Source organism: Lolium perenne, chromosome 1 (assembly GCF_019359855.2).
Source record: "Lolium perenne isolate Kyuss_39 chromosome 1, Kyuss_2.0, whole genome shotgun sequence".
NCBI classification, from domain to species: Eukaryota; Viridiplantae; Streptophyta; class Magnoliopsida; order Poales; family Poaceae; genus Lolium; species Lolium perenne.
In genome coordinates this window covers 128,156,301-128,428,717 of record NC_067244.2, presented here as the reverse complement: position 1 = coordinate 128,428,717, position 272,417 = coordinate 128,156,301, and the positions used below count along the sequence as shown (strand labels likewise).

General features: G+C 43.0%; 4 protein-coding genes and 6 long non-coding RNA genes across 34 annotated transcripts; 3 read left to right on the top strand and 7 right to left on the bottom strand.

Moving 5' to 3' along the window:
- The first annotated feature begins 15,273 nt into the window (after positions 1 to 15,273).
- LOC127301720 (uncharacterized) lies at positions 15,274 to 25,733 on the top strand. Of its 18 annotated transcripts, none has more exons than XR_007852442.2 (8): positions 15,274 to 16,405; positions 16,521 to 16,784; positions 17,195 to 17,288; positions 17,360 to 17,462; positions 19,529 to 19,679; positions 19,778 to 19,856; positions 20,523 to 24,131; positions 24,212 to 25,733. It is a non-coding gene; the product is annotated as an uncharacterized lncRNA (long non-coding RNA). The 18 variants fall into 18 exon arrangements; XR_007852450.2 differs by having other exon boundaries at positions 17,360 to 17,622; XR_007852439.2 differs by having other exon boundaries at positions 17,360 to 18,121; positions 24,212 to 25,730.
- A 3,264-nt stretch (positions 25,734 to 28,997) lies between these two features.
- On the bottom strand, positions 28,998 to 31,170 carry LOC127301716 (uncharacterized). Its single transcript, XR_007852417.2, has 2 exons — positions 31,110 to 31,170; positions 28,998 to 29,911 (listed from the first exon to the last, which is right to left on the bottom strand). It is a non-coding gene; the product is annotated as an uncharacterized lncRNA (long non-coding RNA).
- Positions 31,171 to 36,313: 5,143 nt separating this feature from the next.
- LOC139833016 (uncharacterized) lies at positions 36,314 to 39,265 on the bottom strand. Its single transcript, XM_071823075.1, has 2 exons — positions 39,166 to 39,265; positions 36,314 to 37,254 (listed from the first exon to the last, which is right to left on the bottom strand). The coding sequence occupies exons 1-2, from the start codon at positions 39,263 to 39,265 to the stop codon at positions 36,314 to 36,316; spliced, it is 1,041 nt and encodes a 346-aa protein (XP_071679176.1).
- A 7,787-nt stretch (positions 39,266 to 47,052) lies between these two features.
- On the bottom strand, positions 47,053 to 196,382 carry LOC127301711 (large ribosomal subunit protein eL39). Of its 3 annotated transcripts, none has more exons than XM_051331973.2 (4): positions 196,378 to 196,382; positions 47,601 to 47,648; positions 47,405 to 47,508; positions 47,053 to 47,314 (listed from the first exon to the last, which is right to left on the bottom strand). In XM_051331973.2, the coding sequence occupies exons 2-4, from the start codon at positions 47,601 to 47,603 to the stop codon at positions 47,266 to 47,268; spliced, it is 156 nt and encodes a 51-aa protein (XP_051187933.2). In that variant the 5' UTR covers positions 47,604 to 47,648; positions 196,378 to 196,382; the 3' UTR covers positions 47,053 to 47,265. The 3 variants fall into 3 exon arrangements, with proteins under 3 accessions (XP_051187933.2, XP_071674561.1, XP_071674558.1); XM_071818460.1 differs by lacking the exon at positions 196,378 to 196,382 and adding an exon at positions 181,089 to 181,093; XM_071818457.1 differs by lacking the exons at positions 47,601 to 47,648; positions 196,378 to 196,382 and having other exon boundaries at positions 47,405 to 47,574.
- On the top strand, positions 110,838 to 114,140 carry LOC127301710 (uncharacterized). Its single transcript, XR_007852384.1, has 3 exons — positions 110,838 to 111,462; positions 113,374 to 113,412; positions 113,851 to 114,140. It is a non-coding gene; the product is annotated as an uncharacterized lncRNA (long non-coding RNA).
- Positions 148,192 to 149,024, bottom strand: LOC127301702 (uncharacterized). Its single transcript, XM_051331969.2, has one exon. The coding sequence runs from the start codon at positions 148,998 to 149,000 to the stop codon at positions 148,326 to 148,328; it is 675 nt and encodes a 224-aa protein (XP_051187929.1). The 5' UTR covers positions 149,001 to 149,024; the 3' UTR covers positions 148,192 to 148,325.
- On the bottom strand, positions 154,224 to 158,145 carry LOC127301691 (uncharacterized). 4 transcript variants are annotated; one of them, XR_007852335.2, is made up of 4 exons: positions 157,587 to 158,145; positions 157,367 to 157,468; positions 156,047 to 157,286; positions 154,224 to 155,966 (listed from the first exon to the last, which is right to left on the bottom strand). It is a non-coding gene; the product is annotated as an uncharacterized lncRNA (long non-coding RNA). The 4 variants fall into 4 exon arrangements; XR_007852349.2 differs by having other exon boundaries at positions 154,224 to 156,148; positions 156,236 to 157,286; XR_007852334.2 differs by having other exon boundaries at positions 154,224 to 157,286.
- On the bottom strand, positions 175,437 to 177,692 carry LOC127301668 (uncharacterized). Of its 2 annotated transcripts, XR_011742337.1 has the most exons (4): positions 177,200 to 177,692; positions 177,078 to 177,111; positions 176,140 to 176,215; positions 175,437 to 175,986 (listed from the first exon to the last, which is right to left on the bottom strand). It is a non-coding gene; the product is annotated as an uncharacterized lncRNA (long non-coding RNA). The 2 variants fall into 2 exon arrangements; XR_011742336.1 differs by having other exon boundaries at positions 177,078 to 177,692.
- LOC127301678 (uncharacterized) lies at positions 183,167 to 185,232 on the bottom strand. 2 transcript variants are annotated; one of them, XR_011742335.1, is made up of 4 exons: positions 184,931 to 185,232; positions 184,809 to 184,842; positions 183,870 to 183,945; positions 183,167 to 183,716 (listed from the first exon to the last, which is right to left on the bottom strand). It is a non-coding gene; the product is annotated as an uncharacterized lncRNA (long non-coding RNA). The 2 variants fall into 2 exon arrangements; XR_011742334.1 differs by having other exon boundaries at positions 184,809 to 185,232.
- A 54,380-nt stretch (positions 196,383 to 250,762) lies between the features above and the next one.
- Positions 250,763 to 252,643, top strand: LOC139831140 (uncharacterized). Its single transcript, XM_071820500.1, has 2 exons — positions 250,763 to 252,198; positions 252,300 to 252,643. Exons 1-2 carry the CDS (start codon positions 251,269 to 251,271, stop codon positions 252,621 to 252,623), a joined length of 1,254 nt encoding a protein of 417 aa, XP_071676601.1. The 5' UTR covers positions 250,763 to 251,268; the 3' UTR covers positions 252,624 to 252,643.
- The last annotated feature ends 19,774 nt before the right edge of the window (positions 252,644 to 272,417 follow it).

Sequence of the window (272,417 nt, the reverse complement as noted above, 5' to 3'; positions counted from 1 at the left end):
AGGTGCCTAAACCAAAAAACTATTATAGGCCTAAAATTGATAAAGCTCTTAATACCACTATAGAAAAGGGAGCATCTAAGATACCTAATGGTATAAGTTGTGAAAATGATGCCAATGCTTCATCTCTTAACGTTACTTGATACACACTTTCTGCGCCTAGCTGAAAGGCGTTAAAGAAAAGCGCTTATGGGAGACAACCCATGATTATTTTACTACAGCACTTTTGTTTTATATTTGAGTCTTAAAAGTTGTTACTACTGTAGCAACCTCTCCTTATCTTTATTTTGTTGCATTGTTGTGCCAAGTAAAGTCTTTGATAGTAAGGTTCATATTAGATTTGGATTACTGCACAGAAACAGATTTCTTGCTGTCACGAATTTGGGTTGAATTCTCTGTAGGTAACTCAGAAAATTCTGCAATTTACGTGAGTGATCCTCAGATATGTACTCAACTTTCATTCAATTTGAGCATTTTCATCTGAGCAAGTCTGGTGCACTTTAAAAATTCGTCTTTACGGACTGTTCTGTTTTGACAGATTCTGCATTTTATTTCGCATTGCCTGTTTTGCTATGTTTGATGGATTTCTTTATTCCATTAACTTTCAGTAGCTTTGTGCAATGTCCAGAAGTGTTAAGAATGATTATGTCACCTCTGAACATGTGAATTTTGATTATGCACTAACCCTCTAATGAGTTGTTTTGTGTTTGGTGTGGAGGAAGTTTTCAAGGATCAAGAGAGGAGGATGATACAATATGATCAAGGAGAGTGAAAGCTCTAAGGTTGGGGATGCCCCGGTGGTTCATCCCTGCATATTTCAAGAAGACTCAAGCATCTAAGCTTGGGGCATCCCCTTCTTCATCGACAACATTATCAGGTTCCTCTAGTGAAACTATATTTTTATTCCATCACATCTTATGTGCTTTACTTGGAGCGTCTGTATGTTTTTGTTTTTGTTTTGTTTGAATAAAGTTGGATCCTAGCATTCATTGTGTGGGAGAGAGACACGCTCCGCTGTTGCATATGGACAAATATGTCCTTAGCTTTACTCATAATGTTCATGGTGAAGGTTGATCTGCTTCGTTAATTGTTATATGGTTGGAAACGGGAAATGCTACATGTGGTAATTGGTAGAATTTCTTGAATAATTTGATACTTGGCAATTGTTGTGCTCATAAGGATCATGTTTAAGCTCTTGCATTATATACTTTGCACCTATTAGTGAAGAAATACATAGAGCTTGCTAAAATTTGGTTTGCATGATTGGTCTCTCTAAAGTCTAGATATTTTCTAGTAAGGGTTTGAGCAACAAGGATGACAGTGTAGAGTCTTATAATGCTTGCAATATGTTTTTATGTGAGTTTTGTTGTACCGGTTCATACTTGTGTTTGTTTCAAATAACCTTGCTAGCCTAAGCCTTGTATTGAGAGGGATTACTTCTCGTGCATCCAAATCCTTGAGCCAATAACTATGCCATTTGTGTCCATCATACCTACCTACTACATGGTATTTCTCCGCCATTCCAAATTAAATTGCTTGAGTGCTACCTTTAAATTTCTATCCTTTGTCTTTGCAATATATAGCTCATGGGACAAATAGCCTAAAAACTATTGTGGTATTGAATATGTACTTATGTATCTTATATCTTATTAAGTTGCTTGTTGTGCGATAACCATATTCCTGGGGACGCCATCAACTATCTTTGTTGAATATCATGTGAGTTGCTATGCATGTTCGTCTTGTCTGAAGTAAGGGCGATTTACCATGAGTTGAATGGTTTGAGCATGCATATTGTTAGAGAAGAACATTGGGCCGCTAACTAAAGCCATGATCCATGGTGGAAGTTTCAGTTTTGGACAACAATCCTCAATCTCTTATGAGAATGTTATCTGTTGTTGAATGCTTATGCATTAAAGAGGAGTCCATTATCTGTTGTCTATGTTGTCCCGGTATGGATGTCTAAGTTGAGAATAATCAAAAGCGAGAAATCCAATGCGAGCTTTCTCCTTAGACCTTTGTACAGTGTATAGAGGTACCCCTTTGTGATACTTGGTTAAAACATATGTATTGCAGTGATAATCCAGGTAATCCGAGCTAATTAGGACAAGGTGCGGGCACTATTGGTATACTATGCATGAGGCTTGCAACTTGTAGGATATAATTTACATAATCCATATGCTTTATTACTACCGTTGACAAAATTGTTTCTTGTTTTCAAAATAAAAGCTCTAGCACAAATATAGCAATCAATGCTTCCCTCTTTGAAGGGCCATTCTTCTACTTTCATGTTGAGTCAGTTTACCTACTTCCTTCCATCTCAAGAAGCAAACACTTGTGTTAACTGTGCATTGATTCTCACATACTTGCATATTTGCATTCATCATATTACTTTATGTTGACAACTATCCATGAGATATACATGTTACAAGTTGAAAGCAACCGCTAAAACATAATCTTCCATTGTGTTGCTTCAATGCCTTTACTTTAAATTTATTGCTTTATGAGTTAACTCTTATGCAAGACTTATTGATGCTTGTCTTGAAAGTACTATTCATGAAAAGTCTTTGCTATATGATTCAGTTGTTTAACCATTGTCTTTACCATTGCTTTGGATCACTGGATTCATTACATGTGCTTACAATAGTATTGATCAAGATTATGATGGCATGTCACTTCAGAAATTATCTTTGTTATCGTTTACCTACTCGGGACGAGTAGGAACTAAGCTTGGGGATGCTGATACATCTCCAACGTATCGATAATTTCTTATGTTCCATGCTTGTTTTATGACAATACCTACATGTTTTATACATACTTTATGTCATATTTATGCATTTTCCGGCACTAACCTATTAACAAGATGCCGAAGAGCCAGTTACTGTTTTCTGCTGTTTTTGGTTTCAGAAATCCTAGTAAGGAAATATTCTCGGAATTGGACGAAATCAACGCCCAGGATCTTATTTTTCCACGAAGCTTCCAGGAGTCCGAAAGGGAAACGAAGTGGGGCGACGAGGCGGCCACACAACAGGGCGGCGCGGCCCAGGTGCTGGCCGCGCGGCCCTAGCGTGTGGGCCCCTCGTGGCGCCCCCTGACCTACCCTTCCGCCTACATAAGCCTTCGTCGATAATAGTTCCAGAACCGAGAGCCACGATACGGAAAACCTTCCAGAGACGCCGCCGCCGCCAATCCCATCTCGGGGGATTCAGGAGATCGCCTCCGGCACCCTGCCGGAGAGGGGAATCATCTCCCGGAGGACTCTTCACCGCCATGGTCGCCTCCGGAGTGATGTGTGAGTAGTTCACCCCTGGACTATGGGTCCATAGCAGTAGTTAGATGGTTATCTTCTCCTAATTATGCTATCATTGTTGGATCTTGTGAGCTGCCTACCATGATCAAGATCATCTATCTGTAATGCTACATGTTGCGTTTGTTGGGATCCGATGAATAATGAATGCTATGTTATGTTGATTATCAATCTATTATCTATGTGTTGTTTATGATCTTGCATGCTCTCTGTTATTAGTAGAGGCTCTGGCCAAGTCGTTACTTGTAACTCCAAGAGGGAGTATTTATGCTCGATAGTGGATTCATGTCTCCATTAAATCTGGGACAGTGACAGAAAGTTCTAAGGTTGTGGATGTGTTGTTGCCACTAGGGATAAAACATCAATGCTATGTCTAAGGATGTATTTGTTGATTACATTACACACCATACTTAATGCAATTGTCTGTTGTTTGCAACTTAATACTGGAGGGGGTTCGGATGATTACCTGAAGGTGGACTTTTTAGGCATAGATGCATGCTAGATAGCGGTCTATGTACTTTGTCGTAATGCCCAATTGAATTTCAGACTACTCATCATAACATGTAAGTGCATGGTCATGCCCTCTTTATTTGTCAATTGCCCAACTGTAATTTGTTCACCCAACATGCTATTTATCTTATGGGAGAGACACCACTAGTGAACTGTGGACCCCGGTCCATTCGTTTACATCAAATACAATCTACTGCAATACTCGTTCTACTATTTTCTGCAAACATCATCATCCACACTATACATCTAATCGTTTGTTACAGCAAGCCGGTGAGATTGACAACCTCACTGTTACGTTGGGGCAAAGTACTTTGATTGTGTTGTGCAGGTTCCACGTTGGCACCGGAATCCCTGGTGTTGCGCCGCACTACACTTCGCCGCCATCAACCTTCAACGTGCTTCTTGGCTCCTACTGGTTCGATAAACCTTGGTTTCTTACTGAGGGAAAACTTGCCGCTGTACGCATCACACCTTCCTCTTGGGGTTCCCAACGGACGCGTGCTGTACGCGTATCAGATACCATTTCAGTCCAGAGTGGAGAATCGAGGGAATTTTTCCAACACCTAGGAAATTTTTGCGGTGTCAGAAACACCTTCTGCAATCTATCAACTGCAGAAAACAGTAAAAAAACATTCATCAATATTATAACATTTATATAAATACTCCATAACTCATAGTAAATGCGCAAAGGAAGAAAAAACAATACATTCTGCAATATTTGCCAGTACCTGCCTATATGTCATCCTTTCGTGCAGCCTCCTTCCGTACGGTGTCATCCTTCCCTCCCCGCATCCTCTAGTGTAAATCCGACCCCAACTCAAGACAACCCATGGCACTTGTATGTTCACCACGATCACAACAGACAACCTGAGTTCCGAACAACAGAAGAATAAGGAGGTATCGTCTAAACATTTATGGTGAAAGAAACTCAATTTGATAAGTTAAACAAAGGACGGAAGCATGACATGAGCACCAAAAACTTAAAATATTTGCATTTTAAGCTGATTTAGAAATGAGAAGAGCGAGAGAGGAACTTGCCTGCAACAGGAAGATAAACTCTATTTTCCAAATTTCACAGTCCAATTTAGCTCTAGTGCTTCACTATTTCGGGCTGACCTGGGCGAGCCATCACCCCGGTCAGCTCCACTGCTGCTGCCTTGTAGACCAATTTAGCTCTACATGCTTATTTTTCCGCTTCCAAGGATTAATCCTAGGCAAAGGGATCCCTCGAGCTTAGGATTTTGTAGCGTTGAGCCTTTCGTGCGATGTCACCGAAGTATAGTCTATATATACATGTAACACAAAATAAGCTAAAGTAAACAAATTCAGTCTATATGTACATGTAACACAAAATAAGCTAAAGTTAACAAATTCGTAAATCTGTTCTGTCACCCAATCCCCACAAAACCCCATCCCCAATCCACTAGGTAGGGGTAGAGTATTGGGGATTGAAAAAATTACACTGAAATTTGGGGAAAAGTGAGGATTAAACTCGCTCATACTCTAGCACAAAACATGTATTGGGATAAGTGGGGATTTGAAGTTTGGAGCGGATTATCCCCGCTAATCACCACTAAAACTCTAGTACCAAACAAGCCCTTATAAATATTGGGTCAGGCAAAGGGATAAAATTTCGGCACATGGTAGAGAATGGATGGAACTTTTCCACCACAATCTCCTAGGACGTTTCTGCGTTGACAACATTTATATAAATAGAACAGAACTCATAGTAAATGTGCAAAGGAAGGACAAAACAATAGATTCCAGTACCTGCCTCCTCCGTTAGTGCAGCCTCCTTGCGTCTTGTGTCAACAACACTTGAGAATGAAGGCATCATGTTAGGGTCAGGAAATTCCACCTCCCATTAGGTGTACTAGCAAAGAAAGGCGCGGCGGCACGCCGCGCCCATTGTGGTTGCAAGTTGAAGAACAAAAGGTAGGCTTTTTTTAGAATATGTTGCATAGTTTCAATAGGAGAAGACATTGTGAACAAAATTGTTTACTTGAGGACTTTATTTATAAAGTTACAACACATGTAGTTAAGTTTTGAACAATTTGAGTCTGCAGCCATGAAAATGAGGAATATGAAGGCAGGAAGCCATCCCATGCTTTTATTTCTTATCGGCTCATGTTGGACATGTCAAATATTAGACATCGTAATTAAGGGGAGAAGAATGGGCTATCACTTCCAATATGCCATTGAATAAATCCACAGCACATAGTGTACTGATGAATATTTATAATTCTTGCCGCAAATTGGAAGTATGGATATTATCTTACTTATTAGTGTGTGCAATCATGCAAATTTACCAGTCGTCTTAGTATTCTTGCATGTAAAATGAAGACAGAACCATGTGCCTGGTGTGATAAAGAATCAAACAGAGTATTCTCTATTGATGTAGCTGGAATAGAGTAAGAAACCTACTCGGGCTAAATCAATGCGAAGAGCACATGTCCTAACTGGTAGAAATAAAATACACCTCAGCTATTATTACCTGTAGATATCTAAATATGTACTCACATCAGGTGGAAGACAAATACAACAGACACGCTGGAGGGCTACTATGTATTGTCGATTGTTTTATACTGGAAGTGACGATCCAGTAGCGTCCAGTTCAGAAAATAAGAGCGACAATAGATTGCAACATGAGAAATAGTTGAGGTGCTCATGGAGAATTAACTATTGAGTTTTTCTCATGCTTTCTTACATTTTGTATGCTCGTGGAGAACTAACTAACAGTAAGGGTTTCATTAGTGATTGCACTGACCTGTCCAGCCTCAGTATCATCATCATATTCTTCATCCTACATGAAAGCAATAATGATTCAGAAACAGTTTCGAGTCTCACAAAGTCTAACGGGAATAGTAAAATAAAAAAATAGCTAAATAGCTAAAAAAAATGGAAGATGAACAAAACACAGCTGACTCCCACTGCAAGAGAACAATCTACATAAAAAATCAGAAAACATATGCAAGAAGAAACATGGATGTAAAGAACCTTATGGTGTTTTGGCAGGCCAAAGCCTAAGGGGCAATATATCGTGTAGGTACCATTACATCTCTATATATACTGCATAAGGTTTACGCCACGTAGTGCCTATGCGTCTTTAGTAGGTATACGGTCAGTATTAACAAATGTATGCATGTGTTTGATGGCTAACGGATTACTACTGGACTGCCAAATTTCAAAATCAGTATCTCTGAACATGTGTTAGAACTAAGATGAGACATATAATGCACGCAAGAATTAGATGAATTTCTGAACAGCTGTTAGAACAGGGACACGTACCTACACCCTTCTTGCCGGAAGTACATCCGGTCAGGGCGATGAAAAGAAGACAAGGAAGGAGAAAATGGTCGTCGACGCTGCCGGGCACCGGTGGGACAGAATGCACATGGACTTAAGACAGACCCGCGCTTGAGGCCACCGTTTCCCGTTGAGTTTTCGACGTCCAACGCCACACAGATGCCCGAGATGGCTCCGGGCGTTGCTCGAATCGCCCTGGAGCGCCAAGGCTGCCGCAGGAGGTGATGTGGCCCATGTAGCTGATGGGGATATGTGAGGGCACAGTGCAATGAGCTCTGCTTTGTCGCAACCCCATTTCCATACACAACACAGTTGCATTTCTATAGCTAATAACATGAACACAAGTTCTAAAACCAAGGCGGAAAGGAAGCCCTGCAAAAAAGAAAATTAAGGATATGGATGGGTTGATAGAGTGCAAAATAAGCATAGAGAGACCTGTAACACATAGATAAAACCACCCAAAAATAGTTATAGAAAAATTGGCTTGTAAAAAACTCAAAACCCAGAACAGGGGAACTGTTCATTTCTTATTTTTTTGCACAGGGGCAGGGAAACTATTGACGACCATAATGAATTGAATCTAAAAGGTGGATGCTAGCATAGGCAGTCATACACCATCCAAATCTCTGAGTAGATGTTTTCTATCGAAAGAAGAGTATATTAAATTGCATAGTAAGGGTAAGAAGCACACTCAAAACTGAATTACATGGTAAGAGTGTTTTCTACCTTTTGAAGCCCCCCTTTGTTTCTTGGCCGTCAGGCGATGTCTACAGCGAGGTGTGCTTCCTAACCATAGAGGAATGGAATGCTCCAGCTTGCCTCTTCCAGATATCAGAGAATCACATGGCTGTAGTCCCACTTCTAATACTCTTCATATCTCGTCGCTGTTCATCGTGATGGCACCCTAGCCCTTCCATTCTGCAATCAACCACTCAACAAGGTAGCACACAGCATCATCCTATTATAAAACAGTGTGCATCAACAGCCTGTAATAGGAACATAAAAAATTCTAGAAACAACTATTTCATGTAAAAATATATGTCTCCATATTCAGGCCTTGTGAATTCAACATTGATAGGCCCACTATTCCAGTTTGCTGGTCTATATACAACATAAACCTTATGTAGTAGGCAAAATAGAAGAAGTTCATGGACATCTTATGACCTAACTGATACATAAAATTAGCTCACCATGTCTATCAGATCCATGGGAAGCAACATTTGAAAACCTAATATCTTGAGAAAAATAATGTGGCAAACCAGATTCTACTGTGTTACTGAACTCCATGAACACATCACCCCCTCCAGCCTCTCCGGAGATAAACCTTGAGAAGCTGGGAAAATGTTACCTCCCGAAACAAAAGTATGTGGCACTGTAACATCCAGGACATACAGTTCATTAAACCTCGATATCTCTGGTAGTACAGATCAAGCCAAATATTAAGATTCTACTACCATTATATCAGCCTGCCTTCATAGGGAATCTTCAGCAAGATGACCCAAAACATCTCCACAATCGGCCACCATAATAAGCAATTTATATCTGTCTAAAAAAGGAGTGTCAACATTACGGAAGAAAGAAATCTGAAAGGTCAAAGATTACAATGACTATGCATAAACTAAAGATGACACTGTGCAGGTAATTTTGCTAGCACAATCATTGTTAGTAATGTTGTAAGCATCCTCATACACAATTGATTTTTAGGTGCTTTACCACATGAGAAAAACCATAGTTTTTGATTGGATAGTATTCCATCCATAGTGATCTCACATTTTAATTGCTTGTACTGTTAGCCCTACATATGAACCGCTTCAAAATGGCGATAAGCCAGTAAGTTTACCGAAATTGTGTATGTATTCCCCAAATCAGATCATATTAGACAACCTTCAGGTATACAAAAAGATAGAACAGGAAAAACATTTAGAGAATTACATTGTCTTCCTCTTATTCTCTTGACCAAGCAATTCAAAATCAGAGTGGAGGAAGGGGTCTTCTTCGGTTGCACACATACTCTGAAATTTGCACACAAACATGGATAGAAATATACCTGACAACACTCCATGGCTGCAGGACATTGGATATCAAAATCCTGCATTTCAAGGAAAGAAAACACTTGATTGCAGGGGAAAAAAATATCCTTTGACTGAAGCCACAATTCCTCCATGGTATAAATAAATTGACCAAGAAAAATGCGTTGGCATGGCATACAAAGAGATGAGAAGTAAAACTGAATCTTTACCAAATAAATAGGCGTCAAGTTGAGAGAACCAACACCAATGGAGTGGAGAGGTGGTGTAATATTTGAGTCTTTAGAAACTTTTATTAATCTGCATACTACTCGCAGACTTCTCTACCAAAAAAGCACACAAGTTAATCAAGATGAATCAGCCAACTGGAGAAAATATCATCAAATGCGGCCACCTTTATCTGGAAGACAATCTGTGTCTCATGCTCTTCTTTTGTCAATAACATGTCACAGTCCATGATCTTGTGAAGACCATTGATTTCATAAGGTGTGGGTACTGTCGTCTCCAACAGCAGGTTCATTGGTTTGCACCACTGTTTTGATGTTTCCCTTTCAATTGAAATAGCATATAGGTCTCTGCAATGCCGCAACCACTGAAAGAGGCAAACAAACCATTAATATGCAGTTCTGAGTCAGTTCAACATAAGCTTGAAATAGGAAAAATGTAAAACAGTGAATTAGTCATTGAGTGGGTTGAATCAGGCCTTTATATCACGTAAAAGTGTTTAAAGTCAGAACAATCAAATTGAAATCTTGAGGAGCTTTCCTACTGGAGCACATAGCTTAAATGGTTGAATCTAGAACCAAAATATCCACATATCTTTGTCAAGAAAGAATGAACTATCGAAACTGTCAATATTATGTACTTTCGATAATAACAGCATATTACATTGTAATACCTAAGCACAATATATGTTTTCACTGATTATACTAACACACGCACAAAAGACCCTGAGCTTCAGCTGTACCTCCATGCCATCAGTGTCGTGTCTTTGTCTGAATCAACATTAAACGACCCATCCTTTTCATTAGGAGATTCCTAGAAATATAGACGTGTTCCACTGCTATGAATCATTTTTGTAAGACAATCCTTTCCATGGATATAAGAGATGCAATGTAGCATACCTGAGATAATTTATCAGAAATAGTCCGTTAAGAAATTTTGCCATCATCCACTGAAACTCAATCCTTTGACTCATCGTGGGAGCTTTACAAAACATCAGCTTCAATCAGACATTTAGGAAAAATCAATAGAGAAACAGAAGAGAGAAGATGAGATGGGGAAATCACCTGGCCGCACAGCTGAGGCTTTTGCTTTGTGCATCAATCGATGCATGTCCTCAAGAATAGTGGATGCTATATACTCAGATCTGCCAAAAATATATTATGTTTTATTATAACAGGAAGACTGAACACTCAGGCTAAATATGCAAATCACAGCATTTTCCATCATTGTAGATTCCTACACCGGCCGTCAATTGGCAGCTATTAAAATTACATAAAGAAGGATGATTTTTTACTTTTCTAGAAGTTCTAATGATTGCCTTTCTTTGATAAAGGCTCATGTCAGTAAGTCATGTATTAGATTAGATCTTCCAAATATAAATGTTTAGTCTGATGCCTATATAATCATATATCAGTAGTGTTGACGGCAAAGCTTTCGAAGGCAGTGTCTATTCAAAATGTAGTAGTAGTTATTGGAAGAATTATCTTATGTAGCATCAAAACGATAATGTTAATCTAGGGAACATGAATCACCAAGGCATGAACATAGTGAGGCACAAAGTTGTTGCAACAATGCATAGATCATCCCTGTTTTTGAGGTGTCCTAATGCATAACTGGAAAACCAAGAAACTAAAGAAAGCAAGAATCGATTTTCAAGCGCCACCAGCATATGAACATGCATGGCCCTCACCTTTGATCATCCAAAGAAGGTGAATCATGATCCTCATCCTTGGCTTTGCCATCATCTGGAGATCGTCGTACACCGAGACAACCGAGAGACCCCGCAGCAACAACCGTTTGTCCTGGCACAAATATTTTTGAAATCAATAGAATAGTATAGAATCTGTTATTCTATACCTGAAAAAATGTTTGGTAAATTTAACCATACAAAGACCCCACTTGAAAATCATCAAGACGTGTAATAGCTGAAGTGTAGACATTTGTTGCTACTATACTCAGCTTTCTTGAACTATGCACGCATTCGACTGTTGTGATACCAATGAAAAATCCAGAGTACAAAATTAAACAGTTATGCAGATTTAATAATTGGTCTACAATAAACTATGCATGCACCGCTAGTCTGATGAAAGCATACAGTTAAACCTGCATATCCCTTTCCTAAGGAAATCAATTATGTATCAATTCAATTCCACTGACCCCTTATCTAACTCTCCGCATTTTCTTGCCCGATTCATGTCTAGTGTTTCGTTGAAACTATTTGCTTACCTGAAGCTAAAGGCCCTCATACATAGAGACGATCAAGAGACCCAAAGAACAACAAATTGTTTGACCTGGCACGTGCATATTCAGATAACGCTCTGGAGCTAATAGCATGCTGGAGCAGATCACCATGACCCCGGATCCACCTCCCCTGTCTCGCCACTAACATCGCCACATGGGCAATGCCCCTCGATCACGCTCAGGTAAACATACGACTTGCCGCCTCCGCACGATCTTGTCTCATCCTCCAACCAGCTCACCACGACCCTCCGGCCGCAGTGGGAGGCTGGGCAAAACACCACCAGGCAGTGTCCTAAAATATATGCAGTATATGCCTAAGATTCAAACCAGTATAGGCGCCTCAAATACAACCAAGAAACCGAATTCACTCACCTTGCAAGAGACCCCCGCTGCAGTAGGACCTAAACTCCTGCAAAATGTGATCGAAATCCCACACAGAGGACAAAACGCTGAACAAAATTTGTAGAACCCTACCAAACAATGCCAAGACCTTGCATGTCTCGCCATATATCTACATTAAAATCAAATCAAATGGAGGGTGTCAACATCATAAGGCTCGAGTGTTTGACCACATGACAAACAAAAAAGAAGCACCGCGTCGTGAGCGCCAACTTACCGGGTCAGCTCTCCACTCTGCATCCACGTCAGGTCCTCTCATGTGCCCCTCACCACCATCCCCCGGGCTCTGCCGCCTTCTAGCGCACCGGAGCGTCCTTGTTGCATCCTTCTGCGATGGCCGGCGTCAGGGAAGAGGAGGAAGCCGGCCACGATTGGCAAGGCGAGGCAGGCGTAGGCTCTAGGCTGAGAGGAGGCGGAACCACTGCAGCGAGTCATGGTCACCACCCCAATCCGGCCGCTCTGCCAGCACCCACGCGCACGTCCTCTCCTCAGCTTGAGAAAGGACGGACCACGGGATGGCTGCGTCGGCTCCTCCCATAGCCACAACGCCTCTAAAAGGAGAGGAGGGCGCTGAGGTCCACCATCGTGCCGCCGGCCGCGCTGGGAAGGAGAGGAGAGCCCCGAGCTCCTCATCCCCGCCATCCTTATCTCAGGAGGCGATGGGGGCGGGCGCCGCTGAGTCTTCCGCTGGCTGCAGGGGCGCTCTAGGCCATGGCGCGGCTGGTGCGGCCAACCGCCGAGCCCGCCAGACCTGTGGCCGGCGCGGGCGCCCCGGCCGCCTACACCTCGTCCTGGGAGAGAAAGAGAGAGGAAGCACGGCTGGGACAAATACAACAGGAATAAATCCAAAAGAAATAGCTGGGGGAGATGAGATGGGGGCATTACTTGGCTGACGGAAATCCCGCTGGTCACCGCCAGACCTGTGGCCGGCGCGGGCGCCTCCATCCTCGCTGTTCCCTGATAGTCGTCCCGCATGCATGCCGACCGTGGCGCCGCCGCCCAAACTACCACAGGGCGCGCGGTGATCAGATCGGCCAACGTCGCCGCCGCCACCATGACCCCTCTATCCATGTTGTCCCGCCTCCACGCCGATGCGTCGCCGCCACCCCAAACTCCCCCTGAGGTCGCGCGAAGGCCATTTCGACGCGCGCCGCCGCGATGCCATGTCCGGGTTGGGAAAGTCGGTGTGATGTCGCCTGCGCCTCGCGTCGTGGCACAACCTCCCGAGACGCGGCGCGCCTCGTCGTGCTCGTCGCCGGCGGCGTGGCGGAGCCTCGCGCGGCGTCCGGCGGAGGAGCTGCCGGCGACTCTCGTCGTCGTGCTCGTCGCCGGCGGCGTGGCGCAACCTCCCGAGACGCGGCGCGCCTCCTTGTGCTCGTCGCCGGCGGCGTGGCGGAGCCTCCCGAGACGCGACACATCTCCCCGCTCGGCGGCGGCGTGGCGTAACCTCCCGAGGCGCGACCGTCGTGCGGCGGCGGCGTGGCGCAACCTCCCGAGACGCGGCGCGCCTCGTCGTGCTCGCCGCCGGCGGCGTGGTGGAGCCTCCCGCGGTGTCCGCGGAGGAGCTGCCGGCGACTCGCGTCGTCGCGGTCGTCTCGGCGGCATGGCGGAGCCTCCCGAGAGGCGCGTCTCCCGAGACGCGAGGCGCCTCCTCGTGCTCGTCACCGGCGGCGCGGCGCCTCGTCGTGCTCGCGGGCGGCGGCGTGGCGGATCCTCCAGCGGCACGACGTGCCTCCTCGCGCTCGTCGGAGGCAACCTCGCGGAGCCTCCCGCGCCGCGCCTCCTCCTCGTTGCTCTGTCGTCTCCCACGGCGATTTGGAGAGAGAGAGAAGAATATGAGTGAGAAGAGGGAGCATGTGACACGTTTGACCACCGCACCGCCCATCACATGGCTGTGGACCCTACCACGAAGAACAAAAGGCTACACACACCCAGGCCTAAAACAAAAACTAACACCACTGGAAGAATCAGACCAAACAGAACCGACAGAAAATGCAAGACGCACCAAAAACTGGACACAAAACAATAACAGAGGAGGTTGAGCCACGTGTTAGCACCACATTAATCCCAAAAAAAAATCAAAAATCTGAGAAAAATCGAAGCTGTTCAGGTTTAGTATAGTAGTTATATAAAGCCTCCTCCTTTCGTGCAGCCTTCTTTCGTGTGATGTCACCAAAGTATAGTTTACTTTTACATGTAAACACAAAATAAGCTAAAGTTAACAAATCCAGTTTCAGATAACCATTACTTTATTGTCCACAATGTCACGGGTGTCTTTGCTAGCACACCTTCCCTCCCCGGATCCTCTGGTGTAAATCCGGCCCCAACTCAAGCCTACCCATGGCACTTGTATGTTCACCACGATCACAACAGACAACCTGAGAAGAATAAGGAGGTGTCGTCTAAATATTTATGGTGAAAGAAAACTCAGAAGAACGAGAGAGGAAGGAAGATAAACTCCATTTACCTACTTTTATAGTCCAATTTAGCTCTACTGCTTCACTGTTTTGGGCTGACATGGCGAGCCATCCCCTCGCACAGCTCCATTGTTGCTGCCTTGCGGACCAATTTAGCTCTACATGCTTCTCTGCCCGCTTCAAAGGATTTATCCTAGGCAAAGGGATCCCTCAAGCTTGGGCTTTTGTAGCGTTGAGCCTTTCGTGCAGTGTCACCGAAGTATAGTCTATATGTACACGTAAGCACAAAATAAGCTAAAGTTAACAAATCCAGTTTTAGATCTACTGCAGCAGGAAGATGAACTCTATTTTCTTACTATCACAGTCCAATTTAGCTCTATTGCTTCAATGTATAGAATCATGAACTAGAACCTCAACTTAGATATACAAAATTATGTCTCATATATGTAACAATTTGGCATATGACATAATCAACCCTTCAGAATGTATGTTTGTTCTCAGATCGGCACTTAATTGCCTTGGGTGAGAGTTAGAGTATAATATATATCTACTATATTAAAGAGGAACAACTTCCTTTTTTCTCACATTTTTGAGATCTCACCGGAAGTAAACCTCGTGATGTTGTTTCCCATGGTTTGTTTTCCCCTAAATTATTATGTGTAAAGTTTGGTGCTTCGTAGCGTTTTGGAATAGTTTTCTTTGTACCTTATGAAGCCTTTGTGTTTCCTCGTTGTGTGGCCGTAGCCATAACTGGTTGGGACAGCGGTGGACAGTGTCAGTGGACACGATTTGCACGATTTGTAAGAGGTTACCGTCCTTTGATTTGCTTCTACGGAGTTTTGACTGATTTGGTATCCCTCTACGTGTCTATCTCTGGAAGCCCACAAAAAATTTAGTCTCCTCTCTTTCTTCTGGTTCTGTCACGCTGAACCTCCCATCGAATTTCTCCGGCGAGCCGTCGTGATCCACCCTCGGCGCGCCTACTCTGCTTCCTCCACTCCATTTTGTTGCCCCTGCTCTTCCCCCACAATGCGAACACTCAAGCTCCACAACCCATCATGTGAGATCCCCGCCACCGAGGGCTGTCGCCGCCGCGCGCCTGGGGGCTGCTGCTGCCGCCGTCGCGGCCCTGTGGCGGGGCACAGTCTACGTCGGGGCGAATCACCGGAGATTGGAATTTTGAAGATCAGGACGCGTTGTAGTAGGAGGTCGAGATACCAGATAGTCGGAGGCGGAGATGGGATGCAGTATCCACCGCTCCATTTCCATTTGCGCCGCTTTCCACCATCAACCCTAAGCTTTGATGGCCCGAGAGGCCGCCGGGCCTAGCCCCTCCGCTCCTCCCTCTCCATGCCGCCGACGGGCCGCGCTGATTGGCGAAGCTTGGTTGGCATCACGGGCCCTTCTCTCTGCCCCGCTTGGTGGTGGACGGCACGAGACGAGAGTGCTGTTGCGCTGGCGTACTGCGCGATGGCGCGGCGGCTCGGTGGCGAGTGCTGGAGCATGGTTGTCAGCTCTTGTGGTGGAGTGGTAGCCGTTGGTCATCGACGCGGATGTTTCGCGGAGGTGGCGACCGTGGCTGCTGCGGCGGCCGATCTGGTTCCGCACAAATCTTGATTTCTCCCTTTGCGAGCCCTTGGTGGTTTACGCTGGAGGCTGGCGGTTGTGCGGGGAATCCGAGTCAGAGATGGCTGTGGTCGGCGCTTACCGGCGGCCGGCGGCCGGCATAGCCGGTTGACTGGGTGGCCCCCGTCGAGATATGAAGAGGCCATATATGGAGAATTGGAGAGTCCTGGGCTCAGCTGCAGGGGCGGGACGTCTCCTCCTCCTTACTCGGGATCGGCTTTCCCCGCACGTGGCTTGGTGCGTGTCCACTGGGCAGCCATGGCGGCGATGCTTCTTGGCTTTGACCTCCGTATAACCATGCCTTGTGGTGGGATCTGGAGGCTCAGCTGTTGTTTTGCCTTCGCCATCCATAGGTTTGTCTTCTGCTCCTCCGTGTTCTTCATGAGCAGAAGAATTTTTGGGCGATTTCGGGTCTTTGTGTTCAAGATTTGATTTCTTGATTTATTGATTCATTTTTCATTTTTGTAGGCGTTTGTAGGCTGCTCTGCTTGATGCGATGGTCGATGGGAGTTCCTCTGGTTGTGGCTAGGTTGTATCTCTCTCTGGTTTGCGTCCTTGCCTGAGGAATTCGTTAGGTGATGCTATTGATGGTCCGGCTTCTGCAGCCTGCGTTCCAGTTTTGCTTCTGTGGTAGCTCAACTCTTTGAAAGCATGTCCAGCAATTCTGCAGTCCGTATGAGCGCTCGCGGGCTGGGATTCCTCTAGGCGAGTGACCGGACGATTGTATTGCCGGTAAGTTTCTTTTTTCATCCCATATTCAAAGCAAAATAAATCTGGAATGCAATCAAAATAGCCGCAAAGTGTATATTCTGTCAAGCAATCTAGCTAGAGCATGTAATTCATCAGCCAAAAAATGCATGCTTTATTGCTTTCCCTCTGTAGTCACATGTACTCCTTGCCTGACTTTGCACAGGCTATCGTCAATCATTCTATATGAAATTTCAGCCAAAGGTATCGTCATTTAATTAAAATGGGCATGTTTATTTTTCTCTGTACACATCATATATACCAGCATTGCATGAATCCTTGGCGTTGCTGAAAGCCACGACCCGGACGACGACCAGGGCGGTATACAGTCTTTACGAACAATTTGTAAAAATTTATTCAATTTTTTTTTAACTTTCACTTTGTTTTGGTTGCAGCACGTTTCTGTACGAGTTCTATAACTGGTTGACTACTTTGAGCGATGGAGGCGATGCACATGGTGGCGCTTGAGATCAGGTTGTAACTGAGGAGGTGAGCTGGGTACTTGGTTTATGTCTATAAAGTTGAGGTCTCAGGGCTCATGGCTGCTTCGTGGCTTGCAGTAGGCAGACAGAGAGCTAGCAACGAGCGGGAAGAACCATGACAAGCTGCAAGCGGCCACGTCCTTCCCGATATGAATGTTTCTGATGCATTAGACCACTAGCGGTATGGATTCCTGAAATTTTGTTTGCCTTTTTTCTTTTCTTTTCTTAACCGTATATGCTTTTGAATATTCTGGCTGCTACCAATTGGTGAACACCAACCTTTTGGGTTAAGGGACCTAATAAGCGCATTGGGGTACTGTCTGTTCAAAACTTATTTCAGGGTATGTTTTTTCACTGTGATGTTTCCATTTAATGTACACTTCAGTAGTACATCTTACTGATCTAGGAAATGTTATTCATACATTGTATAGAGTGCATGCTAAATATAGCTAAAAGAACTGTAAAGTGTAGTATGCACTGGAATCCCAATGTACACCAATTAACACATGACATGCTAATACTTGGTGCTCAAATTGGTGGTATCCTTATTCATCCATTCATTGACAAGTACACTATTAGGTAGTCTTGCTATCCAAAATTTCAGATGTCCTCTGATTAGCTGATAGTTCGGGCTAACCTTTTTGGGTGCATAATAATAATTTATATACCGTTCCTTATTGATCCAAAAATACCTGATTTTGTCGGTTCCAATATGTCAGGCCATATATGGTTAAAAAATTATGTCTTGCCTTTCCCTGGCTGTTGTAAAGTTGATTATGTTATTTTTCCTACAATGTGGTCGCCGCTGTCGCCATCTCTGTTGTTCTTTCATCCGGTCAGGTATTCCTCCTTTTTAAGTTAGTCCATGCTATTCCGTGCTGATGTTTTAATTTCCCTGTTCTTTGGTTGTCCGTGTTGTTTTCTCCTCTGGTTCGCCTAAACCCACGTCTGATGGGCATTTCGAACATCATTTGTGTTCCCTCCTTTTTCTCGTGGTTTCCTGGCAGCTCTGCCCACGGGTACTCAATGCTTAACCTGCAGTACAAAACTAGGCGTATTATTACGTTTTAGGTGTGTAGTGTAAGTGCCCCCTCAGTTCTTGTTTGTCCTGGCTACATTTGTCTTGATATTGGTAAAGCACAGTTTGTAGAGGTGTGCATCTGTGTGAGCAGTTAGGTCAGGTAACTATTCTTATAAAATTTAGTCCAGGCTTTGAAAAGATTAGCCGGGCCATGTCCAGACCATTGCTTTAAAAGAATTAGTTGTTCCCATTCCACTTTCCAAAATATATGCTTCTTTATTTATGGTTGGACACTAGACAGTCACTTGGACAATTAGTCATTCTTGATTGTATCCTGATTTTTTTGTTATACTGTGTTCAGTTGTTACAACTATTACTTCTGCTATGTTAGGAATGGATATTGGAGCTAGCAAATATTCTAAATTAATTGGGATAATTTTTTTCCTTTATTGTTGAGTTCTCTTTATGCAATCCTTAGTTACCTCTGACAAGCATAGTTTCCATTTGCATAGTTTCTACAAGCTTGAGATAATCACTCTTCAGTTTGATCTGCTCATGAAGTTCTACTCCCAAATAGGTTGATGTGTTTTTCTATTTTGATTGCCTAATATATGTTTTGCTAGCTACCCCAACCTGCTTGGGACAAAAGGGTTTGTTGTTGTAATATATGTTTTAAATTAATTGGGATAAAAAAATTTCCTTTATTGTTGAGTTCTCTTTATGCAATCCTTAGTTACCTCTGACAAGCATAGTTTCCATTTGCATAGTTTCTACAAGCTTGAGATAATCACTCTTCAGTTTGATCTGCTCATGAAGTTCTACTCCCAAATAGGTTGATGTGTTTTTCTATTTTGATTGCCTAATATATGTTTTGCTAGCTACCCCAACCTGCTTGGGGCAAAAGGGTTTGTTGTTGTAATATATGTTTTGTTATTATTATTATTTACTTAATAGCTGTCACAGTATTGCCATGTTGAGTTTATTGTGTGTGGTGCGAGATATTATTTTGCAAGTAACTCTTGACATGGCACCCTCTGGTAATGGAAATCTTATAGAGTAGAATACAGTTGGTTCATAATTAATGATGAGCTTTCCTAGATCAATCGTGCTCTCCAAGTTACTGTTTTTCTTATATGTACTGAAGACCATTTTATTCTATTGTTTTTTCCTTATCATTTTGGCTTGCGTGACTGTGTTTTTGAATTATTGCAACTACTTTTCTAAAGGTTGGAAGGATCTAGCAGAAGCGTGGATACAAAGACCAGTGGCCTTGGAACATTAAGATCTATGCTGACGATTCTGGAAGAAACAAAGGAGACGCTTGCCTAGCTTATGAAGATCCTTCTGCTGCTCATGCGGCTGGTGGATTCTACAACAGTATGTTTACTGCTGAGTTTGCACTGATACACGATATGTTTCCACTTAACGTATAGCGTTTTGCAGTTTATAATGCATATACTCTTCCCATGCGTCAGATTATGACATGAGAGGTCATAAAATTAGCGTTGTGATGGCTGAAAAATCGGCTCCCAGGGCTCCAACATCTGGTCATGGGTAAGTACTTAGTTATCTGATAAATGCTAATTCTGGAATTTGATGCCCACTCCGGGCAAACTAGAACCTTGTATTATAAGTTAATGGATCGATTTGCACTCGCCTGCATTATTTACTTTTTACTCCTGCATCTATGCGTGGTTGCGATCCTCTTAAACCATTCCTAAGTTAACTTGAAGCAAATTGTGATACCATATGCTACTGGACATTGTTCTGATGTTACGTATGCATTTGACCAGGTGCAAGGAGAAATCATCACTGAAATAGTTCCAATGATTTGCGTAATTTCTTTAGATAGGCATCCTATCCATTTGGAAATCTTGGCTCAACTCCTTTAGTACCGTATACAAGGTGTTGCATCTTTGCATTTATTGTGATTTTTTCTCAACCATTATTCAAATTGGCATAGTTTTATTACTTCAATGAAATCTAAATTTCTTTTTAAAAAAATAAATGACTATTTTGATTTCTATATAACACTTACATATCAGAATATGATTTTTTTTCTTGTTGTTTGTTTGTAAACAATCTTCTTGCTTACCATTAGCAGCTTGTGAAACTTTTTTTTGAATATATGTATTTCAAATTGAGTATATGTAAGTAGCATCGTGATTCATGTGTATGTTGTTTATATATAATGTATTCGCTGTATTACTTCGTGTGCAGAGGTGGACGTGGTGGTGGTGACTATGGAGGGGACCAACACAGAGACGGAGGAGGCCATGGGCGTAACAACCAGGGTTGTGGTTCGTGTTCCTGGCCATACTGGGAACACATATAATTAATTAAGATTGTCTTTTGTGAGAAACCTTTTCTATTTATGTTCTTCAGACTTGTACCCACACAGGAACTTAAGGTAGGAGGTTTTTCTGCTTTCCCTGCACTTCTGTTCCATTGTCATACTCCAGTGTTGGTTGCCAAAAGTGATCGGTCTATGTTATGTGATTTTTTTCTTGGAGGCAGCTGGATAAGCTCCAAATGTTGGTAGGTTTTGAGATATTATTACAGGTGAGTGCGGTCTATTATGATATATTACTTTTCTCTCGATTGGTGGTTAGCTACACCGTTTTATCTGTTTCCCTTTTTGATCTAATGTGTACATTCCACATGGTACTTAACCGGTGGATCACTGCTGTAAGCTTTGGATTTCTAGGCTCACTTTCACTCTCCTCTGCTTAAATAAGAACATAGATGTAGTCATATTTTTGGAAGTTCAAGTATAATTTCCTTATCTCAGATGAGAGAAGAGGAGGCTGACAGAAAAAACTAAGTGGACTCACATTTTGTATAAAATAGTAAACCTTCTTTCTTTAACTAGGCCATTGTACACTTTGCTAAAAGCATATATACCGCTCAGTTTTATGTTGTAAAATAGATGTACAGGATTTGATATGACACAGACGGCGCGGCGTGCCGCCGCGCCCATTCCTGCTAGTACTATACTAAACCTGAACTAACTTCTTTTTTGTGATAATTTTGAGTTTATTTCATGGGTACCTGTTTTGCTGACACGTGTATTCCTGCTCTATTTGCATGCTCATATTTCTTCTTCCTGTATGTCTCGGGGACCCGCAGTGATTTGGAAAATTTTGATTCATGTGTTGCCGACACTGGGATTCACTGATGGGCCGACTTGGTGTGTTTTTCTGGTGTGTGGCCGTAGCTATGATCTGTTGAGACACTGGTGGGCTATCATGACGATTTGTCGGATACATTTAATTTATTTTGGTTGGCACGTGATGGGCTGGATCATTATACACCGCTTTCACTGATGTCTCGAACCTAGCCACCAGAAATTTCTCGAGGGCTCCGAGGCGTATCGTGTTGGACGCACATGCTTTGCTCTGAGGTCTGAGCCATTTGGTGGCGGCGGCACCGGCGAACGGTCGCCGGATCGATGGCGGCGATGTCGTCTGGCGGCGGCGGACAGGGCACACGGCGGGGCGGCGCTACAAAGTGAGAGGGAGGGAATGGAGGGGTCGACGAGGACCATAAGCTCATCACGAGCGCGTCGGGGAGGTAGGGGAGGCGGGAGGTGGTCGGCGCGGCGAAGCTTGGCCGGCTGCAGGGAAGACCGGCTCAGTTTTGGCAGTAGGGGCTTCCGGGCTTGCTCTGCTTGGCGGGGATGATGCGTACGAGGTGATGGTGCTTCCGAGTTCCGAGCGGCCCGGCGGAGCTCGGGGAGGCCGGCAGCCACGGCGATTTGCGGATGGGGGAAGCCAACAGCCGGTCGAAGATTCGATGCGAGGGTATGCCCTTCTCTACCTTTGCTCTTTCTTTTAGAAAAAATACTCCCTCATGGCCGACGAGGTCGTCTTGGTGCTGCCCTTGTCGTCGCTGCACCAACCGGTTGCTAGGTGACGGAACTCGAGTCGCCGGGATGCACCGCCGCCGCCGTCCGTGGTCATCCAAGCAGAGGGACGCGGAGATATGGGTGGAGAGGGACGCGGAGGGAGGGCGAAGAGGGCCGCTGCAGGAGAAAGAGAATGCTGGGGCTTGGTCGTCGGGGCCGGTCGTCGCCGTGGTCGTCGTGTTCGTATGGTACGGGAGAGGAAAAGATCCACTTCCATGTGTCGCCCCCTTCCTCCCGTTCCTAGCTCTTTCCTAGCCACACCGACATTTCCGGGACTGAGACCACCCAGCAGCCGCCTCTGGCAAGATCGCAAATTGGCATATATTCAATGGGTACTGACCGGCCAGCAATAGAAGAGGTGTTTATCAGTGACATTCAGTAGTCTACAAGAGTCAGTGCACTGCTACATTATTGCTTCACGATCACATGCTTTCTTGATTGGTCGACATCTACTCAGGTAGTTCTTGATGCTAGCAGCAGTAGATAGTTCTTGATGCAGGCAACGGTAGATTTAATGCATGTTCATATATGTCCATGCACATGTCAACTGAAGAGGAAATTGTAGTGTACGTTGTCTATCAGAAACAAGCAATGCTCACTCTCGGGTAACAGAACAAAAGGGGTTATGAGTTTTTGCTCTTTGTTTTGTCTCCTATGTGGGATTTCGACCAGATTTATATGGGATTTGGGTGTTCTGCATAAATGCTTCAGTCTTGCTGTAGTCAGGGTCTTCTGCGAGGCGGGTGAATTTGGCTTCTTTGTCAATTTGAGGCGCTGGTACTGGCTAAGTTCTTCTCCATCTGCATCTGTTTTTGGTTTTTGTTAGTTTTAGATGAGGTAGCAGGATTTTGCCATTTAGACATTTTCCTGCTGTAGTCGGGGTCTTCTGCGAGGCGAGTGAATTTGGCTTCTTTGTCAATTTGAGGCGCTGGTACTGGCTAAGTTCTTTGCCATCTCTGCATCTGATTTTGGTTTTCGTTAGCTTTAGGTGAGGTAGCAGGATTTAGGCATTTTCGGGGTGAATTTTATAGACAAGTTTTGATTGACAATGTAGTGTTCTGCAGTAGATATATCTTCAATTTCTGGGATCCTAATGATTGCTTGGTTCTGTTTCTAATAACTTGTGTTTTCTGTTAAAACATAGAATGTTTTATGTGGAGTGGAATCCCAGCTTTTGTTTTGGTAATATGTTTTCTGTAAATATTTTGCAACTGCTATGGATTCACCTACTAATAATGTAGTCAATGTCATGTGGTTTTCTCTAGAAATCCTCGAGATGCAGGGAAGTTTGAAAGTTATGATACTATGTGCAAAAAAAATGTAGCATGTGGCTGATGCAGATTTATTGTATCCTCCATGACAAATTAGATACTTTGGGAGACTTATGTAACCTAAGTCTTGAATTTTATTATGGTCAGCATGCGCATATTTGGTTGTTGTTCTATTGCATGGTCATAGGCGTTTGGCGACAGTCATATGGTCGGTGTAAATATTAGTCCCTCCTTAGTCCTGATGATGATCGTGTTCAGTTCAGGGCCTATGATGCTTCCTTTAGCTTCCTACAATTTGACAGAATTGCTCATCATATAGTTATAATTAGAAGATCATATTCTCAATTTATCGCATATGCTTGCTTTTCTACACAATTCTGTTCCATTTGTTGCAGATTCAAGGATTTAAATTAACAAGATATATTCTTGATGGGGATTAAGTATTGTATCATTGTATTTGAGATTTTAAATGATCTGCCTGCCACTGTTCAGATCACATCTTCCTTTGCTAGAAGGTGAGCTGATTCTAACTTTCACCTCAAGTTGCTCCCGTCCTTGACCTTGTGAATTGTTATTTCTATAGGGTTCTCAAGTAATTTGTTCAAAATAATACAGTAGTCAGTGCACGAGAATAAGGCGTCACTGCATCAGGTAGCTGTATTCACCATAAGTTAAGTACTTATTTCTTCAGTTAACTTTTCTTTAATTTCCTCACAAACCTCTTGCTTCAGTTGCAGTTTTTTGTGCCATGCACACGAATTAAAGAGATCCTGTTTCAACGTATTACTCCACGGTATTCAACTACTGCCTGATTTCAAGATGATTTTTTTTGCTAGAAACAGGACAAGTATTGCTCTTACTTCAGTAGCAGAGGCCTCAAAACATCCCAAATAATTTTCCGAATAGCTTTTGTCATGTTCTCGAGCTAACTCGCTGGATCTGGTTAGTGCAGGTTCAATGTTTTTGTAAGCGTGCCTCCTATTTTATTTTGTGTTCAAGGGCCATAATCGAGTAAACATAGGCAAATGAGAGCTAAAATTTCACGTTTAATATCAATTCGACCCACATGCAAGTTATATAAGTATTTATTATATGCAATGCTATCGGGAGACCAAGCACTATTCCAGCTCTGTTATAAAATAGAGCACCATGTCAGCAAACTGACTTTGTGTTCTACCTGAACCATGCAGTTCCCAGAAACTTTTGGCTTCAGTTTCACATGGTTTGCAAGCAAGGTTCCTAGAAAGTTTCAGATATGTGTGTTTTGGAGGACCACATCAGAGGGCCTTCACTTTTTCATTGTAATAATCGGAATTGCATTCAACAATTTTTAAATATCTGAACCATGAACTGCCATCTTCTCATTGCTTATCTCTCAGTATTAAATTAGTCAAACTGTAATGTCAACATATGATACAAACCTTGCTTGCAGAGTTATTACAGAATAAACTTAGCTCTAATATTTGTCTTTCTTGGATTTACTTCTTTTTTATTGCATTACTACCTGTAAACTCTTTTTGATCTACTTGCATTAGTTTCTGTCTCCAATATATAATGGTCACTTCTACTTTGGTTTTCAAGCTAAGCCTGATTCCTTGTCCTGGATGTGCATGAGAAGGTGAGAACATGAGTTTTAACCTTCAGAGCCACCTGAGTAGCCTTGGCATTTCTGTACCTGCAAGGTTAAATCGTCATGCAAAGTTTTATTGTGATGTGCATGTATTGTGAAAGCTGAACAGCCGAGCCAGTTCACTACTTCCGGTCCTATTAGTGTTCTGTCATGTTAGAAAAAATACAGTATTAAATTAAATTTCACTTCAGAACATGATCACTAATTTCTTTTTTTATTACTAAATAGACGGACATAACATCAAAAAAGTAGTCGAACTTGTGTATTTCCCGTTGTTGTGGTTATTTGTCTTCTTCAACTGATCTTTAGGAGTGCCTTATATATCGGAAATTCAATTCGGCTCCCGGGTGCGTATGCTCCCTTATATATCCACTACCTTCTGTAGGGGTTTGAGGCAAGGATTATACCCTGAAGTGTTTTTATTCCAAATCTATGCATGGTCAACAATTTTAACCAAAGTTATTGTCCTATTCGCATGTAATTTGTTGTTACTATTGTATTCCATTCGTGTGATTGATCTGTATGTATCTCATTAATGACTTAAAGAACAGTAAACAAGCAAAATGGAAAGGTGTGATGTATCAGTTCACCTCTTTTATTCATTACCAGGTTCATTCACCACCTCTAGCTGAATACTAAGACTTAATTGTGCATGATGAAAGGTTGATATGATTATCTGAATAATATTGGACTAATTTGCATCTCTGTCGGGTTTGGCTGTTGCTCACACTCTCTTGGCCATGAAGGTTTCAGTATAATCAGCGTCCCTTCTAATATCTAGAAATTTGAGGTGGTGCATAACTAAGATTTGCCATATTTCCAAAGATGCCCAGAGGCTCCTCTTAATGCAACCTTTGTTGACTCTGCCATGCTGGTATGATGTTTGTTATACTTGGCAAAATAAATTAGCAAGGTCCTTTGTTTGATATCCCATGTTTGCCCATTGTGCCCTTACATTTTTAAATTTACCATTTTTGCATCATGAGAGTACACCATTCTCTCCATGTGAGGATCTATTTGTATGCCTCAAAATTGGGGCTAATTCAACTCTATTGCTATAGGGTACTATTTGTACCAACAATTTTCATACACTAGCCACAGCACAGGCGCGGCGTGCCGCTGCGCTGTCCATTGCTAGTAAACTCAATTAAGTATCTACTAGTGCTATCAATATACCTTCTAATGACCAAGAAAATGTAGATTTGTATTTTCAGCAGGTTTCCGATCTGGCAAAATCAAGCACAAAAAAGCACAACATGCGATCCTAAAAAAAACTAACAGCAACTTATAGGAAACAAAAACAGAGTAAACTTAGATATATGGAAACCCTACATCATCTGCATGATGGCCAAACCAAAAGAACTACCTTGGAGTCAGCGAGAGGTTGGGGACGTCATCCTCGGGTACGGACGGTTCCGAGATGGAAACCGGCCCGCTGTTAGACGCGCCCTGGAACGGAAGATCCCACGACGAGTGCTTCGGCATCGTCTTCCTCCTCGTCTCCCGATACACCGCCTGCTCGGTGTCAGCAGATCTGGCAGATGATGAGACGACGGAGAAGGAAGAGCCGCGGTGCACACTTAACGCTGGATGCGTTCTCTCCAGGCGAAAATATCTAGGCTGGGGAGAGGTAACATCGCCGCCGTCTCCGCAGCCGCCGTGTCTCCTCCAGATGGGGAGACGAGAGTTGTGCTGAAATGGGGTCTCGGGATGCTCAGGCCCAGGGGCTTGGGTACTGGGTAGTATTGGGGAGAAATTTACAGATAGCCCTGGTATAGCTGCACAAAACACATACATATTTTTTCACCTATAACCTCATATTTTGGGGTATTACGTGCATTTCTCTTTAGCAGGGTTTAGGTTTGCGATTTCCGAAGCTTTGGGATGTTTTTTTTGCGGGTAAAATAGGAACTTTTTTCTCATTAGTAGGGTTTAGGGTTAGAAGTCGAGGGACTATGCGTTGAAGTCGATGGGAATGTGCATTGAACACTTGGTTACAGTATGTGTAATAAAAAGTAGCGGTTAGGTGATCAGTTAGATGTTTATCTAAATTTAAAGAAAATTAATTGAGTGTCTTCTAGTAGTGTTTCCTCTCCAAACTAGCGGGTAGGTGATCAGTTTCATCTTCGGTACCCCCTCCCCAAACCCAAAACATGAAGGGATGATATGGCCTTTGTTTATTTGGATAAACTACTATGGTATTGTTTTAAAGTGTCTTCGCTTGATCCTCTTTAACGCAGTAAGTCTGAACGGTGCGAGAGAAAATCATGTTTAAAACTAGGGTTCGAACAATGCTGCAATAATAATTAAAATTAAGGTATGAACAAGTACTCCCTCTGTTCATGTTTAATTGACGCGAGAAAAGCAGAAATGCTCTACTAACTAGCTTGTACATCGTGTTGATTAAACAAGAACAGAGTTAGTAGTACATAATAAATGGCCCTGGCGGCTGGCTAGATGTCAATCTACATTTCAAGAAGTAAAATGCGTCCTCTGCTAGTTACTCTTCGTATATGAAACTAATGTGGCAGCCTGCATCTACTCTTTCTACTCTTTCTTAGTGATCAAAAGATAGAGAGGGCTGTCATGGCACATATCCTTCCCGAAGAGACGGAAGTGGGTGTCTTTGAAGGCCCAGATCTGGACGACGTCGTCCGCCTTGAAGCCGCATTTCTTGATGAAGTCCATGTAGCCTTCTCCCTTGATGACGGTGCCGGCGCTGCTATCCCAGCGCGACAGCTGCAGCTCCCTAATGCCGGCGTAGGGCTCGACCACGAGCACGGGGAGCCCGCCGTGCTTCTTCCCCTGTCTCTTGGCCCGCTTCTCCCCTGGGACCTTGGGACGCTTCGGCAGCTTGGGTGGTCTCGTGCATTCCTCGTGCAGGAGGTTGGCAGCCTTGCGCTCCAGGGGGGAGAGCATGGGCCGGAGGTTGCGGATCACGCCTTCGCTCGGCAGACGGAACCGGTTCTGCTGCCGAACAAAGTCGGTGATGGTCACGGCCTTCTCGGCGATGAAGTAAACTGGTAGGTCAAAGCGGAGCCTCAGGTGCGGGAGCAGCCCCCTGCGTAGCCACGGCGGCTCGGCACGGACGACGGCCGGAGCGATCTTCTTGGGAGCGTGCTCGCCCGATGGCACGAACGACACCAGAGCTCCGGCGTCCTCCGGTTGCTGGTCTGCGGCGGAAGCGACCTTCTTCTTCTTGGGAGCTGCGGCGGAGAGCGGGATGGCATCTACGGGCTCTCGCGATAGCACGAAAGGCATGAGAGCGCGGGTGATGGCTGCCTTGGATAGTTGCTGCTGATCCGCGGCGGAAGGGTCGTCGAGGGCCAGCGTCATGGTCAGCTGCTGCGTGCGTGGCCGCTTGCGGCCGGCGTGGTACGGCGCCGTGGTGTTGATGGGGAGATGGCTGGTTCCGGCGACGAAGCCCATGGTCGGTGAATGCGCGTTCGTCAATGGACTTGGTTCGCGGCAGCGGGCGAGTTGGATGCGTGTCGATGGATCGATGGTATGCGGGCGGTTGTCGCTTGCGGTCGATCGATCGAGCAATGGATGGATGAAGACCTGGGGAGCGCCGGCATATATATCGATCGAGGGATCCATCATCACGAGACGATCTGCCTACGGAGTTCGCCTCCGACTAGAACACGAGATGACAGTTGGAGGGAAGCCGCGGGAAAAGCCTGCTGAGTGCGATCGAGTCCGTATGAGGTTCCAATTCCGTATCCTAACATATGGAAGTTGGGCTAGCATGAACTGGTGGTAAGGCGGATGTGTTGGACGAATCCGACGCGGTTTCTACTTTCCTTCTAAATGGACTGGTTAACCAAATTAACTGCAAGGACAAGTACTGTAGATGATTCCTCCCATGTTGTTGCGGGAAAAAAATAGAAAGGTCCACCAATTGCTGAATTGCATATATTAGCAGGTAGAATATCATTTACAACATGGCATGAGGAAAAAAGATGAAAAGGAAAAGAAATGTAAAAGAACGATCCCTGGCGAACCAGCCACCCTCGGGGCACTGGTTCTTCGACACCCATGCGAAGCTAAGCTACAACTCTGCCTCGTAAAGCCATGACTGTGCCGCTACCCGAGGCCGCTGCCTCAGCGTCCTTCCACAATCCGTGGCCGCCGTTCCTGCATCCGTCGCCCCAACAACAAGGGCACCCCACATGGCCGCCACGAACCTTTCGCACCACGAGAGCTAAGAGACTCCAAGACGACGCCTTCGAGAAGGTAACGACGTAAGCATCGCCGCCGCGCGCTCGAAAGGAGTTAGGTTTTCACCTGGAGAGATCTAAGCACTCGCATCGGTAGAACATCGCAGCTCCCCGAACGACACATTCAAGAAGGAGAATGACACCCTAGGGTGCCGCTGTTGTTGGCATCGAAATGCGAGGCTTTCACCTGGAGTGCAACCTCAACCGCCAAGCCAGAGGGCATGGGCTAAGGAGTAGCGAGCCAAGCGACGTGGCACCATCGCCGACCACCGATCCAAACCACATGCCAAGGGGGCCGCGTCACCTCACGCCATGCCGACGGGAAGCCAGAGTTTCCCATCCAGCACCAAGGCCATCTGCCCCAGGCCGCTACCCCGGCTTCCTTGCTGACAGGAGGCCAGAGCCATAGCATCCCGCAGCGGTATCCCGCACAGAAGAAAACCTCATGCTGTGAAGATCGTGGCAATGCCATACCACACAGCCATCAGAGCAGCCTCGCATGGCCACCAACCCACAGACACTAGCAGAATCCTACGCCATCCCCGCCAAGATGCGCCTCTTCAACCGCTCCAGTAGACATTCTAGATGTAGAAAAGGTACAAAAATTACATCTAGATGCATAAAGTTCATCCAGAATAATGAAAAATACCGGGCGCCACAAAAAAAATTATAAAGCACATCCAGTTTCAAAATTTCTAGCCAGAAATGGAGAGAAAAAATTACTGCCGTTTCAACCTATCAGACTTCCTGATGCAGAAAATAACAGAATGTTTATCGATTCTAATCTCTCAGCAGGCAAGGTCACACCACCATCATGGGAAGCGCAATCTCTCCCCTCACTTGGTCGGAGCTGCAGGAGAAGAGCTATCGCTGTCCTCGAGCTCGTTGGTAGTAATTGGGATAATGATAATGGCAAGTGCGTGATGTGCGAGCCTAGGCATTAATTAGATTTTGGGTATCCGTATGTCTACAGCACATCAGGAGTTTCTAGTTTCATACTGTACTTATAAACATCCAGTCGTATAGTCTTGCCACCCTAGTCGACTAATTAGACTAGCTCAGTCAGATTACAGTCTATTGATAGTTGAGTACTCCACCAATATCAATCGAAAAGCTCAAGTTCATAGAAAATGTTGTCCATTCATTTGTTCAACTTTCAGCCTACAAAAAAATACCGTTTAGACTTTGCTACAACATTTAATGGAGCTGAGAATACTTTTACGAGTATTAAAACTGATGCTCAGTCAGATCTCAAAAGTTCCAAAGGCTTTGCCGCTTGGACAGGCCAGGCAAAGTTCATTTTCCTCTCTCTATATGTCTAAATCACATCTTGAGTTTCAGTTTCATACTTAAACATCCAGTCATATTAAGTCTTGCCTCCATAGTGAAGTAATTAGACTAGCCTAGACAGATTATCAGTCAAATTCAATCAAAATGCTCAAGTTCATAGAAAAAATCTTGTCCATTCAAAAAAATTAGACTTCGCCCCTATACAGAATATTGTTAGAGTTCGCTACACTATTTAATGGATAACAGTGGGCTGCAAAAACTTTTATTAAGCCTGATGCTCAGACAAATCTCAAATGTTCCAAAGGATTTAGTTTTATAAAACTGGAAGATGTAGTTTTGCAAAGACTAAAAAAGAAGATATTATCCATCATTCAAACACACTACTCCAATCGTCAAGCAAGATTTCTGAGAAAATAAAGATAACAAATATGACATTTTCAAAAAGATAATCAGCTAGGCATATATTGCAGAAAAAGAAAGTAAATCTACCGCATTTTGTGGGGGTACAGACGATGAGTTGATAGACTGGGAATGAAGCACTCACACCTAGTATGTTCTGGAGAGTCCGGCCACGCCACCACATCCGACGGCCGGCCTCGTTGAAGTTCGAAGGAGGCGGGCCGTCCTCCTCGTACCTGGCAACCGCCCTCTCACGCCGATTGATGAAGAAGCTGTCCCAAGTCGGGCTGTAGTCGGGATGCCACTGGGGATTCCTCCGCTGCTCAGGCGTGAGCTCGAAATAGTAGTGGTTCGTGATGGCCATCTCGCGTGGCACACCAAGAGGGATAGGAGGGACCGGTACGCCTCCGACGCTCAGCAACCAGCCGGTCGGGACGCGGTAGCCGGGCGGGCAGGGGTAGTTCGAGGCGCAAAGCGCCTCCGCCTCCCGGGGTGTTAGACATACGATGGAAGCCATGGGAGAGAGTGATGAGGTTTGCAGATATGAGTCCAAGCCTACATATATATAGTGGAAAAATGGCGGGAATGCGGGAAGAAAATAGGCGGGAACGAAGTGGCGCGCGAAACTTTCATCCCGGGTGGAGGCTCAAACCGCGACAAAAGACTGGGGGAGGCTTATCTAGGAGGGCCTTTTGTCACGGTTGGTGGCTGCAACCGCGACTAAAGCTGTCGGCAGGATAAGGATGTGTCGGTAACCTTTTGTCACGGTTGGTGGCTGCAACCGCGACTAAAGCTGTCGGCAGGATAACGATGTGTCGGTAACCTTTTGTCACGGTTGGTGGCTGCAACCGCGACTAAAGGTGTCGGCAGGATAAGGACGCGTGGGTGGACGCACTGCTCGATGAGATAAAGCATGTAGCGCACGACGGCCTGTCGAAGGAATAAGACAAAGTAGAAGCGGTGCCGTGCCTATAAAAGGAGCATCGATACGCCTTGCCAAGCAGATCAACAAGCCAAGCTACGCTTTCATTCCCATGGATGAAGGAAAGGGTTGGGAAATCTCCGTGGCGCAGCTTCTCGAAGATGTCGTTGGTGCACACGCCCTACGGCATCTTCGGAAGCTGCTCCTCGAAAAATTTCCATGCAAGCCCGTGAAAGACTCCGTCTCCTCTAACAGTGTTGGGGAAAGGGTTCTCATTATTACATAAATGTAGAGATTGTCTTGGGAACTATATATGAAGAATACATTATTACATCGCCATCTAGTGTTGTGATCTTCTACGCCGTAGCCATGGAGAATCTTCATCATTTAGCAAGATGCTTGGGTCAATTTTCACCGTGAAGGGCGGAATTTCTTTAAACTTATTATAATCTTCTGACATGTCTGTCTTGTCATCCACTCCCACGATGTTTCTTTTCCCCGAAAGAACTATGTGGTGCTTTGGCTCCTCGGTTGATGTATTCTTTTGTTGATTTCTTTTTCTTGATTTGCTAGACATGTCCTTCACGTAGAAAACTTGAGCCACCTCGCCGGCTAGGACAAAAGGCTCGTCTGTACGCAAGATTGTTGGGATCCACTGTTATCATACCGTACTTATCGTCAATATGTATAGCACTGAGCTTCACCCATTTGCACCGAAACAAAGGGACCTTAAAAGTGGGACCATAGTCAAGTTCCCATATCTCCTCTATGTATCCATAATATGTGGTGGTCTGCCCATTCTCGTCTTTTGCATCGAAGCGGACACCGCTGTTTTGGTTGGTGCTCTTTTTATCTTGGTCGATCGTGTAAAATGTATTCCCATTTATCTCGTACCCTTGGAATGTACATATGTTTGAAGATGGTAACCTGGCCAACAAGTACAGCTGCTCCACCGCAGATGGGTCATTAATGAGATGTCTTTGCAACCAACTGCCGAAGGTATTCATGTGTTGACGTGTAATCAAGGACTCGGGCTGGCCCGGGTTTATTTCTCGTAAAACATTCTTATGTTTCTCGATGTACGGAGCCACCAAGCTGGAATTGTATAGAACTGTGTAGTGTGCTTGATTGAAAGAAATCTTGTCCCTCCACACCGTTGCTTTCCTTCCTAGTGTGCCTTTTCCAGTCAGCCTCCCCTCATACCGAGATTCAGGAACACCAATCGGCTTAAGGTCAGGAAGAAAGTCAACACAAAACTCAATGACCTCCTCAGTTCCGTAGCCCTTTGAGATACTTCCTTCCGGCCTAGCTCGGTTATGAACATATTTCTTTAAGACTCCCATGAACCTCTCGAAGGGGAACATATTGTGTAGAAATACAGACCGAGAATTCTAATCTCTTCAACTAGGTGAACGAGGAGGTGCGTCATAATATTGAAGAAGGATGGTGGGAACAACAACTCGAAGCCGACAAGACATTGGACCACATCTTCCCGTAATCCCGACAAAGTTTCGGATCCATTACCTTCTGAGAAATTGCGTTCAGGAATGCACATATCTTCACAATGGCTAGTCGAACATTTTCTGGTAGAAGTCCCTCAATGCAATCGGAAGCAATTGTGTCATAAGCACGTGACAGTCATGGGACTTCAGGTTCTGGAATTTTTTCTCCTTCATATTTACTATCCCCTTTATATTTGACGAGAAACCAGACGGAACCTTGATACTGAATAGGGCTTCAAAAAAGATCTCCTTCTCTTGTTTGGTAAGAGCGTAGCTGGCAGGCCCTACAAACTGCCCTGGATGATTGCCGTTTCATCCTTTATGAAGTTCCTGGTCCTCCCGTGCTTCTGGTGTATCTTTTGTCTTTCCATACACGCCCAGAAAACCTAGAATATTCACACAAAGATTCTTGGTCAGGTGCATCACGTCGATTGCAGAGCGGACTTCCAGGACTTTCCAATATTCTAGCTCCCAGAAAATAGATTTCTTCTTCCACATGGGCGCGTGTCCGTCATCGTCTTTCGGAACAGGTCGACTGCCTGGACCCTTTCCAAAGATAACATTTAAATCCTTGACCATGTCAAATATATCAGCACCACTACGGGGGACAGGCTTCGGACGGCGGTCTGCCTCGCCATCGAAATGCTTGCCTTTTTTCCTTAAGGGATGCTTGCGCGGAAGGAAACGACGATTGAACGGGTACACAACTTTTCTGCTTTTTCCCAAATATTTACTTTCAGTCTCATCTAAACAGTGTGTGCATGCATTGTATCCTTTGTTCGTCTGTCCTGAAATGTTACTGAGAGCAGGCCAATCATTGATGGTTACGAATAGCAACGCTCGTAGGTCAAATTCTTGCTCTGTGTGCTCATCCCACACACGTACACCTGGTTTGGCCCACAACTCCAAAAGTTCATCGACTAATGGCCTTAGGTACACATCAATGTCGTTTCCCGGTTGCTTTGGGCCTTGGATAAGCACTGGCATCATAATGAACTTCCGCTTCATGCACAACCAAGGAGGAAGGTTGTAGATACATAGAGTCACGGGCCAGGTGTGGATCGCAGCTCTGCTCCCCAAAAGGATTCATGCCATCTGTACTTAGACCAAAGTATAAGTTCCTTGCCTCACCTGCAAAATCCGGAAACTCTCTCCCGATGTTTCTCCACTACCGACCATCAGCGGGGTGCCTCAACATCGCGTCTTTCTTACGTTCTTCCATGTGCCATCGCAACAACTTGGCATGCTCTTTGTTTCTGAACAAACGTTTCAACCGTGGTATTATTGGAGCATACCACATCACCTTCGCAGGAACCCTCTTCCTGGGTGGCTCGCCCTCAACATCACCAGGGTCATCTTTTCTGATCTTATACCGCAATGCACCACATATCGGACATTTATTCAAATTCTCGTACTTCTCACCGCGGTAGAGGATACAGTCATTAATGCATGCATGTATCTTCTGCACATCTAATCCTAGAGGGCAGACAAGCTTCTTTGCTTCATATGTACTGACGGGCAATTCATTATTTCTTGAAAACAGCTTCTTTAATATTATCATCAATTTCTCAAATCCCGAGTCAGTCACACCGACCTCCGCCTTCCATTTCAGCAATTCCAATATGCTACCCAGCTTTCTATGCCCATCTTCACAACCTGGATACAACAATTTGTGGTGGTCCTCTAACATCTTGTTGAACTGCAACCTCTCCTTATCCATGCCACAGTCTCTTCTTGCATCAGAAATGGCCCGACGAAGATCATCATCAACAGGATCATCTGATGCCTGTTCTTCACCTTCTTCTTCTTCATTGTCGTCCATTGCGGTATCAAAGCATTCAGAGAACATAGATCGGTACTGCTCATCATTATCTTCTTCCTCATCGCCGTCTTCCATCATAACCCCTTCTTCTCCGTGCTTGGTCCAAACATTATAGCTGGACATGAACCCAAACCGAAGCAGGTGGCTCTTAATATCTCTTGAGCAAGAGTAATCCTTCTCGTTCTTATATTTTAGACATGGACAGCACATAAAACCTTGCTTCGACTTGTTGGCCTCGGCCACAAGCAGGAAAGAATTCACGCCCTCTCTGAAAGCGGGAGCACATCGGTTACCGTACATCCATGGATGACTCATCTGCATCATAAGTACAATTATATATGTATCAGATGCAATCACCTTGCTAAAATTAGTATTGTACGGACTATGCATATATATATAGTCGAGAAAATAGTTGCTAACCTTTTAGGATCAAAAAGAGGAGAAATCTTATCAAATAAAACCAAGTGGCATCCCTCTCACAAGCATTCCATCAAACACCTCTTGTGCACATGTAGAAAAAATGAGCTAGCATACACCTCCACCTTCACCACCAAGGAAAAAATGAGGTGGGGGGTGGCTGGCAGCTTCTATATATATAGGCATGGACATTTTGTCGCGGGCCGTATTACGACCCGCGACAAAAGGGGTGGCCACGTCGCTCCTACCCCTTTTGTCGCGGGTCGTAATACGGCCCGCGACAAAAGGCCGCGACAAAAGCCTTTGCGCGCTCCACATGGTTTCGGGGCGACGTGGTCAGGCCATTTGTCGCGGGTGCAGGCGCGCCCGCGACAAAAGGCTCCCACGGAAGCCCTATTTTCCACTAGTGTGCACAACCGCATCTCACCAGTACGCCGTCTCGCACGGCCGCACCAGCATCTCGCCTTGCGTCTCTACCTGGCTTACTTGACGCATGCACCTTGCCGGTCTAACTACAGAATTTCTACTAACTACATGCAAAACGAAAGGAACTAATGCAGATACAAAGCTAAATCAAGATTAAAGCTAACAATTTCCTCCCTAATCTTGATTCTCCAATTCTCACCCAGCTTCAAAGGAGAGCCGGCTCGTCCTCGACGTAGCCGAGCAGTGCCTTGTTATCTTCATCACGGCCGTGCTCCTTCTTCTCTGGACATTCCCAAGCGAAGTGGCCGAGTTCCTGGCAGTTGAAGCACCGCAGCTTCTTCTTATCCGTGCCATTGTTCTTCTTCTTCATCTTCATGCACTCCAGCCATTGCTCTTCGGTGAGGAGCAGATGAGTGCCACCATGCTGCCCACCTTCCTCTTCCTCCAAGTCGAGCTCCTCTTCCACAGCCAAGAATCGACCCGTAAGCTCCTCAACCGTCATGTTCTTGAGGTCGAGAAGCTGCTGAATGGAATATGCGAGCTGCTTGAACCGCTTTGGCACGCAACGGAGGAACTTCAACACAGCCTTGTGCTCCCCGACGCCATCTCCGAGGACCTCCAGCTCGTGCATGATTCCCGTGAGCCGCATCGCGAACTGCTCCACCTTCTCGCCATCCTTGAACCGGAGGTTCTCGAACTCGGAGCGGCGAGTCTGCGCCCTTGCTTCGCGGACGCGCTCGGACCCCAAGCACAAAGTTTTGAGGGCGTCCCAAGCCTCCTTGGCGGTGTCCTTCACGGCCAGTGAGCGCAACATCTCCGGCGGCACAGCGCCGAGGATGGTGCCCAAAGCCTCACGGTCGTCGTGGTAGTCGCCGACGCCGTGCTCGACCACCTCCCACCGGCCTTGTCCCTGCAGCCTCACTCGCATGACGAGCGCCCAGTCGGAGTAGTTCGTCCGGGTGAGCATGAGAGGCCGCGCCGCCACCACAGAGCTTTGTCGGACGACGCGCTCGATGATGCGGACCTCGCCACCGCTGCCGCCGCCGTCGGTGAGCTGCGCCCTTGGTGGAGTGTGCAGCTCCTCCGCCTCCGCCTCCGCCATCTTCTTCTCCAGCTCCGTCGCCTTGGCCTTCTCACCGGCAGCGTCTGCCATGACCACAGGAACCAAGAGCAAAGGGCTCTGATACCAAATGAAGGAGCTGATGGCTCAGCTCCTTGGCCTCTCTCTCTACTACTTCACGTAGTTATCACAGGAACAAAAGATACAGAGATTTTGGCCTCACGCTGCCTCACACAGCCGAGTTTTTCCTTATCTCTATTTCTCTTCTCTTGTCAAAGTAAACATGCTGATTACAAGTGCTATAAATAGGCTAACACACGCACGCACTAACCCATGCAGCTAGACCACGCCGGCCACTAACTCAACTAACTATGCGCATGCACTCACGCACTAACAGCAACCTGATCGATCTTCTCCTAGAATCCCTCTAGGTGCCACACGACCCGGCCACACTTGCAGATAACTTACAGCCCGCATGCAGCCAACAACCCAGAGCCTGTACAACCGCATCTCACCAGTACGCCAGTCTCGCACGGCCGCACCAGCATCTCGCCTTGCGTCTCTGCCTGGCTTACTTGACGCATGCACCTTGCCGGTCTAACTACAGAATTTGTACTAACTACATGCAAAACGAAAGGAACCCATCTCAAAAAAAAAAAAAAAACGAAAGGAACCAATGCAGATACAAAGCTAAATCAAGATTAAAGCTAAACAGCTCCATCCCGCATCCAGCAGACATCGAGCGACCTTCAAGGGGAAATAGCGCGCGTTCTCGGGCGGAGCTGTGCCGCTGCTGCCGGCGCCACCGCGGGAAGGGAAGGGGAGCAAGCTCCGGCCTCGGGCACTAAAGAAACGGCGGCAGAATGCTATTTGCCTCCAATCCAAGCACCTTCTCCGGCAGCTCTGACCATCTCGTCCCCGCCCTGCTCCGACCAACTGTCTTGTAAATACTAATACACGGGTCCAGCTATCTTGTATAATTTATGGCTCAGATTTTTGTAATTCTTTTTCAGTTTACTTCGCAATTTATTGTATAGTATATGCCTCAGATTTCTTCTAATACATGGATTGAACTCTTCCCCTTTTCAATTCATTTTCCAGTACTAAAGTCTGTATATTATTCTCTTTTCTGCTGCTTGTATGCTGAACTGAATTCGGTGTTGGTCTGTAACTGAATTTAGTGTTTGTGTTAATTGAATTTCGTGTGTTGTCCTTTTTTGTGTTAATTGAATTTCGTGTGTTGTCCGTCCACAAGTTCCTGAAAACTGCAGAGAGAATGAATGCTGTGCTCGTGCGTTCTGGCTGCCAGCTCTAGGAAGATGTAGTGGTCGCAAAAGGCCATCGGAGGGGCCGGAAGGACCGCCGGATGGGGTGTGGACGGAGCAACCGGAAGTGGGCGGAGGGGGCGTCGAGCCGTCGGCTGGGAGGCGGACGGAGAAGCAGGAAGAGAGGCCAGCGCGGACCCCCTGAGTTTCCTGCAGCGCGCCGGCAGAGCGGCAGAGCTCCCACGGACAAGGCCATGGTGATTACTGATTCCTTCCTTTTTTTTTTTTTGGCTAAGGCGCGTGCATCAATTGATGCAGAGGCTGGGGCTGTTGCTCCTTTATCGAAAAAACATATTTTTTTGGCTAGCAGCGTCAAGGTCGGTAATGGCGGTTAACGTCCTATCGAGACCTACCGCCTACGATTACCGGTTCGCGTGCAAAGGTGGTGCTTCCCACGCGGCGCCAATACATTGCCGTGTTTCGCCGCCGCATCGCGCGCGCAGGAAACGGCTTGCGCGCGGTCAACGTTTCCCACCTTGCCTTGGCTATATATAGTGCAGGCCGGAATTCGAGGAGGGCACACCCCGACACAACCGTAGAAATCATCTATGGCCGAGCACGACCGCACCTGGGCTCGCATTGTTCACATGGCCCGTGGCTTCTTCCCCGATGATCCTGCTCACCTCTGTCCACGCGACGGAGGCGTTCGACGCGGATCAGACCACCACGTACCTGCCGTGTACGTGGCCAAGTAGCTGGAGGCGGAGACGGCGGAGGTGGCGGAGTCCAGGGCGGAGGCGGCAGAGGCCACGGTGGTGTAGGTGGCGACCATGGCCGACCTCCAGGCGTAGCTCGCGAAGGACAGGGCGGAGCTCGCGGCGGCGACTGCGTATGCTAGGGCACACCTGGTGGCAGAGCTCTAGGGGCCGCCGGCGCGGCATGCGGCGACCATGGAGGACACTATCATCGATGACATGGACAACGAGGACGAGCACGACGTTGACTTCCTCCCCTACGGCGAAGAAGAGGGCGCGTTTGTGCGCGCCGATTAGGGGCGCTGCTCGCGTCGTCTGAGAGCCTCCCTGAGGATGCTAATCGGCATCGGGTTCTTGCGGCGGATGCGCAAGCTCGCGGCGATGCGATGGCCATGAGGCAGGCTTTCGTGCGCTCCGACCTAGTGTTGGTGGCCGTGGCGTGGGCTGGGTCGGACCACGCGCGGATCGACCGGGAGAACCGCGAGCTGCAAGATGCCATCACGGTGATGGAGCAAGTGGTGGCACCAGCGTCAAGGGACAGGGCCCGCTACCGCGAGGACCTGGCGCGCATCGCGACGGACAAGGTGGATGCGCAGCGAGCCCGCTGGGACTCCTCTCTGGCGGAGACCATCGAACTACGGCGCCGGGAAGACGTTGCCTCCTTCCGGGAGTAGAACCGCCTTCGAAGGGAGCGGCGCGTGGCTGGCCAAGCCTGCATGCGCTCCGACGACGGCACTGACCCCTCAGGTCACGCCGACGGCAAGTAAACCTGGCTATAGTAGACCGCCCGACGATGAGTAGGTACGGCCGTCGTGGTTGTAGGCTAACTCTAGTCATCTCTAGAGATGATTCTTTTGGCCAATCTATAGGAATGACAAAAATTTTGCTTACTTAAGTTCACACGTGAAAATGCTTCGAAAGTTGTTAACAGGTGCACGGAGCCGGAGCCGGCATGTTCGCCCGCTGGGTCGAGTGTTCGCCCACTTTAGAGTCTTCAGCTTTAGAGAGAAATCTGTGTCCGTGCCAGCAAGAAAACGTATGCAGTGTATGGAAGCGCAACGACTTTCGCGCTCATCCCTGCTTCAAAACAACTACAGGTATGGATTCAGTAAATTGCTAGGTTTGCTACGCATTTTTCAACCGTGTGATCGTAAATGGTCGTTCCACATCTGTTTGCATCGTCCCGTTGGAGGGCATGTGGAGGCGGCATGCTTTATATATAGGGTATATACAAGGGTAGATATGATAGGAATACATATTAGAATTAGACTACAATACACAAGGAAAAGTCTTCTTATCAACCGGCTGCAACTGCATGGGTTACATCAGCCGGTTCAACTGCATGGGTCGTCTTCCTCCTGTCACACGCGTTTCCGCTGGAATTCATCCGCCTGCACCGGCTGCCGACCCGTCACCGGCCGCCGTCGTTGCAGCCGTACATCTGCGCGAGCCAGCTGTTGCCGCTAGCACGAGCCGGTTGCCACGCCCTGCCCTTCCGCTCATTCGCGTGAGCGGTGAGCCTGTCGCCGCTGCAGCTCCTCGCTGCACATGGCGTCCAGCTAGTGCTTCTCCTCGATCGATTCACCATCTTCTTCAGGTAGCCTACTCCTCTCCAGCTGCTTCGGCTAAAACTAAGGCCGGCCTCCCTCCATAGCCATATACGCGCCTCCAAATTGCCTCTCCGCCGCCACCCGGATTCGTTGTGGGCAATCTCAAATCGGGCATGAAAAGTCTCCACGGATTTTGGTACAAAGATATTTGCATCAATGTTACACATACGTTATCGTGTAATGTTATATACATTAGATCAAAATATTAGATGCATTGCAAAATAAATGTTGTATAACAGTGTCGTATTTTTCAAAATGTTACATACGTAGGAAAAAATGATACATTCAGGATTTTTTTGTACCATTGACAAAAGAAATATACCATTATTTCGTGACTAAATGAAAAATATTGAGGACAAATGTTACATACTCGGAATTTAATTGTTACACACGAACCGTTTTTATACCACGATCGAATGTGCAGAATTCGCTCACTTAAGTTGATCCGACGGTTCAGAAGGTGGCTGATGGGAAGGCTTTTTACAGCTGGTTGATCCCTAGCGTTGTTAGAGATCGAGATGGAGGCGCGCCGGTCATGCAGAAGGACGAGTGGCCAGATCGTGGGGCTACGAAGCCCTTGGAAAGGGGTGGCGCGAGAGCCCCGGGATGCAGGGTAGGCCGATGGCGCAAGCGCTTGAGTAGGGATACCTAACCTACGTGAAGGAGGACAGGTCGCGGAGGGGCGGGCACATGGAATAGGGGCGGGAACGGTAGGGCGTGTAGGAGGGAGGCTAGGGATGGTAGACGAGGAGGGAGGCCCAGCCTGTACACCATCGTCGGGGTGGTTGTTGGTGTCGCTCGCTTCATGGAGGGTGGCCTTTCTTATAGTTTATCGAGCGAACACATATGTGCGGCGTGGGTGCGTTTCCACGTGATTCCGAGGGGGAGACCTCCCATGCACGGAGAAGAGCATTTATTGGCGAGCTCCGAATCGTAGCCAGGCTATTTGCACTTAAGTTGGTGGGGGCTCGGAATTTCCTTCTGTTTCCAGAAACAATTCAAAGGCCAATTCAAACGTAGGAAATTGATCCCCCTGTATTCCATGATTCTAGACCTAATTCTATGCATCCAAATGCAGTATTAGGGCTTTGCGTCGGTCAAAAAGAGACTGTGCGATGAAAAACCTTCCACGGCCACCCTCTAGTCCCGGTTCGTTTAGAACCTTTAGTTCCGGTTGGAGACACCAACTTGAACAAAAGGGATTGCAGCAGGCTGCATCTAGTGCAAAAATCTTTAGTCCCGGTTGGTGTTACAAATCGGGACAAAAGGTGGTCCCGGTTTGTAATACCAACTGGGACTAAAGGTTTTCTGAGTTTTTTTTGCTCTCCACGCACCCCAAACTAGTGGGTAGGTGATCAGTTAGATGTTTATCTAAATTTAAAGAAAATTAATTAAGTGTCTTCTAGTGTTTCCTCTTCAAACTATCGGGTAGGTGATCAGTTTCATCTTCGGTACCCCCTCCCCAAACCCAAAACATGAAGGGATGAGATGGCCTTTGTTTATTTGGATAAACTACTATGGCATTTTTTTAAAGTGTCTTCACTTTATCCTCTTTTCTAATAGAGGTACCATAATGGCTCCGTAACGCAGTAAGTTTGAACGGTGCGAGAGAAAATCATGTTTAAAACTAGGGTTGGAACAATGTTGCAATAATAATTAAAATTAAGGTATGAACAAGTACTCCCACTGTTCATGTTTAATTGACGCGAGAAAAGCTGAAATGCTCTACTAACTAGCTTGTACTTCGTGTTGATTAAACAAGAACAGAGTTAGTAGTACATAATAAATAGCCCTGGCGGCTGGCTAGATGTCAATCTACATTTCAAGAAGAAGTAAAATGCGTCCTCTACTAGTTCCTCTTCGTATATGAACTAATGTGGCAGCCTGCATCTACTCTTTCTTAGTGATCAAAAGATAGAGGGCTGTCATGGCACATATCCTTTCCGAAGAGACGGAAGTAGGTGTCTTTGAAGGCCCAAATCTGGACAACGTCGTCCGCCTTGAAGCCACATTTCTTGATGAAGTCCATGTAGCCTTCTCCCTTGATAACGGTGCCGGCGCTGCTATCCCAGCGCGACAGCTGCAGCTCCCTAATGCCGGCGTAGGGCTCGACCACGAGCACGGGGAGCCCGCCGTGCTTCTTCCCCTGTCTCTTGGCCCGCTTCTCCCCTGGGACCTTGGGACGCTTCGGCAGCTTGGGTGGTCTCGGGCATTCCTCGTGCAGGAGGTTGGCAGCCTTGCGCTCCAGGGGGGAGAGCATGGGCCGGAGGTTGCGGATCACGCCTTCGCTCGGCAGACGGAACCGGTTCTGCTGCCGAACAAAGTCGGTGATGGTCACGGCCTTCTCGGCGATGAAGTAAACTGGTAGGTCAAAGCGGAGCCTCAGGTGCGGGAGCAGCCCCCTGCGTAGCCACGGCGGCTCGGCACGGACGACGGCCGGAGCGATCTTCTTGGGAGCGTGCTCGCCCGATGGCACGAACGACACCAGAGCTCCGGCGTCCTCCGGTTGCTGGTCTGCGGCGGAAGCGACCTTCTTCTTCTTGGGAGCTGCGGCGGAGAGCGGGATGGCATCTACGGGCTCTCGCGATAGCACGAAAGGCATGAGAGCGCGGGTGATGGCTGCCTTGGATAGTTGCTGCTGATCCGCGGCGGAAGGGTCGTCGAGGGCCAGCGTCATGGTCAGCTGCTGCGTGCGTGGCCGCTTGCGGCCGGCGTGGTACGGCGCCGTGGTGTTGATGGGGAGATGGCTGGTTCCGGCGACGAAGCCCATGGTCGGTGAATGCGCGTTCGTCAATGGACTTGGTTCGCGGCAGCGGGCGAGTTGGATGCGTGTCGATGGATCGATGGTATGCGGGCGGTTGTCGCTTGCGGTCGATCGATCGAGCAATGGATGGATGAAGACCTGGGGAGCGCCGGCATATATATCGATCGAGGGATCCATCATCACGAGACGATCTGCCTACGGAGTTCGCCTCCGACTAGAACACGAGATGACAGTTGGAGGGAAGCCGCGGGAAAAGCCTGCTGAGTGCGATCGAGTCCGTATGAGGTTCCAATTCCGTATCCTAACATATGGAAGTTGGGCTAGCATGAACTGGTGGTAAGGCGGATGTGTTGGACGAATCCGACGCGGTTTCTACTTTCCTTCTAAATGGACTGGTTAACCAAATTAACTGCAAGGACAAGTACTGTAGATGATTCCTCCCATGTTGTTGCGGGAAAAAAATAGAAAGGTCCACCAATTGCTGAATTGCATATATTAGCAGGTAGAATATCATTTACAACATGGCATGAGGAAAAAAGATGAAAAGGAAAAGAAATGTAAAAGAACGATCCCTGGCGAACCAGCCACCCTCGGGGCACTGGTTCTTCGACACCCATGCGAAGCTAAGCTACAACTCTGCCTCGTAGCCATGATCTGTGCCGCTACCCGAGGCCGCTGCCTCGCCGTCCTTCCACAATCCGTGGCCGCCGTTCCTGCATCCGTCGCCCCAACAACAAGGGCACCCCACATGGCCGCCACGAACCTTTCACACCACGAGAGCTAAGAGACTCCAAGACGACGCCTTCGAGAAGGTAACGACGTAAGCATCGCCGCCGCGCGCTCGAAAGGAGTTAGGTTTTCACCTGGAGAGATCTAAGCACTCGCATCGGTAGAACATCGCAGCTCCCCGAACGACACATTCAAGAAGGAGAATGACACCCTAGGGTGCCGCTGTCGTTGGCATCGAAATGCGAGGCTTTCACCTGGAGTGCAACCTCAACCGCCAAGCCAGAGGGCATGGGCTAAGGAGTAGCGAGCCAAGCGACGTGGCACCATCGCCGACCACCGATCCAAACCACATGCCAAGGGGGCCGCGTCACCTCACGCCATGCCGACGGGAAGCCAGAGTTTCCCATCCAGCACCAAGGCCATCTGCCCCAGGCCGCTACCCCGGCTTCCTTGCTGACAGGAGGCCAGAGCCATAGCATCCCGCAGCGGTATCCCGCACAGAAGAAAACCTCATGCTGTGAAGATCGTGGCAATGCCATACCACACAGCCATCAGAGCAGCCTCGCATGGCCACCAACCCACAGACACTAGCAGAATCCTACGCCATCCCCGCCAAGATGCGCCTCTTCAACCGCTCCAGTAGACATTCTAGATGTAGAAAAGGTACAAAAATTACATCTAGATGCATAAAGTTCATCCAGAATAATGAAAAATACCGGGCGCCACAAAAAAAATTATAAAGCACATCCAGTTTCAAAATTTCTAGCCAGAAATGGAGAGAAAAAATTACTGCCGTTTCAACCTATCAGACTTCCTGATGCAGAAAATAACAGAATGTTTATCGATTCTAATCTCTCAGCAGGCAAGGTCACACCACCATCATGGGAAGCGCAATCTCTCCCCTCACTTGGTCGGAGCTGCAGGAGAAGAGCTATCGCTGTCCTCGAGCTCGTTGGTAGTAATTGGGATAATGATAATGGCAAGTGCGTGATGTGCGAGCCTAGGCATTAATTAGATTTTGGGTATCCGTATGTCTACAGCACATCAGGAGTTTCTAGTTTCATACTGTACTTATAAACATCCAGTCGTATAGTCTTGCCACCCTAGTCGACTAATTAGACTAGCTCAGTCAGATTACAGTCTATTGATAGTTGAGTACTCCACCAATATCAATCGAAAAGCTCAAGTTCATAGAAAATGTTGTCCATTCATTTGTTCAACTTTCAGCCTACAAAAAAATACCGTTTAGACTTTGCTACAACATTTAATGGAGCTGAGAATACTTTTACGAGTATTAAAACTGATGCTCAGTCAGATCTCAAAAGTTCCAAAGGCTTTGCCGCTTGGACAGGCCAGGCAAAGTTCATTTTCCTCTCTCTATATGTCTAAATCACATCTTGAGTTTCAGTTTCATACTTAAACATCCAGTCATATTAAGTCTTGCCTCCATAGTGAAGTAATTAGACTAGCCTAGACAGATTATCAGTCAAATTCAATCAAAATGCTCAAGTTCATAGAAAAAATCTTGTCCATTCAAAAAAATTAGACTTCGCCCCTATACAGAATATTGTTAGAGTTCGCTACACTATTTAATGGATAACAGTGGGCTGCAAAAACTTTTATTAAGCCTGATGCTCAGACAAATCTCAAATGTTCCAAAGGATTTAGTTTTATAAAACTGGAAGATGTAGTTTTGCAAAGACTAAAAAAGAAGATATTATCCATCATTCAAACACACTACTCCAATCGTCAAGCAAGATTTCTGAGAAAATAAAGATAACAAATATGACATTTTCAAAAAGATAATCAGCTAGGCATATATTGCAGAAAAAGAAAGTAAATCTACCGCATTTTGTGGGGGTACAGACGATGAGTTGATAGACTGGGAATGAAGCACTCACACCTAGTATGTTCACTCCATCCAAGAATCTACAACATGGTTAGCTAAAATTAAACCGCTACTAAACTGTTATTTTTGGAAGCCAAGTAAACAAAGTAAATAACTAAGCAACATGGCAATGCTAAAATAACTAATTACCATCCAACACACAAATGCAACAAAATTCATCATGTAAAACGCTATTATACAGAACAGGAAATGGAAACATCTGAGCTAACTTGGGAACAGTGAAACACATCAATCGTAAAATAGCAAAGCTGTTTTTAAAGGTTGCTTCAAGAAAGAACTTAAATCTGAGCTAACATGGCCTGCAGAGCATAACTTCCAAAATAAGCTGTGAACTAAAGGTACACCATATGGTCAAACAAGATGGTTCTAATAAATGCAAACAGCCCACCAATCATACTATGCAAGGATGCAACAGAAACTTGCAGATATAATGTTCCTAGTTTAATTTAGAAAGCAAATCAAAATTAAGCTTCAGGGCTAACTTAACAGACACACGGAAAGGGGTATCTACTTAGCACACCATGGTAACCACAGGACACCAGATTACTACCAATTAACATCATCCAAGTCTTAATTCATGTGTTAATTCAAAAACTTGGCCTTAAACAGAAATCCAAGCTAGCTTGAGCAAGTGAATTACAACACAGCGATCATAAAATCGCAACAGGGTCTGCCAGAAAAAAGATAAAACCTACATCCACACAGATGTGACTTGTACATCATGACCTATAGAATAGGCTGTGACAAATAATCACACCATACGGTGCTAAAAGATGACTGCAGCATTCTAACAAAATGGTAGAGGGGCAACCATACTTTATGCCACAAACACAGAGACTAGTAGAATCAAAGTAGAGTAATTGGCAGTTGAACATAAATTGAACCTCAGAGATTTTTTGCACGATAGACACATATGAAGGGTTGTTTACTTAGCACAGCATGGTTTCCTCAGTACACCACCAAAATCTTAATTCAAACATCCTGGAATCACTTTCTAACTTAAGTAAACGCTGAAACATCCTGAAATGGCTTCCCCGTGGTGTAGCCGGCCGGGACATCCCCTGCTTAGAACCCGAGCTTGGTGCGGCGCCAGTGCCTGCGCTTCGCGTTGTACCTGAAAGAGGGAGGAGGACTGGGTCAGCATACCGGCACGCCTACGCTGACTCTGAATCGAAGAGAGGAGGAAGACGAACGGGGACTTCACCTGATGGTGTTATCGGTCCTCATGCGGATCCAGTAGGGGATGGGACGGTTCTGGCGCTGCTTCTTCGCCAGCTTCTGCTTGATGCGGAAGGTCTTGTGGGACGGCTGCGGAGGGGCGAGAAGCGACGTTAGCAAAACGTTGAAACCATACACGAATGGGTAGAATTCCATGGAAATCGAGGAAGAAGATAGCGTACCATCGTTGCGGCGGCGGAGACGAAGACGCGCGGCGGCGGCGGCGGCGGAGAAACCCTAGGTGCGTGAAGTGCTGGGAGTTGTAAATGGTGGGGAATATATAGTTGAGGACGAATGATGGGCTTGTTGGGCCTGGCCTTCTGTTTCATAATTGTGATGATCCAAATGAAGTTCGTTGGGCTTTGGTCGGGAAAGGAGCAAATTTTACTGAACGGGGCTTTGGGGAAGAATATTACAGCCCTTCAAGTTGAAGAATCGCAAAGGGAGATATTGGAAGTTATATAATCTCCACTTTTTTCCCAACTAACAAGAAATCTGCTCATTCCTTATTTTTCACTCCAACCCATGGAATTATCTCTATCGCGCAGTGGCCACTGGGTGCTGAGTTTGTGCTCGCCCATAGGCCATAATTTGTGAGGTAGTGTATTATAGTGTGCCTCACGTTCAACTCATCATCATGATAATATTTTTTAATAGAATCTTGATATTAAGATAAACATCGAACAATATAGAATACTTCAAAAATAACAAAAAATTACAATGAGATCTTAGAGATGCACCAGCTAGCGCACGCGACTGCTATTTTTAGCAGCGGGCGGTATAGCGCCACGCGACTAGTGAGTCCTTAGTGGTAGGGTACCGTTCGGCACGCGGCTAGTAAGTGGGGACCAAATATATAAAGGACAAGAAATTTTCTGCCGCGGGCGCAACTAAGACACGCGACAGGTATCAAGGTACTAGCAGCATGCCAGAGTTTGGCACGCGACATGTATTCGGTGTCGTACCTAAACACTGCACCATACTCATCGTCTCCTTTTCCTTCCCACTGTACAAGACAATATAAAGCATTGTACGTGTGCATGATGCGTCAATAGATGCACTGTACGAGACGATAAGCATAGTGCATGTGCATAAATTTAGGTACCATATATATATGTCTGCCCCTCACACTCTCTAAACACGGAATTAGCAAAGATTGTCATCGATCGATCATGGGAAGCTCCTGTGATAGAGCTTCTCGAAGATGTTTTATGCTTATAGCTATAGCTACCTACAACTTATAAGACATCTTTGAGGAGCTTGTCTTAGGGTTAGAACCATTGTAGGGAAAGGCTGTAGGGGCAAACTTATTGGCAGCGTGCCTCCCGTGTGGCACGCGGCTATTAATTTACCCGCAGCGTGCCCACAAGCCGCGCGCGACTACTACATTACCAGCAGAGTGCCTCATCTGTCGCACACATCTATTATGTCCCGTAAAGTGGTCTTAATAATAACCCCCCCCCCCACATACACACACACACAAACACATACACACACACAAACACACACACACACAGACACACACTCTCTCTCTTTCCTCATTCTGCCGATATGATAAGATCAAGCAACATGCGCAAGGCAAAGGTATGGCTTTGCTACGTTTTCCTTTTACCGGTCTTAAGGTGGTTGTTGAGAGACCGGGTTATAGGATAGATGCCGGCACTATCAAGAGTGGCTTTCGGTTGGGTAACTTGATCACATCACTTTAGGGAGCTCAATCCTTTGCATACTTTGCATATCCCGATTGCTTCTTGGTATTTCTCTGTGTGAGGTTCTTGAGCTTGTTGCTATCTTTTCAACAAGCCCAAGTTCATCGAAAACAGAATCTGCATGCATCTTCTATTGCGTTTTCGAGTTTGGACGTCTTTACCGTTTCTTGACGGTGGGAGACTCCCTCTATAAAATCATCTAAAAATATTCTGTGAGCAGTCTCAATATTTCCACCCTCCTTGCACTTACTCATGGTATAAAATATGTTATCTGCAAATGTAACACCATAAGATATGAGTTGTTTAAATTATACTTTATTATTCCCCTTTTTTACTATTACAGTGTGTACAAGCAAGGTATGGAATGTAGCAGAAATCCCTAAACAAGCAACAAGTGATACCAGGATCTCAATTCCCACTACAGGTTGGTCACCTTCTCCAAATTCTTCAAATATTATGCGCTTGAGTGAAAATGAGGTGGGAATATCTCAAAGAGCCATTCTGATATGTATTCCATTGGTATTTTGTTTTATGCATCTCCACCAAATAACTCTATTTTGTTGTGGCCAACTATTGGGGTTCTATTCGTTGTTATCTTTCCAACAAAATTGGTTCATCTTAATCGGAGTTCGGGAGCATTTTCTGTTTAAAATAAAAAGGAAAGGTTTTTGGGGGGTACTGCAGTCCGGCACCCAGCCCGGCATGCCGAGTGCTTCTACCGGCCAGCCCGACACCTGGCCCGGCATGCCGAGTGCTGCTGCCAGGTGGGCTGGCATCTGGCTCGGCCCACCGAGTGTGGTGCCAACCGGCCTGGCCTCCTGGTCAGCCCGGTCTCTGGCCCGGCCTGCCGGGTGCTGCTGCCGAGTGGCTCGGCCCCTGGCCCAAACTGCCGAGTGGGTTGTCGGGTGTCCTGGCACCTGGTCCGGCCCTGCTGAGTGATACGTCCATTTTGCATCACTATTTTATATCATAATTTGCTGTTATTCATTGATATATTTCATATTTGGAGATGATACTTATGTTATTTCATCTATTTTGCATGTTTCATGATTGTTGGAGGATCGCGCACCGGAGTCAGGATTCTGCTGGAAAAAGCGTCGTCAGAATGCAATATTTCGGAAGATCAACAATCGACGGAAATTATATGAAAAATCCTATTTTTCCAGAAGACGAAGGGAGCCGGAAGGGGGAGCCGAGGAGGGCCGCCATGGGCCCACCTCATAGGCCGGCGCGGGCCAAGGCCTGGCCGCGCCGCCTTGTGAGGAGGGGGGCCACAACCCCCTCTGGCCTCCTCTCCTTCGCGTACATCTTCGTCCCGAAAACCTAAGCTCCAGAGGATAGTCGGGAGGAGTCACAGCCGCCTCTGCGGGGCGGAAAACACCAGAGAGAAAAGAGCTCTCCGGCAGGCTGAAATCTGCCGGGGAAATTCCCTCCCGGAGGGGGAAATCGACGCCATCATCATCGTCATCGAGCTGGACATCATCTCCATCATCATCACCCTCATCTCCATCATCATCACCGCCGTCTCCACCGCTGCACCTCGTCACCGCTGTAACAATTTGGGTTGGATCTTGATTGTTTGATAGGGGAAACTCTCCCGGTATTGATTTCTACTTGTTATTGATGCTATTGAGTGAAACCATTGAACCAAGGTTTATGTTCAGATTGTTATTCATCATCATATCACCTCTGATCATGTTCCATATGATGTCTCGTGAGTAGTTCGTTTAGTTCTTGAGGACATGGGTGAAGTCTAAATGTTAGTAGTGAATTATGGTTGAGTAATATTCAATGTTATGATATTTAAGTTGTGGTGTTATTCTTCTAGTGGTGTCATGTGAACATCGACTATATGATACTTCACCTTTATGGGCATAGGGGAATACATCTTGTACTCGTTTGCTAATTGCGGGGTTGCCGGAGTGACAGAAACCTAAACCCTCGTTGGTATATCGATGCAGGAGGGATAGCAGGATCTCAGAGTTTAAGGCTGTGGTTAGATTTATCTTAATTACTTTCTTGTAGTTGCGGATGCTTGCAAGGGGTATAATCACAAGTATGTATTAGTCCTAGGAAGGGCGGTGCATTAGCATAGGTTCACCCACACAACACTTATCAAAACAATGAAGATTAATCAGCTATATGAAGCGAAAGCACTAGACTAAATTCCCGTGTGTCCTCAAGAACGTTTGGTCATTATAAGTAAACCAACCGGCTTGTCCTTTGTGCTAAAAAGGATTGGGCCACTCGCTGCAATTATTTCTCTCGCACTTTACTTACTCGTACTTAATTCATCTGCTACATCAAAACCCCCTGAATACTTGTTTGTGAGCATTTACAGTGAATTCTTCATCGAAACTGCTTGTCAACACCTTCTGCTCCTCGTTGGGATCGACATTCTTACTTATCAAAAATACTACGATACACCCCCTATACTTGTGGGTCATCAAGACTATTTTCTGGCGCCGTTGCCGGGGAGTGAAGCGCTATTGGTAAGTGGAATTGGTAAGGGAAACTTTTACTGTTAGTGCTGATTTTATTCCTGCCTGCTGCTATAATTCATTATGGGGAGATCTTCTCTTGAATTTTTATTTGGAAAATCTAGTACTACTGCAAAGGTAGTGGATGAGGCGCCAGGTGAGGAAGAAGTTCCATACAAAATACCTATGAAAATTATTGAATGTGTTGTGGATAACCGTTATACAGGGGATGGAACCGTTCATCCTGGAGATCATTTACTGTTCTTACATGAATTATGCAGTTTATTCAAGTGTGCAGGTATTGCTATGGATGAAGTGAGGAAGAAGCTATTCTCTATATCGCTGTCTGGTAAAGCGGCGCATTGGTATAAATTACTGGATAATGGGGATTCTCTTGAATGGAATGATATTGTGCCCCGATTTTATTCTAAATTCTATCCTCCAAGTGAAATTCACAAAGACCGGCATCGCATATATAACTTTTGGCCTCATGATGGAGAGAGTATTGCCCAAGCATGGGGGAGATTGAAGTCTTTAATGCTCAAATGCCCCATTCATGAGCTTCCTGGTAATATTATTATTGATAATTTCTATGCAAGACTTTCTTTTCAAGACAAGACCTTGCTGGATACTTCTTGTTCTGGATCATTTACACGCAACAAAGAAGAGTTTAAAAGGGACCTTCTTAATCGGATCCAGGAGAATACTGAAGGATGGGAGAACGACAAAGATAGAGAATCAGGTATAAATTATGATTATAAATGCATTGAAGCTTTTATGGATACTGATAAATTTCGTAATATGAGTGCTACTTATGGTCTTGATTCTCAAGTTGCTGCAAATCTTTATAAAGCTTTTGCCTCTCATTATGAATTGCCTAAGAAGAACTTTGATAAGTATCATGAACCGTATACAGATAAAATTGATTCATCTACAAAATAAATGTGTTGTAATTGAAACTGCTGATCATGTTATTCCTGAAGCTTATATTAAAAAACTCCTTTCCCTGCTAAAATGAAGGAGTACTCTGTTATAAATAGTGCGGTTAATAAAAGTGAAAAGAAACCTATAGAACCTGAAGAGCAAATAAAAGTTGAACCTGCTGTTGCAATAGTTAAAGATCTTGTGACTGAAAATGTGGAAGATGGTCATATTATTTTCTGTGAAGATGCTTCTAATATTGTTTCACATCCTAATAAATCTAGAAAACTAGCGAGGTGGCCCGTGCATTCTGCACGGCTAGATTTGATTCAGTTTTATTGATAAAATGGAAGTTTCAATCTGTTTATGTTATTTTTTTAATTGTACTTCAGTGTTATCATATTTTTGATGAAGATATATTATAAGCAACATTATTTCAGTTGTGATTGTCAATCCTATTTTTCTTGTATTTCCAATGCCAGCGCTTCCATGGTCAGGTTATGGGACTATGACATATAGAATTGTTGTAAGTGCATAGATATACCTTACCTCAAGCGAACAAAGATCCAATTGGAAGGTTAAAAGCTTTGCACAACTATGAAAATTTCCAGTTTTTGTACTTTTTGGCCTATACGGCAGCATAGAAAATGGGTACACTCTATTGGGACTTTGATTCAAAATATATTTTGTTCTACCACTACCATCCATATATATTTTATGTATCCCAAATCTTTACTCTCCTTCAAAACTATAATTTTACCACCACAACTAACATATACATGCCGGCTAAATTAGTCTGTCATCCATTATATCGTCTTTGGTGCTTGACTCAGACTAAATTTTTAATTGATATCTATGATTATATTTTGATTGTATTTCAGATAGTGGTTCAGTAGTGATAGAGAGTCGTAATAATGTAGAATCAACATACACAGTATTTTTGATTTCCGGGATTCAAAACAGATGATAGAAAATCCAGAGTAATTTGCATAGCTTTTAGTATATACCAGTGTGCTCCAGCGAGAATCACTGAAGATCGATTGAGATGATAAAAAAAATGCATCCAACAACGCCATAGCCCAGAAAAGAAATTTATATGAAGATACCTGCAAAAAATATGTTAACTACTTGTATAGATTAAAAACAATTACTCCCTGGTGACGATGCAGTACATGGAAAATAGTGCTGAAGAGAAGAGACAAATACATATCACAGTAAAGAAACCATATAATATTGTTTCTTAGAGAATGGGTGATGATCTTTGGCGGAAGTGAATTTCCTGAATAACTCATATATAACCTCCGAATTTTCTCTGAGTGACCTAGAGTTTTGCATAATGGAAATTCCTATGCACGTTATAAAATTTGTTGTGCTTGTGAGATGATTACGTACCTCAATATATGGATGCACACATATCCTGATTTGTTGGGCTGAGAAAATGCTCTCGGACAGGTCGTGCCAATGGCCACTATGCCGAAGACGGCAGTTCGTCCGGCCGCCGGCGCCTTGTAGGTTGTAGATTGGTACTATTTACAGCTTGGCGTGTCCGTGTGAGTTTTGCGGCCGTATCATCGACAATACTTCAATTCCGAGTGAGGCCCAGCCTCAAGCATATATGACAGACTCCGGTGTGATTACATACGGTGGACGGCGCTGAACGGTGGGTGTTAATCATGCCAACCCCGAAAGGAAGTAAAACATGGTACTACATCACTGAAATAGGCTACAAAGATAAATACTCCTAACCTTATTGGTTATAACATGAAGTATTCGCATGTTTTATTGTATAAGATTTTGCAAAATTCTAATGGTTCATCCATTTTTTTCATTATCATCAAAAGTAGTTATGCACAACATTGCAAAAAGCACTCTGGGTAAATCTGAAAGTACGTGCAGCATACAAACCTGAGCATGATCTACTTAATAGTTAAATGGTGGCATGGGAATGTCCTAATTGGGTTCTCCATATCATCTAAATTCATGGACTATCTTCTTTTCCAAAAAAAATAAATCATGGACTACCTGAACTTACTTCATTGCTGCGGAAAGCATGGTCCTCCTTCTAGATTAACTAATCATAATGACGGCATACCTGAAACAAAAGGGAAAAACAGCCAAAGGAATGGTGGAGGGCCAAGAAAAGAGTACTTTCTACAAGGTACCAGATAGCATCACAAATCACTACGTGGAATTGAAAACAAAATCTGTAATAATAGCCGATAAGATATCATTTTATATTCTGAAGGGAAAAGAAGTATAACTAATAAGCACTCTATATTTTCTATATCTATCACGCAATGTAATATGCGAAGGATTTTTCGTTCGGAGGGAGCCCATCTAATACATTACTGAATTCTCCTTGCGATCCATAAAAAGCGATGAAAATTTAGTTCAAATTTGTTCTTATTATGGATTGGACGAAGTAATTAAGATGCCAACATGTTTCTCTCTGAACGAATTAAACCATGCCAACACCGAAAGCAAGTGTAAAAAGCGCTGTCGGTAAATGTAGAAGTGCAGTGTACAAACCTGAGCGTGATCTACTTAATAGTTAAATAATGGCATGCGGACCGAAAAGTGGTAATGGCACATGAGCTCCAGTGATCCCGCCAGCTGGAGCTCTTCTCAGCCATTCACTCAGCAAAACTGGCTCATCCATCTGTCCGTAGCCTTGAAGTAGAGAGGAAGCTTCGTTAGTGTATACATGCAAGTATATGAGCAGAGCTGATGTATATCTCCTGCCGCTACGCATTTAATGGGCACCACTGACCGCGTGCACAGCACATGTGCCAACACCACATACATAACGTGTCTCCATCTTTTCAACGCGCACGTCACTGTGTTTATGTGCCCTGTAGCCGTAAGAGAAGAGGAATAGCCGGATACTCTCCCTCCGTTCATAAATAAGTGTACACGTAGATTTCCAATATAAATTATAAAGTAGAGTAAAAAATGCATTGGAAAGATGCATCTCTCGTCTTTAATTATTTTACCTCCAATGAGCTAAGTGCATGTAGAACACAAGGATAACATATACTCAATATTATTGGGAAAATGCATTAGAAAGATAGAAGTACGCTCTTTTGTGGACAAAGTTTAGAGCTAGATATCCACTTATTTAAGGACGGAGGAATTAGGTGTGCTTGCACATGAACCGAGCAAGGATATATCATCCCACGGAACGACGCGTCTTGGTCGTCCACCCATGGCATCGAAGGTCGAAGCACGCCGTGGTTATTTAAAGACATCTCTAGAGGAATTTGCACAGAATCAAAATAGTGGTTTATTTTTGCAAGGAACACCACATTTTGCTCTAATTATTTGTATACAATCCATAATCATTAATTAACACAATTGATGGGCAGTTAGCCAGTCCAGTTGTCAACGGTCCAACATGGTAATTCCTCTCCATTGTCTCATCCCTACCAAGCGGAGGCGATCACCCTAGAGACAGTTGGTGCGCACCATCCAGAAATCCGCACAACCTACAACACGAGAAAGTCCATCGGTCCCAGCAAGAATACCCTTGGCCTCCTCGTGGCGCACCGCCGCCAGCATCAATGTTCAAAATTGGAAAAGGTTTAAATTTTGCTAAACTCTTCAAATTTTGAAAATGTTTAGATTTTTAAAAATGTTAAGATTTCAAAAAATATTCAAATTTTGAAAATTTATAAATAAAAACTCTATTCCTAAAAAAATCAATATTGCAAAGTTCCATATTTTACATTTATTCAGATTAGAAACATGTTCATAGTTTAAATTTTGTTCAGATTTCGAGAAGTTCAAATTTAAAAAATCAGAATTGAAATATTTCTAGGTTTTAAATTCGTTTAGATTTTAAAAATGTGCAAACATGAAATATTTAGATTTTCAAAAGTGTCCAAATTTTAGGAATATTCATATTTATTTTTGAAAATAGTCAAGTATTACAAAATTCATGTTTAAAAAAAAGTTCAGATTTTTGAAAATAGTCAACTAACGAATGTGGCAGACAACAGAGAGGAATTACCACGCTAGGCCGCCTGATAGTAAGCCCGACTAACTAATTGGCCATCAAGATGTTAATTACTTTTATGTGTTCTGCGCAAAGATTCATACCGCAGAGTTGAACTTTAGATGGACAAAGTTTAGAGCTAGATATCCACTTATTTAAGGACGGAGGAATTAGGTGTGCTTGCACATGAACCGAGCAAGGATATATCATCCCACGGAACGACGCGTCTTGGTCGTCCACCCATGGCATCGAAGGTCGAAGCACACCGTGGTTATTTAAAGACATCTCTAGCAGAGGAATTTGCACAGAATCAAAATAGTGGTTTATTTTTGCAAGGAACACCACATTTTGCTCTAATTATTTGTATACAATCCATAATCATTAATTAACATAATTGATGGGCAGTTAGCCAGTCCAGTTGTCAACGGTCCAACATGGTAATTCCTCTCCATTGTCTCATCCCTACCAAGCGGAGGCGATCACCCTAGAGACAGTTGGTGCGCGCCATCCAGAAATCCGCACAACCTACAACACGAGAAAGTCCATCGGTCCCAGCAAGAATACCCTTGGCCTCCTCATGGCGCACCGCCGCCAGCATCAATGTTCAAAATTGGAAAAGGTTTAAATTTTGCTAAACTCTTCAAATTTTGAAAATGTTTAGATTTTTAAAAATGTTAAGATTTCAAAAAATATTCAAATTTTAAAAATTTATAAATAAAAACTCTATTCTTAAAAAATCAATATTGCAAAGTTCCGTATTTTACATTTATTCAGATTAGAAACATGTTCATAGTTTAAATTTTGTTCAGATTTCGAGAAGTTCAAATTTTAAAAATCAGAATTGAAATATTTCTAGGTTTTAAATTCGTTTAGATTTTAAAAATGTTCATAACATGAAATATTTAGATTTTAAAAAGTGTCCAAATTTTAGGAATATTCATATTTATTTTTGAAAATAGTCAAGTATTACAAAATTCATGTTTAAAAAAAGTTCAGATTTTTGAAAATAGTCAACTAACGAATGCGGCAGATAACAGAGAGGAATTACCACGCTAGGCCGCCTGATAGTAAGCCCGACTAACTAATTGGCCATCAAGATGTTAATTACTTTTATGTGTTCTGCGCAAAGATTCATACCGCAGAGTTGAACTTTAGGGCATCTCCAACGCGGTGGCCAAATCAGACGCGTTGGACCGTCCGGTTTGGGCCGTTTGGGTGGCCGCGAGGACACGCGAACAGTGCCCCGCGTTCGTGTGTATGTTTGGGTCACACGCTGCGCCCAACGCGGCGACCCATAAAGCCACCACGTAGCTTGTCTTCCCTGGGCGGCTGATACGTCTCCGACGTATCGATAATTTCTTATGTTCCATGCCACATTATTGATGATATCTACATGTTTTATGCACACTTTATGTCATATTCGTGCATTTTCTGGAACTAACCTATTGACGAGATGCCGAAGGGCCAGTTGCTGTTTTCTGCTGTTTTTGGTTTCAGAAATCCTAGTAAGGAAATATTCTCGGAATCGGACGAAATCAACGCCCAACATCTTAGAATCCCCGGAAGCATCCAGGACACCCGAGAGCCGCCAGAGGGGGGCCACAGGGGCCCCAGATGATAGGCCGGCGCGGCCCAGGCCCTGGCCGCGCCGCCTTATGGTGTCGTTGCCTCGTTGACCTTCTGACGCCGCCTCTTCGCCTATTTAAGCCCCCTCGACCTAAAACTTCGATACAGAAAAGCCACGGTACGAGAAACCTTCCAGAGCCGCCGCCATCGCGAAGCCAAGATCTGGGGGACAAGAGTCTCTGTCCCGGCACGCCGCCGGGACGGGGAAGTGCCCCCGGAAGGCTTCTCCATCGACATCACCGCCATCTCCATCACCGCTGCTGTCTCCCATGAGGAGGGAGTAGTTCTCCATCGAGGCTAAGGGCTGTACCGGTAACTATGTGGTTAATCTCTCTCCTATGTACTTCAATACAATGATCTCATGAGCTGCCTTACATGATTGAGATTCATATGAGTTTTGTATCACAGTTCATCTATGTGCTACTCTAGTGATGTTATTAAAGTAGTCTATTCCTCCTCCATGATGTAATGTTGGCAGTGTGTGCATCATGAAGTACTTGGTTTATGCTATGATTGTGATCTCTTGTAGATTATGAAGTTAACTATTACTATGATGGTATTGATGCGATCTATTCCTCCTTTCATAGTGTGAAGGTTACGGTGTGCATGCTATGTTAGTACTTGGTTTGGTTGTGTTGATCTATCTTGCACTCTAAGGTTATTTAAATATGAACATCGAATTGTGGAGCTTGTTAACTCCGGCATTGAGGGTTCGTGTAATCCTACGCAATGGTGTTCATCATCCAACAAGAGTGTAGAGTATGCATTTATCTATTCTGTTATGTGATCAATGTTGAGAGTGTCTACTAGTGAAAGTATGATCCCTAGGTCTTGTTCCTAAATACTGCTATCGCTGCTTGTTTACTGTTTTACTGCGTTACTACTGCTGCGTTACTACTGCTTGTTTACTGTCCTGGGCAAAGCACTTTTCTGGTGCCATTGCTACTGCTACTATATATTCATACCACCTGTATTTCACTATCTCTTCGCCGAACTAGCGCACCTATTAGGTGTGTTGGGGACACAAGAGACTTCTTGCTTTGTGGTTGCAGGGTTGCATGAGAGGGATATCTTTGACCTCTTCCTCCCTGAGTTCGATAAACCTTGGGTGATCCACTTAAGGGAAAACTTGCTGCTATTCTACAAACCTCTGCTCTTGGAGGCCCAACACTGTCTACAGGAAAAGGAGGGGGGCGTAGACATCAAGCTATTTTCTGGCGCCGTTGCCGGGGAGGAAAGGTAAAAGGCACTCATACTCCGGTTCCAGGTAACAGTACTTTTCTATCGCCATTGTGTGTGTGCTCGAAGCTATTTCCTTTAGATCCTGCAATTGCAACTTTTTGTTTCTTGTTTACACTAGTTAGGCATAATGGAAAACAACAAAAATATGAGAGATCTTTATGAACTTTATCTTGAATTAGGACATGATGTGTTTGAAGAGAGAATTAAAAAACCCATGGAACTTTATATGCATGCTAATGGGAATGTTATTAATATGAATGCTTTGAACACTATTGTTGCTAATGCTATGGAAAATTCTAAGCTTGGGGAAGCTGGCTTTGATGAGCATGATATTTTTAGTCCCCCAAGCATTGAGGAGAAAATTTACTTTGATGATACTTTGCCTCCTATTTATGATGATTATAATGATAGTAGTCTTTTGTTGCCACCTACTATGAAGAGTAAATTTGATTATGATTACAATATGCCTCCTATATTTGATGATGATAATAATAATGATAGCTACTTTGTTGAATTTGCTCCCACTACAACTAATAAAATTGACTATGCCTATGTGGAGAGTAATAATTTTATGCATGAGACTCATGATAAGAATGCTTTATGTGATAGTTATATTGTTGAGTTTGCTCATGATGTTACTGGATATTATTATGAGAGAGGAAAATATGGTTGTAGAAATTTTCATGTTACTAAAACACCTCTCTATATGCTAAAAATCTTGAAGCTGCACTTGTTTTATCTTTCTATGCTTGTTGCATTATGCTTCTTGAACTTGTTTATTTACAAGATTCCCATGCATAGGAAGCATGTTAGACTTAAATGTGTTTTGGATTTGCCTCTTGATGCTCTCTTTTGCTTCAAATACTATTTCTTGCGAGTGCATCATTAAAACTGCTGAGCCCATCTTAATGGCTATAAAGAAAGAACTTCTTGGGAGATAACCCATGTGTTATTTTGCTACAGTACTTGGTTTTATTTTGTGTCTTGGAAGTTGTTTACTACTGTAGAAATCTCTCCTTATCTTAGTTTAGTGTTTTGTTGTGCCAAGTAAAGTCGTTGATAGTAAAGTTCATACTAGATTTGGATTACTGCGCAGAAACAGATTTCTTTGCTGTCACGAATCTGGGCAAAATTCTCTGTAGGTAACTCAGAAAATTATGCCAATTTACGTGAGTGATCCTCAGATATGTACGCAACTTTCATTCAATTTGAGCATTTTCGTTTGAGCAAGTCTGGTGCCTCAATAAAATTCGTCTTTACGGACTGTTCTGTTTTGACAGATTCTGCCTTTTATTTCGCATTGCCTCTTTTGCTAAGTGGGATGGATTTCTTTGTTCCATTGACTTCCAGTAGCTTTGAGCAATGTCCAGAAGTGTTAAGAATGATTGTGTCACCTCTGAACATGTGAGTTTTTGATTATGCACTAACCCTCTAATGAGTTTGTTTCGAGTTTGGTGTGCAGGAAGTTTTCAAGGGTCAAGAGAGGAGGATGATATACTATGATCAAGGAGAGTGAAAGCTCTAAGCTTGGGGATGCCCCGGTGGTTCATCCCTGCATATTTCAAGAAGACTCAAGCATCTAAGCTTGGGGATGCCCAAGGCATCCCCTTCTTCATCGATAAATTATCAGGTTCCTTCTCTTGAAACTATATTTTTATTCGGTCACATCTTATGTACTTTACTTGGAGCGTCTGTATGTTTTTGTTTTTGTTTTTGTTTGAATAAATGTTTGTGTGGGAGAGAGACACGCTTCGCTGGTTCATATGAACACATGTGTTCTTAGCTTTTAATTTTCATGGCGAAGGTTGAAACTGCTTCGTTAATTGTTGTATGGTTGGAAACGGAAAATGATACATGTAGTAATTGCTATAATGTCTTGGATAATGTGATACTTGGCAATTGTTGTGCTCATGTTTAAGCTCTTGCATCATATACTTTGCACCTATTAATGAAGAAATACATAGAGCTTGCTAAAATTTGGTTTGCATAATTGGTCTCTCTAAGGTCTAGATAATTTCTAGTATTGAGTTTGAACAACAAGGAAGACGGTGTAGAGTCTTATAATGTCTACAATATGTCTTTTATGTGAGTTTTGCTGCACCGGTTCATCCTTGTGTTTGTTTCAAATAAACCTTGCTAGCCTAAACCTTGTATCGAGAGGGAATACTTCTCATGCATCCAAAATACTTGAGCCAACCACTATGCCATTTGTGTCCACCATACCTACCTACTACATGGTATTTCTCCGCCATTCCAAAGTAAATTGCTTGAGTGCTACCTTTAAATTTCTATCCTTCACCTTTACAATATATAGCTCATGGGACAAATAGCCTAAAAACTATTGTGGTATTGAATATGTACTTATGCACTTTATCTCTTATTAAGTTGCTTGTTGTGCGATAACCATGTTCCTGGGGACGCCATCAACTACTCTTTGTTGAATATCATGTGAGTTGCTATGCATGTTCGTCTTGTCTGAAGTAAGGGAGATTTACCGCTAGAATGGTTAGAGCATTGCATAATGTTAGAGAAGAACATTGGGCCGCTAACTAAAGCCATGATCCATGGTGGAAGTTTCAGTTTTGGACAAATATCCTCAATCTCATATGAGAAAATTAATTGTTGCTACATGCTTATGCATAAAAGAGGAGTCCATTATCTGTTGTCTATGTTGTCCCGGTATGGATGTCTAAGTTGAGAATAATCAATAGCGAGAAATCCGATGCGAGCTTTCTCCTTAGATCTTTGTACATGCGGCATAGAGGTACCCCTTTGTGACACTTGGTTAAAACATGTGCATTGCAATGATAATCCAGGTAATCCAAGCTAATTAGGACAAGGTGCGGGCACTATTAGTATACTATGCACGAGGCTTGCAACTTGTAGGATATAATTTACATGATGCATATGCTTTATTACTACCATTGACAAAATTGTTTCTTGTTTTCAAAACCAAAGCTCTAGCACAAATATAGCAATCGATGCTTTCCTCTTTGAAGGGCCATTCTTTTACTTTTATTGTTGAGTCAGTTCACCTATTTCTCTCCATCTCAAGAAGCAAACACTTGTGTGAACTGTGCATTGATTCCTACATACTTGCATATTGCACTTATTATATTACTTTGCATTGACAGTATCCATGAGATATACATGTTACAAGTTGAAAGCAACCGCTGAAACTTCATCTTCCTTTGTGTTGCTTCAATGCCTTTACTTTGAATTATTGCTTTATGAGTTAACTCTTATGCAAGACTTATTGATGCTTGTCTTGAAGTACTATTCATGAAAAGTCTTTGCTATATGATTCACTTATTTACTCATGTCATTACCATTGTTTGGATCGCTGCATTCATTACATGTGTTTACAATAGTATGATCAAGGTTATGATGGCATGTCACTCCAGAAATTATCTTTGTTGTCGTTTACCTGCTCGGGACGAGCAGAAACTAAGCTTGGGGATGCTGATACGTCTCCGACGTATCGATAATTTCTTATGTTCCATGCCACATTATTGATGATATCTACATGTTTTATGCACACTTTATGTCATATTCGTGCATTTTCTGGAACTAACCTATTGACGAGATGCCGAAGGGCCAGTTGCTGTTTTTGGTTTCAGAAATCCTAGTAAGGAAATATTCTCGGAATCGGACGAAATCAACGCCCAACATCTTAGAATCCCTGGAAGCATCCAGAACACCCGAGAGCCACCAGAGGGGGGCCACAGGGGCCCCAGATGATAGGCCGGCGCGGCCCAGGCCCTGGCCGCGCCGCCTTATGGTGTCGTCGCCTCGTTGACCTTCTGACGCCGCCTCTTCGCCTATTTAAGCCCCCTCGACCTAAAACTTCGATACGGAAAAGCCACGGTACGAGAAACCTTCCAGAGCCGCCGTCATCGCGAAGCTAAGATCTGGGGGACAGGAGTCTCTGTTCCGGCACGCCGCCGGGACGGGGAAGTGCCCCCGGAAGGCTTCTCCATCGACACCACCGCCATCTCCATCACCGCTGCTGTCTCCCATGAGGAGGGAGTAGTTCTCCATCGAGGCTAAGGGCTGTACCGGTAGCTATGTGGTTAATCTCTCTCCTATGTACTTCAATACAATGATCTCATGAGCTGCCTTACATGATTGAGATTCATATGAGTTTTGTATCACAATTCATCAATGTGCTACTCTAGTGATGTTATTAAAGTAGTCTATTCCTCCTCCATGATGTAATGTTGGCAGTGTGTGCATCATGAAGTACTTGGTTTATGCTATGATTGTGATCTCTTGTAGATTATGAAGTTAACTATTACTATGATGGTATTGATGCGATCTATTCCTCCTTTCATAGTGTGAAGGTTACGGTGTGCATGCTATGTTAGTACTTGGTTTGGTTGTGTTGATCTATCTTGCACTCTAAGGTTATTTAAATATGAACATTGAATTGTGGAGCTTGTTAACTCCGGCATTGAGGGTTCGTGTAATCCTACGCAATGGTGTTCATCATCCAACAAGAGTGTAGAGTATGCATTTATCTATTCTGTTATGTGATCAATGTTGAGAGTGTCTACTAGTGAAAGTATGATCCCTAGGTCTTGTTCCTAAATACTGCTATCGCTGCTTGTTTACTGTTTTACTGCGTTACTACTGCTGCGTTACTACTGCTTGTTTACTGTCCTGGGCAAAGCACTTTTCTGGTGCCATTGCTACTGCTACTATATATTCATACCACCTGTATTTCACTATCTCTTCGCCGAACTAGTGCACCTATTAGGTGTGTTGGGGACACAAGAGACTTCTTGCTTTGTGGTTGCAGGGTTGCATGAGAGGGATATCTTTGACCTCTTCCTCCCTGAGTTCGATAAACCTTGGGTGATCCACTTAAGGGAAAACTTGCTGCTGTTTTACAAACCTCTGCTCTTGGAGGCCTAACACTGTCTACAGGAAAAGGAGGGGGGGCGTAGACATCAGCGGCCCTGCGCCATGGCATCCTCGACGGGACAGCAATGCCGCCCTCTCCCCCTCTGCATTCTCCGCTCTGCCGCCCTCTCGCCGTCTACCTTCTCCGGCGCCCTCTCCTCCTCCATCGCGATGCCACGCAGCCTGCAGACCACGTGGACGAAGCTCTCCCTCGTCGCCCGTGCTAGGTTCCCGCGGACGGCGGAGGAGGAGCGGCAGGACACGCGGTGGGTCGCCAACAACGAGGCGATCCGCGTCACGGCCGAGGGGGCGGCGAAGAAGGCACAAGACGCGGAGCAGATGAAGGGGGCTGCGGCTGGCTGGTATGAGGCCTACGACGGCTGGTACGAGGCCGCAGAGGAGGGGCCCGACCTCGCCACCGAGGAGGAGGCAGATGCCTTCGCGGACGCCGACGAAGAGGAGGTCGTCCACCATCGCGAGATGGCGAAGCTCAACGCCGCCATCGAGGCGAGTCTCGCCGAGCTCGCGCGCGAGACCAAGGAGCATGAGGCCTCCGCCGGGCCGGTCGCCGCCGTTTAGGCGAACTCATCGGGCGGAAGAATGAGCTCATCCCTCAGGAGGCTGCCCGCCGCCTCCTCCAGATGCCCTCGCCCGACCGGCATGCCCACGAGGAGGCTGCGGAGGCGGAGATAGGCCGGCAACAGCGGCAGCATCACCAGCAGGCGAACAAGGAGGCCCGGGACGCCAGTCGCTTCCGCCTCGAGGCACAGGATGCTGTGGAACGCGCCATCGCGCGCGAACTCGAGTTGTGCGGGAAGCGGACCATGACGCCGCAGGAGGCCGAGCGCACCCGCGCCCAAGCTGCGAGGATGGACAGGAGGAGGGCACCCGCGGAGGAAGGCCGCCGCCGGGCCACCCAGTTGGAGTGGAATCCTCACGCGTAGAGGCCGCCGGCGTCGAGTGAAATCCACGGCCGTGGCGGCGAGTCAGCGGCGAGGCTTGGGTAGCTAGGCTAGTAGTATGTAGTACTAATAAAATGTAAGATATTTAATTTTAATTAAAAAATGGTGTTATGTCCCTATGACACACAGGCCATGGGAGGACGCGAGCGACCAGCGCTCGGCGTCCGCGGCCACGCAAACGACAGATTTGGGTTGTTTCGGACATCGCGGCCATCTGTTTTTTAGATAGGTCCAAGTGCTAGGCCACAATTTCGTCCGAAATGATCCATCCAAACGTGCGAACGTGAAATGGGTCGTGGAATGGGTCACCGCGTTGGAGATTGCCTCACAACATATATAGATGAAGGAGGTAGTCCGAGTAATTCACGAGGCGGAACTCAAATTTTGAATAGGGTAGGTGACAGCACGACATCAAATTAAATATGCTACCGAGCACCGTTGTCCACACTATGTACAGGCATACCAGGTTTGCTTGTGTTTCCTGACACAGCTGACTTCAGGGGGACCGCACCGTCACCAAAGTTCTGATCGTGGCAGTGTAGTCCAATACGAAACATATGGTATACAGAATTTTCAAGCGTGCGTATATCCTGCTAAACATTTCTGGCACAGCTACTAACACGAAAACCAGCGAATCATGGAGCACCAGCTGGCGGGAGCACTGGTGCTCATGTTCACGAAATCCTCTTCCCATGCGGACGGCCCAATTGGGTACTCCATATCATCTGAATTCATGGACTATGTGAACTTGCTGCATTGCTGTGGAAAACATGGCCCTGCTCCTTCTGGATTAACTAATTATAGTCACCGCATACCTGAAACAAAAGCGAAAAATATTGTATATTAGCTTTGGTGACTAACACCTAGGTTCTTCTATTGCTAGAAATCATGTGAGTGCTCTACCAATAAAAAGCCGACCTTGCCATTCATCTAACGTGCAAGTACTGAGCTACCAGAACCCCAGAACAGCCAGCCAAAACATCATTGTAAGCATAAATATAATTTCTCACCTGCAACCAAGAAATCTAGACTCGTGCCAATCATTGGTGGTCAAAACGTACTCACAGCACACCAGCCTCCCTGCTTTCAAATCAATCTAACGAAAAAAGAAAGCATTGCTATGTCTAGGTGATCGACTAACCTTGGTGAATGTGGGCAGAAACTTCCCATTGAGAATTGGAGGCGTCGCAGCGCACAGACAGAGAGAAGGAAAGGCTACGAAAGATCCAGAAGAGCCGGGTAGCGGCAGCGGCGACAGCCGTATGAGAGGCGGCGCAAGATCGGATTTGTAGTCTCGCGACTTAGTAATAGGTTTTTTTCGGAGCTGTTTGTGTCGTACAAAAGGTTTAGATTAGACGTGTGGGAGAAGGACACTTTGGGCATCTCAAAATCTGCCACCGGTCGGACGTATGCTACGAAGATCTTGGCTGTTGTTATTGAATTTGATTATGTGTAGCTGATCTACACCGTTGATTGTTTGTTGTTTTAATAATATAATAGACTAGTGTTCGTATGCTATCTGTTAGAATTGGTGATCATTGCTATTATGGTTTATGCGATATTGGTGCAAGTATTAGTGTTATTCCTTATGAGCTTTATATGGAGATTATGCACGAAATTGGTTCTTGTGAACTTGAAGATATTGATGTGGTTATTCGGCTGGCTAATAGAGAAACTATCTCTCCAATTGGTATTATTCGAGATGTGAAAGTTCTATGTGGTAAGATTAAATATCCTGCTGACTTTTTGGTACTTGGTTCCGCTGCTAGTTGATGTCTACTCACGCTTCTTTTCCTGTAGACAGTGTTGGGCCTCCAAGAGCAGAGGTTTGTAGAACAGCAGCAAGTTTTCCCTTAAGTGGATCACCCAAGGTTTATCGAACTTAGGGAGGAAGAGGTCAAAGATATCCCTCTCATGCAACCCTGCGATCACAATGCAAGAAGTCTCTTGTGTCCCCAACACACCCAATACACTTGTCAGATGTATAGGTGCACTAGTTCGGCCAAGAGATAGTGAAATACAGGTGGTATGAATATATATGAGCAGTAGTAACGGCACTAGAAAATAGCTTGATGCTACAACTGGCGTGTGGTTGATGGTGCTAATATTGCAGACAGTAAACAAGCAGTACAGTAAACAAGCGATGATTGCAGTATTTGGGAACAAGGTCTAGGAATTATACTTTCACTAGTGGACACTCTCAACATTGATCACATAACAGAGTAAATAGATAAATGCTATACTCTACACTCTCTTGTTGGATGATGAACACCACTAATTGTGTAGGGCTACTAGAACCCTCAATGTCGGAGTTAACAAGCTCCACAATATTCGATATTGGGAGTGATGTTTTGGCACATTGGAGCGTATGCTCCCTTTATTTTGAAATACATGTTAGACACAGTTTAAAATATCAAAAAAATCGAAACAAAAATTTCGCACGTACATCTTCATGTGCTACGCGCTCACAAAGTCGTTTCATGAAAAATCAACATGTCATGTAGCGTGTGTAAAAAAGACAAAATTCGGTGCTGAAACAAAGACTTGTCACAAGATAAATTTTCTCTTTTTCGCTTAGATTAAAAAAATATCATTTTTTCGTGAAACTTGACGAATACACATATATTATGAAGATGTACACGTAAATTTTTTTGTCAAAATTTTTTAACACTTGAAAATATGTTTTTATGGTAGAGGGATCATACGTACCCGGGAGCCGAATTGAGTTTCTGCAACTATACCAAGTACTAACATAACATGCACACTGTCACCTTCATACTATGAAAGGAGGAATAGATCACATCAATACCATCATAGTAATAGTTAACTTCATAATCTACAAGAGATCATAATCATAAACTACGCCAAGTACTACATGATGCACACACTGTCACCATTACATCATGAAGGAGGAATAGAGTACTTTAATAACATCACTAGAGTAGCACATATTAATAGTGATATAAAGCACATTGCGATCATAAAGGGATATAAATAAGCACTTCACTATGCTATTCTGAATTACTCTCTGGCAAGATAAAATCTAACTCAAATCATAACTCAGTGAATAAGTATTCTGTGAAATATAGCCTAAGAGACCCACACGGTGCACACACTGTCACCTTTACACACGTGGGACAAGGAGTCTCCGGAGATCACATAAGTAAAATCCACTTGGATAGCATAACGACATCTAGATTACAAAACTCATCATATGGATCTCAATCATGTAAGGCAGCTCATGAGATCATTGTATTGAAGTACATAGAGAGAGAGATTAACCACATAGCTACCGGTACAGCCCCTTAGCCTCGATGGAGAACTACTCCCTCCTCATGGGAGACAGCAACGTTGATGAAGATGGCGGTGGTGTCGATGGAGATGCCTTCCGGGGGCACTTCCCCGTCCCGGCGGCGTGCCGGAACAGAGAGTCCTGTCCCCCAGATTTTGGCTTCGCGATGGCGGCGGCTCTGGAAGGTTTCTCGTACCGTGGCTTTTTCGTATCGAAGATTTAGGTCAGGGACCTTTAAATAGGCGAAGAGGCGGAGTCGGAGGGCTGACGAGGTGATGACACCATAGGGGCGCGGCCCCCCTCTGGCCGCGCCAGGGTGGTGTGTGGGGCCCCCAGGGCTCCCCTCTGGTGGCTCTCGGGTGTTCTGGAAGCTTCGTGGGATTTTAAGACTCTGGGCGTTGATTTCGTCCAATTCCGAGAATATTTCCTTACTAGGATTTCTGAAACCAAAAACAGCAGAAAACAGGAACTGGCACTTCGGCATCTCGTCAATAGGTTAGTTCCGGAAAACGCATAAAAACGATATAAAGTATGAACAAAACATGTAGGTATTGTCATAAAACAAGCATGGAACATAGGAAATTATCGATACGTTGGAGACGTATCAGCATCCCCAAGCTTAGTTCCTACTCGTCCTCGAGTAGGTAAACGATAACAAAGATAATTTCTGAAGTGACATGCTACCAACATGATCTTAATCATACTATTGTAAAGCATATGAGATGAATGCAGCGATTCAAAGCAATGATAAAGACAATGATTAAACAACTGAATCATGTAGCAAAGACTTTTCATGAATAGTAGTTTCAAGACAAGCATGAATAAGTCTTGCATAAGATTTAACTCATAAAGCAATAAATTCATAGTAAAGGCATTGAAGCAACACAAAGGAAGATTAAGTTTCAGCGGTTGCTTTCAACTTATAACATGTATATCTCATGGATATTGTCAACATAAAGTAATATGATGAATGCAAATATGCAAGTATGTAAGAATCAATGCACAGTTAACACAAGTGTTTGCTTCTAAGACAGAAAGAAGTAGGTGAACTGACTCAACATAAAAGTAGAAGAAAGGCCCTTCGACGAGGGAAGCATGGATTGCTATATTTGTGCTAGAGCTTTTATTTTGAAAACATAAAGAGAGCATAAAAAGTAAAGTTTTGAGAGGTGTTTGTTGTTGTCAACGAATGGTAATGGGCACTCTAACCCCCTTGCCAGACAAACCTTCAAAGAGCGGCTCCCATGAAACATTTTTATTTTTGGGTGGCACTCCTTCCAACCTTTACTTTCACAAACCATGGCTAACCGAATCCTCGGGTGCCTGCCAACAATCTCATACCATGAAGGAGTGCCTTTTTATTTTAGTTTTATTTTGATGACACTCCTCCCCACCTTTGCTTTCTCAAGCCATGGCTAACCGAATCCTCGGGTGCCGTCCAACAATCACATACCATGGAGGAGTGTCTATTTTTTTGTAAAATCATGAAAGTTAATTAATTGGGGCTGGGAACCCCATTGCCAGCTCTTTTTGCAAAATTATTGGATAAGCGGATGAAGCCACTAGTCCATTGGTGAAAGTTGCTCAACAAGATTGAAAGATAAACACCACATACTTCCTCATGAGCTATAAAACATTGACACAAATAAGAGGTAATAACTTTTGAAGTGTTTAAAGATAGCACTCAAGCAATTTACTTTGGAGTGGCAGAGAAATACCATGTAGTAGGTAGGTATGGTGGACACAAGTGGCATAGTGTTTGGCTCAAGGATTTTGGATGCATGAGAAGTAATCTCTCTCAATACAAGGCTTAGGCTAGCAAGGTTGTTTGAAGCAAACACAAGTATGAACTAGTACAGAAAAACTTACATAAGAACATATTGCAAGCATTATAAGACTCTACATTGTCTTCCTTGTTGTTCAAACACCTTTACCAGAAAATATCTAGAGCTCAGAGAGACCAATCATGCAAACCAAATTTTAACCAGATCTATGTAGTTCTTCATTAATAGGTGCAAAGCATATGATGCAAGAGTTTAAACATGAGCACAACAATTGCCAAGTATCAAGTTATTCAAGACATCATACCAATTACCACATGTAGCATTTTCTGTTTCCAACCATATAACAATTAACGAAGCAGTTTCAACCTTCGCCATGAACACTAAAAGTAAAGCTAAGAACACATGTGTTCATATGAACCAGCGGAGCGTGTCTCTCTCCCACACAAGCTTGAATTTATTCAAACAAACAAAAATAAAAACAAACAGACGCTCCAAGTAAAGCGCAAAAGATGTGATGGAATAAAAATGTAGTTTCACTAGAGGAACCTGATAATGTTGTCGATGAAGAAGGGGATGCCTTGGGCATCCCCAAGCTTAGATGCTTGAGTCTTCTTGAAATATGCAGGGATGAACCACCGGGGCATCCCCAAGCTTAGAGCTTTCACTCTTCTTGATCATATTGTATCATCCTCCTCTATTGACCCTTGAAAACTTCCTCCACACCAAACTCGAAACAAACTCATTAGAGGGTTAGTGCATAATCAAAAATTCACATGTTCAGAGGTGACACAATCATTCTTAACACTTCTGGACATTGCCCAAAGCTTCTGAAAGTGAATGGAACAAAGAAATCCATCCAACACAGCAAAACCAGCAATGCGAAATAAAAGGCAGAATCTGTCAAAACAGAACAGTACGTAAAGACGAATTTTTAAGAGGCACCAGACTTGCTCAGATGAAAATGCTCAAATTGAATGAAAGTTGCGTACATATCTGAGGATCATGCACGTAAATTGGCAGAATTTTATGAGTTACCAACAGAGAATTCAACCCAGATTCGTGACAGACAGAAATCTGTTTCTGCACAGTAATCCAAATCTAGTATCAACCTTACTATCAAAGACTTTACTTGGCACAACAATGCAACAAAATTAAGATAAGGAGAGGTTGCTACAGTAGTAACAACTTCCAAGACTCAAATATAAAATAAAAGTACTGTAGTAAAATAAACACATGGGTTATCTCCCAAGAAGTTCTTTCTTTATAGCCATTAAGATGGGCTCAGCAGTTTTAATGATGCACTCGCAAGAAATAGTAGTTGAAGCAAAAGAGAGCATCAAGAAGCAAATTCAAAACACATTTAAGTCTAACATGCTTCCTATGCATAGGAATCTTGTAAATAAACAAATTCATGAAGCATAATGCAACAAGCATAGAAAGATAAAACAAGTGCAGCTTCAAGATTTTCAGCAAAAAGAGGGGAAACTTAATATTATAAAGATGCATATAACCATGTTTCCCTCTCTCATAATAACTTTCAGTAGTATCATGAGCAAACTCAACAACATAACTATCACATACAACATTCTTATCATGAGTCTCATGCATAAAATAATTACTCCCCACATAAGCATAATCAATTTTGTTAGTAATAGTGGGAGCAAATTCAACAAAGTAGCTATCATTATTATTCTCATCATCAAATATAGGAGGCATATTGTAATCATAATCAAATTTATCCTCCATAACAGGCGGCACCAAAAGGCTACTATCATTATAATCATCATAAATAGGAGGCAAAGTATCATCAAAGAAAATTTTCTCCTCAATGCTTGGGGGACTAAAAATATCATGCTCATCAAAACTAGCTTCCCCAAGCTTAGAATTTTCCATATCATTAGCAACAATGGTGTTCAAAGTATTCATACTAATAACATTGCCATTAGCATGCAAATAAGGTTCCATAGGTTTTTCAATTTTTGCAACACACCATTTATGTCTTAACTCAGGAAAAAGATTAAAAAGCTCCATGTTGCTTTCCATTATGCCAAACTAGTGTAAAACAAGAAACAAAAAAGATGCAATTGCAGGACGTAAAGGAAATAGCTTCGAGCACTTACAACGGCGCCGGAAAATAACTTAGTAGCCGAGATCCGGAGTGTGAGTACCTTTTACCTTTCCTCCCCGGCAACGGCGCCAGAAAATACTTGATGCTGTCCAGGACTGGCGCGTTGTTGACGAGGAAGTCTCTTGTGTCCCCAACACACCCAATACACTTGTCAGATGTATAGGTGCACTAGTTCGGCGAAGAGATAGTGAAATACAGGTGGTATGAATATATATGAGCAGTAGTAACGGTACCAGAAAATAGCTTGATGCTACAACTAGCGTGTGGTTGATGGTGGTAATATTGCAGACAGTAAACAAGCAGTAGAACAGTAAACAAGCGATGATTGCAGTATTTGGGAACAAGGCCTAGGAACTATACTTTCACTAGTGGACACTCTCAACATTGATCACATAACAGAATAAATAGATAAATGCTATACTCTACACTCTCTTGTTGGATGATGAACACCACTAGTTGTGTAGGGCTACTAGAACCCTCAATGTCGGAGTTAACAAGCTCCACAATATTCGATATTCATGTTTAAATAACCTTAGAGTGCATGATATATCAACACAACTATACCAAGTACTAACATAGCATGCACACTGTCACCTTCATACTATGAAAGGAGGAATAGATCACATCAATACCATCATAGTAATAGTTAACTTCATAATCTACAAGAGATCACAATCATAAACTACGCCAAGTACTACATGATGCACACACTGTCACCATTACATCATGAAGGAGGAATAGAGTACTTTAATAACATCACTAGAGTAGCACATATTAATAGTGATATAAAGCACATTGCAATCATAAAGGGATATAAATAAGCACTTCACTATGCTATTCTGAATTACTCTCTGGCAAGATAACATCTAACTCAAATCATAACTCAGTGAATAAGTATTCTGTGAAATATAGCCTAAGAGACCCACACGGTGCACACACTGTCACCTTTACACACGTGGGACAAGGAGTCTCCGGAGATCACATAAGTAAAATCCACTTGAATAGCATAACGACATCTAGTTTACAAAGCTCATCATATGGATCTCAATCATGTAAGGCAGCTCATGAGATCATTGTATTGAAGTACATAGAGAGAGAGATTAACCACATAGCTACCGGTACAGCCCCTTAGCCTCGATGGAGAACTACTCCCTCCTCATGGGAGACAGCAACGTTGATGAAGATGGCGGTGGTGTCGATGGAGATGCCTTCCGGGGGCACTTCCCCCTCCCGGCGGCGTGCCGGAACAGAGAGTCCTGTCCCCCAGATCTTGGCTTCGCGATGGCGGCGGCTCTGGAAGGTTTCTCGTACCGTGGCTTTTTCGTATCGAAGTTTTAGGTCAGGGACCTTTAAATAGGCGAAGAGGCGGAGTCGGAGGGCTGACGAGGTGATGACACCATAGGGGGGCGCGGCCCCCCTCTGGTCGCGCCAGGGTGGTGTGTGGGGCCCCCAGGGCTCCCCTCTGGTGGCTCTCGGGTATTCTGGAAGCTTCGTGGGATCTTAAGACTCTGGGCGTTGATTTCGTCCAATTCCGAGAATATTTCCTTGCTAGGATTTCTGAAACCAAAAACAGCAGAAAACAGGAACTGGCACTTCGGCATCTCGTCAATAGGTTAGTTCCAGAAAACGCATAAAAACGATATAAAGTATGAACAAAACATGTAGGTATTGTCATAAAACAAGCATGGAACATAAGAAATTATCGATACGTTGGAGACGTATCACTAGTAAGTATTGTCCTATCATTTTTGGTAGACCTTTTCTAAATACTTGTGGAGCTGTTATAGATTGCAAGAAAGAGAAAATTTTGACTAAATTTGCTGGTGAATCTTATGAGTTTAACTTCTCTAAATTTGCCAAAACTCCTTATAAAGCTGATTCGCCTAATAATGATTTTAGAGTTGAACAGTGTGCATCTATTGCTCTTGCTCCTAATAATCCTTTGCAGCAACATTTGGAGAATAGTGAGAGTGAAGTTTTTAGGGAAGAAAGAAATGAGCTTGATGAAATTTTCCTTCGTCAACCTATTCTTAAGCATGATTTACCGGTAGAAGATCTAGGTACAACATTGCCACCAAAGGAAGATCCTGTTTTTGATTTAAAACCATTGCCTGATAATCTTAAATATGCTCATATTGATGATAAGAAAATATATCCTGTTATTATTAGTTCTAAGCTTTCAGAGATTGAGGAAGAAAGGTTATTGGAAATATTGAAGAAACACCAAGGAGCTATTGGCTACACTCTTGATGACTTGAAGGGGATTTCTCCCTCTATTTGCCAACATGCCATTAATATGGAAGATGATGCAAAGCCTGTTGTTGAACATCAGTGTCGTCTAATTCCTAAGATGAAGGATGTGGTAAGAAATGAGGTATTAAAACTTCTTGAAGCTGGTATTATATATCCTATTGCTGATAGTAGATGGGTTAGTCCTGTGCATCCTGTTCCTAAGAAAGGAGGAATGACTGTTGTGCCTAATGATAATGATGAGCTCATACCTCAAAGAGTAGTTGTAGGGTATAGAATGTGCATTGATTATCGAAAAGTTAATAAGGTTACTAAGAAAGATCATTACCCTTTACCTTTTATTGATCAAATGTTAGAAAGGTTATCTACAAATACTCATTTTTGCTTTCTTGATGGTTATTCTGGGTTTTCACAAATTGCTGTTAAAACTAAGGATCAAGAGAAAACCACTTTCACTTGTCCCTATGGAACTTATGCTTATATACGTATGCCTTTTGGTTTATGTAATGCTCCTGCTACTTTTCAAAGATGCATGTCTGCTATTTTTCATGGTTTTTGCAAGAATATTGTAGAGGTATTCATGGATGATTTTTCTGTTTATGGGAATTCTTTTGATAATTGCTTGCGGAACCTTGATAAAGTTTTGCAGAGGTGTGAAGAAACTAACCTTGTTCTTAATTGGGAGAAATGCCATTTTATGGTTAATGAAGGAATTGTATTGGGACATAAAATTTCCGAGAGAGGTATTGAAGTTGATAGAGCTAAGGTTGAAGCAATTGAGAAGATGCCCTATCCTAGGGATGTTAAAGGTATTCGTAGTGTTCTTGGTCATGCTGGGTTTTATAGGAGATTCATTAAAGATTTCTCCAAGATATCAAAACCTCTTACTAATCTTCTTCAAAAAGATGTACCTTTTGTATTTGATGATGATTGTAAGGAATCTTTTGAAACTCTAAAGAAAGCCTTAACAACTGCTCCTATAGTTGAACCTCCTGATTGGAACTTACCATTTGAAATTATGTGTGATGCTAGTGATTTTGCTGTAGGCGCTGTTCTTGGACAGCGAGTCGATAAAAAATTGAATGTTATTCATTATGCTAGTAAAACCCTTGATGCTGCTCAAAGAAAGTATGCTACAACTGAAAAAGAACTGCTAGCTGTAGTCTTTGCTTGTGACAAGTTTAGATCTTATATTGTTGATTCAATAGTTACAATTCATACTGATCATGCTGCAATCAGATACCTTATGCAAAAGAAAGATGCTAAGCCAAGGCTTATTAGATGGGTGCTTCTTTTGCAAGAATTTGATTTACATATTGTAGATAGGAAAGATGCTGATAATCCTGTTGCTGATAATTTGTCTAGATTGGAAAATATTGCTTATGATCATGTTCCTGTTAATGATAGTTTTCCAAATGAACAATTGGCTTTAATAAAGGTGAGCTCGCGAAATAGCCCTTGGTATGCTGATTATGCTAACTTTATTGTTTCCAAGTACTTGCCTCCAACCTTTTCTGCTCAGCAAAGGAGGAAATTCTTTTATGACTTGAGGCATTATTTTTGGGATGACTCACACTTATATAAAGAAGGAGTGGATGGTATTCTGCGAAGATGTGTTCCCGAATATGAACAACAAGAGATATTGAGTAAATGTCATAGTAGTGCTTATGGAGGACATCACGCCGGAGACAGAACTGCGCAAAAGGTTCTACAATCAGGTTTTTATTGGCCAACTCTCTTCAAGGATGCAAGGAAGTTTATTTTATCTTGTGATGAATGTCAAAGGGTTGGTAATATCTCCAGACGCAATGAAATGCCTATGAATTATACTCTTGTTATTGAACCATTCGATTGTTGGGGATTTGACTTCATGGGACCTTTCCCTTCTTCAGAAGGTAACACTCATATACTTGTCGATGTTGATTATGTTACTAAATGGGTGGAAGCCATACCCACAAAAAGTGCTGATGGTGAGACCTCTCTAAGAATGCTTTTAGATATTATTTTTCCTAGATTTGGAGTTCCTAGATATATTATGACTGATGGAGGTTCTCATTTTATTCATGGTGGTTTTAGAAAAACTCTTGCTAAATATGGTATTAATCATAGAATTGCTTCCGCTTATCATCCTCAAACTAGTGGGCAAGTAGAACTATCAAATAGAGAGATTAAATCTATCTTGCAAAAGACTATTAATAAATCTAGAAAGAATTGGGCTAGTAAATTGAAGGAAGCACTATGGGCTTATAGAACTGCTTATAAAAATCCCATGGGTATGTCACCTTATAAAATGGTTTATGGAAAATCTTGTCATTTACCTTTAGAACTAGAGCACAAAACTTATTGGGCTGTAAGAGAACTAAATAAAGATCCTAAACTTGCCGGTAAGAAAAGATTGCTACAATTGAGTTCTCTAGATGAATGGAGAAGTTAAGCTTATGAGAATGCTAAACTCTTTAAAGAGAAAGTTAAGAAATGGCATGATAAAAGAATTATCAAAAGAGAATTTAATATTGGGGATAAAGTCCTATTGTATCGGTCTCGTCTCAGATTCTTTGCAGGGAAATTACTCTCAAAATGGGAAGGACCATATGTCGTTGAGGAGGTGTATCGTTCAGGAGCAATTAAAATTAGTTCTCTCCAAGGCGATGTCACACAAGTGGTGAATGGACAAAGACTCAAGCATTATATCTTAGGTGATTCTTATAATGAAGATGTTGATGTTATTCGAGTGGAAACTCCGGAAGCTTTCATCAAAGGTCAAATTGACAGTCCGGCAGAATTCGACTTTGAATAGGTAACAATATTGGTAATAAAAAGGTCGCGTTTTACTTTCCGAACAATGTTTTTGCTGTTTTTGGGAAATATGAAAAATTACGAGATCGAAACGGAGTGGAGGAGACGCACGAGGGTGTTCCCCCATAGGCCGGCGCGGGCCCCAGCCTGGCCGCGCCGCCCTATGAGGTGAGCCCCTCATCGCCCCTTTACGACTCTGGTTCGACCTGGTACTTTCCTTATGTCATAAAAATTCCTGCTATATAATCCCCCGGACCCCTGGAGGTCCGTATATCGTTTTCTCGACGTGTTTTGTTTCAAGCTGTTTCTGCCAGGATCTATTTTCAATCTAGAAAGCATCATGGTCTCCAACAAAAAGGGCAAGGGGCTTTCGGATGAAGATATTCAAGATCCCGAGTGGAAAGAGGTGGACGAGAGCGTCAAGGAAGAAGATGAAGAAGAAGTGGAGGAAGACTCGCACGCATACCCGCGTGCTACCATCGCAAGCATCGAGGTGGTGGAGAACCCTTTTAGTGCCAAGAGGAGCGCAAGAATTCGCACCGGAGGAAGGGTCCCACGTCACTACCTAGCTCCAAAGACATCTTCTCCAGGCACTTATCACCCCTTCCGCAATCTAATTTACAATAGTCAAATTGAAAGGATTCCCAAGGCAGCATTGCCTAGCAATTGGGATATAGATCGTTCTAACACTGCAGGAAGGATGAAGCCTGAAGCTGAAGAGTGGGGAAATAACTCCAAGAATTGGGGCTCGCCATCGGACATACTTCTTAACCGCGTCGAGCACAATTCAGAGATGATTTGCAACCTCATGTACAAGATTGATGAGCTTCAGGAGCTTGTTGAGAAGCTTGTCAAGAATTCATCATCACCACCGCCGAAGGAGTAATTCATCATCGGTATTGGCATCCCCTTGGTTTGTTCCAAGCTTGGGGGAGTGCCGCGGTATCACATCATCACTATCTTTTACTTTTTACTGTCAAGTAGTGTCATATCATGAGTAGGGAAGTTATTATATAAGATGTGTTGCAGTGTGGAAGTATCTCTCCTTTAGTTGGTTGTCTATGTATCCCTTGGTGTGAGTTATCGTTACGGAATATTAATGAGAAGTATTATCATTTACATATTGCACATCTTATTTTAGTTTGCAATTTCTATTATATGATTGATCTTGTTATTAGTATTGGTATCACTTTGGGAGCATTGAATAAATCTATTTGGTTTTGGCAAACTTAGCGTTGGTCAATAGCAACAACACTTTGAGGTTTAAGTAGAAAAGAGAAATACATGTAGATATGTTGTTTCATTGTCTTTCTTTCTTGTTAGCTCTTAAGCTTATTATTCTGAAGTTAAAATTGTTTGTGCTTACAAGGAAGATGCATGATTGTTTCTATCACATGTATATTTGTTTGTTTCCCCCAACTCTTATGCTTGCTAATTAACCTTGCTAGCCAAAGACCTGTACTGAGAGGGAATGCTTCTCGTGCATCCAAACTTTAACCCAAACTTATGCCATTTGTGTCCACCATACCTACCTACTACATGGTATTTCCTGCCATTCCAAGTAAATACTTTGTGTGCTACCTTTAAACAATTCAAAATTTACTATCTCTTATTTGTGTCAATGTTTTATAGCTCATGAGGAAGTATGTGGTGTTTTATCTTTCAATCTTGTTGGGCAACTTTCACCAATGGACTAGTGGCTTCATCCACTTATCCAATAACTTTGCAAAAAGAGCTGGCAATGGGGTTCCCAGTCTGAATTAACTAACTTTCATAATTTTACAAATAGACACTCCTCCATGGTATGTGATTGTTGGACGGCACCCGAGGATTCGGTTAGCCATGGCTTGAGAAAGTAAAGGAGGGGAGGAGTGTCATCTAAATAAAACTACAATAAAAAGGCACTCCTTCATGGTATGAGATTGTTGGCAGGCACCCGAGGATTCGGTTAGCCATGGTTTGTGAAAGCAAAGGTTGGAAGGAGTGCCACCCAAAAATAAAACTTTATGGGAGCCGCTCTTCGAGAGTTTGTCTGGCAAGGGGGTTAGAGAACCCGCTACCATTCGTTGACAACAACAAACACCTCTCAAAATGCTACTTTTATTCTTTATATGATTTCAAAACTGAAAAAGCTCTAGCACATGATTTGATCCCTGCTTCCCTCTGCGAAGGGCCTGTCTTTTACTTTGTGTTGAGTCAGTAAACCTATTTCCCTCCATCTTAAGCAAGTATTTGAGTTGTTGTGATCAAACCATCTATATTGCGATCTATTTCATCATGTCCTTTACTCTTCCTTGTTTAGTACAAGTTTTATCTGAATGAATATAGCTTTGAGAGTTCTCAATGATTATGAAGAGATTATTATGATTGAGTATGCAAGTTATGCCATATAAACTTTAACATGAGAGGGCTGCTCGATAGATAAGTATAACCTGTTAATTGTTCTCTGACCAAGAACGAAGTTTGCCATCACCAATTATGATTTCTTATGCACCTTTATTCATGATTACCTTATACTTGTTTCAAGTTGAATTATATGAGGAAGTTGTTCACTAGAATGTCTTGTGTGAATGAATATGATGCTTCTTGTCCGTATTTTATTTATCGACTCTTCACTCCATAAACATGTGGTCCTGTTTACCGAGTTCAGTTTCGTTTGGGGACAAGCGAAGTCTAAGCTTGGGGGAGTTGATACGTCCATTTTGCATCACTATTTTATATCATAATTTGCTGATATTCATTGATATGTTTCATATTTGGAGATGATACTTATGTTATTTCATCTATTTTGCATGTTTCATGATTGTTGGAGGATCGCGCACTGGAGTCAGGATTCTGCTAGAAAAAGCGACGTCAGAATGCAATATTTCGGAAGATCAACAATCGACGGAAATTATATGAAAAATCCTATTTTTCCAGAAGACGAAGGGAGCCAGAAGGGGGAGCCGAGGAGGGCCACCATGGGCCTACCTCATAGGCCGGCGCGGGCCAAGGCCTGGCCGCGCCGCCTTGTGAGGAGGGGGGCCACAGCCCCCTCTGGCCTCCTCTCCTTCGCGTACATCTTCGTCCCGAAAACCTAAGCTCCAGAGGATAGTCGAGAGGAGTCACAGCCGCCTCTGCAGGGCGGAAAACACCAGAGTGAAAAGAGCTCTCCGGCAGGCTGAAATCTGCCGGGCAAATTCCCTCCCGGAGGGGGAAATCGACGCCATCGTCATCGTCATCGAGCTGGACATCATCTCCATCATCATCACCATCATCTCCATCATCATCACCGCCGTCTCCACCGCTGCACCTCGTCACCGCTGTAACAATTTGGGTTGGATCTTGATTGTTTGATAGAGGAAACTCTCCCGGTATTGATTTCTACTTGTTATTGATGCTATTGAGTGAAACCATTGAACCAAGGTTTATGTTCAGATTGTTATTCATCATCATATCACCTCTGATCATGTTCCATATGATGTCTCGTGAGTAGTTCGTTTAGTTCTTGAGGACATGGGTGAAGTCTAAATGTTAGTAGTGAATTATGGTTGAGTAATATTCAATGTTATGATATTTAAGTTGTGGTGTTATTCTTCTAGTGGTGTCATGTGAACGTCGACTACATGATACTTCACCTTTATGGGCCTAGGGGAATACATCTTGTACTCGTTTGCTAATTGCGGGGTTGCCGGAGTGATAGAAACCTAAACCCCCGTTGGTATATCGATGCAGGAGGGATAGCAGGATCTCAGAGTTTAAGGCTGTGGTTAGATTTATCTTAATTACTTTCTTGTAGTTGCGGATGCTTGCAAGGGGTATAATCACAAGTATGTATTAGCCCTAGGAAGGGCGGTGCATTAGCATAGGTTCACCCACACAACACTTATCAAAACAATGAAGATTAATCAGCTATATGAAGCGAAAGCACTAGACTAAATTCCCGTGTATCCTCAAGAACGTTTGGTCATTATAAGTAAACAAACCGGCTTGTCCTTTGTGCTAAAAAGGATTGGGCCACTCGCTGCAATTATTTCTCTCGCACTTTACTTACTCGTACTTAATTCATCTGCTACATCAAAACCCCCTGAATACTTGTCTGTGAGCATTTACAGTGAATCCTTCATCGAAACTGCTTGTCAACACCTTCTGCTCCTCGTTGGGATTGACATTCTTACTTATCGAAAATACTACGATACACCCCCTATACTTGTGGGTCATCACTGAGTTGTATGTCGACTGGGTCATTTTTATGCCCGTTTTTCTCCCCAACGGTTATTTTCCTCCTAGACTATAAATAGGCCCTCTTCCACCTTGGGCTAAGTAAGTTCTTTCACTATCTCTCATCCATTGTTGCCTTTGAAGAACTTGCCCTATCTCTTGTTTCCCCCTATGATTCTTGCTCATTCTTGAGGGATCTAAGAGAGGAGATCTAGATCTACAATCCCCATCAATACATTTCTCCTCTAAGTGAGGGGAACCATTTGGATCTAGATCTTGGAGTCATTTGTTGATTTCTTCCATTGTTCTTCCTCTCTAATCTCATCATAGCATTTGTTGCTTTGGTGGGATTTCAGTGTGAAGGATTCGAACATCTTTGGTGTTCTTGCTTTGCATAATTGCATAGTGTTGAGCTCTCCACCATGATTAGTTCGAGTGAGAGACCGTGAGCGTGTTACTTTTGGAGGGTGACCTCCTAGTTGACTTGGTTGCTGTCCCGGTGACCTCTTCGTGGAATATTGTGAAGAGGCTCAGGCTTCTCCTTCATGGAGCTTGTGAAGTGGTTGTGGAGCTTGCCATCTCCGGAGTGGAGGAAAATCTAGCCATAAGGAAAGGGCTATTCCTTCGTGGGATAGGCTCGAAGAAGAATGTGATCCTTCGTGGTGTTGGGAAATCTTTCATGGGATCCCCACCTCTCCAAACATGACGTACCTTCTTGCAAAGGAAGGAAACACGGGAATACATCATCGTCTCCGCGTGCCTCAGTTATTTCTATACCCGATCTTATTTTCCTTTGTGATAGCCATCGAGGTTGAAGTACTTATTATATCTTGCCATCGCTTGTTGTTCATATATATATATTGTGCCTATCTTGCTTAGCTCTAGTTGTTGTTGTTGCACTTAGTTGAGCCTAGCATATTTAGGGTTTGTGCTTATAAAATAAACGTTTGTTTAATTCTGCATTCTTACAAGCCAAATTCTTAAGAGTTTTTAAACGCATATCCCCCCTCTAGGTGACATCTCGTCCTTTCACTATCCCATGTAGCGCAAAGTAGAAAACGGATGCCAATTCTACAAAATTTTAATTCAAATACAATTTAGACTTTGTTCATGATAAATTTGAGTTTACTATTAATTCTTAAATTAACTAGGTGAACTCCCACTCAAAACAACATCCCTCGCATTGTCTTAGTGATCGCACGAACCAAATCCACTACACCAAGTACGATCTTCACGAGAAAAGATGTAGCTTCAAAGGCAAACACTCAAAGTGTTTATCATATCATTCATATGACTCATGCTCTACCTTTTCGGTATCCCGTGTTCCTAGACCATGTCTGTACATGCTAGGCTCGTCAAGGCAACCTTAGTATCCGCGTGTGCAAAACCGGCTTGCACCCGTTGTATTCACATGTAGAATCTATCACACCCGATCATCACATGATGCTTCAAAACAAATGCTACCGTCGCGATCTAAGCAATACAAGATTCATAAAAGGATTAACATCACATGCAATTCATATGTGATATGATATGGCCCTTTAGTCTTTCGGCCTTTGATCTTCATCTCCAAAGCACGGACATGATCTCCATCATCAACGGGCATGATCTCCATCATCGTCGGCGTAGCGTCAAGGTCAATGGCGCCGTCTTCATGGTTGTTCTTCCATGTAGCAACTATTACAACTACTTTGAAATAATACCTCAATATGAAATATAAAGAGAACCATAAGGCTCCTGCTGGTTGCCACAATACAATAATGATCATTTCATACATATTCATTATCATATCATGGCCATAACACATCACCAAACCCTGCAAAAACAAGTTAGATGCCTCTAATTTGGTTTGCATATTTTACGTGGTTTAGGGTTTTCGAGTAAGATCTAATCTACCTACGAACATGAACCACAACGGTGATACTAGTGTTGTCAATAGAAAGAGTATATTGAATCTTCACTATGATGGGAGAGACAGACACCCGCAAAGCCACGTATGCAATACAAGTTGCATGTCAAGCATGGAGCAAGTCTCATGAGACGCGGTTGATACGTCTCCAACGTATCGATAATTTCTTATGTTCCATGCTTGTTTTATGACAATACCTACATGTTTTGTTCACACTTTATATCGTTTTGATGCATTTTCCGGAACTAACCTATTGACGAGATGCCGAAGTGCCAGTTCCTGTTTTCTGCTGTTTTTGGTTTCAGAAATCCTAGTAAGGAAATATTCTCGGAATTGGACGAAATCAACGCCCAGCATCTTATAATTCCACGAAGCTTCCAGAACACCGGAGAGGCACCAAAGGGGAGCCCTGTGGGCCCCACACGTGTGGGCGGCGCGGCCCAGGGGGGGCGCGCCCCCCTGTTGTCTGGCCGCCTCGTCAGCCCTCCGACTCCGACTCTCCGCCTATAAAAGCCTTCCTGACATAAAACATCGAGGGGAATAAGCCACGGTACGAGAAACCTTCTAGAGCCGCCGCCATCGCGAAGCCAAGATCTGGGGGACAGGAGTCTCTGTTCCAGCACGCCGTCGGGACGGGGAAGTGTCCCCGGAAGGCATCTCCATCGACACCACCGCCATCTTCATCACCGCTGCTGTCTCCCATGAGGAGGGAGTAGTTCTCCATCGAGCCTAAGGGCTGTACCGGTAGCTATGTGGTTCATCTCTCTCCCATGTACTTCAATACAATGATCTCATGAGCTGCCTTACATGATTGAGATTCATATGATGAGCTTTGTATCACTATTAATCTATGTGCTACTCTAGTGATGTTATTAAAGTACTCTATTCCTCCTCCATGATGTAATGGTGACAGTGTGTGCATCATGTAGTACTTGGCGTAGTTTATGATTGTGATCTCTTGTAGATTATGAAGTTAACTATTACTATGATGGTATTGATGTGATCTATTCCTCCTTTCATAGTCTGTTGGTGACAGTGTGCATGCTATGTTAGTACTTGGTATAATTGCGTTGGTCTATCATGCACTCTAAGGTTATTTAAATATGAACATCGAATGTTGTGGAGCTTGTTAACTCCGGCATTGAGGTGCTCTTGTAGCCCTACACAATTAGTGGTGTTCATCATCCAACAAGAGAGTGTAGAGTGGTTTTATTATGTGATCAATGTTGAGAGTGTCCACTAGTGAAAGTATGATCCCTAGGCCTTGTTTCCGAATAGAAAAGTTACACCACAAAGATTCCTATCTCCCACGTCAACTGCACGCCAGCAAGCTATTTTCTGGTGCCATTGCCGGGGAGGTCACCATTTGTTTACTGTTCCACTGCATGTTTACTCGCTGCCATATTTTATTCAGATTGCTATTACCACTCATATACATCCATATTACTTGCATTTTACTATCTCTTTGCCGAACTAGTGCACCTATACATCTAACAAGTGTATTAGGTGTGTTAGGGACATAAGAGACTTCTTGTATCGTGATTGCAGGGTTGCTTGAGAGGGATATCTTTGACCTCTTCATCCCTGAGTTCGATAAACCTTGGGTGATCCACTTAAGGGAAAACTTGCTGCTGTTCTACAAACCTTTGCTCTTGGAGGCCCAACACTGTCTACAGGAGAAGAAGCGTGAGTAGACATCAGCGGTCATGTAAAGTTAGCCCGGGCCGCTTCATCCCACCATCCCGCAAGATGCAAAGTACAATAACTAAAAACAACAAAAGCATCAACGCTCACAAAAACCATTGTGTTCTACTCGTGCAACCAATCTATGCATAGACACGGCTCTGATACCACTGTAGGATTCTTAGCATAGAAAAAAAAATCCTACCGCAAGAACGAATAACAAGCCAAGATCTAATCTAGTAGATGGTAGCAACGAGATGTATGTGAGACTAACCCTCGAAGATTCCAAAGCCTATGATATTAGATCTCGTGGTTGATGTAGTCGATCACTTACCGCTTTCAAAAGCGCGTAGAAGATCTTGACGGTGCCACAGTCTGGCAACACCTCCGTACTCGGTCACACGTTCGGTGTTGATGACGATGTCCTTCTCCCTGTTCCAGCGGGCAGCTGATGTAGTAGATCCTCCTCGGAATCCTGCCAGCATGACGGCGTGGTGACGGTGGTGGTGGAGATCTCCGGCAGCGCTTCGCCGTAAGCACCGTGGGAGAAGAAGGAGGAGGGAGTAGCTAGGGTTTGGGAGAGAGGGGTTCTTGGGGCGCCGGCCAGGGAGCCCCTTGGTGGTGCGGCCAAGTGTTGTAGCCAGCCCTCTCCCTCTCCCTCTCTTTATATAGGTGGAACCCCCAAGGGTTTGCCTAGAATCCGAATAAGAGTCCAACTCAAAAACTTCCATATGGGTAAAATCTAGGGGAAGTGGGATTGCTCCCTTTCCTTCCCCTATGGCCGGTCATGGAGGTGGAGTCCACCATGGACTCCACCTTCCCCTTTGGCTGGCCGGCTAGGGTTGGTGGAGTCCATCTGGGACTCCACCTTCCATGGTGATTTCTTTCGGAAGGTTCTAGAACAATCTAGCGCCTTCCATAAATGCACCGGATCATTTCCAAACTTGGAAAGTGACTTCCTATATATGAATCTTATTATCCGGACCATTCCGGAAATCCTCGTGATGTCATGGGTCCCATCCGAGAGTCCGAACAACATTTGAATTCCATTCCATATTCCATATCTACTTAAAACGACATCAAACCTTAAGTGTGTCACCCTACGGTTTGAGAACTATGCGGACATGATCGAGACTCCTCTCCGATCAATAGCTAATAGCGGGACCTGGAGATCCATAATAGCTCCCACATATTCAATGATGACTTCGTGATCGAAAGAACCATTCACATACGATACAGATTCCCTTTGTCACGCGATACTTTACTTGTCAGAGGTTCGATCATCGGTATCTCCATACCTAGTTCAACCTCGTTACCGACAAGTACTCTTTACTCGTACCGTGGTATGTCATCTCTTGTGACCTAGTCGCATGCTTGCAAGCTAATTAGATGACATTCCACCGAGAGGGCCCATAGTATATCTATCCGTCATCGAGATGGACAAATCCCACTCTTGATCCATATGCCTCAACTCACACTTTCCGAATACTTAATCCCATCTTTATAACCACCCATTTACGCAATGGCGTTTGATGCAATCAAAGCATCCTTCCGCTGTAAGTGATTTACATGATCTCATGGTCGAAGGACTATGTAACTATGTATCGAAAGCTTATAGCAAGTTGAACTTAATGACTTGATCTCATGCTATGCTTACTATGGGTATGTCCATCACATCATTCACCTAATGATATGATCTTGTTATTAATAACATCCTATGTTCATGATCAGGAAACCATGATCATTTATTAATCAACAAGCTAGTTAGATGAGAGGCTTACTAGGGACTCTGGTTGTTTACACAACACACATGTATCAATGTTTCCGGTTAATATAATTATAGCATGGAGTGTAAACATTTAACATGAACACTAAGATATAACAATAATTATTTATTATTGCCTCTCGGGCATATCTCCAACATACCAATTGTAGTATATGCAATGTAATGATTTGTTCACTTGGCTATTGTGATGTATGTAATGACTTAGTCACTAGCTTGGCTACTTGTAGTGTACTGATTTGGTCATTTCGCTAATTCTGTGTATCTGCTACTGCCTATGTATTGATGTTATATATGTCTACATATTGTACATGTATAAACAAGAGGAAAAGGCATGAAGAAATGGATACTGGCAGCAAGCGGGGTACTAGTCGCGTGCCACAGGGCGTGGTACCAGTAAACTTAATGACAGCATGCAGGGCCAGCACGTGATCGGTACACGTATTACTAGTCGTGAGACGAGCGTGCACGCGACTAGTATGTCATACCACTGGTGGGGTGCCCACACGCGAGCGGTAGGCTTTTCCCTACTAGTGTCAACCTCCAGACCGTGTCGACGGCATGTCGTCGCTGCCGCTCTGCCTCGAGTCGACCTGACATTGTTGGTTGAGGATGGGAAGTCACCCAACGGGTCAAGAAAACCACATCCGTCTCGGAGATAAAGAAGAAGGAATAACCGTCGATGAAGCTCCATGGAGACCCGAAGATCCCCCTATCCAAAAGAAGTTCTCAAGAACCACACCACTCCCACAAGCTTCTCGACGTCGTTGTCGAGATGGGGTTGAAGTTGGGAAGACTTTATTGGAGAATACACTGCCACCGCCGCCCGAGCGCCGCCACACCGAACATTAACCCAAAAACCAAAAACATGGAGCCCTCCCGCCGACGGGGACCAAAATCCACTCCGCCTCCATGGCCCAAAGGCCACACAATAGGGGCAGGTCGCCGCTGCCGACGGGAGGCGGCCTTGAAACTAGTAGCCTGCTTGATCGCTGATGATCCAAAAGTATAGGGGATCGCAACAGTCTTCGAGGGAAGTAAAACCCAATTTATTGATTCGACACAAGGGGAGCCAAAGAATATTTGTAAGCCTTAACAGCGGAGTTGTCAATTCAGCTGCACCTAGAAACAGACTTGCTCGCAATAGTTTATCAGTAGCAACAGTTTTATAGCAGTAGCAGTAGTGAAATATAAGCAGCAGTGTAAATAAGACAGCAGTAGTGATTATAGTAAACAACAGGATTAAAATACTGTAGGCATATGGATGGATGAACGGGCGCTGCATAGATAAGATAACTCATGTAATAATCAAGACAAGACATTTGCAGATAATAATAAAAAAATATCCAAGTACTAAATAACCATAGGCATGTGTTCCGTATATAGTCGTACGTGCTCGCAATGAGAAACTTGCACACCATCTTTTGTCCTACCAACCGGTGGTAGCCGGGCCTCTAGGGAAACTACTGGTAATTAAGGTACTCCTTTTAATAGAGTACCGGAGCAAAGCATTAACACTCCGTGGACACATGTGATCCTGATGGCGTGTATTTCACACGTTCGTTGGGCAACCCCAAGAGGAAGGTATGATGCGCACAGCAGCAAGTTTTCCCTCAGAAAGAAACCAAGGTTTATCGAACCAGGAGGAGCCAAGAAGCACGTTGAAGGTTGATGGCGGCGGGATGTAGTGCGGCGCAACACCAGGGATTCCGGCGCCAACGTGGAACCTGCACAACACAACCAAAGTACTTTGCCCCAACGAAACAGTGAGGTTGTCAATCTCACCGGCTTGCTGTAACAAAGGATTAACCGTATTGTGTGGAAGATGATTGTTTGCAGAAAACAGTAGAACAGTATTGCAGTAGATTGTATTTCAGTAAAGAGAATTGGACCGGGGTCCACAGTTCACTAGAGGTGTCTCTCCCATAAGACAAGCAGCATGTTGGGTGAACAAATTACAGTTGGGCAATTGACAAATAAAGAGAGCATGACCATGCACATACATATCATGATGAGTATAGTGAGATTTAATTGGGCATTACGACAAAGTACATAGACCGTCATCCAACTGCATCTATGCCTAAAAAGTCCACCTTCAGGTTATCATCCGAACCCTCCGGTATTAAGTTGCTAACAACAGACAATTGCATTAAGTATGGGGCGTAATGTAACTAGAGACTACATCCGTGAACATAGCCCTAAGGAGTTATCCCTTGTGGCTACAGCACACCACAACCTTAGAACTTTCTCACATCGTCCCTGTGTCAATGCGAGCATGAACCCACTATCGAGCATAAGTACTCCCTCTTGGAGTTACAAGCATCTACTTGGCCAGAGCATCTACTAGTAACGGAGAGCATGCAAGATCATAAACAACACATAGATATAACTTTGATAATCAACATAACAAGTATTCTCTATTCATCGGATCCCAACAAACGCAACATATAGAATTACAGATAGATGATCTTGATCATGTTAGGCAGCTCACAAGATCCGACAATGATAGCACAATGGGGAGAAGACAACCATCTAGCTACTGCTATGGACCCATAGTCCAGGGGTAGACTACTCACACATCACACCGGAGGCGACCATGGCGGCGTAGAGTCCTCCGGGAGATGATTCCCCTCTCCGGCAGGGTGCCGGAGGCGATCTCCTGGATCCCCCGAGATGGGATCGGCGGCGGCGGCATCTCTGGAAGGTTTTCCGTATCGTGGCTCTCGGTACTGGGGGTTTCGTCATGGAGGCTTTTTATAGGCGGAAGGGCAGGTCAAGAGGCGGCACGGGGGCCCCACACCACAGGGCCGCGCGGCCAAGGGGGGGCCGCGCCGCCCTATAGTGTGGCCCCTCCGTGGCCCCTCTTCGTCTCTCCTTCGGACTTCTGGAAGCTTCGTGAGAAAATAGGCCCCTGGGCTTTGATTTCGTCCAATTCCGAGAATATTTCCTTACTAGGATTTCTGAAACCAAAAACAGCAGAAAACAGCAAGTGGCACTTCGGCATCTTGTTAATAGGTTAGTTCCAGAAAATGCACGAATATGACATAAAGTGTGCATAAAACATGTAGATAACATCAATAATGTGGCATGGAACATAAGAAATTATCGATACGTCGGAGACATATCAGCATCCCCAAGCTTAGTTCTGCTCGTCCCGAGCAGGTAAAACGATAACACAGATAATTTCTGGAGTGACATGCCATCATAATCTTGATCATACTATTTGTAAAGCATATGTAGTGAATGCAGCGATCAAAACAATGTATATGACATGAGTAAACAAGTGAATCATATAGCAAAGACTTTTCATGAATAGCACTTCAAGACAAGCATCAATGAGTCTTGCATAAGAGTTAACTCATAAAGCAATAATTCAAAGTAGAGGCATTGAAGCAACACAAAAGAAGATTAAGTTTCAGCGGTTGCTTTCAACTTGTAACATGTATATCTCGTGGATATTGTCAACATAGAGTAATATAATAAGTGCAATAAGCAAGTATGTAGGAATCAATGCACATTTCACACAAGTGTTTGCTTCTTGAGGTGGAGAGAAATAGGTGAACTGACTCAACATTAAAAGTAAAAGAATGGTCCTCCATAGAGGAAAAGCATCGATTGCTATATTTGTGCTAGAGCTTTGATTTTGAAAACATGAAACAATTTTGTCAACGGTAGTAATAAAGCATATGCATCATGTAAATTATATCTTATAAGTTGCAAGCCTCATGCATAGTGTACTAATAGTGCCCGCACCTTGTCCTAATTAGCTTGGACTACCGGGTCATCACAATGCATTGTTTTTACCAAGTGTCACAAAGGGGTACCTCTATGCCGCCTGTACAAAGGTCTAAGGAGAAAGCTCGCATTGGATTTCTCGCTATTGATTATTCTTCAACTTAGACATCCATACCGGGACAACATAGACAACAGATAATGGACTCCTCTTTTATGCATAAGCATATAACAACAATTAATAATTTTCTCATTTGAGATTTGAGGATTGTTGTCCAAAACTGAAACTTCCACCATGGAGCATGGCTTTAGTTAGCGGCCCAATGTTCTTCTCTAACATATGCATGCTTAACCATATGGTGGTAGATCTCTCTTACTTCAAACAAGACGGACATGCATAGCAACTCACATGAAATTCAACAATGAATAGTTGATGGCGTCCCCAGTAAACATGGTTATCGCACAACAAGCAACTTAATAAGAGATAAAGTGCATAATTACATATTCAATACCACAATAGTTTTTAAGCTATTTGTCCCATGAGCTATATATTGCAAAGGTGAATGATGGAATTTTAAAGGTAGCACTCAAGCAATTTACTTTGGAATGGCGGGAAAATACCATGTAGTATAGGTAGGTATGGTGGACACAAATGGCATAGTGGTTGGCTCAAGTATTTTGGATGCATGAGAAGTATTCCCTCTCGATACAAGGTTTAGGCTAGCAAGGCTTATTTGAAACAAACACAAGGATGAACCGGTGCAGCAAAACTCACATAAAAGACATATTGAAAACATTATAAGATTCTACACCGTCTTCCTTGTTGTTCAAACTCAATACTAGAAATTATCTAGACCTTAGAGAAACCAAATATGCAAACCAAATTTTAGCATGCTCTATGTATTTCTTCATTAATGGGTGCAAAGCATATGATGCAAGAGCTTAAACATGAGCACAACAATTGCCAAGTATCACATTACCCAAGACATTAATAGCAATTACTACATGTATCATTTTCCAATTCCAACCATATAACAATTTAACGAAGGAGAAACTTCGCCATGAATACTATGAGTAGAAACCAAGGACATACTTGTCCATATGCTACAGCGGAGCGTGTCTCTCTCCCATAAAGTGAATGCTAGGATCCATTTTATTCAAACAAAACAAAAAACAAAAACAAACCGACGCTCCAAGAAAAAGCACATAAGATGTGATGGAATAAAAATATAGTTTCAGGGGAGGAACCTGATAATGTTGTCGATGAAGAAGGGGATGCCTTGGGCATCCCCAAGCTTAGACGCTTGAGTCTTCTTGATATATGCAGGTGTGAACCACCGGGGCATCCCCAAGCTTAGAGCTTTCACTCTCCTTGATCATGTTGCATCATACTCCTCTCTTGATCCTTGAAAACTTCCTCCACACCAAACTCGAAACAACTCATTAGAGGGTTAGTGCACAATATAAATTGACATATTCAGAGGTTACACAATCATTCTTAACACTTCTGGACATTGCATAATTCTACTGGACATTAGTGGATCAAAGAAATTCATCCAACATAGCGAAAGAGGCAATGCGAAATAAAAGGCAGAATCTGTCAAAACAGAACAGTTCGTATTGACGAATTTTAAAATGGCACCAGACTTGCTCAAATGAAAATGCTCAAATTGAATGAAAGTTGCGTACATATCTGAGGATTACTCACGTAAATTGGCATAATTTTCTGAGCTACCTACAGGGAGGTGGACCCAGATTCGTGACAGAAAAGAAATCTGGAACTGTGCAGTAATCCAAATCTAGTACTTACTTTTCTATCAACGGCTTAACTTGGCACAACAAAACTCAAAACTAAGATAAGGAGAGGTTGCTACAGTAGTAAACAACTTCCAAGACACAAAATAAAAACAAAGTACTGTAGGTAAAAACATGGGTTGTCTCCCATAAGCGCTTTTTTTTAACGCCTTTCAGCTAGGCGCAGAAAGTGTGTATCAAGTATTATCAATAGACGAAGGGTCAACATCATAATTTGTTCTCATAATAGAATCAAAAGGTACCTTCATTCTCTTTCTAGGGAAGTGTTCCATACCTTTCTTGAGAGGAAATTGATATTTTATATTACCTTCCTTCATATCAATAACAGCACCAACAGTTCGAAGAAAAGGTCTTCCCAATATAATGGGACAAGATGCATTGCATTCAATATCCAAGACAACAAAATCAACGGGAACAAGGTTATTGTTAATGGTAATACGAACATTATCAACCTTACCCAAAGGTTTCTTTGTAGAATGATCAGCAAGATTAACATCCAAATAACAATTTTTCAGCGGTGGCAAGTCAAGCATATTATAAATTTTCTTAGGCATAACAGAAATACTTGCACCAAGATCACATAAAGCATTACAATCAAAATCTTTAACCTTCATCTTAATGATGGGCTCCCAACCATCCTCTAGCTTTTTAGGAATAGAGGCTTCACGCTCTAGTTTCTCTTCTCTAGCTTTTATGAGAGCATTTGTAATATGGTGCGTGAAAGCCAAATTTATAGCACTAGCATTAGGACTTTTAGCAAGTTTTTGCAAGAAATTTATAACTTCAGAGATGTGGCAATCATCAAAATTCAAACCATTATAATCTAAAGCAATGGGATCATCATCCCCTATGTTGGAAAAAATTTCAGCAGCTTTATCACGAGCGATTTCAGCGATTTTAGCGATTTGAGCAGTTTCTCGCGCTTTGCATTAGAAGTGGAAACATTGCTAACACCAATTCTTTTATTAGTATGAGTAGGAGGTGCAGCAACATGTGTAGCATTATCATTACTAGTGGTGGTAATAGTCCAAACTTTAGCTATATTCTTCTCTTTAGCCAGTTTTTCATTTTCTTCTCTATCCCACCTAGCACGCAGTTCAGCCATTAATCTTATATTCTCATTTATTCTAACTTGAATGGCATTTGCTGTAGTAGTAATTTTATCATCTAAATCCTCAGGTTTAGCAGCCATTTTATTAATTAAAGAAGATTGTGATGCAGACATGTATGAGATTCGGGTTTCAGCACTAGCAAGTTTAGTTTGCAACCCCGAGATCTCCCTATTCAGATTTTCAAGTTGATTCCCTATATTCTTCAACAAGGTAGATTGCTCATTCATAGTTTTAGTAAACAATTTATTTTGCTCATATTGTGATTGCATAAAGTTCTTAGTGGATCTTTCAATTTCTAGCATCTTTTCTTCATTAGATGAAGCATATCTACCATAAGAATTTCCATTAGCAGGGTATGGCCTAGAATCATTGTGATTGTTATTTTTAATGAAATTCACATCAACATATTCTTTTTGAGCAACTAATGACACTAACGGAACATTATTAGGATTAACATTAGGCCTACCATTCACAAGCATAGACATAATAGCATCAATCTTATCACTCAAGGAAGAGGTTTCTTCGACAGAATTTACCTTCTTACCTTGTGGAGCTCTTTCCGTGTGCCATTCAGAGTAGTTGATCATCATATTATCAAGAAGCTTTGTTGCTTCACCAAGAGTGATGGACATAAAGGTACCTCCAGCAGCTGAATCCAATAAATTCCGTGAAGAAAAATTTAGTCCTGCATAGAAGGTTTGGACGATCATCCAAGTAGTCAGTCCATGGGTTGGGCAATTTTTAACCAGAGATTTCATTCTTTCCCAAGCTTGAGCAACATGTTTAGTATCTAATTGTTTAAAATTCATTATGCTACTCCTCAAAGATATAATTTTAGCAGGGGGATAATATCTACCAATAAAAGCATCCTTGCATTTAGTCCATGAATCAATACTATTCTTAGGCAGAGATAGCAACCAATCTTTAGCTCTTCCTCTTAATGAGAAAGGGAACAATTTTAGTTTAATAATATCACCATCTACATCTTTATATTTTTGCATTTCACATAATTCAACAAAATTATTAAGATGGGCAGCAGCATCATCGTAACTAACACTGAGAAAATTGCTCTCGCATAACAAGATTCAGTAAAGCAGGTTTAATTTCAAAGAATTCTGCTGCAGTAGCAGGTGGAGCAATAGGTGTGCATAAGAAATCATTATTATTTGTGGTTGTGAAGTCACACAACTTAGTATTTTCAGCGTTGGCCATTTTAGCAACAGTAAATAAAGCAAACTAGATAAAGTAAATGCAAGTAAACTAATTTTTTTGTGTTTTTGATATAGCAAACAAGATAGTAAGTAAAGTAAAACTAGCAACTAATTTTTTTGTATTTTGATTTAGTGCAGCAAACAAAGTAGTAAATAAAACTAAGCAAGACAAAAACAAAGTAAAGAGATTGAGAAGTGGAGACTCCCCTTGCAGCGTGTCTTGATCTCCCGGCAACGGCGCGAGAAAATGTGCTTGATGGCGTGTATTTCACACGTTCGTTGGGCAACCCCAAGAGGAAGGTATGATGCGCACAGCAGCAAGTTTTCCCTCAGAAAGAAACCAAGGTTTATCGAACCAGGAGGAGCCAAGAAGCACGTTGAAGGTTGATGGCGGCGGGATGTAGTGCGGCGCAACACCAGGGATTCCGGCGCCAACGTGGAACCTGCACAACACAACCAAAGTACTTTGCCCCAACGAAACAGTGAGGTTGTCAATCTCACCGGCTTGCTGTAACAAAGGATTAACCGTATTGTGTGGAAGATGATTGTTTGCAGAAAACAGTAGAACAATATTGCAGTAGATTGTATTTCGGTAAAGAGAATTGGCCCGGGGTCCACCGTTCACTCGAGGTGTCTCTCCCATAAGACAAGCAGCATGTTGGGTGAACAAATTACAGTTGGGCAATTGACAAATAAAGAGAGCATGACCATGCACATACATATCATGATGAGTATAGTGAGATTTAATTGGGCATTACGACAAAGTACATAGACCGTCATCCAACTGCATCTATGCCTAAAAAGTCCACCTTCAGGTTATCATCCGAACCCCCTCCAGTATTAAGTTGCTAACAACAGACAATTGCATTAAGTATGGTGCGTAATGTAACTAGTGACTACATCCTTGAACATAGCATTAATGTTTTATCCCTAGTGGCAACAGCACAACACAACCTTAGAACTTTCTGTCACTGTCCCAGATGTCAATGCAGGCATGAACCCACTATCGAGCATAAGTACTCCCTCTTGGAGTTACAAGCATCTACTTGGCCAGAGCATCTACTAGTAACGGAGAGCATGCAAGATCATAAACAACACATAGATATAACTTTGATAATCAACATAACAAGTATTCTCTATTCATCGGATCCCAACAAACGCAACATATAGAATTACAGATAGATGATCTTGATCATGTTAGGCAGCTCACAAGATCCGACAATGATAGCACAATGGGGAGAAGACAACCATCTAGCTACTGCTATGGACCCATAGTCCAGGGGTAGACTACTCACACATCACACCGGAGGCGACCATGGCGGCGTAGAGTCCTCCGGGAGATGATTCCCCTCTCCGGCAGGGTGCCGGAGGCGATCTCCTGGATCCCCCGAGATGGGATCGGCGGCGGCGGCGTCTCTGGAAGGTTTTCCGTATCGTGGCTCTCGGTACTGGGGGTTTCGTCACAGAGGCTTTTTATAGGCGGAAGGGCAGGTCAAGAGGCGGCACGGGGGCCCCACACCACAGGGCCACGCGGCCAAGGGGGGGCCGCGCCGCCCTATAGTGTGGCCCCTCCGTGGCCCCTCTTCGTCTCTCCTTCGGACTTCTGGAAGCTTCGTGAGAAAATAGGCCCCTGGGCTTTGATTTCGTCCAATTCCGAGAATATTTCCTTACTAGGATTTCTGAAACCAAAAACAGCAGAAAACAAGAATCGGCACTTCGGCATCTTGTTAATAGGTTAGTTCCAGAAAATGCACGAATATGACATAAAGTGTGCATAAAACATGTAGATAACATCAATAATGTGGCATGGAACATAAGAAATTATCGATACGTCGGAGACGTATCAGATCCTCATATCACAACCTTTCCCTCCGGTTGTCCCAATTTCTGTCACTTTGGGGCCTCGGCTTCCGGACAGCAATATGTGTATACAACTTGCAGGTAAGATCATAAAACAATGAATATCATCATGAATCAATAACATGTTCAGATCTGAAATCATGGCACTCGGGCCCTAGTGACAAGCTGCGGTGACCCAGCATACCACTACATGTTGTAGTATACAAGTCGTTGATATGATCTTTGTGAAGGGACTTCTTCACAAATTGCCATATCCCTCAGAGTGGTACAACAGAAACATTGCAGGTCATAACACTCCATACATTATTACAAACATTGTCTTAACAAGTTGGTATTCTCACAGGTCCTATGAGAACACCCTAAGATACTACTTAAGTACGATTACAACTCATGACAAATATAAAGAGAGCTCAACAACTTATTTAGGTAAGTTCTACGTTGCTCGGCTCTATGATGCTAGGGTATGTCACTACTCTTCCACCTCGGTGTCATCGGGTCCGTAGACTATCCCATAGTCTACTCCTTCCACTCCGCCGGTAAGATCAGGTTCCTCGTAGACCAGCTCGTAACTTCCTTCTGGTGCTCCATCGTTGATGGCCTCCACTTCCGGATCACAGTCTAGCAAGGGTGTCGAAAGAAAGTGAGTACAAGGGTACTCAGCAAGTTCTAAAAGAGTAAAAAAAGTGTTTGATGCACTAGCTACGACCATTGATCAGGAAATCGCAGGTCAATGCATGTTTGGAAATCATTTCTTCAAAAGGTTGCTTTTATTATGAAAACTATGCCCGTCAGTCTTCACAGGTTGACTAGAACTTCGTGGAGTTCCTTTCCTGCCGCGTTCGCGATTCCTTCCGGAACAAGGAGTGACAGCCACAATTTGATACACTCTGCAGAGGTGCGTTACTTTTCCCATAAGAGATTCCACCCCTTTTGCCATCCGCAGGGACTTGCCCCCGTTCACACTTCCTTTGGTGTGAGGCCAGGTATGAAAATCCAAGCCCACACCGCCTTCTCCGCGACTGCAAACCCACCCTTTTGTCCAACCGTACACCCCAGTAGACTTCTCCCGATAATACGGCTTTACTCACGGTGTACTCCGGACAATCCTTCATAGATCATAGAGCTTAACATCACTAATGGATGGGGATTTAAAAGGATATCCCAACCTATTGCGGCAGTGCCTCCAACACCCCACCGGCTCTACAGATCCGTTGGCGTGCAGAAGGGAAAAGATACGGCTGGCTTCCCCAGAGCCATTATAGATCTCATGGTCAACGCGGTTTGTACGGCGCTAGAATCACTGGACGGCATTGGTAATTAATCCTAGGGTGATATAACCCATGCAATGGAACCTCCACCATATCAACACATACCATGGTTCCATTGCCCACCACATAGTCATATTCATAGTTGGAAAGTAACATTTTATTTGCGATGCAGGAATGATAAGTATATAGCTTTGCATTGAAGTAGTAGAAAATAATCAAGTTGACATGAGCAAGGGTGAACTTGCCTGTGGACTGCGAGATAGTGCAGTTCAATGCAGTTGATGGAACCTGGACCTCAGGTTCTGTAAGAAGCATCATTGTCCGGTAAGGACAATGTTATAAAATCCAAATAATGCAAACATGGATGCATTATTTTATGTTGAATCCCTTTACCCCGCTGAGTTATAACAATTTAGGGTTGAGTTTAAGATTTATGTCTTTGACAGTAACTTGCAATTGATTTAAAAGTATAAACCATTTTAATTCACATAAAGTAACATACTTCAAAGTAAAACTACTTTACTTGGTGATTCCCTTAATCATTCCAAAAATAATTTGAAATCATAGAGTTACCTCTATAGTTTTTGGAATAAAAGGAATATAGTATTTTTCTTGGAAAAATACCCTTTTCAATAGAAATGACTTGGAATAGTAGAATTTCATTTTGAAATGTTTGAAAATAAGTATTTGAACTTATTTGAGATTTTTCCTTGAATTTTAAATACAAGGAAATAATAGTTTAAAATTCCAAGTTATTATTTAAATTCTTAAAATTCATAATTTTGAATTTGTTTCATAAATTCTATTTCATATTTTATTCTTGTTAAGATTTATTTTTCATTCATTAATCCAATTTTTAATGGATTTTTAGAGTTGTATTTTATTTACTAAAAAATGGTGAAATTCTGGCCTATTTCTAAATTGTTAAAAGACCAAAATGCCCCCTGGCCCCTATTGGACCAGCCCATTTAACTAAAGCCCAGGGACAGCCCATTAAGGCTTGTCCCTTATGGGTCGGTGGCGCCGAACGGCCCACCTCACTTACTCACTCGGCCCTCTCTCACTCGCTCGTCTCTAACCCTGATCCTCCCGCGACGCCCGTGGCGATGGCGTCACCGCCATGGCCGCCGCCGCGCTCCGACCAGCTCCGAGCTCCCCAGCCATAGCCACCTACCAAATCTGGACCGCCGCGTGCAGATCTACCGATCTGTCCGCGTGGTTTCCCCCACCTCTTCCTCTCCTGGCGAATCGCCTCCTCTCTGGATCTTGTGGAGAATCGCCTCTGGCGATTGACGATCTCCGGCGAGCTCTCGTCCTCGCCGACAACGTGTGCGCCCCCGAGACTGACCTGGCGCAGGTGCTGCTCGCAGTACTTGTGCCGTCATCTCTGGTGCTCTGCTGCGGTGGTGTGTTCATGTTCGCCGGCGTAACGTCGGCGCCTACCCTGGATTTGCAGCTGCTATGGCCGCGCGAGCACTGCCTCGCCATGCCCTAGCTTCTGCTTCCAGGCGCGTGTAAGTTGCTTCACCTCCTCCTTCTCTTCTCCATGCCTGTGCCTCCTTTACTACTGTACTTCTTCCTCCTCATGCTCTGTTGCTCTCTGGTGACCCTGTGATCACCCAGAGCTCTGCCATGGTTGCTTAATCTTCTAGTGCTTCTATCTGCTGCAAGCTCATGGCCAAATCACAAGTTTCTGGTACTGGCTAGTGTTGCTTTGCTTGCTATTCATGCTTTGCTTGCTTATCTGTGGCTCCTAGCATGCTCTGTTTTTGCTATGCTCTGCTGTGCTTGCTTATGAGCTTGCTATACCATGCTGTACTTGCTTATGGGCTTGCTTGTGCTTACTGGCATGTTATACTTGCTTGTCTAGGTGTACTGTGGTGCATCAGTGACACTTGTGTGTGCCAGTGGTGTTTGTGAAATGCCTCTGTGCTTCCTGTGCAAGCTAATGATCCATTGGATCATCCATTGCTTGTTGGCTAGCTTCCCTGTGTAGCTTGACTTGATTCAATTGATCCATTTGATCAATTAAATGTCAGTGATGGCTTACTGATTAATTTTGTGGCTAAGTGATTCCTTTTCCTTGTTGATGCTAATGCTCAAGCATCATTATGCTGCTGCTTACTTGTGCTATTGCTCATTCAAGCTTACTGTACTTGCTCCAGTGGCTATGATCTAGTGGTTGGTGCTGTGTTGCTTAACAGTATGCTACTATCAGTACTAAGCATGGATCTGTGATAAATTCATGCTTGAATTAATTAAGTTATGATGCACTGCTTATGCAGTAATGATTTAAATGACTTGCTTGCAATTAAATCTGCTATTCATGATTGTTTAGCAAGCAAATGAATCTGAATCCATTCTTGGATAATGATGTGCTATAGTTGGCTTTCTTCTAATTGGTGCTAAGTGTGATGTGACCTCAGTAGCCTTGCTACTGATTGGTTGCTCACTTATTTGATTGGATCTTGTGGCTACTCAACCTTTGCTTGCATATTTGGGGATCATACTAGATATGAATGCCAATATGCTTGCCTGATGAAATCTAGGGTTAACTGATGGTTACTAGCTTAGGGTTTACTGTGTAGTCTTTATTAGCTGCTAATCCTTGCAATACATCTACTGGTGCTATCTGTGCATATGATCTCGCTAGTGTGTGCATCTGTGCATGTTTGCTAGCTTCTGTGTACAAGATCTGTATCTAGATGCTTTCCATTTTTAGTGGCTTTTAGACTGGCAGTAATCCTTGGTGAAAACCAAGTGATGATCTACCCATTTGAGCATCTGCTCACTCCCATGATTATATCATGCATATTGTATGGATCAGATCCATTGGATCTGTCCAGGAACTTGGTATACCTTGTTCCAGCTCCTAGATTGAAATATTTGGTTGTTGCAGACTTGGGGTTTTGTGCACAGCCCTTCACCTCCAGTTCTCGGTTGAGCTTCTCAGGTCACCATGATTCCTGGGGATGAGTGGTTGTGTGTTGGTTCTGTTCTTGACAAGAACTGGATGAACTTGTGTTGGTTCTAGCTTCACCCTTACCTGGTGAATTATCTATCTGGTCGACTGCCATGGTTCTAGGGTTTGTGTGCTATTTATATGGTCCCTACTTCTACTCTGGCCATGACACACAAGCCTGGGTTATTTTGTGACTCACCCCTTGCATTGCCTTGCTGTTGCTTGGTTAACAACAGCCTTCATATGCTGAAACTTGAGCCCACTGTGGCTGCTCAGTTCTGGTCTGCCTATGCCTGTCTTGTGCTGTCCAGGAATTTGGACAAGCACAAGTGTGCAGTGACAGTTTCACTGTCCAAACTGAATTTCTGTGTTATTTTTCTAACTGTCCAAACTGAACTTGCTAACACTTATATTCTGGTTAGTTCTTTGTTATTTGTTTTGCAGGTTTGAAGTGGAAGATAACCAGAAGATTATCCTCAAGTCACATAGTCTAAGTTTTAGTTTAGAATAACTTGTAATTTTCCTCTTTTTATTTCTGTTCATTATTTCTCAATTCTTGTATCAAGAATATTGTAAAGACTTTGTAATTTGTGTTTATATCAATAAAGCTCAAGTTTTGTTTATGAGCTTTAGTATTATGTAATGTTTATATTCTTGATTAAATATTGTATTTGATATTCACTTTGAAATTCAAAGTGATTTGAATTTTATAACTTGTTTGAATTATGAATTCATTACTTATATTGTGTAATGTTTATTGTTAAATGTTTTGACACTTATCAAATGCAATCATTCCCCAAAGTAATAAGATACAAAAGAGATCATGTCGAAATTTCCCTAACTCACATTGCCTAACCCTAAGTGCAAAATGAGAGAGAACCTCGATCCCTCTTAGGTTTAGTTGCAATAAGGCGCGAAAATTTCCCCCGTTTTGCGATGAAATGCACATCCCATTTCTAAATCTACCCTTCGTTGTTCCTATGTTCTGGGTTATTACAGCCTCTCCCCCTTAACAGAAACTTCGTCCCGAAGTTACGATTGGTACCTGAACATCTCGGGGTAAGACTTCCTTAATTCTTCTTCCGTTTCCCAAGTTGCTTCTCGCTCAGGATGGTGTTGCCATTGAACTTTGCAGTATTTGATTGCTCTGTTTCTTAACTTCTTCCACTGTACTTCTAAGATCTTTTCCGGTCTTTCCACATAAGTTAGGTCAGATTGTAATTCTATTTCTTCATATGTGATAGGATCATCCGGTGCCTTCAAACACTTTCTGAGTTGTGAAACATGAAACACATTATGAACTTGACTTAGTTGTGCTGGTAACTCCAACTCAAAAGCTGTTCCTTGATTCTGACTGAGTATCTTAAATGGTCCTATATATCGAGGACTTAACTTTCCTTTCACTCCGAACCTCTTAAGTCCTTTCATTGGGCTAACCTTTAAATACACCATGTCTCCCACTTTCGGTTCCCAATCTCTTCTTTTCAGGTCGGCGTAACTCTTCTGACGACTCTGAGCTATTTTGAGTCTATCCCGGATCACCTCGATGACTTCTTGTCTTTCCTTGATGTAGCCCGGTGTAAACTCCTTGTTTTCTCCGGTCTCAAACCAACAAATTGGTGATCGACACTTCCTTCCGTACAATGCTTCGTACGGTGCCATCTGGATGCTACTCTGATAACTATTGTTATATGAGAATTCCGCTAAAGGTAAATGGTCCTCCCATGAACCTCCAAAGTTCAGAGCACAAGCTCTAAGCATGTCCTCAAGTATCTGATTGGTTCTTTCGGTTTGTCCTCCGGTTTGTGGATGATATGCTGTACTGAAATCCAACTTGGATCCCAAAGCTTCTTGTAGTTGTTTCCAAAACGCTGATGTGAAAATTGAACCTCTATCTGAGACTATCTTCTTTGGTACTCCATGCTTACTCACAATCTCCTTCACGTATATATCCACAAGCTTCTCTGCAGTATCCTTTTTATTCACGGCTATGAAATGAGCACTCTTGGTAAGCCTGTCCACTATTACCCATATCATATCCTTCTTCTTACTAGTCATTGGTAGACCAGTAACAAAATCCATTCCGATTTCATCCCATTTCCACTCCGGTATCTCTAGTGGTTTGAGTAATCCCGCAGGACTCTGATGTTCTGCCTTCACTCGTTGACATATATGACATTCCGAGACATATTGTGCTATTTCTCTTTTCATGTTGTTCCACCAGAACATCTCCTTCAAATCCATATACATCTTAGTACTTCCCGGATGTATTGAATAAGGGGTTTCATGTGCTTCCTTTAATATGATTGACTTCACTTCTGGATCATCCGGTACACATATCCTTTTCTGGAAGTATAATGAATCAAAATCCCCTAGATGGAATTCCGATGGTCTTCCTTCTCCAATCCTCTTGATTTCCTCTTGGATGAACAAATCATCCGCTTGTTTTCGGATAATCTCATACTTCAAGTCTGAGTACATCTCATCCATAATCCTCATGGTTGCTATACTTCCCTTAACATCACCTTGAACAAACAAAATCTGAGCATCCTCTAGCTCTTTCCGAAGTTCCTTTGGAATCTCCCATTCCGTAGGTTGATTCTCCGTACTCTTCCTACTTAAGGCATCTGCTACTACATTAGCCTTGCCTGGTGTATAGTTGATTGTAAGGTCATAATCCTTAATCAACTCTAACCATCTCTTCTGTCTCATGTTTAATTCCTTCTGAGTGAAGAAATATTTCAAACTTTTATGATCGGTGTATAACTCACACTTGGATCCATATAGAAATTGTCTCCAACTCTTCAAAGCATACACAACTGCCGCTAACTCTAGATCATGTACTAGGTAGTTGTGTTCATGTGGTTTCAACTGTCTTGATCCATAAGCTATTACCTTCCGATCTTGCATAAGAACACATCCAAGTCCATTCTTGGAAGCATCACAATACACCGTGTAATCCTTTCCAGGTTCAGGAACTGCTAACACCGGTGCTGTGGTTAACTTATCTTTGAGTGTTTGGAAGCTGGCTTCACACTCATCAGTCCACTCAAATGGAGTATTCTTCTTGAGTAACTTGGTCATTGGTCCTGCAATCTTCGAAAATCCCTCTATAAATCTCCGATAATAGCCTGCCATACCAAGGAATCCTCGTATCTCCTTAGCATTTTTGGGTGATTTCCATTCCAATACAGACTGAACCTTGCTTGGATTCACCGCTATGCCTTCTTTGGTTATAACATGTCCAAGAAATTCAACACTATCTAGCCAAAATTTGCACTTGCTGAACTTTGCATATAGCTGATGTTCTCTCAAAATTTGCAGAACTATCTTCAAATGCTTGGCATGTTCTTCTTTGTCTTTGGAATAGATTAGAATATCATCTATGAACACTATCACAAACTTGTCCAAGTACTTCATGAATATCTTGTTCATCAAATTCATGAAAATTGCTGGTGCATTTGTTAGTCCAAATGGTACAACCAAATATTCATGGTGTCCATACCTTGATACGAACGCTATTTTTGGTACATCCTCCTTCTTGATCTTGATTTGATGGTATCCTGACCTTAAATCTATCTTCGAGAAGACTCCAGCTCCTTGAACTTGATCAAAAAGATCTTGGATTCTAGGTAAAGGATACTTGTTCTTGATAGTTACATTGTTCAGATTTCGGTAATCTCCACACATTCTCTTTCCTCCATCTCTTTTATCCACAAAAATAACTGGTGTACCCCATGGTGACACACTTTCTTGAATGAATCCCTTCTGTTCTAACTCATCAATCTGAGCTTTTAGTTCCACTAATTCCTTTGGCCCCATCTTATATGGTGGTTGAGCTATTGGTGCTGTGCCTGGAATCAGATCGATTGTGAATTCTATCTCTCTATCGGGTGGCATCCCCGGTAGTTCCTTAGGAAATACATCCCGAAACTCATTCACTACAGGAATATCTTCAATTCTCACCTCCTTCAGACTATTGAGTTCCAATCCGATCTCCAACTCACTGTACTTATCTCGTTGGAACACTATTCGACCTCCGATGGAGTTGCGAAGTGATACTATTTTGTCTCCGCAATTAATCACCGCTCCATTCTCTGTCAACCAATCCATCCCTAGGATGACAGATATGTCCTTCATGGGTATGATGAATAGGTCCGCGAAATACACACAGTCACATATGGTTAGGACTTGTGCTTCTTTCACGTGGGTTACTAAGATCGTCCCCCCCGCGGATAGAACAGTTATAGGGGTTTCTAACTTAGAACATCTGAGCCCGAATTTTTCCACAAACTCCAATGCAAGAAATGATGTGGTTGCTCCAGTATCAAATAATACTTTGCCAGGATGAGTAAGAATGCTTAGCGTACCTAAGACTATTTGATCCGACTCTTCCGCTTGTTCCAAAGATGTGCAATTCAGCTTTCCATAAGGCTTTCCCCTCTTCTTGTTGTTGTTGTTGTAGTTGCGGTTGTTGTTGTTGTTGTTGTTGTTGTTGCGGTTGTTGTTGTTGTTGTTTCCACCTCGTCCTCCTGAGCTCTGTCCGCTCCAAGACGCCTTGTTTGGACAATCCGGCTTGATGTGTCCATCCTTCCCACAACCATAACAAATGATCCTAGGTTTCTGACAATCCTTCTGCAGATGACCTCTTAGGCCACAATTATTACAGATGATCTGGTTGATTGGATTCTGACTCTGACCTCCCCGGTTGTATTGATTACCAGTAGTAGGTCGGTATCGAGGTTTGAAACTCCGATCAGGTATTGGTTTACTAATTGGGTACTTCCTTGGCTCGATACGAGCCCTCTTCCTCCTGTCCTCCTGGACTTGCCGGTAATCATCCTCGAAAGTGATTGCCGAGTCAATCAGTTCCTGGAATTCGGTAGTCCGTGCCAACCTCAGTTGCATCTTCATGTATGGATTCATGCCTTTCATGAACCGCTTCTTCCTTTTCTCCTCCGTATCAACATCCTCAGGTGCATACCTGGATAGCCTGTTGAAATCCCGAACATACTGCATGATGGGTGTAGTATTCTATCGTAGTTCTTCAAACTCCCTCTTCTTCAACTCCACCACGCTGTCCAGAACATGGGCATCCCGGAACTTCTTCTTGAACTCCTCCCAGGTGAACACCTTATCTGGAGGGTGTACTGCTACAAGGTTCTCCCACCATGACGCTGCTGGTCCTGACAACAGATAAGTAGTGTATCTAATCTTCTCCTCATCGTTGCAACCAACGGTCTTCAGCTTCCATTCCGTATCCATAAGCCAATCTTCATCGTCCATTGGTTCTGGAGCTGATGTAAACGGTAGTGGTCTTGCATTTTGGAAATCTGATAAGGTTACTCCCTTGCCTTCATTACCCCTATCATTGATGACGTGGGTAAAGAAATCTTGCATGTTCTTGCTCTGGCTTTCCTGGTAACGCCTCCTATCTTCCTCCATTGCCCTCATATATTGTTGGAAGTCTGGGTGCATCATTGGGTCGTGGGTTCGATTCCCACAGACGGCGCCAATTGACAAGGTATTAACTTGTCAATGCCTATGGATTGTAGGCTAGGGTTTAGTTGGAAGTAGAGGGCAAGTAGATCTCGAAGGTTTCAGCCAAAAAGTACTCGACGATTATGAAACTAGGGTTTAGTAAAACAATGATTCGATCCTCTCTGCGTCCCTCGACTCCCCCTTATATAGGAGGTGGAGCCGAGGGATTCGTGCTGTACAAGTTACAAAGTCCGGGAAGGTTTCTAACTCATCCCGCAAGATTACGAATAAGACTTTCTATTACAACTCTAGCTTTCCTTAATAATATCTTGGGCTTCCGAATCTTCTTATTCTTCGGGTAGTGGGCCTTCAGTAAACCCCGGGTACTATCTTCGGCAGGCCCATTTGGGATGCCTATGTCAGGTGGTGCATTCTCCGCTCTAGCTGCTGCATCTGCCTCCTCTTTTTCTCTTGCCTCCCGCTCTCTGCGAGCCTCTTCGGTTTCTACTAACGCCATTTCCCCCTAGTCCTGTAACAAAGAGCGATTACTCATAATTACACCATGCAAATGCTTTCTGAGCTCAACTCAATGCCCGGAACTAGTCACACAATGAAATCAAGAAGCAAATACAAAACAAACATTTATTATGCATATACTTTGTATAATACATAACACACACACAAACTTATATTACATGTGGTATATATATAAACCACTTATTTGTCTCAAAAGCCCAAGCCAACGGGAATTTAAAATACGTTCTATTACAATACCACCTAGATTACTTTATTCTTCCTTGGAGCTCTACTCCTCGTCATCATAACTCGCCTCCGCGTACATCCCTGGGGTCCATCCGGTACAGCGGTTTGTCTTCCGAACCCCGTTCGGAATGAAGGTCCTTCCAGTAGGTATGTAGTCTGAATCGGATGAAGTGCCGAGATAGAGATCTGTCATGCCAAAGTAACTGGATAAAGACTCATATGTATCCCCAGTGGGATACAGCTCACCTTCTTCTGCCATCCATGGAGGATTCCTACTCACTTGCCCTCTCATCTTCTTCTTCTTCTTTTTCTTGGTTCCAGAACTCTCACCTACGACGTACTGGGATGTTTTGGATAATCCCATCTCCAAATCTAAAGAAATGGAGTTGGTGTCTTTCTCTTCCTGCCCAAAGCTTTGGTTAACGTTCTGGTTAACCGCGCCTCCTTCATCCTCTGATTCACATGTGATGGGTTCTCCTTCATCTCCAAATGGTTCCCCGAAACGCCAACCAGTCAAATTCTTGATTGGTGACTCCGAGCAGTTTAGGTTCCTGGAATCATCTCCCCCATATCCAGACTCATATGATGCTGACACATGTGGATAGTGTGGAACAAAATTGGGTGTGAGTGGATCTTTATGGGACAACTGGTCACTCAAATCTACATAGCTGTCTAGGCTAAAGAAAGGTGTAGTATGTTGTGGTTGTGCCCTCAGATCACGCATCCGAGTTTGGACTTTATCAGGGTCCGTGAACTCAGCTAGCATGTGGTCAATCTCACCCCTCATCTTCATGTGTAAAAGGTACATCGTGGTCAATAAAGACTTACAACTATCCATGTGCTGTGCTGCAGCTTCAGGACTTCTGTGTGCTAACACCAGATGATTCAGAGTGGGATCCTCATCTTCCTCGGCATGAGGTATATGAGAAAACTCTGAACATAGCAGTTCTACTGACTTGTGCTGCCTTATCTCAAGGATTGCCTTGAATAGGCCCATGTGGTAGGCTGTGGTGATAGTTTTGGCTTCTCCGTATGGCATTACACGACTCATCAGTAGTTTTGTCGGTAGTTGGACCGATACTCTGCACTTGGCTAGGATTTCCCCATCATAGTAGGCATACTTGATAACAGGTATCCGTGGATCACAATGAAGTTCCTTCAGCATCCCACACATGAGAGCTGTGATTGGTCCATCATAATCACCGAGCCATCCCTCAACCTTCCTCAAAGTCCTCTTAGGAAAAGTGTTCGCCATTATGGCTGTATACAAAAGCAGAATATTAGTAGTGATAATGCATCATAATAGCTATAATAAAGAATTATCGCACTAAAATATATGGTTTTACTATTCTCATGTGAATAATCACCATATTTCTAGAGAATCCTTTACTATTTCTACTAGACTCCTACAGGTTTCTTCCCTATACTAGGTTTTTCCAACCTAAGGTCGCAACATTTGCTCTGATACCAGCTGCGGTGACGCAGCATACCACTGCATGTTGTAGTATACAAGTCGTTGATATGATCTTTGTGAAGGGACTTCTTCACAAATTGCCATATCCCTCAGAGTGGTACAACAGAAACATTGCAGGTCATAACACTCCATACATTATTACAAACATTGTCTTAACAAGTTGGTATTCTCACAGGTCCTATGAGAACACCCTAAGATACTACTTAAGCACGATTACAACTCATGACAAATATAAAGAGAGCTCAACAACTTATTTAGGTAAGTTCTACGTTGCTCGGCTCTATGATGCTAGGGTATGTCACTACTCTTCCACCTCGGTGTCATCGGGTCCGTAGACTATCCCATAGTCTACTCCTTCCACTCCGCCGGTAAGATCAGGTTCCTCGTAGACCAGCTCGTAACTTCCTTCTGGTGCTCCATCGTTGATGGCCTCCACTTCCGGATCACAGTCTAGCAAGGGTGTCGAAAGAAAGTGAGTACAAGGGTACTCAGCAAGTTCTAAAAGAGTAAAAAAAGTGTTTGATGCACTAGCTACGACCATTGATCAGGAAATCGCAGGTCAATGCATGTTTGGAAATCATTTCTTTAAAAGGTTGCTTTTACTATGAAAACTATGCCCGTCAGTCTTCACAGGTTGACTAGAACTTCGTGGAGTTCCTTTCCTGCCGCGTTCGCAGTTCCCTTCCCGGAACAAGGAGTGACAGCCACAATTTGATACACTCTGCAGAGGTGCGTTACTTTTCCCATAAGAGATTCCACCCCTTTTGCCATCCGCAGGGACTTGCCCCCGTTCATACTTCCTTTGGTGTGAGGCCAGGTATGAAAATCCAAGCCCACACCGCCTTCTCCGCGACTGCAAACCCACCCTTTTGTCCAACCGTACACCCCCAGTAGACTTCTCCCGATAATACGGCTTTACTCACGGTGTACTCCGGACAATCCTTCATAGATCGTAGAGCTTAACATCACTAATGGATGGGGATTTAAAAGGATATCCCAACCTATTGCGGCAGTGCCTCCAACACCCACTACAAGAAATATGTTGACTGGTGACCTTCTCTCAGTGATCCTAGGTAAAATCGTCATGATTCTATGACGATTTTGCACTGATTGGTCGTTAGCTGTTTGTGGGAGGTCAAAACCCTAGAAAACTATGACGATTTGAGTCAAAACATTATTATTTTTAAGTATGAAATCGTCATAGTGTTAGCCACGCGGTTAACGACGTTATTTCTAGGCGACTATGACCAATTTAGATCGTCGTAATTTTTTTTATGATGCGTTGAAATGACTAGGCGGCCACCTCATATGTTCCGTCTAGTGTCTTGTTTGTGTGTCTGCCACCTCATTTCAGAGAAGGTTGTTCTAGAATATTTGTGGTCCAAGTTTTTTTTTACTTTTCCTAGCAACTTGGTCTTATAAGATGACACGATGCGAATGATTTCTATTTTTTTAAATTATTTATGTTGATTTAATGATGCTGTCAAAACGATGGTCTCATATATTTTTCAAAATGCAGTCAAATTTGGGTGGTACATTTTTGCAATATATTTTTGGTAGGTGCTTCAAAAAACACTCTATTTTGGCACTTAGAAAATAAGAATTATTTATGCCTATTTGTTGGTATTACTTTAAATTTATATTATTACAAATTATGTGGCAATTAAAAATATATGTGACAATGATAGTATTTGTTAGTCTTGAACTTTTGGAAATTAAAAATATATGTGACAATGATAGTATTTTTTAGTCTTGAACTTTTGGCAATTAAAATATATATGTGACAATGATAGGAGTAGTTTTTTTAGTCTTGAAGTTTTATGTATTCAATAAATAAAATATAGAAAATCAACAACTTTTAGCAGATGTAATAATAATATATGACTACGTGAAACTAGTTTATTACTACCAAAACCACCTAGATAGAGACTGTACACTGGGGTCAACCAGACATAGGTCCCAGTTGCAGCACATGTAATAAGCGTGTAAGATAAGTGAGGCGCGGAGGGAAAATTTTGGAGACGAGCGCGCGATAGGGGTGTCCTATTTTGGCATCCCGCCACCGCATTCCGGGTCTAACTCTAAAATCCAAACCCTAGCCTTGCGCCGCCACCACCTTCCTCTCTCCTTCCCTCGAAACACCCCAAGCACCAGATCCACCCCGAGCCCATCGATCCGCCGCCCACCTTCGCCCGGCTAAGCATTCTTCGTCGATGTCGTCTTCGATTCGTCGTCCATCTGTAGGTCGGGGATGCATCACGCGCTCCATCCCCAGGTGACCCGCGGTGGCGGTGCCATCCACTCCTGACCCTTCGAGATCTGCAGGTTCTCCACCTTCCCACCTTCTGGCGGCGATTCCCGCGACGTGGTCTGGGGCGGGGCGGCTGGGTGGCCATGGAAGGTGACGAGACGAGGTGGGAAAGGGGGGCGCTGAGCACCAGAACTGCAACCCGAACCTCCCCGCATCCGGATCCGGCCGCCCGTGTCCAGGAACATTCCCCCCCATCTCGTTTCCCTCCTATAGGCTCCTGGTTTAGCTATTTCTTCCCTTTTAACCGTCCGTCTCTGCATGTTCCTTCCAGATAATGAACCGCATCGGCAGGTGGTGGAGGTGAAATGAGATGAGGAAGGCGATTGGAGAGCACCACCAGCATTTACTAGTGTTGAGATCCATCTCCGCAGGTTGTTGAATGGTTTATAGAGGTGAGATCCATCTCTTTGTATGAAGTTTTACTGATTTAACTTTGTAGCGAAGCACCAATGCCGAGCTTGTACCCTAGGAGCCTTCTGTTAGGAGTTGCAGGAACAGTTCCTCCTCCCTTCCCCCGTTTGTTGTTATATCTACTAGCTATGGTTCCCTTATAGCACTGCACTTATACTCGGAATTGGTAGCAGATCACCAGAATTGTGAGTTTGTTTTCTGCTGTGTCTGATTCGAGTTCATGAGGTAATCAAAAAGCTGCTACCTGTCATAGTTTTACACTGTTGTTGAGGAAAATATAGTACGAGGCTGTCTGATTGGTCCTTTTTGGTTCTAATTGTCTCGATATAGTACTTTGTAATGCTGCTGGTCCAATTCTCTGGATATAGTATGAGTCTACTTAGCAAATTGAATATATACTTGTTCAGTTCATCTTGCAATTCATAATGTGTTCATACGATTATATGCTCTTGTTTCTAATAGCAGCTCCTCTTCCTTGTAATTGACCGATTAAGAATACAGATAGCTATAGTTTACATTGTCTTAGTGTTAAATACTGCTAGGAGTACTGAATGTGTGTGCTCAAATTGAGCTGTACAGGACAAGCAAGTTCTGCTTTGTAGTACTTCAAATTGAGCTGAAATGAATTCTAAAAAAAAGTTTTAGCTAAAGTGTGTGCTTGTTTAATTACTTCTTGCTTGTAGCACTGCTTTGTATTATTCTCCAAGTAACATGGTTTGTATCCATGACATGCATTCTCCAAGTAACATGGTTGTACCCTAATATGCAACCTTTTAGGGTGTGTTTGGTAGCCCGGGTCAGCAGAGAATCCCTCTCTCCCCTCATACATGCTCAGCTTAGCTATGATGAGCTGAGATTCTGGCGTGTGTTTGGTAGCTCGTCTATCCTCATACGAGCTGAGTTGAGATATTGTTTGGCTGGTATGTATGTGTTGAGATATTGTCTGGTCCAGATTTTACAGAAAGGTCCTTGCACAAAAAAAAGAAAAAGCAATCGGGTCCCTGCATCCATTCTTGCCGGAGTGCCACCAGATCGAGGCACGCAGCGGCCGTGCCGGCGTGAGGCACCATCACTGGAGGTGGGTGACGGCCATGGAGCCGTGGCTTGCGGGTCGCCGTGGGTGGAGAAAGCTGCCGGCCGAGGCTGGAGGCGGTTGGCGGCCGTGGCTGGAGGCGGCGGGCCACAGAGGAGACGGGAGCTTGGGCAGCGCTGAGGCTGGCGGCGGTTGGTCGCTGTGGCTGGAGGCGGCGCGGTTGGCCGTCGCCGCGGTCGTGGCGGCCGTCCCCAGCTCCTCCCGCTCCGGATCGTGGCGGCGGAGGCGGCGCGGCTGGCTGTCGCCGGGGTCGAGGCAGCCGTCCCCAGCTCCTCCCGCTCCGGGTCTTGGCGGCGGAGGCGGCGCGGCTGGCCGTCGCCGGGGTTGTGGCGGCCATCCCCAGCTCCTCCCGCTCCGGGTCTTGGCGGCGGAGGCGGCGCGGCTGGCCGTCGCCGGGGTTGTGGCGGCCGTCCCCAGCTCCTCCCGCTCCGGGTCGTGGCGGCCGTGCTCCTGCTCGTCCCCAGCACGAGGGGGGAAATGGCAAGCTGGGGATGGGGTCTGGGGGTGCTGGGGGCCCGCGAACAGTGTTCTGTGGGATGAGGTGAGCCGGGGCGAGCTGTGAAGCTCGATTTGGGCTTCGCTGCTCAGCCTGGTTCTGAGGGCTTTTTCGTATGAGGGAAGCACTGCTGAGGAGACCCGACCCGGGCTAACAAACACATTCTCTCCCCAATATCTCGGTTGAGATGTGAAATTCTGAACAGGCCCGGTCTACCAAACACGCCCTTAATAGGCAGTTCTATTGGCATTTCATTGGTATTTCTTAATCGTGTTTACTCACATTAATGGTTTGTCTTGACAGAGCTACAAGATGTTCTTCCTGGGATCATCACCCAATTGAGTATGCTACCTTCCTGTGACTTACTGTGAACATTCTAGAAATAGTTACTTTCATTGGATTCCAGGATTTGATTGTTGTTCTGTCTGTTAGTTGACGAGTGGCTTAAAAATTATGCTGCCAACCTCATATATCTAGGTGCACTGTTACTCAATGTTTTTTCTTCCTTTTTGCTTAGGTCCGTAGAACAGGCTGGGTACTAGAGTTGATGGTCTTGCTCATCACTGGACATTTGCCTATTACTAGCATTCAGTTTATTGTCTGTTGGCTATCATTTCTTTAGCAGGCTTTGGCACATCTATGCTTATTCAGTTCCTGTTATGTTTCATAAGATTATACACCAAAATATACAAGCAAGAACGTGCATATATCCAGTTACTAATTAAATCTATGAGAATGCTATGATTCTAAAACCTGCTTATTTCCTCTACGTCCCAACAGGAGCACCTGAACATGATTGCTAAAGAGATGCAGGTGGCGTTCTTGAAGATCTTGTTCCCGTCCTGGAGAGAATTTTGAAGAACAGCCTGATCATAGGCTCTGCCAGTAGTAGCGATCTATGCCTGACCCGACCGCTACAAGGTCATGGTTTTCTATGACGACCATGTTTGGATTCTTTTCTTAGATCTTCTGTGTATTGTATATTTAATTTTGGCGGTCATCTGTGAAAATGTACGCACATGTATATTCTTATTTTGGCCGTCATTTGTGAAAATATGCTAGTATATTAATTGGGCTGTTCGGACCGAAATATTGATTATTCACTGCTGACACGTCAGAGATGAAATCATTGCTAATTGGGCTCTAAAAAGGCCACAGCCCAAACAATATTGGACTGTAACAATGTAAAAGCCAGCCAAAAAACAAAAAATGAAAAAAAAAACGGATTTCCAAAAGGCTGTGGCCCATAAAAGGAAAATGCTGAATTGTTGTGCTTGGCCCATTAGCCGACCAGAATTGGTAGAAAAAAAGAAAAAAACAGGCTGAATGATTGGCTTAGCCCATATAGATAACTGAAGTGGACTGGGCTGATTTTGAATTACGACAATTTTGTTTCGTCACAATTTTGCCACATTGGATTGCCCATGTAGGATCTGATGTGGCATCGCAAATGGCCCGTGACGATATTAGATCGTCATGGATTGTATGACGATGCAATATCGTCATAGACAATCATGACGATTCCAGGTAGAAGATCATGTTGGTTGATTCCTGACGCTCCGTTTTTGACAATCCATTTTTCGTCGTAAAATTGTCATAGATTAAATGTAATGACGATTCAGTGACAAAAATGAAGTGTCGCAAGTCAACATATTTCTTGTAGTGACCCGCTCTACAGATCCGTTGGCGTGCAGAAGGGAAAAGATACGGCTGGCTTCCCCAGAGCCATTATAGATCTCATGGTCAACGCGGTTTGTACGGCGCTAGAATCACTGGACGGCATTGGTAATTAATCCTAGGGTGATATAACCCATGCAATGGAACCTCCACCATATCAACACATACCATGGTTCCATTGCCCACCACATAGTCATATTCATAGTTGGGAAGTAACATTTTATTTGCGATGCGGGAATGATAAGTATATAGCTTTGCATTGAAGTAGTAGAAAATAATCAAGTTGACATGAGCAAGGGTGAACTTGCCTGTGGACTGCGAGATAGTGCAGTTCAATGCAGTTGATGGAACCTGGACCTCGGGTTCTGTAAGAAGCATCATTGTCCGGTTTGGACAATGTTATAAAATCCAAATAATGCAATCATGGATGTATTATTTTATGTTGAATCCCTTTACCCCGCTGAGTTATAACAATTTAGGGTTGAGTTTAAGATTTATGTCTTTGACAGTAACTTGCAATTGATTTAAAAGTATAAACCATTTTAATTCACATAAAGTAACATACTTCAAAGTAAAACTACTTTACTTGGTGATTCCCTTAATCATTCCAAAAATAATTTGAAATCATAGAGTTACCTCTATAGTTTTTGGAATAAAAGGAATATAGTATTTTTCTTGGAAAAATACCCTTTTCAATAGAAATGACTTGGAATAGTAGAATTTCATTTTGAAATGTTTGAAAATAAGTATTTGAACTTATTTGAGATTTTTCCTTGAATTTTAAATACAAGGAAATAATAGTTTAAAATTCCAAGTTATTATTTAAATTCTTAAAATTCATAATTTTGAATTTGTTTCATAAATTCTATTTCATATTTTATTCTTGTTAAGATTTATTTTTCATTCATTAATCCAATTTTTAATGGATTTTTAGAGTTGTATTTTATTTACTAAAAATTGGTGAAATTCTGGCCTATTTCTAAATTGTTAAAAGACCAAAATGCCCCCTGGCCCCTATTGGGCCAGCCCATTTAACTAAAGCCCAGGGACAGCCCATTAAGACTTGTCCCTTATGGGTCGGTGGCGCCGAACGGCCCACCTCACTTACTCACTCGGCCCTCTCTCACTCGCTCGTCTCTAACCCTAATCCTCCCGCGACGCCCGTGGCGATGGCGTCGCCGCCATGGCCGCCGCCGCGCTCCGGCCTGCTCCGAGCTCCCCAGCCATAGCCACCTACCAAATCGGGACCGCCGCGTGCAGATCTACCGATCTGTCCGCGTGGTTTCCCCCATATCTTCCTCTCCTGGCGAATCGCCTCCTCTCTGGATCTTGTGGAGAATCGCTGATACGCGTACAGCACGCGTCCGTTGGGAACCCCAAGAGGAAGGTGTGATGCGTACAGCGGCAAGTTTTCTCTCAGTACGAAACCAAGGTTTATCGAACCAGTAGGAGCCAAGAAGCACGTTGAAGGTTGATGGCGGCGAGATGTAGTGCGGCGCAACACCAGGGATTCCGGCGCCAACGTGGAACCTGCACAACACAACCAAAGTACTTTGCCCCAACGAAACAGTGAGGTTGTCAATCTCACCGGCTTGCTGTAACAAAGGATTAGATGTATAGTGTGGATGATGATTGTTTGCAGAGAACAGTAGAACAATTGCAGTAGATTGTATTTCAGATGTAAAGAATGGACCGGGGTCCACAGTTCACTAGAGGTGTCTCTCCCATAAGATAAATAGCATGTTGGGTGAACAAATTACAGTTGGGTGATGTCTACGGGAGCTTCTATTCTTGTAGACAATGTTGGGCCTCCAAGAGCAGAGGTTTGTAGAACAGCAGCAAGTTTCCCTTAAGTGGATCACCCAAGGTTTATCAATCTCAGGGAGGAAGAGGTCAAAGATATCCCTCTCATGCAACCCTGCAACCACAAAGCAAGAAGTCTCTTGTGTCCCCAACACACCTAATAGGTGCACTAGTTCGGCGAAGAGATAGTGAAATACAGGTGGTATGAATAAGTATGAGCAGTAGTAACGGCGCCAGAAAAGTGCTTTGCTGCACAGGACTGGCGTGTGGGTGATGGTGGTAATATTGCGGACAGTACATATGCAGTAGAACAGTAAACAAGCAGCGGTAGCAGTATTTAGGAACAAGGCCTAGGGATTATACTTTCACTAGTGGACACTCTCAACATTGATCACATAACAGAATAAATAAATAGATGCTAGACTCTACACCCTCTTGTTGGATGATGAACACCACTAACTGTGTAGGATTACACGAACCCTCAATGCCGGAGTTAACAAGCTCCACAATATTCGATGTTCATATTTAAATAACCTTAGAGTGCATGACAGATCAACATAACCAAACCAAGTACTAACATAGCATGCACACTGTCACCTTCACGCTACGAAAGGAGGCATAGATCACATCAATACCATCATAGCAATAGTTAACTTCATAATCTACAAGAGATCACAATCATAGCCTACGCCAAGTACTAACACGATGCACACTCTGTCACCATTACACCGTGCAGGAGGAATAAACTACTTTAATAACATCACTAGAGTAGCACAGAGATAAATTGTGATACAAAACACATTGCAATCATAAAGAGATATAAATAAGAACTTCACTATGCCATTCATAACAGTGAATAAGTATTCTGTGAAATGTAGCCTAAGAGACCCACACGGTGCACACACTGTCACCTTTACACACGTGGGACAAGGAGTCTCCGGAGATCACATAAGTAAAATCCACTTGACTAGCATAATGACATCTAGATTACAAGCATCATCATATGAATCTCAATCATGTAAGGCAGCTCATGAGATTATTGTATTGAAGTACATAGGGAGAGAGATTAACCACATAGCTACCGGTACAGCCCCGAGCCTCGATGGAGAACTACTCCCTCCTCATGGGAGACAGCAGCGGTGATGAAGATGGCGGTGATGTCGATGGAGAAGCCTTCCGGGGGCACTTCCCCGTCCCGGCGGCGTGCCGGAACAGAGACTCCTGTCCCCCAGATCTTGGCTTCGCGATGGCAGCGGCTCTGGAAGGTTTCTCGTACCGTGGCTTTTCCCGTCTCGAGGTTTTAGGTCGAGGGGGCTTAAATAGGTGAAGAGGCGGCGTCGGAGGGTCAACGAGGCGGTGTCACCACAGGGGGCGCGGGCCACCCCTGGGCCGCGCCGGCCTACCTCCTGGGGGGCCTGTGTCCCCTCTCTGGCGGCTCTCGGGTGTTTTGGATGCTTCCGGGGATTCCAAGATGCTGGGCGTTGATTTCGTCCGATTCCAAGAATATTTCCTTACTAGGATTTCTGAAACCAAAAACAGCAGAAAACAGCAACTGGCCCTTCGGCATCTCGTCAATAGGTTAGTTCCGGAAAACGCATGAATATGACATAAAGTATGCATAAAACATGTAGATATCATCAATAATGTGGCATGGAACATAAGAAATTATCGATACGTCGGAGACGTATCAGCATCCCCAAGCTTAGTTTCTGCTCGTCCCGAGCAGATAAACGATAACAAAGATAATTTATGGAGTGACATGCCATCATAATCTTGATCATACTATTGTAAGCACATGTAATGAATGCAGCGATCCAAAACAATGGTAAATGACATGAGTAAACAAATGAATCATATAGCAAAGACTTTTCATGAATAGTACTTCAAGACAAGCATCAATAAGTCTTGCATAAGAGTTAACTCATAAAGCAATAATTCAAAGTAAAGGCATTGAAGCAACAAAAAGGAAGATTAAGTTTCAGCGGTTGCTTTCAACTTATAACATGTATATCTCATGGATAGTTGTCAATGTAAAGTAATATAACAAGTGCAATATGCAAGTATGTAGGAATCAATGCACAGTTCACACAAGTGTTTGCTTCTTGAGGTGGAGAGAAATAGGTGAACTGACTCAACATAAAAGTAAAAGAATGGGCCCTTCGCAGAGGGAAGCATTGATTGCTATATTTGTGCTAGAGCTTTGATTTTGAAAACAAGAAACAATTTTGTCAACGGTAGTAATAAAGCATATGTGTTATGTAAATTATATCTTACAAGTTGCAAGCCTCATGCATAGTATACTAATAGTGCCCGCACCTTGTCCTAATTAGCTCGGATTACCTGGATTATCATCGCAATGCACATGTTTTAACCAAGTGTCACAAAGGGGTACCTCTATGCCGCCTGTACAAAGGTCTAAGGAGAAAGCTCGCATTGGATTTCTCGCTATTGATTATTCTCAACTTAGACATCCATACGGGGACAACATAGACAACAGATAATGGACTCCTCTTTAATGCTTAAGCATTCAACAATTATTAATTTTCTCATATGAGATTGAGGATATTTGTCCAAAACTGAAACTTCCACCATGGATCATGGCTTTAGTTAGCGGCCCAATGTTCTTCTCTAACATTATGCAATGCTCTAACCATTTTAGTGGTAGATCTCCCTTACTTCAGACAAGACGAACATGAGAGCAACTCACATGATATTCAACAAAGAGTAGTTGATGGCGTCCCCAGGAACATGGTTATCGCACAACAAGCAACTTAATAAGAGATAAAGTGCATAAGTACATATTCATTACCACAATAGTTTTTAGGCTATTTGTCCCATGAGCTATATATTGCAAAGGTGAAGGATAGAAATTTAAAGGTAGCACTCAAGCAATTTACTTTGGAATGGCGGAGAAATACCATGTAGTAGGTAGGTATGGTGGACACAAATGGCATAGTGGTTGGCTCAAGGATTTTGGATGCATGAGAAGTATTCCCTCTCGATACAAGGTTTAGGCTAGCAAGGCTATTTGAAACAAACACAAGGATGAACCGGTGCAGCAAAACTCACATAAAAGACATATTGTAAACATTATAAGACTCTACACCATCTTCCTTGTTGTTCAAACTCAATACTAGAAATTATCTAGACCTTAGAGAGACCAATTATGCAAACCAAATTTTAGCAAGCTCTATGTATTTCTTCATTAATAGGTGCAAAGTATATGACGCAAGAGCTTAAACATGAGCACAACAATTGCCAAGTATCACATTATCCAAGACATTTTAGCAATTACTACATGTATCATTTTCCAACTCCAACCATATAACAATTTAACGAAGAAGAAACTTTCGCCATGAATACTATGGGTAAAGCCTAAGGACATACTTGTCCATATGCAACAGCGGAGCATGTCTCTCTCCCACACAAAGAATGCTAGGATCCATTTTATTCAAACAAAACAAAAACAAAAACAAACCGACGCTCCAAGCAAAGTGCATAAGATGTGACGGAATAAAAATATAGTTTCAGGGGAGGAACCTGATAATGTTGTCGATGAAGAAGGGGATGCCTTGGGCATCCCCAAGCTTAGACGCTTGAGTCTTCTTGATATATGCAGGGGTGAACCACCGGGGCATCCCCAAGCTTAGAGCTTTCACTCTCCTTGATCATGTTGTATCATCTCCCTCTCTTGATCCTTGAAAACTTCCTCCACACCAAACTCAAAACAACTCATTAGAGGGTTAGTGCACAATCAAAATATACATGTTCAGAGGTGACATAATCATTCTTAACACTTCTGGACATTGCACAAAGCTACTGAAAGTCAATGGAATCGAAAAATCCATCGAACATATCAAAACAGGCAATGCGAAATAAAAGGCAGAATCTGTCAAAACAGAACAGTTCGTAATTACGAATTTTATTGAGGCACCAGACTTGCTCAAATGAAAATGCTCAAATTTAATGAACATTTCGTACATATCTGAGGATCACTCACGTAAATTGGCATAATTTTCTGAGTTACCTACAGAGAATTTTGCCCAGATTCGTGACAGCAAAGAAATCTGTTTCTGCGCAGTAATCCAAATCTAGTATCAACCTTACTATCAACGACTTTACTTGGCACAACAATGCACAAAACTAAGATAAGGAGATGTTGCTACAGTAGTAAACAACTTCCAAGACACAAATATAAAACAAAATTACTGTAGCAAAATAAACACATGGGTTATCTCCCAAGAAGTGCTTTCTTTATAGCCATTAAGATGGGCTCAGCAGTTTTAATGATGCACTCGCAAGAAATAGTATTTGGAGCAAAAGAGAGCATCAAGAGGCAAATTCAAAACACATTTAAGCCTAACATGCTTCCTATGAAAAGGAATCTTGTAAATAAACAAATTCATGAAGAGCAAAGTAACAAGCATAGGAAGATAAAACAAGTGTAGCTTCAAAAAATTTAGCACATAGAGAGGCATTTTAGTAACATGAAAATTTCTACAACCATATTTTCCTCTCTCATAATAACTTTCAGTAGCAACATGAGCAAACTCAATAATATAACTATCACATAAAGCATTCCTATCATGAGTCTCATGCATAAAATTATTACTCTCCACATAAGCATAACCAATTTTATTAGTTGTAGTGGGAGCAAATTCAACAAAGTAGATATCATCAAATATAGGAGGTATATTGTAATCATAATCAAATTCACTCTCCATAGTAGGTGGCACCAAAAGGATACTATCATTATAATCATCATAAATAGGAGGTAAAGTATCATCAAAGTAAATTTTCTCCTCAATGCTTGGGGGACTAAAAAGATCATGCCCATCAAAACCAGCTTCCCCAAGCTTAGAATTTTCCATATCATTAGCAACAATGGTGTTCAATGTGTTCATGCTAATATGTTCCATGGGTTTTTTAATTTTCGGATCAAACCATCCATGTCTTAAATCAGGAAATAGAATAAGAAGCTCATTGTTGTCCATTATGCCTTACTAGTGTAAACAAGAAACAAAAGGATGCAATTGCAGGATCTAAAGGAAATAGCTTCGAGCACAAACACAATGGCGCCAGAAAAGTACTGTTACCTGGAACCGGAGTATGAGTGCCTTTTACCTTTCCTCCCCGGCAACGGCGCCAGAAAAGTGCTTGATGTCTACGGGAGCTTCTATTCTTGTAGACAGTGTTGGGCCTCCAAGAGCAGAGGTTTGTAGAACAGCAGCAAGTTTCCCTTAAGTGGATCACCCAAGGTTTATCGATCTCAGGGAGGAAGAGGTCAAAGATATCCCTCTCATGCAACCCTGCAACCACAAAGCAAGAAGTCTCTTGTGTCCCCAACACACCTAATAGGTGCACTAGTTCGGCGAAGAGATAGTGAAATACAGGTGGTATGAATAAGTATGAGCAGTAGTAACGGCGCCAGAAAAGTGCTTTGCTGCCCAGGACTGGCGTGTGGGTGATGGTGGTAATATTGCGGACAGTACAGATGCAGTAGAACAGTAAACAAGCAGCGGTAGCAGTATTTAGGAACAAGGCCTAGGGATTATACTTTCACTAGTGGACACTCTCAACATTGATCACATAACAGAATAAATAAATAGATGCTAGACTCTACACCCTCTTGTTGGATGATGAACACCACTAACTGTGTAGGATTACACGAACCCTCAACGCCGGAGTTAACAAGCTCCACAATATTCGATGTTCATATTTAAATAACCTTAGAGTGCATGACAGATCAACATAACCAAACCAAGTACTAACATAGCATGCACACTGTCACCTTCACGCTACGAAAGGGGGCATAGATCACATCAATACCATCATAGCAATAGTTAACTTCATAATCTACAAGAGATCACAATCATAGCCTACGCCAAGTACTAACATGATGCACACACTGTCACCATTACACCGTGCAGGAGGAATAAACTACTTTAATAACATCACTAGAGTAGCACACAGATAAATTGTGATACAAAACACATTGCAATGATAAAGAGATATAAATAAGCACTTCACTATGCCATTCATAACAGTGAATAAGTATTCTGTGAAACATAGCCTAAGAGACCCACACGGTGCACACACTGTCACCTTTACACACGTGGGACAAGGAGTCTCCGGAGATCACATAAGTAAAATCCACTTGACTAGCATAATGACATCTAGATTACAAGCATCATCATATGAATCTCAATCATGTAAGGCAGCTCATGAGATTATTGTATTGAAGTACATAGGGAGAAAGATTAACCACATAGCTACCGGTACAACCCCGAGCCTCGATGGAGAACTACTCCCTCCTCATGGGAGACAGCAGCGGTGATGAAGATGGCGGTGGTGTTGATGGAGAAGCCTTCCGGGGGCACTTCCCCGTCCCGGCGGCGTGCCGGAACAGAGACTCCTGTCCCCCAGATCTTGGCTTCGCGATGGCGGCGGCTCTGGAAGGTTTCTCGTACCGTGGCTTTTCCCGTCTCGAGGTTTTAGGTCGAGGGGGCTTAAATAGGCGAAGAGGCGGCGTCGGAGGGTCAACGAGGCGGTGTCACCACAAGGGGGCGCGGGCCACCCCTGGGCCGCGCCGGCCTACCTCCTGGGGGGCCTGTGTCCCCTCTCTGGCGGCTCTCGGGTGTTCTGGATGCTTCCTGGGATTCCAAGATGCTGGGCATTGATTTCGTCCGATTCCGAGAATATTTCCTTACTAGGATTTCTGAAACCAAAAATAGCAGAAAACAGCAAGTGGCCCTTCGGCATCTCGTCAATAGGTTAGTTCCGGAAAACGCATGAATATGACATAAAGTATGCATAAAACATGTAGATATCATCAATAATGTGGCATGGAACATAAGAAATTATCGATACGTCGGAGACGTATCATTGGGCAATTGACAAATAGAGAGGGCATGACCATGCACATACATGATATGATGAGTATTGTGAGATTTAATTGGGCATTACGACAAAGTACATAGACCGCTATCCAGCATGCATCTATGCCTAAAAAGTCCACCTTCAGGTTATCATCCGAACCCCTTCCAGTATTAAGTTGAAAACAATAGACAATTGCATTAAGTATGGTGCATAATGTAATCAATAACTACATCCTCGGACATAGCATCAATGTTTTATCCCTAGTGGCAACAGCACATCCATAACCTTAGAGGTTTCTGTCACTCCCCCAGATTCACGGAGACATGAACCCACTATCGAGCATAAATACCCCCTCTTGGAGTTACTAGCAAAAACTTGGCCAGAGCCTCTACTAATAACGGAGAGCATGCAAGATCATAAACAACACATAGATATAAATTGATAATCAACATAACATAGTATTCTCTATCCATCGGATCCCAACAAACGCAACATATAGCATTACAGATAGATGATCTTGATCATGTTCGGCAGCTCACAAGATCCGACAATGAAGCATAATGAGGAGAAGACAACCATCTAGCTACTGCTATGGACCCATAGTCCAGGGGTAGACTACTCACTCATCACTCCGGAGGCGACCATGGCGGTGTAGAGTCCTCCGGGAGATGAATCCCCTCTCCGGCAGGGTGCCGGAGGCGATCTCCTGAATCCCCCGAGATGGGATTGGCGGCGGCGGCGTCTCTGGAAGGTTTTCCGTATCGTGGCTCTCGGTACTGGGGGTTTCGCGACGAAGGCTATTTGCAGGCGGAAGGGCAGGTCAAGGGGCGTCACGAGGGGCCCACACCATAAGGTGGTGCGGCCAGGGCTTGGGCCGCGCCGCCCTATCATCTGGCCGCCTCGTGGCCCCACTTCGTTAGCTCTCCGGTCATCTGGAAGCTTCGTGTGAAAATAGGCCCCTCGGCGTTGATTTCGTCCAATTCCGAGAATATTTCCTTACTAGGATTTCTGAAACCAAAAACAGCAGAAAACAGCAACTGGCTCTTCGGCATCTCGTTAATAGGTTAGTTCCAGAAAATGCATAAATATGACATAAAGTATGCATAAAACATGTAGATATCATCAATAATGTGGCATGGAACATAAGAAATTATCGATACGTCGGAGATGTATCAGCATCCCCAAGCTTTGTTTCTGCTCGTCCCGAGCACGTAAACGATAACAAAGATAATTTCTGGAGTGACATGCCATCATAACCTTGATCATACTATTGTAAGCATATGTAATGAATGCAGCGATCAAAACAATGTAAATGACATGAGTAAACAAATGAATCATAAAGCAAAGACTTTTCATGAATAGTACTTCAAGACAAGCATCAATAAGTCTTGCATAAGAGTTAACTCATAAAGCAATAATTCAAAGTAGAGGCATTGAAGCAACACAAAGGAAGATGAAGTTTCAGTGGTTGCTTTCAACTTATAACATGTATATCTCATGGATATTGTCAATGTAAAGTAATATAACAAGTGCAATATGCAAGTATGTAGGAATCAATGCACAGTTCACACAAGTGTTTGCTTCTTGAGGTGGAGAGAAATAGGTGAACTGACTCAACAATAAAAGTAAAAGAAAGGTCCTTCAAAGAGGAAAGCATCGATTGCTATATTTGTGCTAGAGCTTTGATTTTGAAAACATCAAGAGAGCATAAAAGTAAAGTTTTGAGAGGTGTATGTTGTTGTCAACGAATGGTAGTGGGTACTCTAACCCCCTTGCCAGACAAACCTTCAAAGAGCGGCTCCCATTTTATTTTTATTTTTGTGTGGCACTCCTTCCAACCTTTCTTTCACAAACCATGGCTAACCGAATCCTTCGGGTGCCTGCCAACAATCTCATACCATGAAGGAGTGCCTTTTTATTTTAGTTTTATTATGATGACACTCCTCCCCACCTTTGCTTTCTCAAGCCATGGCTAACCGAATCCTTCGGGTGCCGTCCAACAATCACATACCATGGAGGAGTGTCTATTTTTGTTAATTAATTTGGGACTGGGAATCCCATTGCCAGCTCTTTTTGCAAAATTATTGGATAAGCGGATGAAGCCACTAGTCCATTGGTGAAAGTTGCCCAACAAGATTGAAAGATAAACACCACATACTTCCTCATGAGCTATAAAACATTGACACAAATCAGAGGTAATAATTTTTGAATTATTTAAAGGTAGCACTCAAGCAATTTACTTTGGAATGGCGGAGAAATACCATGTAGTAGGTAGGTATGGTGGACACAAATGGCATAGTGGTTGGCTCAAGTATTTGGATGCATGAGAAGTATTCCCTCTCGATACAAGGTTTAGGATAGCAAGGCTATTTGAAACAAACACAAGGATGAAGCGGTGCAGCAAAACTCACATAAAAGACATATTGTAAACATTATAAGACTCTACACCATCTTCCTTGTTGTTCAAACTCAATACTAGAAATTATCTAGACCTTAGAGAGACCAAATATGCAAACCAAATTTTAGCATGCTCTATGTATTTCTTCATTAATAGGTGCAAAATATATGATGCAAGAGCTTAAACATGAGCACAACAATTGCCAAGTATCACATTATCCAAGACATTATAGCAAATTACTACATGTATCATTTTCCAATTCCAACCATATAACAATTTAACGAAGAAGAAACTTCGCCATGAATATTATGAGTAAAGCCTAAGGACATACTTGTCCATATTCAACAGCGGAGCGTGTCTCTCTACCACACAATGAATGCTAGGATCCATTTTATTCAAACAAAACAAAAACAAAAACAAACCGACGCTCCAAGCAAAGCACATAAGATGTGATGGAATAAAAATATAGTTTCAGGGGAGGAACCTGATAATGTTGTCGATGAAGAAGGGGATGCCTTGGGCATCCCCAAGCTTAGACGCTTGATTATTCTTGATATATGCAGGGGTGAACCACCGGGGCATCCCCAAGCTTAGAGCTTTCACTCTCCTTGATCATGTTGTATCATCTCCCTCTCTTGATCCTTGAAAATTTCCTCCACACCAAACTACAAACAACTCATTAGAGAGTCAGTGCACAATCAAAATATACATGTTCAGAGGTGACATAATCATTCTTAACACTTCTGGACATTGCACAAAGCTACTGAAAGTCAATGGAATCGAAATATCCATCGAACATAGCAAAACAGGCAATGCGAAATAAAAAGCAGAATCTGTCAAAACAGAACAGTTCGTAAATACGAATTTTATTGAGGCACCAGACTTGCTCAAATGAAAATGCTCAAATTGAATGAAAGTTGCGTACATATCTGAGGATCACTCACGTAAATTGGCATAATTTTCTGAGTTACCTACAGAGAAATTTTCCCAGATTCGTGACAGCAAAGAAATCTGTTTCTGCGCAGTAATCCAAATCTAGTATGAACCTTACTATCAACGACTTTACTTGGCACAACAATGCACAAAACTAAGATAAGGAGAGGTCGCTACAGTAGTAAACAACTTCCAAGACACAAATATAAAATAAAATACTGTAGTAAAAATATGGGTTGTCTCCCATAAGCGCTTTTCTTTAACGCCTTTCAGGTAGGCGCAGAAAGTGTATATCAAGTATTATCAAAAGATGAAGCATCAACATCATTTTCAAAATTTATCCCATTAGGTGTCTTAGATGCTCCCTTATCTATAGTGGTTTTAAGAGCTTTATCAATTTTAGGCCTATAATAGCTTTTTGGTTTAGGCCCCTTAGAGACATACATGAACTTTTGCTCCTTACCCACATAAGCTTTCTCTCTAAATTTTATAGATGAAAATGTTGAACCCAATGTTCCCATAGCCTCTTCAAGTTCACTAATCCTTTGGGTTTGATTATCATGAATAGCACAAGATTCCAAAATGGCAATTTTCTCATTAATTCCACCTAGAGATTTATCAAGTTTATCAGTGCTATCAAGTAATGCTCCCAAAGCAGTATCAATACTTGGAAGGTTTTGTTCTATGGTTTCCAACTTTTTCATGACATCTTCAAGAGAGGTTTCAATTTTAACTTCATTAACAGGTGGTATTCCAAATAAACTCTCAATAATGCAACTAGCTTCTAAGGCAGGAGTACTTAGGAAGTTACCTCCCGCGAGACAATCAAGAACATACCTATTCCAGCTAGAGATACCAACATAAAAATTCCTGAGTAAAATAGTGGTGGAGTGTTTCTTAGTGCACCTATTATGGGCATTACTAATTCTATACCAAGCATCTCTTAAACATTCTCCCCCTTGTTGCTTAAACGAACGAACTTCAACTTCAGGATTACTCATTTTAGCAATAGTAAGTAAAGCAAACTAGACAAAGTAAATGCAAGTAACTAATTTTTTTGTGTTTTTGATATAGAGTATGCAAACAAGATAGCAAGTAAAGTAAAACTAGCAACTAATTTTTTTGTGTTTTGATTTAGTGCAGCAAACAAAATAGTAAATAAAATAATGCAAGACAAAAACAAAGTAAAGAGATTGCGATGTGGAGACTCCCCTTGCAGCGTGTCTTGATCTCCACGGCAACGGCGCCAGAAAAAGAGCTTGATACGCGTACAGCACGCGTCCGTTGGGAACCCCAAGAGGAAGGTGTGATGCGTACAGCGGCAAGTTTTCCCTCAGTACGAAACCAAGGTTTATCGAACCAGTAGGAGCCAAGAAGCACGTTGAAGGTTGATGGCGGCGAGATGTAGTGCGGCGCAACACCAGGGATTCCGGCGCCAACGTGGAACCTACACAACACAAACAAAGTACTTTGCCCCAACGAAACAGTGAGGTTGTCAATCTCACCGGCTTGCTGTAACAAAGGATTAGATGTATAGTGTGGATGATGATTGTTTGCAGAGAACAGTAGAGCAATTGCAGTAGATTGTATTTCAGATGTAAAGAATGGACTGGGGTCCACAGTTCACTAGAGGTGTCTCTCCCATAAGATAAATAGCATGTTGGGTGAACAAATTACAGTTGGGCAATTGAGAAATAGAGAGGGCATGACCATGCACATACATGATATGATGAATATTGTGAGATTTAATTGGGCATTACGACAAAGTACATAGACCGCTATCCAGCATGCATCTATGCCTAAAAAGTCCACCTTCAAGTTATCATCCGAACCCCTTCCAGTATTAAGTTGAAAACAACAGACAATTGCATTAAGTATGGTGCGTAATGTAATCAATAACTACATCCTCGGACATAGCATCAATGTTTTATCCCTAGTGGCAACAACACATCCATAACCTTAGAGGTTTCTGTCACTCCCCCAGATTCACGGAGACATGAACCCACTATCAAGCATAAATACCCCCTCTTGGAGTTACTAGCAAAAACTTGGCCAGAGCCTCTACTAATAACGGAGAGCATGCAAGATCATAAACAACACATAGATATAAATTGATAATCAACATAACATAGTATTCTCTATCCATCGGATCCCAACAAACGCAACATATAGCATTACAGATAGATGATCTTGATCATGTTCGGCAGCTCACAAGATCCGACAATGAAGCATAATGAGGAGAAGACAACCATCTAGCTACTGCTATGGACCCATAGTCCAGGGGTAGACTACTCACTCATCACTCCGGAGGCGACCATGGCGGTGTAGAGTCCTCCGGGAGATGAATCCCCTCTCCGGCAGGGTGCCGGAGGCGATCTCCTGAATCCCCCGGGATGGGATTGGCGGCGGCGGCTCTCTGGAAGGTTTTCCGTATCGTGGCTCTCGGTACTGGGGGTTTCGCGACGAAGGCTATTTGTAGGCGGAAGGGCAGGTCAAGGGGCGTCACGAGGGGCCCACACCATAGGGTGGCGCGGCCAGGGCTTGGGCCGCGCCGCCCTATCATCTGGCCGCCTCGTGGCCCCACTTCGTTAGCTCTCCGGTCTTCTGGAAGCTTCGTGTGAAAATAGGCCCCTGGGCGTTGATTTCGTCCAATTCCGAGAATATTTCCTTACTGGGATTTCTGAAACCAAAAACAGCAGAAAACAGCAACTGGCTCTTCGGCATCTCGTTAATAGGTTAGTTTCAGAAAATGCATAAATATGACATAAAGTATGCATAAAACATGTAGATATCATGAATAATGTGGCATGGAACATAAGAAATTATCGATACGTCGGAGACGTATCAATCGCCTCTGGCGATTGACAATCTCCGGCGAGCTCTCGTCCTCGCCGACGACGTGTGCGCCCCCGAGACTGACCTGGCGCAGGTGTTGCTCGCAGTACTTGTGCCGTCGTCTCTGGTGCTCTGCTGCGGTGGTGTGTTCGTGTTCGCTGGCGTAACGTCGGCGCCTACCCTGGATTTGCAGCTGCTATGTGTCAACACCCGGATTTTTAAGTCCAGGTGCCTGTTATACCATACATCGCAATCCCAGGAATATTGTTGTTGCGAGACATAACAGTTGAATATCATAAGTCATCATTCATTACATACCATAATCGTCTTACAAATGGATCACATGATCCAATATTACAATAATAGTTGAACTATTGTTCCAACATACATCACAAATACATAGCGGAAGCGTAGATAGAAGGGGACTCTATAGTCCACAGGCCAACGCTTGACGTCAGGAGTAGTCCTAGTTGTCGTAGACGTCCTGCTGTCCATCCTCTTCATACTGCTGCTCCTCTTCATAGTCTGGCCATTTGAATAGCCAGGGACACAGCCGTGAGTACTTTAAAGTACTCGCAAACTAATACTAAAGTAAGTACGAACATTTCTGGTAAGGGGGTGCTAAGCTCTAGTTTCTTTTGCATAAAGCCAATTTTAGTTCACCAGTATTTGAAATCAAAACCTTTCATATGCTAACTAACTCAAGTGGGAACATTAGTGTCATTCCCACAACATTTGTTGTAATACAAGTCAAATTCACCATCCACCTTTCAAAAACAAAAATTCACCAGTCATATGTCACCTTTTTGAAAAATGGTCTGATGACGGAACAGTATGGCCTTTCCAACCGTCCTTAACCGTGGACGCGGCTATTCGAATAGGTTTACACTCTGCAGAGGTTGTACGCTTGTGCCACAACTTTTGATTACATCCGTCAGGGGTAACCCTGAATAATCGTAACTCGACGCGGATCATCAACCAAAACCTTTCACTTACATTTCCTAGTATAGGTACCTCTCCCCATGAGCTTGGCCTCCCGGTGAAGACCAACTCACAACCCGGAACTGCACAGGGCTTGGGCCGGACATTCACCTCATCTTTAGCGTCGTTTCTTTTGTGGTGGAGGCAGCTTTCGGCATAACCCCGATGACGCTTGTTTAGAGGGAACCCATACTAAGACACATAAACTTCCAGTTAAGCCCTACCCATAATCAGGTATTGTGGGGGTACTTGTAAATTGGAATGGTATCGCATCCGAACCCAACCATCAGTTTTCGTAAAATTCACCAAGTCCTTCACAAGTCATATTCACCTTCAAAATCTTTCAATAAAATGAAATAATCATTCCAAGGTTTTCAAAGTCATTTCATTTCACAAGTTCCCATCTAGAGTAGTCAATTTTATCTGTTAGCACTAGCACTAGTCATGAGGGGTGCTAACTTAGCTTATAGCTTTCTAGGCTAAGTTTGATACTCTTGTAGTATTCTATCTCTAGACCAAAGTTAACTATAAAAAAAATAAGCTATAATCATCAAAATAAAAGCTTGTAAGAATAAAACTTGGGATGGGATCATGAAGCATAGAGTAAATTGTGGTAGTGCCTTGCTCTGGTAGAGCTTTGCACTTAGCAAGAATAATTGCTTGCATTGGTAATAGCTCGCAAGAATACTAGCTTGCCTTGGTTGGTGTATTGATCAAAATGTTCCTCCTTCTTCTCCGTAGATGTTCTCGTCGTCTCCTTCGTAGCCTTCGGAACTAGCGTCTATAAATACGAATACGAGGTATACAATCACCACACAAGTTCAAGAGCTATAAAAAGCACACACATAAATCACACCAACTATTCTAGCATTTACACATTGTCATCAGGTGGGTTGATATGGTTTTATTCTTAAGAAAAATAATTTCCTCTCATTATATATGTAAATGATAGTTTCCTTTAAATTCTTGAGGAATAATTTCCTCTCATTGAATCTTCTTAAGATTTAATTTCTCAAACCATCCCACATGAATTTATGTTGACCCAAGTCAACCATTCATCATCATCATTTGAGAAAATGATTTAAATGAGGTAAAGATACCTCATACCATTTAATAAGGCCTATTATGATTTAAAATCTCCAAGTATTTCATGTGGGAGTATTTGACCATAGGGTCAAACTTCATATGAAAGTACTTGGGACAAGATTTAAATGAAGTGAAACACCTCATATAATTTACACAAGTAAACTAGCATCACTCATTACTATTAAGTGGTTAAAGGTGTTGTTTTCTTATTTAGGAAAGTAATTTCCTCTCATACTAAGTAAGGTGTTACTTTTAATTGTTCAGAGATATAACTTCCTCTCATTATATTATTAAGATTTAATTTCTCTTATGCATAATATGGGACCTAGGTTGACCAAAGTCAACCTCTTCACACTTATCATTCAAGAAAAGATTTAAATGAGGTTCCATACCTCATGCTATTTAATCCCTATTAATAACCTCCAGTGAGCATATATGAGACCAAACAAAAGGATCATCACATTACTTTAGGCCACTTGGTAAGTTGATTTAAATGAGGTGTTACCCTCATAGGTTTGAACCCTAATTTGGAACATAATTTAAATGAGGTGGTGCACCTCATGCATTTTAATAACACATAGTAATGTTTTTAATATCATCAACTAATTCAATATGAGGTTTAACAAACCAGGGTATCTACCTCATGTTGAATTAGTTGAGACAAGATTTAAATGAGAGGGAAACTCTCATTCATTTTAATGAATTACCTTGCCCAAATTAAATGATCTAGGACTAACCATAGGGCCAAATCTTTAAACTAGGCCATGATCATACACAGAACCTATATCATATTTTTACATAAACAATTAGAGTTTGTGAAAAGTGAATTATGAGAGGTGGAAACACCTCAAAATCATTTATGGTTGATTTTTAATAATTATTCTTAGGCAGAAAAGTACCTGCCTTGTTTATTTTCTCACTTTAAATCTATAACAGATCTAGGTTTGAATCCAGTGGCATTGGATAGAGTTTTTGATGAGCTTTCCAAATATATAAAATTTGTTGAAATTGGCTCAGTAGATTTGGATCTATTAAATTTTGAATCTAGCATCATATTGTAAAATAAATGAAAAAGATTTAAACCCTTTTGAATTTAAACGGGGGCGGGAACTTAATTGGGCCGGCCCAGCTACGCTGGCGATGCTAACGGGCCACCTGACAGTGGGGTCCACTGTCAGCGCCACTTAGCCGCCGAAACGGTACCGATCAACCTGGCCCGCCCGATTAGAAACAGATCGGACGGTCCACGGCCTTCGTCGATGGCGACGAGAGGCGCGGCCACTGGCGGCGACGGTGGGGGGTCGGAGGCTCACCGGCGGCGCGGAGAGGGTCGGCGAGGCGCGGAGACGAAGTTGTCGAGGAAGGGGAAGCAGCCTGTAGCAGTTTCGCGTGCTGGGGAGGCTCCAATCGTCGCAGAGCTTCCGCGGGCTCCGGCGGCTTTGAGCTCGCGATTCGAGCTACTCCGGCGAGGTGGAGTGGAATTGGATGGGGGAGAAGGATCAGTGAGGAGAGGGGAGCAGTTTGTCTGAAGAGAGGGAGGGCTGAGGGGCGCTATTTATAGCTGGCGGAGATGGCCGTGGTGTGCTGTGGAGGGGCGACCGTGGCGACGCGTCTGCTGTGGAAGCTCGGGATCGGCGATGACGCGAGCGTGTTGGCGTTGTCATGGCGGTCACGCCAGGCTTGATTGTGGTGAAAACGAGGCACTACAGCGGCGGTGAGCTCTCAGGCAGTGGCGGATGGTCGTCGGAGTGGGCGTCGCCTGCGGCGTTCCCGCGGGCCAATGGCCGTGTCTGGGTGACTGCGGGTGACGTGGGGACGCGTTTGGTGCAGCGAGCAAGGGCGGAGGTGGCGCGAGCTGGTGGCACGACGACGTGGCCAGGCGTGTCTGCGGCGCTCGCCAGGCGCGTTCTGGCGCGCATGTGCACGCCCTGGGCGCGTCTGGGCGTCGCGCTCCTGGCCACTGTGGTGCATGAATCGACCGGGGCTGGTGTCCATTCGACGCAGTGGAGTGTGGGGAACACCAGGGACATGCTGGTGCACGTTGGAGAGGGCCAGAGATGAGGATGGCATGAGGGTGTCAATGGTGGCCGGCATGGGTTGGGTTTTTGGTCATGGTGACCAAGAGAGAGGGGTACAGTGGCTTGGACTGATGATGGGAGGTGTGATGGAGCTCCAGGGCAGCAGGGATGGTCAGGGTTGGACTTAGTCCAAAAAGAAAATCAGTATGGGCTCAAATTTGGTTGGTGCACACAAGGTGTTTGTGAATATGGCCGAAAGAGAAAAAGTTTCAAATTTTGGAAATTCCCTTGGTGGATCTCATTCATATATTCATAGAGATGGAAAGGTGGTGGTGGGGTTCAATTTGGAAAAGAATTGCAAAATGGCAAAAGTGAGGTGATCTTCTCTTTAATCCAGAGTCTCCACTTGGCAACACTATACTGGTCAACCTGGTCAACTTCAGCAGGGATGGTCAACATGGGAGTTGTTGACCTTGACATGGTCTTGGATGACATGGTCATAGTTGACTAAGTTTGGTTGAGGAATCAGAAGATAAAAGGGTGCAAAGTGGTGAAGATAATATAAAAGTGACATATGACCATTATCATATGTGAAATGAAATTGAGATTTCCTTTGATTGGATTCTTGTTTCTTTGATGCAATTGTGTTTGTTTATCATATATAAGAGTTTTACAAGCAAGAGATCAAGCAAAGGTGGCCTTGGTTGAAGATTTGCAATTTTGGCTCTATGTGTAATTGAGTGAAAATGGGATTTTCTCCCTATTTGATTTCTCTCCCTTTGTTTTGACTTTGGTTGGCTCTAATGTGATTCTTATTAGTTTAGAAACATTTTCAAACCATTGAATCCATTCAAAAAGGTCTTGATCCAAGATTTGCAAAATTGGCCATAACACATAAGAGGTGAGGTTCAAATTTTATTATTTTTGTAAATTGTTTCCCCTTGCTTCACTTGGACATGGGTTAGGGTCAATTTAGTGTTATATTGGGTTTAGAGATGGTTTCCCATCATTTGGTCAAGGTTTAAAGTCATAGGTCAAAGTTTGGTGAAATGGCTATGTGCCACATATGCTTCTATGCATATGTTGCATTTGATTTTTGATTTGAGTGTTCTTGGCCCATTTGATGTTGTTGGGTGTTGAAATGGCATATGGAAGTGATCCAACCATTCACAACAAGTCCTAGGGTCAATCCTCTCAAATTCACAAATTTGCATTTTACTCGCATATGCCTCTATGGCCTTTTTAGTTTCTTTTTATTTTCTTTGGTTTCAACTTGGAATTGGTTTGAGAAGTACTAGATAAGGTGGATGAAGGTTTTCCAAACCTCTAAGCAAAGTAGAAAGTCTTAGGGTAAAGTTTTATAAAAATAGCCATAGGCACATATCCTTTCTCTTATTTATTTTCCTTTTATTATAATTTCACTAGGGTGGTGAAGAGAGGGGTGAGGTTTAGGGTTTAGTGAGGTTCACAATGGTTCACCACCATTTAGTATAAAAAAAACAAAGGTAGGGTTCAAGATTTACCTATTAGGGTTATATGCCCCTATATGTCTTCTACTTTATTTTGGTTTCTCAAAACAGATCCAAATGATTATTGGAGAAGATTAGGGTTTGAGGTTTTTCTTATTTGATTTCTTTCTCTTTTATTTTATTGGGTGGGTGATCTTCACTTGATCACTTTAGGGTTTTAGGGTTTAGCACATAAGCATAATAACACTCATCAGGGCAAAACACAAGATTTAAACAAGATCTAGATGTATCAATCTTATTTTAATAAAAGTTTTTGTTGGTTCCAAAATTTGGAACTAGGGAAAAATCATTTTATTTGTTTTGAAATTTTTGGGTTGTTACAAACCCTTCCCCCTTAAACAAATCTCGTCCCGAGATTTTATGAAAAGTTAGGTTCCTAAGAAAGATTGAGTAGTGAGATTAACAGGGGAACATACTTGGCATGTCCTGGGGTGCTTCCTGTGCTTCGGTGGTATTCAAGCGGTAGTAACGACCGTTGCGGTTGTTTGGGTAGTTTGGGGCAAACTTCCTTCCAGTTGGGGCACAGCGCTGCTGGGCGATTGCAGCGGTATTGGCGGCAATCCTGGCCAGCTTTTTGGGGCACTCATTGGAGAAGTGACCCACAACTCCACATTCATAGCAGGTTACCGTTGACTTGTCCGTTTGGGCAATGGGTACAGCATTGCTTCCAGTCCTTGGGGCATTGTTGGCGGCTTTCATCGGGCACTTTTTAGAGTAGTGACCAGTAACACCACATGCATAGCAAATCACAGTGGACTTGTCTCTGGGGGCATGGTCGGGTAATGGGATGAGTTGCTCCAGTGATGCTATCCTCACGCGGAGGCGAGCAATGAGGTAGTCCTTCTTGGCGTGCTGATGACGAAGTGCCTTGCGCTCCATTGCAAGGATGTTGATGGTGTCAGTCATCTTGGCGTGCTTAATGTGCATCTGGTTGGCTTGGGCACGGGGGTTGTTGCGGGTAGGAGGGGCCATCTAAACAATGAGGTAGATCATAAGATAAAGGGGGAATTTCTATGGTTTGGTTGAGATAAAAATTTGAAAAGTTCCAAACTTGAGTAGTGTTGAGGGGGTACAACCAACAACACTTTTTCATTCATACCAAGCATCACACATTACAAATCTAACACACCGTTGGTTTGAAGAACCATTCATCGTTCTACGATTCAAGGGGGGGTCCTGATACAACTCACACCTACTTAAGTGCTGGGGTGATACTACTCTTCAGGGTGGATTCTTGGTCTTCACGGGTGATGTGCTTGGCGAGAGGCGAGGGTGTTGTCCAAATCCCTGCGGGTTTTGTACAGCCTGAAGTCCTGAGGTGCTTCATAGGGTTTCATCTTTGGTTGTGGTGGGGGCATGGTCATCGGTCTTCCCATGGAGTCACGTCTTGGGTAGTAGATGAAGCGAGTGTTCTTGATTTTGTCCTCATTTTGTCCACACAGACGGGAAATTGCTTCTTGCATAGCTTTGTCTAGTCCTTCCTTCCAAGTGTTTCCCGTTACAGAAAACCATATGGTTTCCCATACCGGGGCATCAAGCTTCCTTCGTAGATCAGTAGAGACGTCCCACTGAGGTGGTTCTCCTAACTGAGCCTTGAGGGGTATTCCGAAGAACTCGGGATACGGGTGTCCTAGATAGTCCACTAGTTGCTTCAACTCCTTTTCGAACTTTAGGTCGCCTCCGGAACCAAGCTGATAGGACTCCCATTGGTACTTCATCTGTGAGCAATTAGGATAAGTAAGTTAAAGAGGTAGTCAAGTGTGCAACATTTTAGGTAGGCTTGTAAAGGAAGTAAAGTATAGATTTCTCATTTTTGCAAAAGATCTCAAGGATAAGAGTAAGAACTAGTTTTCACAAATATTTACTTCATTGGTTTTATGAAACTAAGTTTTTCAGAACGTCTATTCTAACTAGGGTCTCCTAAGGTCAAACAATGGCTCTGATACCAACTAGTCAACACCCGGATTTTTAAGTCCAGGTGCCTGTTATACCATACATCGCAATCCCAGGAATATTGTTGTTGCGAGACATAACAGTTGAATATCATAAGTCATCATTCATTACATACCATAATCGTCTTACAAATGGATCACATGATCCAATATTACAATAATAGTTGAACTATTGTTCCAACATACATCACAAATACATAGCGGAAGCGTAGATAGAAGGGGACTCTATAGTCCACAGGCCAACGCTTGACGTCAGGAGTAGTCCTAGTTGTCGTAGACGTCCTGCTGTCCATCCTCTTCATACTGCTGCTCCTCTTCATAGTCTGGCCATTTGAATAGCCAGGGACACAGCCGTGAGTACTTTAAAGTACTCGCAAACTAATACTAAAGTAAGTACGAACATTTCTGGTAAGGGGGTGCTAAGCTCTAGTTTCTTTTGCATAAAGCCAATTTTAGTTCACCAGTATTTGAAATCAAAACCTTTCATATGCTAACTAACTCAAGTGGGAACATTAGTGTCATTCCCACAACATTTGTTGTAATACAAGTCAAATTCACCATCCACCTTTCAAAAACAAAAATTCACCAGTCATATGTCACCTTTTTGAAAAATGGTCTGATGACGGAACAGTATGGCCTTTCCAACCGTCCTTAACCGTGGACGCGGCTATTCGAATAGGTTTACACTCTGCAGAGGTTGTACGCTTGTGCCACAACTTTTGATTACATCCGTCAGGGGTAACCCTGAATAATCGTAACTCAGTACGCGGATCATCAACCAAAACCTTTCACTTACATTTCCTAGTATAGGTACCTCTCCCCATGAGCTTGGCCTCCCAGTGAAGACCAACTGTCAACCTGGGAACTGCACAGGGCTTGGGCCGGACATTCACCTCATCTTTAGCGTCGTTTCTTTTGTGGTGGAGGCAGCTTTCGGCATAACCCCGATGACGCTTGTTTAGAGGGAACCCATACTAAGACACATAAACTTCCAGTTAAGCCCTACCCATAATCAGGTATTGTGGGGGTACTTGTAAATTGGAATGGTATCGCATCCGAACCCAACCATCAGTTTTCGTAAAATTCACCAAGTCCTTCACAAGTCATATTCACCTTCAAAATCTTTCAATAAAATGAAATAATCATTCCAAGGTTTTCAAAGTCATTTCATTTCACAAGTTCCCATCTAGAGTAGTCAATTTTATCTGTTAGCACTAGCACTAGTCATGAGGGGTGCTAACTTAGCTTATAGCTTTCTAGGCTAAGTTTGATACTCTTGTAGTATTCTATCTCTAGACCAAAGTTAACTATAAAAAAAATAAGCTATAATCATCAAAATAAAAGCTTGTAAGAATAAAACTTGGGATGGGATCATGAAGCATAGAGTAAATTGTGGTAGTGCCTTGCTCTGGTAGAGCTTTGCACTTAGCAAGAATAATTGCTTGCATTGGTAATAGCTCGCAAGAATACTAGCTTGCCTTGGTTGGTGTATTGATCAAAATGTTCCTCCTTCTTCTCCGTAGATGTTCTCGTCGTCTCCTTCGTAGCCTTCGGAACTAGCGTCTATAAATACGAATACGAGGTATACAATCACCACACAAGTTCAAGAGCTATAAAAAGCACACACATAAATCACACCAACTATTCTAGCATTTACACATTGTCATCAGGTGGGTTGATATGGTTTTATTCTTAAGAAAAATAATTTCCTCTCATTATATATGTAAATGATAGTTTCCTTTAAATTCTTGAGGAATAATTTCCTCTCATTGAATCTTCTTAAGATTTAATTTCTCAAACCATCCCACATGAATTTATGTTGACCCAAGTCAACCATTCATCATCATCATTTGAGAAAATGATTTAAATGAGGTAAAGATACCTCATACCATTTAATAAGGCCTATTATGATTTAAAATCTCCAAGTATTTCATGTGGGAGTATTTGACCATAGGGTCAAACTTCATATGAAAGTACTTGGGACAAGATTTAAATGAAGTGAAACACCTCATATAATTTACACAAGTAAACTAGCATCACTCATTACTATTAAGTGGTTAAAGGTGTTGTTTTCTTATTTAGGAAAGTAATTTCCTCTCATACTAAGTAAGGTGTTACTTTTAATTGTTCAGAGATATAACTTCCTCTCATTATATTATTAAGATTTAATTTCTCTTATGCATAATATGGGACCTAGGTTGACCAAAGTCAACCTCTTCACACTTATCATTCAAGAAAAAGATTTAAATGAGGTTCCATACCTCATGCTATTTAATCCCTATTAATAACCTCCAGTGAGCATATATGAGACCAAACAAAAGGATCATCACATTACTTTAGGCCACTTGGTAAGTTGATTTAAATGAGGTGTTACCCTCATAGGTTTGAACCCTAATTTGGAACATAATTTAAATGAGGTGGTGCACCTCATGCATTTTAATAACACATAGTAATGTTTTTAATATCATCAACTAATTCAATATGAGGTTTAACAAACCAGGGTATCTACCTCATGTTGAATTAGTTGAGACAAGATTTAAATGAGAGGGAAACTCTCATTCATTTTAATGAATTACCTTGCCCAAATTAAATGATCTAGGACTAACCATAGGGCCAAATCTTTAAACTAGGCCATGATCATACACAGAACCTATATCATATTTTTACATAAACAATTAGAGTTTGTGAAAAGTGAATTATGAGAGGTGGAAACACCTCAAAATCATTTATGGTTGATTTTTAATAATTATTCTTAGGCAGAAAAGTACCTGCCTTGTTTATTTTCTCACTTTAAATCTATAACAGATCTAGGTTTGAATCCAGTGGCATTGGATAGAGTTTTTGATGAGCTTTCCAAATATATAAAATTTGTTGAAATTGGCTCAGTAGATTTGGATCTATTAAATTTTGAATCTAGCATCAGATTGTAAAATAAATGAAAAAGATTTAAACCCTTTTGAATTTAAACGGGGGCGGGAACTTAATTGGGCCGGCCCAGCTACGCTGGCGATGCTAACGGGCCACCTGACAGTGGGGTCCACTGTCAGCGCCACTTAGCCGCCGAAACGGTACCGATCAACCTGGCCCGCCCGATTAGAAACAGATCGGACGGTCCACGGCCTTCGTCGATGGCGACGAGAGGCGCGGCCACTGGCGGCGACGGTGGGGGGTCGGAGGCTCACCGGCGGCGCGGAGAGGGTCGGCGAGGCGCGGAGACGAAGTTGTCGAGGAAGGGGAAGCAGCCTGTAGCAGTTTCGCGTGCTGGGGAGGCTCCAATCGTCGCAGAGCTTCCGTGGGCTCCGGCGGCTTTGAGCTCGCGATTCGAGCTACTCCGGCGAGGTGGAGTGGAATTGGATGGGGGAGAAGGATCAGTGAGGAGAGGGGAGCAGTTTGTCTGAAGAGAGGGAGGGCTGAGGGGCGCTATTTATAGCTGGCGGAGATGGCCGTGGTGTCTTGTGGAGGGGCGACCATGGCGACGCGTCTGCTGTGGAAGCTCGGGGGCCGGCGATGACGCGAGCGTGTTGGCGTTGTCATGGCGGTCACGCCGTGCTTGATTGTGGTGAAAACGAGGCACTACGGCGGCGGTGAGCTCTCGTGCGATGGCGGATGGTCGTCGGAGTGGGCGTCGCTGCGGCGTTCCCGCGGGCCAATGGCCGTGTCTCGGGTGACTGCGGGTGACGTGGGGACGCGTTTGGTGCAGCGAGCAAGGGCGGAGGTGGCGCGAGCTGGTGGCACGACGACGTGGCCGTGCGTGTCTGCGGCGCTCGCCGGGCGCGTTACGCGCGCATGTGCACGCCCTGGGCGCGTCTGGGCATCGCGCTCCTGGCCACTGTGGTGCATGAATCGACCGGGGCTGGTGTCCATTCGACGCAGTGGAGTGTGGGGAACACCAGGGACATGCTGGTGCACGTTGGAGAGGGCCAGAGATGAGGATGGCATGAGGGTGTCAATGGTGGCCGGCATGGGTTGGGTTTTTGGTCATGGTGACCAAGAGAGAGGGGTACAGTGGCTTGGACTGATGATGGGAGGTGTGATGGAGCTCCAGGGCAGCAGGGATGGTCAGGGTTGGACTTAGTCCAAAAAGAAAATCAGTATGGGCTCAAATTTGGTTGGTGCACACAAGGTGTTTGTGAATATGGCCGAAAGAGAAAAAGTTTCAAATTTTGGAAATTCCCTTGGTGGATCTCATTCATATATTCATAGAGATGGAAAGGTGGTGGTGGGGTTCAATTTGGAAAAGAATTGCAAAATGGCAAAAGTGAGGTGATCTTCTCTTTAATCCAGAGTCTCCACTTGGCAACACTATACTGGTCAACCTGGTCAACTTCAGCAGGGATGGTCAACATGGGAGTTGTTGACCTTGACATGGTCTTGGATGACATGGTCATAGTTGACTAAGTTTGGTTGAGGAATCAGAAGATAAAAGGGTGCAAAGTGGTGAAGATAATATAAAAGTGACATATGACCATTATCATATGTGAAATGAAATTGAGATTTCCTTTGATTGGATTCTTGTTTCTTTGATGCAATTGTGTTTGTTTATCATATATAAGAGTTTTACAAGCAAGAGATCAAGCAAAGGTGGCCTTGGTTGAAGATTTGCAATTTTGGCTCTATGTGTAATTGAGTGAAAATGGGATTTTCTCCCTATTTGATTTCTCTCCCTTTGTTTTGACTTTGGTTGGCTCTAATGTGATTCTTATTAGTTTAGAAACATTTTCAAACCATTGAATCCATTCAAAAAGGTCTTGATCCAAGATTTGCAAAATTGGCCATAACACATAAGAGGTGAGGTTCAAATTTTATTATTTTTGTAAATTGTTTCCCCTTGCTTCACTTGGACATGGGTTAGGGTCAATTTAGTGTTATATTGGGTTTAGAGATGGTTTCCCATCATTTGGTCAAGGTTTAAAGTCATAGGTCAAAGTTTGGTGAAATGGCTATGTGCCACATATGCTTCTATGCATATGTTGCATTTGATTTTTGATTTGAGTGTTCTTGGCCCATTTGATGTTGTTGGGTGTTGAAATGGCATATGGAAGTGATCCAACCATTCACAACAAGTCCTAGGGTCAATCCTCTCAAATTCACAAATTTGCATTTTACTCGCATATGCCTCTATGGCCTTTTTAGTTTCTTTTTATTTTCTTTGGTTTCAACTTGGAATTGGTTTGAGAAGTACTAGATAAGGTGGATGAAGGTTTTCCAAACCTCTAAGCAAAGTAGAAAGTCTTAGGGTAAAGTTTTATAAAAATAGCCATAGGCACATATCCTTTCTCTTATTTATTTTCCTTTTATTATAATTTCACTAGGGTGGTGAAGAGAGGGGTGAGGTTTAGGGTTTAGTGAGGTTCACAATGGTTCACCACCATTTAGTATAAAAAAAACAAAGGTAGGGTTCAAGATTTACCTATTAGGGTTATATGCCCCTATATGTCTTCTACTTTATTTTGGTTTCTCAAAACAGATCCAAATGATTATTGGAGAAGATTAGGGTTTGAGGTTTTTCTTATTTGATTTCTTTCTCTTTTATTTTATTGGGTGGGTGATCTTCACTTGATCACTTTAGGGTTTTAGGGTTTAGCACATAAGCATAATAACACTCATCAGGGCAAAACACAAGATTTAAACAAGATCTAGATGTATCAATCTTATTTTAATAAAAGTTTTTGTTGGTTCCAAAATTTGGAACTAGGGAAAAATCATTTTATTTGTTTTGAAATTTTTGGGTTGTTACACTATGGCCACGCGAGCACTGCCTCGCCATGCCCTAGCTTCTGCTTCCAGGCGCGTGTAAGTTGCTTCACCTCCTCCTTCTCTTCTCCATGCCTGTGCCTCCTTTACTACTGTACTTCTTCCTCCTCATGCTCTGTTGCTCTCTGGTGATCCTGTGATCACCCAGAGCTCTGCCATGGTTGCTTAATCTTCCAGTGCTTCTATCTGCTGCAAGCTCATGGCCAAATCACCAGTTTCTGGTACTAGCCAGTGTTGCTTTGCTTGCTATTCATGCTTTGCTTGCTTATCTGTGGCTCCTAGCATGCTCTGTTCTTGCTATGCTCTGCTGTGCTTGCTATACCATGCTGTACTTGCTTATGGGCTTGCTTGTGCTTACTGGCATGTTATACTTGCTTGTCTAGGTGTACTGTGGTGCATCAGTGACACTTGTGTGTGCCAGTGGTGTTTGTGAAATGCCTCTGTGCTTCCTGTGCAAGCTAATGATCCATTGTATCATCCATTGCTTGTTGGCTAGCTTCCCTGTGTAGCTTGACTTGATTCAATTGATCCATTTGATCAATTAAATGTCAGTGATGGCTTACTGATTAATTCTGTGGCTAAGTGATTCCTTTTCCTTGTTGATGCTAATGCTCAAGCATCATTATGCTGCTGCTTACTTGTGCTATTGCTCATTCAAGCTTACTGGACTTGCTCCAGTGGCTATGATCTAGTGGTTGGTGCTGTGTTGCTTAACAGTATGCTACTGTCAGTACTAAGCATGGATCTGTGATAAATTCATGCTTGAATTAATTAAGTTATGATGCACTGCTTATGCAGTAATGATTTAAATGACTTGCTTGCAATTAAATCTGCTATTCATGATTGTTTAGCAAGCAAATGAATCTGAATCCATTCTTGGATAATGATGTGCTATAGTTGGCTTTCTTCTAATTGGTGCTAAGTGTGATGTGACCTCAGTAGCCTTGCTACTGATTGGTTGCTCACTTATTTGATTGGATCTTGTGGCTACTCAACCTTTGCTTGCATATTTGGGGATCATACTAGATATGAATGCCAATATGCTTGCCTGATGAAATCTAGGGTTTACTGATGGTTACTAGCTTAGGGTTTACTGTGTAGTCTTTATTAGCTGTTAATCCTTGCAATACATCTACTGGTGCTATCTGTGCATATGATCTCGCTAGTGTGTGCATCTGTGCATGTTTGCTAGCTTCTGTGTACAAGATCTGTATCTAGATGCTTTCCATTTTTAGTGGCTTTTAGACTGGCAGTAATCCTTGGTGAAAACCAAGTGATGATCTACCCATTTGAGCATCTGCTCACTCCCATGATTATATCATGCATATTGTATGGATCAGATCCATTGGATCTGTCCAGGAACTTGGTATACCTTGTTCCAGCTCCTAGATTGAAATATTTGGTTGTTGCAGACTTGGGGTTTTGTGCACAGCCCTTCACCTCCAGATTCTGGTTGAGCTTCTCAGGTCACCATGATTCCTGGGGATGAGTGGTTGTGTGTTGGTTCTGTTCTTGACAAGAACTGGATGAACTTGTGTTGGTTCTAGCTTCACCCTTACCTGGTGAATTATCTATCTGGTCGACTGTCATGGTTCTAGGGTTTGTGTGCTATTTATATGGTCCCTACTTCTACTCTGGCCATGACACACAAGCCTGGGTTATTTTGTGACTCACCCCTTGCATTGCCTTGCTGTTGCTTGGTTAGCAACAGCCTTCATATGCTGAAACTTGAGCCCACTGTGGCTGCTCAGTTCTGGTCTGCCTATGCCTATCTTGTGCTGTCCAGGAATTTGGACAAGCACAAGTGTGCAGTGACAGTTTCACTGTCCAAACTGAATTTCTGTGTTATTTTGCTAACTGTCCAAACTGAACTTGCTAACACTTATATTCTGGTTAGTTCTTTGTTATTTGTTTTGCAGGTTTGAAGTGGAAGATAACAAGAAGATTATCCTCAAGTCACATAGTCTAAGTTTTAGTTTAGAATAACTTGTAATTTTCCTCTTTTTATTTCTGTTCATTATTTCTCAATTCTTGTATCAAGAATATTGTAAAGACTTTGTAATTTGTGTTTATATCAATAAAGCTCAAGTTTTGTTTATGAGCTTTAGTATTATGTAATGTTTATATTCTTGATTAAATATTGTATTTGATACTCACTTTGAAATTCAAAGTGATTTGAATTTTATAACTTGTTTGAATTATGAATTCATTACTTATATTGTGTAATGTTTATTGTTAAATGTTTTGACACTTATCAAATGCAATCATTTCCCAAAGTAATAAGATACAAAAGAGATCATGTCGAAATTTCCCTAACTCACATTGCCTAACCCTAAGTGCAAAATGAGAGAGAACCTCAATCCCTCTTAGGTTTAGTTGCAATAAGGCGCGAAAATTTCCCCCGTTTTGCGATGAAATGCACATCCCATTTCTAAATCAACCCTTCGTTGTTCCTATGTTCTGGGTTATTACACAAGCATTAAGCATAACAAGTTGCAACAATATCATAAAAGTACCAACAACGGATACTAGGCACCATGCCCTAACAATCTTATGGCTATTACATGAACAATCTCATCCAATCCCTACCATCCCCTTCAGCCTACAACGGGGATTTACTCACACATGGATGGGGGAAACATGGATGGTCGATGGAGAGGCGTCAGTGGCGATGATGGCGATGATCTCCTCCAATTCCCCGTCCCGGCAGGGTGCCAGAACGGAGTTTCTGATCCCGAAATAAGGTTTTCGGTGGCGGCGGAGTTCTGGATGTCTTCTGGAAAATTGGTCGAACTCCCGTGCGTTTTTAGGTCAAGGGCTTTAAGTAGTCCAGAGGGGAGCGCCTGGGGCTGGCCGAGGCGGCGTCCCCATGTGACGGCGTGGCCATGGGCCCACCGCGCCGCCACGTGGTGTGCGCGCCTCGTGGCACCCCTCCGTCTCGTCTTCTTGCTCCGTGGGTCTTCTGTAAAAATAGACCCATTGCAATTATTTTCGGGGATTTTCCCGAAAGTTGATTTTCTGCAGAAAAATAAGACACCAGGGCAATTCTGCTGAAAACTGCATTAGTCCGTGTTAGTTGTATCCAAAATACACAAATTTGAGGCAAAACAATAGCAAAAGTGTTCGGAAAAGTAGATACGTTTTGGACGTATCAATCGCCTCAACATGAGACGTACCGATTCAGGAATCATCATCGCTATATTTTCATCTAATTTTCAGAATTGGAAGAAAAGAATCCGTGTTTATCGTTTAGATGAATGGGCGGACAACATATGTTTACCCTTAGAGAAATTGTCAATTCAACAAATTAACGGTAGCACAGGTTAAGTTTAATCATTAATTCACTATGATACTTATATGTCGGGAAGCTCTATCTCTCTTTAGAACCGACCATTGGTTGGGTTGTTACGATGGTAGATTCACCCCTTAGCCCATGAAGGATCAAAAATGATGTTTGATGGCTTGTGTATCTCATGAATGTATATCACCTTTTGTATGAGACGGTGTTCATGTTGATGGTTAAGTGTGTTGTTACCTAGTCAATCTTGAATCTCTACGAGGTGGGTTAAAAACTCTTATTGGACTGCTCCTCGCCGCTCTTCGGTGGATGTGCATGGTGGCTATGAACTGGGGTAAGATTAACAAGAAGGAAGGATGCCACTAAGAATGTTTTGAAACAACTACTGATTATTGCCGCCACATGCCTACTTGCGATAATCTTCTGTTAGCATTGTCCATGCAAACCGAAATGTTATCACACGGACACAAACCAACTATACGTACATTTGTGTTTACAAGTTGATGAAGATTTATATGATATTAAAAGGATGCCAATATGTATGTACTTGTGTCTCGTAGGGGGTGTTGGCATGAACCATGACATCGAATTTGTGGATCCTTGGTTTATCACGTACTACCCATGTGAGTGTGTACATGGGAATCGTGTGTGAAGACATTGTGCCATTTACTCTCGTGAGCCTACCTCTAAGGGAGGACCGGCAACTTTGCTTCACACGGAAGGAGGATGACTCACATTACCTGCGGCCTCACAACTCACCCGAGGTGTGAAGGAGCAAGGCAAGAGGAGAGAAAGAGTTGTCTTCATATTGTTCCTAATCTTCATTAGCTAATTATCATTTATATAGATATATCTGCAAGAGTTTTCAATGCAAAACACATCATTATTGTATCTATTATTATTGTCTTATTTAATTATGATTAGTCAACTTTGGAGCTCTCACAAGACCCTAGGTTGATCTAAATTCTACATTGTTTGCGCCGATGAGCATGTTGTAGTTAAGAAAAGAAGGGTCTATATCCATGGCCTGTGAATTTTGTGGGCAAAATTCACATAAACTTCTAGAACAAAGTTATAGTGTATTTACATGCCTTTTTTCTTATGTTTGTTTTGCACATTTTAGTTTATGTGTGGATTCTAACACTTTGATTCTCACTAAACTCATATCGGGAATGTGATACTTTGTGCCATGTTTTTTCAATAGATGTTTTACTATCTTGACATGTGAGCTTCCAACGATGACCTTAGATCAGTTTGTCTATGTTGAATTACAACTTCATCGCTTCAGCTTCACATAAAGGCTTTTGTTATTATACATAACACATGTAAGAAAAATTAGGTTACCGATATGCACCACAGTCTGCTTTGTTTCCTTTTTATGAGTTCAAGCAAATTAGGTTACCGATATGCACCACAGACATGTGAGTTTCCAACGATGGCCTTAGATGGGCTTGTTTGGTTTGTTTCTTTTTTACAATAAACAATGGAGAAACATTATACTATATTTTTTCTGGTGGAGAAACATATCAGGTCATATTTGAGTAGCAGCCATCACAGGTCAGCAACATTCAGTTTACTCATATTTGAGTAGCAGCCATCACAGGTCAGAAACATTATACACTGCATCAGCAATTAATCTTGGCTGTCATCATTCAGTTTACTGCATGCTTCCCAGCCATGGCATGACTAGACTAGAATAGAGCGATTTCCTGTTTGAGGTCATCAAACTCTTGCCCAAGAATATCAAATAATAAAGTGAATATCGCTTGAACTGAACACAAACTCTTGCCCAGCAATTTTGTACACACATTCGTGAAACCGACACTAGTCTCCACTCTAGCAAGAAGGAACCGTATTGTGACATGTGAGATGAGAGTTGACGAGGAGCATATATTGGAAAGAGTAGTTTAATTGTCGAAAAAATGCACACAATTTTCTTTTGTGCAACTTGAATTGGTAAGGTGCAGCTCAGAGTCGGTTTAGACTTGGCAAATTCATTTATTCATATTTTACTACTTGCTTTTCCGATCACATGCATGACTTATTTAGAATATAGTATATGCCATCACACTTGAAGGAGCAATGACTGACTAAAGCCCATCACTGAACCATTCAGCCTCCGAACTTGGACTTGTAATCCTTCCACAGCTGCTGCACGTTCTTGCCGAGAATCTGCGCGAAGAAGTCATCGGAGTAGCCACCCTTCATCTTGGCGTTGAGCTGCGCGACGAACCCTGGCTTGAGCGAGTTGCAGTAGTCGAGGAACCTGGCGGTGACGTCGTAGCCCTGATCCCACCGGTCTCCCTGCCCGGGCTTCACCCAGTGCCCCGGCGCGAACCCAGCCTTGAGCCGCACGTAGTCGGCGATCCCCTCGATGAGCCCGCCGTTGGCGTTGCCCTGGCCGTTCCACTGCCACACGTGCGCCGCCTCGTGGTACAGCACCCCGGTCACCTCCTTCTTGACGTCGCCGGAGTAGCCGCCCACGTACTGGGCGCTGAGGTGGATGCCGTTGGCGCTGGTGAAGGCGACGCCGCCGATGTCCTCCACGACGAGGGTGACGGCGTTTACTGGCTTGCGGGCGGAGGCGGCGCGCTGGTTGAAGGTGTTCCAGATGAAGGTGGAGGCGTCGGAGAGGACCTTCTTCGAGTACGCGAGGCCGACGTCCCGGTTGAACCGCTGGCCGCCCGCGGTGCCCGAGGCAGTGTTCGACGCGTCGAAGGTTACAGCTCCGGCCGTCGCGGCCAGGGCCACCAGGAGGGAGGCGACCGCGGTTACCTGAAGCTTCATTTTGTGATGGCTATCGGTGTGTGTGTGGATAGATGATTTGCTAGGTACCCGTGGTAAGTGATATATATAGGGAGGGAGCTGATGATAGTGCGTGTTTGGGTTTAGTCAAAAAAATTGACTTGGACTTCGTCTACTCTGCTAGTCACTTAGTCAGATTAGTGCAGAAAATTGATGCAAGAATGCCCCTACGGTCACGTCTTCTCCACATGAAAAGTCATGGCCGGCTGTCTATTTACTCTGCTGAAGTTCATACAAAGTTTCAAGTAGTAACATTATGTCCGTTAATTAGACAACCGTGTATACATACAAATCTCACTTCCAACCAAATGGTAGACAGTTAGAGACTCGGGCTTTAGAAGAAAATAAACACGCAAACTTAAGTGGTAAAAATACAACATTATCACATTTTATACGAGCATCTCTAACAGTAACCAAAAAATCGGAACCGAATAACGTGTTTTTCAGTCTTCCAAAAACGTGGGGGATGAAGATTTTGCAGCTGGCGCAGAACAGAACCCGTAAAACACGAACTAAAAAAAATGCATTTAAAATATCGCAGGAAAATTCATCTATGATCATATATATAGATGGCATTTGATGTCCGATTGAGCATCATAAGTTACATAATCCGATTAGCAAACCTAAATTACTTACTACACCTAACCGTGCTAACAAATTTTAAGCAAAATGCAGCCAAATTGGCCTATGCGAACAGCGGTGCCGGTGGTAGCGGAGCGTCGAGGCGGACGATGGTGTCGACGCGGGTGAAGAGCTTCACTCCTCATCGTCAAGCTTGACTATCTCGAGCTTGACGCGGCGGACACGCTCCTCCCGACGAGCCGCCTCGTACTCACGAACTTGGCGGACGCGCGTCCGCCTCCTCCAGCGGAAGCGCACGCGGGCCTCCGCTGCCGAGATCGCAGCCACATGCGCGACCGCGGCGTCCTCCTCGTTGGAGTCGTGCATGTAATCTCTCGCGGAGAACATGGGCTCCCGCGCGGGGACGAGCTCCTCCTCGTCGGAGCTGTCGTAGATGGGTGGCCGCCGTGGCGTACCTCGCGAGCTTCCCTGGGGGCGTGAGCCCCCGGTTCGTCCACAGGCGGGCGCTGCTTTTGCGCACGCCCTCCGACCGGTTCCACTTCCGGCGTTCCGCGCCCGTGCAGAACACGGGGGGCCGCAGCGGCGAGTCCCTGCCGCCCAATCCCGCGCCACTTCCTGTTGAGCCACCATGGGAGGCCATCGTGTCGTGGAGCTGGGGCGAATGGGGGCTGCTACGAGCTGGATTGCTCGCCGTAGCGGAAGCTGGCGGCGGCGGAGGGAATGGAAGCGACAGAGGGGGTAGGGTTTGGAAACCGAACTCCCATCCGCGACCCATTTTAATATGGGGCGGCCCCCGAGTTTCTCGGGCCCCTGAACTCGTTTTACGGGCCAGACCCTGAGTTCGAGCTCCGTTCTGGCCCACTTTCGGCCTGGATCCGTATGTTCGTCGGTCTTTTTCGGTTTCGACCACTTTTTCGGTTATTGTTAGAGATGCTCTAACTACTATAAATCTCAGCAGCGGCCACTGGCGACGACGACAGAATTGCTCAGAGCACGGAAGAAGCTAAGACTACTCACAATGCATAGTACTATCATACAGAAATATCATGTGTATGATACTACTACATGTTACTATATCTACAATGCATGGTATCATGTACTAGGATCATAGTTTTCTTATATTAATTGATTTGTAGAATCTTAATGCAAATATATGTATTTGATATTAAATTTTCTAGTATTATGTGCCATGGTACGGTATCAACCTACGATACTCCCTCTCTCACAGTTTATTAGACGTGCGCGTACTCCTAAGTCGTAAATTTGATCAAGTTAGGATTAGTTACATGTTATAAAAAATATATCATTAAAAAATTTAGATGTTCTATTTTTTAATGATATATTTTTTGCATTATATAATTTAAATTATATAGGTTAAATTGGCGACCTAGAGATACGGAGAAGACTAGTAAACTGAGACGGAGTGAGTACTACAATCATATCTCTCATCTTTAATTGCACTGCCACATCTGTTTTTTGCATGCATGAGATGCATGATACTTCCATTGTGAGTAGTCTAAAGTTGTCGCCTAGGGTTCCGTGTGGCCCGAAACATACGACGTGGAGGCCTCAAGAAACGTTTGGGCTCCTAGGTGAACTTCCAAGTGGTACAGATACAATATCAATATTATCGCATTTTAGGACTATCAGATCTCGCCTTCAGTTGTATGCTACTTTTTTTTGTAAGATATGTTGATGAAATAACTTTTACCGCATTCACAAATAAAACTTTTATCGATCGTATTCTAGGTGGGGATGTAACCAGGATGGATCGGAAACGATTTTACTCTTATCATATCCTATACATATTTTTTTTACGGATTTGGAGCGGGATCAGATAATTACCGGCTGCCGCTCTGATAAGGATATACAAGACCACAGATTCGGAATGGAAATAAAGCGGACTCGAGAAGAAATCATAAATTAATCACATATTTACAAGCATTAGTAGGACGACAAACCATACAAAAGAAATATTGATAAAAATAAATTTAACAAAACTCTCATAAATACATAATGCAACACAAGCGAGTAAATAAATACTCCCTCTGTTCCTTTTTAATTGATCCAAATTTAGTATAAAGTTGTACTAAATCCGAGTCAATTAAAAAAGAACGGAGGGAGTATAATATAATATAATATAATGATATGAACAAAACAGTTTCATATGCTTGTAATAACGTAAACACAAGGGCTAAGATTACACGGACGCATGCTTTAATAGCCTAAGTATCCTAACAAATCTGGACTTCTATGTAAGGGTGCTATTTCTAATGGAGGAACTAGCTAACTCACTAACTAATAAATAAGTATATTCCATTATGTTTGATGCTTCTGATGAAAATTGAATTATTTAGATAAAAAAATAGCTAATAATCTGAAATAATTTTTGGATATGGATATTCAGGCACTATTTCCAGATTTCTTTAGAACAAATATAAATTCTCTAAAACGGATACGGCAACAAGTGCGGTGTGTAATTATTCTATCCATTTACACCCCTTATCTAGGTAAACCTTTCTACATGCCATAAGCAGCGCAAGACGAGTATCGTTGTAAGTTTTTTTTGCAGGTACGTATTGCTGCGAGTTTGCGTGTCAGGGTCTTTAACTTTTTTTTTACGAAACACAGTACATACATATACGCACATACACTCACCTCTATGAATGCACACACGTACAACATACCCCTATGAGCACCTCCGAGGTACTGCGTGTCCAAGAAACTACATCCAACGGGTTTTGAGATTGACAAAGTCACCATATGCATCTCGCTGTCGACGGGAATGTAGCCTCCCACTGAGAACATTTCGCCTTTAATGAAACACCAAAGTGTTAAACCTGAGGTTTAAACTCTGATGAGCTGGGATGTCACTGCCCTCCTAACCACCAAACCACAGGTTGGTTCTCCCAGCGTCTTCAACTCTGGAATGTAGTTACACAATTTGCAATATGAACTGTAGATGCAGGATCAGATCGATGGATGATGCGAAACGTGCCTTCGTCGACTTTTCCTGCATCTGGAACTCTGGATATAGTGGATTTGGATACACGTATGCAATGGTTTGGTCTCCGGTGAATGGTGATGTGCCATTTCACCAAACGACTATAGCGATTTCCTCAGATTTTCCGTGTCTGTTCTGCTTTCAGTGTACTAACGTGTCCGTTCTTCGCTTAGACTTTGGCGAATTATTGATTAAGTTCAGCTTCGCCGGCCCTAGCCACTCTTTTTTGGCAACAATGATACGAACGAGCTGGGTCAGTGCTGACGTCGTGTGAGAGGCAGCGACTTGAATTCGTCAATCAAGAACACCGACACGGATAAAGAAACTGAGAAGCCATAACGGACGACGTTTCATATGCACCGATAGCCGTCCCGGCCTATTCAACCCCTCTTAATTATTTTTTAAACATAGTACAAACTAAGACGCTTAATATACCGTTACACTACGGGAAAAATAGGCGTTGTCGTGCAGCTTATCTTTGCCGTGCGTACGGAGAAAAACACACGGCAAAGATCTTGGCCACGGTAACGACAGACACGAGCGCACGGTAAAGATACGATTCACGGCAACGACGGAAGAGAGCGCACGGCAAAGAAAGTTGCACGGCAATGGACCAACACAGCCCACGGCAAAGATTTGTTGTACGGCAAAGCACAAAAGACATCGCCGTGCACGCCTTTGCCTAGTGTTTTTAACAAACGCACGGCAAAGCAAGACTTTGCCTAGTGTTTTTAACAAACGCACATCAAAGAAGCCTTTGCCTAGTGTAAACGCACGGCAAAGATGTAAAAACTAAATTTTGTCTCAACTCAAAAGACGTGGCGTGGTATAGTTATTAGCAAATGAACACTTAGTCCAGTGGTAAGGTTGCACGCTTTTCCTACTCTGCATCCTAGGTTTGAATCCCAAACTGGGACATTTTTTTAGATAAAAACATGTTTGGCACACGACAAAGAAACAACCTTTGCCGTGCGTCATTGGCGAGTCGCACGGCAAAGAAACCTTTGCATTGCCGTACGACCTCAAAGCCTTTGCCGTGCAAATAGTTGCACGGCAAAATCTTTTTTTCCTGTAGTGTTACGAACGTATGCATGTACTCCTAACCTCATAGCACCTTCGGAAAACTAAGTCAAAATCTAACTAGCAAGTCTTGAGATTAACCAAGTTTAATATTGAATAATCTGCCTTTATCAAATATACCAAAGAGTTAAACTTAAGGTTTAATCCGCGGTAGATAAGAGGTGCCACTAAGATTGGTTCTCACCGCCGCCTCAGTGCATGTGCACATAATCGAGTCTAGGCCTCTAGGGTGCCGTTGCTCTGGTCCATAGTTTCTTCCACGTCGTCGTGCACCTTATTGTTTCGGAGATGCCACACTCGCTTGAGATGGATAACAATACTGCTCCTTAACTTTCGAAACTGAATTTAGGTGAACAGTAACCAATCCAGTCTTGTCATAGGAAATTTTCTTCTCTGTCGACAATTCCCTCAACTAGATGACCTGTTGCGCCCCGGCGCAAAGGCAAAAGCGAGACAGTATTATAAGCATCATATTAGTATTGACATGAACCTAAGAGGTAGAATTCGTATGTACATTCTACAAAAATTTACCCAATTTCCAGTAATATTGGCTTGCAGGGAACAACATTGTATATAGCTGTAAGGTGATCAGATCCGGTCGAAGCTCTTATGGAATAGTTGAAGCTTTCGGATGAAAGGGTTTCTCCCTGGGTTCCAATAATATGCAACCAAAAAAGCAGTCACATCATCACGTTATAGTAACAAAGCAGAAAAATGAAAATGGGAACAGCCGAGAGGGAACAACACTTTCCGGTAGCTACAGGAATAAGCCTACAAAGCCACAAGGTATTGCCGATCATCTCACTAAAGCTTCACAGGTCAGCTCCTGACGCCATTTCTTCATAAGGGCGGAGAAGTTCCCCTTTCAAGGGGTTCAGCTTCATCAGGTTCAAGTCCAGCAAACTGGAATGTTTGTCCAAGCAAAGCACCTTCCAGCTTCCATCAACATCTCGGTTCTTCTTAACATCTCCCTGAGGCCATCTTAGCGCCTGAAAGCACATTTCATTACACAGTCCATAATGTCAAAGTGCAGCAGAGGTAACCCAACATGTTACATGGTAACGAAATATCAAACTCTTTGAAATATGTTTTTAAGTAACAATGAGACCATATTTCACGGCAAAACAGGTGCATGAAGATTCACCAAGAAAAATGTATGCAAGTTTACATTTAAAAGAAAATCATAAGGAGTTGTAGTTTAATACCTAATTACCTATATTGTTGTAGTAAAGAACAATTTCAGTACAGGGTGAGGTTAAAGTTTAACCACACTTCTCGGTTTGTCCTACGAAACCAAAATCAGACAAAATAATCTATTTGACTCACATACAAAATCATCATGGGAACATTTTCAGGGGAGATATGCCTCGACAGAATGGGAACAACAAGCAACAGCTAAAGAGAACTCTGTATAAATTCATCTTATCGAGAAATTTCCACGCGAAGTAATAACCTTTGGAAATATTAAAACAACACAGGAGAAAAGTCAAATTTAAGTTAATTAAGTTGTCAATTCAGAAAAGGAGCAATTAGAAGAAAAAACGATGCAAGCCAAAATACCTTATTGTACTAATTTACCTACTACCTCCGATTCATATTAATTGACTTCAATATGGAGTATCTAGACATATTTTAGTTCTAGATACATCCATATTAGAGTCAATTAATATGAACCGAAGGGAGTAACATTTAATATCCAGAACAGAAGATAAGGAAAAAGGTCTAATGGTCTAAACTGTGTTCAACAGCCAACCATGAATTAAAAAAGCTCTCTCCAAGAAGCATAATAGTTTAAACTATGTTCACAAGTACTATATGCACTAACAAAAATAGGGAGCGTTGTACATATAAGAGGCTTGGATATGCCACCTCAAAGCAATGCACAAAGAAACTGACTTGAAATATGTTTTTAAGTAACAATGAGACCATATTTCACGGCAAAACAGGTGCATGGCTTGGCGTGCATGAAGATTCACCAAGAAAAATGTATGCAATTTTACATTTAAAAGAAAATCATAAGGAGTTGTAGTTTAATATCCTGCACGCTGGCGTCATATTTAACCGAATGAGTAGATGAACTGAATTGGAAGAAAAAGAAAATCCAACTGCGCATCTATAACGAAGTTAACGACAACATAGCAGCGGGTCTTGATATGATCCATCCAAAATTTGCAAATAGATCCAGTTCTACCAAGAAGCTCTTGCACATCGTTTCAAAATATATGAGCGCACAAATTGATCAATTCTCAAGGATGTAGTAGCAGGCTTCTGAGGAAATGGAACTGAATATGAACACAGAAGAAGGGAATTAGATAGCGATGTGAAGTTTATTTACTTAACTAAAAGAGCAGAGAAATCTCACCTATCTGCTCTCTGTGAGAATCTCCACTTGCTGTTGTATCAGACCTGGCGAAAGACAACAGGCTGAACCACATCCTTTTGAGAATCAGATCTAATATTTAATCTAGAAATTAACAAACCCGTATCTTAATTAAAAAACCACACGCAATAGACATTGTATATGCATCAGAGAAGAGGAGGATTTCCATACCTGCGATCCTTTCGAGACGGCAAGGTCGCCAGAGGTAGGACGGCGGAGGAGGACGGTTTAAAAGAAAATCATAAGGAGTTGTAGTTTAATACCTAATTACCTATATTGTTGTAGTAAAGAACAATTTCAGTACAGGGTGAGGTTAAAGTTTAACCACACTTCTCGGTTTGTCCTACGAAACCAAAATCAGAGAAAATAATCTAATTGACTCACATACAAAATCATCATGGAAACATTTTCAGGGGAGATATGCCTCGACAGAATGGGAACAACAAGCAACAGCTAAAGAGAACTCTGTATAAATTCATTTTATCGAGAAATTTCCACGCGAAGTAATAACCTTTGGAAATATTAAAACAACACAGGAGAAAAGTAAAATTTAAGTTAATTAAGTTGTCAATTCAGAAAAGGAGCAATTAGAAGAAAAATCGATGCAAGCCAAAATAGCTTATTGTACTAATTTACCTAACATTTAATATCCAGAACAGAATATAAGGAAAAAGGTCTAATGGTCTAACAGTCAACCATGAATTAAAAAAGCTCTCTCCAAGAAGCATAATAGTTTAAACTATGTTCACAAGTACTATATGCACTAACAATAGGGAGCGTTGTACATATAAGAGGCTTGGATATGCCACCTCAAAGCAATGCACAAAGAAACTGACTCGAAATATGTTTTTAAGTAACAATGAGACCATATTTCATGGCAAAACAGGTGCATGGCTTGGCGTGCATGAAGATTCACCAAGAAAAATGTATGCAATTTTACATTTAAAAGAAAATCATAAGGAGTTGCAGTTTAATATCCTGCGCGCTGGCGTCATATTTAACCGAATGAGTAGATGAACTGAATTGGAAGAAAAAGAAAATCCAACTGCGCATCTATAACGAAGTTAACGACAACATAGCAGCGGGTCTTGATATGATCCATCCAAAATCTGCAAATAGATCCAGTTCTACCAAGAAGCTCTTGCACATCGTTTCAAAATATATGAGCGCACAAATTGATCAATTCTCAAGGATGTAGTAGCAGGCTTCTGAGGAAATGGAACTGAATATGAACACAGAAGAAGGGAATTAGATAGCGATGTGAAGTTTATTTACTTAACTAAAAGAGCAGAGAAATCTCACCTATCTGCTCTCTGTGAGAATCTCCACTTGATGTTGTATCAGACCTGGCGAAAGACAACAGGCTGAACCACATCCTTTTGAGAAGCAGATCTAATATTTAATCTAGAAATTAACAAACCCGTATCTTAATTAAAAAACCACACGCAATAGACATTGTATATGCATCAGAGAAGAGATTGACATTGCACATAAATCAAATAGAAAAGGAGGATTTCCATACCTGCGGCAAGGTCGCCAGAGGTAGGACGGCGGAGGAGGACGGTTTCACTACCGACGGCTCTCATTACGTTCGAGCTGAGGCTTCCATCCCCTGCTCTCTTCTTTCTTTCCCTGTCTCCCCCACCCAGGCCAATTCCCCCAACCCAACCGAGCCTCCCATGGCCTCCTTCTCTAGGCTAGGCGCTGCCACAAACACCTCCACCACCTAGCACTGCCCCCAGAGCCGCCCCTCGCTGCTCCTCCACATCGGCGCCGCTGGGCGGCAGGTGGTGCGCCCTCACCCCTTCCCGCATCCTCTCCTCCCAGCCTGGAAGAGCACAGCCCCTGTGTGCCATCGTCCTTCTGCATCTTCTCCCCGTCCCCACCTCCGTCGGCCCTCTCAGCCACATCTTGTGGACTTAGACCCAGCTCCTCCGCCGTGCGTGAGCCGCCGTCGTAGGAGCCCTCATTCCACCGCGAGTAGTCACTGATCGAGGAAAAACGAGAGAAGAACTGGGGGAGAGGAGACGAGGGAAGAAGGAGCGGGCGGTTGGAGAGGAGAGGCGGCTGCGGATTGGGGAGTGGCCTGGGCGCCTAGGTTTTCACCACCGTCTACGAATATGAGAAGAAGGTGACCCGGATGAGCGTGTGTGGCAGCCTCCGACCGGCAGCCCCCGCACGTAACTGGTCCCATTCCTCATTGACTCGTTTCAAAGGCAAGATGGTGCAAAAGAAATTGACCGCATCCAACGGCTGATGTCAAAAGCGGGAGGAGATTTTTACTGCAGCTGGGTCAATGAACGCTCACGATGAAAACGCCCGGCAAAGCCCCTGGGAGGCCGAGTAGCGTTGCATCCTTTATAGGAGAAATGCGCATCTCACTTTTTGCGGTTTTTTTTTAAGGAAACGTGGGCTTTATTGATCACATAATCATAATGTCATTACAAAGTGTCTCACGGATACAGACAACCCCACGCCACACTGAGCAAATAAAAGATTCACTAAGTTTAGCTAAACAATGAGCAGCAACATTTAAGGTTCGATTCACATGACGAAAAGAGCAAGAAGTAAAGGTCTTTGAGATGTTCCTGATGTCATGAATCACAGGACCACAAATAGAGTGATCTTCAGACTCCACTGTCACTTTTTGCGTCTGTGTTGTGCATGCAACAATTGCATGATATTCATCTTCTACGTCCCGAGTCCTGATCACACACTGGACAAATACAACACACAATTCAATTTCCTTCTCCACTTTGTTCTTCTTGGTTGCCATCCTACTCTTTACTATTATATTGGAGTTAGAGATGGTAGTCACTTTCACATCAAACATTAGAGAAATCACATCCGTTCAATCACCCTCAACGATGTATCCTAAACATCAGAAGAATTATGACCACCCGATGGCCTCCAATCTTCCACTATGGTAACTTACAATTATGTGGCAACAATCATAGGATCGCTAGAGTAATGAAATTTATAAAAAAGAGCTAATTACACCTCTAGTCCTACAACTTGTACACCATGTGAAGGTTTGGTCCTAGAACTTGCAAAACCTGCAACAATATCCTATAACTTGCAAATCATGTGAAGATTTGGTCCTCAATCAATCAAAAGCTGACACGTGGCGTCGTAGTTTTTGCAGAAAACTCCTTAATATTTTTATCTGGCAAATCTAACCTTGTACCGCCTCCTTACATGTGGGTCCTACCTGTCAGCGACCAACGAAGCAAATAAAATAATTTGAGTGAAGGTGGACTCGAACTCACGACCTGAGTTTGGAAGCGGACCGACTTAGCCACTAGGCCACGCAGAACTGTGTGTTGTATATTAGCACGTTGATACGTCTCAAACGTATCTATAATTTCTTATGTTCCATGCTAGTTTTATGACAATACTCACATGTTTTATACACACTTTATATGCATTTTCCGGCACTAACCTATTGACAAGATGCCGAAGCGCCAGTTCATGTTTTGTGCTGTTTTTGGTTTCAGAAATCCTACAAAGGAAATATTCTCGGAATTGGACGAAACAAACGCCCAGGGTCTTATTTTTCCACGGAGCTTCCAGAAGACCGAAGAGGATACGAAGTGGGGCCACGAGGCGGCCAAACCACAGGGCGGCGCGGCCAAGGAGGGGCCCGCGCCGGCCTGTGGTGTGGGGCCCCTGTGCCTCCACCGACTCTGCCCTTCCGCCTACTTAAACTCTCCGTCGCGAAAACCCTATTACCGAGAGCCACGATACGGAAAAAGTTCCAGAGACGCCGCCGCCGCCAATCCCATCTCGGGGGATTCAGGAGATCGCCTCCGGCACCCTGCCGGAGAGGGGAATCATCTCCCGGAGGACTCTACATCACCATGATCGCCTCCGGACTGATGTCTGAGTAGTTCATCCTTGGACTATGGGTTCATAGCAGTAGCTAGATGGTTGTCTTCTCCTCATTGTGCTATCTTGTTAGATCTTGTGAGCTGCCTATCATGATCAAGATCACCTATTTGTAATGCTACATGTTGTGTTTGTTGGGATCCGATGAATATGGAATACTATGTCAAGTTGATTATCAATCTATCATATATGTGTTGTTTATGATCTTGCACGCTCTCCGTTGCTAGTAGAGGCTCTAGCCAAGTTGATACTTGTAACTCCAAGAGGGAGTATTTATGCTCGATAGTGAGTTCATGCCTCCATTGAATCTGGGACAGTGACAGAAAGTTCTAAGGTTGTGGATGTGTTGTTGCCACTAGGGATAAAACATCAATGCTTTGTCTAAGGATATTTGTGTTGATTACATTATGCACCATACTTAATGCAATTGTCTGTTGTTTACAACTTAATACTGGAAGGGGTGCGGATGCTAACCCGAAGGTGGACTTTTTAGGCATAGATGCATGCTGGATAGCGGTCTATGTAATTTGTCGTAATACCCTAAGTAAATCTCATATTAGTCATCATGATATGTATGTGCATTGTTATGCCCTCTCTATTTGTCAATTACCCAACTGTAATTTGTTCACCCAACATGCTATTTCTTATTGGAGAGACACCACTAGTGAACTGTGGACCCCGGTCCATTCTTTTACATCTGAATACAATCTACTGCAACCATTGTTCTCTACTGTTCTTTGCAAACAAACATCATTTTCCACACCATAAATTTAATCCTTTGTTTACAGCAAGCCGGTGAGATTGACAACCTTACTGTTACGTTGGGGCAAAGTATTTTGATTGTGTTGTGCAGGTTCCACGTTGGCGCCGGAATTCCTGGTGTTGCGCCACACTACACTCCTCCGCCAATAACCTTCACGTGGCCTTCATCTCCTACTGGTTCGATAAACCTTGGTTTCTTACTGAGGGAAACTTGCTGTTGTACGCATCACACCTTCCACTTGGGGTTCCCAACGGGCGTGTGCTTAACGCGTCAACACACGTCTGTCTATTACATCAAAGAATACTAGAAAGAAAATTGAGACTACATATATAATAAAATTTTATTTGCTCGGACGAGGATTCGAAGTCGCGAATAAGCTAGTGCTAACGCTTAAAATAGGCTGCCGCTTAACTACGCAACTTGTTGTGGATATACTTCATAGTTATACCATCGACATGGTCCGATTCCGACAAGCCCGGGTGACCCAAAGATGGTGGTGATGGCATATGGCCCACCGAACGGTCCAGTTGTTGTTGATCAAGATGGAAGATGTCCAACCCAGGAATAAGAAGCTGGATCCCAGCCGACCTATGAGGTAGCCGAATCCGAACCGCCCTACGAAGGTAGTCGGATCCGAACCGCCCTACGAAGGTAGCCGGATCCGAACCGCCCTACAGAGGTACCCGGATCCAAACCGACCTACAGAGGTACTCGGATCCGAACCGACCTACAGAGGTACCCGGATCCGAAGAGGTCTATGCCAGGAGTCAGATCCGTGAAGGCCCATGAAGGAAGTCGGATCCACACTACAAGAAATATGCTAACTTGCGACCCTCCATATTGGTCGTTAGATGGTCCTTGTTTATCATCTATGACCTTGATGTGACCAAAAACTGTTGGTCGCCAGTTGAGCGTCACTAACGGATCACAACGACCAACTTTTTTTAATGGTCGTAGACGGTTATGACCAAACTCGGTGGTCGTAGATTCTACGACCAAAATATTGGTCACATACAGTCTACCATGTCCACGTCAGATCCAACGTGGCGAATCCTACGTGGCAAAGGTATGACCAAACCAAATAGTCGTGGTTCAAAATCAGCCCAATCCAATCCAGCCATATACATGGGCCAAGCCCAACAATCCAGCCTACTTAAAAAATCGTTTTATCTCTAGCCGCTAGATGGGCCAAGCCCAATATTTTGGCCTTTTTATTTTCTGGGCCTTGGCCTTATTACATACTTTGTTTTTAATTTAGAGACATTTTATTTCAGGTTGGTCCCACCTTTCAGACACGTACAATTAGACATGCCTGGGTCAAAACTGTCAGGTTTTATACAATAATTAAATAACTGATGATTAAATAAGAATCAACAAAATACATGAACCTTTTGATTCAAACACAACAATTTGACGAATAATATTTCAGATAACAGGGGTACATTACATTCATGCACAGTATCCAGCTTGCAAATATAATAGAACATCAAGTAACTAACTACGAAAATAAAACAAAGTTCAGGTTCCAGCTTCTGACGCTTGTAAGTGACAGAACAACACTTCTCAACACTTCTGCACGAATGAAAAGTGAAAGCCTGCAAGTGGTATTGAATATAACAGTAAGAAACAAAATAAAAACAATCTAACATATGTTCTTCTCTAGGCAGACTGTTCATAAATTCCATTCTATTAGAGAATACACTATTAATAATTAGTGTAGTGAGAATAATAGTACGTACTACAAGTAATTGACAGCAGCCAATTAAACTGTAGTGAAAAACAAAAGGTACAGGTAATTGACAGTAATCCATACAAGGGAGATGCTTATATTCGTTGTATATTAACAATAAAGCTATATCCAACATGAACGATTTTCAAGTTCTTCTCCTTTGCATGAACGGGAACTACATAAAAGCATGCTTAACATCTCAGAATCTCAATGACAACAGATCTAAAATCATTATAAAACATACAATGTATACTTAATCAAGCACTAAAATCTCAATCCCATTACTCCAAATTCATGGTTCACCGACAGCAACACCATCTAAAACACCTTGGGTGCCTACAACAACCTGCCGACAAACTATGCCCAGTCAAGTAGCATTCGACAAAAATTTATGTAGACTGCTACCATTGGCAGTTTGGCACGGATCACTATTGATAAAATGTACAGACTCAAATGTTGACGTATAAGTATTAATGTTTTTAGCATGCAAACACATTTGCAGAAACAACCAATACATTGCCTAAAAATAAGATAGTTCAAGGAAAACTAGGAAAAAACTTATAACTAAGCAGAAATGATAGTTCAGGATATGGACAGAAAGTTTTATCACATGGCAGTAGTCGTGGGAGACAAAGTGGCTGAGAGCAAACCATAAATATTAGCTCAGTGCATATGATTGTCATGCGATTCTTTTTTTGAAGGTATGAATGTCATGTTAGTACCCTGGGTGAACAAAGACAATGAAGGTGTGATCTGCTTGTTCTTGGGCACCTCAGTGAGCACTGCATCATAGGAGACCTAGTAAAAAACACAGTAAAATATAGTCGCATTTCAACATACTCAAGTCAAATTGTGTAAAATATGAAAGAAGATAACATGTACAGATCTGGATTACGTGGGGGGGGGGGGGGGGGGGGAGGGCGTGCATATCTGACTTCTTGAAGATGCGGTGATGATATGGTCCCCATCGTTGTTCTTCTCGTAGCCTTGGCGTGCTTGCATGCCTTGAATACCCAGTCCACTATGTAGATTATGCCACTGTCCAAAATAGCATGCTCATTTCAGTCATTCAAAAATGGTTCAGTATGATAGTATAACAGAAGTAGAATGCAACTAAAAGGGGAACTAGGAGATAACAATTGAATGAACTAACAGTTGTCGACCATGTAGTCATTCATAAATGCTTCAGTATGGTAGCATAACAGAAGTAGAATGCAACTAAAAGGGACAACTATTAGATAACAACTAAATGAACTAACAATTGTCAACCATGCAGACCATACACATATATGACTATCCATTCCTTGTACCCACATGACAGTGAACGACAGAAATAGCATACCTTGCATGTTTGCCAAGTACACAGTGAAGTGTTCCCCAATGGCTGAACTAATCAAATATATGCTCCTAACATGTTGGTCCTAAAGAGATAAGATGAATGATCAATAATTTAATATAGCTGCGTAACATCCATAGAAATTAGAAAGTACGCGCGAAAGGTAGAGCAGTACCAATCAAACAACGGACTGGATACATGGCTTTCTGGTGTTATTAAAGCATAATCCTTTTGGTAGACACTACGCATGAACCCAGGTAAACCTTGGGATCCATAGCTTCATAGTAAATGATAAAGAAACTCTCAAAGCTTTTAAGAGTGCACTCAGACATAAGCATAAAATGGTATAGAATTCTTAGCAAGATTGTCACAGGACTATCTAAATTCATAATCTCATTGTAAAAGTACTTACAGTACGAACTAGATATAACTATACAATGGCAGTTCATTTCAGAAGATCAGGCAAACATGCTATTAAAAGAAGCACAACTAAGAAGAGACAAATACACAAATCTGACAGCTTATACACCTGTAAGAGAAAAATGAATTGTGCAAATAATTTAATATTTCAGTAGCAAGAATGGATACTTCAAATTAAAATACGGATTGCTTTGCATGAGATTCTTGATTTGCATAGGGAGCATATACTAAATGTAAATAAGTTCATAATATTCCAGATTTTCTAATTTTGCATCTACAGGTGTGATATAAGTTTCAAGGTCAATGCAACAAACTGATGGCTGAGAAAAAAAATAACGTAGCAATGTAACCTGAATAAATGCAATAACCAAGAACCATGCTTGAAGGCTAGCACGGAACTCGAAGACAGCGAAGGCCTCCTTGCGCGGCAGGGCGGCTTGCATCTGCGGTGGAGCCGGATCCAGCGGGGGTGATGACAAGGCGGCCGGATCCGAGGCAGAGAGGTTGGGGTTGCAGTACTGGCGCTCAATGCCTCCTTGCCCCGTCTCGGAAGTTGTCGCAGGTGGCCTGGTCCAAAAAGGTTACATTTTTGCCCAGTCTGCTTGCCGTTGCTCCACTTCTGCAACCTACAAAGTAAAATCAATGAGAAGCCGTGAGAGAGAGCAATCAGAGAACCAAACACACACATAAAAGAAGTAATTTTAATCTTCTATATTCAATTACAATGAGGAAGTTAACCAAAAGAGGTCTAAAATGAAGAGAATGCATACCTTATCAATGACAGGGCAGGGTCATTTTAGAGCTCTACATATCTCTGTTGTGAGAAATATGCGCTTTGGTCTACAAAAGAGAATGATTACAGTTAGAGATGTACCAGATTCTCCTACTTTTCAATCAGAGTTGGAACCTAGAACACATCAATTTAGCAGTCTTAATGATGTACTACACACTGTCCAGAGAGGATGCCATTAACTAATTACTACTATTTGCAGTCTGAACATTTCTTGACTTTTCTAACAACATATATGAGTTGCGATTAATTGTTAGTTTATATTGCACAACACAGTTGATGCATATCACCAATTAAACTGGAAATTAAGAGGACCTACAGACCAAACCGTGTCGGTGAGGTCCGTGTGGCAGGTGAATTGGTGTACTTCTAACACCCCAAAAACAACTAACGTCAGGACACATGTTGATTAGACCAACAGCAGGGTGATCTTGATACAATCATACCATGGAAAAACAAAATGCACAAACAAAAGAGCTATTCTACCTCCTCCACTACAACGGTTTCATTCACCAGATAAAGTAAGACTGCAGATCAATATACACCCAGCCAACACCAATAGATCGACAACTAGCCTGCACAAATCGAGCACAACCATACCAGATCAACAGATATCTGATGAAATCCACAACGAATGAAGCAAGGATCAGAGAGGAGCAGGCAGAGAACTCACTGGATCCTTCTCGACGAGGTAGTTGAAGATGCGGCCATCGCAGTTGTAGAACTCCTCGTCAGCCCACCCTCTCCATCTTCGAGCCGCAAGCTCAGGAAGCCGTCGTCGAGGCGGGAGACGCGAGGGTAGCTGGTGCAGATGGAGTCGCGGCGAAGGGAAGGAAAGAGAGGGAGATGCCAGGGTTGGGGACCTTGAGGAAGCGGGAGTGGCGGACACCGGCGAGGGTCACATCGTCTGCGCGCTGTGGAAGACGTGGTCGCCGAGGATGCCTGGCTCCCTCTTTGCAGACGGCGGAGTAGTAGTGGCGCCGGGGTTGAGGAAGTACAGGAAGCGGTCGGGCGGAGGCCGGCGAGGGGCGTCGCTCCGGTGAGCCAAAAAACATGGATTCGACGACCTTGAGGATGTGGGCGAAGCGGAGGCCGGCGCTGTGGTGGCGGCGGGGTAGGGTTTGGTGGTGGAGAGGGTCGGGAGTTGGGAGAGCGGCCCTCGATCTGGATTTGGTTCCGTCTAGGGTAGCGGGTGTGGGCCCGAAGGGGTTCCTAGTACGGTAGCAGGCACGGGAAATTTGGGGCAAAAAATAAGCGCGTGCTCTAGGCGGGATACCAAAATTTTCGCTAAGGACTAGAGGCAAAGTTTCCGCTAAGGCTACTACTACAAGTTGGATTGGTGGGCTACCAAAAATTTCCCGTGCAATTGGAACTCTCTTTTTTACTCAAAGAAAATGTTAAACCTCTTCGTCAACATGTCAATATGTGGTACAAGTAGGTCCCAGTATAATTGGTTAAGCCATGTAGTTGGACCCTTTTTTCTCAAAAAAAGTTGAACCTCTTGGTCAACATGTCAATATGTGGGTCCCACACACGATAGATTTAAACCTGGTTCTATCCAAACACATAAACAGAAGTTGACACGTGGACACGACATGTAGGCAAAATTGCTTAGGTGGCCAGCAAGTCATTTTAAGGCATAACGAACTAGCAGGCATGACTATTTAAATTGGTCGTACTCTGCTAGAGATAAGGTCGTAGACCGTATCATCTTCTCTACGACAATTTCACGTAAATAAATTAGGACCTTTCGCAATAAAATGGTCGTAATGATTTAGGGTTTTGACCCTCTTGAATGCCTTACGACCATTTGGTACAAAATTGTCATAGATCTATGACTATTTCACTCACGGTCACTGACGGAAGGTCACTAGTTAACATATTTCTTGTAGTGCCATGACGACAAGTTAGGAATAGGTGGATCCTTGACGTACACGACAATGTAATATTCTGTAGTTAGGCTACTTGTATTCCGGGTAGGACTCTCCGTAGAAACCCTAGATCCGGGCGCCTATATAAGCCGGATCCTGGGAGCCCTGAGGGGAGATCTCGAGCTAGAAGCGAGACAACCACAACTCATTGTAACAACGCGAAAGCGCCCAGATAATTCCAGACAAGCAGCAGTAGGCCCTGTCATCGTGCAGGTGTTCCGAAGCTGGGTAAATCGCGTACCACCGTCCCGTGAGCACTCCGCCCTATGGCCCCTACTTCTTCTCCCCCTCGTGAGGATCCCTCCTCCGAGGCACCGTAGAATAGGCAACGATAGTTGGCGCCCACCGTGGGGCCAGCGGCGTCTGGAGGCCAAAATCGGGAGGGTTCCGCCATGGGAAGCTTCAACGATTTCATCGCTGTGGGGCGTGTCTTGTACGCCGGTAACTTTCCGATCGTCCCTCCGGACGAGTTATGGATTCCGGCTAGGACAAAACCCGTCAAGTTCTTCATCATCCCAATCGGCGGGATACACATCTTCATCGGCGAGACCGTCGATTCCGACGGAAACGCGCTGGTAAAAACTGCAGCTACGACCGCCGCTGAGCTGGACGAAGCTGCAAAGTTTCGACCCGAATTGCTGGACCTTCCTAAGGAAGACTCCACATTAGATCTGAAAATTTCAAATTCTGGTTTTGGTAGTCGGGTCCGCACCTATATTTTGGTAGCCGGATCCATACCTATTTTTGGTTACCGGATCCGCACCTATATGTTGGTAGCCGGATCAATACCTATTTTTTGTTGCCGGATCCGCGCCTACGTTTTTGGTAGTCGGATCCGCACCTATATTTTGGTAGCCGGATCCATACCTATTTTTGGTAGTCAGATCCGCACCTATATTTTTGAAGCCGGATCCATACCAAAACTTTGGTAGGTGGATCCGCACCTAAATTTTTGGAAGTCGGATCCACACCTAAATTTTGATAGGTGGATCCGCACCTACAGGACCACCGCGACAATCAATCTCGCACCGGCTCGATGGAACGCCGAAGAAAAACCTTCACGACCGACGTTTACTCCGCTCCAAACAGCTAAGTCCCTATTTATATTTAATATTTTAAAATTTTATGATCATGAGATTAAGATTGGTTCACTCATATCCTGAGTCTTTTACCGCTTTTACTGTTGGTCATATCTTTCCCACGATTTGCCTCGCGCTCGTGAAAAACTTTGTACTGGTTTTTCCGCTTAAGGCTCCAGTACGCTGCAAAAATTTCGCTTTCGGGCGTTAGCTTAAGTTTTCTGGCCTACACGTTTTCTGTTGTTTTATGTGTGGATTCCTTAGTAGTGACATCTCGGTACTTAAAGCCGGCCTCTGTTTCTGAGGTTCTTGATTGTTTCACTATTAAGCGATATCGCCTCAGCAGATGTTCTGTGTTTAAAGTTTGCCGTCTCGCGAAAAGTCAAGCATATAAACCAGAAGAACGGATAAACCATCACTTGCTTAAAACATATAAATTACACTAACTGTTCAAGATAGTCGAGTTTTTTCCGCCTTGACAGTTTTATGTTGTTCAACTGCTGCATAGTTTCAGCTTTAAAACATTTGTTCAAAGGCCGTTTTTGTTCCACCTTAAATTTGTTCGTTGAACGTGATCAAAGAAACAATTTAATACAAATATGTTTTTATGTTTATGTATCAGGTACATGACACTTGGACGTACAACAGTCCTCGATCTAAGGTGTTTTCAAGCAGATCTAGCACCGCGCGAAGCCCCACGGGAAGCTAGCCGGATCCAATGAGAGAAGGTTAGGCGGATCCATGGCGTGCACAGCTGGAAAAGCAACTTGAGTCTTGATTCCGCTATGCTTAGCCGAAACCAACCCTTGGGGGTTGCGGTTTGATCTTAGGTGAAAAGTGTGTTTCCTTTCGGGTATCAGTGCTAGAAATTTCCGCCTAGATGCTTGGGATTTATGCTATTCCTAAGTCACATAAAAAAGATAATGCTACTCTAAGAGCTCCAAGCCGGATTTTCAAGTAAATTCACCTTGGCGCTCGGGGGGCTACATCGATGAAGTTCTCTTAGGAGCAACAAGACGAAAAATTTCCACTTTGACGCTTGGGGGCTAAGTTTCTGAGCATCGAGTCTCCTTGGAGCAAGCCGATGATACGTCTCAAACGTATCTATAATTTCTTATGTTCCATGCTACTTTATTGATGATACTCACATGTTTTATACACACTTTATGTCATATTTATGCATTTTCCGGCACTAACCTATTGACGAGATGCCGAAGAGCCATTTGCTGTTTTCTGCTATTTTTGGTTTTAGAAATCCTACAAAGCAAATATTCTCGGAATTGGACGAAATCAACGCCCAGGGTCTTATTTTTCCACGAAGCTTCCAGAAGACCGAAAGGGAAACGAAGTGGGGCGACGAGGTGCCGCCACGCCAGGGCCGCGCGGCCAAGGGTGGGGTCGCGCCGCCCTAGTGTGTGGGGCCCTCGCGTCGCCTCCTTACCTACCCTTCCGCCTACTTAAAGCCTTCGTCGAGAGAACCCCAGTACCGAGAGCCACGATACGGAAAACCTTCCAGAGACGCCGCCGCCGCCAATCCCATCTCGGGGGATTCAGGAGATCGCCTCCGGCACCCTGCCGGAGAGGGGAATCATCTCTCGGAGGACTCTTCATCGCCATGATCGCCTCCGGAGTGATGTGTGAGTAGTTCACCCCTGGACTATGGGTCCATAGCAGTAGCTAGATGGTTGTCTTCTCCTCATTGTGCTATCATTGTTCGATCTTGTGAGCTGCCTAACATGATCAAGATCATCTATTTGTAATGTTACATGTTGCGTTTGTTGGGATCCGATGAATATGGAATACTATGTTATGTTGATTATCAATCTATCATCTATGTGTTGTTTATGATCTTGCATGCTCTTCGTTGCTAGTAGAGGCTCTGGCCAAGTTGATACTTGTAACTCCAAGAGGGAGTATTTATGCTCGATAGTGGGTTCATGTCTCCATTAAATCTGGGGGAGTGACAGCAACCCCTAAGGTTGTGGATGTGATATTGCCACTAGGGATAAAACATCAATGCTATGTCTAAGGATATTTGTGTTGATTACATTACGCACCATACTTAATGCAATTGTCTGTTGTTTGCAACTTAATACTGGAAGGGGTGCGGATGCTAACACGAAGGTGGACTTTTTAGGCATAGATGCATGCTGGATAGCGGTCTATGTACTTTGTCGTAATGCCCAATTGAATTTCACACTACTCATCATAATATGTATGTGCATTGTCATGCCCTCTTTATTTGTCAATTGCCCAAACGTAATTTGTTCACCCAACATGCTATTTCTTATTGGAGAGACACCACTAGTGAACTGTGGACCCCGGTCCATTCTTTTACATCGAATACAACCTACTGCAATACTCGCTCTTACTGTTCTTTTCAAACATCATCATCCACACTATACATCTAATCCTTTGTTACAGCAAGCCGGTGAGATTGACAACCTCACTGTTACGTTGGGGCAAAGTACTTTGGTTGTGTTGTGCAGGTTCCACATTGGCGCCGGAATCCCTGGTGTTGCGCCGCACTACACTCCGCCACCATCAACCTTCAACGTGCTTCTTAGCTTCTACTCGTTCGATAAATCTTGGTTTCTTACTGAGGGAAAACTTGCTGCTGTACGCATCACACCTTCCTCTTGGGGTTCCCAACGGACGCGTGCTGTACGCGTATCAAGCTCTTTTTCTGGCGCCGTTGCCGGGGAGATCAAGACACGCTGCAAGGGGAGTCTCCACTTCCAATCTCTTTACTTTGTTTTTGTCTTGCTTTACTTTATTTTATTTACTGCTTTGTTTGCTCATTATATTCAAAATACAAAAAAAATTAGTTACTTGCTTTTACTTATTTACTATCTTGTTTGCGTTCTCCATATTAAAAACACACAGAAATTAGTTACTTGCATTTACTTTATTTAGTTTACTTTATTTATTATTGCTAAAATGGGTACTCCTGAAAATACTAAGTTGTGTGACTTCACAAGCATAAATAATAATGATTTCTTATGCACACCTATTGCTCCACCTGCTACTACAGCAGAATTCTTTGAAATTAAACCTGCTTTACTAAATCTTGTTATGAGAGAGCAATTTTCTGGTGTTAGTTCTGATGATGCTACTGCCCATCTTAACAATTTTGTTGAACTATGTGAAATGCAAAAGTATAAGGATGTAGATGGTGACATTATAAAATTAAAATTGTTTCCTTTCTCATTAAGAGGAAGAGCTAAAGATTGGTTGCTATCTTTGCCTAAGAATAGTATTGATTCATGGACTAAATGTAAGGATGCTTTCATTGGTAGATATTATCCTCCTGCTAAAATTATATCTTTGAGGAGTAGCATAATGAATTTTAAGCAATTGGATAATGAGCATGTTGCCCAAGCATGGGAAAGAATGAAATCTTTGGTTAAAAATTGCCCAACCCATGGACTGACTACTTGGATGATCATCCAAACCTTTTATGCATGATTGAATTTTTCTTCATGGAACCTATTGGATTCAGCTGTTGGAGGTACTTTTATGTCCATCACTCTAGGCGCCGCAACAAAGCTTCTTGATGATATGATGATTAATTACTCTGAATGGCACACAAAAAGAGCTCCACAAGGTAAGAAGGTAAATTCTGTTGAAGAAACCTCCTCCTTGAGTGATAAGATTGATGCTATTATGTCTATGCTTGTGAATGGTAGATCTAATGTTGATCCTAATAATGTTCCTATAGCTTCATTGGTTGCTCAAGAAGAACATGTTGATGTGAACTTCATCAAAAATAATAATTTCAACAACAATGCTTATCGGAATAATTCTACTAACAACTATATGCCATATCCTTATAATAATGGTAATGGTCATGGTAATTCTTATGAGAATTCTTACAACAATAATAGGAATGTGCCCCCCTAGTCTTGAAGCCATGCTTAAAGAATTTATTAGTACACAAATTGCTTTTAACAAATCTGTTGAAGAAAAGCTTGGTAAAATTGATATTCTTGCTTCTAAGGTTGATAGTCTTGCTGCTGATGTTGATCTTTTGAAATTGAAAGTTATACCTAATGAAAATAAAGACATTAAGTCATTTGCTACAGCAAACGCTATCCAAGTTAGAATTAATGAGAATATAAGATTGATGGTTGAATTGCGTGCTAGGTGGGAAAAAGAAGAAAATGCTAAAGAGAATAATGTAGCTAAAGTTTGGACTATTACCACCACTAGTAATGATAATGCTTCACATGTTGCTACACCTCCCACTATCAATGATAAAATAATTGGTGTTGGCAATGTTTCTACTCCTAATGCAAAGCGTGCAAAACTGCCCGAAACTGCTAAAACTGCTGAAACTGCTTGTGATAAAACTGCTGAAATTTTTCAAAATGTTGGGGACAATGATCCCATTGCTTTAGATCATAATGATTTAGATTTTGATGATTGTCACATCTCTGAAGTTATAAAGTTCTTACAAAAACTTGCTAAAAGTCCCAATGCTAGTGCTATAAATTTGGCCTTTACAAAACATATTACAAATGCTCTCATAAAAGCTAGAGAAGAGAAACTAAAACTTGAAACTTCTATCCCTAGGATGTTAGAAGATGGTTGGGAGCCCATCATTAAGATGAAGGTCAATGATTTTGATTGTAATGCTTTATGTGATCTTGGGGCAAGTATTTCCGGTATGCCTAAGAAAATCTATGATATGCTTGACTTGCCACCATTGAAAAATTGTTATTTGGATGTTAATCTTGCTGATAATTCTACAAAGAAACCTTTGGGGAGGATTGATAATATTCGCATTACGGTGAATAATAATCTTGTCCCCGTTGATTTCGTTGTGTTGGATATTGAATGCAATGCATCTTGTCCCATTATATTGGGAAGACCTTTTCTTCGAACTGTTGGTGCTATTATTGATATGAAGGAAGGCAATATTAAATATCAATTTCCTCTCAAGAAAGGTATGGGACACTTCCCTAGAAAGAGAATGAAGTTACCTTTTGATTCTATCATTAGAACAAATTATGATGTTGATGCTTCATCTCTTGATGTTACTTGATTCACACTTTCTGCGCCTAGCTGAAAGGCGTTAAAGAAAAGCGCTTATGGGAGACAACCCATGATTTTACTTCTGCACTTTTGTTTTATATTTGAGTCTTGGAAGTTGTTACTATGGTAGAAACCTCTTCTTATCTTTATTTTATTGCATTTTTGTGCCAAGTAAAGTCTTTGATAGTAAGGTTCATACTAGATTTGGATTACTGCGCGGAAACAAATTTCTTGCTGTCATGAATTTGAGTAGTATTCTCTGTAGGTAACTTAGAAAAATCTGCCAATTTACACGAGTAATCCTCAGATATGTACGCAACTTTCATTCAATTTTAGCATTTTCATCTGAGCAAGTTAAGTGCCCCAGAAAAATTCGTCTTTACGGACTGTTCTATTTTGACATATTCTGCCTTTTATTTCGCATTGCCTGTTTTGCTATGTTTGATGGATTTATTTATTCCATTAACTTTCAGTAGCTTTGTGCAATGTACAGAAGTGTTAAGAATGATTATGTCACCTCTGAACATGTGAATTTTTGATTATGCACTAACCCTCTAATGAGTTTGTTTTGAGTTTGGTGTGGAGGAAGTTTTCAAGGGTCAAGAGAGGAGGATGATACAATATGATCAAGGAGAGTGAAAGCTCTAAGCTTGGGGATGCCCCCGTGGTTCATCCCTTCATATTTCAATAAGACTCAAGCATCTAAGCTTGGGGATGCCCAAGGCATCCCCTTCTTCATCGACAAATTATCAGGTCACCTCTAGTGAAACTATATTTTTATTCCATCACATCTTATGTGCTTTGCTTGGAGCGTTTTTATGTTTATTTTTTTGTTTTTGTTTGAATCAATTGGATCCTAGCATTCATTGTGTGGGAGAGAGGCACGCTCGGCTGTTGCATATGAACACATGTGTGGGGACCCCGGACTAGCTGTCCGAAATACCCTGTTATGTATACAGTTCACGTTCCCATGATCAGTGTGCCGTGAACACATAACCGAACTGATATCAAATTACATCATCCTTTACAAAACGGAATAAGAAAATTACAATAAAGTCACATGACCCAACTTTACAAGATAGCCTCGAAGGGCCTAATCTAATCATCAGAGTAGCAGAATCACTTCAGCAGCGTAGAGCCCAAGTCATCTGCCTTAACCCTACAAGCAACTGACTGGGAAGACGTTCCTAGCTCGCATAGACGTCGTCAACTCCTTCTTCATCCATCGTGTTCCTCCAAGTCTGGCCAAGTAAATAGCCAGGGACAGAGCCGTGAGTACATTTGGAATTGTACTCGCAAACCATCAAGAAAGATGCTAACAGAGCTAACTAAAAGAGACAAGAGAGGAAGAATAGTTTCTCTTGTGGATATAGCATGTGAAAGAGAATCAGTTTCTCTTATGAACATAGCATCCCACATCACAGTTGAAGGGGACACTAAGAAAGTCCTATGACATCTCTATATCTTTGTTAAAGCAGAGTTCCTCTACATGAAACACTAGGAAGGGTCACCCTCTTTTGTTTCATTTTCCTCGACCATCTCCACATGGCCGGCACACCATCTTTCCCGTACCCTTCCGGTACTTCCAACACACATTTCCTTTGGAAATCATTTTCAAAACCAAAACTCGACACAGCTCGGTAACGGCCATCCCAACCGTCCATGACCGCGGACGCGGCTATTCGAATAGTTTTAACTCTGCAGAGTGTGCGCACTTTCCCCACAAGATCTGATAAATCCGCCGGGATCATCCCCGGTTCGTCATACGAAAGTATGCGAGTCTCGGATAATCAGTCGAAGCCTTTCGCCTATTCAACTTAGCAAGAGGTCCTACCCTATGGAGTATGTACCTCCCCGGCACCGTGGCAGCTCACCTCCCTTTGAGCGTGGCTCCACCGCCAAGCCAGGAGACCCATAGTGTCTTCCGGACGGGTCAGCCCCGAAGGCCTCCCGTTATACGATTGTCTCCAACTACGACAACCCGGACTCGGGGGTAACCGTACCCTTGTATAGTTGTGCGGTGCCTCATGCTAAGAAGAACAAACGTCAAGCTAAGCCCCGTGCCCACGTTGGAGTAGTGTGGTTGCGCGGGTTAATTGTTCCGGGCGAATACAGAGAACCATGTGTCGTTTTTCGCAAAAACCCAAGTCACACACACATTTCCTCTTTCCAACCATCTTTGTCAAGATCCTTTCCTTTCATAAACCATACGCTTGGGTAAGATTGCCTCACCCAAGGTTTTCATAAACATTTACAACAAGGAAAACCTTGAGGGGTTCCCAACCTATAGTTTCATGAGTTGAACTAGTATTGCACTACGGCCGAGATGAGAGTCATCCCGCCATAGATGAGGTATAAAGGGGTAGTGGAGTGGATCATACTTGCTTAAGGTAAGCATGTATTATGACAACACAAGGAGGAATATACTCTCAGATTTGTGGTGCTAATTACACAACTTAGATAGTGGAGTGTCACTATCCAACATATTCTCCAAGATGGTACACGGCATACTCCTCTCAAGTTGAGAATACACCAAGATCATGACATTGATACCTCTATACTACAAAGGGGGTGGGTGTGGTGTAAGTTAATATCTTGAGATGGAACATGCTCAAGTTGAGCATACAAGATCACCAAGTGGAATAGCACGGCCATGTTACCATGCATCCCATAACACAAGGACAATAGTGGAGCATCACCACTAGGGAGTACCCCACTTGCAATCACACATAGATGACATAAATAGAGATAATAACACACATAGAATGAAGGCGCTTTGAACATCAACAAATGACATCCAACTAGACACCGGATCAGAGATCAAAAGATGGCTTGCCTTGGCTTATTTGTCCCTGTACTTCTTCAACTCCATCAATATAAGAATTCCGACAATATAAATAAAATCCTCGTTCGATTCCACTTCTTCTTCTTCTCCGGAATTGTTCGCATCTATCGCCGGAAAATATAAAAAGAACACAATCAATCACATTGCACCAACAAGACATCATTCAACAATCAACAACTAACCATGCAGCCAAGGTATAACATACTAAGGACTTATAGATACTACAAAGCAACTAAAAGAGAACCCAATCTATTTACCTAGTGAAGGTATGAGAGTGCCATGACTTAGCAATTGCCTCTCTCGGTTATCACCATGGTATAAACCAATTATCCCCTGGTAGATAACATCATGAAGAGGACAAGAGCATTAGTTTGACATCACAAACATTCACAACATACTTTCAACATTTTTGGAAAAGTAGAAAACAGTTTTCCTAATTTAATTTGCTCACTTAACACTATACACAAATAGGAAGCAAACCATATACCACATCATTTGAAAACTTAAGCAAAACAAAAGAGCTAAAGTTAGGTTGCAGAGGTTTTGTTTTGCAAGCATAAAACAAAGGTTGCCCACCTCTACTAAAAAGAGTTGGTCAAGGGTTTTTAAATAAACCGAAAAGTTTTGCTTCAACAATGCATGCTACACATAAACATCACTAACAGCAACAAATATGTATGAACAGAGACTAATAAAAATTTTCCTAGATAGCCAGTACTAATACAAGACTAACCCAATTGGAATCACCCAAAAATATTAAACCTACAATTTTAGGAATTTCTTTGAATCTGACTGTACAGAAAACAAGATCTGTAAGCCATAAATCGTAGAAAAATCCTAAAAATATGAGGTCAGTTGCATCTGAAAGGTATTGTAAAGGTGGTTCTTATCCAACTGGTTTCATTCAAAAATTCGTTTCCAAGCTCCTGATTTAATTCGACAAAGTCAGATCTGACCAGATCTTGATCTGTGAACCATTTCAATTCCATTAGGTCATTTGAAGTGAACCCAACGCCAAAATGAAGGTACTGGAGAGGGCTTTCACCCAAAATTGAGTTTGCTCAAAAAGGTTTTGTAAAACGGAAGAAATCTAACAAACAATGATTCTGCATGTTTGCAGAACTTTATTTATCATGCAAAATCCGTAACGAATTTGAGGATGAGACCAACGCCAAGTTGTAGATATTTTCAATACCTATCTGCAGAACTTTGAACCACTCAATTTGGATCTGCACACGAGATTTGGCGGATTTTACAATATCGTACCAGAATCTGAAACAGCAAGAAACAGAAATTACTGCAAGGTTTTGGACGAACTTTGCTCAAGAACTTCAGATCTGAGGATAGCTCAACCTTCTCCATGCTTGGACCAACATGCACCTGCATCAAGATCCAATCTTAGCAAGGGAGGAAGAAGAAGAGGAGAGAAAACCATCTAGGATTGGGGAGAAGAAGGAGAGGGAGGCTCTCATGGTGAGGATGAGCTTGAGGGAGGAAGGAGCTGCATCTTGGTGAGCTTTCCATGGCCATGGCCGGCCATGAAGCTAGGAGGAGTAGCAATTTCGTGGGGAGAGGTAGGAGGAGAGTGTGTGGGAGTGGAGGAGAGAGTGGGGAGTGGAAAAGTGAGAGCAAGTGAGGAGGGGGTGGGCTGCCAAGCCCCTTTATATAGAGGGAGAGGGGGTGGGCTGCCTCCTCATTGATTGGGTTGGTTGGGAGGTAGCCTCTTCATTGATTGGGTTAGTTGGGAGGCTGGTTTGGGGAAGAGATATTTGACCCAAGCTGAATTTATTTGTGGCATTGGGAAGAGACAAAGGAGGAGAGGCATCCCAAGGTGGAGTAATTATGTGAGAGAGAGGGAAATGGAGAGGCATGATGCATGTGTGCCATGGCATGGCCGGCCACATATTTTTGGCCATGCACAAGTGATCAACAAGAGATAATTGCTACACATGCATGACACCCAAGGTTGAGTGCCTCACAAATTACTAAAATGGTGGCCTAAAAAGATATACAATTTTAGGCAAAGTGATACTAATGCACAAGGGTGCTAAAGTAGATGGTGGTGACATTCTGACCTGATAAAAGATGTGTCCAAGAGATGATGGTGGTGATGGTGATTTAGACAATGGTAGAGCAAGGCTAGGAGAGATGGTGAGTGAAGTAACCATACACTCACAAGGATGAATATATTGACATACATCATCAATTCATGAGGTCAAGGTGATGATGGAAAATAATAGAGGAGTGAGATAGGCATAATGAAATATAAGTTGCTCTTCAAATAAGAGGTCAATTGGGAGTGATTTGAAAGTATCAAATGATTATCCATTTGATCAAGAATTGGAGGATGGAGGGATACAATGTGGTAGATCAGAGATGTGCATAAGATGTGCAAGTTTTGCCATTTGAGAAAGGATTCATTTGAAAAGTATATGGAACACCTCAATTGTCTAGACACAATTGGGAATGAACTCAAGTGAAATGGAATTTTGAAGATGTTGAGAGAAAACTAGTTGGAACATAGGGGTTCAACATATTCTACTTTCTCAAGTAAAGTAAAGTTTTTCTCAAATTTAAAGTAAACAAGAAATGGTATAGGTACCATAAACAAGCCTTTTGTTAAAAACAAAGCAACATAGAGAGTAATGTTTTAGAAATCAGTGCTTGGTAGAAATGGGATGAGAAAACAAAACCCATTTCAGTCCTTGTTCTCTTTGAAGAATTATCTTGAAAATATTTAATAAAACTAGAATTAGTTTTGTGATCAAAACTAGAGAAGGAAAAATTAATAGGATTTTTGAGAGAGAAAACTAACTTAGGGAGAAGTGTTCTCAAGGGTAGATGATGGCTACAAAATGTACCCACCATTCCCACTCTTGGTTTTGTGAAGATTAAACTTGAATAAAGACAAGAGGTAAAATTGAAGGAAGTGATCTAGAGTTGAATCATTGAATAGGATACAAGATCAAGTTTAATATATGAGCTGCAAGGATTGACTGAGACATGCAAGACGTGGAGGTTGAAGAGGATGTTGCATAGATGAGATCCATGCATTGAGGTCAACAATAACAGTGGTGGTTGCTTAGATATCAACTGCCAAAGTCTGGAACTTATAAGCTTGCCAAAACAGATTGTTGACTTGGCTTCAGAATCAACCTATGATGAGTGGGTATAAGAGAAGGATGTGATGAGGGTAGATGATCCCAAATTTTGGATTCAAGGATGGTTTGAGCTAGACTAACACAAATAGGAATATCAAGATGGCACACTCATGTTGCCATCAGGAGAAGAGTTTGATGTAGTAAAAAGGAAAACAATTTTACCTAAGTCACACATGTGTTTTATTAGGTGAGTCGTATGTCTGACCACTAGAGGTGTTGTTCTTTGAGGTACTCAAGACAGAACTCAACAAGAAATCAAGACAATACATCTAGCAGCAGATCAAAGCAATTCATCACAACAAACAAATCAAGGCAATTCATCTAAATTAGTCTATAGAAAAAGTTTTTGTTCCCCCTAATTTTTGAAATATGGACAATTAATCAAGGTTGCAAAAGTTGGGGTGTTACAGATCTTCCACCCTTAAAATAATCTCGTCCCGAGATTACTGAGCGTAGAACTGGAGGGGTTGTAAAGTTTAACGAAAATTAGACTCCATTTTTATGCCTTTGTGTGGAGAGGGTCGCAACTTCAGGTTGTGAGGGACATGATGGATTTCTGACGATGGCGAGCTTCATGAAGGGGCTGACGACTCCGTGCAGATGTTGGATCTATACCTTCTTAATGATCCTAGCGGGGTTCATGATTGTGGGAGAGTTAGTGCACCCAATGGTGCTTGAGCAGGGTTGAAAACTTTTTAGAGTTAGCTTAAATTTAGTGGAAGACGAAGTCTTCCACCCTTAAAATTGTTCATCGGGGAGGGGGCGTTAAAAACTGTAAGCTTCGGCCACGGGTCTTGTCGGGCGCTTTTTGGAGAAGCCATTGATCTTTGGAGTTGAACATCTTCAGCGGGCGTTGAGTAGTCCACGGCTTCAAGAGGGGTTAGTGCATCCCACATTTCCAACGGTGTGTTAGAAAGGTTTAAAATGTTAGGGTTAGCTCCAACTTTTAGTGGAAGACGAAGTCTTCCACCGTTAAGATTTTTCATCGGGCTTTCGGAAAATCTTAGAGCTTCTGCCTTGCGGTCCTGTCGGGGGCTTCTGAAGGAGTCATCGATCTTCCGTACTCAGTTGAAGAATCTTCAGGGGCGACGTGCAGACCGCAACTTCAAGAGGCACTCACGGTGTTAACTAAACCATAGGGGACGCGCCATGAGTTAATAAGTTGATGAAACGCCTGGTTGGTACCCATATGAAGCAGCAACAGGGGTCGTCGAAGACAATCTTCAGCTTGAGGGTCGGTGCTGACTTCAGTAGCAACTAAGAAGTTAGCGGGTAAACTACGCCTAAAGTCTTGAGTCTTGAGGTATCTTCAGGAGCCTTCACTTGATGAGGACCAGATGAACCATGTGATGTAGCTTGGCTTTGACGCTATTGTTCACTCAACTTGTTAGACGGTGTGTTAGAGGGTAGTTTTCAAGAAAATATCCTCGAGGTTAGCGCGATTATGCTCCAAGGTTAGTCCAAATTAGTATGTCTTCTCGCAGAGGTGCAGTCATTCTTGAAGGTAGGGCTTCTTCTTTCTTGGCGTAGTCGAGATGCTCCAGCTGATATTGAAGGAAGTTAGCGTAGATGGGGGTTTGGGTTAGTTTTCCTGATGTTTGAAAAACAACTGCTAACGGGGGTAGAGTTAGAGCTTTTCGTTAACTTATCCAACTAACTAGCAGTTAGCAAAACATCGGCGAGGTAGGTGAGGGTGAAAACATCTTTGGGAGGCTTTCTAAGCTAGTTTATCACACTAAGGGTGTTTTTCAGACTGAAAAGCCAAGACAATTATACACACAACAAACAAACAAAAGACACTCAAGGCAGCACACAAGGGAACTACAAGCAATCATCAAACCAGGCATGGTAACCTAAGTACCCATGGAATGCCTAATGCGTGGGGGTAGCTCAATCAAAGCGATTGAGTTTGTCCTATCCATCCTATTGGTTTGGGGGCTGGTCACATATGTTGCCGTCTTCATTTTGCTCTTATGGACTCCAACATGGATTTTCGGGGCAGTTGGTTGCGAAGCAGGCCTGGTGTTCGGTCTTCTATGTTGAGGCGGAGGAGAAAACTGCGTAGTCTTCTTGCTCAACATCCCGGGAACGTGAGGTCTTCGAAGAGGTAGTTGTTGAGGTACTCCCGAAATCATCAACTTCTTGTAGCTGGCCTAAAAATTACTAGTCAAGAACTGAGGACTTGATCCCAGACGACTGCAAAAAGTGCAAGTCCACGGAGGAAGAAGGTCAGCTCCTTGACAGACTTTGGTGACAACCAAAGACATGATGTTATCATCCCAACAAGCACACGGCTACGTCGGCATCCAATCTTCAATAGCTGCAGTTGGAGATATATGAGTCTTCCTGAGGGATTGAGCCATCTTCGAGTTCGAGTCTCCAGTCTGAGTTGGGGACATCGTCCAATATGTAGGTTTGAATTGGCTGAGACGATAGAGTAAGAATTTTCAAACCTTTTTATAAAGCGGAGAGGTAAGAATTTTAGAAGCTTTGAATAAATAAGAGGAGTAGAAGCTATACTTCCGACTAAAGAAACAATTTGTTTTGTAAATAGTTTTGTCCAAGTACTTGTTTCCTAACTAACGTCCATGCTAACTAAGGTCTCCTACAGTCAGGATGGCTCTGATACCAGCTCTGTGGGGACCCCGGACTAGCTGTCCGAAATACCCTGTTATGTATACAGTTCACGTTCCCATGATCAGTGTGCCGTGAACACATAACCGAACTGATATCAAATTACATCATCCTTTACAAAACGGAATAAGAAAATTACAATAAAGTCACATGACCCAACTTTACAAGATAGCCTCGAAGGGCCTAATCTAATCATCAGAGTAGCAGAATCACTTCAGCAGCGTAGAGCCCAAGTCATCTGCCTTAACCCTACAAGCAACTGACTGGGAAGACGTTCCTAGCTCGCATAGACGTCGTCAACTCCTTCTTCATCCATCGTGTTCCTCCAAGTCTGGCCAAGTAAATAGCCAGGGACAGAGCCGTGAGTACATTTGGAATTGTACTCGCAAACCATCAAGAAAGATGCTAACAGAGCTAACTAAAAGAGACAAGAGAGGAAGAATAGTTTCTCTTGTGGATATAGCATGTGAAAGAGAATCAGTTTCTCTTATGAACATAGCATCCCACATCACAGTTGAAGGGGACACTAAGAAAGTCCTATGACATCTCTATATCTTTGTTAAAGCAGAGTTCCTCTACATGAAACACTAGGAAGGGTCACCCTCTTTTGTTTCATTTTCCTCGACCATCTCCACATGGCCGGCACACCATCTTTCCCGTACCCTTCCGGTACTTCCAACACACATTTCCTTTGGAAATCATTTTCAAAACCAAAACTCGACACAGCTCGGTAACGGCCATCCCAACCGTCCATGACCGCGGACGCGGCTATTCGAATAGTTTTAACTCTGCAGAGTGTGCGCACTTTCCCCACAAGATCTGATAAATCCGCCGGGATCATCCCCGGTTCGTCATACGAAAGTATGCGAGTCTCGGATAATCAGTCGAAGCCTTTCGCCTATTCAACTTAGCAAGAGGTCCTACCCTATGGAGTATGTACCTCCCCGGCACCGTGGCAGCTCACCTCCCTTTGAGCGTGGCTCCACCGCCAAGCCAGGAGACCCATAGTGTCTTCCGGACGGGTCAGCCCCGAAGGCCTCCCGTTATACGATTGTCTCCAACTACGACAACCCGGACTCGGGGGTAACCGTACCCTTGTATAGTTGTGCGGTGCCTCATGCTAAGAAGAACAAACGTCAAGCTAAGCCCCGTGCCCACGTTGGAGTAGTGTGGTTGCGCGGGTTAATTGTTCCGGGCGAATACAGAGAACCATGTGTCGTTTTTCGCAAAAACCCAAGTCACACACACATTTCCTCTTTCCAACCATCTTTGTCAAGATCCTTTCCTTTCATAAACCATACGCTTGGGTAAGATTGCCTCACCCAAGGTTTTCATAAACATTTACAACAAGGAAAACCTTGAGGGGTTCCCAACCTATAGTTTCATGAGTTGAACTAGTATTGCACTACGGCCGAGATGAGAGTCATCCCGCCATAGATGAGGTATAAAGGGGTAGTGGAGTGGATCATACTTGCTTAAGGTAAGCATGTATTATGACAACACAAGGAGGAATATACTCTCAGATTTGTGGTGCTAATTACACAACTTAGATAGTGGAGTGTCACTATCCAACATATTCTCCAAGATGGTACACGGCATACTCCTCTCAAGTTGAGAATACACCAAGATCATGACATTGATACCTCTATACTACAAAGGGGGTGGGTGTGGTGTAAGTTAATATCTTGAGATGGAACATGCTCAAGTTGAGCATACAAGATCACCAAGTGGAATAGCACGGCCATGTTACCATGCATCCCATAACACAAGGACAATAGTGGAGCATCACCACTAGGGAGTACCCCACTTGCAATCACACATAGATGACATAAATAGAGATAATAACACACATAGAATGAAGGCGCTTTGAACATCAACAAATGACATCCAACTAGACACCGGATCAGAGATCAAAAGATGGCTTGCCTTGGCTTATTTGTCCCTGTACTTCTTCAACTCCATCAATATAAGAATTCCGACAATATAAATAAAATCCTCGTTCGATTCCACTTCTTCTTCTTCTCCGGAATTGTTCGCATCTATCGCCGGAAAATATAAAAAGAACACAATCAATCACATTGCACCAACAAGACATCATTCAACAATCAACAACTAACCATGCAGCCAAGGTATAACATACTAAGGACTTATAGATACTACAAAGCAACTAAAAGAGAACCCAATCTATTTACCTAGTGAAGGTATGAGAGTGCCATGACTTAGCAATTGCCTCTCTCGGTTATCACCATGGTATAAACCAATTATCCCCTGGTAGATAACATCATGAAGAGGACAAGAGCATTAGTTTGACATCACAAACATTCACAACATACTTTCAACATTTTTGGAAAAAGTAGAAAACAGTTTTCCTAATTTAATTTGCTCACTTAACACTATACACAAATAGGAAGCAAACCATATACCACATCATTTGAAAACTTAAGCAAAACAAAAGAGCTAAAGTTAGGTTGCAGAGGTTTTGTTTTGCAAGCATAAAACAAAGGTTGCCCACCTCTACTAAAAAGAGTTGGTCAAGGGTTTTTAAATAAACCGAAAAGTTTTGCTTCAACAATGCATGCTACACATAAACATCACTAACAGCAACAAATATGTATGAACAGAGACTAATAAAAATTTTCCTAGATAGCCAGTACTAATACAAGACTAACCCAATTGGAATCACCCAAAAATATTAAACCTACAATTTTAGGAATTTCTTTGAATCTGACTGTACAGAAAACAAGATCTGTAAGCCATAAATCGTAGAAAAATCCTAAAAATATGAGGTCAGTTGCATCTGAAAGGTATTGTAAAGGTGGTTCTTATCCAACTGGTTTCATTCAAAAATTCGTTTCCAAGCTCCTGATTTAATTCGACAAAGTCAGATCTGACCAGATCTTGATCTGTGAACCATTTCAATTCCATTAGGTCATTTGAAGTGAACCCAACGCCAAAATGAAGGTACTGGAGAGGGCTTTCACCCAAAATTGAGTTTGCTCAAAAAGGTTTTGTAAAACGGAAGAAATCTAACAAACAATGATTCTGCATGTTTGCAGAACTTTATTTATCATGCAAAATCCGTAACGAATTTGAGGATGAGACCAACGCCAAGTTGTAGATATTTTCAATACCTATCTGCAGAACTTTGAACCACTCAATTTGGATCTGCACACGAGATTTGGCGGATTTTACAATATCGTACCAGAATCTGAAACAGCAAGAAACAGAAATTACTGCAAGGTTTTGGACGAACTTTGCTCAAGAACTTCAGATCTGAGGATAGCTCAACCTTCTCCATGCTTGGACCAACATGCACCTGCATCAAGATCCAATCTTAGCAAGGGAGGAAGAAGAAGAGGAGAGAAAACCATCTAGGATTGGGGAGAAGAAGGAGAGGGAGGCTCTCATGGTGAGGATGAGCTTGAGGGAGGAAGGAGCTGCATCTTGGTGAGCTTTCCATGGCCATGGCCGGCCATGAAGCTAGGAGGAGTAGCAATTTCGTGGGGAGAGGTAGGAGGAGAGTGTGTGGGAGTGGAGGAGAGAGTGGGGAGTGGAAAAGTGAGAGCAAGTGAGGAGGGGGTGGGCTGCCAAGCCCTTTATATAGAGGGAGAGGGGGTGGGCTGCCTCCTCATTGATTGGGTTGGTTGGGAGGTAGCCTCTTCATTGATTGGGTTAGTTGGGAGGCTGGTTTGGGGAAGAGATATTTGACCCAAGCTGAATTTATTTGTGGCATTGGGAAGAGACAAAGGAGGAGAGGCATCCCAAGGTGGAGTAATTATGTGAGAGAGAGGGAAATGGAGAGGCATGATGCATGTGTGCGATGGCATGGCCGGCCACATATTTTTGGCCATGCACAAGTGATCAACAAGAGATAATTGCTACACATGCATGACACCCAAGGTTGAGTGCCTCACAAATTACTAAAATGGTGGCCTAAAAAGATATACAATTTTAGGCAAAGTGATACTAATGCACAAGGGTGCTAAAGTAGATGGTGGTGACATTCTGACCTGATAAAAGATGTGTCCAAGAGATGATGGTGGTGATGGTGATTTAGACAATGGTAGAGCAAGGCTAGGAGAGATGGTGAGTGAAGTAACCATACACTCACAAGGATGAATATATTGACATACATCATCAATTCATGAGGTCAAGGTGATGATGGAAAATAATAGAGGAGTGAGATAGGCATAATGAAATATAAGTTGCTCTTCAAATAAGAGGTCAATTGGGAGTGATTTGAAAGTATCAAATGATTATCCATTTGATCAAGAATTGGAGGATGGAGGGGATACAATGTGGTAGATCAGAGATGTGCATAAGATGTGCAAGTTTTGCCATTTGAGAAAGGATTCATTTGAAAAGTATATGGAACACCTCAATTGTCTAGACACAATTGGGAATGAACTCAAGTGAAATGGAATTTTGAAGATGTTGAGAGAAAACTAGTTGGAACATAGGGGTTCAACATATTCTACTTTCTCAAGTAAAGTAAAGTTTTTCTCAAATTTAAAGTAAACAAGAAATGGTATAGGTACCATAAACAAGCCTTTTGTTAAAAACAAAGCAACATAGAGAGTAATGTTTTAGAAATCAGTGCTTGGTAGAAATGGGATGAGAAAACAAAACCCATTTCAGTCCTTGTTCTCTTTGAAGAATTATCTTGAAAATATTTAATAAAACTAGAATTAGTTTTGTGATCAAAACTAGAGAAGGAAAAATTAATAGGATTTTTGAGAGAGAAAACTAACTTAGGGAGAAGTGTTCTCAAGGGTAGATGATGGCTACAAAATGTACCCACCATTCCCACTCTTGGTTTTGTGAAGATTAAACTTGAATAAAGACAAGAGGTAAAATTGAAGGAAGTGATCTAGAGTTGAATCATTGAATAGGATACAAGATCAAGTTTAATATATGAGCTGCAAGGATTGACTGAGACATGCAAGACGTGGAGGTTGAAGAGGATGTTGCATAGATGAGATCCATGCATTGAGGTCAACAATAACAGTGGTGGTTGCTTAGATATCAACTGCCAAAGTCTGGAACTTATAAGCTTGCCAAAACAGATTGTTGACTTGGCTTCAGAATCAACCTATGATGAGTGGGTATAAGAGAAGGATGTGATGAGGGTAGATGATCCCAAATTTTGGATTCAAGGATGGTTTGAGCTAGACTAACACAAATAGGAATATCAAGATGGCACACTCATGTTGCCATCAGGAGAAGAGTTTGATGTAGTAAAAAGGAAAACAATTTTACCTAAGTCACACATGTGTTTTATTAGGTGAGTCGTATGTCTGACCACTAGAGGTGTTGTTCTTTGAGGTACTCAAGACAGAACTCAACAAGAAATCAAGACAATACATCTAGCAGCAGATCAAAGCAATTCATCACAACAAACAAATCAAGGCAATTCATCTAAATTAGTCTATAGAAAAAGTTTTTGTTCCCCCTAATTTTTGAAATATGGACAATTAATCAAGGTTGCAAAAGTTGGGGTGTTACAACATGTGTTCTTAGTTTTATTCTTAATGTTCATGGCGAAGGTTGAAACTGCTTCGTTAACTGTTATATGGTTGGAAACGGAAAATGCTACATGTGGTAAATGGTATAATGTTTTGAATAATTTGATACTTGGCAATTGTTGTGCTCATGTTTAAGCTCTTGCATCATGTACCTTGCACCTATTAATGAAGAACTACATAGAGCTTGTTAAAATTTGGTTTGCATGATTGGTTTCTCTAGAGTCTAGATATTTTCTAGTGAGGTGTTTGAACAACAAGGAAGACAGTGTAGAGTCTTATAATGCTTGCAATATGTTCTTATGTAAGTTTTGCTGTACCGGTTCATACTTGTGTTTGCTTCAAACAACCTTGCTAGCCTAAGCCTTGTATTGAGAGGGAATACTTCTCGTGCATCCAAAATCCTTGAGCCAAAAACTATGCCATTTGTGTCCACCATACCTACCTACTACATGGTATTTATCCGCCATTCCAAAGTAAATTACTTGAGTGCTACCTTTAAAATTCTATTCTTTGTCTTTGCAATATATAGCTCATGGGAAAAATAGCTTAAAAACTATTGTGGTATTGAATATGTACTTATGTATCTTATTTCTTAATAAGTTGCTTGTTGAGCGGTAACCATGTTTCTGGGGACGCCATCAACTATTACACTTTGTTGAATATCATGTGAGTTGCTATGCATGTTCGTCTTGTCTGAAGTAAGGGTGATTTATCATGATCAAATGGTTTGAGTATGCATATTGTTAGAGAAGAACATTGGGCCGCTAACTAAAGCCATGATCCATGGTGGAAGTTTCAGTTTGGACAACAATCCTCAATCTCTTATGAGAATATTATTTGTTGTTGAATGCTTATGCATTAAAGAGGAGTCTATCATCTGTTGTCTATGTTGTCCCGGTATGGATGTCTAAGTTGAGAATAATCAAAAGCGAGAAATCCAATGCGAGCTTTCTCCTTAGACCTTTATACAGGCGGCATAGAGGTACCTCTTTGTGACACTTGGTTAAAACATATGCTATGCAATGATAATCCATGTAAATCCAAGCTAATTAGGACAAGGTGCGAGCACTATTGGTAATCTATGCATGAGGCTTGCAACTTATAGGAGATCTTATACATAACACATATGCTTTATTACTACCGTTGAAAAAATTGTTTCTTGTTTTCAAAATAAAAGCTCTAGCACAAATATAGTAATCCATGCTTCCCTCTACGAAGGGCCATTCTTCTACTTTTATGTTGAGTCAGTTTACCTACTTCTTTCTATCTTAGAAGCAAACACTTGTGTTAACTGTGCATTGATTCTTACATGTTTACCTATTGCACTTGTTATATTGCTTTATGTTGACAATTATCCATGAGATAAACATGTTGAAGTTGAAAGCAACTGCTGAAACTTATATCTTCCTTTGTGTTGCTTCAAAGCTTTCTACCATGAATCTATTGTTTTATGAGTTAACTCTTATGCAAATCTTATTGATACTTGTCTTGAAAGTACTATTCATGAAAAGTCTTTGCTATATGATTCAGTTGTTTATTCATTGTCTTTACCATTGCTTCGAATCGCTGCATTCATCTCATGTGCTTTACAATAGTATTGATCAAGATTATGATAGCATGTCACTTCAGAAATTATCTTTGTTATCGTTTACCTACTCGAGGACGAGTAGGAACTAAGCTTGGGGATGCTTGATACGTCTCAAACGTATTTATAATTTCTTATGTTCCATGCTACTTTATTGATGATACTCACATGTTTTATACACACTTTATGTCATATTTATGCATTTTCCGACACTAACCTATTGACGAGATGCCGAAGAGCCAGTTGTTGTTTTCTGCTGTTTTTGGTTTCAGAAATCCTACAAAGTAAATATTCTCGGAATTGGACGAAATCAACGCCCAGGGTCTTATTTTTCCACGAAGCTTCCAGAAGACCGAAAGGGAAACGAAGTGGGGCGACGAAGCGCCGCCACGCCAGGGCCGCGCGGCCAAGGGTGGGGCCGCGCCTCCCTAGTGTGTGGGGCCCTCGCGTCGCCTTCTGACCTACCCTTCCGCCTACTTAAAGCCTTCGTCGAGAAAACCCCAGTACCGAGAGCCACGATACGGAAAACCTTCCAGAGACGCCGCCGCCGCCAATCCCATCTCGGGGGATTCAGGAGATCGCCTCCGGCACCCTGCCGGAGAGGGGAATCATATCTCGGAGGACTCTTCATCGCCATGATCGCCTCCGGAGTGATGTGTGAGTAGTTCACCCCTGGACTATGGGTCCATAGCAGTAGCTAGATGGTTGTCTTCTCCTCATTGTGCTATCATTGTTCGATCTTGTGAGCTGCCTAACATGATCAAGATCATCTATTTGTAATGCTACATGTTGCGTTTGTTGGGATCCGATGAATATGGAATACTATGTTATGTTGATTATCAATTTATCATCTATGTGTTGTTTATGATCTTGCATGCTCTCCGTTGCTAGCAGAGGCTCTGGCCAAGTTGATACTTGTAACTCCAAGAGGGAGTATTTATGCTCGATAGTGGGTTCATGTCTCCATTAAATCTGGGGGAGTGACAGCAACCCCTAAGGTTGTGGATGTGCTGTTGCCACTAGGGATAAAACATCAATGCTATGTCTAAGGATATTTGTGTTGATTACATTACGCACCATACTTAATGCAATTGTCTGTTGTTTGCAACTTAATACTGGAAGGGGTGCAGATGCTAACCCGAAGGTGGACTTTTTAGGCATAGATGCATGCTGGATAGCGGTCTATGTACTTTGTCGTAATGCCCAATTGAATTTCACACTACTCATCATAATATGTATGTGCATTGTCATGCCCTCTTTATCTGTCAATTGCCCAACTGTAATTTGTTCACCCAACATGCTATTTCTTATTGGAGAGACACCACTAGTGAACTGTGGACCCCGGTCCATTCTTTTACATCGAATACAATCTACTGCAATACTCGTTCTTAATGTTCTTCGCAAACATCATCTTCCACACTATACATCTAATCCTTTGTTTACAGCAAGCCGGTGAGATTGACAACCTCACTGTTAAGTTGGGGCAAAGTACTTTTATTGTGTTGTGCAGGTTCCACGTTGGCGCCGGAATCCCTGGTGTTGCGCCGCACTACACTCTGTCACCAACAACCTTCACGTGCTCCTTGACTCCTACTGGTTCGATAAACTTGGTTTCTTACTGAGGGAAAACCTGCCGCTGTACGCATCACACCTTCCTCTTGGGGTTCCCAACGGGCGTGTGCTTCACGCGTATCAAGCTCATTTTCTGGCGCCGTTGCCGGGGAGATCAAGACACGCTGCAAGGGGAGTCTTCACTTCCAATCTCTTTACTTTGTTTTTGTCTTGCTTTATGATAACCCACAAGTATAGGGGATCGCAGCAGTCTTCGAGGGAAGCAAAACCCAAATTTATTGATTCGACACAAGGGGAGGTAAAGAATACTTATAAGCCTTAACAACTGAGTTGTCAATTCAGCTGCACCTGGAAAAGCACTAGTAACAGGGGTGATGTGAAAGTAGCAGTAATATGAGAGCAATAGTAACAGTAATACAGCAGCAGTAGCAATAACACAGAGGCAATGGCACCAGAAAATAGTTGATACTACTTCCAATGACATATAGAACGAGTATATGATGATGAGAGATGGACCGGGGTTCCCAGCGATCTACACTAGTGGTAACTCTCCAATAACAAGTGACAAGTGTTGGGTGAACAAATTACAGTTGGGCAATTGATAGGATTGAAATAGCATTAAGATAGAACATCAAGATTATTAATCATGTAGGCATGTTTTCCATATATAGTCATACGTGCTCGCAATGAGAAACTTGTACAACATCTTTTGTCCTACCAGCCGGTGGCAGCCGGGCCTCTAGGGAATCTACTGGATATTAAGGTACTCCTTTTAATAGAGTACCGGAGCAAAGCATTAACACTCCGTGAAAACATGTGATCCTCATACCTACGCCTTCCCCTCTAGTTGTCCCAATTTCTGTCACTTTGGGGCCTTTGGTTCCGGACATAGACATGTGCATACAACTTGTAGATACAATCTAAGCAATACATATAGAGCTTAAATCTAAGATCATGCCACTCGGGCCCTAGTGACAAGCATTAAGCATAACAAGATTACAGCAACAATAACTTCACAAACTTTATAGATAGACTAATCATAATGTATCATCCATCGGATCCCAACAAACACAACACCTATTACATCAGATGGATCTCAATCATGTAAGGCAGCTCATGAGATCATTGTATTGAAGTACATGGAGGAGAGAATACCAACTAGCTACTGCTAGAACCCGTAGTCCATGGGGGAACTACTCACGGAGCATGATGGAGGCGGTGGCGTTGATGGAGATGGCTTCCGGGGGCACTTCCCCGTCCCGGCAGGGTGCCGGAATAGAGACTTCTGTCCCCCGAATTGGAGTTTCGCGATGGCGGCGGCGCCCCTGGAGTCTTTCTGGAGTTTCGTCAAAAGGTATCAAAGATTTAGGTCGCGAGGGGTCTTATAGGCGAAGAGGCGGCGCAAAAGGGTTTCTGGGGGGCCCACACAGTAGGGGGCGCGCCCCACCCCTTGGCCGCGCCGCCCTGGAGTGTGGGGCCCCCCTGGCTCGCCTCCGACTCTCCTTCGGTGTTCTGGGGTCTTCCGGGAAAAATAAGATGTTTGGCGTTGATTTCGTCCAATTCCGAGAATATTGCCCGAACAGCCTTTCTGGAACCAAAAACAGCAGAAAACAGGAACTGGCACTGTGGCATCTTGTTAATAGGTTAGTTCCGGAAAATGCATGAAATCATCATAAAGCGCAAGCAAAACATGTAAGTATTGTCATAAAACAAGCATGGAACGTCATAAATTATGGATACGTTGGAGACGTATCAGCATCCCCAAGCTTAGTTCCTACTCGTCCTCGAGTAGGTAAACGATAAAAAGAATAATTTATGTAGTGACATGCTACTTACATAACCTTGATCATACTATTATAAAGCATATGAAATGAATGAAGTGACTCAAGGCAATAATCTATAGTTGCTAACAAATAGATAACATATAGCAAAACTTTTCATGAAGAGTACTTTCAAGACAAGCATCAAAAGCCTTGCATAAGAGTTAACTCATAAAGCAATAGATTCAAAGTAAAAGCATCGAAGCAACACAAAAGAAGATATAAGTTTCAGCAATTGCTTTCAACTTTCAACATGCATATCTCATGGATAATTGTCAACACAAAGTAAAATAATAAGTGCAATAAGCAAGTATGTAAGAATCATTGCACAGTTGACACAAGTTTTTGCTTCTAAGATGGAAGGAAGTAGGTAAACTGACTCAACATAAAGTAAAAGAAAGGCCCTTCGCAGAGGGAAGCAGGGATTAAATCATGTGCTAGAGCTTTTCAAGTTTTGAAATCATATAGAGAGCATAAAAGTAAAGTTTTGAGAGGTGTTTGTTGTTGTCAAAGAATGGTAGTGGGCACTCTAACCCCCTTGCCAAACAGACTTTCGAAGAGCGGCTCCCATGTTGTTTTTATTTTTGGGTGACACTCCTTCCAACCTTTGCTTTCACAAACCATGGCTAACCGAATCCTCGGGTGCCTTCCAACAATCACATACCATGAAGGAGTGTCTATTTTATTTTAGTTTTATTTAGTGATGACACTCCTCCCCACCTTTGCTTTCTCAAGCCATGGCTAACCGAATCCTCGGGTGCCCACCAATCATTCACATACCATGGAGGAGTGTCTATTTGTGATTAATTGGGGCTGGGAACCCCGTTGCCAGCTCTTTTTGCAAAATTATTGGATAAGCGGATGAAGCCAGTAGTCCATTGGTGAAAGTTGCCCAACAAGATTGAAAGATAAAACACCACATACTTCCTCATGAGCTATAAAACATTGACACAAATTGAGTAGCATTTTGAATTGTTTAAAGGTAGCACATGAAGTATTTACTTGGAATGGCAGGAAATACCACATAGTAGGTAGGTATGGTGGACACACATGGTGACATAGGCATCCCAAATGGGCCTGCCGAAGATAGTACCCGGGGTTTATTGAAGGCCCACTACCCGAAGAATAAGAAGATTCGGGAGCCCAAGATATATTAAGGAAAGTTAAGAGTTGTAATAGGAAGTGTTATTTGTAATCTGGCGGGATGAGTTAGAAACCGTCCCGGGCTCTGTAACTTATATAGCACGAATCCCTCGGCTCCACCTCCTATATAAAGGGGGAGTCGAGGGACGAAGAGAGAATCGAATCATTGTCTACAAACCCTAGTTTTCACAATCGTCGAGTACTTTTCGGCTGAAACCTTCGAGATCTACTTACCCTCTACTTCTAACTAAACCCTAGCCTACAATCCATAGGCATTGACAAGTTGATACCTTGTCAATTGGCGCCGTCTGTGGGAACTAGAGGCGTAAGGATCTGATCTCGATGGCACGTTCAAGATCTTCGACATCGTCAACCGCAAGCAACACAATGGATAGAGGTAAACAGATCGCTGCTGGTCTTGTCGATTTTGTTCCTCACCCACCCTCCCGTTTGGATGCATATGCGTATCTGGCGGAGCCCATGAAGATAACGTTTGGAAGGTTTCACTTTCGCGTCGAGAAGGAGGGATCGTATCGTGTCGAAATTCCGATTTCGTCGGGATCGTTGGCGGTCGATTCTGATTTTTCAAGCTATGCATCGTCAACCGAGTCAGGAGAAGAAGAAACTTCGGCGACACGCTACGTCAGCACCAGAGCAAGAGAGAAACTCGCCAAGATCTTCAACGACATGTCGTTTGAGTCATCTGCGGACTCATATATAAGCGATGGCTCAAGCGATGTCGACAGTTATAACTTCATCGACAAATCTATCACAGTGGGCAAGGTCTTCATCAATCTCAACGATGATGTCACCAAACCCAACATAGATCTGAGTACAAAGTATCATCAGATTTATGCCATTGAAGATCAAGAGGAAACATCTGAGGCTTTCGACGATCTGGGAAATCCATACGTCGATCCCTCCAATCTGCGACAAGGCCTGGGCAACAAATACGTCGGGCCAGAGCCGCGAGACAGAGTTTCGCTTTCGCAAGCAGCGTGGGACAGAGCCACGAGAGCTATGAACGGTACAGAACCAATGGCTACCACGGCCACACCAGAGGAATTACAAGCATATCAATATAGGCTCGCACGAGCTGCCAGGGAATTGGAAAAACAGACAGCTGAGTTGAACAGGAGAAAGGAGGCAGCTTCTGCATCCAGCAGGAGAAGGGCAGATCTAAGTCGACAATCTAGAACTACGGGTGATAGCCACAGGGAGGCGCGGAACAGAGCAAGATCAAGGCTGCAACATATACCCGAAGCAGAAAGAGAACACTTGGTCCAAAACCTCGACATGTCCTTCATGTCGATAGATACAAGAGGAAATATCATCCCTAAGACACCAGAAGCTGGGTATATGGCGACACATGCTTTTATCCTTGCATCTAAACCACCTCCAGGTGATCCAAGGGAAACACTGTACAATATGGCGGTAGCAGGAGTTGGAGCTATGGGGACAGCGTTTGTATCAACGCCTCCCGAAGGAGCGGCAAGGCAAAATAGTCCACGACCTGCAGCAGCAAAGAATGCAGCACCTGAAGGACCAAGTGGAGCAAGAGACACAGCAGCACAAGCAAGGGTCGACAGAGCGCGGCAAAGCAGAAGGGATCATCGGCAATCTCCAGAACTTAACGACGAGGATATGTGCGGCTTACCATGCTTCACGAGGAGAGTCCGAAAAACTCGAGTCCCCTCAGGATTCAAGTTACCCGATAATTTCAAGAAGTTCGACGGCCTCCAAGATCCAGAGGATTGGCTAGTCGACTATCTGGAGACGGTGAAGCTGACAGGAGGAACCAGGGCAACAGCTATGCAAAGCATCCAGGTGCATTTGAGTGGAGCCGCACGATCTTGGATAAAGAAACTCACTCCAGGATCCATCGACAGCTGGGAAAGTTTCGAGGACGTGTTCGTCAAGAACTTCAGATCCACGTGCAAAAAACCCGCGTCGTTAGAAGAGTTGAGAGCATGTCGACAAAAGCCAGATGAGCCAATGAGAAAGTACATCCAAAGGTGGAATATCATCAAAAACTCGGCAGAAAATATATCTGACGAGAGAGCAATAGATGCGTTTGTCGCAGGAGTCAGGCGTGGAGATTTTGTCGAGGACTTGGGAAGGACCAATCCAAAGACAGTATCCGCGTTAATGGAGATAGCAAATAAATGGGCAGATGGAGAAGACGCTGTCCACAACAAACGGCACAGATCGCCAGAGGAGGACCGTGGTCGAAACTATCAACCGAGGCGAAGATTTCCTCGGCAGTACCAGAACTATGACGCTCCAGGACAAATTTCGGCAGGTTTTCGAACAAATACAGGAGGAAACAACAGAGATGATTATCAGAGAAGCAGTGAGCAGCGAGGCGATAACAGGGACGACTCTCGCAACAATAGGCAAAATAGCGGGCCTAGGTTCCCAAGGCCTTTCGTGTCCCCTGAAGAGATGATGAATGGACCGTGTCAGATGCATTTTTTCCTCGACAGCAACGGTAAAAGACAGTCAGGGCATTTGCAGAAAGACTGTCGAAATTTTCAGGCAATGTTGCGATACGCAGAGAACGCTAATGCGCGGGCAGCACAGAGAAATCCTCGAGAACCCAGAAGCGAGATTCACTTGCCGCCTCCTCCCGCGATTACAGACGACAATCGGCATCAGCTCAGAATAGCGGCAGCACCTGCACCACCACCTTATGTTGATCCTAACTCCAACGGAGCGGTGTCGATGATTCAGAAGGGAAGGCCGTCCAATAGAGCTCAGAGAGTAATCTCACGACAGGTGTTTATGGCAGAAAAAATGCCTCCACCAACAGTTGAGTATCTTAACTGGTCAGGACAAGATATTGGCTTCACCATAGCAGATCATCCGCAGCAAGTTCCTCGACCAGGGCAGTCAGCACTTATTCTGCCAGCAGTTATCGCGGGATTTGATGTCTCTCGAGTGTTCATAGACGGCGGCAGCAGCCTAAACCTTATGTATGCAGATACATTGAGGAAGATGAACATATCCTTAGCAAACTTGAAACCAACAGACACAAGGTTCCACGGCATCACACCGGAGAAACCAAGTTATCCATTGGGGAAGATCAATCTCGACGTTCAGTTTGGGACCCGAGAAAATTATAGAATCGAGAAGCTCGAATTTGAAGTCGTGGATTTTCCGTCGCAATACCACGCTCTGTTGGGACGACCAGCATATGCTAGATTTATGGCGGTGCCACACTATACATACCTGTTGTGGAGGTTGCCTGGACCAAAGGGACCAATCACAGTCAAAGGAAGCTTTGCCTTAGCCGATAAGTGCGACAAGGATTTTCACCGGCTGTCAGAAACTTTCGGGATGCAAGCTGAGTACTTGGCGTCAAAAAGCATGACTGATTACGACGCATCGCGTACGTTGGAAGGCCAAACAAAGAATCAACTTTCAGTACCGAGAAAAATTCAAAAGAAGTGCAGATTCACCCGACAGACCCGAAAAAGACGACATCTATCGCAAACGACATGGATATCGCATAGGAAAGCGCGCTCGTCGAGTTCCTCCGTGAGAACTGGAAAATCTTCGCATGGTGTCCAGCTGACATGCCAGGAGTACCCAGGGAACTTGCCGAGCACCACCTAAACTTGGATCCAGTAGCGAGACCAATCAAACAACCTTTGCGGCGTTTCTCGGAACCAAACCGCAAAGCCATGCTGTCAGAAATTAATCGACTACGAGAAGCTGGTTTTATCAAAGAGATATTCACGGAAGCCACATGGGTAGCAAACCCAGTGTTGGTGCCGAAGAAAAACACTAAAGTCCTTCGCATGTGCGTCGACTTTACGTGTCTCAATAAACATTGTCCAAAGGATCACTTTCCCCTCCCGAGGATCGATCAAATTATCGACTCCACGGCTGGATGTGAACGTCTTTCCTTCCTGGATGCATATTCTGGTTATAACCAGATCAGATTGAAAGAAGAAGATGAAGTAAAGACCGCGTTTATTACACCTTACGGCGTGTTTTGCTACAGAACAATGCCCTTCGGTCTAAAAAATGCGGGAGCAACATATCAGAGAATGATGCAGAAGTGTTTGGCGACACAGATCGGAAAAAACGTGCAAGTATACATCGACGATGTCGTCATAACGTCAAAAAAGGGGACAACACTGATCGAGGATCTCAAAGAAACTTTTGACAACCTCGACAAATTCTGCCTGAAGCTGAACCCGACGAAGTGTTCCTTTGGCGTCCCAGCAGGAGAACTTCTGGGGTTTCTAGTCTCAGCAAGAGGGATTGAAGCAAATCCCGATAAAATACAAGCTATCGTAACAATGAGGAAGCCAACAAAGTTAAAAGAAATACAACAGTTAACGGGGCGAGTCGCAGCTTTGAGCAGATTCGTCGCTAGGCTGGGAGAAAAAGCGTTACCATTCTACGCTCTGATAAAGCAAGGAGATAAATTCCAGTGGAACGAAGAAGCCGACAGAGCTTTCGAGGATTTGAAGCGCACAATCTCGACACCACCAATTTTGGTGGCGCCAAAAGAAAGGGAACCCCTCCTGCTGTATATCGCAGCCACGCCCCAAGTGGTGAGCACGGTGCTAGTTGTCGAAAGGGAAGAAGAAGGAAAACTCCACGGCGTGCAGAGGCCAGTATACTTCGTCAGCGAAGTTTTATCACCCTCAAAACAAAGGTACCCTCAGTACCAAAAGATAGCATATGGAGTGTTCACAACAGCACGAAAATTGCGCCACTATTTTTCGGCACACCCGATCATAGTGGTCAATGAAGCTCCCTTGTCAAATATATTGAACAATCCAGAAGCTACGGGTCGTGTCTCCCTTTGGGGAATAGAACTTTCCCCTCGGGACATCACGTATGAAAAAAGAAAAGCAATCAAGTCGCAAATACTGCCGGACTTCATCGCAGAGTGGATGGAGTTGCAAAATACAGGACCTCCAGACTTGTCGAGAACCTGGACCATGAACTTTGACGGGTCCAAAAGACTAGAAGGAGCTGGCGCAGGAGTAGTACTCATATCACCTGAAGGCGACAAGTTGAAGTACATCCTTCGGATGACGTTCCCTAACGCATCTAACAATGAAGCAGAATATGAGGCTCTCATACACGGGATGAAGATGGCGAAAGCCTGCGGTGCAACTCGACTAAAAATCTTTGGCGACTCACAGTTGGTGGCTCAGCAAGTTATGAACCAATGTGACGCAGTCAATGATAGCATGATGGCATACAAGGAGGTGTACAACGAGCTCGAGAAGTTGTTCGATGGATGCGAAGTAAATCATATTAGTAGATTGAGCAACGACGAAGCCGACGTTCTTGCAAACATCGGGTCGCAATGCCTTGCAGTCCCGCCAGGTGTATTCTGGGAAGAGATAACAGAGAGATCCACCAAATCGACAAAATCAAAAAAGAAGGAGAAGAAACCCTCGGGGGCTACCAAGGAAAAGCAAGAGGAAGAAGAAGAAGATCAGGACCTGGTCATGGTGATACAGATACCATGGATGCAGACGTATATATCGTACATCCTCAGGAAAGAAATACCCGATGATCCGGTTGAGGCAAGGCGAGTAATTCGACGCTCCAAAGCTTTCACGGTAGTCAAAGGGGAATTATACAAGCGGAGTATTTCAGGCGTCCTGCAGAGATGTGTCACACCTGAAGAGGGAAGAATAATTCTGAAGTATGTACACGAAGGAATATGTGGCCACCACGCAAGTAGTCGAGCTATTGCAGCCAAGGTTTTTCGGGCAGGATTCTACTGGTTGACAGCAATCGAGGACGCCAAGGACATAGTAAGAACTTGCGACGCATGTCAAAGGTTTGCCGCAAAACCTCATTCTCCAGCAGCAGAGCTAGCACCAATACCATTGTCATGGCCCTTTGCCCAATGGGGACTTGATATGGTGGGCAAGTTACACAAATCCTGGCCAGGTGGAAAGGAGTACATGCTAGTAGCTGTCGACAAATTTACAAAGTGGATAGAAGCGAAGCCGATAAATTCACCAGACGGAGCATCCGCAGTAAAATTCATAAAAGGCCTCGTCTTCAGATTTGGAGTGCCCCACAGCATCGTCACAGACAACGGCAGTAACTTCACATCCCACGAATTCAAAGATTATTGCGAAGAAGTGGGTATCAAGTTGCACTTTGCGTCAGTTGCACATCCTCAAACCAATGGGCAAGTCGAGAAAGCCAATGGCATCATCTGTAATGGCATCAAGAAACGCTTGTTAGGACCACTGGAAAAAGCTCGACATACCTGGCCAGAAGAACTACCAAGTGTGTTGTGGAGCATCCGAACAACACCAAACACAGCAACACAGGAAACTCCGTTTTTCCTGGTTCATGGAGCAGAAGCAGTATTACCAATCGAGATAGAGCACAACTCTCCACGCGTCGTCGAATATAACGAAGAAGTGTCGAGAAAAGCACTAGAAGATGACGTCGATGCACTTGATGAAGCTCGAGACGAAGTACTGTCTCGAGTAACCAAATATCAACAGGACTTGAAGAATTACCACAGTCGACGTTTGCGGCCAAGATCTTTTCAGGTGGGAGACCTAGTTCTTCGGCTCACGCAAAAAAGTCATGAAAAACTCGAGTCACCATGGCTTGGCCCTTATATTGTCACGGAAGTAATCGGAGGAGGAGCATACAGGATAAAGGACAAGAAGACAGGGGTGGAGGAGCCAAACCCCTGGAACGTGGCGCAACTCAGGCGGTTCTACGCCTAGAATTGAAATATAGTCCTTGTAAAACTTCAATGTACTAAAACGCCCGCGAGTTTTCAGACGCACTCTTTTCCTTTTTCGGGGCACCGAGTGGGGCCGGGAAAGGTTTTTAATGAGGCGGGCTCGTGGTGCTGCAATAAAGATAGTGTCAAGATAACCTTTTTCTTTATCGACATGCTCAAAGTCTCTGCTCCGACGAATTTCAATATAGTTCATCGAAAAAGAAAAGCCTTGCCTTGGTATTAAAATACCTCGTGCGTCAATAAAAATACAAAATAGTACTCAATAAAGAAGCTCGGGGGCTCATATGCGCTATACATACATAAATGCCTTGGTTCAAAACCTCGCAATATACAAATACAGTAAAGAGTCACCGAAACACTCGGGGGCTAGACAAACATAGAAATATAATGATTGCTTCACAATATAATCACACTCATGGGTTGCAAAGAAGAATTATTTACAGAAGGAAAATAACTAGTCCTGATTCAATATGTCATCAAGGGTAACTCTGTTTTCTTCAGGAGCGGCGCCAAGAAAATCAGCATAGTGACCATCGGCAAAAAAGTCGGCGTCCATCCGAAGAAGGTCTTCAATCATTTCTTCGGCTACAGGCGAAACCTTCGTGTTAATTCGGTCAACACCAACTCTTCGACGTTTTACCTTCTGATGAACTTTCGCGACAACTTGGGTAAGGTCAAGATTTGAGTGGCAGATCTGAAGCATGATAAGAGCAAATCTGGCGCCAGCCACCAATTGAGCTCTGACGAAGTCATGGATCCTGTGAGCATCTTTGAATTTCTCCATTAACTCAGGAAGAGTTTTTGGTTGGACGTTCCGAGGAAACATGGAGTTGTAAACCATGGACAAGGTCTTGGTACAGAAGTCAAGGAAATCGCGAGTTTGAGAGGTGCGATCCTGAAATCTGACAATTTGGCGGGTCCTCTCTGGGGTAGCCCAAAACAAAGAACCATGGTCCAGGGAAAGGTTAACAAGGAGGTTCGTCCTAGTATTTACCCTCTCTTCCTCGGCAGCAGCATCAGTAAAGGAACCTATCAAAACAACGAAGTGGAAACCTTTAAGAGACATAGCATGAAGATGAAAGATATCGGAGGATGAAACAAGCATACCCGACATATCTGCACTGGCTTCATTCATTAATTCGAGCATGAAATTTTCTCGAGTAGTCGCCTTTTCAGCCTCGGAAGCAGCAATTTCCTTCGCAGCCACGGCCTCGCGAGCTTGTTGAAGTGCAATTTTTTCGGCTTCAGATGACTTATGAGACTTTTCCATCATCACAAGTGTTTGCTTCTTCGCATACTGAAGTTGCTGCCGAAGTTCATCCAGTTCTTGCGACAAGGTATCCTCGACAGGTGCAGTATCAGCAAAAGCTCTCCTCGAGCGAGAAGAAGAAGGCGAAACATTGGAAGGAGCGGAAGATGGAGTATAGTTATCAAATATCAACTGAAATTTAAACAAGACAACATCAAACAACAAGCAAAGATAGAGTTTTCATTAATCTCTTGGAATAATTACAAGGGCATTACAGTGGAGCTAAGGAAGTACGTGTCGCCAAATGACTACTTTGGCGACAAGAGCAAAAGAAACATAGAAAGAAAAATAAAGAGGCATGCAACTAGACCTCCGGCCTTGATGAGCTAGGAGTCGACGCTGGTTTGATCCCGAGATAGGCCAAGATCTTCTTCGTGTTGGGCTTGGCTGCCTTAATCAGCGACCTCCATCTTGATTGCTCTATCTGCTCGGTGTCGCCAACTTTCGACCAATCAACAACCTGTTGACTGTCAGCAACCAAAGCGACAGTGTTTTCGACGGTAATCTTCATATTCTCTTGGCGCATCTTCAGTCCAAGGTCTTCGGGTGAACTGAACATCTTGGCAAGGTTAAGGAAAGTCGAGGGCTCCTCTTTCTTCGGGAAGAAGTAGGGGAACAACGCCGACAATCCTGCATTAGCATTCGACACGCCTTCACGAATTTCGGACCCATGCAGCTCCAGATAGGAAAGTGCGTCAAGGAGAGGGTCATCGACAGGATTCGTCAGATCAAAATCTTGGTTTGTTTGGGCTGTCAAGGAAACAAAGCGTTGGTCAAACAACAAGAAACAACGATTCTCATAAGAATAGAAGGGATCAGCAATATTACTGAAAGTGCGGCGACTTTGGGTTTTCAGGCGCTTGAGGATCCCTTGTTCACGAGAAGCTTGCGCAGCTTTGTGCTCGTTTAAGGCAGATGTAGCATCCTCAAGTTTTTTCTGCAGTTCCTCGACACCAGCAGCTTTTGCCTTGGCTTCATCAGCTTCGGCCTTGGCTTCGCTAGCAACAAGTTCGGCTTTCTTGCGAGCCGCCTCACTTTGCTCAAGTTTTTGAGCAAGTGCGTCGGCACGTTCGTTGGCCTCTGCAAGTTTCTCTGTCGAGATATGAAAAAGAGAGAGAAGAAAGATCAAAAATCGCGACAAGCAACAGGAGCAAAAAGTCAAGGAAAAACGGCAAGTATAAAAGTCGTTACCTTCGGCTTTGTTAGCATATTCACGGTACCCAATAAATTGGGATCCGATGCGGAGAAGCTCTTTGATCATGGGCTGTTCAAGACGAACACAGCAAGAGAAACATCGGCATGAAAAAGAGAGTGAAGGCGTGAAAAAACAAAATAAAGAAAATATAGATATCGACAAACTTACATCATCTAAGAGCAGAGTCGATGAACTGCCCAACTGAGGGGCAGGTTCAACAATCTTTTCAACCCTTGACCTTTTTGGTGAAGGAGCAAGGGGGCTTGCTGGCGGAGTTGTGGTGACGACGTTTTGTTGAGGAGGCGAGGTTTCTTCTCCTTCAACTAGCGTGTCTGAGGCAAGTACAGTACGTGACGTGCTTGTCCGAGGAGCCACGTCAGTAGTTGGTACTTCTTCCTCGTCATCACTGTTGATAAAAAATTGGCAGCATAAAAAAGCAAGACAAGATAAACATCTCAAGTACAAGAATAGGGAGAAATAAAGATAACTTACGAGCTGACGAGGGATTCAATATAAGGATCATAAGCTGCCTTCGGATGAGAAGGAACAACTTTTTCAGCCTTAGAAGTGCCAGAATCTTCGGCATCATTCCTTTTCCTTTTGTTCCTTGGGGAAACAGCAGGAGGAAGGGATTGCGTCGACTCGCTGGCTGAAGATTCAACTTCTTTTTCATGGGAAGCCGCAGATTTGTGAGAACCTGCGACTTCACTTTCAGGAATAGAAGAACCTTGGGTGTCTTCGGCAACGACAGCTTGTTCTTCGACTTCTCCATCCTCAGGAAGAGGAGGAAGGGAAGTCATAGTAGGATGGTTCTGCAAGAAAATATCGACAAAAGAAAAATTAGAGAGATATCAATACAATGAGATGTAGCGAAAGTTCGGAACAAGACAGAAACTCGAGAAGACAAAAATACCTCGGGGAGAGGATTGGCGGAGCTGTATGGCTCCACGCGGCAAGAGGAGGGAATAGGATCCTTCTTGCCCAGGCGAGAAAATCTTCGAATCAACTTCTCCAAGTCTTTTGCAGAAAGATCATTGGAGATTCTGTTGGCGTCGTTTTCACCAGAATACGTCCAAAGGGGATTTTTGCGAGCCTGAAGAGGCTGCACTCTAATCCTAAGGAAGTAGGCAGTGATTTGAACACCGGATAGTTCTTTGCCTCGAGTATTTTGAAGCTGATGAATACGAGACATAAGTGCTTCTGTCGCCTTTTTCTCTTCTTCGGAAGCTTCAGCGTCCCAGGAACGGCGGCGCTGAATTCTGGCACTTCCGTCGAAAGGGATTATGTTGTGTTCCACAGAGTTGGCACTTTCTTCGTGAATGTAGAGCCATCTTTTGCGCCATCCTTGGACAGAATCAGGAAGCTTGACGTCGAAATATTCAACGTCAGTTCGGACACAGATAACAACGCCGCCTATGTTATAGGTGACGTTGTGGGAGCCATTGCGGCGGAGGCAGAAAATGCGTTTCCACAGAGCCCAATTAGGAGGGATTCCGAGGAAGCATTCGCAAAGTGTGATGAAAATGGAAATGTGAAGGATGGAATTGGGGGTCAACTGGTGCAGTTGAATCCCGTAAACAAAAAGAAGGCCGCGGAGGAAATCATGAATTGGGGCCGAAAGGCCGCGGATGAGGTGATCAACGAAACTAACCCGGTACTCCATTGGAGGTTTGGGATAGCTCTCTTCGCTGGGAAAGCGGATGGCGTCTTCCTTCTTCATGAGGCCAAGCTTCTTCAGTATGTTGACGTCCTGGTTGGAGATTTTAGATCTCTCCCACTCAAGATCTTCGGCGGCCATCTTGGATTCTGGAGTGCTGTGGCGAGTAAGTCGCGTGCGCGGTGGCATCAACGGCAATGGGCAAAGCAATGTTCGTGAGTACGGAAGATCAGAGAGAGTTGGGCGCAGGGGAAGCTTTTGCGAAGAGGAACAGATGTGCGGCGCAAGCGAGGGAGTGAACGGAGGTTGAAGAAAGGTTTATATAAGAATCGGGTGAAGCAATGCACCGTTGGATGAAGAAATCGTGTGGTGACAACAAATCTTCTAGATGAAAGGGTAAAAAGGTATTTTTACTGAGATAAGCGTTACCGTACGTGCGCCAGGAAAAGCGGAGGACATGTGTCCCCCACTTGCACGACGTGTCAACGTGGTGGAAGCAATGGACCCACAGGGCAGAAAAATCACGACTATTAAACAGGGATGAAGTAAATTTGATTAAGGGAAGCATGTCGACAAGAAAAATAAAAGAAGATTGGCGACAGGAGGAATTATTAAATACTTCGGGAGCCTTTGATCAAATACAAGTTTTTGCCCAAACGCTCGGGGGCTACTTCGACAAAAAGTAAAATTTCGAGTATGGCAATATAGAAATTGCGGGAGCCTACAACCAAGCACAAGTCCTTGGCTATAGCCTCGGGGGCTACTCCCATCGGGAGCGCTGTTCGCGCACCCGAGAGATAAAAAAAAAGAAGAGAGAGATCATATTGGGAAATAATGACAATATAGCGGCAAGGTGGACTAAAATGTCGAGCCTACAACCACGCACAAGTTCTTGGTTGTAGCCTCGGGGGCTACTCCCATCGGGAACGCTGTTCGCGTGCTCGATGAAATTAACAAAGGAAAGATAGAAAAGCAAGAGAGTATATTTCGAGTTATAATTAACTCTACATATACTCCCATCGGGAGAACAATATAAGTCATATGAGACTCGATAAAATGTGCCATTCCAACAGCCGGAAAAGCACTCGACAGTATATTCTCAGAATGCCAAAGTTGCGATCAATTTCTGAATGCCGCAGATTTGCGAAGGTAAGACCCCAGATCCGTTCTGCTGGGCGTGGCATCGCCGAAGACTGCGCTCTGCTACTTTTATCCGTATCAACAGATACGAAGAAAAATCCTAACGGACGCGTTAGGTACCCGATAAATTTGACTGGGACTCGACAGAATGGTAAGACCTTAAGCGGCACCTGTCGAAGTTTACACCAGTATCCCGAGATCATGTCCAGGGACGTGATTTTGAAGTAGGTTTTTGCGGATTGCCACTAGAGCAGTTAACTAGTACCTGATCCGTCAGATGAACTAGCCCCAACTACCATTATCCCTGTACAATATAGAATTTTATGTGAAGAAGTATAAAAAGGTTAAAGTTTTCGAATAAAAATAAACAGTGGAGATTTTCCCTGATTCTACGATTCAAGCAAAATCTCGGGGGCTACTGACATAGGCATCCCAAATGGGCCTGCCGAAGATAGTACCCGGGGTTTACTGAAGGCCCACTACCCGAAGAATAAGAAGATTCGGGAGCCCAAGATATATTAAGGAAAGTTAAGAGTTGTAATAGGAAGTGTTATTTGTAATCTGGCGGGATGAGTTAGAAACCGTCCCGGGCTCTGTAACTTATATAGCACGAATCCCTCGGCTCCACCTCCTATATAAAGGGGGAGTCGAGGGACGAAGAGAGAATCGAATCATTGTCTACAAACCCTAGTTTTCACAATCGTCGAGTACTTTTCGGCTGAAACCTTCGAGATCTACTTACCCTCTACTTCTAACTAAACCCTAGCCTACAATCCATAGGCATTGACAAGTTGATACCTTGTCACATGGCATAGTTTTGGCTCAAGGTTTTGGATGCACGAGAAGCATTCCCTCTCAGTACAAGGCTTTGGGCTAGCAAGGTTGTTTGAAGCAAACACAAGTATGAACTGGTACAGCAAAACTTACATAAGAACATATTGCAAGCATTATAATACTCTACACTGTCTTCCTTGTTGCTCAAACACTTTTACCAGAAAATATCTAGGCCTTAAGAGAGACCAATCATGCAAACCAATTTCAACAAGCTCTACGGTAGTTCTCCACTAATAGGTTTAAACTACATGGTGCAAGAACTTAATCATGATCTACTTGAGAGCTCAAAACAATTGCCAAGTGTCAAATTATCCAAGACAATATGAGGCATTTTCTGTTTCCAACCAAATAACAATAAGTATTGTAGCTTCCAACATTTATCATTGAACATTAAAAGTAAAACGAAGAACAAGTGTTCATATGAAAAAGCGGAGCGTGTCTCTCTCCCAAACAAGGATTGCTAGGATCCGAATTTATTCAAACACAAACAAAATAAAAGCACACAGACGCTCCAAGTAAAGCACATATGATGTGACCGAATAAAAATATAGTTTCAATAGAAGTGACCTGATAAGTTGATGAAGAAGGGGATGCCTTGGGCATCCCCAAGCTTAGACGCTTGAGTCTTCTTGAAATATGCAGGGATGAACCACGGGGGCATCCCCAAGCTTAGACTTTTCACTCTTCTTGATCATATATCATCCTCCTCTCTTGACCCTTGAAAACTTCCTTCACACCAAACTTCTCATAAACTTCATTAGAGGGGTTAGTACTCAAAAAAAAACTTGAATCCACCTTGGTCCTGTAGTGACACATTGCAAGAACTCAATAAAACATTAGCTACAGCTCTCCACGTCTAGAAAGCCTTGCTTAAAGTCCACGAGAGACAATGCAAAAAACAGAGACAGAATTTGCCAAAACAGAACAGCCAGTAAAGACGAATTTTAAAGAGGTACTTCCGTTGCTCAAATCAGAAAACTCAAAACTAATGAAAGTTCCGTACATATCTGAGGAACACGCACGTAAATTGGAAGATTTTTCTGAGTTAACTACAGAGAACCCTGCCCAAATTCGTGACAAATAGAAATCTGTTTCTGCGCAGAAATCCAAATCTAGCATCAACCTTCTATTAGAGGCTTCACTTGGCACAACATTGCAATAAAATAAAGATAAGGAGAGGTTGCTACAGTAGTAACAACTTCCAAGACACAACAAAATAGTAGCAAAATAAAGACATGGGTTATCTCCCAAGAAGTGCTTTCTTTATAGCCATTAAGATGGGCTCAGCAATTTTAATGATGCACTCGCAAGAAATAAGAGTTGAAGCAAAAGAGAGCATCAAAAAGCAAATTCAAAACACATTTAAGTCTAACCCACTTCCTATGCATAGGAATCTTGTACACAAATAAATTCATGAAGAACAAAGTAACAAGCATAGGAAGATAAAACAAGAGTAACTTCAAAATTTTAAGCATATAGAGAGGTGTTTTAGTACCATGCAAATTTCTACAACCATATTTTCCTCTCTCATAATAATTTTCAGTAGCTTCATGAACAAACTCAACAATATAACTATCACATAAAGCATGCTTTTCATGATCCATAAACACATAATTTTTATCAAGCTCAAAAATAGTGGGATTAAAACTTTCAAACCCACTTTTATCAATAATATAACAAGCTGATTGGTCAGTCTCAAGAGATATGGGACTCATACATGAAGTCAAGAACTCTCCAATCCCATTTTCATTAGTAGTACAATTAATATTATCAAGTAACATAGGACCATCATCTAGAGCTTTATCATAAACATTTGCTACGCAAAACTCTTTAGTACCAGGCATTTCGACATCAAGCACAAACAAAGCATTATCATAAGATTTATCAAAGTAGCATGGATTATCATAAATAACAGTAGCATAATTATTCTCACAAGTTTTACTCATAGGGAATATTTCAAGAGAATCCACAGGAACATAACATTCAACCTCTTTCGGTAAGCATGGAGGACAATCAAATAGTGTAAGAGATAAAGAGTTACTCTCATTAGAAGGTTGGCATGGGTAACTAATCCATTCTTCCTCCTTTTGTTCATCACTCTCCTCTTCTTTTTCATCCAATGAGCTTTCAGGTTCATCAATTTCCTCGTCTTTTTCATCCAATGAGCTTTCAGGTAAATCAATTTCTTCTTCCACATGTTCCTGCAAATTGTGAGTGCATTCTTGTGCATTAATGAGTCTCTATTTATAATCAATGATATAAGGATTATCACTGTAACTTTCTATGCAAAAATTTAGGATAGAAGAGACATAATCTTTAAGATCCTTACAAACAACACAAGTTTCATAATTTTTAACCATGAAGGATTCTATCTCAGAGGCTCCCATAAATAAGACAAATTGTTCTACTTCTTCGAACCCAAGATGAATATAGTTATTCCAACTGTAGTTCTTAATTAAAACTTCTTCACTAAAGCCACATTGAAATTTCAGATGTTTAGTATCCTCTTTAGAGCAACAATTTATATCATGGCGTTTAAGCAAAATTTTAGCAATTGTATTCAATTTTTCTATCATAGCACTCATTACTTTACCCGTTCTTGATTCTCTATAATTATTATAATATTCTAGAAGCTCCAACATGGTTATGCATTCTTCCATAACAGCAGTTTTTAATTTTTTAGGTTTTTCAAATTTTTATGGATTTTTGGGTATATGAGAAAAGTAAAACAAGACAAAAAGAAACTAAGCAAAGTAATACTAGACAAAAATAAACTAAGCACAACAAAATAAAACAAAATAAAAACAGAGAGAGAGGTAGAGTGTACTCCCCGGGTGAACTTATGAGTAGAGCTATGCCTCCCCGGCAACGGCGCCAGAAAACAGTCTTGATAACCCACAAGTATAGGGGATCGCAGCAGTCTTCGAGGGAAGCAAAACCCAAATTTATTGATTCGACACAAGGGGAGGTAAAGAATACTTATAAGCCTTAACAACTGAGTTGTCAATTCAGCTGCACCTGGAAAAGCACTAGTAACAGGGGTGATGTGAAAGTAGCAGTAATATGAGAGCAATAGTAACAGTAATACAGCAGCAGTAGCAATAACACAGAGGCAATGGCACCAGAAAATAGTTGATACTACTTCCAATGACATATAGAACGAGTATATGATGATGAGAGATGGACCGGGGTTCCCAGCGATCTACACTAGTGGTAACTCTCCAATAACAAGTGACAAGTGTTGGGTGAACAAATTACAGTTGGGCAATTGATAGGATTGAAATAGCATTAAGATAGAACATCAAGATTATTAATCATGTAGGCATGTTTTCCATATATAGTCATACGTGCTCGCAATGAGAAACTTGTACAACATCTTTTGTCCTACCAGCCGGTGGCAGCCGGGCCTCTAGGAAATCTACTGGATATTAAGGTACTCCTTTTAATAGAGTATCGGAGCAAAGCATTAACACTCCGTGAAAACATGTGATCCTCATACCTACGCCTTCCCCTCCAGTTGTCCCAATTTCTGTCACTTTGGGGCCTTTGGTTCCGGACATAGACATGTGCATACAACTTGTAGATACAATCTAAGCAATACATATAGAGCTTAAATCTAAGATCATGCCACTCGGGCCCTAGTGACAAGCATTAAGCATAACAAGATTGCAGCAACAATAACTTCACAAACTTTATAGATAGACTAATCATAATGTATCATCCATCGGATCCCAACAAACACAACACCTATTACATCAGATGGATCTCAATCATGTAAGGCAGCTCATGAGATCATTGTATTGAAGTACATGGAGGAGAGAATACCAACTAGCTACTGCTAGAACCCGTAGTCCATGGGGGAACTACTCACGGAGCATGATGGAGGCGGTGGCGTTGATGGAGATGGCTTCCGGGGGCACTTCCCCGTCCCGGCAGGGTGCCGGAACAGAGACTTCTGTCCCCCGAATTAGAGTTTCGCGATGGCGGCGGCGCCCCTGGAGTCTTTCTGGAGTTTCGTCAAAAGGTATCGAAGATTTAGGTCGCGAGGGGTCTTATAGGCGAAGAGGCGGCGCAAAAGGGTTTCTGGGGGACCCACACAGTAGGGGGGCGCGCCCCACCCCTTGGCCACGCCGCCCTGGCGTGTGGGGCCCCCTGGCTCGCCTCCGACTCTCCTTCGGTGTTCTGGGGTCTTCAGGGAAAAATAAGACGTTTGGCATTGATTTCGTCCAATTCCGAGAATATTGCCCGAACAGCCTTTCTGGAACCAAAAACAGCAGAAAACAGGAACTGGCACTGTGGCATCTTGTCAATAGGTTAGTTCCGGAAAATGCATGAAATCATCATAAAGCGCAAGCAAAACATGTAAGTATTGTCATAAAACAAGCATGGAACGTCAGAAATTATGGATACGTTGGAGACGTATCACTTTACTTTATTTTATTTACTGCTTTGTTTGCTCGTTATATCGAAAATACAAAAAAAAATTAGTTACTTGTTTTACTTTATTTACTATCTTGCTTGCGTTCTCCATATTTAAAACACAAAAAAATTAGTTACTTGCATTTACTTTATTTAGTTTGCTTTATTTACTATTGCTAAAATGGGTACCCCTGAGAATACTAAGTTGTGTGACTTCACTAGCACAAATAATAATGATTTCCTATGCACACCTATTGCTCCACCTGCTACTACAGCAGATATTTTTTTGAAATTAAACCTGCTTTACTGAATCTTGTTATGAGAGAGCAATTTTCTGGTGTTAGTTCTGATGATGCTGCTGCCCATCTTAATAATTTTGTTGAACTTTGTGAAATGCAAAAGTATAAGGATGTAGATGGTGACATTATAAAATTAAAATTGTTTCCTTTCTCCTTAAGAGGAAGAGCTAAAGATTGGTTGCTATCTTTGCCTAAGAATAGTATTGATTCATGGACTAAATGTAAGGATGCTTTCATTGGTAGATATTACCCTCCTGCTAAAATTATATCTTTGAGAAGTAGCATAATGAATTTTAAGCAATTGGATAATCAGCATGTTGCCCAAGCATGGGAAAGAATGAAATCTTTGGTCAAGAATTGCCCAACCCATGGACTGACTACTTGGATGATCATCCAAACCTGTTATGCAGGATTGAATTTTTCTTCACGGAACCTATTGGATTTAGCTGCTGGAGGTACTTTTATGTCCATCACTCTAGGCGCCGCAACAAAGCTTCTTGATGATATGATGACCAACTACTCTGAATGGCACACGGAAAGAGCTCCACAAGGTAAGAAGGTAAATTCTGTTGAAGAAACCTCCTCCTTGAGTGATAAGATTGATGCTATTATGTCTATGCTTGTGAATGGTAGATCTAATGTTGATCCTAATAATGTTCCTTTAGCTTCATTGGTTGCTGATGACCCACAAGTATAGGGGGTGTATCGTAGTATCTTCAATAAGTAAGAATGTCGATCCCAACGAGGAGCAGAAGGTGTTGACAAGGAGTTTCGATGAAGGATTCACTGTAAATGCTCACAGACAAGTATTCAGGGGGTTTTGATGTAGCAGATGAATAAAGTACGAGTAAGTAAAATGTGAGAGTAACAATTGCAGCGAGTGGCCCAATCCTTTTTAGCACAAAGGACAAGCCGGTTTGTTTACTTATAATGACCAAACGTTCTCGAGGACACACGGGATTTTAGTCTAGTGCTTTCGCTACATACGGCTAATTAATCTTCATTGTTTTGATAAGTGTTGTGTGGGTGAACCTGTGCTAATGTACCGCCCTTCCTAGGACTAATACATACTTGTGATTATACCCCTTGCAAGCATCCGCAACTACAAGAAAGTAATTAAGATAAATCTAACCACAGCCTTAAACTCTGAGATCCTGCTATCCCTCCTGCATCGATATACCAACGGGGGTTTAGGTTTCTGTCACTCCGGCAACCCCGCAATTGGCAAACGAGTACAAGATGCATTCCCCTAGGCCCATAAAGGTGAAGTGTCGTGTAGTCGACGTTCACACGACACCACTAGAAGAATAACACCACAACTTAAATATCATAACATTGAATATTACTCAACCATACTTCACTACTAACATTTAGACTTCACCCATGTCCTCAAGAACTAAACGAACTACTCACGAGACATCATATGGAACATGATCAGAGGTGATATGATGATGAATAACAATCTGAACATAAACCTTGGTTCAACGGTTTCACTCAATAGCATCAATAACTGGTAGAAATCAACACCGGGAGAGTTTCCCCTATCAAACAATCAAGATCAAACCCAAATTGTTACAGCGGTGACGATGTGCAGCGGTGGAGACGGCGGTGATGATGATGGAGATGATGATGATGGTGATGGAGATGATGTCCAACTCGATGGCGGTGACGATGGCGTTGATTTCCCCCTCCAGGAGGGAATTTCCCCGGCGGATCTCAGCCTGCCGGAGAGCTCTTTTCTCTCTGGTGTTCTCCGCCCCGCAGAGGCGGCTGTGACTCTTCGCGACCTATCCCCTGGAGCTTAGGTTTTCGGGACGAAGACGTTCGCGAAGAAAAGGAGGCGAGAGGGGGCTGTGGGCCCCCTCCTCACAGGGCGGCGCGACCAGGCCTTGGGCCGCGCCAGCCTATGAGGTGGGCCCACCTCGGGTCCCCTCGGCTCCCCCTTCTGGCTCCCTTCGTCTTCTGGAAAAATAGGATTTTTCATATAATTTCCGTCAACTATTGATCTTCCGAAATATTGCATTCTGACGGTGCTTTTTTCAGCAGAATCCTGACTCCGGTGCGCGATCCTCCAATAATCATGAATCATGCAAAATAGATGAAATAACATAAGTATTATCCCCAAATATGAAATATATCAATGAATAACAGCAAATTATGATATAAAATAGTGATGCAAATTGGACGTATCAACTCCCCCCAAGCTAGTCTTGTCCCCAAGCGAAACTAAACTCGGTAAACAGGACCACATGTTTATGGAGTGAAGAGTCGATAAATAAAATACGGACAAGAAGCATCATATTCATTCACACAAGACATTCTAGTAAACAACTTCCTCATATAATTCAACTTGAAACAAGTATAAGGTAATCTCAAATAAAGGTGCATAAGAAATCATAGTTGGTGATGGCAAACTTCGTTCTTGGTCAAAGAACAGTTAACAGATTATACTTATCTATCGATCAACGCTCTTACGTTAAAGTTTATATGGCACAACTTGCATATTCAATCATAATAATCTCCTCATGATCATTAATAACTTTCAAAGCTATATTCATTCAGATAAAACTTGTACTAAACAAGGAAAAGTAAAAGACATGATGAGGTAAATCGCAATATAATGGTTTGATCACAACAACTCAAATGCTTGCTTAAGATGGAGGGAAATAGGTTTACTGACTCAACATAAAGTAAAAGACAGGCCCTTCGTAGAGGGAAGCAGGGATTAAATCATGTGCTAGAGCTTTTTCAGTTTTGAAATCATATAAAGAGAATGAAAGTAACATTTTGAGAGGTGTTTGTTGTTGTCAACGACTGGTAGCGGGTACTCTAACCCCCTTACCAGACAAACCTTCAAAGAGCGGCTCCCATTTTATTTTTATTTTTGTGTGGCACTCCTTCCAACCTTTCTTTCACAAACCATGGCTAACCGAATCCTCGGGTGCCTGCCAACAATCTCATACCATGAAGGAGTGCCCTTTTATTTTAGTTTTATTATGATGACACTCCCCCCAACCTTTGCTTACACAAGCCATGGCTAACCGAATCCTTCGGGTGCCGTCCAACAATCACATACCATGGAGGAGTGTCTATTTAGGTTAATTAATTTGGGACTGGGAATCCCATTGCCAGCTCTTTTTGCAAAATTATTGGATAAGCGGATGAAGCCACTAGTCCATTGGTGAAAGTTGCCCAACAAGATTGAAAGATAAAACACCACATACTTCCTCATGAGCTATAAAACATTGACACAAATAAGAGATAGTAAATTTTGAATTATTTAAAGATAGCACACGAAGTATTTACTTGGAATGGCAGGAAATACCATATAGTAGGTAGTTATGGTGGACACAAATGGCATAGGTTTGGGTTAAGGTTTGGATGCACGAGAAGTATTCCCTCTCAGTACAGGTCTTTGGCTAGCAAGGTTAATTAGCAAGCATAAGAGTCGAGGAAACAAACAAATATACATGTGATAGAAACAATCATGCATCTTCCTTGCAAGCACAAATAGTTTTAACTTCAGAATAATAAGCTATGAGCTGACAAGAAAGGAAGATAATGAAACAACTACATGTATTCCTCTTTTCTACTTAAACCTCAAAGTGTTGTTGCTATTGACCAATGCTAAGTTTGCCAAAACCAAATAGATTTATTCAATGCTCCCAAAGTGATACCAATACTAATAACAAGATCAATCATATAATAAGAATTGCAAACTAAAATAAGATGTGTGATGTCTACGGGAGCTTCTATTCTTGTAGACAGTGTTGGGCCTCCAAGAGCAGAGGTTTGTAGAACAGCAGCAAGTTTCCCTTAAGTGGATCACCCAAGGTTTATCGATCTCAGGGAGGAAGAGGTCAAAGATATCCCTCTCATGCAACCCTGCAACCACAAAGCAAGAAGTCTCTTGTGTCCCCAACACACCTAATAGGTGCACTAGTTCGGCGAAGAGATAGTGAAATACAGGTGGTATGAATAAGTAGTACCAACGGCACCAGAAAAGTGCTTTGCCCAGGACAGTAAACAAGCAGTAGTAACGCAGCAGTAGTAACACAGTAAAACAGTAAACAAGCAGCGATAGCAGTATTTAGTAACAAGGCCTAGGGATTAGACTTTCACTAGTGGACACTCTCAACTTTGATCACATAACAGAATAGATAAATGCATACTCTACACCCTCTTGTTGGATGATGAACACCACTAACTGTGTAGGATTACACGAACCCTCAATGCCGGAGTTAACAAGCTCCACAATATTCGATGTTCATATTTAAATAACCTTAGAGTGCACGACAGATCAACACAACTAAACCAAGTACTAACGTAGCATGCACACTGTCACCTTCACGCTACGAAAGGAGGCATAGATCACATCAATACCATCATAGCAATAGTTAACTTCATAATCTACAAGAGATCACAATCATAGCCTACGCCAAGTACTAACACGGATGCACACACTGTCACCATTACACCATGCAGGAGGAATAAACTACTTTAATAACATCACTAGAGTAGCACTTAGATAAATTGTGATACAAAACACATTGCAATCATAAAGAGATATAAATAAGCACTTCACTATGCCATTCATAACAGTGAATAAGTATTCTGTGAAATATAGCCTAAGAGACCCACACGGTGCACACACTGTCACCTTTACACACGTGGGACAAGGAGTCTCCGGAGATCACATAAGTAAAATTCACTTGACTAGCATAACGACATCTAGATTACAAGCATCATCATATGAATCTCAATCATGTAAGGCAGCTCATGAGATTATTGTATTGAAGTACATAGGAGAGAGATGAACCACATAGCTACCGGTACAGCCCCGAGCCTCGATGGAGAACTACTCCCTCCTCATGGGAGACAGCAGCGTTGATGAAGATGGCGGTGGTGTCGATGGAGGAGCCTTCCGGGGGCACTTCCCCGTCCCGGCGGCGTGCCGGAATAGAGACTCCTGTCCCCCAGATCTTGGCTTCGCGATGGCGGCGGCTCTGGAAGGTTTCTCGTACCGTGGCTTTTCCGTATCGAGGTTTTAGGTCAAGGGGGCTTAAATAGGCGAAGAGGCAGCGTCAGAAGGTCAACGAGGCAACGACACCATAAGGCGGCGCGGCCAGGGCCTGGGCCGCGCCGGCCTATCATCTGGGGCCCCTGTGGCCCCCCTCTGGCGACTCTCGGGTGTTCTGGAAGCTTCGTGGAAAAATAGGATGCTGGGCGTTGATTTCGTCCGATTTCGAGAATATTTCCTTACTAGGATTTCTGAAACCAAAAACAGCAGAAAACAGCAACTGGCCCTTCGGCATCTCGTCAATAGGTTAGTTCCAGAAAATGCATAATTATGACATAAAGTGTGCATAAAACATGTAGATATCATCAATAATGTGGCATGGAACATAAGAAATTATCGATACGTCGGAGACGTATCAGCATCCCCAAGCTTAGTTTCTGCTCGTCCCGAGCAGGTAAACGATAACAAAGATAATTTCTGGAGTGACATGCCATCATACCCTTGATCATACTATTGTAAACACATGAAATGAATGCAGCGATCAAAACAATGTAAATGACATGAGTAAACAAATGAATCATATAGCAAAGACTTTTCATGAATAGTACTTCAAGACAAGCATCAATAAGTCTTGCATAAGAGTTAACTCATAAAGCAATAATTCAAAGTAAAAGTATTGAAGCAACACAAAGGAAGATGAAGTTTCAGCGGTTGCTTTCAACTTATAACATGTATATCTCATGGATATTGTCAACATAGAGTAATATAATAAGTGCAATATGCAAGTATGTAGGAATCAATGCACAGTTCACACAAGTGTTTGCTTCTTGAGGTGGAGAGAGATAGGTGAACTGACTCAACAAAAAAAGTAAAAGAAAGGTCCTTCAAAGAGGAAAGCATCGATTGCTATATTTGTGCTAGAGCTTTGATTTTGAAAACAAGAATTTTTTTGTCAACGGTAGTAATAAAGCATATGTATCATGTAAATTATATCTTACAAGTTGCAAGCCTCATGCATAGTATACTAATAGTGCCCGCACCTTGTCCTAATTAGCTTGGACTACCGGGATTATCGCAATGCACATGTTTTAACCAAGTGTCACAAAGGGGTACCTCTATGCCGCCTGTACAAAGGTCTAAGGAGAAAGCTCGCATTGGATTTCTCGCTATTGATTATTCTCAACCTAGACATCCATACCGGGACAACATAGACAACAGATAATGGACTCCTCTTTTATGCATAAGCATGTAGCAACAATTAATTTTCTCATATGAGATTGAGGATATATGTCCAAAACTGAAACTTCCACCATGGATCATGGCTTTAGTTAGCGGCCCAATGTTCTTCTCTAACAATATGCACGCTCTAACCATAAGGTGGTAGATCGCCCTTACTTCAGACAAGACGAACATGCATAGCAACTCACATGATATTCAACAAAGAGTAGTTGATGGCGTCCCCAGGAACATGGTTATCGCACAACAAGCAACTTAATAAGAGATAAAGTGCATAAGTACATATTCAATACCACAATAGTTTTTAGGCTATTTGTCCCATGAGCTATATATTGCAAAGGTGAAGAATGGAAATTTAAAGGTAGCACTCAAGCAATTTACTTTGGAATGGCGGAGAAATACCATGTAGTAGGTAGGTATGGTGGACACAAATGGCATAGTGGTTGGCTCAAGTATTTTGGATGCATGAGAAATATTCCCTCTCGATACAAGGTTTAGGCTAGCAAGGCTATTTGAAACAAACACAAGGATGAAGCGGTGCAGCAAAACTCACATAAAAGACATATTGAAAACATTATAAGACTCTACACCGCCTTCCTTGTTGTTCAAACTCAATACTAGAAATTATCTAGACCTTAGAGAGACCAAATATGCAAACCAAATTTTAGCATGCTCTATGTATTTCTTCATTAATGGGTGCAAAGTATATGATGCAAGAGCTTAAACATGAGCACAACAATTGCCAAGTATCACATTATCCAAGACATTATAGCAATTACTACATCTAGCATTTTCCAATTCCAACCATATAACAATTAACGAAGCAGTTTCAACCTTCGCCATGAAAATTAAGAGCTAAGAACACATGTGTTCATATGAGCCAGCGGAGCGTGTCTCTCTCCCACACAAGCATTTATTCAAACAAAAACAAGAACAAAAACAAACCGACACTCCAAGCAAAGCACATAAGATGTGATGGAATAAAAATATAGTTTCAGGGGAGGAACCTGATAATGTTGTCGATGAAGAAGGGGATGCCTTGGGCATCCCCAAGCTTAGACGCTTGAGTCTTCTTGATATATGCAGGGGTGAACCGCTGGGGCATCCCCAAGCTTAGAGCTTTCACTCTCCTTGATCATGTTGTATCATCTCCCTCTCTTGATCCTTGAAAACTTCCTCCACACCAAACTTAGAACAACTTATTAGAGAGTTAGTACACAATCAAAATATACATGTTCAGAGGTGACATAATCATTCTTAACACTTCTGGACATTGCACAAAGCTACTGAAAGTCAATGGAATCAAAATATCCATCGAACATAACAAAACAGGCAATGCGAAATAAAAGGCAGAATCTGTCAAAACAGAACAGTTCGTATTGACGAATTTTATTGAGGCACCAGACTTGCTCAAATGAAAATTCTCAAATTGAATGAAAGTTGCGTACATATCTGAGGATCACTCACGTAAATTGGCATAATTTTCTGAGTTACCTACAGAGAATTTTTCCCAGATTCGTGACAGCAAAGAAATCTGTTTCTGCGCAGTAATCCAAATCTAGTATGAACCTTACTATCAACGACTTTACTTGGCACAAAAAAACACAAAACTAAGATAAGGAGAGGTTGCTACAGTAGTAAACAACTTCCAAGACACAAAATAAAAACAAAGTACTGTAGCAAAATAACACATGGGTTATCTCCCAAGAAGTTCTTTCTTTATAGCCATTAAGATGGGCTCAGCAGTTTTAATGATGCACTCGCAAGAAATAGTATTTGAAGCAAAAGAGAGCATCAAGAAGCAAATTCAAAACACATTTAAGCCTAACACGCTTCCTATGAAAAGGAATCTTGTAAATAAATAAATTCAAGAAGCATAATGCAACAAGCATAGAAAGATAAAACAAGTGCAGCTTCAAGATTTTCAGCAAAAAGAGAGGTGTTTTAGTAACATGAAAATTTCTACACCCATATTTTCCTCTCTCATAATAACTTTCAGTAGCATCATGAGCAAACTCAACAATATAACTATCACATAAAGCATTCTTATCATGAGTCTCATGCATAAAATTATTACCCTCCACATAAGCATAGTCAATTTTATTAGTAATAGTGGGAGCAAATTCAACCAAGTAGCTATCATTATTATTCTCATCATCAAATATAGGAGGCATATTGTATTCATAATCAAATTTACACTCCATAGTAGGTGGCACCAAAAGGCTACTATCATTATAATCATCATAAATAGGAGGTAAAGTATCATCAAAGTAAATTTCCTCCTCCATGCCCGGGGGACTAAAAAGATCATGCTCATCAAAACCAGCTTCCCCAAGCTTAGAATTTTCCATAGCATTAGCAACAATAGTGTTCAAAGCATTCATATTAATAACATTCCCATTAGCATGCATATAAAGTTCCATGGGTTTTTTAATTCTCTCTTCAAACACATCATGTCCTAATTCAAGATAAAGTTCATAAAGATCTCTCATATTTTTGTTGTTTTCCATTATGCCTAACTAGTGTAAACAAGAAACAAAAAGTTGCAATTGCAGGATCTAAAGGAAATAGCTTCGAGCACAAACACAATGGCGCCAGAAAAGTACTGTTACCTGGAACCGGAGTATGAGTGCCTTTTACCTTTCCTCCCCGGCAACGGCGCCAGAAAAGTGGCTAGTTGCCGGGGTCCAGTGTGTGTGTGCCGTTTACCTTTCCTCCCCGCCAACGGTGCCAGAAAAGTGCTTGATGTCTACGGGAGCTTCTATTCTTGTAGACAGTGTTGGGCCTCCAAGAGCAGAGGTTTGTAGAACAGCAGCAAGTTTCCCTTAAGTGGATCACCCAAGGTTTATCGATCTCAGGGAGGAAGAGGTCAAAGATATCCCTCTCATGCAACCCTGCAACCACAAAGCAAGAAGTCTCTTGTGTCCCCAACACACCTAATAGGTGCACTAGTTCGGCGAAGAGATAGTGAAATACAGGTGGTATGAATAAGTAGTAGCAACGGCACCAGAAAAGTGCTTTGCCCAGGACAGTAAACAAGCAGTAGTAACGCAGCAGTAGTAACGCAGTAAAACAGTAAACAAGCAACGATAGCAGTATTTAGTAACAAGGCCTAGGGATTAGACTTTCACTAGTGGACACTCTCAACTTTGATCACATAACAGAATAGATAAATGCATACTCTACACCCTCTTGTTGGATGATGAACACCACTAACTGTGTAGGATTACACGAACCCTCAATGCCGGAGTTAACAAGCTCCACAATATTCGATGTTCATATTTAAATAACCTTAGAGTGCACGACAGATCAACACAACTAAACCAAGTACTAACGTAGCATGCACACTGTCACCTTCACGCTACGAAAGGAGGCATAGATCACATCAATACCATCATAGCAATAGTTAACTTCATAATCTACAAGAGATCACAATCATAGCCTACGCCAAGTACTAACACGGATGCACACAGTGTCACCATTACACCGTGCAGGAGGAATAAACTACTTTAATAACATCACTAGAGTAGCACATAGATAAATTGTGATACAAAACACATTGCAATCATAAAGAGATATAAATAAGCACTTCACTATGCCATTCATAACAGTGAATAAGTATTCTGTGAAATATAGCCTAAGAGACCCACACGGTGCACACACTGTCACCTTTACACACGTGGGACAAGGAGTCTCCGGAGATCACATAAGTAAAATTCACTTGACTAGCATAACGACATCTAGATTACAAGCATCATCATATGAATCTCAATCATGTAAGGCAGCTCATGAGATTATTGTATTGAAGTACATAGGAGAGAGATGAACCACATAGCTACCGGTACAGCCCCGAGCCTCGATGGAGAACTACTCCCTCCTCATGGGAGACAGCAGTGTTGATGAAGATGGCGGTGGTGTTGATGGAGGAGCCTTCCGGGGGCACTTCCCCGTCCCGGCGGCGTGCCGGAACAGAGACTCCTGTCCCCCAGATCTTGGCTTCGCGATGGCGGCGGCTCTGGAAGGTTTCTCGTACCGTGGCTTTTCCGTATCGAGGTTTTAGGTCGAGGGGGCTTAAATAGGCGAAGAGGCGGCGTCAGAAGGTCAACGAGGCGAAGACACCATAAGGCGGCGCGGCCAGGGCCTGGGCCGCGCCGGCCTATCATCTGGGGCCCCTGTGGCCCCCCTCTGGCGACTCTCGGGTGTTCTGGAAGCTTCGTGGAAAAATAGGATGCTGGGCGTTGATTTCGTCCGATTCCGAGAATATTTCCTTACTAGGATTTCTGAAACCAAAAACAGCAGAAAATAGCAACTGGCCCTTCGGCATCTCGTCAATAGGTTAGTTCCAGAAAACGCATAATTATGACATAAAGTGTGCATAAAACATGTAGATATCATCAATAATGTGGCATGGAACATAAGAAATTATCGATACGTCGGAGACGTATCAATGTGCAATATGTAAATGATAAGACTTCTCATTAATATTCCATAACGATAACTCACACCAAGGGATACATAGACAATCAACTAAAGGAGAGATACTTCCACACTGCAACCCATCTTATATGATAACTTCCCTACTCATGATATGACACTACTTGATAGTAAAAAGTAAAAGATAGTGATGATGTGATACCGCGGCACTCCCCCAAGCTTGGAACAAACCAAGGGGATGCCAATACCGATGATGAATTACTCCTTCGGCGATGGTGGTGATGAATTCCCATCATCAGACTTCCAAGGAAGAGGCTCTCCATCAACAAACGACATCTTGGTCTCGGGAATCCTGAAACTAGCAGCATAGCTCATGTGTTTAAACTTGTTTTCATACTCACAGTTCTGATTCTGAATGTCATAGAGTTGAGCTTGGAGTTTGTTGGTGGTGTCGTGAAGTGAGAGGATGTCGCCCCATAGCTTTGCAGTCTCCTTCTCGTGTGCATCAATAAGTTCAGACACAATCTTGTGGAAGATGTCCACCTCACGCTCAGCCATCTTCTTGTATTTGAAGACCTCTTGTTCTAGCTTCTCCATCCTGTCTTCCAAGCTTCCTTCTCCTTTAGGACCCTGGACATCCTTGATCTGCAGCTCTCCATCAACGAGCAGCAACTCATTGGGGTGCATCCTTAGCTCCTCCATGTACAAGTTGTCAACGTCCTTGCAGGGGCTGTCCTTCGGAGTTTCCGACGAAGACATGATGACTCTAGATCCGAAGCAAATCCTGGCAGAAACAGCTCGAAACAAAACACGTCGAGAAAACGATATACGGACCTCCAGGGGTCCGGGGGATTATATAGCAGGAATTTGTATGTCATAAGGAAAGTACCAGGTCGAACCAGAGTCGGAAAGAGGCGACGAGGCGGCCAGCTCATAGGGTGGCGCGGCCTGGCTGGGGCCCGCGCCGGCCTATGGGGGCACGCCCTCGTGCGTCTCCTCCACTCCGTTTCGATCTCGTAATTTTTCATATTTTCCAAAAATACCAAAAACATTGCTCGGAAAGTAAATTGCGAAATTTTTATTACCAGTACTGTTACCTATTCAAAGTCGAGTTCTGGCGGACTGTCAATTTGACCTTTGATGAAGGCCTCCGGTGTTTCCACTCGAATAACATCAACATCTACATTATAAGAATCACCTGAGATATAATGCTTGAGTCTTTGTCCATTCACCACTTGTGTAGCATTGCCTTGGAGAGAGCTAATTTTAATTGCTCCTGAACGATACACCTCCTCAACAACATACGGTCCTTCCCATTTTGAGAGTAATTTCCCTGCAAAGAATCTGAGATGAGACCGATACAATAGGACTTTATCCCCAATATTAAATTCTCTTTTGATAATCCTTCTATCATGCCATTTTTTGACTTTCTCTTTAAAGAGTTTAGCATTTTCATAAGCTTCACTTCTCCATTCATCTAGAGAACTCAATTGCAGCAACCTCTTCTTACCGGCTAGTTTAGGATCTTTATTTAGTTCTCTAACAGCCCAATAAGCTTTGTGCTCTAGTTCTAAAGGTAAATGACAAGCTTTTTCATAAACCATTTTATAAGGTGACATTCCCATGGGATTTTTGTAAGCAGTTCTATAAGCCCATAGTGCTTCCTTCAATTTACTAGCCCAATTCTTTCTAGTTTTATTAACAGTCTTTTGCAAGATAGATTTAATTTCTCTATTTGATAGTTCTACTTGCCCACTAGTTTGGGGATGATAAGCGGAAGCAATTCTATGATTAATACCATATTTAGCAAGAGTTTTTCTAAAACCACCATGAATAAAATGAGAACCTCCATCAGTCATAATGTATCTAGGAACTCCAAATCAAGGAAAAATAATATCTAAAAGCATTCTTAAAGAGGTATCACCATCAGCACTTTTTGTAGGTATGGCTTCCACCCATTTAGTAACATAATCAACAGCAACAAGTATATGAGTGTTACCTTCTGAAGAGGGAAAAGGTCCCATGAAGTCAAATCCCCAACAATCAAACGGTTCAATAACAAGAGTATAATTCATAGGCATTTCATTGCGTCTGGAGATATTACCAACCCTTTGACATTCATCACAAGATAAAATAAACTTCCTTGCATCTTTGAAGAGAGTTGGCCAATAAAAACCTGATTGTAGAACCTTTTGCGCGGTTCTATCTCCGGCGTGATGTCCTCCATAAGCACTACCATGACATTTACTCAATATCTCTTGCTGTTCATATTCGGGAACACATCTTCGCAGAATACCATCCACTCCTTCTTTATATAAGTGTGGGCCATCCCAGAAATAATGCCTCAAGTCATAAAAGAATTTCCTCCTTTGCTGGGCTGAAAAGGTTGGAGGCAAGTACTTGGAAACAATAAAGTTAGCATAATCAGCATACCAAGGACCGTCTCGCGAGCTCACCTTTATTACAGCCAATTGTTCATTTGGAAAACTATCATTAACAGGAACAGGATCATAAGCAATATTTTCCAATCTAGACAAGTTATCAGCAACAGGATTATCAGCACCTTTCCTATCTACAATATGTAAATCAAATTCTTGCAACAGAAGTACCCATCTAATAAGCCTTGGCTTAGCATCTTTCTTTTGCATAAGGTATCTGATTGCAGCATGATCAGTGTGTATAGTAACTTTTGAATGAACAATATAGGATCTAAACTTATCACAAGCAAAGACTACAGCTAACAATTCTTTTTCAGTAGTAGCATAATTTCTTTGAGCAGCATCAAGAGTTTTACTAGCATAATGAATAACATTCAATTTTTTATCTACTCGCTGTCCAAGAACAGCGCCTACAGCAAAATCACTAGCATCACACATAATTTCAAATGGTAAGTTCCAATCAGGAGGTTCAACTATAGGAGCAGTCGTTAAGGCTTTCTTTAGAGTTTCAAAAGCTTCCTTACAATCATCATCAAAAACAAAAGGTACATCTTTTTGAAGAAGATTAGTAAGAGGCTTTGAAATCTTGGAGAAGTCTTTAATAAACCTCCTATAAAACCCAGCATGACCAAGAACACTACGAATACCTTTAACATCCCTAGGATAGGGCATCTTCTCAATTGCTTCAATTTTAGCTCTATCAACTTCAATACCTCTCTCGGAAATTTTATGTCCCAATACAATTCCTTCATTAACCATAAAATGGCATTTCTCCCAATTAAGAACAAGGTTAGTTTCCTCACATCTCTGCAAAACTTTATCAAGGTTCCGCAAGCAATTATCAAAAGAATTCCCATAGACAGAAAAATCATCCATGAATACCTCTACAATACTCTCGCAAAAGCCATGAAAAATAGCAGACATGCATCTTTGAAAAGTAGCAGGAGCATTACATAAACCAAAAGGCATACGTCTATAAGCATAAGTTCCATAGGGACAAGTGAAAGTGGTTTTCTCTTGATCCTTAGTTTTAATAGCAATTTGTGAAAACCCAGAATAACCATCAAGAAAGCAAAAATGAGTATTTTTGGATAACCTTTCTAACATTTGATCAATAAAAGGTAAAGGGTAATGATCTTTCTTAGTAACTTTATTAACTTTTCGATAATCAATGCACATTCTATACCCTACAAGTACTCTTTGAGGTATGATCATTAGGCACAACAGTCATTCCTCCTTTCTTAGGAACACAATGCACAGGACTAACCCATCTACTATCAGCAATAGGATATATAATACCAGCTTCAAGAAGTCTTAATACCTCATTTCTTACCACATCCTTCATCTTAGGAATTAGACGACGCTGAGGTTCAACAATAGGCTTTGCATCATCTTCCATATTAATGGCATGTTGGCAAATAGAGGGAGAAATCCCCTTCAAGTCATCAAGAGTGTAGCCAATAGCACCTCGGTGTTTCTTCAATATTTCCAATAACCTTTCTTCTTCAAACTCTGAAAGCTTAGAACTAATAATAACAGGATATATTTTCTTATCATCAATATGAGCATATTTAAGATTATCAGGCAATGGTTTTAAATCAAAGACAGGATCTTCCTTTGGTGGCGGTGTTGTACCCAGATCTTCTACCGATAAATCATGCTTAAGAATAGGTTGACGAAGGAAAATTTCATCAAGCTCATCTCTTTCTTCCCTAAAAACTTCACTCTCACTATTCTCCAAATGTTGCTGCAAAGGATTATTAGGAGCAAGAGCAATAGATGCACACTGTTCAACTCTAAAATCATTATTAGGCAAATCAGCTTTATAAGGAGTTTTGGTAAATTTAGAGAAGTTAAACTCATAAGATTCACCAGCAAATTTAGTCAAAATTTTCTCTTTCTTGCAATCTATAATAGCTCCACAAGTATTTAGAAAAGGTCTACCAAAAATGATAGGACAATATTTACTAGCAGCAGAACCAAGTACCAAAAAGTCAGCAGGATATTTAATCTTACCGCATAGAACTTCCACATCTCGAACAATACCAATTGGAGAGATAGTTTCTCTATTAGCCAACCGAATAACCACATCAATATCTTCAAGTTCACAAGAACCAATTTCGTGCATAATCTTCGTGTAAAGCTCATAAGGAATAGCACTAATACTTGCACCAATATCACATAAACCATAGTAACAATGATCACCAATTCTAACAGATAGCATAGGAACACTAGCTTGCTTAGACTTATTAGGATGTGAAACAATATTAGAAGCATCTTCACAGAAAATAATATGACCATCCTCCACATTTTCAGTCACAAGATCTTTAACTATTGCAACAGCAGGTTCAACTTTTATTTGTTCTTCAGGTTCTATAGGTTTCTTTTCACTTTTATGAACCGCACTATTTATAACAGAGTACTCCTTCATTTTAGCAGGGAAAGGAGTTTTTTCAATATAAGCTTCAGGAATAACATGATCAATAGTTTCAACTACAACACATTTATTAATAGATGAATCAATTTTATCTTTATACGGTTCATGATACTTATCAAAATTCTTCTTAGGCAATTCATAATGAGAGGCAAAAGCTTTATAAAGATTTACAACAACTTGAGAATCAAGACCATAAGTAGCACTCATATTACAAAATTTATCAGTATCCATAAAAGCTTCAATGCATTTATAATCATAATTTATACCTAATTCTCTATCTTTGTCGTTCTCCCATCCTTCAGTATTTTCCTGGATCCGATTAAGAAGGTCCCTTTTAAACTCTTCCTTGTTGCGTGTAAATGATTGATGTCTACGTTCCCCCTCCTTTCCTGTAGACAGTGTTGGGCCTCCAAGAGCAGAGGTTTGTAGAACAGCAGCAAGTTTTCCCTTAAGTGGATCACCCAAGGTTTATCGAACTCAGGGAGGAAGAGGTCAAAGATATCCCTCTCATGCAACCCTGCAACCACAAAGCAAGAAGTCTCTTGTGTCCCCAACACACCTAATAGGTGCACTAGTTCGGCGAAGAGATAGTGAAATACAGGTGGTATGAATATATATGAGCAAGTAGTAACGGTGCCGAGAAAATAGTTTGATGGTGTTTAGTTGATTGTGGTAGAATTGCAGCAGAGGTAACGCAGAAACAAGTAAACAAGCAGCGGTGATAGCAGTATTTAGGAACAAGGCCTAGGGATTACACTTTCACTAGTGGACACTCTCAACATTGATCACATAACAGAACAGATAAATGCATACTCTACACTTTTGTTGGATGATGAACGCATTGCGTAGGATTACACGAACCCTCAATGCCGGAGTTAACAAGCTCCACAATTTGTTCATATTTAGTAACCTTATAGTGTAAGATAGATCAACAGACTAAACCAAGTACTAACATAGCATGCACACTTTCACCTTCATGCATATGTAGGAGGAATAGATCACATCAATACCATCATAGTAATAATTAACTCCACAATCTACAAGAGATCATGATCATAGCCTACGACAAGAACCACACGGTGCACACACTAATCACCTTTACACACGTGCAGGAGGAATAGAACTACTTTAATAACATCACTAGAGTAGCACATAGATAAATTGTGATACAAAACTCATATGAATCTCAATCATGTAAAGCAGCTCATGAGATTATTGTATTGAGGTACATGGGAGAGAGATGAACCACATAGCTACAGCGAAGCCCTCAGCCTCAGGGGTGAATTACTCCCTCCTCATCATGGGGGCAGCGATGGCGGTGAAGATGGCGGTGAAGACGGCGGTGGAGATGGCTCCGGGGGCACTTCCCCGTCCGGCAGGGTGCCGGAACAGAGAGTTCTGTCCCCCGAATTGGAGTTTCGCGATGGCGGCGGCGCCCCTGGAGTCTTTCTGGAGTTTCGTCAATTGGTGTCGAGGTTTTAGGTCACGACGGCTTAAATAGGCGAAGAATCGGAGTCGGAGGGGGCCTGGGCTGGCCACACCATAGGGGGGCGCGCCCCCCCCCTTGGGCCGCGCCACCCTAGGGTGTGGGCCCCCTGGCACTCCTCCGACTCTCCTTCGGTGTTCTGGAGCCTTCCGGGAAAAATAGGAGGTTTGGCGTTGATTTCGTCCAATTCCGAGAATATTGCCCGAACAGCCTTTCTGGAACCAAAAACAGCAGAAAACAGCAATGGCCTCTCGGCATCTCGTCAATAGGTTAGTTCCGGAAAACGCATAAAAATGATATAAAGTGTGAACAAAACATGTTGGTATTGTCATAAAACAAGCATGGAACATCAGAAATTATAGATACGTTGGAGACGTATCAGCATCCCCAAGCCTAGTTCCTACTCGTCCTCGAGTAGGTAAACGATAAAAGATAATTTCTGAGGTGACATGCTACCAACATAATCTTAATCATACCATTGTAAAGCATATGAGATGAATGCAGCGATTCGAAACAATGTAAATGCAATGAGTAAACAATTGAATCATATAGCAAAGACTTTTCATGAATAGTACTTTCGAGACAAGCATCAACAAGTCTTGCATAAGGATTACTCATAAAGCAATAAATTCTTAGTAAAGGTATTGAAGCAACACAATGGAAGATTAAGTTTCAGCGGTTGCTTTCAACTTGTAACATGTATATCTCATAGATAGTTGTCAATGCAGAGCAATATAACAAATGCAATAAGCAAGTATGTAAGAATCAATGCACAGTTCACACAAATGTTTGCTTCTTGAGGTGGAGAGAAATAGGTGAACTGACTCAACAATAAAAGTAAAAGAATGGTCCTTCAAAGAGGAAAGCATCGATTGCTATATTTGTGCTAGAGCTTTGGTTTTGAAAACATATAGAGAGCATAAAAAAGTAAAGTTTTGAGAGGTGTTTGTTGTTGTCAACGAATGGTAATGGGTACACTAACTACCTCGCCAACCGGACTTCCAAGAGCGGCTCCCATGAATTATTTTATTTTTGGGTGGCACTCCTTCCAACCTTTCTTTCGCAAACCATGGCTAACCGAATCCTCGGGTGCCTGCCAACAATCTCATACCATGAAGGAGTGCCTTTTTATTTTAGTTTTATTATGATGACACTCCTCCCAACCTTTGCTTACACAAGCCATGGCTAACCGAATCCTTCGGGTGCCGTCCAACAATCACATACCATGGAGGAGTGTCTATTTTTGTTAATTAATTTGGGACTGGGAATCCCATTGCCAGCTCTTTTTGCAAAATTATTGGATAAGCGGATGTGCCACTAGTCCATATGAGAGTCCGTCAAAAGTAAATGACAAGGTTGAAAGCTAAACACCACATACTTCCTCATGAGCTATAAAACATTGACACAAATCAGAGGTGATAAATTTTGAATTGTTTAAAGGTAGCACTCAAGCAATTTACTTTGGAATGGCAGGAAATACCACATAGTAGGTAGGTATGGTGGACACAAATGGCATAGTGTTGTCTGGCTCAAGATTTGGATGCATGAGAAGTATTCCCTCTCGATACAAGGTTTAGGCTGGCAAGGTTGTTTGAAGCAAACACAAGCACGAACTAGTACAGCAAAACTCACATAAAAGACATATTACAAGCATTATAAAACTATACATCGTCTTCCTTGTTGTTCAAACATCTTACTAGAAAATATCTAGACTCTAGAGAAACCACTCATGCAAACCAAATTTTAACAAGCTCTATGTATTTCTTCACTAATAAGTGTAAGGTATATGATGCAAGAGCTTAAACATGAGCACAACAATTGCCAAGTATCACATTACCCAAGACATTATAGCAATTACTACATGTAGCATTTTCCAATTCCAACCATATAACAATTTAACGAAGAGGAAACTTCGCCATGAATATCATGAGCTAAGAACACATGTGTTCATATGCAACAGCGGAGCGTGTCTCTCTCCCACACGAGCATGATGTAATCCAATTTATTCAAACAAAAACAAAAACAAAAGCACACAGACGCTCCAAGTAAAGCACATAAGATGTGACCGAATAAAAATATAGTTTCAAGAGAAGGAACCTGATAATTTATCGATGAAGAAGGGGATGCCTTGGGCATCCCCAAGCTTAGACGCTTGAGTCTTCTTGATATATGCAGGGGTGAACCACCGGGCATCCCCAAGCTTAGAGCTTTCACTCTTCTTGATCATAGTATATCATCCTCCTCTCTTGACCCTTGAAAACTTCCTTCACACCAAACTTCTCATAAACTTCATTAGAGGGGTTAGTACATAATCAAAAACTCACATGTTCAGAGGTGACACAATCATTCTTAACACTTCTGGACATTGCTCAAAGCTACTGGAGTTTAATGGAACGAAGAAATCCATCCCACATAGCAAAAGAGGCAATGCGAAATAAAAGGCAGAATCTGTCAAAACAGAACAGTCCGTAAAGACGAATTTCTAATAAATACTTCCGTTGCTCAGATCAGAAAACTCAAAACTAATGAAAGTTGCGTACATATCTGAGGAACACGCACGTAAATTGGCATATTTTTCTGATTTTTCTACAGAGAGAAAATCCCAGATTCGTGACAGATAGAAATCTGTTTCTGTGCAGAAATCCAAATCTAGTATCAACCTTCGATTAGAGGCTTCACTTGGCACAACAAAACACAAAACTAAGATAAGGAGAGGTTGCTACAGTAGTAAACAACTTCCAAGACACAAATATAAAACAAAGTACTGTAGCAAAATAACACATGGGTTATCTCCCAAGAAGTTCTTTCTTTATAGCCATTAAGATGGGCTCAGCAGTTTTAATAATCCATTCGTGGGAAATAGTATTTGAAGCAAAAGAGAGCTTCAAGAGGCAAATTCAAAACAAATTTAAGTCTAACATGCTTCCTATGAAGAGGAATCTTGTACACAAATGAATTCATGAAGAACAAAGTGACAAGCATAAGAGGATAAAACACGAGTAACTTCAAGATTCTCAACATAAAGAGGGGAAACTTAATATTATTAAGATGCATATAACCATATTTCCCCCTCTCATAATAACTTTCAGTAGCATCATTGATGAAATCCACAATATACCCATCACTTAAAACATTCTTATCATGGTTCATATGCATAGAAGTATCATTAAATTTGGCATAAGAAGAGTTATTCTCATTAATAGTAATTGGAGCAAGATTATTATCCAGAATTTGAACATGGTAAACAAGTTGCCTATTAAGGGGATTGTTTTTGGTAATCCAATCATGACTATGACAAGTTTCATAAGGATAATTAGAACCTATATCATAGCATTCTTTATAATAATCATTAGAGACCGGAGGCATAGTGTCATCATAAGAAATAGAATAGTTATCCTTCACAATCGGTTTATCTGTGTCCACACCATTATTGTTATTAGAAGGAGATGTATCAAGAACATAATGACCAGTAGCTAAAGGATTTGCAAACACCTCTTCCCCAAGCTTAGAGCTTTCTATATCATTATGGGAGGAAGCATGGATAGCACTGACACTATGGCAATTATTATCATCATCATTTTCAGAATTAATTTCCCAGAGATTTGCAATATCAAAAGTGGTGTGCTCATTCAAATCATGATTGCTAATGTATGTAAAGGGCATAGGAAGATCATCATATTCAGATTCATTATCACAATAATCATTAGGAGCAACATACTTACGGTTACCTATTGTTATCTCATATACGCGGGAATATGATGTTACCTCTTTCTTTTTATTCCCCTTCTTCTTCTTCTTCTTCTTCTTCTTCGTTCCCTTCTTCTTCTTCTCTTCCTTCTCCTCGTTCCCTTCTTTAGGTGGAAGAGGCTTGAAGGGTGGCTTGTCCGCATAACCTGATTTACTTTCGAAACAATAGAAGAAACTTGGGAGAATCCCTCCTTTTCATTAATTAGTTGAAAACACACAGCAGTCCTATCATATTTTGGCAAGGTGTCATCTTCTAAGATATTTTGTATGTAAGTATTTGTATGGCTATTATCAATGCAATAAGAAAAACACCCATGCAGGACATCATCAATATCAAGATCACTCATATGTAACAAAGAGATTTTTCTCGACAATTCTTCACACCCCAAAAATAAAGTAAGTTCATCATGCTGATTAGGAGTAATTTCATCATCACAATACAAATTTGCAGCACTCATTGGGTTCAATATATCACTGGAGGAGCATTGAAAATTAAAATGACCCACTTCATGGCAAACTTCACAAATAAAAGGATAGAGGGCACAAACCTTTTTACCAAGATCATCTAGAGCCCTAAACCACTTTCTAGTTTTTTCATTAGCATGATGGATACAATATTCATCTTTGATTTGATTAATTCCACAAGGTCTATGTATTCCACAAAAATTAACATGCTTATAGGAAATAGCATTCTTAGGAGTTTGAGCATGCTTATTGCAATAATTAACAACAATTTCATTCTTCATGCAAGCCTCTTTAAAAGGTTCATGATACTTATCAAAATTGTTTTTAGGTAATTCAAAATGAGAAGCAAAGGCTTTATAAAGATTCGCAGCAACTTGAGAGTCAAGACCATAAGTAGCACTCATATTTCGAAATTTATCGGTATCCATAAAAGCTTCAATGCATTCATAATCATAATTTATACCTGACTCTTTACCTTTGTCGTTCTCCCATCCTTCAGCGTTGTCCTCAATCCGATCAAGGAGATCCCACCTAGCTTCAACCTCCTTGCTTGTGAAAGATCCCTCCGAACACGCGTCCAGATAGTCCTTGTGTTGTCCTGAAAGTCTCGCATAAAAATTGTTAACAATAACATTACGGGGGAGCTCATGAATGGGACATTTGAGCATTAGAGACTTCAATCTCCCCCACGCTTGAGAAATACTCTCTCCATCACGAGGATAAAAGTTATAAATATAATTCCTATCAATATGCACTTCATGCGGAGGATAAAATTTAGAATAAAAGAGAGATGCAATTTCCTCCCAACCAAGAGAATGCCTATTCTCCAACAATTTATACCAATGCGCCGCTTTACCAGACAGCGAAACGGAGAATAGTTTCTTCTTCACTTCATCCATAGAGATACCTGCACACTTGAATAACCCACATAATTCGTGCAAAAACAGTAAATGATCTCTAGGATGGACAGTTCCATCCCCCTTATAGTGGTTGTCCATAACACGTTCAATAATTTTCATGGGTATTTTATACGGAATACTTTCAGCAGGTGGATTTAAAATATCAGAAGCATTATTAGAGTTATCACATATGGGAGATAAAGCATTATCAGAACAAATTTTCTCCCCTAAAGATGGGAAGCTAAAAAGACCACAAAAACTAGCTTCCCCAAGCTTAGACTTCTTCATATCATTAGCAGTAATTGCATTCATACTAATAACATCGCTACTAGCATGCAAATAAGGTTCCATAGGTTTTTTAATTTTCGCATCAAACAATTCTAAATCAGGAAAAAGACTAAAAAGCTCACCAATTTTTTTGTTGTTTTCCATTATGCCTAACTAGTGTAAACAAGAAACAAAAAGTTGCAATTGCAGGATCTAAAGGAAATAGCTTCGAGCACAAACACAATGGCACCAGAAAAGTACTTTACCTGGAACCGGAGTATGAGTGCCTTTTACCTTCCCTCCCCGGCAACGGCGCCAGAAAATAGCTTGATGTCTACGTTCCCCCTCCTTTCCTGTAGACAGTGTTGGGCCTCCAAGAGCAGAGGTTTGTAGAACAGCAGCAAGTTTTCCCTTAAGTGGATCACCCAAGGTTTATCGAACTCAGGGAGGAAGAGGTCAAAGATATCCCTCTCATGCAACCCTGCAACCACAAAGCAAGAAGTCTCTTGTGTCCCCAACACACCTAATAGGTGCACTAGTTCGGCGAAGAGATAGTGAAATACAGGTGGTATGAATATATATGAGCAGTAGCAACGGTGCCAGAAAATAGTTTGATGGTGTGTAGTTGATGGTGGTAGAATTGCAGCAGAGTAACGCAAAGAAACAAGAACAAGCAGCGGTGATAGCAGTATTTAGGAACAAGGCCTAGGGATTACACTTTCACTAGTGGACACTCTCAACATTGATCACATAACGAGCAGAGATAAATGCATACTCTACACTTTTGTTGGATGATGAACGCATTGCGTAGGATTACACGAACCCTCAATGCCGGAGTTAACAAGCTCCACAATTTGTTCATATTTAGTAACCTTATAGTGTAAGATAGATCAACAGACTAAACCAAGTACTAACATAGCATGCACACTTTCACCTTCATGCATATGTAGGAGGAATAGATCACATCAATACCATCATAGTAATAATTAACTCCACAATCTACAAGAGATCATGATCATAGCCTACGACAAGAACCACACGGTGCACACACTAATCACCTTTACACACGTGCAGGAGGAATAGAACTACTTTAATAACATCACTAGAGTAGCACATAGATAAATTGTGATACAAAACTCATATGAATCTCAATCATGTAAAGCAGCTCATGAGATTATTGTATTGAGGTACATGGGAGAGAGATGAACCACATAGCTACAAATAAGCCCTCAGCCTCGTGGGTGAATTACTCCCTCCTCATCATGGGGGCAGCGATGGCGGTGAAGATGGCGGTGAAGACGGCGGTGGAGATGGCTCCGGGGCAATTCCCCGTCCGGCAGGGTGCCGGAACAGAGTTCTGTCCCCCGAATTGGAGTTTCGCGATGGCGGCGGCGCCCCTGGAGTCTTTCTGGAGTTTCGTCAATTGGTGTCGAGGTTTTAGGTCACGACGGCTTAAATAGGCGAAGAATCGGAGTCGGAGGGGGCCTGGGCTGGCCACACCATAGGGGGGCGCGCCCCCCCCCTTGGGCCGCGCCACCCTAGGGTGTGGGCCCCCTGGCACTCCTCCGACTCTCCTTCGGTGTTCTGGAGCCTTCCGGGAAAAATAGGAGGTTTGGCGTTGATTTCGTCCAATTCCGAGAATATTGCCCGAACAGCCTTTCTGGAACCAAAAAGCAAGAAAACAAGAAGCGGCCTCTCGGCATCTCGTCAATAGGTTAGTTCCGGAAAACGCATAAAAATGATATAAAGTGTGAACAAAACATGTTGGTATTGTCATAAAACAAGCATGGAACATCGGAAATTATAGATACGTTGGAGACGTATCAATGATCCAGAACTAGAAGTATCCAGCAAGGTCTTGTCTTCAAAAGAAAGTCTTGCATAGAAATTGTCAATAATAACATTACCAGGAAGCTCATGAATGGGGCATTTGAGCATTAAAGACTTCAATCTCCCCCATGCTTGGGCAATACTCTCTCCATCATGAGGCCAAAAATTATATATGCGGTTCCGATCCTTGTGAATTTCACTTGGAGGATAGAACTTAGAATAAAACCGGGGCACAATATCATTCCATTCAAGGGAATCCCCATTATCCAGTAATTTATACCAATGCGCCGCTTTACCAGACAGCGATATAGAGAATAGTTTCTTCCTCACTTCATCCATAGCAATACCTGCACACTTGAATAAACCGCATAATTCATGTAAGAACAGTAAATGATCTCCAGGGTGGACAGTTGTAATAACCCAGAACATAGGAACAACGAAGGGTAGATTTAGAAATGGGATGTGCATTTCATCGCAAAACGGGGGAAATTTTCGCGCCTTATTGCAACTAAACCTAAGAAGGATCGAGGTTCTCTCTCATTTTGCACTTAGGGTTAGGCAATGTGAGTTAGGGAAATTTTGACATGATCTCTTTTGTATCTTATTACTTTGGGGAATGATTACATTTGATAAGTGTCAACACATTTAACAATAAACATCACATAATATAAACACTGAATTCATAATTCAAACACAAGATATAAATTCAAATCACTTTGAATTTCAAAGTGAATATCAAGTACAATATTTAATCAAGAATATAAACATTACATCATACAAAAGCTCATAAACCAAAACTTGAGCTTTATTGATATACAACACAAATTACAAAGTCTTTACAATATTCTTGATACAAGAATTGAGAAATAATGAACAGAAATAAAAAGAGGAAAATTACAAGTTTATTCTAAACTAAAACCTAGACTAAGTGGCTTGAGGATGATCTTCTGGCCATAATTCAAACCTGCAAAACAAAGAACAAGAACTAGCCAGAATGTAAGTGTTAGAAATTCAGTTTGGACAGTTATCAAAATAACACAGAGATTCAGTTTGGACAGTACACACTGTCACAGCACACTTGTGCTTGTCCAAATTCTTGGACAGCACAAGATAGGCATAGGCAGACCAGAACTGAGCAAGCCACAGGGGCTCAAGTTTCAGCATATGAGGGTTGTTGCTAACCAAGCAACAGCAAGGCAATGCAAGGGGTGAGTCATAAAGTAACCAGGCCTTGTGTGTCATGGCCAGGGTAGAAGAAGAGACCATATAAATAGCACACAAACCCTAGAACCATGACAGTCGACCAGATAGAGAATTCACCAGGTAAGGGTGAAGCTAGAATTAACCCAAGTTCATCCAGTTCATACTCAAGAACAGAAACCAACACACAACCACTTAGCCCCAGGAATCATGGTGACCTAAGAAGCTCAACCAGAATCTGGAGGTGAAGGGCTGTGCACAAAACTCCAAGTCTGCAACAACTAAATATTTCAATCTAGGAGCTGGAACAAGGTATACCAAGTTCCTGGACAGATCCAATGGATCTGATCCATACAATATGCATGAGATAATCATGGGATTGAGCAGATGCTCAAGTGGGTAGATCATCACTTGGTTTTCACCAAGGATTACTGCCAGTCTAAAAGCCACTAAAAATGGAAAGCATCTAGATACAGATCTTGTACACAGAAGCTAGCAAACATGCACAGATGCACACACTAGCCAGATCAGATGCACAGATAGCACCAGTAGATGTATTGCAAGGATTAGCAGCTAATAAAGACTACACAGTAAATCCTAAGCTATGAACCATCAGTAAACCCTAGATTTCATCAGGCAAGCATATTGGCATTCATATCTAGTATGATCCCCAAATATGCAAGCAAAGGTTGAGTAGCCACAAGATCCAATTAAATAGGTGAGCAACCAATCAGTAGCAAGGCTACTGAGGTCACATCACACTTAGCACCAATTAAAAGAAAGCCAACTATAGCACATCATTATCCAGGAATGGATTCAGATTCATTTGCTTGCTAAACAATCATGAATAGCCAAATCATTTGCAAGCAAGTCATTTAAATCATTACTGCATAAGCAGTTCATCATAACTTAATTAATACAAGCATGAATTTATCACAGATCCATGCTTAGTACTGACAGTAGCATAATATAAGGCAACACAGTTTAATCACTGCATCATAGCCACTGGAGCAAGTCCAGTAGCTTGAATGAGCAACAGCACAAATAAGCAGCAGCATAGTGATGCTTGAGCATCAGCATCAACAAGGAAAGTGAATCACTTAGCCACAGAATTAATCAGTAAGCTATCACTGACATTTAATTGATCAAGTGGATCAATTGAATCAAGTCAAGCTACACAGGGAAGCTAGCCAACAAGCAATGGATGATCCAATGGATCATTAGCTTGCATAGGAAGCACAGAAGCATATCACAAGCACCACTGGCACACACAAGTGTCACTGATGCATCACAGTACACCTAGACAAGCAAGTATGACATGCCAGTAAGCACAAGCAAGCCATAAACAAATACAGCATGGGATAGCAAGCTTTTAAGCAAGCACAGCAGAGCATAGCAAGAACAGAGCATGCAAGGAGCAACAGATAAGCAAGCAAAGCATGAATCGCAAGCAAAGCAACACTGGCCAGTACCAGAAACTGGTAATTTGGCCATGAGCTTGCAGTAGATAGAAGCACTGGAAGATTAAGCAACTATGGCATAGCTCTGTGTGATCACAGGATCACCAGAGAGCAACAGAGCATGAGGAGGAAGAAGAACAGTAGCAAGGGAGGCACACAGACATGGAGAAGAGAAGGAGGAGGTGAAGTACTTACACGCGCCTGGAAGCAGAAGCTAGGGCATGGCGAGGCAGTGCTCGCGCGGGCATAGCAGCTGCAAATCCAGGGTAGGCGCCAACGTTACGCCGGCGAACACGAACACCACCGTAGCAGAGCACCTGAGGCAACGGCACGAGTACTGCAAGCAGCACCCGCGCCAGGTGAACCTCAGGGGCGCACCCATCGTCGGCGAGGACGAGAGCTCGCCGGAGTTCATCGATCGCCAGAGGAGATTCTCCACGAGATCCAGAGCGGAGGCGATTCGCCAGGAGAGGAAGAGAAGGGGAAAACCACGCGGACAGATCGATAGATCTGCACCCAGCGGTTCCGATTTGGTAGGTGGCTATGGCGGGGGAGCACGGCGCTGGCTGGAGCGCGGCGGCGGCCATGGCGGCGACGCCATCGCCACAGGCGTTGCAGGAGGATTAGGGTTAGAGACGAACGAGTGAGAGAGGACCGAGTGAGTGAGTGAGGTGGGCCGTTCGGCGCCACCGACCCATAAGGGACAAGCCTTAATGGGCTGTCCCTGGGCCTCAGTTAAATGGGCTGGCCCAATAAGGGCCAGGGGGCATTTTGGTCTTTTAACAATTAAGAAAAGGCCAGAACTTTACCAATTTTTAGTAAATAAAATACAACTCTAAAAATCCATTAAAAATTGGATTAATGAATGAAAAATAAATCTTAACAAGAATAAAATATGAAATAGAATTTATGAAACCAATTCAAAATTATGAATTTTAAGAATTTAAATAATAACTTGGAATTTTAAACTATTATTTCCTTGTATTTAAAATTCAAGGAAAAATCTCAAATAAGTTCAAATACTTATTTTCAAACATTTCAAAATGAAATTCTACTATTCCAAGACATTTCTATTGAAAAGGGGTATTTTTCCAAGAAAAATACTATATTCCTTTATTTCCAAAAACTATAGAGATAACTCTATGATTTCAAAGTATTTTTGGAATGATTAAGGGAATCACCAAGTAAAGTAGTTTTACTTTGAAGTATGTTACTGTATGTGAATTAAAATGATTTATACTTTTAAATCAATTGCAAGTTACTGTCAAAGACATAAATCTTAAACGCAACCCTAAATTGCTATAACTCAGCGGGGTAAAGGGATTGAACATAAAATAATACATCCATGATTGCATTATTTGGATTTTATAACATTGTCCTTACCGGACAATGATGCTTCTTACAGAACCCGAGGTCCAGGTTCCATCAACTGCATTGAACTGCACTATCTCGCAGTCCACAAGCAAGTTCACCCTTGCTCATGTCAACTTGATTATTTTCTACTACTTTAATGCAAAGCTATATACTTATCATTCCTGCATCGCAAATGAAATGTTACTTTCCAACTATGAATATGACTATGTGGCTGGCAATGGAACCATGGTATGTGTTGATTTGGTGGAGGTTCCATTGCATGGGTTATATCACCCTAGGATTAATTACCAATGCCGTCCAGTGATTCTAGCGTCGTACAAACCGCGTTGACCATGAGATCTATAATGGCTCTAGGGAAGCCAGCCGTATCTTTTCCCTTCTGCACGCCAACGGATTGGTAGAGCCGACGGGGTGTTGGAGGCACTGCCGTAGGTTGGGATAGCCTTTTAAATCCCCATCCATTAGTGATGATGGCTCTACGATCTATGAAGGATTGTCCGGAGTACACCGTGAGTAAAGTCGTATTATCGGGGGAAGTCTACTGGGGGTGTACGGTTGGACAAAAGGGTGGGTTTGCAGTCGCGGAGAAGGCGGTGTGGGCTTGGATCTTTATACCTGGCCTCACACCAAAGGAAGTGTGAACGGGGGCAAGTCCCTGCGGATGGAAAAAAGGGTGAGATCTCTTGTGGGAAAAGTAACGCACCTCTGCAGAGTGTATCAAATTGTGGCTGTCACTCCCTGTTCCGGGAAGGGAACTGCGAACGCGGCAGGAAAGGAACTCCACGAAGTTCTAGTCAACCTGTGAAGACTGACGGGCATAGTTTTTATAATAAAAGCAACCTTTTGAAGAAATGATTTCAAAACATGCATTGACCTGCGATTTCCTGATCAATGGTCATAACTAGTGCATCAAACACCTTTTTACTCTTTTAGAACTTGCTGAGTACCCCTGTACTCACTTTCTTTCGACACCCTTGCTAGACTGTGATCCGGAAGTGGAGGCCATCAATGATGGAGCACCAGAAGGAAGTTACGAGCTGGTCTACGAAGAACCTGATCTTACCGGCAGAGTGGAAGGAGTAGACTATGGGATAGTCTACGGACCAGATGACACGGAGGTGGAGGAGTAGTGACATACCCTAGAATCATAGAGCCGAGCAACGTAGAACTTACCTAAATAAGTTGTTGAGCTCTCTTTATATTTGTTATGAGTTGTAATCGTACTTAAGTAGTATCTTAGGGTGTTCTCATAGGACCTGTGAGAATACCAACTTGTTAAGACAATGTTTGTAATAAAGTATGGAGTGTTATGACCTGCAATGTTTCTGTTGTACCACTCTGAGGGATATGGCAAATTGTGAAGAAGTCCCTTCACAAAGATCATATCAACGACTTGTATACTACAACATGCAGTGGTATGCTGGGTCACCGCAGCTGGTATCAGAGCAAATGTTGCGACCTTAGGTTGGAAAAACTTAGTATAGGGAAGAAACCTGTAGGAGTCTAGTAGAAATAGTAAAGGATTCTCTAGAAATATGGTGATTATTCACATGAGAATAGCAAAACCATATATTTTGGTGCGATAATTCTTTATTATAGCTATTATGATGCATTATCACTACTAATATTCTGCTTTTGTATACAACCATAATGGCGAACACTTTTCCTAAGAGGACTTTGAGGAAGGTTGAGGGATGGCTCGGTGATTATGATGGACCAATCACAGCTCTCCTATGTGGGATGCTGAAGGAACTTCATTGTGACCCACGGATACCTGTTATCAAGTATACCTACTATGATGGGGAAATCCTAGCCAAGTGCAGAGTATCGGTTCAACTACCGACAAAACTGCTGATGAGTCGTGTAATGCCATACGGAGAAGCCAAAACTATCACCACAGCCTACCACATGGGCCTATTCAAGGCAATCCTTGAGATAAGGCAGCACAAGTCAGTAGAACTGCTATGTTCAGAGTTTTCTCATATACCTCATGCCAAGGAAGATGAGGATCCCACTCTGAATCATTTGGTGTTAGCACGCAGAAGTCCTGAAGCTGCAGCACAGCACATGGATAGCTGTAAGTCTTTATTGACCACGATGTACCTTTTACACATGAAGATGAGAGGTGAGATTGACCACATGCTAGCTGAGTTCACGGACTCTGATAAAGTCCAAACTCGGATGCGTGATCTGAGGGCACAACCACAACATACTACACCTTTCTTTAGCCTAGACAACTATGTAGATTTGAGTGACCAGTTGTCCCATAAAGATCCACTCACACCCAACTTTGTTCCACATTATCCACATGTGTCAGCATCATATGAGTCTGGATATGGGGGAGATGATTCCAGGAACCTAAACTGCTCGGAGTCACCAATCGAGAATTCGACTGGTTGGCGTTTCGGGGAACCATTTGGAGATGAAGGAGAACCCATCACTTGTGAATCAGAGGATGAAGGAGGCGCGGTTAACCAGAATGTTAACCAAAGCTTTGGGCAGGAAGAGAAAGACACCAACTCCATTTCTTTAGATTTGGAGATGGGATTACCCAAAACATCCCAGTACGTCGTAGGTGAGAGTTCTGGAACCAAGAAAAAGAAGAAGAAGATGAGGGGTCAAGTGAATAGGAATCCTCCATGGATGGCAGAAGAAGGTGAGCTGTATCCCACTGGGGATACATATGAGTCTTTATCCAGTTACTTTGGCATGACAGATCTCTGTCTCGGCACTTCGTCCGATTCAGACTACATACCTACTGGAAGGACCTTCATTCCGGACGGGGTTCGGAAGACAAACCGCTGTACCGGATGGACCCCAGGGATGTACGCGGAGGCGAGTTATGATGACGAGGAGTAGAGCTTCAAGGAGGAATAAAGTAATCTAGGTGGTATTGTAATAGAACGTATTTTAAATTCCCGTTGGCTTGGGCTTTGAGCCAAATAAGTGGTTTATATATACCACATGTAATATAAGTTTGTGTGTGTTATGTATTATACAAAGTATATGCATAATAAATGTTTGTTTTGAATTTGCTTCTTGATTTCATTGTGTGACTAGTTCTGGGCATTGAGTTGAGCTCAGAAAGCATTTGCATGGTGTAATTATCAGTAATCGCTCTTTGTTACAGGACTAGGGGGAAATGGCGTTAGTAGAAACCGAAGAGGCTCGCAGAGAGCGGGAGGCAAGAGAAAAAGAGGAGGCAGATGCAGCAGCTAGAGCAGAGAATGCACCACCACCACCACACCCAATGATGCACCCAGACTTTCAACAGTATATGAGGGCAATGGAGGAAGATAGGAGGCGTTACCTGGAAAGCCAGAGCAAGAACATGCAAGATTTCTTTACCCACGTCATAAATGATAGGGGTAATGAAGGCAAGGGAGTAACCCTATCAGACTTCCAAAATGCAAGACCACTACCGTTTACATCAGCTCCAGAACCAATGGACGCTGAAGATTGGCTTATGGATACGGAACGGAAGCTGAAGACCGTTGGTTGCAACGATGAGGAGAAGATTAGATACACAACTTATCTGTTGTCAGGACCAGCAGCGTCATGGTGGGAGAACTTTGTAGCTGTACACCCTCCAGATAAGGTGTTCACCTGGGAGGAGTTCAAGAAGAAGTTTCGGGATGCTCATGTTCCGGACAGCGTGGTGGAGCTGAAGAAGAGGGAGTTTGACGAACTACGACAGAATACTGCACCCATCATGCAGTATGTTCGGGATTTCAACAGGCTATCCAGGTATGCACCTGAGGATGTAGATACGGAGGAGAAGAGGAAGAAGCGGTTCATGAAAGGCATGAATCCATACATGAAGATGCAACTGAGGTTGGCACGGACTGCCGAATTCCAGGAACTGATTGACTCGGCAATCACTTTCGAGGATGATTACAGGCAAGTCCAAGAGGACAGGAGGAAGAGGGCTCGTATCGAGCCAAGGAAGTACCCAATCAGTAAACCAACACCTGATCGGAGTTTCAAACCCCGATACCGACCTACTACTGGTAGCCAATACAACCGGGGAGGTCAGAGTCAGAATCCAATCAGCCAAATCATCTGCAACAATTGTGGCCTAAAGGGTCATCTGCAGAAAGATTGTCAGAAACCCAGGATCATTTGTTATGGTTGTGGGAAGGAAGGACACATCAAGCCGGATTGTCCAAACAAGGCGTCTTGAAGCGGACAGAGCTCTGGAGGACGAGGTGGAAACAACAACAACAACAACAACAACAACAACCGCAACAACAACAACAACAACAACAACCGCAACTACAACAACAAGAACAGCAACAACAACAAGAGGGGAAAGCCTTATGGAAAGCTGAATTGCACATCTTTGGAACAAGCGGAAGAGTCGGATCAAACAGCCTTAGGTACGCTAAGCATTCTTACTCATCTTGGCAAAGTATTATTTGATACTGGAGCAACCACATCATTTCTTGCATTGGAGTTTGTGGAAAAATTCGGGCTTAGATGTTCTAAGTTAGAAACTCCTATAACTGTTCTATCCGCGGGGGAACGATCTTAGTAACCCACGTGAAAGAAGCACAAGTCCTAACCATATGTGACTGTGTGTATTTCGCGGACCTATTCATCATACCCATGAAGGACATATCTGTCATCCTAGGGATGGATTGGTTGACAGAGAATGGAGCGGTGATTAACTGTGGAGACAAAACAGTATCACTTCGCAACGCCATCGGAGGTCGAATAGTATTCCAAGGAGATAAGTACAGTGAGTTGGAGATCGGATTGGAACTCAATAGTCTGAAGGAGGTGAGAATTGAAGATATTCCTATAGTAAATGAGTTTCAGGATGTATTTCCTAAGGAACTACCGGGGATGCCACCCGATAGGGAGATTGAATTCACAATCGATCTGATTCCAGGCACAGCACCAATAGCTCAACCACCATATAAGATGGGGCCAAAGGAATTAGTGGAACTGAAATCTCAGATTGATGAGTTAGAACAGAAGGGATTCATTCAAGAAAGTGTGTCACCATGGGGTACACCAGTTATTTTTGTGGATAAAAGAGATGGAGGAAAGAGAATGTGTGGAGATTACAGAAATTTGAACAATGTAACTATCAAGAACAAGTATCCTTTACCTAGGATCCAAGACCTTTTTGATCAAGTTCAAGGAGCTGGAGTCTTCTCGAAGATAGATTTAAGGTCAGGATACCATCAAATCAAGATCAAGAAGGAGGATGTACCAAAAACAGCCTTCGTATCAAGGTATGGACACCATGAATACTTGGTTGTACCATTTGGACTAACAAATGCACCAGCAATTTTCATGAATTTGATGAACAAGATATTCATGAAGTACTTGGACAAGTTTGTGATAGTATTCATAGATGATATTCTAATCTATTCCAAAGATAAAGAAGAACATGCCAAGCATTTGAAGATAGTTCTGCAAACTTTGAGAGAACATCAGCTATATGCAAAGTTTAGCAAGTGTAAATTTTGGTTAGATAGTGTTGAATTTCTTGGACATGTCATAACCAAAGAAGGCATAGCGGTGAATCCAAGCAAGGTTCAGTCCGTATTGGAATGGAAATCACCTAAAAATGCTAAGGAGATACGAGGATTTTTTGGTATGGCAGGCTATTATCGGAGATTCATAGAGGGATTTTCGAAGATTGCAGGACCAATGACCAAGTTACTCAAGAAAAATACTCCATTTGAGTGGACTGATGAGTGTGAAGCCAGCTTCCAAACACTCAAAGATAAGTTAACCACAGACCGGTGTTAGCGGTTCTGAACTGGAAAGGATTACACGGTGTATTGTGATGCTTCCAAGAATGGACTTGGATGTGTTCTTATGCAAGATCGGAAGGTAATAGCTTATGGATCAAGGCAGTTGAAACCACATGAACACAACTACCCAGTACATGATTTAGAGTTAGCGGCAGTTGTGTATGCTTTGAAGAGTTGGAGACAATTTCTATATGGATCCAAGTGTGAGTTATACACCAATCATAAAAGTTTGAAATATTTCTTCACCCAGAAGGAATTAAACATGAGACAGAAGAGATGGTTAGAGTTGATTAAGGATTATGACCTTACAATCAACTATACACCAGGCAAGGCTAATGTAGTAGCAGATGCTCTAAGCCGAAAGAGTACGGAGAATCAACCTACGGAATGGGAGATTCCAAAGGAACTTCGGAAGGAGCTAGAGGATGCTCAGATTCTGTTTATTCAAGGTAATGATAAGGGAAGTATAGCAACCATGAGGATTATGGATGAGATGTACTCAGATTTGAAGTATGAGATTATCCGAATACAAGCGGATGATTTGTTCATCCAAGAAGAAATCAAGAGGATTGGAGAAGGAAGACCATCGGAATTCCATCTAGGGGATTTTGATTCATCATACTTCCAGAAAAGGATATGTGTACCGAATGATCCAGAAGTGAAGTCAATCATATTAAAGGAAGCCCATGAAACCCCTTATTCAATACATCCGGGAAGTACTAAGATGTATATGGATTTGAAGGAGATGTTCTGGTGGAACAACATGAAAAGAGAAATAGCACAATATGTCTCGGAATGTCATACATGTCAACGAGTGAAGGCAGAACATCAGAGTCCTGCGGGATTACTCAAACCACTAGAGATACCGGAGTGGAAATGCGATGAAATCGGAATGGATTTTGTTACTGGTCTACCAATGACTAGTAAGAAGAAGGATATGATATGGGTAATAGTGGACAGACTTACCAAGAGTGCTCATTTCATAGCCGTAAATACAAAGGATACTGCAGAGAAGCTTGTGGATATATATGTGAAGGAGATTGTGAGTAAGCATGGAGTACCAAAGAAAATAGTCTCAGATAGAGGTTCAATTTTCACATCAGCATTTTGGAAACAACTCCAAGAAGCTTTGGGATCCAAGTTGGATTTCAGTACCGCTTATCATCCACAAACCGGAGGACAAACCGAAAGAACCAATCAGATACTTGAGGACATGCTTAGAGCTTGTGCTCTGAACTTTGGAGGCTCATGGGAGGACCATTTACCTTTAGCGGAATTCTCATATAACAATAGTTATCAGAGTAGCATCCAGATGGCACCGTATGAAGCATTGTACGGAAGGAAGTGTCGATCACCAATTTGTTGGTTTGAAACCGGAGAAAACAAGGAGTTTACACCGGACTACATCAAGGAGAGACAAGAAGTCATCGAGGTGATCCGGGATAGACTCAAAATAGCTCAGAGTCATCAGAAGAGTTACGCCGACTTAAAGAGAAGAGACTGGGAACCGAAAGTGGGAGACATGGTTTATTTAAAGGTTAGCCCAATGAAAGGACTTAAGAGGTTCGGAGTGAAAGGAAAGTTAAGTCCTCGATATATAGGACCATTTAAGATACTCAGTCAGAATCGAGGAACAGCTTTTGAGTTGGAGTTACCAGCACAACTAAGTCAAGTTCACAATGTGTTTCATGTTTCACAACTCAGAAAGTGTTTGAAGGCACCGGATGATCCTATCACATATGAAGAAATAGAATTGCAATCTGACCTAACTTATGTGGAAAAACCGGAAAAGATCTTAGAAGTACAGTGGAAGAAGTTAAGAAACAGAGCAATCAAATACTGCAAAGTTCAATGGCAACATCATCCTGAGCGAGAAGCAACTTGGGAGACGGAAGAAGAATTAAGGAAGTCATACCCCGAGATGTTCAGGTACCAATCTTAACTTCGGGACGAAGTTTCTGTTAAGGGGGAGAGGCTGTAATAACCCAGAACATAGGAACAACGAAGGGTAGATTTAGAAATGGGATGTGCATTTCATCGCAAAACGGGGGAAATTTTCGCGCCTTATTGCAACTAAACCTAAGAAGGATCGAGGTTCTCTCTCATTTTGCACTTAGGGTTAGGCAATGTGAGTTAGGGAAATTTCGACATGATCTCTTTTGTATCTTATTACTTTGGGGAATGATTACATTTGATAAGTGTCAACACATTTAACAATAAACATCACATAATATAAACACTGAATTCATAATTCAAACACAAGATATAAATTCAAATCACTTTGAATTTCAAAGTGAATATCAAGTACAATATTTAATCAAGAATATAAACATTACATCATACAAAAGCTCATAAACCAAAACTTGAGCTTTATTGATATACAACACAAATTACAAAGTCTTTACAATATTCTTGATACAAGAATTGAGAAATAATGAACAGAAATAAAAAGAGGAAAATTACAAGTTTATTCTAAACTAAAACCTAGACTAAGTGGCTTGAGGATGATCTTCTGGCCATAATTCAAACCTGCAAAACAAAGAACAAGAACTAGCCAGAATGTAAGTGTTAGAAATTCAGTTTGGACAGTTATCAAAATAACACAGAGATTCAGTTTGGACAGTACATACTGTCACAGCACACTTGTGCTTGTCCAAATTCTTGGACAGCACAAGATAGGCATAGGCAGACCAAAACTGAGCAAGCCACAGGGGCTCAAGTTTCAGCATATGAGGGTTGTTGCTAACCAAGCAACAGCAAGGCAATGCAAGGGGTGAGTCATAAAGTAACCAGGCCTTGTGTGTCATGGCCAGGGTAGAAGAAGAGACCATATAAATAGCACACAAACCCTAGAACCATGACAGTCGACCAGATAGAGAATTCACCAGGTAAGGGTGAAGCTAGAATTAACCCAAGTTCATCCAGTTCATACTCAAGAACAGAAACCAACACACAACCACTTAGCCCCAGGAATCATGGTGACCTGAGAAGCTCAACCAGACTCTGGAGGTGAAGGGCTGTGCACAAAACCCCAAGTCTGCAACAACCAAATATTTCAATCTAGGAGCTGGAACAAGGTATACCAAGTTCCTGGACAGATCAAATGGATCTGATCCATACAATATACATGAGATAATCATGGGATTGAGCAGATGCTCAAGTGGGTAGATCATCACTTGGTTTTCACCAAGGATTACTGCCAGTCTAAAAGCCACTAAAAATGGAAAGCAGCTAGATACAGATCTTGTAAACAGAAGCTAGCAAACATGCACAGATGCACACACTAGCCAGATCAGATGCACAGATAGCACCAGTAGATGTATTGCAAGGATTAGCAGCTAATAAAGACTACACAGTAAATCCTAAGCTATGAACCATCAGTAAACCCTAGATTTCATCAGGCAAGCATATTGGCATTCATATCTAGTATGATCCCCAAATATGCAAGCAAAGGTTGAGTAGCCACAAGATCCAATTAAATAGGTGAGCAACCAATCAGTAGGAAGGCTACTGAGGTCACATCACACTTAGCACCAATTAAAAGAAAGCCAACTATAGCACATCATTATCCAGGAATGGATTCAGATTCATTTGCTTGCTAAACAATCATGAATAGCCAAATCATTTGCAAGCAAGTCATTTAAATCATTCTTTGCATAAGCGTTCATCATAACTTAATTAATACAAGCATGAATTTATCACAGATCCATGCTTAGTACCGATGATAGCATAATATAAGGCAACACAGTTTAATCACTGCATCATAGCCACTGGAGCAAGTCCAGTAGCTTGAATGAGCAACAGCACAAATAAGCAGCAGCATAGTGATGCTTGAGCATCAGCATCAACAAGGAAAGTGAATCACTTAGCCACAGAATTAATCAGTAAGCTATCACTGACATTTAATTGATCAAGTGGATCAATTGAATCAAGTCAAGCTACACAGGGAAGCTAGCCAACAAGCAATGGATGATCCAATGGATCATTAGCTTGCATAGGAAGCACAGAAGCATATCACAAGCACCACTGGCACACACAAGTGTCACTGATGCATCACAGTACACCTAGACAAGCAAGTATGACATGCCAGTAAGCACAAGCAAGCCATAAACAAATACAACATGGGATAGCAAGCTTTTAAGCAAGCACAGCAGAGCATAGCAAGAACAGAGCATGCAAGGAGCAACAGATAAGCAAGCAAAGCATTGATACGTCTCCGACGTATCGATAATTTCTTATGTTCCATGCCACATTATTGATGATATCTACATGTTTTATGCACACTTTATGTCATATTCGTGCATTTTCTGGAACTAACCTATTAACAAGATGCCGAAGTGCCGATTCTTTGTTTCTGCTGTTTTTGGTTTCAGAAATCCTAGTAAGGAAATATTCTCGGAATTGGACGAAATCAACGCCCAGGGTCCTATTTTGCCACGAAGCTTCCAGAAGACCGAAGAGGAGACGAAGTGGGGCCACGAGGTGGCCAAACCATAGGGCGGCGCGGCCCAAGCCCTGGCTGACAAGGTATCAACTTGTCAATGCCTATGGATTGTAGGCTAGGGTTTAGTTGGAAGTAGAGGGTAAGTAGATCTCGAAGGTTTCAGCCGGAAAGTACTCGACGAATATGAAAACTGGGGTTTGCAGACAATGATTCGATCCTCTTTTCGTCCCTCGCCTCCCCCTTTATATAGGAGGTGGAGCCGAGGGATTCGTGCTATACAAGTTACAGAGTCCGGGACGGTTTCTAACTCATCCCGCCAGATTACAAATAACACTTCCTATTACAACTCTTGACTTTCCTTGATATATCTTGGGCTCCCGAATCTTCTTATTCTTCGGGTAGTGGGCCTTGATAAACCCGGGTACTATCTTCGGCAGGCCCATTTGGGATGCCTATGTCGAGTCTCCGAGATTTTGCTTGAATCGTAGAATCAGGGAAAATCTCCACTGTTTATTTTTATTCGAAAGCTTTAACTTTTTTATATTTCTTCACATAAGATTCTATATTGTACAGGGATAATGGTAGTTGGGGCTAGTTCATCTGACGGATCAGGTACTAGTTAACTGCTCTAGTGGCAATCCGCAAAAACCTACTTCAAAATCACGTCCCTGGACATGATCTCGGGATACTGGTGTAAACTTCGACAGGTGCCGCTTAAGGTCTTACCATTCTGTCGAGTCCCAGTCAAATTTATCGGGTACCTAACGCGTCCGTTAGGATTTTTCTTCGTATCTGTTGATACGGATAAAAGTAGCAGACGCAGTCTTCGGCGATGCCACGCCCAGCGAACGGATCTGGGGTCTTACCTTCGCAAATTTGCGGCATTCAGAAATTGATCGCAACTTCGGCGTTCTGAGAATATATTGTCGAGTGCTTTTCCGGCTGTTGGAATGGCACATTTTATCGAGTCAAATATGACTTATACTGCTCTCCCGATGGGAGTATATGTAGAGTTAACTACAACTCGAAATATACTCTCTTGCTTTTCTATTTTTCCTTTGTTAATTTCATCGGGCACGCGAACAGCGTTCCCGATGGGAGTAGCCCCCGAGGCTACAGCCAAGAACTTGTGCTTGGTTGTAGGCTCAACATTTTAGTCCACCTTGTCGCTATATTGTCATTATTTCTCAATATGATCTTTTTCTTCTTCTTCTTTTTTTTTTACCCCTCGGGTGCGCGAACAGCGCTCCCGATGGGAGTAGCCCCCGAGGCTACAGCCAAGAACTTGTACTTGGTTGTAGGCTCCACAATTTCTATATTGTCATAGTCGAATTTTTACTTTTTGTCGAAGTAGCCCCCGAGCATTTGGGGAAAAACTTGTTTTTGATCAAAGGCTCCCGAAGTATTGAATAATTCTTCCTGTCGCCAATCTTCTTTAACTTTTCTTATCGACATGCTTCCCTTAACCAAATTTACTTCATCCCTCTCGAATAGTCGTGATCTTTCTGCCCTGTGGGTCCATTGCTTCCACCACGTTAACACGTCGTGCAAGTGGGGGACACACGTCCTCCGCTTTTTCTGGCGCACGTACAGTAACGCCTATCTCAGTAAAAATACCTTTTTACCCTTGTATCTAGAAGATCTATTCTCACCATACGATTTCTTCATCCAACGGCACACTGCTTCACCCGATTCTTATATAAACCTTTCTTCAACCTCCGTTCATCCCCTCGCTTGCGCCGCTCACCTGTTCCTCTTCGCAAAACTTCTCCTGCGCCCAATCTCTCTCTGATTTTCCGCACTCACACACATTGCTCTGTCATTGCCATTGATGCCACCGCGCGCGCGTCTGACTCGCCACAGCACTCCGGAATCCAAGATGGCCGCCGAGGATCTTGAGTGGGAGAGATCCAAAATCTCCAACCAAGACACCAACATGCTGAAGAGGCTTGGCCTCATGAAGAAGGAGGACGCCATCCGCTTCCCTAGCGAAGAAAGCTACCCCAAGCCTCCAATGGAGTATCGGGTTAGTTTTGTTGATCATCTCATCCGCGGCCTCTCGACCCCAATCCACGATTTCCTCCGCGGTCTTCTTTTTGTTTATGGGATTCAATTGCACCAATTGACTCCCAATTCCATCCTTCACATTTCTATTTTCATCACACTTTGCGAATGCTTCCTCGGAATCCCTCCCAATTGGGCTCTGTGGAAACGCATCTTCTGCCTCCGCCGCAATGGCTCCCACAACGTCACTTATAACATAGGTGGCGTTGTTATCTGTGTTCGCACTGATGTCGACTATTTCGACGTCAAATTTCCTGATTCTGTCCAAGGATGGCGCAAAAAGTGGCTCTACATTCACGAAGAAAGCGCCAACTCCGTTGAGCACAACATAGTTCCTTTCGACGGAAGTGCCAAAATTCAGCGCCGCCGCTCCTGGGATGCCGAAGCTTCCGAGGAAGAGAAAAAGGCGACAGAGGCGCTCATGTCTCGTATTCGCCAGCTTCAAAATACTCGAGGCAAAGAGCTTTCTGGTGTTCAAATCACTGCCTATTTCCTTAGGATTAGAGTGCAGCCTCTCCAGGCTCGCAAAAATCCCCTTTGGACATATTCTGGTAAAAATGACGCCAACAGAATCTCCGGTGATCTTTCCACCAAGGACTTGGAGAAGTTGATTCGAAGACTTTCTCGCCTGGGTAAAGACCCAATTCCTTCCTCTTGTCGCGTGGAACCGTACAGCGCCGCCAATCCACTCCCCGAGGTATTTTGTCTTGCCGAGTTTTTACCTTATTTTGCACTTTCTCTGCACCTCATTATATTGTCATCTCTTTTAATTTTCCTTCTGGTCACTATTTTTTACAGAACCATCCTACCATGACTTCCCTTCCTCCTCTTCCGGAGGGTGGAGAAGTCGAAGAACAGGCCATCGTTGCCGAAGATACTCAAGGTTCTGCTATTCGTGAAAGTGAAGTCGCGGGTTCTCACAAATCTGCGGCTTCTCATGAAAAAGAAGTTGAGTCTGAAGCCAGTGAATCGACGCAATCCCTTCCTCCTGCTGTTTCTCCCAAGAACAAAAGGAAAAGGACTGATGTTGAAGATTCTGGCACCTCTAAGGCTGAAGAAGTTGTTCCTTCTCATCCGAAGGCAACTTACGATCTTTATGCTGAATCCCTCATCAGCTCGTAAGTCGTCTTTATTTCTCTCTATTTTTGTACTCGAAATATTTAGCTTGTCTTGCTTTTTATGCTGCCGATTTTTTGATTATTAGTGATGACGAGGAAGAAGTTCCAACTACTGACGTGGCTCCTCGGACAAGCACGTCACGTACTGTACTTGCCTCAGACACGCTAGTTGAAGGAGAAGAAACCTCGCCTCCTCAACAAAACGTCGTCACCACTACTCCGCCATCAAGCCCCCTTGCTTCTTCACCAAAAAGGGCGAGGGTTGAAAAGATTATTGAACCTGCCCCTCAGTTGGGCAGTTCGTCGACTCTGCTCCTAGATGATGTAAGCTTGTCGACATCTATATTTTCCTTATTTTGTTTTTTCACACCTTTTCTCTTTTTCATGCCGATGTTTTTCTTTCTGTGTTCACGTTGAACAGCCTATGATCAAGGATCTTCTCCGCATCGGTTCCCAATTTGTTGGGTACCGTGAATATGCTAAAAGAGCCGAAGGTAACGACTTTTGTACTTGCTGTTTTTCCTTGATTTTTTACTCTTGGTGCTTGTCGCGATTTTTGATCTTTCTCCTCTCTTTTTTCATATCTCGACAGAGAAACTTGCAGAGGCTAACGAACGCGTCGACGCACTTTCTCGAAAACTTGAGCAAAGTGAGGCGGCTCGCAAGAAAGCGGACCTCGCTGCTAGCAAAGCCAAGACCGAAGCTGATGAAGCCAAGGCGAAAGCTGCTGGTGTCGAGGAACTGCAGAAAAAGCTTAAGGATGCTACAGCTGCTTTAGATGAGCACAAAGCTGCGCAAGCTTCTCGTGAAGAAGGAATCCTCAAGCGCCTGAAGACTCAGAGTCGCCGTACTTTCGGTAATTTTACTGCTCCCTTCTATTTTTAGGAAAATCTTTGTTTCTTGTCTTTTCACTAATACTTTGTTTCCTTGACAGTCCAAACAAACCAGGATTTTGACCTGACGAATCCTGTCGATGATCCGGTCCTTGACGCACTTTCCTATCTGGAGCTCCATGGGTCCGAGATTCGTGAAGGTGTATCGAATGCTAATGCAGTATTGTCGGCATTGTTCCCCTACTTCTTCCCGAAGAAGGAGGAGCCTGCGACTTTCCTCAACCTTGCCAAGATGTTCAATACACCGGAAGACCTTGGACTGAAGATGCGCCAAGAGAATATGAAGGTTGCCGTTGAAAACACTGTCGCCTTGGTTGCTGACAGTCGACAGACTATCGACTGGATGAAAGTTGGCGACACCGAGCAAATAGAACAATCAAGGTGGAAGTCGCTGATCAAGGCGGCTAAGCCCAACACGAAGAAGATCTTGGCCTATCTCGGAATTAAGCCAACGTCGACTCCTAGCTCGTCAAGGCCGGAGGTCTAGTTGCATGCCTCTGTTTTTCTTTGTTTCTTTTGCTTTTGTCGTCAAAGTAGTCGTTTAGCGACACGTATTTCCTTAGCTCCACTGTAATGCCCTTGTAATTATTCCAAGAGATTAATGAAAAATTCTATCTTTGCTTGTCGTTTGATTTTATCCTGTTTATATTTCAGTTGATATTTGATAACTATACTCCAACTTCCGCTCCTTCCAATGTGTCGCCTTCTTCTTCTCACGCGAGGAGAACTTTTGCTGATACTGCACCTGTCGACGATACCTTGTCGCAAGAACTGGACGAACTTCGACAGCAGCTTCAGTATGCAAAGAAGCAAACACTTGTGATGATGGAACAATCTCGCAAGTCATCTGAAGCCGAAAAAGTTGCTCTCCAGCAAGCTCGCGAGGCCGTGGCTGCCAAGGAGTTTGCTGCTTCCGAGGCTGAAAAGGCGACTACTCGAGAAAATTTCATGCTCGAATTAATGAATGAAGCCAGTGCAGATATGTCGGGTATGCCTGTTTCATCCTCTGATATTTTTCATCTTCATGCTATTGTCTCTTAAAGGTTTCCACTTCTTTGTTCTGATAGGTGCCTTTACTGATGCTGCTGCCGAGGAAGAGAGAGTAAGTGCTAGGACAAACCTCCTTGTTAATCTTTCCCTGGATCATGGTTCTTTGTTTTGGGCTACCCCGGAGAGGACCCGCCAAATTGTCAGATTTCAAGATCGCACCTCTCAAACTCGTGATTTCCTTGACTTCTGTACCAAGACCTTGTCCATGGTTTACAACTCCATGTTTCCTCGGAACGTCCAACCAAAAACTCTTCCTGAATTGATGGAAAGGTTTAAGGATGCTCGCAGTATCCATGATTTTGTCAGAGCTCAACTAGTAGCTGGCGCCCATTTGCTCTTATCATGCTCCAGATCTGCCACTCGAAACTTGACCTTACCCAGGTTGTCGAGAAGGTTCACCAAAAGGTAAAACGTCGGAGAGTTGGTGTTGACAGGATTAACACGAAGGTTACGCCCATAGCCGAAGAAATGATTGAGGACCTGCTTCGGATGGATGCCGACTTTTTGCCGATGGCCATTATGCCGATTTTCTTGGTGCTGCTCCTGAGGAAAACAGAGTTACTCTTGATGACATACTGAATCAAGACTAGTTATTTTCTTCTTGTAGATATTCCTTCTTTGTAATCCATGACTATATTGTAAAGCAATCATTATATTTCTCTGCTTGTCTAGCCCCCGAGTGTTTCGGTGACTCTTTATTATATTTGTATATTTGCGAGGTTTTAAACCAAGGCATATATATACTTAAGGTGAATATGAGCCCCGAGCTTTTTACTGAGTACTATTTTGTATTTTTATTGACTCACGAGGTATTTGAATACCAAGGCAAGGTTTTTCTTTTGTCGATGAACTATATTGAAATTCGTCGGAGCAAAGATTTTGGTCATGTCGATAAAGAAGAAAAGTTATATTGTCACTATCTTTATTATATTGCAGCACCGCGAGCCCGCCTCATTAAAAACCTTCTCCGGCCCCACTCGGTGCCCCGAAAAAGGAAAAGAGTGCGTCTGAAAACTCGCGGGCGTTTCAGTACATTGAAGTTTTACAAGGACTATATTTCGACTCTAGGCGTAGAACCGCCTAAGTTGCGCCACGTTCCAGGGGTTTGGCTCCTCCACCCCTGTCTTCTTGTCCTTTATCCTATATGCTCCTCCTCCGATTACTTCCGTGACGATGTAAGGGCCAAGCCATGGTGACTCGAGTTTTTCATGACTTTTTTGCGTGAGCCGAAGAACTAGGTCGCCCACCTGAAAAGATCTTGGCCGCAAACGTCGACTGTGGTAATTCTTCAAGTCCTGTTGATATTTGGTTACCCGAGATAATACTTCATCTCGAGCTTCATCAAGTGCGTCGACGTCGTCCTCTAGCGCTCTTCTCGATGTTTCTTCATCATATTCAGCGACACGTGGAGAGTTGTGCTCTATCTCGATTGGTAGTACTGCTTCTGCTCCATGAACCAGAAAAAACGGAGTTTCCTGCGTTGCTGTGTTTGGTGTTGTTCGGATGCTCCACAACACGCTTGGTAGTTCTTCTGGCCAGGTATGTCGAGCTTTTTCCAGTGGTCCTAACAAGCGTTTCTTGATGCCATTGCAGATGATACCATTGGCTTTCTCGACTTGCCCATTGGTTTGAGGATGTGCAACTGACGCAAAGTTCAGCTTGATACCCACCTCTTCGCAATAATCTTTGAATTCATGGGATGTGAAGTTACTGCAGTTGTGCGTGACGATGCTATGGGGCACTCCAAATCTGAAGACGAGGCCTTTTACGAATTTTATCATGCGGATGCTCCATCTGGTGAATTTATCGGCTTCGCTTCTATCCATTTTGTAAACTTGTCGACAGCTACTAGCATGTACTCCTTTCCTCCTGGCCAGGATTTGTGTAACTTACCCACCATATCAAGTCCCCATTGAGCAAAGGGCCATGACAATGGTATTGGTGCTAGCTCTGCTGCCGGAGAGTGAGGTTTTGCGGCAAACCTTTGACACGCGTCGCAAGTTCTTACTATGTCCTTGGCGTCCTCGATTGCTGTCAACCAGTAGAATCCTGCTCGAAAAACTTTGGCTGCGATAGCTCGACTACTTGCGTGGTGGCCACATATTCCCTCGTGTACATCCTTCGTAATTATTCTTCCTTCCTGCGGTGTGACGCACCTTTGCAAGACGCCTGAAATACTTCGCTTATACAATTCTCCCTTGACCACCGTGAAAGCTTTGGAGCGTCGAATTACTCGCCTTGCCTCAACTGGATCGTCGGGTATTTCTTTCCTCAGGATGTATGATATGTACGGCTGCATCCACGGTATCTGTATCACCATGACCAGGTCCTGATCTTCTTCTTCGTCCTCTTGCTTTTCCTTGGTAGCCCCCGAGGGTTTCTTCTCCTTCTTTTTTGATTTTGTCGACTTAGTGGATCTCTCTGTTATTTCTTCCCAGAATACACCTGGCGGGACTGCAAGGCATTGCGACCCGATGTTTGCAAAAACATCGGCTTCGTCGTTGCTCAATCTGCTAATATGGTTTACTTCGCATCCATCGAACAACTTCTCGAGTTCGTTGTATACCTCCTTGTATGCCATCATGCTATCATTGACTGCATCACATTGGTTCATAACTTGCTGTGCCACCAGCTGTGAGTCGCCAAAGATTTTTAGTCGAGTTGCTCCGCAGGCTTTCGCCATCTTCATTCCATGTATGAGAGCCTCGTATTCTGCTTCATTGTTAGATGCGTTAGGGAACGTCATCCGGAGGATGTACTTCAACTTGTCGCCTTCAGGTGATATGAGTACTACTCCTGCGCCAGCTCCTTCCAGTCTTTTGGACCCGTCGAAGTTCATGGTCCAAGTTCTCGATAAATCTGGAGGTCCTGTATTTTGCAACTCCATCCACTCTGCAATGAAGTCCGGCAGTATTTGCGATTTTACTGCTTTTCTTTTTTCATACGTGATGTCCCGAGGGGAAAGTTCTATTCCCCAAAGGGAGACACGACCCGTAGCTTCTGGGTTGTTCAGTATATTTGACAAGGGAGCTTCATTGACCACTATGATCGGATGTGCCGAAAAATAGTGGCGCAATTTTCGTGCTGTCGTGAATACTCCATATGCTATCTTTTGGTACTGCGGATACCTTTGTTTAGATGGTGATAGAACTTCGCTGACGAAGTATACTGGCCTCTGCACGCCGTGGAGTTTTCCTTCTTCTTCCCTTTCGACAACTAGCACCGTGCTCACCACTTGGGGTGTGGCTGCGATATATAGCAGGAGGGGTTCCCTTTCTTTTGGTGCCACCAGAATTGGCGGTGTCGAAATTGTGCGTTTCAAATCCTCGAAAGCTCTGTCGGCTTCTTCGTTCCACTGAAATTTATCTCCTTGTTTTATCAAAGCGTAGAACGGCAGTGCCTTTTCTCCCAGCCTAGCGACGAATCTACTCAAAGCTGCGACTCGCCCCGTTAGCTGTTGTATCTCCTTCAACTTTGTTGGCTTCCTCATTGTTACGATAGCCTGTATTTTGTCGGGATTTGCTTCAATCCCTCTTGCTGATACTAGAAACCCCAAAAGTTCTCCTGCTGGGACGCCAAAGGAACACTTCGTCGGGTTCAGTTTGAGGCAGAACTTATCAAGGTTGTCGAAGGTTTCCTTGAGATCCTCGATCAGCGTTGCCCCCTTTTTTGATGTTATGACGACATCATCAATGTATACTTGCACGTTCTTCCCAATCTGTGTCGCCAAACACATCTGCATCATCCTTTGATATGTTGCTCCCGCATTTTTTAGACCAAAGGGCATTGTTCTGTAGCAAAACACGCCGTAAGGTGTAATAAACGCGGTCTTTACTTCATCATCTTCTTTCAATCTGATCTGGTTATAACCAGAATATGCATCCAGGAAGGAAAGACGTTCACATCCAGCCGTGGAGTCGATAATTTGATCGATCCTCGGGAGGGGAAAGTGATCCTTTGGACAATGTTTATTGACACACGTAAAGTCGACGCACATGCGAAGGACCTTAGTGTTTTTCTTCGGCACCAGCACGGGATTTGCTACCCATGTGGCTTCTGTGAATATCTCTTTGATAAAACCAGCTTCTTGTAGTCGATTAATTTCTGACAGCATGGCTTTGCGGTTTGGTTCCGAAAAACGTCGCAAAGGTTGTTTGATTGGTCTCGCTAGTGGATCCAAGTTTAGGTGGTGCTCGGCAAGTTCCCTGGGTACTCCTGGCATGTCAGCTGGACACCATGCGAAGATTTTCCAGTGCTCACGGAGGAACTCGACGAGCGCGCTTTCCTATGCGATATCCATGTCGTTTGCGATAGATGTCGTCTTTTTTGGGTCTGTCGGGTGAATCTGCACCTCTTTTGAATTTTTCTCGGTACTGAAAGTTGATTCTTTGTTTGGCCTTCCAACGTCTGGCAGTACGTCGTAATCAGTCATGCTTTTTGACGCCAAGTACTCAGCTTGCATCCCGAAGGTTTCTGACAACCGGTGGAAATCCTTGTCGCACTTATCGGCTAAGGCAAAGCTTCCTTTAACTGTGATTGGTCCCTTTGGTCCAGGCAACCTCCACAACAAGTATGTATAGTGTGGCACTGCCATAAATCTAGCATATGCTGGTCGTCCCAACAGAGCGTGATATTGCGACGGAAAATCCACGACTTCAAACTCGAGCCTCTCGATTCTATAATTTTCTCGGGTCCCAAACTGAACGTCGAGATTGATCTTTCCCAATGGATAACTTGGTTTCTCCGGTGTGATGCCGTGGAACCTTGTGTCTGTTGGTTTCAAGTTTGCTAAGGATATGTTCATCTTCCTCAATGTATCTGCATACATAAGGTTTAAGCTGCTGCCGCCGTCTATGAACACTCGAGAGACATCAAATCCCGCGATAATCGCCGGCGAATAAGTGCTGATCGCCCTGGTCGAGGAACTTGCTGCGGATGATCTGCTATTGTGAAGCCGATATCTTGTCCCGACCAATTAAGGTACTCAATCGTTGGTGGAGGCATTTTCTCTGCCATAAACACCTGTCGTGAGATTACTTTCTGAGCTCTATTGGACGGCCTTCCCTTCTCGAATCATCAACACCGCTCCATTGGAATTAGGATCAACATAAGGTGGTGGTGCAAAGCTGCCGCTATTCTGAGCTGATGCCGATTGTCGTCTCGTAATCGCGGGAGGAGGCGGCAAGTGAATCTCGCTTCCGGGTTCTCGAGGATTTCTCTGTGCTGCCCGCGCATTAGCGTTCTCGCATACCGCAACATTGCTTGAAAATTTCGACAATCCTTCCGCAAGTGCCCCGACCGTCTTTTTCCGTTCTTTGTCGAGGAAAAATGCATCCGGCACGGTCCGTTCATCATCTCTTCGTGGGACACGAAGGTCTTGGGAACCTAGGCCCGCTATTTTGCCTGTTGCGTGAATCATCCCTGTTATCACCTCGCTGCTCACACAGCTTCTCACGGTAATCATCTCTCGTTGCTTCCTCCCGTGTTTGTCCGAAAACCTGCCGAAATTTGTCCTGGAGCGTCGTAGTTCTGGTACGTCCGAGGAAATCTTCGCCTCGGTTGATAGTTTCGACCGCGGTCCTCCTCTGGCGACCTGTGTCGTTTGTTGTGGACGGCGTCTTCTCCGTCTGCCCATTTATTTGCTATCTCCATTAACGCGGATACTGTCTTTGGATTGGTCCTTCCCAAGTCTTCGACGAAATCTCCACGCCTGACTCCTGCGACAAACGCATCTATTGCTCTCTCGTCAGATATATTTTCTGCTGAGTTTTTAATGATATTCCACCTCTGGATGTACTTCCTCATTGGCTCATCTGGCTTCTGTCGACACGCTCTCAACTCCTCTAACGACGCGGGTTTTTTGCACGTGGATCTAAAGTTCTTGACGAACACATCCTCGAAACTTTCCCAGATGGCGATGGATCCTGGAGCAAGTTTCTTTATCCAAGATCGTGCGGCTCCACTCAAATGCACCTGGATACTTTGCATGGCTGTTGCCCTAGTTCCTCCTGTGAGCTTCACCGTCTCCAGATAGTCGACTAGCCAATCCTCTGGATCTTGAAGGCCGTCGAACTTCTTGAAATTATCGGGTAACTTGAATCCTGAGGGGACTCGAGTTTTCCGGACTCTCCTCGTAAAGCATGGCAAGCCACACATATCTTCGTCGGTCAATTCCGGAGATTGCCGATGATCCCTTCGCTTTGCCGCGCTCGTCGACTCTTGCTGTCTTTGTGTCTCTTGCTCCACTTGGCCCTTCAAAGTCTTTGCCATTGCTGCTTTGCAGGTCGTGGACTATTTTGCCTTGCCACTCCTTCGGGAGGCGTTGATACAAACGCTGTCCCCATAGCTCCAACTCCTGCTACCGCCATATTGTACAATGTTTCCCTTGGATCACCTGGAGGTGGTTTAGACGCAAGGATAAAAGCATGTGTCGCCATATACCCAGCCTCTGGTGTCTTAGGGATGATGTTTCCTCTTGTATCTATCGACATGAAGGACATGTCGAGGTTCTGGACCAAGTGCTCTCTTTCTGCTTCGGGTATGTGTTGCAGCCTTGATCTTGCTCTGTTCCGCGCCTCCCGGTGGCTATCACCCGTAGTTCTAGATTGTCGACTTAGATCTGCCCTCCTCCTGCTGGATGCAGAAGCTGCCTCCTTTCTCCTGTTCAACTCAGGCATCTGCTTTTCCAATTCCTCGGCAGCTCGTGCGAGCCTATATTGATATGCTTGCAATTCTTCTGGTGTGGCTGTGGTAGCCATTGGTTCTGTGCCGTTCATAGCTCTCGCGGCTCTGTCCCACGCTGCTTGTGAAAGTTGAACTCTATCTCGCGGCTCTGGCCCGACGTATTTGTTGCCCAGGCCTTGTCGCAGATTGGAGGGATCGACGTATGGATTTCCCAAACTGTCGAAAGCCTCAGATGTCTCCTCTTGATCTTCAATGGCGTAAATCTGATGATACTTTGTACTCAGATCTACGTTGGGTTTGGTGACATCATCGTTGAGATTGATGAAGACCTTGCCCACTATGAGAGATTTGTCGATGAAGTCGTAACTATCGACATCGCTTGAGCCATCGCTTATATATGAGTCCGCAGATGACTCAAACGACATGTCGTTGAAGATCTTGGCGAGTTTCTCTCTTGCTCTGGTGCTGACGTAGCGTGTCGCCGAGGTTTCTTCTTCTCCTGACTCGGTTGATGATGCATAGTTTGAAAAATCGGAATCGACCACCGACGATCCCGACGAAATCGGAATCTCGACACGATACGATCCTTCCTTCTCGACGCGAAAGTGAAACCTTCCGAACGTCATCTCCATGGGCTCCGCCAGATACGCATATGCATCCAAACGGGAGGGTGGGTGAGGAACAAAATCGACAAGACCAGCAGCGATCTGTTTACCTCGATCCATTGTGTTGCTTGCGGTTGACGATGTCGAAGATCTTGAGCGTGCCATCGAGATCAGCTCCTTACGCCTCTAGTTCCCACAGACGGCGCCAATTGACAAGGTATCAACTTGTCAATGCCTATGGATTGTAGGCTAGGGTTTAGTTGGAAGTAGAGGGTAAGTAGATCTCGAAGGTTTCAGCCGGAAAGTACTCGACGAATATGAAAACTGGGGTTTGCAGACAATGATTCGATCCTCTTTTCGTCCCTCGCCTCCCCCTTTATATAGGAGGTGGAGCCGAGGGATTCGTGCTATACAAGTTACAGAGTCCGGGACGGTTTCTAACTCATCCCGCCAGATTACAAATAACACTTCCTATTACAACTCTTGACTTTCCTTGATATATCTTGGGCTCCCGAATCTTCTTATTCTTCGGGTAGTGGGCCTTCAGTAAACCCCGGGTACTATCTTCGGTAGGCCCATTTGGGATGCCTATGTCACTGGCCGTGCCGACCTAGGGTGTGGGCCCCTCGTGATGCCCCTTGACCTGCCCTTCCGCCTACAAATAGCCTTCGTCGCGAAACCCCCAGTACCGAGAGCCACGATACGGAAAACCTTCCAGAGACGCCGCCGCCGCCAATCCCATCTCGGGGGATTCAGGAGATCGCCTCCGGCACCCTACCGGAGAGGGGAATCATCTCCCGGAGGACTCTACGCCGCCATGGTCGCCTCCGGAGTGATGTGTGAGTAGTCTACCCCTGGACTATGGGTCCATAGCAGTAGCTAGATGGTTGTCTTCTCCCCATTGTGCTTAATTGTCGGGTCTTGTGAGCTGCCGAACATGATCAAGATCATCTATCTGTAATTATATATGTTGTGTTTGTTGGGATCCGATGAATAGAGAATACTTGTTATGTTGTTATGTTGATTATCAATTTATATCTATGTGTTGTTTATGATCTTGCATGCTCTCATTTACTAGTAGATGCTCTGGCCAAGTAGATGCTTGTAACTCCAAGAGGGAGCATTTATGCTCGATAGTGGGTTCATGTCTCCGTGAATCTGGGGGAGTGACAGAAACCTCTAAGATTATGGATGTGCTGTTGCCACTAGGGATAAAACATTGGTGCTATGTTCGAGGATGTAGTTACTGATTACATTACGCGCAATACTTAATGCAATTGTCTGTTGTTAGCAACTTAATACTGGAAGGGGTTCGGATGATAACCTGAAGGTGGACTTTTTAGGCATAGATGCATGCTGGATAGCGGTCTATGTACTTTGTCGTAATGCCCAATTAAATCTCACTATACTCATCATAATATGTATGTGCATGGTCATGCCCTCTTTATTTGTCAATTGCCCAACTGTAATTTGTTCACCCAACATGCTGTTTATCTTATGGGAGAGACACCTCTAGTGAACTGTGGACCCCGGTCCAATTCTCTATACTGAAATACAATCTACTGCAATACTGTTCTACTGTTTTCTGCAAACAATCATCATCCACACTATACATCTAATCCTTTGTTACAGCAAGCCGGTGAGATTGACAACCTCGCTGTTTCGTTGGGGCAAAGTACTTGGTTTGTGTTGTGCAGGTTCCACGTTGGCGCCGGAATCCCTGGTGTTGCGCCACACTACATCTCGCCGCCATCAACCTTCAACGTGCTTCTTGGCTCCTACTGGTTCGATAAACCTTGGTTTCATACTGAGGGAAAACTTGCCGCTGTACGCATCACACCTTCCTCTTGGGGTTCCCAACGGACGTGTGCTGTACACGCCATCAAGCAAATTTTTCTGGCGCCGTTGCCGGGGAGATCAAGACACGCTGCAAGGGGAGTCTCCACATCCCAATCTCTTTACTTTGTTTTTGTCTTGCTTAGTTTTATTTACTACTTTGTTTGCTGCACTAAATCAAAATACAAAAAAATTAGTTGCTAGTTTTACTTTATTTGCTATCTTGTTTGCTATATCAAAAACACAAAAAAATTAGTTACTTGCAGTTACTTTACTTATTTCATTATGTTTCCCTTTAATTTTACCGTAAAAAACATGCCGGTAGGGCGCGGGTCTATAATTGGGAGAAATAATATAGAAGAATTTTTCAATCATGTTAGTACCGTTGATGATTTTGAAGATAGACACTTGGTAGACCTTGCTCCTACTTATGAAATTGCTGCTGCTGCTTTAGTTCGCATGTTGGAAACTAAATTTGTTAATCTCAATCCTATAATCCAACACATGTTTCTTACACTCGGCGATATGGAAGAAGGGGAAAAGAAAGATTTTGTTTTAGAAACCCTTCTTAGAGAATTTGGTGGTCTAGCAAGAGAGGCTAGAAAGGTCTTTACTAAATATAATATGCTTGGTTCTCACACCAATTTTGTTAGTCTCCTTGAAAAAATGGATATGGATAGAATAAAGTACACTAATAACATTAATGATGGTGGGGAGATCAAAGCACCAATACCATGCAAGCTCCTAGCAATGAATGATGCACTAGAAAATAACTATGCTTGGCTTGTTCCGGAAAATTTATTTGATGAGAGTAGCAAGCCCAAGACTAATGAAAAGGGAGACGCTAAAACTTATGTATCCAATATACTATGCTTGGCTGAGAAAACTCCACACCCCGCTGTAGATGCACCATCCTTCGATAACACTTGATACACACTTTCTGCGCCTAGCTGAAAGGCGTTAAAGAAAAGCGCTTATGGGAGACAACCCATGTTTTTACTACAGTACTTGGTTTTTATTTTGTGTCTTGAAAGTTGTTTACTACTGTAGCAACCTCTCCTTATCTTAGTTTAGTGTTTTGTTGTGCCAAGTAAAGTCGTTGATAGTAAAGTTCATACTAGATTTGGATTACTGCGCAGAAACAGATTTCTTTGCTGTCACGAATCTGGGCAAAATTCTCTGTAGGTAACTCAGAAAATTATGCCAATTTACGTGAGTGATCCTAAGATATGTACGCAACTTTCATTCAATTTGAGCATTTTCATTTGAGCAAGTCTGGTGCCTCAATAAAATTTGTCTTTACGAACTGTTCTGTTTTGACAGATTCTGCCTTTTATTTCGCATTGCCTGTTTTGTTATGCTCGATGGATATTTCGATTCCATTGACTTTCAGCAGCTTTGTGCAATGCCCAGAAGTGTTAAGAATGATTATGTCACCTCTGAACATGTATATTTTGATTGTGCACTAACTCTCTAATGAGTTGTTTTGAGTTTGGTGTGGAGGAAGTTTTCAAGGATCAAGAGATGGAGATGATACAACATGATCAAGGAGAGTGAAAGCTCTAAGCTTAGGGATGCCCCGGTGGTTCACCCCTGCATATATCAAGAAGACTCAAGCGTCTAAGCTTGGGGATGCCCAAGGCATCCCCTTCTTCATCGACAACATTATCAGGTTCCTCCCCTGAAACTATATTTTTATTCCGTCACATCTTATGTGCTTTGCTTGGAGCGTCGGTTTGTTTTTGTTTTTGTTTTGTTTGAATAAAATGGATCCTAGCATTCTTTGTGTGGGAGAGAGACACGCTCCGCTGTAGCGTATGGACAAGTATGTCCTTAGGCTCTACTCATAATATTCATGGCGAAGTTTCTTCTTCGTTAAATTGTTATATGGTTGGAATTGGAAAATTATACATGTAGTAATTGCTATAATGTCTTGGATAATGTGATACTTGGCAATTGTTGTGCTCATGTTTAAGCTCTTGCATCATATACTTTGCACCCATTAATGAGGAAATACATAGAGCATGCTAAAATTTGGTTTGCATATTTGGTCTCTCTAAGGTCTAGATAATTTCTAGTATTGAGTTTGAACAACAAGGAAGACGGTGTAGAGTCTTATAATGTTTTCAATATGTCTTTTATGTGAGTTTTGCTGCACCGGTTCATCCTTGTGTTTGTTTCAAATAGCCTTGCTAGCCTAAACCTTGTATCGAGAGGGATTACTTCTCATGCATCCAAAATACTTGAGCCAACCACTATGCCATTTGTGTCCACCATACCTACCTACTACATGGTATTTCTCCGCCATTCCAAAGTAAATTGCTTGAGTGCTACCTTTAAATTTCCATTCTTCACCTTTGCAATATATAGCTCATGGGACAAATAGCTTAAAAACTATTGTGGTATTGAATATGTACTTATGCACTTTATCTCTTATTAAGTTGCTCGTTGTGCGATAACCATGTTCACTGGGGACGCCATCAACTACTCTTTGTTGAATTTCATGTGAGTTGCTATGCATGTTCGTCTTGTCTGAAGTAAGGGCGATCTACCACCTTATGGTTAGAGCATGCATATTGTTAGAGAAGAACATTGGGCCGCTAACTAAAGCCATGATCCATGGTGGAAGTTTCAGTTTTGGACATATATCCTCAATCTCATATGAGAAAAATAATTTTTGCTACATGCTTATGCATAAAAGAGGAGTCCATTATCTGTTGTCTATGTTGTCCCGGTATGGATGTCTAAGTTGAGAATAATCAATAGCGAGAAATCCGATGCGAGCTTTCTCCTTAGACCATTGTACAGGCGGCATAGAGGTACCCCTTTGTGACACTTGGTTAAAACATGTGCATTGCGATAATCCCGGTAGTCCAAGCTAATTAGGACAAGGTGCGGGCACTATTAGTATACTATGCATGAGGCTTGCAACTTGTAAGATATAATTTACATGATACATATGCTTTATTACTACCGTTGACAAAATTGTTTCTTGTTTTCAAAATCAAAGCTCTAGCACAAATATAGCAATCGATGCTTTCCTCTTTGAAGGACCTTTCTTTTACTTTTATTGTTGAGTCAGTTCACCTATTTCTCTCCACCTCAAGAAGCAAACACTTGTGTGAACTGTGCATTGATTCGTACATACTTGCATATTGCACTTGTTATATTACTTTGCATTGACAACTATCCATGAGATATACATGTTATAAGTTGAAAGCAACCGCTGAAACTTAATCTTCCTTTGTGTTGCTTCAATACCTCTACTATGAATTATTGCTTTATGAGTTAACTCTTATGCAAGACTTATTGATGCTTGTCTTGAAGTACTATTCATGAAAAGTCTTTGCTATATGATTCACTTGTTTACTCATGTCATATACATTGTTTTGATCGTTGCATTCACTACATATGCTTTACAAATAGTTTGATCAAGGTTATGATGGCATGTCACTCCAGAAATTATCTTTGTTTATCGTTTACCTGCTCGGGACGAGCAGGAACTAAGCTTGGGGATGCTGATACGTCTCCGACGTATCGATAATTTCTTATGTTCCATGCCACATTATTGATGATATCTACATGTTTTATGCACACTTTATGTCATATTCGTGCATTTTCTGGAACTAACCTATTAACAAGATGCCGAAGTGCCGATTCTTGTTTCTGCTGTTTTTGGTTTCAGAAATCCTAGTAAGGAAATATTCTCGGAATTGGACGAAATCAACGCCCAGGGTCCTATTTTGCCCCGAAGCTTCCAGAAGACCGTAGAGGAGACGAAGTGGGGCCACGAGGTGGCCAAACCATAGGGCGGCGCGGCCCAAGCCCTGGCCGCGCCGACCTAGGGTGTGGGCCCCTCGTGATGCCCCTTGACCTGCCCTTCCGCCTACAAATAGCCTTCGTCGCGAAACCCCGGTGCGAGAGCCACGATACGGAAAACCTTCCAGAGATGCCGCCGCCGCCAATCCCATCTCGGGGGATTCAGGAGATCGCCTTCGGCACCCTGCCGGAGAGGGGAATCATCTCCCGGAGGACTCTACGCCGCCATGGTCGCCTCCGGAGTGATGTGTGAGTAGTCTACCCCTGGACTATGGGTCCATAGCAGTAGCTAGATGGTTGTCTTCTCCCCATTGTGCTTAATTGTCGGGTCTTGTGAGCTGCCGAACATGATCAAGATCATCTATCTGTAATTCTATATGTTGTGTTTGTTGGGATCCAATGAATAGAAAATACTTGTTATGTTGATTATCAATTTATATCTATGTGTTGTTTATGATCTTGCATGCTCTCCGTTACTAGTAGATGCTCTGGCCAAGTAGATGCTTGTAACTCCAAGAGGGAGTATTTATGCTCGATAGTGGGTTCATGTCTCCGTGAATCTGGGGGAGTGACAGAAACCTCTAAGATTATGGATGTGCTGTTGCCACTAGGGATAAAACATTGGTGCTATGTTCGAGGATGTAGTTACTGATTACATTACGCGCAATACTTAATGCAATTGTCTGTTGTTAGCAACTTAATACTGGAAGGGGTTCGGATGATAACCTGAAGGTGGACTTTTTAGGCATAGATGCATGCTGGATAGCGGTCTATGTACTTTGTCGTAATGCCCAATTAAATCTCACTATACTCATCATAATATGTATGTGCATGGTCATGCCCTCTTTATTTGTCAATTGCCCAACTGTAATTTGTTCACCCAACATGCTGTTTATCTTATGGGAGAGACACCTCTAGTGAACTGTGGACCCCGGTCCAATTCTCTATACTGAAATACAATCTACTGCAATACTGTTCTACTGTTTTCTGCAAACAATCATCATCCACACTATACATCTAATCCTTTGTTACAGCAAGCCGGTGAGATTGACAACCTCGCTGTTTCGTTGGGGCAAAGTACTTGGTTTGTGTTGTGCAGGTTCCACGTTGGCGCCGGAATCCCTGGTGTTGCGCCGCACTACATCTCGCCGCCATCAACCTTCAACGTGCTTCTTGGCTCCTACTGGTTCGATAAACCTTGGTTTCATACTGAGGGAAAACTTGCCGCTGTACGCATCACACCTTCCTCTTGGGGTTCCCAACGGACGTGTGCTGTACACGCCATCAAGCATGAATCGCAAGCAAAGCAACACTGGCCAGTACCAGAAACTGGTAATTTGGCCATGAGCTTGCAGTAGATAGAAGCACTGGAAGATTAAGCAACTATGGCATAGCTCTGTGTGATCACAGGATCACCAGAGAGCAACAGAGCATGAGGAGGAAGAAGAACAGTAGCAAGGGAGGCGCACAGACATGGAGAAGAGAAGGAGGAGGTGAAGTACTTACACGCGCCTGGAAGCAGAAGCTAGGGCATGGCGAGGCAGTGCTCGCGCGGCCATAGCAGCTGCAAATCCAGGGTAGGCGCCGACGTTACGCCGGCAAACACGAACACCACCGTAGCAGAGTGTAGGATAACGTTGCATAGAAAACAAAAATTTTCCTACCGCGAACACGCAATCCAAGCCAAGATGCAATCTAGAAGACGGTAGCAACGAGGGGGTATCGAGTCTCACCCTTGAAGAGATTCCAAAGCCTACAAGAGGAGGCTCTTGTTGCTGCGGTAGACGATCACTTGCCGCTTGCAAAAGCGCGTAGAAGATCTTGATCACGATCGGTTCCGGCGCCACGAACGGGCAGCACCTCCGTACTCGGTCACACGTTCGGTTGTTGATGAAGACGACGTCCACCTCCCCGTTCCAGCGGGCAGCGGAAGTAGTAGCTCCTCTTGAATCCGACAGCACGACGGCGTGGTGTCGGTGGCGGTGTAGAAGTCCGGCGGAGCTTCGCTAAGCTACGCGGGCAATATGAAGTGGAGGAGCAAAGCTAGGGTTTGGGAGGGGGTGGCCGGCCACTCAAGGAGGGCGGCCAAGCTATGGTCTTAGGGTGGCTGGCCCCCTCCCTTGGCCCCTCATTATATAGGTGGATCCCAAGTGTTGGTGTCCAAGTCTTCGAATAAGACCCGAAACCAAAACCTTCCATAGGAGGGGGAAACCTAGCCCAACTAGGACTCCCACCCAAAGGTGGGATTCCCACCTCCCATGTGGGGGGGTGGCCGGCCCCCTATGGTGGAGTCCACTTGGGACTCCACCCCATCTAGGGCTGGCCGGCCATGGAGGTGGAGTCCCTTGTGGACTCCACCTTCCTTGGTGGTTTCTTCCGGACTTTTCTAGAACCTTCTAGAACCTTCCATAGAACCTTCCGCGACATTTTATTTCACATAAAATGACATCCTATATATGAATCTTATTCTCCCACCATTCCTAACTCCTCGTGATGTCCGGGATCTCATCCAGGACTCCGAACAAATATTCGAACTCCATTCCATAATTCAAGTGCTACCATTTCAACATCCAACTTTAAGTGTGTCACCCTACGGTTCGAGAACTATGCGGACATGGTTGAGTACTCACTCCTACCAATAACCAATAGCGGGATCTGGAGATCCATAATGGCTCCCACATATTCAATGATGACTTTAGTGATCGAATGAACCATACACATATATTACCAATTCCCTTTGTCTCGCGATATTTTACTTGTCCGAGGTTTGATCTTCGGTATCACTCTATACCTTGTTCAACCTCGTCTCCTGACAAGTACTCTTTACTCGTACCGTGGTATGTGGTCTCTTATGAACTCATTCATATGCTTGCAAGACATTAGACGACATTCCACCGAGAGGGCCCAGAGTATATCTATCCGTCATCGGGATGGACAAATCCCACTGTTGATCCATATGCCTCAACTCATACTTTCCGGATACTTAATCCCACCTTTATAGCCACCCATTTACGCAGTGGTGTTTGGTGTAATCAAAGTACCTTTCCGGTATAAGTGATTTACATGATCTCATGGTCATAAGGACTAGGTAACTATGTATCGAAAGCTTATAGCAAATAACTTAATGACGAGATCTTATGCTACGCTTAATTGGGTGTGTCCATTACATCATTCACACAATGACATAACCTTGTTATTAATAACATCCAATGTTCATGATTATGAAACTAATCATCCATTAATCAACAAGCTAGTTTAAGAGGCATACTAGGGACTTCTTGTTTGTCTACATATCACACATGTACTAATGTTTCGGTTAATACAATTCTAGCATGATATATAAACATTTATCATAAACATAAAGATATAAATAATAACCACTTTATTATTTCCTCTAGGGCATATCTCCTTCAGTCTCCCACTTGCACTAGAGTCAATAATCTAGTTTACATTTGTAAAGATATAACACCTTGGCCTTATGGTGCTTTATCATGTATTGCTCACGGGAGAGGTTTTTAGTCAACGGATCTGACACGCTCAGAAACGTATGTATTTTGTAATTCATTTGCGTCTCAACGCATCACTCATTTCCAAATGAGTTGGCATTAAATATGTTTGATCTTATGGTGGAACCTTAATTCCGCGGTCTGAAATAAGTCACTAATATTGTCACATACAATATAGCTTCAAAGTTCTGACACTATCGGAACTACACCAAGTTCTCAAAGAACTTCTTGACTCAACATCCTCAGTCATTTGTCAAAACAAATGACATACTCTGCCTTCGTTTTGTAGAATCCATCACAATATTTAGAACTCTTCTAAATCTAACATAGACAACTTCTAGTTCATTGTGCTACCTTTAAAACAACACTTAGTCTAATTTGAGATTGAAATTCTATTTTGATATGTGACAAAATAAATATCGGTGTAACACCTTACAGCGATTTGTTTGTCATTTCTTCATACAAAAATATATATGTATATCCTTAGTTCTTCTAAAGTACTCAAGGATATTCTTACTGTCGTCCAATGATCATCATATGAATCATTCTGGTATATGCTCATAACACTTTATAGCACATGATATCTGATTGTGTACATATTATTCGTGATCTATAATCACTCATGTGTTTTTACTCATTGAGTGTCAGATACACTCAAGTCTTGTTAAACCTTCACATGACAAGAACATTTTCTTAATATTTCTATATTGAACTACTTCAATATCCATCATATGTACTTTAACTTAAACTTATTTATGTGTTTCAATCTATCTTCATAGATCTTGACACTAAATTTGTTTCAGTCCATATTCTTTCATTGAAGTTAATTCTCAATGAAACCTTTTAATCAAGTATATAATTACATCATTTATAACCAACTATATGTCACCTACATAAAGTATTATAAATGTGTCTTAGCGCTCCCACTTAATATCTTGCAAATGCAAGCCTCTTCATCGTCTCTGATGAAATCAAAAAAAAAAACTCTTTGACTATTTCATCTGGTGAAGATTCCAACTCCGTGATACTTACTTCATCCAATTGAAGCTTGTATAGCTATCTAGTATTCCACGGACCAGCAAAACTCTTGGTTGTATCTTGTATACATACTTCTGTTAAGTAGTGTATTTTGCCATCCTACTAGCATATCTCATAAAAGAAATATGTAGTGATTACTAGAATAATCCACATAGACTATAAGCATTGCTACGGAAGATCTAATCTTATCGTATTCAACTCTTTGAACTTTGTCGTAAACAATTTTTCGACAAGTCAAGCTTTCTTCAAGGATATTTCATCCAAGTCTATCAATTTCATAGATCCATTTACTTTCATAAAGTATTCATCTATCTTGGATTTCATGGCGTATAGCCATTTTAACGGAGTCAGGGCCCATCATAACTTC

What these genes read in the sequence shown, in the direction of transcription:
- LOC139833016 (XM_071823075.1), bottom strand. Translation starts at nt 39,265, where the DNA reads ATGGTCGCCACCTACACCACCGTGGCCTCTGCCGCCTCCGCCCTGGAC. An exon ending in CTTGGCCACGTACACGGCAG is followed by an intron (nt 37,255 to 39,165) that starts GTACGTGGTGGT and finishes TGGTCATGGCAG; the next exon opens with ACGCTGCCGGTGAGAAGGCC.
- LOC127301711 (XM_071818457.1), bottom strand. Translation starts at nt 47,574, where the DNA reads ATGGAATTCTACCCATTCGTGTATGGTTTCAACGTTTTGCTAACGTCG. An exon ending in AGGACCGATAACACCATCAG is followed by an intron (nt 47,315 to 47,404) that starts GTGAAGTCCCCG and finishes TCCCTCTTTCAG; the next exon opens with GTACAACGCGAAGCGCAGGC.
- LOC127301702 (XM_051331969.2), bottom strand. Translation starts at nt 149,000, where the DNA reads ATGAAGCTTCAGGTAACCGCGGTCGCCTCCCTCCTGGTGGCCCTGGCC.
- LOC139831140 (XM_071820500.1), top strand. Translation starts at nt 251,269, where the DNA reads ATGCCACCGCGCGCGCGTCTGACTCGCCACAGCACTCCGGAATCCAAG. An exon ending in CCGCCAATCCACTCCCCGAG is followed by an intron (nt 252,199 to 252,299) that starts GTATTTTGTCTT and finishes TATTTTTTACAG; the next exon opens with AACCATCCTACCATGACTTC.